Source organism: Erithacus rubecula, assembly GCF_903797595.1.
Source record: "Erithacus rubecula genome assembly, chromosome: 6".
Lineage (NCBI taxonomy): Eukaryota > Metazoa > Chordata > Aves > Passeriformes > Muscicapidae > Erithacus > Erithacus rubecula.
Window position 1 is genome coordinate 46,422,452 of NC_136688.1, and position 288,358 is coordinate 46,710,809.

General features: G+C 40.5%; 4 protein-coding genes and 2 long non-coding RNA genes across 7 annotated transcripts; 1 reads left to right on the forward strand and 5 right to left on the reverse strand.

Moving 5' to 3' along the window:
• Positions 1 to 28,323: 28,323 nt before the first annotated feature.
• On the reverse strand, positions 28,324 to 30,273 carry LOC306803873. The gene is made up of 3 exons (XR_013774733.1): positions 30,180 to 30,273; positions 28,549 to 28,675; positions 28,324 to 28,441 (listed from the first exon to the last, which is right to left on the reverse strand). It is a non-coding gene; the product is annotated as an uncharacterized lncRNA (long non-coding RNA).
• A 1,411-nt stretch (positions 30,274 to 31,684) lies between these two features.
• Positions 31,685 to 94,159, reverse strand: DICER1 (dicer 1, ribonuclease III). The gene is given in 31 exon segments (XM_079309074.1): positions 31,685 to 36,492; positions 36,791 to 36,866; positions 36,966 to 37,128; positions 39,618 to 39,886; positions 41,860 to 41,986; positions 41,988 to 42,743; positions 45,872 to 46,027; positions 47,410 to 48,168; positions 48,170 to 48,194; positions 48,481 to 48,656; positions 48,751 to 48,856; positions 49,170 to 49,352; positions 50,853 to 51,006; positions 51,088 to 51,301; positions 52,140 to 52,319; positions 54,936 to 55,075; positions 55,793 to 55,868; positions 56,302 to 56,434; positions 57,753 to 57,907; positions 58,006 to 58,248; positions 59,248 to 59,380; positions 62,971 to 63,443; positions 65,486 to 65,654; positions 66,859 to 67,019; positions 67,645 to 67,779; positions 68,681 to 68,811; positions 69,216 to 69,378; positions 70,272 to 70,464; positions 76,026 to 76,126; positions 77,032 to 77,097; positions 94,062 to 94,159. Coding segments are annotated over 28 exon segments (5,766 nt in total). The 5' UTR covers positions 70,416 to 70,464; positions 76,026 to 76,126; positions 77,032 to 77,097; positions 94,062 to 94,159; the 3' UTR covers positions 31,685 to 36,326.
• A 10,055-nt stretch (positions 94,160 to 104,214) lies between these two features.
• CLMN (calmin) lies at positions 104,215 to 172,055 on the reverse strand. 2 transcript variants are annotated; one of them, XM_079308729.1, is made up of 13 exons: positions 171,827 to 172,055; positions 123,319 to 123,380; positions 120,802 to 120,897; positions 119,236 to 119,319; positions 117,236 to 117,328; positions 115,798 to 115,985; positions 113,881 to 114,074; positions 112,841 to 112,923; positions 110,351 to 111,664; positions 109,059 to 109,237; positions 108,276 to 108,336; positions 107,201 to 107,262; positions 104,215 to 105,896 (listed from the first exon to the last, which is right to left on the reverse strand). In XM_079308729.1, exons 1-13 carry the CDS (start codon positions 171,906 to 171,908, stop codon positions 105,743 to 105,745), a joined length of 2,652 nt encoding a protein of 883 aa, XP_079164855.1. In that variant the 5' UTR covers positions 171,909 to 172,055; the 3' UTR covers positions 104,215 to 105,742. The 2 variants fall into 2 exon arrangements, with proteins under 2 accessions (XP_079164855.1, XP_079164856.1); XM_079308730.1 differs by having other exon boundaries at positions 108,276 to 108,339; positions 171,827 to 172,051.
• Positions 172,056 to 217,159: 45,104 nt separating this feature from the next.
• SYNE3 (spectrin repeat containing nuclear envelope family member 3) lies at positions 217,160 to 259,608 on the reverse strand (the record flags this gene model as incomplete). Its single annotated transcript, XM_079308866.1, has 18 exons — positions 259,444 to 259,608; positions 248,864 to 249,021; positions 245,665 to 245,837; positions 244,932 to 245,241; positions 240,868 to 241,029; positions 239,795 to 240,139; positions 238,501 to 238,637; positions 236,442 to 236,589; positions 235,563 to 235,745; positions 235,184 to 235,327; positions 234,123 to 234,257; positions 233,019 to 233,180; positions 232,136 to 232,299; positions 231,119 to 231,245; positions 230,817 to 230,972; positions 230,023 to 230,175; positions 228,750 to 228,788; positions 217,160 to 217,357 (listed from the first exon to the last, which is right to left on the reverse strand). Exons 1-18 carry the CDS (start codon positions 259,523 to 259,525, stop codon positions 217,160 to 217,162), a joined length of 2,976 nt encoding a protein of 991 aa, XP_079164992.1. The 5' UTR covers positions 259,526 to 259,608.
• A 16,597-nt stretch (positions 259,609 to 276,205) lies between these two features.
• On the reverse strand, positions 276,206 to 279,115 carry LOC306803714. The gene is made up of 2 exons (XR_013774671.1): positions 278,733 to 279,115; positions 276,206 to 277,077 (listed from the first exon to the last, which is right to left on the reverse strand). It is a non-coding gene; the product is annotated as an uncharacterized lncRNA (long non-coding RNA).
• A 682-nt stretch (positions 279,116 to 279,797) lies between these two features.
• On the forward strand, positions 279,798 to 287,478 carry GLRX5 (glutaredoxin 5). Its single transcript, XM_079309578.1, has 2 exons — positions 279,798 to 280,245; positions 286,097 to 287,478. Exons 1-2 carry the CDS (start codon positions 279,813 to 279,815, stop codon positions 286,273 to 286,275), a joined length of 612 nt encoding a protein of 203 aa, XP_079165704.1. The 5' UTR covers positions 279,798 to 279,812; the 3' UTR covers positions 286,276 to 287,478.
• Positions 287,479 to 288,358: the final 880 nt, after the last annotated feature.

The following is a 288,358-nucleotide window of genomic DNA, read 5'->3' on the forward strand; positions in this document are numbered from 1 at the left end:
TTCAGCAGCCACATGCATGGTTGTTTTTTCTGTCCAGTATTACTAGCATTATGGTTAGCCCTCCTATACCACAGGATGACATTTTCCACACTGGATAGGAATATCCTTCTTTTCTGAGCCCAGATATTATAGACAAATGATTTAAATTAAAGAAAGTAAAATATTTTATCACTGGAAAACATTAATTTGTTATTCTGGCTTCACATTATCATGATACCTGTGGGGTATGTTCAATGTGATTTTAAGAAATCCCACTAATAACAGCAGAAGTTACACTTTTATTTTTGTTCCAGATGGTTCCAAAAAACACACTTAGTTCTCAAATTAGATAACTGAAAAATTAAATTTTTTACTCAGTATGTTTATTTAAATGAATTACTGGAACTCTTGGTCACTGGATTTTCAGGTTCTGAAAAGAATCTCATGGTGATTCCTTCGGATTTTTAAACACTTCATGCAGTTTTGCTGTTGAATGAGGAAAGAAAGGTCAGAAAGAAGCCCAGAGAACCATTTCTTGGCTAATACAGGTTTCCTCAGGAGGACAAAGAATTTTTAAAAATCTAATTTTTCTTTCTTGAAAAAGAAAACAGGCCAAAAAAATATTTCTAGTAAGTTACTAAAAATAGCCAACAATAAATTTCTCAAACACATTACTTTTACTGCCTTTGTTTGGATTGCACAGGATAGGTGTTAATGAACCTTTCCACAGAGTTAGAGTTTGCTTTCTGGTGATATTTTCTATTGTCTGCTCACCATTCTTTTTTTCTTAAAATCATCACTGCTACCAAAGTTCATCTCTTGTCACAGAAGACAAACACAGCTCAAGTGAACTCAGGACTTGTTTTAAGAAAAGTATTTTTCTAGAAATTCTTTTCTGGGACTATCTCTTATTAAAGACATTACATACATAAAATTTAGTGAGAAGTAAATGATGACACATTGGTGTAAGGGTGAGTGTAAGCTCTGAGGGCAGAGTGACCAGAAACACTACCCAGTGATGGCAGCATAAACTGACATTAGTAAACACTTGCCATGACCAATGCCCAAATAAATCAGATTACTCTGCAGTATATATGTTTACATAAATAGTCATTTGGGTGAATTCAGCCTTACATTTCAGAGCTGTGTGACTGCCCACTGATGTCAGATAATTTAACTGCCTGCTCCTACCTCTTGGGCACAAATTTTGGAATATTTTTGGATAACTCCAAAAACACAGTTCCATAACCTTCATTTTCCAATGGCAATTCTACTTCCCCCCTTCCCTCTGTGACTGGAGCAGCTCTAGGGATACTCAGGAAACACAGAGCTGTTTCTGGTTGAAGAAGACTTGTCACTGACCATGAGAACTAAATATCCAGCCCTACATGTTTCAAGAAAGGCAGTTTGACACTCAGTTTGCATTCAGTTTCATCTACCTGTTCCTCAGTAGCTTCCTCCCTTTCAGGAACAACTCCATTTCTCCTACCCTATGGCAGAGTGGTCAACTTGTGGCCCCTTCCTTTAACAGTGCTGATGGAGACATCAGAATTCCTCTGGGTCCAAAATCAACAGCTGACAGGACCACGACTACAGACTTTGTGCCCATGGAAAGAGGGAAACCCCACCTATGGAAACCCAGGAGTTTGTGATCTCAGCTTTCACATGGCCAGAAACCCCCAATACAATCCAAACCATTGGGAAATATTAGCTCTTCCCCTATCTTCTACACATCCTTCCACATTTTCTTACACTCTCCAGGAAGAAGTTTGGTCTCCTCTACCTTCTCACATGCAAGAGTTGAAAGAGTAAAGTAGGGACTAGATCCCTGTCCTTCTTAACACCCCAAATAATGAGTGCTGCTGTGGGGTGGCTCAGGCATCTGGGTCAGCACCACCAGCTGCCTCTGCTGGCAGCCAGCTCAAGGACTGAATGAGGAATTATGGCCAATGACCTGTTCATCCTCTCAGTAAAGCAGATTTCTGAGGGAATAGGGTTTTACTCTTTGAGGAAGTTGAGGAAACTGCAGCCTGAGCAAAGTGCAAGGGTCTCCTGCAACATCCATTGGAGAGCAAAGCCTGAGCCAGAGGTGCAGTGTTGTACCACTCCTCCTCCCTCTTGGCACCCAGCTGTGAGGCAGGAATAAACAGCAAACCTTGGCTGTCACCGTGTCCCCAGGGCTTTGGAAGGTGCTAGACAGTGACTCCTGAGCATGAAGGATAACACCTCAGGGGCAGCACCACTGAGGGGCATCTGGCTGCCCTTCCACCAGCAGGCTTTGGCAGCTGGGTGTTAATGGCCATCTTCACCTCAGCTGACTGTCCAGTGGTGAGGTTAGAGCATTAACACTCAGGCTGACATGGAAAAAATTGGATGGAAACATTGCTTGGCCTTGCAGGCAGCTAGAGCTCCCTCTCTCCAGCAGCTCCACCTCCCTCAGCCTCTCACTCCCATGGCCCCAGGCACACTTGCAGCCTCTGATCTCTTTATTGGTTTCAGGGGAAGAGCATTACTTGTTCTTTGCACAGATCTCTCTGCCTTCCCTTACCTCTCTCTTTCTTCCCATCCTCAATTCCTGAATATGTTAGTAGTACTAAATAAGCAGCACATCAAATGGTTTTGAAGCTTCCTCTGGCAAAACCATAAAATCTGCACTGGTAAAATATATATATATTTCTGTCCCAGATTCACAATCTGTTTCCTTTAAATCCAATAAAATTTATATCATAGGGCTTAAGGGCAGAGAGCTTCATACAATTGAAACTGATTCAGTAAATGCAAAACATAAAAATAAAGTATTGGCATTTGGTATTCCTATGTTTCAATACTGCTTTGATATTTCACTATGAAACTTAAACTGGGCTGGGGTTTTATGCATTCTTTTCCCCCCTCTTTTGTTCCCCCACTTTTTTCCTTTGAATTTCATCTCTTTAATCACTGGACCATGGATCAGAAATTCTCACAACTTGTTTGTGGATGGCCAGAGTCTAAAGCAACAGCTTGTTTAGGAGTTATTTCACCATCTGTTCTTGCTTTTTCCATTAGATGGCTGGTTTTGCACAGATTCGTTTTATCGCTCTCTCTGTAGTGCATCATCTTGTTTCATTCACATGCTCACACAATTGCTCACTTATCTTCCTGTTTCTGCACAGTACCTATTTGTACAGGGAGTGCACATTCTTCAGCAGGCAATATTCCCCACTGACTTTCACCAGCACCACATGTAACTCATGGGAGCCAGGGCTGGGATTTCCTAAAATTGTATAATAGATCCAAAGTTCTGGTGGCTGCAAGGGGCTGCTATGATTATCTAGTCTGACTTTTGATATAACAAAGGCCATAAAACAACAAAGACCAAGAAGCAATTTCTGAACCAAATAAAAACCCTTTGGCTGAGCTAGAAAATGTTAACAGAGATCTCCAGTTTGGATAATCCATACAGCTTTGGAGAAGCTGTTCCAGCAGTCAGAGGTAGCTGGCCTCTTTTTGTGAAGAAAACCTCATTGCCTTCTAAAGTTTCCCTTTGCAGACACTGCTTTGTGTTCCCTTTGCACTGATAAAATCAAGACCTATCTGATATCCAAAATTTTCTCCCCATAATGGATTCTGGGTGTGCTGGTGGCCCCCAGAGGAGAGAGCAGGCACCCATGCTGTCCTTCTGAGCAGCAGTCAGCTGCTGGAGCTGTTCCTCTTCCATCTGCAACCATGCCCAGTTTCTGTCTGGCAAAATAAATAGGTTGCATTTCTTTCAATTTTTGCTATAAAGCAGGTTTTGGAGACCTTATCAACTCATAAATTTCTGAACATATATCAGTCATAGTCCTGCAACAGACCTGCAAGAAATGGTGTTGCAAAACACTCAGTGCTGGGCTGAGGAGGCTTTTCCAGCATCAAGGTGAATCACCTGATTCCTGCCTGTACCACAGCAAGGTGTGAGCTCTGCTCTCTGGAAGCAAGGACAGATGAGCACATGCATAGGTCACACACTTCAAACCCTTCATTTAAGTTGGAAGATGCAGATTAGACTCCACAAGACACATGAACTTGATCCCACCTCAGCAGAGAAAGTTGGAATAACTAACTTGTTCCCAGCCCTGTTTCCCATGAGTCTAAGATTCATTTAATTCACAAGGCTGTGTAATTAATGTTTATTTTCCTACCATCACCTGCATTCAGTGAGTTAAACATCTCCCTAAGGCTTCCCCAGGCAATTTCAAACAACCATTTTAAATACATATATAGATATACTAGAAAAATCTTTTCTCCAAAACCTGGGATTCTATACCAGTATGATAATTTCTTGACATCTTCTCCTTTCAACATTTAAGTGACACCATTTCCATAAGTAAAACTCCCATGAGCTGAGGGACTGACAGCTCACAGCCTGGAAAGTGAGAGGTTGGAGCCTTGCACTGCTGGGAGGCTGAATGGAGCTGGAGCATGGCAGGTTCAGCCAGTAGTGCCCCAGCCCTGGACTAAATAAGAGATTAGACATAAAAACCTGAATAGTTTTAGCTCTAGAAAAACTATTTTTGATAGAACTGCTTATTTATTACTTGGTAAAATTTTCCACCCAAGAAGTGGCATTTGTCAATGAGCTTTTTAAAGAACATCTAGTCTTTAGCTTCTCAAGAAGGTCTTTGTAAGGGGAAGATTTGTGCTGTTCAATGAGGCAAGCAAAAAAAATCAGAAAACTTTATAATTTTTTTTTTATTGATAATCCCTTTACATTCCTGGTTTATTTAACCATATGAATGAGTCTTGAAGTTACCAAGAACAGTATCTGGACTATTGTTTCCTTTCCTGTGGAGGTGAAAGGTGCATGTCACCTTTTTTTGTCATATTTTGTGGCTCATGGAATTTTTCAGGGTTTTATCTGATGCACAGTTATTTTCAGAAATTCATTTTTTCATGTATGCAGAGACATTTTGCAATGGGGTCTGAAAGAGACAGAATTCAACGGGAGTATCAGAAATTCTGAAGCATCCTTTTAATGGCCAAATAGCTGACATCTGATTATTGGGAAGGAGCCCTGCATAATTCAGCCTGTTCTGTGGGGCAGAGGCCATTTGAAGTCACATCATTCCTGTTTGCTAGTGCAAATTGCTTAACACATCCAACTCTTTCAAGACAGCAAGAAATCAGTTTGACAAGCATTCATTATTCTGAAATCACATATTAAAGAGAGTAACATTTGCAAAAGTACCACAATTATTAAAGGAGAAGAACTTATATGAGGTATAACCTTACTGTGCAGCGGGTAACAGAAGCATTAATAGGAAAAACCTAAGTGGAAACACTTGACAAAATAAATTAAAGCACAGCTCTCCCCTGAAAAGTGACTAAAAATGGCATCCTAGGGTCTCATGTTTATTATGTGTTACCAACTCCAGATCAGATTTGCTCAGTATACAAATAAGGGGTGAAATTCTAGCTGGGTTGAATTCAACTAGAGCTTTGCAGATTACTTCAATGGGGCCAGGATTCCATCTTAGGAAACTTTTTTTTTCCTTTTTGAGCAGTCTGTGGAGACTTTACTTGGAAGATCACAAGACTGGTTGAAATGTGAAACAGAAAAATCCTAAAAAATTTCAAAATTGCTTCCATTTTCTAGGGCTGAAAACAAGCCAGTGTTTCACTTCTGTGTTTTATAGCTGAAGATTTTGCATATGGTGTTTTTAATCAATCTTCTTATCAAGAATATCACTGACATGTTTATTAGCATACTTTTTTGCCAGAAACACAGAATTTGGAAAAATGAAAAATCTAAATGCTCATGCTGGCATTGATCTCGATACGCTTGTCAGTAAAAATGTCAACAAAAAAAGTCATGATGTGAAAAAGCCCACTTTTCTCTAATGATCTTTGTCTTGAGAAAAAGTCAGCTTTTCAAGGAGAGAAGGAGGGCTTTCCCCAAAGGCAGACTGGCATTCCCCAGTGGTTTGTGTGTGTGGACTGGTTTCATGGGTGATCTCAGCCTGCAGCCCAGGGCTGTGGCTGCTTGCCCTGAGTGCTTTAAGGCACTGTGGAGAAGGATAACCCAATAACCCACTGTGCTTCCCTCCTCTCTGGCACTGATGGGGCTGTGGATGGGGCTGAGGAAGGAAGCTTGTTTTGCCATTTCCCATGCTGTACTCTCTCTGTGGTTAAAAGGAGGGTCCAGACTCTAGAGCTGTCAATCTGGCACTTTTCACTAGCACTTAAAAACAATTTCAGAATCTATTAAAAAATGAGATCCCAAACCTGGTGTATGTGATCAGACATCAGCAAGAGCCATATCAAGGGTTTTGAGTGCAGTGAGGCTGGCTGGGAAGGGCTGGTGCTGTGCGGATATTGCATTTTATTCTTGATAGCACAGGACCTCGCTGTGCTTCTGTCATGTTTAAGCTGTCTGCTCCCATCAGGGAAAGGTCTTACAAGCACAAAACACATGGGCAGTCTTTCAGCCCTGTTTCAAATTTCTGCAACACAATAAATCCGTTTGTTTTTATTTCTTCTTTCTGTAAACATTTCTCCATCTAACATAGTAACTGCTGTTTATACAGCGCAGTAAAAACACAGGTCAGAGCACAATAAGATTATAGTCTTACTTCAATATGTCCAATCCACAATAAAATAAAACCTTACAAAATATCCAGAGGAACAGTTTGGGGTTCTCTTCATATTAATGTATGTCGTATGGGAGGGTTGTATTGGGGCATAATATTTTCCACAGCTGTCAGGACTTATTTAAAAGGCAATATCCTTTTTCTGGGATTTTATTTAGGTTCTGTTTATACCATGTGTAGGATTGTTAATCCCATGATGTATGACTCAGTGGTGTATGATTACTTGAAGGTAATATGTACAAAATGAGCTAAATATTTTGGGATAGATCCTGGGGATTAAACACACTGGGCTCACAACAGAGGGGCAGTATGATAAAGAGAGGACAGAAAGGTAACAGCAATCTGCTTTTTGTGTCATGTGCTTGGCTACAGGCAAACAGGATCAGCCCTTCTCCAGTGCACTCCCCACTCTCTGTGGCCCCTGTGCCCCCTTCAGGGAGGCTCAGATGCTTTGAAGGTCTGGAATCCTTTTCCACAAGTCTCAGTGCTATACTCCTCTGGGAAGGAAGGTGCATTTATCCCCCTGCCTTGGCTCTGTTCCATCCACTGGGGCATGCCTGAAGAGACAGAAATCCTGAAAGGCAGCTAACTCAGCTTTCACGGGTGAGTTAACCATGAAGGTTGATACAGCATTCTGGGGGCTATTTGACAAGAAATACAGAATATACAGCATGTCTTCAGGACTAAAGAACATGAAGGGTGGGTTCATTTCATGGGCAGCATTAATGTACTGAGATGTGTTTTTGATCAGCTGGGAGCTCTTTGACATGGAAAGCAGAGGCACACCTAAATCCACTGAGCTAAACCTGTCCCAAGTGTAACTCCACTGGCCTTACACCAGGAATGTGTTTGGCCCAGTGGCTCCACAGGTACTTATTTTTGCCATTTAGTCAGGATCTTCCTAAATGAGTGGAAATGAAAGGACACATTAAAAGGCCATAAAGGAGCTGTACTATTAGGTTGCTTATTTTCTCTTACTTTGTGTGTTTGGTAACCAGCTTGTTTGGTTAGAGAATTCTCAGGGACACCAACTTCAGTAATCCCAAACTCTGGGTACCCCTGGAAAAAGATGAAATATGAAGAAATATAGACTTGTTAAGGTGCCAACAAGCACCAGAGCAACAAGGTGCAACAAGGGCAGAACCTTGTAAGTATTTAAGTGCCTGGGAAAGAAGACAGACTCTCAAGGGGATTGTTTTACAGTGCCATATGCCTGACTCCCCCAGGTCATGCAGGGGTGGTTGAGAGGGGAAGGAAGAGCTCAGATATCTGAGTAAGATGCCAGGCCAAGACAATTTAGCAGCTGAGATCCATGCAAAGGTTTCTGCCATTTTAATCCATAATATAGTCAGCTTTTGAAGGGTATGAAGCAGTACAAGTCTCTTGAAGGCCAGGACCTGAAAAGGACTTAGTTACTGGGTGCATCAATGAGGTATCAATGTAAACCTTGAAATCTCTGAGACCTTGGCTCATCCCAGCCCTGCAGTTACCTTGAATGATGCTTTTGGGCTCTGGGCACCCCTCTAATCTTACACAGCTCACAGGTGAATAAAACTACCAGGAACAACATGCACTGCTGTGCAGTGTTCAGTGTTCTACCAAAAAAGCACCCTGAGAGAGGTGTCCCACCTCTCAGGCTGCTCAGGAGGCTCCAGCCCCAGCCACAGGCAGCCAAGGACAAAGGACAAGAGATGACCCCCACAGCACAACAGTCCTGCTTTGCTGGGGGTTTAGGAGGCACCTGGAGAGATGCCTTGTGTGGGGCTGGAGGGCTCAGTCCCTGCATTGCTGCTTGTCCTCACTGCAGGGTTATGCACAGATCAACACAGGGGCAGAGGGACAGAAAACAGCTGGGAAGGGCTCATGAAATACTGGGACATCACGGGACCAGGACATTCAGCTGTGTTACCTCAGCACGAGGGAGTTGGGAAGAATATTGTTTCAGAGCAAATAGATGGGTTTGGGGCGCTTTCATCACTTAAAGCCAGATTCAGAAGTATTTATGTATCCCTAGGCAGAGATCTGAAACCTGATTAGAGGGAAAAGCTGGAAGGTATTCAGTGCAGCACAGCTGTGGTAGGCTGTATTTGTACATTCCCAGGTGGAAACTCATGTCCAAACTTTGTTCTTATCATGGAATCATGTATTAGTTTGGGCTGGAAGGCACCTTTGAGATCATCTAGTTCCAACCTCCCAGCCATGGGCAGGGACAGTTTACATTAGACCAAGTTGCTCCAAGCCCCATCAAGTCTGGCCTTGGACACTTCCAGGGATGGGCCATCCACAGCTTCTCTGGGTAACCTGTGTCTGATCACCCTCACAGTGAAGGATTTCTTCCTAATATCTGATTTAAATCTACTCTCTTTCAGTTTTCTGCAACAAGAAACTTTTCAAGCTTAAGAAGGCCATGCAGGCAACCTTGGCACCAGAGCAGGAACAGAGAGGAGATTGTGAGAACTGTGGGGAGAACTGGGGAGTCTAGGACAGTGGGAAGGGGGCTGAAAGTCCTCCCTAGGCTGCAGCAGGTGATCCAGGCAGTCATTTCACCAGCAGTGCAAGCTCTTACTGGGATGAATTGGGTAACTGCAGTTCTCCTCCACACTGTCAGTGTGAGACTTACTCAGCAGGGAAATGACTCTTCAGGAGAGTGGCAGAGCTTTTCTCACACAGGATGTCAAACACATCAAGTTGGGGTGCTACTGAGGCATCTCCAGTTGAGATTCCAACCAGCAACATTGTGCTGGCCACTGGCAAACCAGGGGCATCTGCTGGCTGCTGACACAACCTCCTCTTTCCTCTTATTCCCAGATCATACACTGCATTAAAAATTTAAAAAAAAAAAAAAAAAAAAAAAAAAAGAGTGAAATGGGAAGCAAAATTCCTTTCCTCATGTCAAACAACTATTTGCTAGAAAATTACAGGGAGACAATGTGATCTCAGAGAATAGACAGTGGGATGGATCCCTTCTGTGCAGGAACAGCAATGAATCCTCAAAAAATTGGGACAGTGACTTAAAAATAATTTGTATGTTCCATTTGTTTAAAAATGCAGGACAACTGCTGCCTGCTGTCCTGCTCTTCAACCATGAATAATGAGTTTGCTTCCAGTTCCAAAGTTTTTTGTGTCACCATGAGATCTAGAAATTTACTTCTTTTCATTCAGAGCTTAAGGAATATTGATTATTTAGGCTTTCTCTTTTTTTCCCTACTAACACAATGGGATATTATACAATATACGGGATATCATGATACTGAGTGGTTTTTGATACTGTGTCTCCATCAGTATACAGCCACAGAAAAAAAATTGAGAAATCTTATGTACACTTTATAATCTGACAGACCTATCCCATTTATCATTTCTATGGGCCAAATCCTGAAGATATTTATTAGCTATGGATAAGATTCTTGTTATTTTTCCGTGCAGATAAAATACTTTGACTCAGAGCAGGATCTTCTGCTGGATGCTGTGCAAGCCTTCCTTTCAGTTTAGGGAAAAGAACATTTACACAGTGTTTTCCAGGCAGACATTGCCTTCCTCTGCCCATGCTCAGAGCAGACTGAATGCAATGGGGTTGTGTTAGCACATTTCAGATAATTAATAGAGCTGCAGTAACCATAACTTCTGGTCAAGACAAGCCATAGCAGAGGAGGTGTGTGTTTGTCCAGTGAGATGTTAAACCAGTTCAGAAAATGGACAGAGCAGGCTCAGATATAGGCAAGCTCTGCAAGTGATTTGCAGAAGCTGTTAAAGTTGGTAAAAGATGCAGGATTTTCTGTGCAATTTAATATTTTTTACACATAAAAGAGACTGGAGACTTTCTGAAGCCATAAATGTGCCTGGTGAAAACCATGGAAATTGATGGAAGTTTTGCCTAACCTTCCTGTAAGCACTGTTTGATGATGAAGGCAAGGCAAGAGTAGTACCTGGTGTAGCTAACTCTTGTGGTTAGCTCTTTGGAGCTCCATCACCACCCAAAACACGTGGTTTCTACAAAAACCCCAACTTTTCCTCATGCCCCACGTTCCCCTTCCCACTTTGCTCTGGAGCTGACTGACCTCTGAAGAGAGGTCACTTGTCTGGAGAGCTGATATTTGGAAGCTGACACTGTGACCACGTTTCACACCCAGTCAGAAGATGCAGTTTCCAATTTTCTGCATTGTGCAGCACAGAAAGAAAATTAAGCTTCTGTGTTGGCACTCTTGAGGCAGAGAGGTTCCATGGTGTGCCTGGCATCCAAGGGCAGGGGCTTTCCTCTAATTCTCATTACTTGTGACAAGCTCTGGTTGCATGTAAATAACTCCTGAACACAATAATGCTATTATCCAGTAGTGTCTTTTTCTTGCCTTTCAATATCATTGTCAAGTTTATTTACATGGCCCTTTGCTCTCCAGTTAACACCCTTCTAGACATACTATTTTCTTGCTCTATAATTATCTAGCCATTGTAAGGTTGAATTGGCAGACACTATATTGTAATTCTGGCACTTTTAGCCTAATTGGGGATAACTACATCAAGAGAAGATGGTCAGTGGCAAATGAGCACTTTTTTACCCTGAAAAATAGTAGTTAGCTGCTGCTTCAATCACTTTTTTGACAGCTCAACATTTTTATATTTTTGAATATACATTTCTACAAGGAGAAAGCTATTACCAATATACCATACAAGTATGCCCTGTCCATAAATCTGTATTTTTTTTTTATTATGGTACTGCTTCACAACTCAAAACAGTGTGGGTGACTTTCTGCATTAATTTCAGCAGGCATGCCCAGCAAGAGCTACAGCCTCTCCACCTGGTGAAGCAGGACCAAGAACTGCTAGACATCCTGTGGGCCACTGAAGGGGTCATGGAACAGCTTAATGGACAAACCAGAGAAATCACAGACTTATTCTGGGCTCAAGAGAAACATGTGATGGCAGCAATGTGAAAATCTGGGACTGCTGTCCCTGGGATTAGAGAGGTTTTCCTAGACTTTGCAAAGTATTTCATCTCAATAATGACATTTGGCCTTGGAAGTCACACAGGGCTTGTGAGATACTAAATATGCAATGCCTTGTGGTGACAGGGTCCCCTGCTGGACCTGCCCAGGCTCACGTGTGACATGCCAGGGCTGAGCATGGCATGCCCACACCACACTGGCCACTTGGCTTCCTGCTCTGTGCCTTTCACAGCAATTCCTTCAGCCAAAGAGCAGAGCTTTGGTGACAAGCAGCTTGTTCTGTTGTGTCTCTGTGGGGTTGATGTGAGCACAGAGCTCAGTGCTGGGATGTGCCAGTGCAGTCATTCTCCATGACCTATCCAGCATCCCACCCAACACAGACCCCCATGGGCTGCCAGAAGAGACCTCAGATCCTCCAGAAAACTTCTCATGACACCACAGGGGCCAAAAGGAGTGCAAGAGACCTCCTGCCCTTCCAAAGTCTTTCTTCTCACCTCAGGTCAGATTCAGAATCCCTTTGGTCTGTGGGAACCCAAGCCACTCTCAATGAAACACTCTTCCATTTCACTCTGGTGTTGGTATCTAGGGCAGCACAAGAATAAAATTACTCAAATTTTTCATAGGCCTTTAATCTAAGTGTTTCAGCCTACACATTTGTACCTCTCTTAAATATCTTGCTTATTCCACCTCCAAATTTCTGCATTATCCATCCATCCTATACAGGATATTTTGGCCTGTCATCTCCTTGTAAAGAGAGGGTGTCAGATACATAGCCAGCTCATGGGACACAGCTAGAGAAATAGTTCAGTCTTCCCAGTGGAGTGATTAAAAAAATCACCCCATCTAGCTGGTCAGCTCCAGCCACACCTAATCAGCCAGGCTGCAGGCAGGAGACCTGTGATACACATGGACTGGAGGGGAAGAGCAGGCAGCACATGGAGAATTCATGGAGAATTCATGGTTTTGGCACCTGTGCTCTCAAGGATCCAACATGGGACTCAGTCTGAGAAAAGTGGCTCTAAATACTGGAGAGCTGTTAAAAGGCCTGTGATGGACAGTCCTGGAAAGTTCCCCAGGGAAGGCAAATCTGTGAGCTCAGCTGTGGTTGTGTACATTGTGTTCCTGTTTGATAAAATTGCTTGGGGCAGCAGCCCTTCAAGCAAAGAGTCTCACCCACCCAAGCAAGAAGAAAGTTATCCACCAAATTTCTTTTGGGCCAGTATTTGTGTAGTTCAAAAAGCACTGTACCTCATTGTATCCTGCTACAAACCCTGAGCAAAAAGGATCTGATAACCCAAGGAATGGAGATTCTTCCTTTTCTCATTTTCTTGAAGTTTCTTTTCCCTCTACTTAGATTTGCGCTGCATGTTAAAAAAAAAGCCAAATTCTCCAAAACAATAATTGTCTGTTGTGACAATGCTCTAACTCAATAACAAGTCAGGAATTTAATTAAAATATCTTCTTTCAGTCCTTCTATGTACAAGTTAGTAATCCTTGAACTTTTTGTGAACTTAAGGTCTTTTTCAAAGAGCCAGGCACTTTGGCAGAGGAAAGAAAGGAGATGAGTAAACTTGAGAAGTGCATTGGCATAGCTGCTCCTGCTGGGCCTTCAGTTCTTGAAGGGGAGACAAAAAAAGGAACTTGACCAATATTGACAGACAACACTCATTTTTTGCTGTGTCCCATGGTGGAAGTGCAGGAATTGTTTCTTGTTTTTTTAACTTAATACTAGGATTTTAATGGACTTTCTTATTTTTCTTCTTCATCTCCATAGGGAAGAATATTTCTTTTCCTTTCCATTTTATTTCCATATGCCTCACCAAAAGAACCCTTCATAGAAAAAAGAGGAAACTGCAAGAGAGCAGTTCATCCTAATGTGTTTCTAGCATGGTTCAACATTTATAGATGAGACTTAGCTGTGCTTCTGTTATGTGCTTTAATTAAGTCAAAGTGCAAAATCCCACCATACCCAATAGAAACCTTTGGCTTGGAAGTGTGACTGGAGGCATCGAGGGAAACAAGGAATTCAATAGAACAAGGTAGCCAGTGCACTAATTAGTGTCCAACATCTGCATCAGAGGTCTGAAAAATGTGATTTTGAGCCTACCACTGAAAGGGCATGGCCTGTTCTTTGCTTTGTGCTCAGCCACGTGTAGCTGTCCCTCGCTGTGCTCTCAGCAGGACTCGAGGAGCTGAGGCCACTGGATGAGGGAGCTGATCTGACTCACCTAGGGGAACACAAAGCAAAAGGACAGGAAAAGCCACTACAACCAATCCAATGGGATGGTGAGGAGGCAACAGCTGGCTGTAAAACTACACCCAGATATATGGAAAATAACATTTAAGACATCTGATCTATGATTATTTAATGCTGTGCATCAGCAGAATATCCTGTTAGCATAGAATAAATTAGCTTCAGAATTCTCCTGCCTCAGCTGACCAGAAAATTTGTATATTTATGTTCTCAAACTCAATCAAAAATATGTTTCTTTGAAGAATGAAGTCTGCTTGGAATTAATAAAAAGTGTTCTTGTATTATGGGTTTTAATATTTATTTTAACTTTCTGAAGAACCAGAAGAAAAGGCTCATTTATCAATGGTGCATTTCAGCAGGAGAAATTTGCTTCCACAGGGGCGTCTGTCTGCTGCTGTTAGGAGGAGAAAGGCAAAAGGTTTCCAAAGCTTTGCCTATTTGCACCAGAGGTCTCAATTAGGTCAGGGTACCTTGCTTGCCAAAACAGGCTGAAATGAGATTTCCAAGCTGACATTACTAAAATGCTGTGACAGAAAGAAAAACTATCTGACTTGTGAATTGAAATGAGGCTTTTGATAACTGCAGAAGTAAAATACATCCTAGTCATCAGTGATACTCAGATGGGTCACAGTGTAAAACACATTTCAGAATCATTGATTAGACATTTGCCAGAGAAAGGCAAGGAAACCTCACAGGAGAAGACATTTTTCAATCAGTGGGGCTCACAGCACTGCCCATGGAAGCTGTTCCATTGCAAACAGCTCTGTTTCCTCTGCTGAAGGTATAGTGGAAACATCTCATTTTTATTTAGCCTATCAGACAACCATTTCTTTGCAAAGTGGAGTGTGGTATAAAACATGCAGAATGAGGTCTTAAAGAAATTGTACATTTTCTTGGACAGTTTTTAATTTTAGACCTCTGAGTCATATTACTGTCCAGTCAGAGCTTGCTGGCACTTGGGGAGTGCCAGCTTCCTTAGTGTTTGAAGTGACAACTACATGAACTGTGACATTTTAAAAGCATGATGTCTGCTAGGCATGTCTCAAAAGCTGAATGTGTTTGTTAAGTCCATTAATCTTCATGTCCACTTGTTGCATTACAGTTTTAAATTCAGATTCCAACTTCTGCTTTTTTTTGCCAAAAAAAATGTATATGCCAGTGTTTAATATTTCACTGCAAATTTATTAAAACTGGAAGAGCTCATGTAGAGCAAGGCTCTCAGACAGAGGGTGTGTCTGCACTGCAGCCTGGAGGTGTGACTGTGACTTGAGCAGGCACCAGGAGCAGCTTTGTTGTGGCTTGCTGAGGACTGATAACAGTGCAGTGGTGCAGCAGGAGGCTGAGAAACCCCTGCAGATCTGTGCACCTTCCCATCATTTCCAACCAGAGGCTGCTAGTTTCAAGCTGGGTTGGAGAGTTTCCATGAGCTGCAATCCCATTTGTGTTTCCACATGTGGACAGAAAAAAAAAAGCAAAAGGAGATTATATTAGAAAAAGATACTTTTCAAAGTATATGCAAAGATAATTTTTATAATAGCCAATGGCTATTGTGGTGGTCAAGTAAACAAGTCTGGAGTTTTGGAAAAAGGTCACAGACCTGCTTTTCCTTATGCCAGGAGTCTTCAAAGACAAGAATGAGCTCCTCTTGCAGGTTAAAAAATGGCTGGAATAAAAGGTATTAAAAAATCCATGTGAATGTGAACAGAGGAAAAGTCCCCTGAGGAATGTGAGAACAAAACCAAATGCAACCTCCTGGCCAAGAAGTTCCCAAGCCACAGATATGGAAAATATGTACAGAAAGTATCACAGTATAACACCTGGTTCTTTCTCCAAGCCTCCACAACCCACTATCAGAGAGACAGGGCAGTGGCCAAGATGCATTTCTGGTCTGACTCAAAATGGCCATAGTTTCATTCTTTAGAAGAACCATTTTTCATTTGTGCAGTGGGAAGAAAATGCCCACAAGGAGCTGTCTCAAGGAGCTGTTCCTGGAGTTTGCTCCTTAAGCAGGCTCAAAAACTGCTTGGGAAAAAGAACTGGGACTCACTGTGGTTTGTCCTCTGAAAGTATCAGCTCTGGGCTTCAGTATAATCTAAAGAGCAACTGTGAACATGGGGTCAGGAGAACACAGTGCTCATGGTCCCACTGTGTAAATGCACAGTGTCCCTACTCTGTGAATCCCTGATGCTGTTTTGGCTACCCTGTCTTTACCAGGAGGCATCAGGATTCAAAAGGGAAAGGCAAAAGAGTATTGGAGAAAAGTGCTTGGAGAGTAGTGAAAGGCAAGGATTGTTGGAACTTTCATTCATGGAAGCAGTCAGTGGAAAAAGTACTTTGAAATAAGTTTATTGAGGTGGCAAAGATGAGCAGATACACTAAAAGTGTGTAAAGTCACAAATGCTACAGAGAAAATAGATGGCAAAAACCAAGAGGAGGCACCTTCTTACCCAGAAGGTGAGATACCTTTTGGTGACACTGCTACAGCATGTAGAGATGGCCAAAATACAAAGTATTCAAGAAAGAACAAAATTTTAAAAGCGTGTATTAATCCCTGTGGTGGGGACATAACCTGAAGCTCCATTAGGAATCTACAAGGTATGAAGCCCCACAATTAGATGGTTTACCAGGAAGGAGAACTCCACTAATTCCACTGCTTATGTTCTTTCTTCAGACACCTACACAGGTCCCTCCTGGGCAGGGCAACCTTCCAGTCTGATCTGTTCTGACACTTCTATGTAGCTCATCCCCCAAACAGACTGGCTTTCTCCATATATATGTTTTCATTTCTAATGAACCAGTGTGATGAGGTGACAATGAACCATTCATATAATGGCAATCTACAAAAATGACAGATCTGGGATACAGTAAGATATTGTTTTTATATTGTCTGAACAGCAGTTATTTTCCAGAGCACAGAAAGAACCAGGGTGAGTGCTGTTCCAATAGCTCTAGAGTACATCTGCAATACTGTATATTTAATAGGAAATGTGCTTGACAGAGTGAACCAGAGCAGTGGTCTACTGTCTTCATCAGTAGTTATTCCCAGAGAATCCACAGGAATGTGAGAGACATCCCACAATAGACCCCTAGAAAATAATTTATTCATAAGAAAACCATCTCCTTAACTCAGTCTGTTTAATGATGCCCTCCCTGCTTTGAAGGCTGATACCTTTTCCACTTTGGACCTCTTATTATTCATATAAATTCCTAACTCTGCAGAGCGGTTGGCCTCAGTAATACTTCCTGGCAGAAAGTTCCACAGGTTAATTATGTGTTAATTACTTCCCATGTTCCCTTTAAAATACCTGCATCCAAGTCAAAGAAAGTGCTCACCTCCCTTTGGTTTCAGTGGGCTCAGGGGCTCTGGGCCTTGGCAGCTGGGGGTGGCACTGACAAGGTGGCAAGGAATCCAGCCATACGTGCAGTTTACATTAAATGGAGCATACTGCAGCTGCCCTCCTGTTTGATAGAGATCTGAGTGCTGCAGAGAGTTCAGGATCCCCACAGTGATCCATCACAGCTCTAGACACAAGCAGAGCTGCATTCTGGGATGTGCAGCTCCCCGTGGAGCACTTTTCCAGTCCAACAAAGAAGTCATTGTGTGTGTTTGTGTGTGCAGTGGATGGGGAGCAGGGAGTGAGCCACAGCACACAGACTGATACTTGCAGAAGCACTGAGTAAATTGTTTCTGTCTCATCCAAGGTAAATTGTTAAATGCTCTCGTGTCTGACATGAGGATGCTGAGCTGGTGCTTTGATTTGTGCCTTTGTGCAGGTCCAGTTTCAGACAACTCCTATTCTGACCCACTGAACCTGAGAGCAATGGCCCAGCTCTCCCTCACCTGTCCACTGTCAACCATTTCCAGTGAGTTCCTTGTGCTCTGAACAGACCCATCAGCTCACTGAGTAACCTGAGCACCAGGGCAGCAGCTGGTCCTGGTGACACAGCCATGGCTGGTGTGATGGGAGACACAGGCTGGGAGCTGGAGGTCTCAGAGCTCAGAGCCAGGGCCAGCGGAGACTGCTGTCAGCTTCCCCTGCCTTCTCTCTCCTGTTGATGCCAGTGCTCCTGAAATTATGCAGTAGGTCAGAGGAGGAAACTGACCCAGCTTAAAGCTAACATGACCTTAAATCAGAAGACCCAAGGACAGGCTGTGCTGAGAACAGTTCCCTGCCCAGCTCAGTGTGCAGGCTGCCAACGCTGCTGTGGTGGCAGGGGCAGGAACACAGTGCTGGGAGGGCAGGAAGGCAAGGCTGGATGTCAATCTACACAGTGATTAGATTACAGGGATTGAAAAATGATAATCTTTTTCACCTTTTAGTCCTTTCATTTGGGAAAGTCTAAACATGCTACTGGCACAGCCAGCAGCCCTGGGTTTGTGCAGCACGTTGTGCACAGATGCTGACACAGTGAGGCTGAGTGTTCCAAGCTGCTCTGATCCCATGTGCCCTCTCATGGGGCAGGCTGTGAATGGAACATGAGATCCAGCAGGAGCCTAGATAAGGGGAGCCTTGCAAAGAGAAGGAAAACAAGCAGCACGAGAGAGTTCAAGGACGTAGAATCAGAAGAGAGCGAGGTGAGCAAGAAGCAGATTTGCTTTCCAGGGTACTCAAGCTTTATCACAAGAGCTCGGAAACATCATATGTTCACTTTCTCTCTCCCTCTGGGGGCAGTAGCTGCTTGGACATGGTGGGAGGTGCATCTGATAGCCTGGAACCTTTCACCAGGTCTGAGAGACCAGACCAACACAGTGGCCCTGCTAGACAGGATGGGCATTTTTTTTCAGACCAGAACACCAAAGCTATTATAACTGTGCTTAATGTCTCCAGAGTTTCAGTCTTATCTTAATGGATAGGCAGGCTCTATTTTTAGAATCAGGCAAGAATCTAAGATCAGCTCAAAAAACAGTTTCCTCCAGCACCTAGGTTGCATTGCTCTGACTGAGGAAAGAGAATAAACCCAGACCAAAATTTCAAACTAGAAACACATGAACAGCGATATTTTAGGATATAATTTTCACAGGTCATGGAGTGCTTGATGGATGTGTCTGATGTGTGCTAGCATCAGAACTGCTGGCTCCTGATCCAGTAGCCTTTTCCTTCCATATTTTCAGATGTAGAGTATTTTTTCCATAGTCTTAGTGATATATAAGGATGGCAGCAAAGGGGCAAGGACCATTGGCTCTGCCCTACTGGAGCTTTCCTAGAATGGCACAATGACAAATGTTCCAATTTCAGCCTTAAAGACAAAATCTGAAAGCCTGGCCTTCATTCTTTCCCTCTGTAAATGTTGGGTTTTCCTAGCAAGCCAAAAATCATAGCACCTAAATACTTGGGAGAGAACAGTCATCAAGAACAGTATAAGCACTTCTGCTGCACCTTGGCATTAGCAGTGACTGCACTGTTTTCTTTAGAAGCTTCTGAGTGGCAGGAAAGTGGATATAAAAAAGAAGAAATAGTTAGAAATTGTACAATATTCAAGCAGACTGTAATAACGTTAAATACCATTTTAAAGCCCCTAAACTACTTTAAAAACAACAAAAAAGGGACTGATTTACAATCTGCTTCACAGCTGAAGGGTGGAGTCCAGTAGGAATATTTGCCTTTGGATATGCTAGTAAAATAACAAACCTGTATTAATCCAGTCTTGAACATAACTGCCAACATTTTGAGTGTATCCGTCTGTTAACAGTATAGCAAAACATTCAAAATAGACTTTGTTTTAGAAAGGAATAAAAAGATGAAGGCAACACTACGACAGAAGCCAGTTATTCATTATAATACTTTTTGCAGCAGTGCTTTACTTCAGAAGCTGGAGAGCTGGTGGTTTTCTTTGCATTGTAATCAGATATTTGACTTGCAAGCCATAAATGAACAAGTAATTTACACACCCACTTACAGTGTGTATCTGTATGTGTGTTTATTCAGTATATATATATAGATATATATGGACTGAAGATTGAATTAGTAAACTTCTTTACTTGGGGAAGAAGCTTGAAGTACAGACACAAATCCCAGTGCACAGAGAAAATCCTATTTTGATCATGGTTCATGGAAACTGGTAGAATTAGGTCACCAATCATGTACCCTCGTGTGACCAGCTTATCACAATGCCAACAGCTAATGGCCATGAACAAGAGAGCAGCTATATTCCAGTCATTGCACAGAACAGGCAGGTTTGAACTGAATGGAGGGGTGCAATCATGACTGGCAAGCAAAAGGGGGAAGAGTTACCCAGTACCAGCAGCTCTCACATTACTCTGCCCTCTAGGAAGAGATGAGCTGCTAGAGCAAAGTGTGAGAGACAGATCAGCTCAGCAACATCTCTGCAAAACCCAGCTGATCAGCTCCTGGTGCTAACATGCCTGCTCAAAATTGCTAACAGATTGCAATTATCCACACCACACAGAATACTGGGGGTGAGCTGAGATGTCTCTTATGGAAACCATTACAGAACAAACCACTGGGCCCTATCTTCTCTGCACAAATGAACAGAGCTTGACTGAGTCAGCAGAGGTTCCCCTTTTAACATGAGCAAAGAATGTGGCCCTCCTGCTTCAAGCCCTCAAAACTTGCCAAAACTGTCACCTTACAGGTCTGAGTGATCAAGATTTGCTCTTTGCCTCCCAAACAATTCTTTCACCGAGTCCCTCAACACAGGCAAATCAAAATAAATTGAAATATTCCAACCCACACTTGAACAAAAATTAAATAGTAAAAAAAACAGACTTACAGCAAGAGAACAGGTTGTGCTTGATTCTTGGTAGCAAACTCTTCCTCAGTGAGAAGTTTGACTTTTGTCTGTTTGACAGGGAGTTGTAGACAATGTGGTGGTGCCCCAGCACCACACCTGGAGATGACACAATGACAGGAGGAAAGACCTTCCTGTGATGTGCCAGGACCTTGAACAGCCACACTGCTTATTGCCCTCACCCTTGCCAGTAGTTTGCAACCAAATAACAGCATCCAAAGATGTCAGTAATAGCTTTTCACTGCAGAGATTACTCTAAAAATGAGTGAAGAAAGCATTCCCTTCACTACATAATTTCAAACACAAAAAGCAGAAGTCTAAGGGCATAAGTACAAGCAATTCTAAAATAAAACAATTTTTTAATAACTGCTCACTTACACACCTGTCCCAAAAAGTACTTGTTGGGCACTCCTCATTGTTCATGGCAGAACAGGAACCTTTTGGGTTGAAGACAAGTGCTATCACCATGCTTTTGTTTTGCTTCACTGTGCAGAAAGGCAGCCCTCCACCTCAGCAGCATTCTTCAGTTAGCTTCCTTCTGGTACAATTCAGGATGACATTGACACCTCAGCTATTTCAATCAGTCAGTTCCTAAATGACAGCTCTCATTTTAATGACAAAAGTTTATAATTATGTGATAATTACCCTTGACTTGGGCTTCTGGCTGCTATCCTTACATAAAACAAAAGAAAATGCTGGTGAGCTCCTGAGTACACTGAAGCCAATGGGTCTGATGGATTGATGGATTGAGGCCAACAGTTTGAGGTTCAAAATTTGGCCACAGCAAACCCAAGCATAGTCCCAAGCTGTGCCATAGGAGGTTTAGATATCAGAAAGAATTTCTGATTCACTGAAGGAGTTGTGTCTTAGGCTGCCCAGGAAGTGCTGGAATCACCATCCCTGGAGATGCTCAAGAAATGCACTTAGTGCTGTGGTCTGATTGACAAGGAGGTGATCAGTCCAAGATTGAACTTGATGATCTTGGAGTTCTTTTCCAACCTAAGTCATTTTGTGATTCTGTGACTTTCACCATCAGTATCAAAGGATCAGGATTTAAACCCATACTCTAGCTCAGCCTATAAACTTGGTTGGGCAAATTACTTAATGAACCATTTAGCAATTTATTGTTTTTAGGGGAGTTATTTATTTCCCCCTGACTTTGTTTTCTCCTCAGAGCTTTATAAACCATAACTAGCAAGTTTTGAAAGCACTTAGAGATGTTGAGAAACAGCACTCTACAGGTGCACGGTGTATTTATTGTTAACACTTCAGGCCAGCAGTCCTCGACCTAGGAGCTGCAAATCCATGGCATGCAGACTTGGGCTGCAGGTTCATTGGAAGTACAAACAGCTCACAAGTAGAAACTGTGACATGAACCTAGAAGTGATACTGGGAGTGAGGTCATGAACCTGGTGGTGAAACCAGAAGAAATGTCCATCAGTTTTGCTAGTTCCAGAAGAGCTTAAAATAGCAGGCTTTGTGCTGATAAATATGTTTCCACTCAAGGCTGCAATGCAAAGTCCCACAGACCTGCTTTTCTGTTGAGCTCTCCCTCAAGAACAACAACAGAACATTCTGCCCACGCCAGTAATCGACTCAATTAGATTTTACTTCGATATGTGTTAAGAGATTGGAACAAGATTTTAAACAAATGTTTAACCCCAAAAAGGGCCTTAACAGACTCAAACCTATATTTCCCATGTGTATACATCATCTGAATAATAATAATAAAAAGTCTCTGGGACATACTGTGAATATCAGTTTGGCTACCAGCTTTACTGCATGGAAAACTTCCCAGCAGGTGGTTGTAATCCTTCTAGAAAGGAACAGGGCTGGATCAGCAGTGCCTTGGGGTGTTAGGTGCCCATCTCTTATTGGATTTACACTGTGATAATCTAAGCACAAAACCACTGCTTCTTGGGTTGCTTCATTAAAAAGTTGACATTTTGGTTCATGAAGCAGTGTCTAATCTAAGCACTTGGCTTGTGTTTGGTTTATCAATGGTAAACAACTGTTGTCTTCAGATTTTACAAAGCTTACTGGTTTTTCCTTTGTCCTAAAAGTATATTTCATTTTTCAGGAACATTATGTCCTGGAAAACATTTTTCATAGGGCAATAATATAAAAAAAAAAAAAAGAAATCCCCCTCCAAAGGGTTTTCATTTGTCACATATAATTTATACCCACATAAGATTCATTCCTTAAAATAAGTACTGAAACCTCAGAGAAAGCCCTTGTTCAGGCCTGCAAAGGGGAAAAAGTGCCATGTAAATGGGAGTGGTGGTTGAGCAGAGCCTGAGCCCCACAGGTACCCTCAGAGAGCAGAGCAGCAGACCGGGGTTTTTACTGGCCTCTGTTGTGTCTGTTGAACTGTTGCTCCGTCTTTAGTGAAATCTCAAGCAACAGAAACCCTCTATTAAAACCACCTGCACAGCTTTGTCAGCCGAGCTCCGTGCTGTCAAGTGACTTAGCTTCTTAAGCCAATACAAGTCATTAAGCAGGAGGTGAATTAGAGCTTCAGACGCTGCCGATGGTCACTATCTCTGATCAATTGATCTCTTCCCGTGCCGGAGCGGCGCTGCCCGCGCCCCTCCCCGGGCGCTGGATCCAATTAGGGTGAGGAACACCAGCCCCGGCAGCGCTGAAAGGCCATCGGTAGGCCTGTCCATTAATAACTCTCCTGTGCGCTGTACATTGTAATTGTCAGACTGCAATTTACAGTAATCCTCCAATGCAAAAACTTAAATAGCTGCAGCTGATTTGAAATTCATACAACCAGTTGAAAGAGAGAAAAACAAGATGCACGGGTTAAAAGGCCAAATTGTGCAAGTGTGTGCGCTGAGTGACAGACATTTTAGTACTAGCCTGGGACCATATTTTAAAAGGTCACTGAAAACTTTTGGCTTGGGCCCTCTGACAAACAATGAACTTTCCATATATTTATTTGCCATCTCTTTGTTTTTACAGCAAGCAGAATAAATGAGTTAAATGACGTTGTGCGGGTCTGCACATTGTCAGCACAGGTTATAAGTCATTATTAAACTCCATCAAATCAGACCAAACCCGGTCTAGGCAATGAGACTAAAAGTTATTTGCATTCCTTCTGTCATAAAAAATCATATCCCCTTACCCAAGACTTTCGTTTCTTTATTAAATGCAGCCACAAGAGTATTTCAGGTCTGGCAATGTGAGCTCAGGAAAACCTACGCTGTATAACTCAGTGTAACAGCTTAGAACCGATTCCACTAAAATGTCCCAGTTGAGTGTATCTGGGCACTCAATCAAGACACACATATTACTTTTAAATAAGATTAGCCTTTATATTTTGCTGCTTAAGTTAAAACTTTTCATGTCATTCTCTCATTTTATGTAAACTCCAACGTAATTCTGTTTTAGAGAATACTTCAAACAAATTAAAATCCTCAACTTGAATGTGTCTAGCAAAACTCGCCTAATGGCATAGCAAGCTGTTTGGTGACACTAAAACACTTTTAAATAAGATGAATTTTCCCTGCGTTGCCCTGGCTTTGTAATTACTGCTGCTGAACAGCAGACGCCTTTGGTTACAATGGCAAAAGCAGCGGCTTGTGCTCTGAAACTTATTTGACAAATAACTTACAAGTGACCTGCAACATCTGTTTAAAAAATCGTCCTTTCGTATCTGCCTCGAGTCGAGTTCAGCATCAATTATGAAATGCAAACATATCATCTGGGGCCAAGGGCAGCTTTTACACATGCACAAGGCACGGTGTGGGGAGGGGGTGAGCTGCAGGCGCCTTCCTTACGCCAGTCAAGGGGAAAGAAAGTGTTTAAGACTCTCTCCGAGCATCACGCTTGCAGCATCAGGCCAGTGAGATCCAGTGGCACTCAGCCACTGATTGCAGTGGTGCTCGGCTCCTGGGCTCAGCAGGGCATGAGCCATGGTGGGATGGGACTTGGAGAGGTGGGCAGTGGTGACCAGGACTTCCAGGCACCTGGACACTAGCTGGAGCAGTAGCATCACAGGACCTCCAAAGCCAGCCATGAGCTTTGCTCATCTGGAAGGTGATGCAATGGCTACGGAGGTGTGCAAGCCACGTCACCCCCTCTGGAGCTGAAAACACCTACTCAGCAAGCAAAGACTCCACAGTCCAAAGAACACCAGAAAAAGGCTTTCATAAAACTAATGACAGCCTGGTTTACACTCACAAAATCCTATAGTGATGGAGATGATGCTCTTCAGTCTCTAAAGTTCTCCTCAACCCTACCTCTCGACAGATTAATACTGCTGCTTGGCATAACATCAACTCAGACTGAGATTTAGATCATGGTACAAAAGCAGATGGAAGAGTGAAATAGAGCACTTCCCTCTTCTTCAGAGATTGGAAAATTTTTTTCAAGTTCTTATAAGTCTTTTTATGTGGAAGTCAGTAAAAAATAAAAATAAGAAATTCTGTCTGTATGTAATCCTGAATTACTTTATTTTGGATCTGATTTAAAAGCTATACTACAAGGTTTGATTCACATAACATGTGCAGTACAGATATCCCTTCACATCAATAAATATAAATAGTTTAACTATTGAATATAAACTTTTAGAGAACTATTTCATTATTGCAATCAAAATAGTCTGCTTCTAACTTATGTGGAAGCACATATAAAATACAGATTGAACAATACTGAAAATATTGATTTCTGCAGCTTTAAAAGATACTTGCTTGTAAGAGATCAAAGGCAGATCTAAAAGTTTACTTGTACAGGTCCCATTTTCTCTGCTGCTTTTTTCATTTACCTTCTTACACATGAACTTAGTCAGCAACCAAGCTCAACCATCAAGTGATAACATTTCTGCAGCTAATTGTAGCATATTGGATTCTAGTAAGGAATATTATTAAACTGTCCTATAACTCAGGTTTTGTGTGAAAAACTGGAACTTGAAAAACACCTGCCCAAACAATTCATAAACACACAGCACAGCAAATACCTACGGTAATTCACTGGATTTACAGCCGTCATATTATATTAAACATACAGTATCAAAATTTATCACCTATTACACAGATTCCTGTTTTAATAATATCTTGTTCTTGTACAATTGCACCTTCTCTCCCAAAGGGTCCCAAAGCACTTTAAAATCATTCATACAGGAATTGCTTCATCCACTGTGGAAATACAGCTGCCTCAGGGGTGGAGCAGGGGTTAGGGGAGCAGAGGAGTTGTGCACATTTGTGCACAGCCATTATAAACACTGACAGTCAAGAGAGATGCCTGGGGACAGGGAGCAGAGAAAATGATACCCAGGTCTCGGGAGCATCGTATAAAAAGCACACTCACAGTTGCAGGTGAGGGAGCTGTGGCAGGACTCAGCACAATTCGGGGCATTCCCACCCTCATCATCACTGGTGAGCAATCCCAGCATCACTGCAGGGCCAGCCTGCAGCTCCAGCCCCCAGGCTGGATGTGGGTCCTGGATGGGAAGAGCCTCCCCATGGGGCAGTTCTGGCTGGTGAGGGAGCTGAGCTGAAGGCTCAAAGGCTCTGCTTGGTAACACCACACTGCAGTGCCCAGATTCCCCAGAGAACCCCAGCTGTCTTCCTAGGAAACCACAGGAAAATGGGAGAGCATTGATAGATGACTCTGTGGTGGGCAACTGGATGGAATTGTACAAAAATAATGCAATATTAGAACATATCAGGAAATGCATGGATTGTTGCTAGGTTGTTCACCCAGTTAGAATTTGGCTGCTGCCAAATTCACACCAGTGAAAAATGTTTGTGCTCCTCAGCTGGCTTCAGCTGCAGCTTCATCTCCTTCACTCCTGCTATAATTGCCAAAGCAGTCTCTTGTCCCTTCATGCCAGCCCCAAATCTCTCCAGCTCACTCTCATTCAGGACCTTCTCTGACCCTCTTTGATGAGGCAAGGAATCAGCTTCTGAACTGTTAGATTTAGCTTTACAAGGAAACCAAGTGAGAAGATTAAAACTGGCCTCTGAAAATCTCTACCAATGGATTTACTCCTGCCTACTAGACTGTTCTGCTTCTGCCTGTTGGCACCACTGCCAAGCTCTTCCCCACAATGTTCATCCCTTTCTGGGGGTGTTATTTATGTTCTGGTCTATTTCCTTTCCTCTGTGTATTTTAAGTGTCTCTGAATCTTGGCATTTCTTGCAGCCTATTTTCAGTCTACACCTTTCTCTATTTGTTGATACATTTCAGGTGTTTATGCAGGTTCCCCATCACTCCTTGCCTCAGTCACTGCAGTTTCTGGGATTTCCTGACACACATCAAAACACCATATCCTACAGAAAAAGCAGCTGCTGTATATCTAGCATAGACTATGTACTCATGTCTCCTACAGCCTATGTGCCATAAGGCTCTGCTGCCATTTATTTAGCTACTGCATTAACCCTTCACCTTAGTTAACCTGCTGAAAAACCAACATCACCTTACAAGAAACCTTCCACAGAGGTTGCTGTATGCTTATTTTATACTAAATTCAACAGCTTGCAATTAAATGTTGACTAAAATAAGGATTTCCCTCTCAGTGTGCATGCACAAGGATGTGTTTTTGATTCAGCCCTGCAAGGTGGATGGGGAAGATCTTGCTTTCCTCTGCCTTGCTGTACCTGCTGAGAAGAGTGGTATTCTTTGGGAATTCAGCCCTCTGTGGCAGGCAATATATTCCTTCTCCGTGCAGGAAAACCCTTCTAGCTGACAGATTCCACAGAAAGAGCAACTTTTTAAAGCCCAACAAAGGCACGTGGTCCAGCAAAAAATGGTTACTAAATCTTAGACATATCCCTTCCCATCTCCACCACAAGCAATTTCAACACCATTGTTGAGGCAGAGTCCCAGGAACTTTTGCCTTTGTTCCATGTGAGGTTTTTGCTGGCACAGCCCTGCACAGCAGCCAGTTGGCCAGACAGGGAGTACAGCTGCCTATGCCATGCTTGTTTGTATAATGAGATCTCTTTTGCCTAGAGCACATGTATTATGTAAAGCTGGGAAAAAGGTGACGAGTGTTGCTGGCAGGAACATAATGCCCTGCTATTCCAGCTAGAATCACCCTGAAAGCAATAATTTCTTAACTTGAAATTGGTGCTGCAAAATAGCATAAACTGATATAGCTGTGTGAGAATAGGGCAGATCTTAGAATAGGGAGAGAAGTTGTGGAGTCTAGTCCCTGAAGTGTTGAAGGCCAGCCTGGATGGGGCTTTGAGCAAACTGGTCTAGTGGAAGGTGTGCCTGACCATCATGGGGCAGGGTGGAACTGCATTCTAAGATCCCTTTCATTCAAAACTATTCTATGACTCTCTAATCTTAACTATCAAACTCGTGAGGCTCTGCTGAATTCCATCAAAGGTTCCATTCAGACACTTTAGACAGATAGGTCTTGTCAAAATCAGGTGGTGACTGGAGAATGAACACACAAAAGTAAAAACAACTGCTCTAAGTGGCTATAGTATAAGAACATGGAAGCAGGTGTTTGTGCCTAACAGATGTGTTTACTGCTTTTTTTTCTAATGATGGTAGTGAGAGAACACACACAAACTGCACTGCTCTTCTCTCCATGTTGCTATATTGATGAGAAACTAAGTAAAGTTAAAAGCTTCACCCTAAAAGTCATGCAAAAGTGCCACTCAAGTACTTCTATCATAATTGCTTTTTAAAGGAATATACAGTTGAGGACTGGACTGGTGATCCTGCAGACTCCTCATGGAACTCAGTGCCTCAGTTAGGTACTTAGCACCAGTTTATTACAAATCCTGGAAAAGCTGCAGCACAGTTCATCCCCCCTGCTTCAGGCCAAGTGGCTGTAAAGAGAGGATCATCCTCACCCTGGCAAGAGATGAGTAATCCTAAAATAACAGGTGATTCCCTGGCCATGCTGCACTCTGATGAAATCTTGTTTTCTCCTTGTTCCATCACTTTCCCTGGAAGAACACTTGCTGCTTCAGGCTGAGGTTCAGGTGAGATCCATGTCATCAGCTGAGTGCCATCCCGAGGTTAGGGAGGAAGGGACCTCCTTCTCATTCAACACCTCCTTTTGAAAGGGTGATCTCTGGGCAGGAAAACCAAATGGTGCCCTGCAGCTCCACTGACAGCAGAGAAATGGGTGGGAGTTAGTCCCAGTGCTGTCTGCAGAGGGCACACATGAAGGAGAATCACTACAGAATCATTGAGTTGTTTAGGGTAAAAAAGATCTAAGATCATTAAGTCCAACCATTAACCCAGCACCACTGTGTTCACCACAAAACCATGTCCCCAAGTGCCACCTCCACATGCCTTTTGAACACTTCCAGGGATGGTGATTCTACCAGTTCCCTGAGCAGCCTGCTCCAGTGCCTGGCCACTCTTGCAGTAAAGAAATATTTCCTAATATCCAACAACCTGCACAACTCCAGGCCATATCCTCCAGTCCTGTAACTTGCTACCTGGGAGAAGAGACTGGGTTATCCCAGAAGTAGGCAGCTAGTGAATGTGCCACATTTAATTTAAAAGCCTGAAAAAATAGAAGCAGAACAGCAGAGGCTGCCTTTGCACATCCCTGTGTTTCTCACCTTTTGCTTGACATCTGGAATTTACACTTGTCATGTCTGAAGGACTTTTGTGTTAAATTCAAATACACACAAGTTACAGACCCCATGTGGACAGACCCCATGTCTTCCCAGTGACTTCAGTGAGAGCCAGACAGGAACTCAGGACTACAGGAAATTTTCAAGCTAACAGAAGAAAATTACTTCAATTTAAAAGCTAGCATGAGATTTCCAATAAAATACACATAAAAAGTAATGTTAAAAATATAGCATAAGCCAGGTAAGTGGAGATAGTTAAGCAGCAAAGTAAATGATACCGTTTCCATAAAACTGGGAAGGTTCTCAGTTATTTTGCTCACCAAAATGAAATTATTGTTCACATTTTACAATGAGGAAAGACCTAATCACTGCTATGAGGAAAATAAAATGTGCTTACATGTCAGTACTGCCTGTGTCCACTGACATGGAGATTTCCTCTAAGGAACAGATCCTGCACCTGGACTCTGGCAGCAGTGTTAAGGGAAGCCCATACATACACCAAAACCACTCCTCTCTGTTTCTGCATTTGAAGTTATAATAGCTTTGTTACTGCCTCTTTTCAGGACAAGCATTGTCCAAAATTAACTCTCCTCAGTTTTCAAACTCCTTTTTTTTTGGTAAGATTTTACTTGAGAGTAAAGAGCTAACCAAATACATCTTAATTTAACTGATGCAATCATGAAACACGTTTTCTCTTGTATTAAGGAGATGAGAAACTAGTACCTGTAGACTCTTCCTCAGATAGACAGGTGTGCTCTCCCTTCAATTTGATATCACAAAGCATGTTTGTCCTTGTAATAAGGAAATGAGAAACCAGTACCTATAGATTCTCCCTCAAATAGATACGTGTTTCCTGTGAATTCCTATAGGGTAAGCACTGAGGACTGCCAGAAGGACAAATAGCAGAGCTTTAAACTGGCATTGAAGGGGAAAAGTGGCAAAACCAGGCTCAGCAGTGGTGAGTGATGGGATGATGTGCCTGAACTCGAGGAAACAAGCACTGATGGGATCTTTCAATCTGTTTCACCAGGCACTGGCTGAACTGCATGACACCTGAAATGTTTCTACACTAATGCACACACCATGAGGAGCAAACGAGGAACTCAAGGCTTTGGCATAGTCCCAGAGATTTGACATCACTGGCATAAGTGAAAACTGGTGGAATGAGTCCTGCCACAGGAATTGTCCTGGAGGGTTCCAGGCTCTTCAGGAGGAGCAGTCAGGGGGTACTATTACTGTAGGTAATAGAAGGGGTAGAATGTATGGAGATCACACCTGGCAATGGCACAGCTGAGAGCCTCTGGGTAAGAGTCAAGAAGCAAACAAATATTGTGGATGTCATTGTGGGAGTCTAATGGAACTCCAAGCCAGGATGATGGCAATAACAAATTATTCTTTGAGGAACAAAGTGTCACTTCCAAGTCAACTTCCCTTGTCCTTATGGGAACTTCAACTTGCCAGGAATCAGCTGGGAGCATCACACAGCTGGTACAACCCAGACCAGAGGATTCCTAAAAAACCTGGATTACTTTATTAAAATAGGTCCTAAGTGAGCCAACTTATAAAGATACCCTTCTTGATTTGCTGCTTGTTGGTAGAGAGGCTTTCATAAGCCAAGTGGAGATTGGTGACACAAAGTGATCAAGTTTAAAATCTCTGGTGACACAAGGAAAACCACCATCAAAGGCTCAACTCTTAACTTCAGGATGCTCACATTGCTTGTAAGTAAAGTCTCCTGGGACAATGTTTTTGCAGGGGTCCATCAGTGCTGGTCACTTTTTACATCATCTCCTCATCAGAAGTTTTCTGATTTGCCTCACTCTCTAGAACTGGGGAGGTGGGGGCTGTGTTGTCATCCTGACTAGCCTGCACACTGGAGGGCCTTGCCCTTAAAGGCCCCTTTTCCAAATCCCAGAAAAAGCTGACATCATGCCTACCAGCATCCCAGCAAACATTTCTGTATAACTTAAGACAAAATGTGTAGTAAAAGATGCACAGTGCAGATGCCAAATAAGTGACTGCTACATTGTGAAGTTTTCAGAAAGAAAGACTTCTGATCTTTGTCTGGCAGGTCTGACTGGTTCTCCATAAAAGATACATGACACTACTGTGCCAGTCAGAACACTCTACAAACACACTGCCAATATTCAGGATAAGCCAAATACTAACAGGAAACAAAAAGAAAACCAATGAAATTGATGTTATTAATGCTGGGACTATTAGCTCATACTAACATACTATTCTTAAAACGTGCCAGTCATGCAAAGCCATATTCCAGAACCCTTGTGCTCTGGGGCCTCCCAGCTACAACAGATATTTTGCAGGTATAATGGTCAACACAGAGATCAAATTGTACCACATACACCATCATTTTTAACCTGAGTGTCCCTTAAGAGTCTTCACATAGCTCTGAAGACAGTTCATTCATCAGAGGAAGGAGACAAGCAGACTTGCCTTTAAACAAGGTGAAGATATATTGTTTTCACAAATGTTTTCATAATTTTTAAAGAATTTAGACTGAACTGCAATTTTTTGGTAAACTCTAGAAGATTTATGGAGATATTACCAGGAATTAAAAAAAAAAAAAACATAACAACAATACAAGGTGAACAGACCATAACTTTATTGGAGATATACTCAGCTACAATTATTACAAAAAACTATTAAAGGTAATTGTGATCCATAAGGTGCAGATTGCAAACTTCTGCAGCATGATTACAGTATGAATGAATTACATTTTATGTCCCTTAAAGACAGCTGCAGCATGTGATGGTAAATATTTTATTGTCCATCAAATTATATTTGTTATTCTTTCTACTTGATTTTAACCATCTTTTCAGTCACACTATTTACAATAAAAATGCCTGCAATTTCCAATTATTGTTCACAAACATTTTTCTCCCCAACTTGCTGCTGCAGTAAATTCTGAGTGCATCTACAAAGCAATTAAAGTAGTCTGTGGTTGCCATTCAAATAAAAGAGGGAAAACCCCAAGGGCTTTATTGGATGAAAATAATTTTTAAGAATTGTAGTTAGCTTTGACAGAAGTTAATTTTAACTGCTAGTGGAGTATACTACAATGACCTCAAGATATTTGCTAACATAATTCATATTGAGTTACAGCTGATATTTAGATTACATCTGATGGTCATGAACTGTAGTGTTTAAAATCTAATATGAAAGTAAAGAAATTAACTTCTTGAATATAAGAGCAATTGAAAAAGGATCAATGTCAGTAATTAAGTACCAAAAATCGAAACGCTTCTTGCTTCATTCATATAAAAAATACAGAGCTTTCCATGAGAATGTGTTCATGGGGAACCCCATCCAAAACAAACCCAGAATACTGTCAGAGGCAAGTGCAGTATCACAGCAGACCACAATACTATTTGTCATTTTTGAATTGTGTGTGCTGCTGTGACTGGGATAGAAAGAATTCATTTTCTGTACAGATAAATGCATAGAATATGTAGCATATGTTATGTCATATGCAGTAACATAAACCCTCCACATTTTCCAGCTGATGGTTCTGTATCTGCTCACAAGGAGGAAAAATGAAACTCTGCAACATACATACAAGCACAAGATCTTCAGGTATGTAAAGGAATGCAGTTTCATTGACTAAAATGATACACCAATTTGCACCAGCTGAGGATACAGCACCCCATCCCTGGGCCATCACTATATTCCTCCCCAGCACCCAAACTGGTTCTTGTTCAAGTTCTGTACTCGGCAGTTGCAACATCCTACTGTGTAATGAGACTTTAAAATAGTAGGCTTTTTTTGTATGGACTTTAGCAGCATCATGCTGAACAAACACTTCAGAAGTCACTACTGGGCACTCAATATTCAGACTGGACAGATTTAGTTGAGGTTGACCAAATTACTAGGGGCTGGCTTCTCCTAAAAAATACATTATATATGTAAAATGTTTGTTTGTTCAGAGATAATTACTGGAGTGTCAGTCAGAGGTCATTCTAATTTTAATTACTTCACATAACAGTAAAATGATGTAGTAGAAAAATAATAGCTTTAAAATACAATCAAGAGTTGTTACACATCTTTGTTGTATTTTTTCCACGTACAGTAAAAATGCCACAGACGTTACAAATGACCTATTTAAGTTGTGCAAGTAAATGACACATTGCAGGCATTAAAAACTATCTTTTTCAAAGTCATTAAATCAGAACAGCAGCAAGGCCAAACCACATTTTTCCTCTCTGTTAAGCATTTTTTTCCTTGAAATGAGGTAAAGCATGGTACCAAGTGCAATGCTTATTTGTGCTACATGAACAGAACAGCGCAAAAAAAAGCCATAAAAATAAAAACGCAGCATAGTTAGGAGGACTGTTTAAAGTACAGTATAACAGGACTTAGATAAAAAACCCCAAGGTTCATGCCAATTAACCCCCACACTATTTATGATGAGCCTGTGTGGTTGCTTTTGAAGATGGGCTGCAACAGTCCGCTCACACTTGTGCTTATAGCATGTCAAGTGATTTCTGTCCCAACCTTCAAATGATCAGATTTAGGTCTTTAATAGCATACACTGTCCAGTATCAAAATCATATCGACTGTAGGGTAAAACACACAGATGTATAACATGGAAACTAATATGGATTTTCTGCCTCAAAGGATAAATGTATTTCAATGAGGTCACACGGGAAAAAATCGCGGCATTTAGAACACATTTAAAAATGCATCAGCAGCAGAAACTACTTTATAGTCAGCCACTCCACATTTCAGATGTCCAATTCATTCGCTTCATCTAGTAACAAAGTGATCATTAAACTGTTCTGAAACACAGACTAGGTTCAGCTGATTTTGCCTGCACCCAAACACTCCATAACCACTTCACTGCTAACAATTATCTGAAACCCCTGAGAATCTATAACCTTGTAACAATCAGTAAGAATTTTAGGCATTCAAAAAATAACTGAAATTTTAGCTTTTCATAATGTAATTAAAACTACTTAAGACTTTCTAGATGGTCTGATTTAATCTGCTGATTGATGTCTGGCCAAAACCAGAGAATTGTTGACATCAGTAATCATGAATTTTCACTACAAAACTTCAGTCCTACCACAAAGAGCAAGCCATAGCTTAAATCAGTGACTTTTTTTTTTTTTTTCAGTTTTTTAAACAACTAATGCCAAGAAATTTGCATTTGAGAATTTGGACTGCATGTTTTTATTGTTCCATATCACCACATGATCTCCACTCGCAGCTCTTATACCTTCTTTCATGAAGTATCAAACAAATACTAGACTTTTTTATAAGCTAGTATTTTAATTCTTGGTTTGACTTCTATAACAAGCAGCTTTCAAATACAAGAACAGTCATTTTCACAGGCTGAAAAGTGACTGAGATAGCAAATATATGAATTTTTGAAAACTGTATTTCAGAAAAGCTTAATGTCTGCCCCTTGTCACTAAGGCATTTATTTTATTTTATTTTGTTAAGAAAGCAAGAGCTGACAGTTTTTGTTTTGTTTTAGTGTGCATTTGGGAGGAAAGAAATAGGGTTTAAAAGCAGGAAATACAGTATTTGTAATTTAGTTCATAAGACACAGCATCAAGTTCAAACTACTGTGCTGGAAAACGTTAAAACACCTTGCTCTGCTTTCTCAAACTTCAAGCATAATTAACAGGGCAAAATTGCAGCAAACCTCTACTGATACTGGTGGGAATACAAGACCCACAGCTTTTTTTAAAAGGTAAATTAAGAGGTATTATAGTTACAGTGCAAAAAATTAAAATTTCAAGCATAATATATAAACATAGCACCAAAACAGAAAAAAAACCCAATGCATGCAAAAATAAAAAGGAAAAGAAGAGAAAAAAAGAACTGAGGTATTTAAGTGAAGAGTGCCTACAAAACTCTAATTAAAGAAGTATAGGCAAAGCCTAAAATATACAAGTATGATTTCCCCCCACGCTCCCAGTAGACCAAAACACCAATGAGCTAGTTTCTCTAAATTAAGGACCTAAATCACAGATGTATCAAAAGTACGGCAGTTATATCTCAAACATCAACTTTCATGTTATTTAACAGCACAGCTTTGGTAGATGAAATATGCATGCAACTCTGAAAAGTACAGTAAGAAATTTACGTGGAAATATCTCTAAGTGTAAAGGTGCTCTGTTTGTTAAATACGTAACCAATTGACTATAAAATCTGCAGCATATCTTAGGTGTGATATGTCTAAGGTTATTTTGTTAGTGACAGTTTGCACTGTGCAATTATTTGTTGCTGTTTCCAGTATTGGAACTATCTAGCTTGCAGGTTTGTGTAAAATTGGAATTTTAGCCAAAGACCATATTTCGTTTATGGTATTAAAAAAACTGTAGACTAACCACCTCCTCAGAATTGTTAAAAATAACCTAATTACATATATATGAATATAATTTCTATTATAATCCTGTAATAAGTCACAGCTATAGTAATGAGTTGTACTGTAAATATAGAGCTGTATCATTGTAAAATGCATAAGAAAATGAAGGGAATGTAAAACAGTTTGTTCCAAAAAAGATCAGAAATTAAAGATTATTAATGAGGGTTTATTTATTTTTAAGGCAAGAACCTTTTTTTATGCAAGACTGTGTGGCAAAAGGAAACCGAAGTTTCACTCTACCAGTATGCCAGCCATTTCAATTAAAATCTGTCCCTAACAAATAAGTGCAATAATGATTGGGAATGCCATCTTAATGTAAAAAGATGACGGAGAGAAAAAAAAAAAAAAAAGAAAATAAAAAGGAGAATACTGGCACACTTAATCTTTCTTATACCAAATCATCCAGTACAGTTTATTAACTGCTTTATGACTGGCACTAGTGCACAGATTGAAGAATTCCAAGATTACTATATATATAAATCTAGCAACTGCATTAGGCATAAGCTCCCTGGCCTTCTAATACTAAGCAAAGCTGTACTGACAAGAAAAGTAAACCAAAAAGACCTGACAACAATTATTCTGAACACTTGCTAAATGTCATCATTAAAGCACTCTCGTGATTAAACAAAGCAGAAGTGAGGAAAGAAGACAAGATTGTGTTTGCGCAAAAAACTATAACTACAATTAGTTCCAAAATTTTATACATGTTAAATGTTTTGTTATCTATTCTGTTATCAAACTTTAAATTCTGTCTTCCAATTTGTTCCTCTCAACATCAACTTTTTTTTAAAAATTTGCTTTATTTCTATGTTATTTTTTTCCCCATTTCATTTACTTTTAAGAGGAGTCTCAGCTGTTTGGGACCTGAGGTTGATTTGCTTTGAGGCTTCGTAGTGCTCTTCTCGCTGCTGCAGATTTGGCAATCCTGTAGCTTCTGCCAACACCTTTAAACTTTCCCTTTCCTACAACTTCCACTGTAACTCTGACCTTTCCATCGTAAGTTCTTTCCGCAGGACTGCAAAAATATACACAAGAATTACTTACTGCCAAGGCAAGGTAATGTGAAATAAGAGACCTACGTTCTTTTTTCTACAGAAGTTAAAGCAGTAAAATTAAACAGAAATCATTACATTTCTCAGAAAGCTATGCAAGCAAAAAATATAAAGAACAGTGGACACAATGATGATTAGGTTAGCTGCTTAGTGCAAAAGAAATTACAAGTACTTTGTGACATATAAAAACTCTCTGTAGTTCATAAAGCACAGTTTAGAAACACTTTCTGTCAGTGTGTATGGAAGAAAGCATAGTCTTACCTAAATTTGGCTGTCTCTGGCTCCATTTCCAGCAGCTCTCGCACTGGGGAACGGGGCACATTAGCAGAAAATTTTTCTATTTGGAAGAAAAAGTGAAGAACAAAAATTAGGTTTTTTTTTCTTTTCATAGCAGATGGCACTTAATTATTAGTAATTTTCTGAAAGCTGGCAATACCTATTAGTGGCCTCATCATTGGATAGTACACTTGCCAAACCATTTCCAAAGACATTCCACTATCCATATAAATGGCACCAGCAAGGGACTCAAATATATCCCCCATGGCCTTTGGTACTTCAATGTCTTCCTCTTTTTCTTCATCTTCTTCAGATCTTCTGAGCTGTTGGCAATTAAAAAAGACAAGGGTGGGGAGACAGAAGGGGAGGGGAAAAGAGAGAAATGATTGCTTCACTTACAGTAAAACAAAAGATCTTCAGAAAAGTAAACCCTCTTATGTCCTACATCCTGTGATACTTCCTTTAAGTTTTTAATTGACAACTTTCCACAGCAAAACTGTTGCTCTATTCCCCAGTGAAACCAAGTTGCTGGTTATATGATTCTTCAAACATGAAAAAAAAAAAAAAATCCCAAACACCATTGTGTACAGGGAACTTTTACACTGTGAATTCCTTCTGTGGTAATTCTGTAGGATCTCACCATGGGTCAGTTAATACTAGAAAGCTACCTATAACAAAGGAAGAGTTCACACATTATATATCTCCCAAAAAGAGACTTTTAAAATCTCTTAAGACTAGTCTCTAGATGAAAGTTGCATGTATCTCACCTTACTTACCCCTGAAGCATGAAACAAGCACTAGTAGGGTAAGACATTAATAACTGAAAAACACCACCACCAGGCTGAGCTAACAGACAAACTTAGGTGTTTAAGTGCAGCAGGAAGTGTATTCTTCTATGCTACCAATTTAAGACAATGATCTATTCTCATCAAAAATAAACACTCAGTGTACGTCTTAAAGGTCTTCAGCTAATCTAATCCTTTACTAAAATACTTTAAACATGTAATATGCATCTGCCTAACAACAAACAAAACTTCCTAACTTGAAAACAAAGAATTTGACCATTACTCTACTCAACCTGAAGAGAAATAAGTTTCTGTCAGTCTTCTCCCCCAGCAGCTACCCTCCCACTCCATTTGGTCTTCTTAAGAGTGACCATAATACTTCATAAATGTGTTCCACACAATATTTCTACCTGAAGTAAATCACACAAGTAGTCAGACCTGACACATATAGCATACAAATGGGAATTCTGACATTAAAAACCAAGTTCAACTGTTTTGAATAGGGTATTTCATACCAAGAGTAAACTGAAGCACTTTTGCATTATACTGAAATAACAGAAGAAGAGAGAAACTAAGAGCTGTAAGGCAAGGGACAGATGTTTCATGAGTGAGATTTGAAAAAATAGAAAAGCAGATGACGTGGAGACACACATGGAAACCAGTCTAGCTGGCATGAACTGCAGAAACAAAGGCTCTTACATTAAGTGATGAAATAAGAGTTTCAGTAATTCAGTGCCAGACCAAGATAGGGAGCAGGCGTAGGGAGAGTGAAACAAGGATTTTATTTGAAACAGCTATCACACAATTTGGTCGCAACTTTGGTGAAAGTTTCTTTTTGCATACTTGCAAAAACTGAACAAAGCAAAAAAGCAACACTGTAAGCTCTGAAAACAAATTCCTAGCCTTTTCACTCATATTTTGGAGAAAACAAGAGAGAAGAGTTTAATTCTCTAAGGTAATTTATATTATCTAAACTTCAATGACAAATTTCTTATTCAATGTTTAATAAATTTTTCCCTTAAAACACAGTTTTCAATCTGCAATAGAGTGCAAGGGCTCTGAACACATATGACTGAAATATTTTTATTCCTTACGTTTTAAACTGTCTATCAGAAAAAAAAATACTAAATACAAAAATAACATGCTTATTTAGTACTGGCATGTTGTCAGACAGAGTATTTTTTAAGAGATTGGTCAGTTTTTCAGAAGACAAATTATTAAGGACATCTTCTGGGTAACACTTTTTAAGAAGGATAATGAGAAGTCCATCTCTTCCAGATACTGATTAGAACTTGACTCACAAGGTCCTTCCTCTCACAGTCTTCCTAACCAGATTATATAGATAAATTACTTTTACCACATTCTCCAGAGAAGAGAGGTTCATTATCATCAGCTTTCCTGCACAACACAAAATATGACCTGTGTTTGCAGGTCTTCAGTGAAATTATTTTTCAAGTGGCTTACTTGAAAGATGGATATAAAGTTTCCCTGGCTAGAGGAATGCCTTTAGCAGCATGTCAGACTTACTTGAGTATAGGGCAATATCATCTCCTCCAGTAGAAACAATAAGAAAAAACTCAGAAATCTCTTGTCAGTGCAATACACATTTAATAACTCCAGCATTTTGCCATGGCAGCTTTGCCCATGGTGTTGTATGGATACCCTATCCTGAGTCAGCACTACGTGATTTAGTAACTTCACCACAATTTTATGTTGTAGTCATGCTTCTTATCAATTGTTGAAAGCAGCAACATAAGTGTGTCCCACATTGTTCCAACACAAGAGCAAAACTATGACTAAAATCAAGTACCACAGAAAAACCTAGAGGCAAAAGGCTTTCAAATTAATTAATTTTGGTAAATGCTAGATTTTATGCCTTCTGAAGGCTGCATTTTACTTTGCATACTTTTATTACTGGGAGCCTGCTTCTTTGGCTGCTGTGTGCACAAAACATTACAAAAATGCTAAGAAATCCAGTGACATGCTTCAAATCAGATACTGAACATATTTCTTCTACTTCCACTAACCTCAGAATCCATTCCTTGCATTTCATTCTTTTCCATTTGAAACTGCACAAAGTCATCAATAACATGAAACAGTTCAGGAGAGACAGCTTTGAAGTACTTGTGGTAGTCATACTTTACAGCTAATGATGCAAAAATGGTATTATTGACTAGAGCAGATCGTAGGTCAGTAAGAACTCCTGGAGAGTGTTGCCGTGGGTCTTCATAAAGGTGCTTGGTTATGAGGTAGTCCAAAATTGCATCTCCCAGGAATTCTAAGCGCTGGTAACAATCTTAAAGCATTGGAAATAAAAGAATGTACAACACCACAATTAAGTTTAACACACACATTCTTTCCAGGCTTTCTGGATAAGAAGTTTGGTACAGTGCCATGTAAATTCCACAAACTAACCAATGCTCAGAGAAGACAATCTGCTTTTTAAAAGAAGTATCCCTGTGTTTAAAAAGATTGCTAATGAAATAATAAAAAAAGAGAAATCAGCAAAGCCACGGGCTATATCTAATAATAAAGTTAATTTTGAACAGAATGTTAATCTGGCAGCTAGAAAAACAGCTATGTTTATAATCAATTAATGTTTTTACTCAAGACCTTCATGTCCTGAGAAATATCAAAAAGTAAACTTAAGAGATTATGCCAGCAGGCTGATCTGAAAACCATAACAGTTTAAAAAAAAAAATCAATATATTAAGAGCAGGGAAACACAAAATCTGAGGTTTTTTTGACTGATTTGTGTTAAGACACCTTCAACAAAGATCCCTATTTAGGATATGTCTTTTACACTGGAAATTAAAATTGCCAAGCTTTTGCTTTTTTGACAATTGACAGGGGCCATGGGAACAGAGAGCTAAGAACATCTTTTTTAGAACACAAACAAAAGCAAAAACCCTCCTGAATGCAAATACAGGTAGGCTGAGAAAGAAGAAGACAAACCACTAAATAAGTTCCATGAGAGTGAACTGACTAGCATTAAGTTGCTTTTACAGCAGCTGAATCTAAGACACTGCCAGATCTCAACTGCTAGCTAATCCTTAAAGAGAAAAAGTCACAGGTAACAGATATTCTCAATTGTGTCAGTTGGTAAAGAGAAAATGAAATAAAAAGTTTTCCTACAGTTTCAACAATGTAATTTTAACCAGACACTATGCCTCAAGGTTTCTGGTAGTGTGTATATATATTTATGTATGTGTAAAAATGAAGGAATAATTTACTTTCAATATGTTTTGTAAAATATTTGTAAAAAGTAAATACATATGTGGGTAATATCCCCTACAAGGAAAAACCAAAGGAGCACTTCTGTGTTTTGTCAAAAACCATTTCTCAATGTAGTAGCATTGCAAAATTACTGATTTCTTTAATGGAAGCAGAGCTTTATCACTCCTTGGAACAAGGGCCCAATTCACTATGGGGAAAAATTCAGACTGCTGACTGCAAAACATTCACCAATCACTAAAAATAGGGTTGGAATTTTACCATAGTTTGCTTTTGATTGCATATTATTGTAGGAAAATATGCATGTTTTAGAATGAACAAATATTACATTAATTAATATAAGCAAGAGCAATTAAAGATCACAGAAATATGACATTGTGTACAGAAACATTAAATGTTAATCTGAAACCAATATTTAGTCTGATTTAGTCAATTACTTCAAATTTTGGTTTTAAATATTTACTCAATAAAATGCCTAGACTTAAATTGAGACTTTGAATTCACAGCTTCAAAGGGAAGTCTCCACATTCTGCACTCCAATAGATTATCCAGCTAATAAAAGCTGTAGTCTACAGTCCATATTCAGAAGTACAGACAAAGTGTAATTCTTGGGATTCAATTACAGAACAAATCTGCTAAATATATTTGGAAAATATGACTGCTATTTCCTGAAGTACATGGCAATTTTCCAGAGTTCTACAAGAACTTATTTCCATTAAATGAGGATCTAATGTCAGTCATACACAGCTAGGGATAGAGCATTTATCACTGATGCTGTTTCTCAAAACTTGGTGAGGCCTCAGTAAATATACTTTATCTGCATCAAATCAAAATATGAATAATCACTGAGATAACAAATAGAGCAAGTATCCCCCTCTAAACAGTGAACAAAATAATATTTTTTAAGATAACGTATTCCAAGACTATTGTAACATGTAATGTCTAAAAAAAGTCTATATATGAGAACACAAGATACTACTTCTCTTGCTTTTGAAATATGGAGAAAAAACTATAGAGCTTTTTGACGCAACTTACCAGTAATGGTATTATAATGGTAAGAGGCATGAGTAAATGCCTGAAGAAGATAAGCCTTGTTCTTAAAACTGTAATTTATTTTCTTCTCAAAGTTTTCAAAACCAGAAATAAGGTGATTTAGGGTTTTTTTCAGCATCTGGGTGATCAAACATACACCTTGGTGGAATCTTCAAACAGCCATACTCCAGGTCTTTACACAGAGAAGGCTCTGAATTAGCTACAGAAGCAGGAACAGAATTTGGTGAAAGACTTTTCTCCTCACTGTTACAGTTCTCTCTGGTAGCACACAGAGTGCCTTCCCAATCAGTCTTTTTAATTACAGGGAGCACCTTCAGCCCCAATGAACACAGGAAAAGCTGAGCAGCTCTTTCACCACAGCTGGTCAGATAGCAGCCCAACAGGGCTTCCACACAGTCTGCAATGCTCTTGTCAGCAATACACTGCTCTGTATGCAAGTCATAGGAGATGGACTGCTTTCCTGCATCAACACCACAGTTCTCTTCTGACGGATTCCAGAAGCCCACTACAAAATCATCCTCTTCAACAGCCTTGCTAGGATCCAGATAGCACATAGCATCCCAAGAGCTATAGTCAAAATCATCAAAATCTGATGAACACTGAACATTACCCACGGATGACTTTTTGGGTGCTTTCCATTCATAGTTTGAATCAGTGGTTGAAAAGTGTGAGAGTGAAATTTTCTTCACAAAAGCGCCTGATCCCATTAACATATTATCAATGAATTTGATATGCTCCTGATCATACTCCAGAAAATCATCTTCAAAGTCTGTTTCTTCCTTGGGCAACCTCCACATTAGGTCTTCATTCTCTTCATCATCATTATAATCATCAAGTTTACCATTGGCCAACATGTTTTCCTTTGTCTATGAAAGAACACAAAAAAAATGGTGCTGAAGAAGGAAATGAGATACTTTTACTGCAGAAAGATCAGAAAAGCAGGACTTGAGAAGTATCTCCTAATAATAATTCAGATTTATTTAAGTCCCTAAGTACACTGTTGGGTCAGATGCACAATACTACTTCAACTTATACAAGGACTGGAATAATTGTCCTGAAATACAAACTCTTTTTTACTAACCTTTGTTACTAACCATGTGTTCTACACATAGCACATAGAAACCTGTGCTTGTACTTGAATGTGAGGTACACACAATGAACTTTATATCCATTAAATATTATACACTTGCACACCAAAGTAAACAACAGAAAATTCTAAATTAACAAATTTTGTATAAGGAAGTTCCAGGTACATTCTTCTCTCAAGCTAAGTAAGGCTATTACAATGCTGAATCAATGCAGTTTTGAAGATTTTTCTACATCTTTCTATATGGAAAATGCACTTAGTGGGGTTTTTTCAGGGTTTTTTTTACCGGCTATACTTCTAGCCCAAACTAATAAAAGGCAAAATTGTCATCAATTTTCTAATACTTAGGCACCCACAACAGCAAAATTAATTATGTCTTATGTCTTTTCCCTCTTCATATTGAACAAATTGGCATGGACTGACATAAATTACAAATTGAACACAACTATTCCCAAACTATATAATTCTTTACAATTTGCCATGGCCCCTATCCAGGAAAGCACTTAAACATATTAGCTAAATGCACTGGTAGTCTTCCTAACATCAAAAGGACTATTAACAGGCTCAACACAGCAACACTGATGTCAGCAGAATTCTGCCACTGAATTTGATAGGAGCAAGATCAGATTCAAGGCACTTTGCTGGACTGGGTCCTGTAAGTCAACAGCATTTAGAATCAAGTGAAACAGTCTTTATCTGCCCTGACCCTATGCATGTCATATTGCAGGGCTCAGTCACTAAATCTTGCAAATCTCTGACCCAGGTGCTACCATGGGGGGATGCTTCCCTTTGGGCAAAATGCACACCCATCCAGAGGTGGCAGCTGTAAGGGGCACCAGGCAGCACTTAAAACTCTAAGGGTCAAACAGATCTCAGTGCTCCTCATTGGGATGGACCAGGCTTAGGCAAGTTCAGTAATGAAAGCAGACTGAAAAAACGTGGCTACAAAAGTTCTTAGCTGAGGCATTCTGCTGAAAGAATTCCTGCTGCTGTAATTACTTTTCTCACACACACTTCTATAACTTAAACTGATCAGAGATATCAAAACTGGATTTAAGGTAGTTATTTTAGTTATTTATATTTGTTATTGATACTTGTAGTATAAACTTAAGATTAATTTAACCAGTCCCAACAAGGACAAGTGCTGCTTTTTTCCTGTTACACACCACCCATCACATTTGCTACTGAAATTTAGAAAGTCTCTGAGTAAGACATGTCCATATGGATGCTCCAAAACAGATTTTGGCACCTGTTTTTACAAAGATGGAACAAATTATGAAGTTTTACTGTGGTTTCATTCACAAGTTTCTTAAAATGTAATTGTAACTAGCAGGACAGCTACATGAACTATCCTAACATTGTCTGTACATTACTTTTTGTACTTTAGAAAAAAAAATCTAAGGGATAAGGATGAGCAGTGGCTAAAGGAAACAGAAAGCAATTCTGATCATTAATTCTTTTGTCATTTGCATTTAAAAAATAAATCAACAATGAAACCCAGAATGATTTTTCTCCTAAATAATACCTGACTAATTTTCAGGAAGCTATTGCCAATAAAAAGGTGATGCAAAATACATGTTAAGTGCTTTTTTTTAAAGCTCTTTTGGAAACCTGACATTTGATGAAATGAATGAAGAAAGATTCTTCCCCTTAATAAAGCTTGACATACAGAAAAGTTTGATTACTATGCTTTAGTAATAATTTGTCATATTGAGATCTCTATTTTCAGTTATAGACCATCAGCCCATGGATGGAGAATTAGATTGACATCCAAGAAAGCAAAATACCTACTTCGCACAACTCCCCCACCCTCACTATTTAGTGGCATCACTCTCTGCATTTTGGTCTGAAACTGTGTTTTATTTACAAATAAACAGTGACTACCACAGAGGAATAGGCCACTGAAATGTTGTGGAAAACTGAAACCTTTTAAAAACCAACCATTAGCTCCAGTCCCAAACGTACTATCTCATTTGCCAGAAAGGTACAGCAGGAAGTCTCTCTGAAATGAAATCTTGGCACAGTACAGAACCACAATAATCAGGTTGTTTTATTCTGCAATAAACATTTATTTGCACAGTACATCCACCTAACAGTACTCTCATGTGCCCTCTGGTGGTTCCACAGTCTGAGTGAGGTCTTCAGAACAGGGAAGAAGAAAGATGTCCCTCCACCTCCTTCCCCTGAACTCCAAACCACTCTGAAACACCATGCCACTGACTGCTACAATCACTGGTATTTCTGCACATGCCCTTCTGCTCTCAGAATGCCAGAAAATAGTGTGAACCTTTCCTCATTAAGATTTGTCACTGTGAAGTGTTTGATAAGACAGTGAGGGTGCCAGACAGAGAGCTTAAGCCAGCACTGCATTTAACATGAGAAGCAGCTTTCAGTCAAGGTGTAGCCAACAGCCATCAATACTGAACACTATCTCAAGCCAGTTCTACTCTTCAACCTGCATCAGCACTATGAAAAACACCAACACTTTTTCATATATTCTACAAAGGTGAACTCTTTATTTATTAAAAGAGCAGACATCATTCCCCCTGAATATATTAGAGCTAAAGTAGTGATGATAATACCATTTAAAATTTCCAACAAAAACTTCTGAAAAACTCCTGGGAGCTGGCTAAATATCATGAGAAAAGCTTTTCTTCTTTGCTTCTCCATTAATATCTACACTCAATATTGGATGATATGCAATAAATTTCCTTACTTCAGGTCCTGGTTAGAATCAGTTTTCCTCTCATTTTCTTACAGAGAAGTTTTAGAAAGAAAACAAATACATGCACTTACCTTTTCTTTGCTGAAAGCAGCAAAGTAACTGGGGGTGGTGGGATGAGGGCAGGGTAAAAGAACACAGACACACAAATAACTACTCATCGACATAGTTAAATAAATTCATACCATTTCATCTTTCTCCCACTTGTCACTGTTGCTCTTGTCCTGATTTACTATGTAACCAGGAGGAAGCCAATTGACTGGGGGATCAAAAATCGACACCACCATGCGACTTGGCAGTCCTTTCTTTTTTCCAAGGCGATACAAGTTACAGTTGCTGACCTTTAAGAAGAACACTCTGATAAACCTTTGGACATACATTTACATAAAAGGAGCAAAAAAATGTCACATGTCAAGTTGGATCTTGCACTATTATGCATTTTCTCCAACTCTCAAAGGGGAGTTTATACTACTTTTGTAGTACAATAGAACCAACTCAGAGCAAGATACACATCTTCCTCCTTTTTTTTTTTTTGGGACCAAGCACACTAGGTGTAACTGTTTCAGTCAAAGAAATTTAATATATTACATTCTCCTTACAAAACAAACTGATTGCTACTTTAAAAATAACAGTAAATAGAACCTGTACTAGTGTCATTTATTACCAGTATAAATAACCATCATTCAGACTACATTTGGAATGAAAAGTTTTTACTTGTATCTAGATTGACCTAAACCTTGGCAGTAGAAAGTGTTAAAACAGTTCCATATAAGACTTATTAAGTCATAACCCAGATGTTATTTTGATAGCCTTTAAAATGATTTTAAGTATTTTAAATGGAAGGAGAAAAAGCATTCTCAGATACAAATATATTTCCTTCTCCTTTTTAACTATCAACCACTGATCTTCTTTTTTCTTTTTAAAAGCACTTTGCATGTTTTAAAGTCTTGAAATTTGAACTTGAATATTCAATCACTTCTTTTATTTGAACAGTACAACTTAATTAGCCCTCCTTATTTTCCAAGATTAAATGATACAATAATTTCCTTTTCAGAGAGTGACACATTTTATTAGAGGTAGACAACTAATGCCTTGGCATTTAATTGAAATTACCACAACATGTGGAAGAGAAAATAAACAGAAGTTTTCAATGGTTGATTATTCTAGCAGCAGCAGAACCTGAAGACTCAGCTCCCTACTGTTTACATTAATTCCAAAATACTCTACAAGTTTTGTTTCAACAGTTCTATAAGACTTTGTTGTTGTTTCATTTTTAAGTAAGACACTAAAATTTCAAGGGAGATATCTTCTTGAGGACACAAAGGAAAGGTCAAATAAAGCTGCAATCTAAGGCTCTGTGCTGCTAATTCAATCCTTCATTCAAGCATTGCTGTTAGAGCTTCTACTCAACACAGTTCTAGTGGTTCAGTGCACCAAATGTTCTCATTAATCCAGAAATTTGTTTCATTCAATCCTGTCCTTTCTTAGGTTTGTAATAAGCTGGTTTAGATTTGAAATTGAACTGCAGAAAACAGTTCCAATCAATCAGTTATGGCAATATTAAGCCCACAGCCTTGTATGCCTATTCCTAATATGTACGATACTCAATGTATAATGAACAAAGCTGTGGAATTAAAACAGTCTGTTCCCATTCAACCTTCCAGCAAAAATTCCATACATATGGCTTATTACAGCATAGTATGACTGGATTGTTACTACTCACCTTTTTGCTTCTCATGTAGGACAGCCGTCCCTCGTGAGCATCAGGGTAAGTGCAAAACAAGTATGTAGTGATGGCATGCTTTAAAAATGAATCACCAAGCATCTCCAGCCGCTCCAGGTTAAATCCATCACTAGCATTTGAAAGAGTCAAAGCTTGAAGAATGAGACCAGGATTAGGACCGAGAGTTTTTGAGGAGTACCCACTGCAAGGGCTCTTTTCAGAATCTGCTCTGTCTTTTGAAAGATTAATAGCTTTTGAAGTACTGGTGGTCACTGCCATTATGGGGCATCCATCTGAGGTAGATCTGTTAGCATTTCCATCAAGGTATTTATTACTCGGTAGAGTACATTCATTGCTGGGCTTGGGCTGGTTCTCACTGTTGTATAAATTCTGAATGGGATATGAGGTAGTTGGTTGCACAGGTATTTCCTGCCTGCAGTAATTCAGCTGATTTCCTTGGCAAAAGTCTCTGTTAACTAAATCACAATTGCCATTGGCAAGATTTTTATTATAAGAAACACCATTAATTGCTGTAAGTTCTACCGAGACATCAATTTGGAGTTTACTGGGTGACTCATTGAGCAATGTTCTGTAACTCACAGACATTTGGTCATGGTTTTCTGCAGAAGAGGTTTTATTAGCACCTTGATGTGCAGCATTTTCAGGGACTACAATTGTGCTGTGCTTACAGTAATTTTCATTCTCTACTACAGAGGAGTTAGGAAGAGAGATGAAGGACTTGCTGTCAATAGATTTTTTTCCATCCAAAGTCCAAGTTAGGATATCTGTAAAGACAAAAAGGAAGTTTGTTAACAAAAAATATTAGCAGAAGACAAGAAGACTCTACATGCACATACATATTTAAAAAGAGCCACAGCCTTCTTCTGAAAAGAATAGCAACTGCAACATGTAACTTCATCTCTCACAATCAAGTATTTTTAAACTGTGATTCACTGAGAAGTGCCATGAGTTAAATAACAGTTATCAGTTTTATCATTCATGCAGTAATAGTTCTTTCCACCTTGTAAGTCAGACATCATACTGAAAAATACCCATTGAAAAAATACATGCCTGAAATCTGCAGGAAGTGATTTAACCCCCACACCAGCATCAGTGGCTGTCTGAGCTCTTAGTTCCTCTGCTGTCAAAAGGCAGTGCAGGCGGTAAAGTATGCTGGGGAGGCACACTGCTTTTCTCCACAGTGACGCTGGAATAGGATGTATAGCACACAGCTCAGGAACCAGTATCTGGGAAAGGAGGGGGAAGAAAAGAATTTTCCTTGTAAATGTAGCCCAGATCACCATTAAGAAAGTCCACTTGAATTAGATGCATCTATTTTACCTGTTTATTCTGCAAACTTTCCCACTTTGCTTTCCTCTTCTCAGCACTGCTTAATGGAAGTGCTTTTCCCTTCTGATTCAAATGGCGAGGAGTCAAAAGATTAAGTCTAAAAACCATGTGAAAATACTCTGGTGTAAGTACATAATTAATAAATAGAACTTACTAGCCTAAACTTTCTCAAGTTTCTTAGTATTCAACTTCAATACACTGTGAAATGACAGCACTATTACCTCTGGGAAATAAACAGACTCAATTCATAGTTCTTGTTATATAAATCAGGTATCTCTCAAGAAAAAAAAACCCAGTAGCTATTTTGGAAGACACAAACCCTCAGCTATATCCCATACTTTAAAGAAAAAAAGAAAAGGCACTTTACTGTCAAACCACAAACATCAGACACAAAATATGACTGTTGTTACCTTGAAGATGTGTGGTCCACATCCAGCAGTGGCTGGTTAAGATTGGTAAGGTCAAGATTATATTTTGTTTTATAATATTCAGCAAAAGTTTCATATTCAGGGGAAGGGAATTTACTGAGTGGAGTAAGATCAGTGTATACATCAGCTACGTAGAATCGATGAGGCTGATCAAAATTTCGGTATCTAAAAAAAGAAAATTTGGCATTACAGTAAAGCTTTTGTTAAATTCTTCATGTTAGGAGATTAATGGTTAAACAGTGCACTTTGAGATTTTTAGTTAATAAGGGTTTTTTTTGTTGTAGAAATCATTTATTTAGCTAACTCAAATACTAAATGAGAAACGTACTTTAAGACAAAGATAAATAAAGACAATCTATATTCTGTGAAACTTCCTCTACTAGCTAAACATTTAAATTAAATGGACAATTTAGATCTTCAATATGTAATACAAACTCAAGCTCCAGACAACAGTAATGTTACAAACAATAATTTCTTAATTCAAAGAACCTAACAATCAAGTTTGATAATTTAGCTTTTTAGCATCTAGTCTCCAATGTGGTATTCTACATCAGTAGAAACTGAGTTCCTCTGCATACAAAGACTGTACTACCTCATGTCTAAGCTGGTATTTTAACCAAGTCACCCCCCAAATAAACTAAAAATACAAAACTCCAAATACAAAGCAAGGTGAATTCACACGCCTTTCAAGGACAAAGTAAGTTATTGTATTACAGGCAGAATATTAAAATTAAAGCCAGACTGTGCCAACATCTCTTTCGTGGCTACCAAGGCTCATTGGAAACTATGGTGATAACATGCCTGAAAAATAACAGCAAATAATTTTTTAAAAGTGAAAGTGATATTCAATTAGATTTGCATATGAAGTTATTTCACACTTTGATTTGCTATATCTATAATTTTAAGTTTCTACTGAAATATCTAAATAGAAATTCTAAACAAATAGTATCTCTAAACAAAATTTATGCACTACTAATGAGACTTTTCAGCTTCTTTAAAAAAAAAAAATTGAGACAGATGAGGCAAAAAAAAAGTTTAAACTTCAATTTATCCTCTCTATATATACAGCAAGTACCATTATTTACAATATACTAAGTTATTTAAATATACTAAGTATAAGAAAAACCAGTTGGTCCATAGGGAATAATTAAGCCTCCACAAAGCCTACCAAATCTGGAGAACCTTTGCATATCCAGTACATAAAATGAATATCAGTCAATATAAAGATTCTATTAAATAGTCTTCATCACTTGCAATTTTCCCACCCACTAATACAATACCTTCCTTCAGCAGGCCTTTGGTGTGCATAAGCAGCAACCAGAGAACAGGACTCCCATGCAATCTTCCAGACTAAAAGTAGTTTCAGTAAGCCCCTTCTTGATGAAGTTGCAGTGTTTTATCAGAATACTAAGTAAGTTTTGTGGTGAGCTGTACTATTCCTTACAAAAATGTAATGAATCTTGGGATGCATAAACACTTAAATCCTACTAATATAGGATTAACTATTCATTTAAAAAAAAATTTAAATTATTTCAAATACTACCAGGTATCTTCAGACTAACAGCATATAGTCCTTAAAAAGCAATTCTGCTACAGATACTAAGATATCCTTATTACAAGTGTTTGTATAAATACAATGGGCACACACCTAAGCTATGTACTCACCGTGGAATGATAACTGCATCCTGGTAATCTTCTAGCTTGAAAATAAAAGGCATTTCTTTTGTATACTGTGTACTGGGAATGCCTGTACGTGCCTCAGATTTTTCAATGTCTTCCATAAACTTAAAGTCAATGTCCAAAGTGCTGGAGTCATCAACTTAAAAAGGAAAATGCACAACTCAGTTTTCTAGGATGAACTTTTCTGACAAGTTGTAAATTACAAAATCTTTGTTCTTACCAACATTTAGAGGTAGAACACAATAGGCTGAATCAGCTTCTGTAGGTTTGAACTCTAGTGCAGGTTTCTCAAGACGAAGAATATGTGAAAAAATGTACTGGTGGAGTCGTGTTATCAACTCAAGCATTTGCAGAGACAGAGTAAAACCAGATTTCTTAAGCTCAATGGATATTGTAACCTCTCCAGAGCGAGTATACACAGGGAAGTGAGGAATCTAAACAAGAACAAAATCAAAAGAAATCACGGAAGAAAATCCAAAGTGGGATTCCTTTATAGAGCACTGTCTGTTTAGTGAAGATTTTGAAGTAAAGCTTGACTGACCCTACAGCAAATCGGGTCAAATAGGATCAGAAGTGTGAACTGTGATGGCCCTTCAATTACAGATGAGACTCTGAATGTTAAGAATGACTGATGTGGTTTTTTTAACAGTTCTGCTTGTGTTTTACAGCTCTTGTCTTTATAAAAGCTAAGTAGAAAAGGAAGTATTTTCTGCTATAAAGAAAGAAATGTGAAAACCAGCATATTTGGGAAATGCCTTCTTATGTGGACACAGAAAATACACAATTTGAAAAAATCTTCCTCAGCTGAGTCTCACAAAAAATAAATGCCTATTAAAATCTTTCTGAAGCAAGAGGTGCCAATTTCAATTAACATGGCTGACTTTCTCTGCTGCTGCTGCAGACTAGGAATGCTGAGAGGATTTCTTACCACAGCTTTTGTATAGATAAGGTAGTGTAGTGCAGGCCAACTCTTTAGCTGGTATGTCTACTCCTATCATACCCCATACAAAAAAGGAGTGACACCTTGAATTTGCCAATGCAAAATCCTAAACTTCTAAACCAAAAGTTTGGCAAAAATAGATTGTTCCATCCCTAAAGACAGAAAAAGAAGTGGTGACTTGATTGGATGGATAGTGTTGTTTATTTTCTGGAGGTTACTTGATATAAGCATAATTTATGGTCATTTCCAACTCTTCCTTCTGTTGGCTGGGCAGTAAGTAGAAAATAACAAGTTGCAAGGCATGCAGAACAAAGAAAGGAAAGATTCCTTACTTGAGGTATAGGTTTGGCTGTCAATATGCCAAAACATCTTGTTGTATCCTCAGGAGGATATAGCTTTCGTCTCCTGAAGTTGAGCTCATCAGGGAGAGGAGTCGTTAACACCATTCCTATTACATACAAGTAACAGGGCTGATCAGGTTTGGGATAACTATCCCTCAAACATTCTGGAATCTGAAAAAAATAAAAAAAGAAAAACCATTAACATGATAAAAACCAGCAAAGTTCACCTAGCTATTATTCTTTGAGTAAGTCCTCTTAGGTTCATTTGGAGACACACTGCTAAATACAAGGAACAAAAAAAACTTATTCTGGGGTCAAGCAGTGTTTTTTTCTCAAGAAAAAATGTTTGGCTAGCAGCCTGGCATGGCAGCCATGAGATTTCCACTGTCCTCAGTAGGTGAGCAGGTGGACAGAGGGTGGCCTTTCATAAGACTTACTAATAACCTGTCCTATAGGTTCCCATCAAGTTCCTGTAAATTTTCTAGTAGATACTGTTTTGGGACACTTCCCTACAAATCTATTAGAACTGGACCTCCTGAAGACAAAGTTGTGGACTGATGATGAAGGTAAAATATGGGCATTTGGGAAAGAAACTCACCATCTGTGCCTATTAGGTGCTGCCCCAACTCTTCCTCCTTCCCTTAACCAATGTCAAGCCTTACCCCTTACCCTTGGGAGCAAGTACAGATCACAACTTTACGAAGTGGATGTGTCATCACGGCTCTCAAAACCCTCTATAAGCAAGTGCCCACCTGCCACAGGTGCTGCCAAATCTACAGAGTGCTGGAATCTTGGCTGTCTGCACTGCCCTACACCATCCTGTGAGGCTGCTTGTGCCCCCTACCCCCTGTGCTGGTCCTGCTGCCATGGCTCTGCTTCCTCACTGGCCAGCCTGACTGCTCTGGGAGGGACTTTACCAAGAGACCCATCACACCTGATGGCAGATCTCCCCCATTGCACTAGATTGCTTTGGATCACACCATTTAACCATGTTTGTGTTTTAATCTTGCTTTTGGGTATGCTTAGAACCTTGCTTTCTGCAATAGTCGATGAAGGCAAAACATGCCTCTCCTCACATTAAGCAGATTGAAACAAACTATGATGCCTTTGATGTCCTTTCCTTTGATGCAAATGTCTACATGGAACCAGTAACACTAGAGCACATTTTATGTCTAAGACCTTTGGAACTTAACAGTAGAAAAGGGAAAAAAAAAGGTAAAAAGGAAATTGTGTGTATTCAGAAAAAACAAAAAGCTTGACTGAACTTACAGTTTCATTAACACTGATTCTTTTTCCAGCACCATTGTTTAAAAGTTTCGATGCACTTGGGATAAACACATAAACAAAATTCAATAACCTGCCCCTCTGTCCAGGCACTACAATATCTGAGTTTTCTCATTACAATTCTACCTTGCAGATGTGAACACTAGCAATGGCCACAAGCACTTTTAATTCTGCTGCTCACATTTGTCATAGACATTAAGAAACCATGTTTTATGTTTGGTAGAAGTTCATTACTTTGCAGGTCTCAAAATGATCCTCCTGTTTATCCAAAACTAAATTGCAATACATGTAGTCCTGGATTTTAAAGTTATGCTGCAGTAAAACTATGGCCTTGGCTTAATGGAAAATTACTCATAAATTTAATAACTACATTAAACCCAAGAGGATCTTGCAGACCTTAAACATTTGCCAAAGCTTTTTTTCCAGATGTGAGAAGTTGGGACAAAGGCAAGGGGAAAGTATTCTTATAGATTCCCTATTAAAAAAGAAATAACTGAGAAAGAATGATGCATCACTTGACAAATCAACTCCTCTGAATGAGATACCGTAATCCTGCATTTTATGAATCACCTCTATCCCAACAATTTTACCCATGAGGTAAGAGAAAAGTACTTGTAACAAAAAAACCTGCAAAAATGCAGACTGTTGCATCTTTGTAAAATGCAAAGATTATCAGATTCTATGAGTTACCTGTCCTATTCAAAAAACCTTAGGACCTGTAACAACTGCAGAGGAAAAAGGAAGGTTCCGGTGTAGCTGCAAAATACTCTGAGACAAAGCTTATTTTCTCCATTTTCTCTTAAATTATTTTCAATTTCCCCACAAATACCACTTAAGAAGTCCAATTTTACAAGCTGGTGTGGTTGAAGCCTGTTGTAACAGATTGTGAATACATGACTTAACACAGAGCTGTATTTTCTTATGTGATCCTTTCAACAGATCAAGTATAATGTAAAATATAATATTTAGAACTACTTTAAAAGTGAAAAAAATTAAAAGCACATTTATTGGATATTATAAGAGTTAAACCAGGAATTATGAAATTCTGTGTTCAACCAGTAAACTTGCCAAACTAAACCAAGCATCCAGAAAAAAAAAAACAAAAAAAACCAACCCCAAATACATTTCTGCATTTAGCCCAGGGCACATCTTTAGTGTTCAACTATTTGTCCAGAAAGCCATTAATAAGGTAATGATCTTACAGATCATTAATGCAGGACTAGTTTCCTCAGTTATTTTCATACTAGACAAGTAAGTATTTGCCAACAAGCCCTACAGAAGGTGAATGTTCTTTGAGCTCACAGGCATGCTTCCAAAGCATGAGGTACCATAAACTCAGGTAGCACTGCAGGCTTCCACAGAATTAGAACAGCAAAGTATTTCCACTGTAAGTACAAAACTTCTAAAAATTTCTAATCAACTAAGATTAAGAGTTGGCAATTCTGTTTTACTAACACATAAAGCATGAGATCAGAGATTTGGACAGCAGTAAGTGATACTAACAGCTTTAGGATAGCACTGTCTTCGTTTTGTAGAGCCTGGCCTTCCTGGAACACTGGTTTCTTCTTCATCATGTAAATCAAGTTCCTCCTCATATTTAACCGTTTCTTTACCAACTGGCATCAAATGATCATCCAGTTCACCTGAATATTATGAAAGAGGACAAAGAAATAGCATTATGAACAATTAAATCTTGGCCCCTTCAGATCCTACACAGTAGTGAGATTGTTTGTGAAAACACCTCATATGTAAGGTTTTAAAAAACAAGGACTACTGCAAGGCTCCAAAAGTGCAACTTGGAGGAAAGAGTGATGAAGACTTAATTTGGGGCAAAAATGTTTATTTGTAGTACAAAACCTCTTATATTTCTTTTAAAAAACTGAATTCCATAATGAAAATATCCAAGAACTCTTTTTGCCCATAAAAAACAATCTTTGATTGAAACACTTATTTTAAAATATCACTCACATGGAGTTAAACAAAGGAAGATGGAAAATTTCTATTTCTCTATCATTCTTAAAAACCAAATTACTGCTGTTGAATGTGCACTTCCAACACTGGGTTGAGCCACCATCAGTACATTCAGTGCCAAAATCTTTGTCTATTGTACTATTGCTGCTTTTGCCATTTAATACAAAATTTGTTATATCACCAGATTTCCCGGGAAAATTTAACTTCCGCTTACAAGGAGTAAGCTCAATTAGTAAGTACACAACTGCATCACAAAACAAGGCAAGCAAAAGAAAGCAGCAATGGATGGCTACAGCAGAAGGGCATGTACATATATAACATCCATTCCATGTGCAATTTCTCAACTATGAAATATACCTTTGCAGAGAGGTTGTTTTTTCAGTTCTTACCAATTTTGTGCAGTTTTTCACAGCAAATAAGAGCGACAACTCTCTCAGCCAGTCTTGCACAACTCATTGGAGGGCCCTATAAACATTTAAATACTTTGTCAAAACTTTGGTTTACTGACAACTTACTTACATATATTTAGCTTAACACAAGCATTTGAGACAAGCAAAATTTCTGTAAAAATCACATTGATGGCAGTTTTGTGAAAATATTCAGGCTTTCCAATGTTTTTCCAAAATTACAAGAACTCAACTACACTATTGATCAAAACCAATGAAGGACAAGTGCATGAAACAACAATGTACAGGGAAGAATAGCAAAATATTTTTGCCTTTGGCATAAACAGTAACTGATGGAAAATGAATTATAACAAAAACAGATAGTAATCTAAAACCAGTCAGAGAATACCATACAATTACCAACAGTGAAACTAAATGTAGAAACAGCACAGACCAATTCTTAGCCCAACATATTCATGTATTCCCATGCTCTTCCTTCCCCAAATACCTACAACAATTGAAGCTCGAAGAGGTGAGTTGATTGGCAGGTAGAGAGTAGAGTAGAAGGTATGGTCAGGTAGTTCCCTGGTCTTACACTTGGGAGCCAGGTGTGTAAATGGATCACTTGGTAATCTAGCACAGTACCTAAAAGTTGACAAAACATTTCACACATCACCAAAACCTGCAAATTGAAACCTAAACACTTTTCAGTGGAACCTTACCTTACTGGTATGAATGCTAGAGAAGACAATTTCAGGCACTGTAAAGCATGGTAAAGGTGCACTACTGACTCATATTCAATCAACTTCTGAGCAGAAGACCTCAAAGTCCTTTATTATAAACCTGGTCTGCAAAAAGGTCACCCCAGCTTGTAAGGATGCACAAGGCTATTTCCTGCCAGATCTCAGGGCTCCCATTACGTCTCCTGAGTTTACTGTTGTCTTATTCCTCCCGTTTATCATGGAGTGCCCCCTCCTGCCTTTCCTCCCTTGTACTGACTTCCCTCCCTCCCAACTTGGTATTAAATGCAAATATACTGATGTTAAACTGTGCTGGACCTCCTAACAGTCCAGAGTAATGCCACACATAACCAGTTGCCAGACAGCCTTTGAACCATTTACATCTGCCATTCATCCTTCAAATCTCACTGGTTTGAGAAGCTTTTTTTTACCAGGCAGTCCATCAAAACAATCAAAAAAATCTCAAGAATTTAGCTACTAAGGTAGTACTTTGGCAACTGCAACACAAGCTTTATTTCATTAAATGACATTCACTGCTTTTCACAGTCAACCACTTAATGACACTGGAGATAAAAAACCCTCAGTAAAACTTGGTTTCTGCCAACCCCCTTTTCTTTATGGGCCTAAGAACTGTTGCCACAAGGATTTGGTCGATAGCCTTCCATATGACTACAGTTAAATTGACTGGTCCACAGCTCCTTGGATCTTACTTCTTTGCCTTTTTTGTCTTCCTGTCACTGAGAACCTCCTCTAATTACCACTGCCTTAGAGAGTTGATATTTGAGTAGCTCCCATCCTGTCTTGTGGATTTTAATTACTGTGGTTTTGTTTGTAAAGATGACAACAGATTGCTATTACAAATGTGAATATTAGAACTGGAAGATCAAACTACTGTTTTAACAGTTATTTTATTTATTTATTTTTAAAACAGCTTGACAAGAGCAAAAATGAAAATTTACTATACATTTTGAAGCTGAATGTTTTCAGGGAAGCTTTTGATTAAACAGGAATCAACATCAAAACATTTATTACCAGAGCTAAAACTTCTGGTTGGATAAAGAAAGCAAATAATCCCTTAAAACCTCTGTGACCACTTTCTTTAAGAGAGAAGATTCTGTCAAGATGCCCAAGAGGAAATGTGTAAATTACCCAGTTCATGCATTCATGTTTTGAGACCAGCTATTATTCAATGACATGAAGTAAGAAGTGAATATACCTCTTACCTATTTATGTGTCCAATAGCAGTGTTAATAGTAACCCTTGGACTGTTCTCATCTGGCCTCAACACATAGGGTGGAAAGATATCATCATCATCAACAATAGGTTCAGTTTCAGTTTCATTGGCATCAACAGATTTTGAGCATTTGTTTCGGAGGATCTTAACATTTGAAGAACAAAACATGATGAGAGATTTTTCCCTTAAAAATTACTATGACACATTTAAAAAAACCCAGGCCCATTCCTTTGACTTCATACCTTCTCAATTGCTTTGTATGTCTTAAGATCTTCTTCAAAACTTTTGATTTTGTCTGTATCTGCTAACATAATGTAATTGGAAATTGGTGCTCTAGCTCTTCCTTTTGACTGCACGTAGGAGCGGTACTCTGTGGGCAAATCAAAACGCACCACCAAGTTGCATTTTGGTATGTCAACACCCTCCTCTACAATACTAGTAGCAATAAGTAGGTTGGTCTCATGTGCTCGAAATTTTCTAAGAACCTGCAAAAATAATCAAGACAAATTTGATATATTAGTCAAAGATCTGTTTCCATCATGAGATTTAACAAACGGCAGGAAAATCAAGATGAGTGGCTCCCAAAACATGTCTAGACATGAAAATACAAAACTATTACAATAACTCTTTTTGGAAACATTAAAACAATTTAAACAAGTTCTGTTTATCAGAACCAGCAGGTTTACAGGAATAAAATCAGGTATGTGGAATCAAATGTGTCTAAGAAGCTACTATAACCTGTAGCAACAGAGAGGATCCCCCTGTTTACTTATGAGTTTTCAGTGGTATTTCATTTTATATTTATTTTATAATATGAGTTTTATGTGGTATTAAAGAAAAAACAAATGCTGCTTTCAGGACACCATCTTTTCCCAAATACTCCTAAAGCATCCTCAGGGGGTAGAGCACATTCTAGAGCTGGCATTTCTGATATTTATACTATATATGAAACATTACTAAAGAAAAGTGTAGTGTCTGGAGCACAACCCAGCCAGGATGAGCTTTAAATGATGTAAAATTAGGGAGAGCAGAGCAGGTGTTTAACATTTATAACATTTAGTGATTAATCAAATTTAGAAAAAATAAAAATAATTTTCAATTGAGAAATTGAAAATAATTTAGAAAAAATAAATATCAAAATCAGCTTAACTACTGAAAATGTCAGTAAGCCTGACATTCTTCACTTATTATTATATTACTGCTAACATAATGAAGAAAAATTAGATAATGATCTAACTAGATATCAACATAATTTTACATGAAGTTTTAATTTGTATTTGTGTAGTGTGACAGTATATATAGCAGTATCTCAAAATATGCTTTTATTGTATCTCCAATTAGTAAGCATATTTGTTAAAACAAAGCTACAAACTTTTAATGACTGTGCTCCAAACTCTGCCTGTTGATTTGTTTTGTTTTCAAAGACACACATTCACATCCAAAAGGGTACAGCCAGATTACTATTTTTTTTTCCTTTAAGTTACCTCTTCCTGTTTTCTAAATTCTACTTCCATCTGCTTGTTACGAGGCTGGTTCTTGCCAATGCCATGTCCAGTTATAAAATTGCTACTGATGTAAGCCAGTTCTGGATCTTGCTTGCCAGCTTCTTTTATCAACCTAAAAATATTACATGTGTTTTTAGAAGTTACACAACCTATAAAATGGAGGAAAATCTATTATTTGTGAGACCTATATTAAAAGGAAAAGTGAAAACATGACAATTAAGTCATGTTAACACATAAACTGATTGCAGTTTTCTCAAAAACCTCTGTAAGGTTACACAAGACAGACTGCATACAGAAACACAAGGAGTGCTCATGCATCACATTTCAGACCTATCATGGTAAAACTAGATATTTTTAAACCAATCTATTACTCTAAGGCACCCTGTTGTTAAAGCACTCTACTCAAAACACTTTGTTAATTTTTTTCTGTAAGCTCTAGCAGATTTTAGAATAAAGACCTGTAACTGCTTCCTCAACAAAAGTATGTTTCTTCAGTATAAAATGTTAACTTCTCTTAACATTAGAACATTCTGTTCAAGTATACTGGTGACAAAAGGTTGTCCTGTTTTTCTCAAGTGATGCTCATCCTACACAGTGAGATGTTCACTACTTGTGAAATTAACCCAAATAGAGGATATAATACAATTCTTTAAAAGGAATACTCAACAGGGATGTGAGCATTCATGCTCTCATGTTATTTCCACTCAGTTTATTCTTTATGCTACAGAAGCAGAATAGGCTGCCTTCTGCAGTGCTCTGGTTTCACAGATAAGATAGAAGATTGCTCATCTAAATAAAGAATGCACTAATTCAAAGAATGAGGCATTTGTGGATTTAAAACCACAATTACAGTGTGCAACCAAAGCAAGTATGCTGGAGCATCATTAGTTGATCAGTTTTCAGGATGAACAGAACTTGGAATTGCTTAACTGCAACAGAATTTTGAGCAGAAGAGCCAATAAAAACCAAGGGATTATATACAACAATTAATCCCCAGCATGTGTCACTATAGCCAGCCCAGTACTAGTCTGCTCAAAGCATATCCATCATGTCCATTACCAGGTGCTCCCCACAGCCAAACAACAGCCTGCCTCTCTACACCTCCAGCAGTAACTTGAACCTTTCCCCAAAAAAATCCCTAGCACTTCTGCCTCACATAGAAGTAGATGGATGCTGTTCCAGTCCCCAGCTACAAGCCTACCATCTGCCCAGCAAGCTGCTGCCAAACCAGAGGGAAAAGGGCTCTTTTTACCCTTGAAAAACTCCTCAAGTCTTGCCCCCTTTCCTAGTTCCTGTTTTAAACAAAATGTATGGGAACATAAAACACCTTGAAGGCTTTCCTCCTTTGCAATCAGTTAAAAGTGGAATGAAGAGGGAGATAGGCAAGAGGACAGAAAAGAGGCATACAGATTGCCATCCTTAGGGAAACAGACTAGAAGGATCCTCCTGTGCTAAAGTGCAAATGTGGTTTGTTAGCTCAAGGCCAAATGGAGTTACATTTCTGTATGCAGTCTAGGCTCTTGAGACACTGAGAAAGTATGGGTTAATAACTGAACAGAGGTTTTTTTTTTTATTTCTTTTTCAACATGGCATTTCTGTGAGGTCATACAAATTAAGTACCTACTAAACATCTCAAACATCCTTACTTCAGTTCAATTGTACAGAATTGGACAATTAAAAGCATCTGAATAAAGACTCCACTGCAAATCTTCACCAAGTTCCTGAGAAACATATAGGACTTCAACCTTGTGACTAAAAAAAAACTATTTGTGGTAGTTTGTGGTGTTTTTCAAATAGACACAAGAACTTCTGCTTTCAAATCCTTCTCTTAGGGGAGCTGAGAGGTGCTGCAATGCAAATGGAAGGAAACAGGCTTTAGAAAATGTCTTCTATTCTGAAAAGGAGCTTACAGGCACCAGAACTAAACTGTATACACCAAATTAAAGTGAGCCAGTTCATCAACTGCATGTAATAAAAATGTAATGTAATAAAAAGACAGAGTACAACTCATGGCATGAATTTTGCCCTTCTTCAGTAATTTGGGATTTCATAAAATGCTATTCTAAATACTATCATAGTAATTATGTTTTAAGGAAAATTATACCTCTGTTTTAACTCAGTTCCATTTAATGATCCATACTGGATTACTGGAAGTAGCTGTGATACACTAATTCAAACACTCATGACCTTCTCATTCAGTAGAGTCCTTCCCCTATATATAGGCTAAGTATAGCTATCATCAGCAGAGGTGGTTTGAATTAAATGCACTCTGCTGAAGAGTGCCTGCAGTGAGCTTCTCCACCAAAGGCTTCCAGTCTTAATTCCAACAGCTCATGTCTGATAGTCAATACAGCATCAGGTATTCTGAAACCAGATGCTGCATGAGGTAAAAAACCATTTTGGAAGTCTGTCTGCTAGTTTTCAAAAGAGGATAAAATGTTACATATAGTTTTATATTTTGCGACCAATAACCTCTACTCAAGGTGCCTAAAGCTTAAAGATGGCAGAATTTGATCACCTATTTCATCTAGAGTCTGTATTCTGTCAGGTTCAATAGCAGTTGGGATATTGTATAGTGTATAAATCACAGAATATAAGAATGCACAGTGGAAAACCAGTATGATTTAAATCACATTCACAGCTGAACACAGAAGAAAAAAGTTTTCAGAATTCTGTTCATTCCCTGTAGGGTAATGAAATACTCATTTCAGCTCAGCAAAAGACTCTGCTAATGTTATTTCTTCAGTACTTGTTAACAGAATATGTTCATTTTTCTGAACAGCTTGGTTTGCCTCATATTGCAGATTTATGTGAACATATTTAAAATGCAGAAAAGGCAAAGATAAAAGTTGATGAAAAAAGCATAGGCAAGTCTGTAGATCAAAGTTATTATAAGTTATGCACTTATTAACTCGAGCAAAAATGTACCAAGAAAGGAGTCAGATTTAGAGGTATGCAGAATGCAATGAACAGCTCACACAGGACATTTGCTATTCTACTAGGGAAAACTATCAAAAACCAAAACCAGGATAGGTGAATCAATCACATCATTCATAGTTTGTGAAAAATAGCTTTTAACAATTAAGTGTTATACATAACTAACATATACCAACATTCAAGAATATGAACTGATAAGGAACTACGATAATGCCAATTGGCAATTACTCCCACATTCACATTTTTCTTGGTGGAGAGTTCAAGAAAGCACTTATTGTTTGAGTAAATAGGTGCTTTATAAACATCAACTTAGATGAGATATTTGTGCAAGGTTAAATTTGATTTTCTCTAGACTTGGATCATGTAACATTGGGATTTAATAGGGTAATGGTGAGATTTCCAGAAGTATTGCACACAGTAGGCTACAGAAGTTTCCAACATTCATTGCAAATATAAATCTAAAGACCTATTACAACAAATCAGTATATGCTTATTTTACAGGTTTAATATAGTATTTCACATTTTGCCTTCTAAAGGAATCAGATTACAAACTTGGGTTCAAAACAAGTCCTTGAGTACAACCTTCAAAGACACATGCTCTTCCCATAAGCTTTAGAAATACTTCATATGATCTCCTAAACCAAATTTATGAATAGAAGTCTGAAAATGCAAGGCAATCCCCTACATATTCATGATATTAACATCCTGGCAGCTCAGTCTGCCTTTTTTCTTCAGAATATTTTTTTTTTAAATAAAAAGCTTTACCTATTTAGAACAACTGCTGTGTATCTTCTTTCCACAAAAATAATTCCACACAAAATATTAGTAAAGGGAGATGGGAAATTAGTCTCTGGCTTCTCTTTCTCCTCAATTTCTTCATCCTCATCATCATCTTCAGAATCACTCCAAGATACGTAATTATCCTGATTCCTATTGTTATACCATTCAACACTTTCAAACTGCTGCCGTTCATATGGTTTGTATTTGCGCAAGATTTCAAGCAGCTTTATTACTTTTGGGGTCACAAATTTCAGGTCAAGTGAGGCAGGCGAGAAGTGCTCTTCACAGAGTGCATGTATTTTCCTTAGGAAAGTGTCTGTAAACAATAAAAATTTCCTGTGCAGCTCCTCTTGTTCATGTTTGATATACTTCTGCAGCTCTCTCACCATCATCCCAGCTACCTTATCTGCACACCACGGTCCCAGAACAACCAACACAGCTCGACAGTCTGACAATATCTACAACAAATGAATTCAAGTATCAGTTCAAAGAGTACATTCATGAACTACTCATTTAAGACTAGGGGCTTTTTTTCTCTTACAGCACAGTCTTTGTAAGGATCATGACAATTTTTCTACTTTAACAAAAATGCAGAAGTCTGATTTTCTGATTTAAATGACCTTCGAAAATTTGGTGTTTCTAATGGAGCAAGTTCCCCCCTCCCCCTTAAATTACTACAAATCAACTTCAAACTACTCATTTCTGAATCTTCAAAAAACCCCAAGTTTATTAAAAATTTTGTCATTTTGTAGAACTGCAATTTGAATTTATACTAAAAAGAATACTTTTTGAAGCAGTTAGATAAACAAAGCAAAAATTCTTATCTTTATTATATAACACAGAACTAACAGAATAAACACTTTACTGGGCATTTTATTTACTACTGATAGCTGGCAGGGTTTCAGGAAGGGCAACCAGAAAGTTGCATGGTGGCCTTAATGTAGCTTTAGGAAGTCTATTTTTTAAAAAGAAAACCAGAACATAGTGGTTTGTATGTGTGGGTGGAACAGTAAAAATAGAGAACTATATCTATTCATAGAAAACAGAATAGGCATTATTGTATCATCATAACCTTATCTGATGAGAAGTTCCTTCCTCCGGAAGAGTGAAGTTGTCAGACAATAAACTAGGAATCCAGAAATGGAATTCAAAGGACTATTAATAGGACTTATCATTTGGGTGTCCTATATGGTACTATGAGAAGAACTACAACAGCCAGGATGCTGGTTTTCAGCAGCTACTTTAATTTCCCTTCTATGAGGAAGTAAAGAACAGGCTATCATCCTCTTGATGCTATCCTATCCTCTGTGAAGTTTATTAGTTTTAAGGGCAAAACTATTCTAATTGTGACTGCATACAGAGGCTTGCTACTCTACACTGCCAAGACATAAAGCACCTCAGTCTGAAACTTTTTTTTTCTTTAACATGGGTGCCTCCATCTTCTTGGAGAGCTACTGTTTAAAACAAGCACAGAAGAGTCAATGACTTCTGGACTCTGGAAGTCATGAAGGTCACCTCTAGCCAGCATTCCTTATGTACTTTAGTCTATTATGGTTTAAGCTTAGCAAAGTAGCCAGGACCTCCAATTCCCATGCTCTGTGACTGGCTGCCTTACGTAACATCTTTCCCTCTGGCACAAGTAGTATTTTATAGACAATGTCAGAGCCCTCAGTTTCTAAGAAGGTTTAAGGAAACCAGAGTATTTTGGGCTGAAGAAAGAAATACATTCTCCAGATTTCTCATGGACAGCTACAGGAATAGTCACAGTAGTGACTCACTACTGACTTCTTGTTCAAAGACTCACACATGTAACTTAGTAGGCAATTCCAAACCAGGAAGGCCAAGCAGGGTTATAAAAGGTAACTGGACCCCCCTGTGTGAGAGAGGATAAACGTCTGCATGGAGCTGATAAACACTCCACACCTTCTGTACCATCCTCTGACAAAAATCAGGACAACACAGGGGCAAGCACAGAGAAAGTCAGGGGCAAGCCTGAGACTCAGATCCTGTTCCAGCAAGGTGTGGCACTAGTCCAGTATTGCTCCAAGATAAACTACAGACACCATACATCTCCAGTTGGAATTTTTGCCTAAGTTCTTCCTTTATTAGCTTTTAATACAACGGGGTACAGTCCAAATTCTTCCTGAAGCATTATTTTCTCTTCTGTACTGAATTATTCAAAGGTCACAGGAGACTGAGAAAATGCCAAATTTTTGACTTCAGAGATAAGGACTTAACAACATCAGGGTGCAGAATTGTTTTAGTACTTTAAGTAAATCTGAATCTCAAACTAAATGAAATTCTAATCAATGCCTGACATTGAAGCCCCACTCATTTATGAAAACTGCATGTTAATGAACACAAAAATCAGATGTTATTTTGCTTCAGATAATCAAGGATGGCTAGCTAAGGAGGTTTCAGTTATGTAGCACACATGGCAAAGAAAAACAGTAGTAAGATTTCTATTCCCCAGGTTTCCCACATTTCTTTACATCCTTACCTGCTTAGAAATTAAGGTTGAATCTCTTTCTTTTGAATGTACAGATATGTTGCAGTCATTTAGAAAAGCAAGCGCTTCATCCAATTCCTTTAGCAATCTTCCATACAACCCACTTTTGTCAGTATATGGTCCACAGTCTACAACAATCTCACATGGCTGAGAAGTATATCTTAATGAGGGCAAAGATCAAGTTAAACACAGCTTCTGAAAGCCAGAGCTATTTCAGCTCCTAAGGTTATACAGCAAACACAACAGCAACACGATGTGTATTCAAGAACATTTCTTTTCCCACTATGAATCAATAATTATTAAAAGTTATACAGTTAAACCCTTCAGAAATACTGATGGAATTCATTCTAGATACTGTTCTAATACAGACCCAAAAAAAAGGCTAATATTTCTATTCTCGTTTCAAATATTGGAAAATTTAAGCAAATTCTATTTACTTCACCACCATCTTCACTTGTTTTTCCATAACACTCCCTTGCTATACAAAAGAAAATTCATCCACATAATGTCAATTTATGGCTATATATATATTTACACAAGTAAAATAATTATTATTCTTGAATGGCAGCAAGAAATTCTTAAAAGGAACGGGTTTAGACAAATCCGAAAAAATGCATTTAAAACATTTACATGTGGATGAAACACCTGTTCCATACTATGAAAAAAACACTTTTAACTTTGTCTGAAACTCATTAATACAGTACAAGTGGTAGGAAAAAACATGCTACACAGCAACCATTTAATCCTAATTTCCCCACTACAAGCCATTGCATTATCTCTAATTTAAACAACATTCACAGGATTCTAGATTCTGTAACTCACTTGCTTTGTTATTTAAGTATTTACTCCCTCCTCTCTTTTCCCCCTATCTTTCATTAGCCTTTAAAACTCAGGCTATTTGGGGGGAAAAAAAAAGAAAAGGTAACTTCTCTGGCATTAAGAGCATATTGTACTGTGGATGTTGCCACATTTTCCCAAATAGTGATATTATGGCATACACTGGGCATGAAATTGTTACACTCCACACACAAGAGTGCATTTTAAAAGGTTCAGAAATTTTTGTGCAGTGTCAGTTTTTTAGCTTGGTGGTGTGCTGAAGGTTTTTTTGGTTGTTTTGGGTTGAGTTTTTTTATTTGAGGATTCGTTTTGTTTTTTAACTACAGAAGCTCTCTCCCTACCAAGGCAAATCAGCCTTTATTCTCAAAAGCCATTTAACATTCCATCTCCACCCTAAATGGAATAGCAGCATCATATACACACAAACTTTTCTAAAATTTAGAAGATGAAATATTGCTACTGGTTTATTCCTCTATTTAAAATGAAAATGCAGGCATAAATTTACCAACAATCATTATAAAACACACCTGTCTAAGACCACCAAATCAGTTGCAGTTTCAGCATTGCTCTTCAAAATTTGCTCCAGTTTCTGGATCTTCTCCTCTAACTCAGCAGGATCACATTTCCCATTTAAAATGGAAGCTGTCAATCCCAAAATTCGAGGACATGATGGATAATCCTCACAGATCTGTGAAATAAAATCAAATTAAATTATTTATGAAAGGTACCCTGTTAATCTACCTGCAAACCTATCATGCTTAGGCTGGAAACTTTTATTTCAATAGCAGATGTTGCAAAAGAACAAACATTGAATTAATATTTTCTCTTCTACTGACTGGAAGTTAAACAGTCATCACATTTAAACGTAAATATTTACAACATGGAAAACCAGAAAGAATTAGCATTAAACAGAATATTCTTGTCACACTTACAATACATAATATAACACTTCCACACCATATAAAAAGGCACGAGCACTTGAAAAGAGATTTGCATATCCTATTTCCCTAACTCAATTATGTTACTAATGAGTTTTAAAAATTCCCCTAGTTCAATGAATTTAGTTTCTATATTAAAGACAGATTTTTCTTTAATCCCCGCTGTAAAATACAGTAAACATATTATTCTTTTATCACACAGTATCACTAAAGTCTTATACAGTCATTTCATAGTCCCAGGAACATGGTAACATTGGTTCCACTAATATTTTTTTTGGTAGCAAAAGTTGCCTTAAACGGTTCTCAATTCTCCAGCCCTCCCACTGACTTCTCCTCCTCAACCAAGTACATTAAACATTCACCCAATAAATGCACCTTCATAATTTCACGGTATGGATGATCCTGGATTGCAAGATGGCACTCATCAAACACCAGAAGATTAATATTTGACAGGGATAAATACTCATTTCTCAAAACAGTCAAAGCAACGTGACATGTCATAACCAGAACCTAGATTGAAAAGAAAAAAATGTCACAAGAAAAGCACAAGCTTTCTTAGGTCAAGGTGAAGGAGAAAAAGCCTTCTGCAGGCCTTGAAAGAGACAGCATTGGCAAACATCAACCCCTACTCATCTACCTACATCAGGTAAGGTCAAAAAAGAATATAAAACATTCTCTACTGGAGAAAGCCATATGTCTGAATGGTGTATTTAAATATATGTCTGTATCACTCCAGTCACATGGTGCCCAGATAAAAAATGAATATAACAGACAATCTCAACACCAATCAGACCACACAGAAAAGTATCATTAAATCCTAATAAATTTAATGTCCTTATACATGTCCTATCATCATGTCTCTGGCAAGGTAGTTCTTCATAAGGTATTAGCTATTTGCAGCTGTAACATAAGCTGGATGCTATCAGAATTTTTTTTTTGGAAAACCTTATTTCTTGTACACTAACACATAAAAATTGAGTTTGTTGATAAAATTATGTAATTTTTACACTCACTTTGAACTTCACTAAGTATAGTAACACTTTCTTCTGTCAGAGTTTGTCAGACCTATTCCATAGAGCATTACTGATCACCAGAAAGCAAACTCCAAAATCCTAACATTTAATAAAATTTTAAACAGCATTTGAAGTATGGTATGCACATTCAAAATTTCTTCTGCAATCACCATAATGAACAAGTCAGGGAGATTGAAAATAAAGGACTTACAGGATGGCTTTTTAAAAATAACATGAAAACACCTACATATATTTGCCTCACAATTAAATTAACATACAAATATTACCAATATGCTGAATTTCTTTTAAAAAAGACTGAATGTAAAAGTAAAAGGAATCACTTCTGGTCCAATCTAATTTCTGTATGCTTTGCTTACCCTTTTTACTTAATACATTACCTGATGCTTAGAGAATTCCTGACTCCACTTCTCTTTTGTCCATGATTCAGTTATCTCCAAACTTGAATACTCTCCCACTTTAAGGTCTGAATGTGTCCTGACAGCTGACACTTGTTGAGCAACTTGATTTGCTTAAGGAAAAAAATAAATCTCATTTACATAAAGGTCTTCTCATACCTCAATTTATGTGTGTCATATGACCTAGCACCACATTTCATAATGTGATCTTTAGCTTAGACTAATGTTAAACCATGTGTACATAGCAACTGCCTCTACACAAAACCACATCAAGGAAACAGAATTGGTAACTAAATTGCACTTCAGATTCAATGTCTAACTTTAAAATAGGGAGCAGAACATGTTATATATATAAATAGATTATATTAAACAGATGATGAAACCAAAGATGAAAGGCATCACATCCTGCTGTTGAAGACTTTACCAAAAGTTTCTCCCAACTTTGCTGCCACAGAATTTCTGTTACAGAGTATTTAATGGAAAAGCTAGCAGTGTGTTTAGGAACATTTCCTCTTACCCGAGTTGACCAAGAACACAGTTCTTTTTCCATTTTTGTTGAAATCTCCCCTGATCTGATAGGACAGCTCTTTAGTGAGTAGTACTGCAATAAAAGTCTTCCCTGAGCCAGTGTTTAAGCAGACTATTGTATTATGATCCAAAGCTGCTTCAAGCAGTTCAACCTAGGTTTAAAAAAATAATAATGTCCTTACTTACACCAATGCAGTGAAAAAGCTGACAAAAAATAACAAAAATGATAAATAAACTATAGACAAGTACAAGTCAACAGTATCGCTTGAGATCTTTCAAGAGCCATATAATTAACATGTCTCTTTCATAACAATGTATTCTCACAGTCCTTCAAAAATATTAACACACTATTTATAGCCCAGCTTTTAAATCTAAAATCCTTCAGTGCCACAATCTGCTCTCAGGTAGCTTTCTGAATGTATTGTTTTAACAAATGATTCTGTTGCTGTATACATAGTGTGAAGTAAGAAGCTACACATTTTCAAATCTAATTGCACGCATCAATTCAGCCAAATAAGCAAGTAGACTAGCTCAAGTTACTCAGTAATGCTAACAAAACACCTCTGGGCATATCTGCAGTGCAAAGAGAACTGGTATTCTAGAACCCAGTTTTCCCTACAGTGAAAAATCAGAGTACCCTGATGGGGTGGGTTTCTGACTTTAGAGGGCTGCTTTGACCAGTATATGAACCAAAAATCACAACTAGTACACCATGTGAAAGACAAAGTGAGAGGTGAAAGGGGACATGGATGTATGCATACAGTTGAGAGGCACAGTTGATTTGTCCCCAGCAGCATTCTGCAGAGAGTGGCAGAACACTCAGCTTAAAAGCTGTTCTGCTTGTTAGAACAAACTGAGAAGAGGGAAGGGGGGATATAACAAATGTCAAACAAAGCCAAACTGAAGAATTAGCTCCCAACAGGTGGAGCTGAGAGAGACACGTCTTGACAGTGTGCATCACAGCATATTCTGGGTTCTCCTTCTATTAATTAATGGATTTAATTGTACTTTTTAAATGTTACTCTATTAGTACTATCACTAGTACCTGATATTTTCTTGGCGTGTAAATGTTATCATGAATTGCTTCTTGTTGCCATGGTAGTCCAAAAAATGGACCCATTGGGGAGGAAGCAGGGGTCATGAGCTGCAGTCCTGCCATGCTGAGGGATTGCAAAGCAGGGCTTTTCATTCATTCATCCAGTGTTTCTTTCATTGCATTTTTGTTCCAGCACAGCCTACTATGAGAAGAAAATGAAACAGTATTAGATATACTTGCAATCTCAAACAATATGAGAAAATTTTTATCAAGAGAAGGACATTACTTGATTTTACTTATGGAAGTGTTTCTTCTCATACTATTTTCAGTGAAAAATGTTAATTCTAAATTTACAGGCACTCCTCTACTTGAAGATGTGTGCTTCTCAAAGTACCCAAGAAATTCAAAAGGAGTTGTACTTTACAGGACAATGCTCATTGTAACAGAATCTCATTTTAAATTTAAACTTTTAAAAGTACAGCTGTCTTAGCTTTACTTCAGGAAAGAAATCACTGAATTTTACAGCACAGGCACAAGTATCAGATTTTTCATTTTTGTTTCCAACCAAAAAGGCCTTTGACCAAATAAAGCTTTAAATACACGCAAACAGGAGTTTTACTCTAATTACAAGGAAAAGAACAGAAACTACACAAGGACATCAGTATTTTAAAATTATCAGATTCTGGGAAGATTACCTTTTTAAGAACTGGCATAAGCATTATAGGTAATTGCTGATGACTCTGGTAAGGACTAATAGAGAATGGAATCCTTACCAGGTTAACCACCAACTTCCACAAAGACACTAATTCATAAAGAAACAAAGCATTCAGAACTTCATGACAATTGAGCACCTGTGAACACTTTCCTACTGAGGCTATGAAGTCCTCATTACTGGGGGGGTTGTGTGTGTGTGCTAAAAACATTTGCTATTTGTCAGGAATGCTCAAGGTTAAAACAAATAAAACTAAACAAAAAAAACCTACTAAGTAAAACAAACAAACCCCATAACATAAAAGCCTTTAGTCTGGGAAAATTATTATGACCTTCACTACTAACCTTAGTGAAGCTTTTGTATGAACTGACAGCTTAGGTGCAGGACAACAGAGAAGATGGAAAAAAAGAAGGGAAAGGGATCATCCCCACCACCCTCTACTCCAATCTCACAGATACTCTCCTTTAATATATCTAGCTTCTCTTTTTGTATTCCAGTGAGTGGAAGCACTAGTTGGTAACACAGACAAAATCCTTAGAATCATAGAATGGTTGAGGTTGGAAGATCATCCAGTTCAAAGCCCCTGAGGTGCTTGAAGAACACAAAAGCTTTCACATGACTACAGTATTTCATTCTCACAAAAACAACAAATGTTTGCTGTGTTTAAAATGACACTCACTGTCATAATAATTGCTAGAATGGACCAGGGGAAAAAAATCTCCAACATTTTCATAATAAAAGTTGAAGCTGATTCCTTAATCATTTCTGTACATAAGTCCAGCTACTTCAGTTTCATAAATCACTTTAGATGAGCAGCGTCTCCTCTTTGTTTACTGTTCCATCTGTCTTGTGTTCCTTTTTCAAATGATAAATACAGCTTTGGGAACATATAAAATAGCTATATCACATCACTAGGAGGGAATTAAGGAGAGAAAAGCAACCTTATTTTTAAAGGCTGCTAAGAAAAACCAAGTACAGGATTTAGTATAACAAATAATTCACCTCTTTTGCTATGTACCTAGTAACAGTGATACCAGTTTAGCTATCCTGCAATAAGAAGCAAGAGGATTTATGCTTACAAATGGTTCCACCTTGATCTGGAAAGGCTGTGAAACAAAATGCACTAGAAACAACAACTTTGGTTTGTGCACCTTCACAGAAGACCTTAAATACAATCATGTCACTGAGACCAAAAAGCATTCTCAAAAAAACCTCTTTGAAGTGTGAAGGAAGAAGTATATGCACATTTGTATCTTGAAAAGTACACACAGCCAAAACAGCATTGTGGGCCATGCTATCATGCCTGGGTTGAGCCTGCATGAGACAACACGTTTGAAAGAATGTGGGGAAGGGAGTGGGGGGAATTTAAGCTAAGTCAGGTAAAAGGAAAAAGTTATCCTCACAAATGAATGGTTTTTTTCTGCTATACTAAGGTTTCTTAGTGCTGGCCCTCACTTCTATGATTTGTACTGGAGGTATATAAGATCTGACAAGATCAATGTCAACATTATTATGGGAGTAAGCCAGAATAATGTAGTAATTGTATCATTCTAGAGTGTCTATTTCAAGAGCAAGGAAAAATATCAAGTTCTTCAATAAAAGAAAAGCAGTACAGGATCATCTAGAAATAAAAAGGGAAAGAACACATCTACTTGAAGAACAGATTTTAAATTGAAAACACTTGAGATGTAAGCACATATGTTCAGAATCTGTAGACAGAAAACTGAATATGAGCTAACTGAAACTAGTTAACAATGAAGCAAAACAAAAAGCCAAACCAGTTCTACTCAGCCTCTATTATTTGGGCAATAAAGATCCTGCTAAGATGTTCCATCTTTGTGCACTGCATTATTTTGAAATCTGATAGAAACTATAAGAATTTGCTGAAGCTGAATTTGAAACAAGAAACACCTGAAACAAACCATACTTTCTGTGACTCTGGACTAGTTATGGAAGCCGGATAAGGCAGGAAAGTGCTCAAGCTTATTTGTTCTACTAAAATAATAGTGAAAATCCCAGTTTCACGGCCATAAATATTGAGAGTTTTAAGAGCAGAATTCACAACCTAGTGTCCTTAATGCACATTTATGTGAACAGATAGTGAACTGCAGAGCTAAAATTAACCCCTTATTCCATCATTTAAAGAACTGTTTTTCATAAAAATATACAATGTTATAAATGAGGTCAACATGCAATAGCAATTTTTTCCAGTCTGCAATAAATCTGGAACTATGGTGTACATTTTTCAGTCACATGACTATATCCAATTTGAAGCCATCCCCTGGCACACAGTAAATTCAGGGTTTACTGCACTAAGGAATACAACCCACAGTGACTGAAGGCCACATCTGGAATGAAACATCCTGGATCCAGTCCTGCTTGGAGGACAGTTTAAAACATTTAGAGAATGGCACTGAGGTATACAGAGAAGAGAATAAAGCCTTTCAAGTTTTTACCACCATTTGTAAGCATAGGTTGTACTGTACTCACAAGTTAATGCAAAACTATAATCTTCTCCTATTAACAATAAAAATTTCTTCCTGTCATTTGCAGTGTATTTAATTTGCTTTCTATACTGATTTGTAAATTTGTACCTAATATAATCCTTGTGATACAAACATTATCTCTGACCCTTTAGGATTTCATCTTTGTCTAGGAATGTCAAATTTATCCTCTTAAAAACACTTTCAGCACCAGCCAAAACAAGTTAGCCTCAAGAGGTACAAATAATTCACTTATTCTAAAGGAAATAAACCACAGTGTATAAAAAAATTATGAATAAAACCTTGCTGCATGAAGATTCTCTTACATGAACACTTGAAGAGTCTTAATGCAGATTCTTTATAGCAATTTCTGTGTTCAAGTGCTACATGAAACATTAACTTGCTGAATGATCTTAAGAAAATTCTTACTGGGGTAAAGGAGGACCAAATAAAAAGAAAAATTTAAACTATTACAAATACAAAATACAGAGTGGAAAATTAATGTAAATGCTAATATACAAAATGCAAAATGTTACAGAGAATGTTCCACACCAACTCACACTGTAAGCATTCAGAGGCAAGAATTGGTTTTGCCTCAATTTAGGTGAACTTGCAATATTTCTATATTGTCTGGTTTCAAAGATTTCTTTTAAGAGAAGTGTACTTTTAAAAAGATTTGACTTTTTCAGTGACAGCCCAGAAGAACATACTACTTCTTCCAGAAAAAGAAGTTTGTATTATTAACTTAGAATTATTTTGTTAATATTACTCCTGCAGCTGTAATTCTCTTAAGAAAACTTAAAAATCCCAAATATCCCCAGTTTTATCTGAAAAAAAAAAAAAAAGTCTGAAACTCAAACATCAAACAACTGTCAATATTTCTCAGTAAGATGAATCAGAAATCTCTTTTATATTGTGGTCTCTTTAACAGAGAACACATCTCATGAGACATTCTTTCTGTCTCGTCCTTCAAAGATCTTTATCCCCTGCATTGCCTAACAGCAATTTTTACATTTGGTCTTACAATATTCTTAAACGAAAAAAAAAAAAAAAAGAATGTATTTCAGATGTGTTCCTTCCAAGAAGGGAATGCCAAGATGCTTACAATGCTCACATATAAACATTCCTGTAAAGACTATCTTCCCTTGTTTCCCTAGCACAATCAGAAATATTCTTTGTGAACATTCATTCTGAACTATAAGAATTCTAATTTTTCTATTTTTCTGATACAGAACCTGTCTAACATTGGTCTTTAATAGCCTACCAAGGCACACCATCCCAACAACAGCTGCTTTCTGTTGTCCAGGGAAAGTTTCATTAGAGCTTATTAAAACGAAAGTTAAATTGGGGCTCTATCTTCTGGATGAGCTGCTTCTGAAGCACTTCTACAAAGAGTATAACAGTTAACAGGTGAAATTCCTGGCAGACCCCTCCTAAGTGTCTGTTTGTAGGAGAGAAATGGAGTACAACAGGACACTTAGCAGACTCAGGAAACCCCTTAAGTCCTTCATTTAGTGTTCAGTATGACCAAACCTGGACTTGGGGCAAAAGCCAAGTTTGTGCTTTTCCATTCTGTAATCAGTCCATCTCGACCAAGAGAGCCAGCAAGTCAGTATTCACACAGGAGTTGTGCTGCTTCACACTGAACAGTCAAATGCAAAAGGATTATGCCACTATTTATCAGCACAACACACACATGCTGCAGGGCATGTTCAAATAAAGCAGTAAAATGCAAAAACAAAAATCAGCATATCTCTAGTGATACCACTGCATGAGGCATTCAGAATGGGGATGTTTCTCATTTAAAGAATGCAGCCAGATTTCATTTTTTAAAATGGTATGTACAAGGCCTGTGCAACAATCCCAATTATGCAGCTGCCTCATCAGCAGGGTAGAACTGGTGCTATGCAGACTCCTTCCACTTCCCTAACACAGATGACATGAAGTATATGGATCTAAGATGCAAGGCAAGGTAAGCATCAGTAGAGCTAAATACATTTGTCTTCCCTATGTTAACAAAGTATATTTTTCTGATATGTAGTTTTAATCAGACAGAATCTTTCCCTATTTTTGCTGAGCTCCTATTTCAAACTGAAGTGTACTATTGAGACAAAGATCTTAATTTACCTGTAATTTCTTTTCCTTACCATTTACTTTGTATCTCCTATCTGGAGCAACATATGAATTCAATTCTAATTCTAACCCCTTGTGTCAACTCTCTCTTTTTTTTGAACTGATCATATTTCACCAACACAATCACATTTGAATACAAAATCCACAAGAAAAACACACACATAGACTTTTAAAAAACGGAATAGATTTCTAATCATATCCAGCTCCATAAGAAGTATCAGGGCAAGTGTTTCATAATAAACACCTAAACTTCTATGAATAAAATGAAGCAGCTACTTTCATTTTCTTTCCAAAGAAATCCAGTCAATTTCTATAAACTCACACAAGGAAGTTACTCTAGTCCATGGTTCTGAAGCATCTTTAAATATAAAAAAAGAGAACACAGTGCAGTGATATATCAAAACCTGTTTCTCCCATACTACAAAGCAGTCTTACCGTTTTAATTTCCGCAGTCTCTGTGTTTATGCTTCCTGAACTGCATTTTGACATCATGATATCAGCTTGTAGATTAATCACATAATTTGCAAGCCTTGACTCTTAAAACAAAAACAACAAGAACAAAAACCTATGAACTACAAAAATTCTTTTAAAAGGGAAATACAATAGCAAGATTAATTGTGGTAATTCATTTGCTTATAAACATTTATATGTGTTGAGCCTACACCACAGCTTGCTGACAGAAACAAACTATTTAGGTTCACTTTGAACATGAATTATTTTAGTTTACTATCAGAAACTAGAATTTAACAGATTTAAAAGATCTAAGAGATAATTTAATTTGAATATGCACATACTTCTCTAGTCCTATTTCCAGGTTACTATCAATAATTACTGGCTCATGTGAGAAATACAAGAGTAGAGTGTTTGATATAATTTTCCCATGGTTTGTACAACTGTACTGCTTTTTCCATTCACGTGTATTTTCACTTTGAGTTAGACATTAAAAAAATATCAGAATTCAAGCTTCTTTAAACTATTTCAATTTGGAAAGTCATTTCATGAAAAAGCAACAACCATTTCTCTCAAAGTACACCAGTCTTCTGAGTAAACGAAAAAATACTGTAAGATCATCACTTAAGATGGTGATTTAACCATAAAAGTAAATTTCAGACAGAAATTCAGTGAATTTCTCGATATATTAGCCAAATATATGTGTTACATATTTATATCAAACATATTATATATACACAGAACTACAAGTTAAAGCAAAAATACCATATTTAAGCAGATCTTAAAGCTATAAAATAAAAAATTTGCACAATACATACACCTAAGAGTATAAATTTTCCCAGACCTAAAAAGATTGTGAAGTCCAATTTTTTAAAATCAATACTGAAAACTTAAACACAAAATGAACCCTGATGAAAATTTCTCTCCAATCAATTCCATAAAGTTAACAAAGAGGACACTCCCAAGATTAGTTCAGTATGTTCATTTTTACCTCAAACGCTGATGCTGAGCTTTTCCAGAGTCTCCAAGCCTGTAAATTTGTTTCACCCTAGGTAACCTAAAAAGCAACAAAGAGAGAGAATTTTACCATGAACTGCCATTAAAATCGGTGCCATGTGGTAGTCTGCTTTCTTGCACTTTAACATTTAGCTCTGTAGCAAGAGCACATGGTCCTTCAAAATCTAATTATCATATGCCCCTTTTTGGCTAGGGATGCAGACAGTCAGTGTCTGAATGATTACCCTTAAGTGCTCAGGAGATATTTGCATGTTTTGTTTTTTCTGCTAAAGCAATTGCCAGCTAAGGCCAACTAGATTCACAGCTTTTCTCCCCTGTGCTCCATGTATGTTTCACCTAACACGGTAGGGAAATGCAGAAGAAAATTACTATTCAATGTATTTAAGAGAGAGATCTGAAAGAATGTATGTTTTTCCAGCAGACAAAGTAAACAGTTATTATTTTGTTTTACAAGAAAACAAAAGGAATACAGCGCAGAAAATCTGCTAGATATTGCATTCATGTAAAAAACAGACTGACAAAAAATTTATTCCCTGGGCTACATTTTAAATTTGTGTTTGCAGCATACATAAATACATCCTTTATTTTCAGCACAAAATACAGCAAATTGCTTCTAAGATGTAGTAAGCAGAACTTAGATTTGTTATATGTAGTTCCTGTTATGTCTAGGTTATTCATTTATTCACTCTAAACGTGAACCAGAATATATATTCCGTAGAACCAGAAAATAACACAACAACAGAAAACTGCCACATCCACAATAGAAATACAGAAATACACTTCACTCTCTATATATCTGCAAAAGAAGCTGAAGGAACAATGCAGCATTTGGATACTCCAGCGAAAAGCAAACATGAACAGAAAGAAAGGTTCAACCTTTGTCAGTAAAGCTAATGCTGCATGTGTGGCTTAACAGAGCAAATTGACTTCACTGCCAAATCGCAGATGGCAAACACAAAGCACAGAGACCCGTAGGTAAGATCTGGAGAACCAAAAAAGACTGTAATTGTAATTCTCCACCAGCACAACCAGTTCCTTCGGCACACCGAAGCCAGGAGAGCTCGGCTTTAAGCAATCGATTGGGCGGCAGGAATTGCAGCAGGCCCTTTGAATGGCAGCCCAAAAGCAGACAGGCCACATTCCCGAGGCGCAGCCAGGCTCCAGCACAATCCCGGGTGTACCGCGTTAGCATCTGAATGGCGCTGCTGCACCCACCCAGACAAAGCCTGGGGCGCCCCCGCACCTGCCCGGGCTGCCAGCCCAGCACCCTGCAGCCACGGCCAGAAAACGCTTCACACCTCGTCAGATAAATCAATTCATGCGTTTAATCTTGCTCTACAGCTTCTGAGGATCTTGTTAAAAAACAAACACAATAAATACTCTTAAAAAAAATTGGTTTCTATAAAGACATCGAGAGGAGCATCCAAGAAGTGACACAGCAGGCACTTCTGCAAATCTTCAGCGCTCTAGAAATCAGCAAGCAACCACAAGTTACTTCTGCAAAGCTCAGCCAAGATCTTCAAGTATCCTGGCTAATTGTTACTGAAACACTACTAATGCAAAAACCAAGTATCCAAATATATAAGAGAATACAGAATATATCAACAGGCTTAATTTTATGGGTTTGCAATTCAGTCCTTCAAAATAATCGTTCAGATTATACCTAACCTGCTATTGAAAAAGGACGGTCAGAAAAAGGATAATTTAAATTTACAGTGTAACACCTGCTGTCACACTATGAGCAACAGGCTGGATCTGAAAGACTATCAACATTCTTTCTCTTCAGCAATTTGAAATTAAACAACTACTCCCCAGAGCAACTAAATCATTATTCAAACTATTAAGAACTTGAAAATGAAGCCATTGTGTAGCAAGTTCTATGCAACTGAACTCTTACAATCACATTATTTATTTAGTGAATCTTCATGCAAATACAACTGAATTCCAGCATGAACAAAGTCCTGTATGATCTTTGAGGGGTAAGGTAAAAACTGCACTTATGGATTGGGAAGAAAGAGTGCAACCAGGCTGGCATCCTGCATCTATAATCACAGCTGGTCGCAGATGGGCAAGGGAAGAGGTGACTACAGAACAGGGCTTATCCTTTTCTTCCTGTTATTCTAGCAACTTCATATTTTAACTATTTTTCTTTGGTTTATTATGGTACAAACAATAAAGTTATGTCAGAAACCACAGTACAAACTCCTTAGTGCCTCAGATTAATTTAAAAGCAAAATACTCTTTCACATCCCAAGACCTAAGCCTCCATTGAAGCCAAGGAAAAAAATTACACAGAGAACACACATCTCTCTAAATAAAAAAAAAATCTGAACAATACAAATACTTTGAAATACATTTATTAGTTTTAATACCAATTAGAATTAAATGATGCCACAGATTTGAGGGTTTTCTGCTGCATAGAAAAATTGCAGCTCAATGTATAGATTCTAATTTATGGGTAACTATAATATCAGTATCACAAATGGGGATAACTGACCATATCTGTGTATTTATTTATCATTTGGTCATTTACTTGGGTACGAAATTATTTACTTGTGATGATTTAGTTAATTAAAAGGTTATGTTCAAGCTTTTCAGGCACTTAAATCTTTCTACAGGAAGGCAATTAAGCAGACATTAGAGCAGGGATTTCTCTCTTCCCCAGTTTGGGGGCAAGCTGTGAGGCAAGTACAGTTCCAAAGCATTAATTATTCTTGCTTTGGTTAAGTAAAAGCAGCAGCTGGCCCCTGAATACAACCCCATGTAGAGATTTCAATCCCATTATTTACATAAACCCTTTCTCTGCATGTGACTGAAAGTCAAGCTCCTCAAAACATAGGTATTCAACAGTTCACTGATATCACTGTGCCACAACATCCAAAATGACTAAATTCCCAACATTACAAAAAGCTTTCTCTGAGGTCAGTAATTGGATGATGCAAGGCCATCAGACATCTGGATTGTAAATCAAGTTCTAAAACTTGTACCAATTCTAAAGTGAGAGTTGAAATCTACTGCAGTCAGCCATACCAATTTATGTACCACCCAAGAACCAGTGTTCTAACCTTACTCTCAAAAAAAAAACCACCAACAAAACAAAAAATATGTATTCATCATGAAGGGTGAATCAAACCAACTCTTTCTAGTGCAACCTTAAAATGTGCATTATATATTCATTAGCACATTATTTACTCCACATTTTACACTTCGCTATTTTTAATTTCATCCTAAAAAAAAAAAAAAAAAAGCCTTCTCACCAATTACACTATCTTGCCTTCACATGGCCTTTCCCTGAAATGAATTTGTGGGCACATTACTGGAGTTTTCTTTTATGAGAAGCTGGGATAAAGTCAGTATTAAATTCAAAAAATATATTGTACAAAGAAACCTTTCTCCTCCCAAATTCAGAAGAAATCAAAAGCTCTTCAATTGCCACCAGGATGCACTAGCAGAGAGGAAAAAATCCACAACAACCAAAACACATACTTGATTATTTTATTGAAGGAAAATATATGAATAACTTCCAAGACATTTCCATAGGCCCACTGTGTTGGTCTTTTTTGGTTTAGTTTTTTCTTTGCCTGTTGTTGGGTTTGTATCCATTTTTCTTTTGGAATATGTAATAATATGTAAAGGTGAAGATGCTACCCAGGTTGAGTCAACTCCCCTGGAGGTGTTTAACAAAATGTGTAGATGTGGCACTTATGGACATGGTTTGTGTGGACTGGGCAGTCTTACACTGACAGCTGGACCTTAGGCATCTTTTCCCTAAAGCATATGGATTTCTACAATTGTATGAAAATGCTCTGTGGCAAACCAACAGTGTTGTGTGACTCATGTCACACAAGACATGAGTAGAATAAATGTGCATAATGTAAAATGATCTGACAATTCCAAAGTAGAGAAGATACAGTTATTTCCCTCTATAAGTACATGCATTTGGACTAGAATATGAGCATTCCACCACATTCTTTACAGTTAAACCAATGTAAGACTTCAGCAGCTCACACCAATTAACAACTTATCTTTAAATGCAATCTTTATTTTCCAGTAGTCCAATAAAGCAAACATTAGCACACTATCTGGGGTTCAAAAGTGCTGAGAAATCATAAATATTACATTTCACCAGTACAATGCTTCAAGCTTCATGTAGCATTTTTGTATCCAGGTTATCCTGTAGCACTGTTGATCTTCCAGAACAACTGACACAATGCTGAAACCAAACCAAAAATATTCAATAATTTACTTGGCAAAAAGGTAGTGACGGAAGAGCTGAAGTCCTTATCTAAGTTAAAATGGCAAATAACACCTACAAAATGAGACATGCTTGTTCTGTGTACTGTCAATCCTGTACTACCAGTACACTGGTAAACTGGAATGATTTGCACATATTTGAGGAATTCCTCTTAAGCTAGGTAATTCTAAAGGTTTTTATCTTCAATTAAATATTCTTTTTTAATAGATGCCTGAAATCAAATTATTAGCTTTAGGAGTAAATAATAAATCCCAACTGAATCCGAATAACAAAAATACTCAAGATCCACAAAATGTGATGTGGACAGCTTCTTTCCCCTTTTCTCTTTCCCTATTTCCTGGGAATAGGTGTCTAAATATTGATTGAGAAACCCTGTATTTTCTTCCTTTCTTTGAAAGCTTTTTATATTATGATCAACCATGAAAGCTGGAACAAAGTCAAACATATTTCATTGCTAACAAGGAGGTGGTTTAACCAGTTCATAAAGATCCCTCAGCTCCAATCCTGTTGCAGCTAAGCACCACTAAAACTTGCAGTGCAGAGATCCAAATCAGAATACAGACCCATTCCTGATTCATCCATCAAATCTTCCACAGTAGAACAAATGCAAGATGAATAAATTGAGATAAAATAGGTATCCTTAAGAGAATTCTCTGAGTATATATTGATAGGTATCTTTCCCTAATGCCAAATGTAGAACACAGTCCAGTGCAGCATTAGTCCAATTTTCCACATTGGATCTGTTCGCAGCATACACAGTGATAAATACTCTTAACTATGTGAGTTAAAAAAAAAATAAATAAACCCAGGTTGTTCCTTTTCCTTGAAAGCATCAAAAACTGAAATAAGCTGTTTTGCTACAACCATCATTAAAACAAAAAGGCAGGGAGGCATGAAGGGGTAGGTAACTTTTTACCTCTTATTTTTCAGAATGGAGTGAGAGCTATTCCTGAATATATGAAAAACCATTCCCAGATATGTAAATTGTTCCAGACATTAAAGCATATGGTTTATGGTGTTTACTGAATACTGGATATGGTGTTTACTGAATACTCATTTAATGATTAAAGAGGCAAGTTAGAAGGAAAGAGAAATCAAATTATTGTTAAACAATTCCATTTTTTATATTATTACCTAAAACTACTCAGGCCTGAGAAATAATGTTTTAAAGGAGTTAAGTCCCTGCAAATGGTGCAACTGAGGGTTTCTGACAATATGTAGGGTTCTGGAAGCAACATAACTAAGTTAATATAGTACTAAACCTGTCAATTAGCTCTTCTGCTAAGCACAACTCAGAATTAATATATTCCTATATTCATTTCAATTCCAGACCCTGTTTATATTACTGGCACAATATTACATTAAGAGAGAGACACATATGTACATGACCCTAGTCCACAGCCATCAGTTGAAGAGAGTTCCTTTCTTCTGTAGTATTAAAACAGATAGTCCAGTAATTCAGTTAGTTGTGAACTGCATTTTCAGAGCAGAATACAAACATACTAGTTTGAGTAGAGACACTTGTCTAAGAAGAACATAGCAGATTTTGCTTTATTCAGGATTAACAGCTCCACAAATCCTGGTTATCAAGAAACAGAAAATTCAAAGTGAAAGAAAGAATTCCATCCTGTTCTTACAACGTTAGTTGTAGTTTGCATCAATGTTGCCAAACCACCAATTATTATGTCTGGTATCATCTAATTTCCACAAGTACAGTAGCTTGATTGCAGCAACAAAGTATCCAACATCAAACAACTATGAGCAAAAACTCTGAGGGGTTTTTGTAATGCAGTAGTTCTCAATTTTCAGACAAAAATGCAGCCAAAATCTGTGAGGCTGACTGGCAGCTGCATTGGCAGAGCCTGGACTACCTCCCCCTTCTGCTGCTGCTGTGCTCAGCTCCTACTTTGGATATATTAAGACCTACCAAAAGAAAATAGTAACAGCCTGGCAGGTACATTCCTGGTGACTGACAAGGAACGACCTGGAAAGGACAGAAGAATGAGATAAGCAGTAGAACTCATCTCCACCATTCTAAATATGGGAAACAAAACTCAAATTCACATACAGTCTCTCACAGTTAACACTGTATCACTCCTCCAGCCTGGACAGCTCTGCACATATATCAATCCTTTCACTTAATGAGGAGTACTGGATTAAGAGCACTTTCTTGCCCTCATTTATTCTCACAGTACCCTGCAGATGACCAATGCCACCAGGTTAGACTATGTTTCACCAGAGGTCAATCAAACCCAGACTCTGTGAAGACATCCATGAAGCAGCAGAGAAGTGAAGGGCAGCTGTAATGAACACACAGTCAGAATGGCTGGATCAGAAGAAGCACTGGGAGCATGTAAGCAACAAAGAACTTGACCTAGTTATGATGGAATTAAAGGAAAGGAGAAAGTTTCTAAAAGCAAACAAAAAAAAGACATGAATGCAATCAAAGATTTGGAAAAGCTGAGATATTTTAGATTTTCAAAAAAGAAAAAAAAAAATCCAAAAACTCACAAACCTTACTAAAAGTCTTTAGATATCAAATAATTTATTTTCTCAACAAGGAATCATCAAGGCTTTCTAAGTAAATTAAAAATTAACATGCCACTATAGCAAGTGCAATTAAATCAGAGACATTAACATCCCTAATTTTGTTGTATACTGGCAAACATCTCAGATTTATACTGGAAAAGTTTACATCTAGGGTTATTACAAAACTACCCTATTAGTTGGGAACTTACATCATTTTCATATTTTCCTCAGAAACATCCACTCACTTCTAAGGAAATTATATCCATTGGTATCATTTTTACGCTGACCCACAACATAGGCATCTGACTAATGGGGAGAATAGAATCATAGCCATCAACACTGCAGTAATCACACCATTTAACAATTAATAAGGTAAATTGAATTATGTAGAACAACTTTCCCCTGCATACTATGTATTTGGAAAGGATTTTTAACTAAATTAATGCAAACATGTATTACATTTATAATAATAAAAGCTTAAATTATTCAGAATAAATATTTAAATACAACTGACTTTCAATTTCATTGACTAATCATTTGCTTTCATCAGCTAATAAGCAGCTTATTTGAGTAGGCATACACAGATGCATTAAGATGCCTAAAGAGGCAGATAATTGATGACTTCCAGAATGACTTAAGCAGATTACATGCCTAACTTTCAATGGAGATTTCCCTCTTCTTCCTCAGCACTGCTTTCTCAATGCTGAATAGGAGGTCTCCAATTTCTTCTTAGCTAATGATTTTAAGAAATTACCTTTTTTGTAATTTTCTAATTTGCAAATTCAAGCTACTTCAAACGCATATTAAAACTGATGAAAAAAAGCACTAAAACAAAAAAAACAAAAACAAACAAACAAACAAAAAAAAACCCACAAAAAAATCACAAAAAACCCCTCTAGGCCTCTAAGCAACAGAAAAGTAGTTTTGTAATGAAATTTAATTTAAAGGTATGTGATTTTTAAGTTAAAAATTTTTAACTTTGACCTTGTTGCACAGACAAGATTTTAGAGAAACTGAGACTAACCAACTAAAGCAAGGAAGTACACTGAAAAGGAAAAGTGCTTTAAATCCTTATGAACAAGCTGTCACTGAGAAGAATGACCTTATTACTCCTCTTTTAGCAGGATTAAGCACATAGCATATGCAGAGGTTGTACATCCCATTATTTTACCAGACTGGTATTTCACTTTAGCCTTCCCAAATATGCTTATAAAAATCTCTAACTGGTTGTACAGTCAAATTATTTCAAAAACAGAGAAGAAATGGATCTGTGATGTAAACAAAGTAAAGATTATTTTCATTTTATCACATTTCTTTCATTTTCACTCAGCAGCAAGACAAAATGCTGTACAATAAAGATTTCCTGATCACAGCTTACCATGCATTAAGTATGGCATGGTTATTCATCCAAAGCATCACTCTTACTCTCTCCTCAATCTGCCTCCACAACTGTTTCCAAGTAATCTATGATCACATCTGAGTCAGACCATAACTCAATGAAAGAAATCACACAGAATAAATTGTTTCTTAGTTAATTCACTTTACCATAAAATTTCAGAAATCCTTGCTCCAATTAAGCTTAACAACAAATACCATGATTTACAGGGAAAAATTTGGATTTTTTTTTTCCTAAGCAGAAATGCCACCTAAAGTGCATGTCAAACTAGAGCCCAGATACAGCCTGCACTTCTCAGGTAGGGGTGAAACATCTTATTCCAGCTGGGGGGGTGGGGGGAATATCAAACAAGAAAGTTTTCTTGATTTGCAAAGGTAACCCACCCCTCTCTACTCCAACTTGTTACTTCTGAACTTACCAGATAATTACATAGCAAATTCTGCTCTAGACAGTGTGGAGTCCTAAAGCTCTGATTTCAAGTGAGTGATTACAAATCCCTACCAGGTTTACAGTAAATAGACTAGAGAGTTGTTTGGCTTTGTTTGGGGACAAAGACGGTTGGCTTTAGGGCTTTGTTTCTTTTTTAAATTAGGACAACGATTTCCCTGTCCCTCACTAAAATGGAAACACTGAGCTTTGAAGAGCATTTGAAGCAAATCAAATTATACAAGAGATCTTGAACATATCATTACAAAAAACCTGGAAAACTGGATAGAGGAAAACATTAATTTCTAATAAAATTTAATAACTTGAAATTAAATCATTGATTTGTATCTAATTGTACAGTGACTTGGAACATATGATCAGTACGTTTAAGGCAAAAAGGAAAATAAGTCCTAGAATTTTAAGCAGTTTCTTTTATAGATTCTTAATTATGGAGTCACGACTACAAATTACCACTAGGTAAAACTGAGAGGTTTCAAACTAGGCATAGACGTGAATTTTCCAAGCTAATAGCTAGTCTAAGTATTCTTTCTTGATTACTGCACTGATTATAGTTACTTTTATTAAAAAGTTACTTATATATCAGAATAGTACTTGCTTAAGAAGTGTTTGTAAATGCAGCTGGTTTTTTTTATTCAATTTTCATAGCATAACTTTCCCCTCACTTTGGTTCCTGTCCTGGATTTACCACAGCCAATTTTTATACACAACTCCACAAAACTACTTCATAGCACACTTGTTTATAACAAGCTATTAACAGTAAGTGAGAAAGTATAAAGTCGAGAAAAATATGTTACAATTATTTCAATTAATTGGTGAGAAGTAGCAGTCTGAGGTTAGTTTTCATGAGACTGTAGATCCAAACAGATGGCAACCTAGTGCTCAATGAAGCACTGTCACTGCTCCTTCTCTTCACTAACAGCTTTGACACTTGTCTGACTGGGAGAAAAATAGTTCAGGACAATATAAACAAGTGATTTTTTTTTTCCCCTTGACCTAGGCAAGTTTTCTACTGGCTCAGCAGGCTGAATTAAGCAGCTGAGATGGAGCAGAGGAGTATTAGTGCTGGCATGAGGAGAAGGCTGTCATCTACTCTGACAGCCACTTGAATGCCTTCATTACAGAAAACAAGGAAATTGGATTCAGCAGGTTTTTGACCATATGACTTAAAATCAGACACCAGCTTCTCTTCTCTATTGCCAACTGCTGTTGAACTGTGTTACACTAAGATCAGTAAAAATTCCAAACCCAAAACTCCTTCCTGTGTAATCCAAAATTATTCAGATGGTGCCAGAGGAAACACCTAGAGGCAGCAGACTGCAGTAACGGGATGAACCAATAAAACTCAACAACTCAGCTGGCAATGTATGCATTAGTGGCATACTGCTCCAAATGACTGCCAGAAATCAGCAGCTGCTTCATCACTATGCCAGTCACTACACACCCTAAAATCATCCAATAATTCCTTGCAGACCCTCATCAGCTGAGATAACAACTGGTCAGTAGACAATTTTAATGAAGCATTAATTTTGTCACTACAAACTCAGCCTGTATTCGGTTTAGGCAATGCAGTTATTTGAAGACCATTTTCCAGACAACTCACTATTAATCAAGGCAGGTTTAACTTCTTAACTTCACCTTAGCAAAGCATTAACTATGCAAGGATTACAACAGGGAAATGGCTCATCTCTTGGAAGTTTATCATGTCTTTCAAAGACACACAGAGCTCACAAGTGTCTTTGGCATTCTTCCAATCCTTTTTTCAATTAAATAATTGAAGATAAAAATGTGTTACATTCCTACACACTTTCTCCTCCAGAGCTTCATCATCCATCATGCCTCAAACTCCTTGCTCTCAAATTGCTCAGTAGGTAGTACAGCCACATTTCTGTAGCAGAAGATTTCATTAACTCAGTCTTTGTGATTGACACACAGCAAACAATTCAACTGATCTATTTAGAATATAAACCTATGGACATACTGGGTATACATTTCTGGAAATACCTGGATATATGTTTATTTTTTGATTTATAATCCTTGAAAGTATACAGTTTCTTGTTGCCCTATCACTTACAACTTGCTATCTTTCTTTAGTGTCAGTGAACTCATGAGGCCAATGCTGATAGAGTTCAATATTCTTTAGAAACAATGAACTTTCCTCATACACTTTTTTTACAAGTTGCAAAAAATTGTAAGGCAGTCTATGAAACCTTGCTGACAGTAACTATAGAAATAATGAAAAAGATACAAAGATAATCCCTTGGCTCACAGTACAGTGTCTCTGTCACTTCCCCCTTACAGTCTCTACAATTCACGCTGACTCTGCTCATTAAACTGGCAGAAAACATCCATATTTCAATTTTCTGCCTATTTTGCCTCACAGAAACAGGAAAGTATAAGCAGCAAGAACAAATGACAAAAACACACATCTTCTTGAGGACTCAAAAAAACACAGCAGAAAGAGAGATTTAAATGTGTGCTTGTTAGAGGTTTTTTTGTTTTAAGAAGTAGTATACTCTTTTATGCCCATGATCTATCTCCAATAGTAATTTAGTTTCTACAGTGTTGGCAGTCATTGAGATAGCACTATGTTAGCAAAAACCATGAAAAATCACCTTCAGTAGCTGGGGGGAAGGGAGAAGTATTCCTTTTTTTTCCCCCATACTAATTTTAGCAGGTCATATCCCTTCTTAACAGCTTGTTACAGAAAGTTGACAATATGGGCATCTAGCTTTGGTTGAAAGATGGCAAAGGCTGTGGGTCACTATAAAAAAATTGACTGACCAGAGCTTTTGCTTGTATTGTAAACACTATAAATTTTTGTCTTCTTCCAAAAACAAAAACCTAGTAGCCATTGACCATGAAGGTACAGCAAAGCACATTTGCCTGTGCAGAAAAGCACAGCTTCAGTGAAGAATTAAAATACTTGCTTGAGATTGATCCTAGACACTAATATCCTGAATAAAGAAATACTATTAATTACATTATGAATTCATAAAACCCCAGTTTATAAGTCAGTTTAAATACATTTAAATGTTTTTAAGCATGCAGAATATAAACATCTGGAAAATGTCTTTTATTTATTGACTTGAAAGTTAAACTCAGAAGAGGGCATGAAAATAAAAATACCTAAATGAACTTGCCAAAATTTAGTAAGAGAAGTTAGGTCTTCCCTGGTTTGAATGCTGTCTGGAATTCAAATCACTTCTAGAAATTTTTACTACAAACTACACAGCAACCTCACCTTTAGACAGCTCAGCCTTTTTCAGTCACTTCTGCTTGAACAAGAATATATAGAGTAAAAATATTATAAAAGGCCAGTAACAGTTCAAAGACAGCTGTAAGAAGCTTGGTCTAGATCAGAAACAAAGCAGACTTTGCAAACAGAAGAGAAACATGAATTGCAAAGGTAGCCAGCCCAGACATGCTTGCACAGCCAAATCACCTCAATCAAGTCAAACAAATTTACTTTAAAAAGCAAAATGCATTTACATCATTTCCGAAGGAAAGGAGATTTATGCAATTAAAGTGGGCAGGCCTAGAACTCCAGTTTTCAAAAGTAAAAGATTAAAAAAACAAATCCTAAATTAGGAATTGAAGACAAATTTCTTTACTGCTACTTAGCTACTTTGTAGCATCCCAGCTGAGGAAAAGGCTGCTACGTGGCTTGACAAATTACCAAGAATTAGAATCCAAAAGAGGAGACAGGCACCAGAAATGAGGCTTTAATAACTAACAATGCAGCATTGGCTCAACAATGCATTTGGGGTCAGGGTTTTTTTATGCTTGTGTGTGCATCTGCACAAATGAATAAACACAAGGATACTGATATTTAATACAAACAAAAATCCCAAGACTAGCTAAAACAGTCCCAAACTGACTACCTCTGTTTCCAGCAACCAATCCTTCGAGTCAATAGCCACCCTGCTGCTTCTAAGATCTCACAAATTCATCAAATGAGCCCAAAGAAATTAATCCTTTACGAAGAATAACAGAATATTTAAGACATGGGCAGAAACTGATCATGCCAGCTTACATTACAGAAGTACTGAGTATAGCAAACCAAGATTTTCTACTATCATTAGCAAAGATCAAGGGAGAACACTTCTGATTTTTTGTCTCAGTAAGATGGAACTCAAACTAAACCGTGCCAACTAAAACACAGATCACAGACTGACAAGTGTACTGCACTTAAATGAAGGGTCACAACAAGCAGTACTGAAATCTCCTGGATCCAGGAGTATTTACAACAGGAGAAAGTGGAAAATACTGCTTTTTCTTCTCTTTCCCATCAGAGAACAGCCTTTCAACACCTGCAACTGTGCAACAACGCAAGTAAATTCCTTGACACAAGTTTCAGTTCTCTGCTTCTTGACTATATGATTTTGAACACAACAAATATAATGGAAAACTGACTTAACTAGTGCAGTCTGCAATACACAGCAGAAATAACAAGGGAATTCCAAATACACTGCTCAGCATGCAAACTTGAAAAATTATGATGTTATTAGGTAAGAATTATCAAACCCAAGAGTTTACCTAATATAATAACATGGCATACATTGAAGTGGGCACTGCTTTGTTCTCTAGATTAAGTCTGCTAGAATATCTACTTTAATAATAGTCCTAAAGATACCATATCCCCAGTCAACACAATTTAAACACCAAGACTCAAAATGTCAACAAAGACTGTAACTTCAGCTAAAAATTAAGTTTCTACTACAGATCAAGTTTCTTCTCTTCTGGTTTATCACAATACTCATGGTACTCACAAAAGGCTAACAGATAAAAAAAAAATGCAGGAAGGCGTAAAGCAAATTTCTGATCTACTCCAACTATTCTTAGCTTTCAGGATATAGCATTCTAAAAGCACACTGCACACATTTTATAGAAGTTGATGTTTTACACAACACTATAATTGTACTTTTATTTTCTTTAGAAGTAGCATTTCCTAAATATATATATATATATATAAATAAAACCAAAGTTTGCTATCAGTCTGAAGAAATTGCTTGAACACATCGAGGTGAGGGGACACAGATGGCGAGTGGCTGGTTACACAGTCAGGCACCAGGACACAGGAGCCACCTTGCTGTTCTGCCAACAACCTATCACTCTCAGCACACTCCCTAGTTTGTACCCAACTGTATGAGAGAGGAAGAGAGAGAGAATTATTATTATATTCAGAGAGAATTATGGAACAACAGTAAAACCCATCTCAGAATGTTCTGAAGTTCTACCTGCTGCCATGCCTTTTCACTGGCCCTAAAATCAGGAGCCAGACACAGGTAATAAAAACCCTTTACAAGGATCCTTATGGTGCATAACACACTGGATGAAAAGCACCAAACATACATAACACAAGGCAGATACCATTTTTTTAAGTTTAGCATATTAGCATAACTGACAAAAAACCTCAATTAGAGACATCAGTGATGAGGTGATTCCTCCCTGGTTCTACCCCTCCCTGAAAGTCTCCCCCTAGGATAATAACTTTGCTCATGAAAATGTGTTTCAGTCTGACCATTCTCATCCGCAGTTCCCAGAGAATCTAAACTTGGACCCCAGGGCTTGGAGCCACCAGGGAATTTCTTGTGTCTTTCTGTCTAATGGAGAAGGTAAAATGCTAGCTACAAATACAGTAATAGCCTACAGAGATACAAATATATATGTAAAGAATATAGAAAATATATAAAAGCAAACAAAAGCAAAAACCAATTCAGTAGATTAACCTATGCCCCAAAATAAAATACCTGTCTCTAGTCTTAGCACTTATTATAATGCTCACAGTCCCTAAAGCCCTAGAATCCTTTTCAAAATCTTCCTGAACTCTTGCTCTCACTTATATTCTAGAGCTTATCTAAAGAGAAATCAAACTATTTCACCTCTTTATCCATTTTTCCTAAAAAAGTCCTTGCTCTTTTAAGAATGCACGTGTTTCCATTTGGTTTTGCCAGCAATTTGCATTCAGTAGAGATCAATGCAAACTCAGCCAGTTCATACTGAAAGCCAGCACAAGACAAGCTGTGGTACTCTGAGCACCTGTGCTGAAGCAAATCCATACACTTTGCTGAAAAAGTTGCCAAGTACTTTGCACATTTTTGAGGTGGGAAAGGAGAAACATCTATGGATGGCATTAAAAAACCTCATGAAAATACACTTGCTTTTGAACTACAGGTTTGTAGGTTTTTTTCCGTTCGTATGCTAGAGATGATCAAAGTATTAAAAAAAAAAAACCAAAACAACAAAGAAAATTTAACTTCTAGAAAAACATCATTGCAATACAAGAGACTAAACAGCTTGGCTGGTTTCCCCATACCAGTAACCAGAGGAGGATATCTATGGAGCTGTATTATTGCAGGGCAGGCAGAATTACCTTCCACAGACCAGACACCTTGTGTTTGCCAACACTGAAAAGATACTTGTTTTTATAGCCTTGCATGAATTTCACTACAAATCAATTGTTTCAACTGTCTTGTAAACTTCTGGCATACCCAACAGACCGACACACCATGTCTTTCAGTTACACACAGTGTAAATGAGTATCACATTTTGTGTTCAGCCTGGAGGATACAGAAATCCTTCACCAACAGGACAAACAAGCAATCAATCAACATTCCCCTCTTCTACTTTCTTCATTACTCTTTGTGATGTTTGTTATCCCTTCACTGCTATATCCTTCACCTTGTAAAAAGTCCCAGTCAATTTTCAATCTATGCATCTCTTAGCCTAATACAACCCTTCTGAAGTAGAAGAGAGATAAAAAGAAAATACCTAAACTGCATTTAATAGTAAATATACCAACTGACAACAGGTTTATACATAATGATATATCGATGCCATTTCCTTCTCAATTAATTGTTACTTCTTGTATTAATCATTTTGTGACTGCCAAGTACTGGCCTGCCACTTTCACAGAACTGTATCATCAAGATGCTTTGAAGAACAGCAGTAGCTAATTCAGGGTCAACATTTCTGAATAAATATATACATATTTGTTAACCCTACCAATTAATAAAGTAACAATCCAACTATTAAATACTTTAAAAAAACCACCTTCCAGCTAAAAACTGTTAGTAGCATCTTCAAAGCTCACAGACCATAATTTGGAGATAGAAAATAAGACACTCTTAAGAGAATAGGTATGAAATGAATTTCAGTTAGCATCTGTATGAACTTGCTAAAACAAGCACTACCCCCACCTACGGAACATACACATGCAGTCAGCATTTCAACAGAGCATCCAGAGTGGCTTACTTGAAGTAAACACATAAAACACAGGAAAACAGGCAAACTGAGTGTCTGCAAAGTTAACTGCTTTGATTACCACGTTTAAGGAAAGAAAATCAAAGACAATCTTCCAGCCTACACACTTTCACCCCTCGAGCCCACCACATAACTTGAAGACCAAAATCTTATAATCAAAAATATTCGAAGATGATCTGAAGGGCCAAACACCCTCCGGACTATTAGCAGTTAGCTGAGATTTATTATTCACTTTGAGAGTCACTTTTATTAAATACTAATTTCTGGTTTAGCATAATGCACACAAAAATTTATTTTTTTTTTTCCTGGTCAGATATAACTCTCATTTTCCACTCATGCAGGCTATTTGCATATTACCTAACAAAACCCAAAAAGTCCTATACAAAAATATACGTCTGTTTAACCCTTCACTTTTCAACGGATATTCACACAGCACACGGTCTGCCTTAATCACGCTGCCTTCATTTACCCTGCAAAAGGATGGAAAGGAAGCAAAGACAGGCAGGACATCCTTATATCGCCTTTAACACCATCAGTGCCCAGTTTAAACTCCCTTACTCCCCGCCGCCGCTTTCCCGGGCGCGGAGCCCGCGGGCGGCCCCGGCGCGGTGCCCGGGGTGCCGCTCACAGACAAAGCCGAGCGGGCCCGCAGCACAGCGCGGCCCAGCCCAGCGGGCCCGCCGTGCCGGGGGAGCGGCCCGGGCCGAGCCGGGGCCCGGCCGCCGCGGCGGAGGCGGAGCGGCAGTGCCCGGGCCCCGGGAGGGAGGGACGGGCGGACCGCCGCCATCCCACCCCGCTGGCGGCGGCGCCGGGGCCGCGGGAGCTGCGGCCGGCGGGCGCGACACACCCGCGCTCGGCCGCCATGCAGCTCCCGGCGCGCCATCTCCTACCTGCTCGGACCGGACCCAGCCCGGCGCTTCCCCCTACTACAGGCCGCGTCTCATTGTGCTCCCGCCGCCGCCATTTCCCCGCCGCCGCCGCCGCCTCAGTCCCCGCAGCTGTCAGGTCCCTCCATTCACCTGGGCCCGGGACGGCCTCCCCCTCCCTCCCTTGCCCCTGCGCTACGGCCGGCGCTACGCAAACGGAGCGCCGCCCCCGCTCCTCCCGCCCGTACCAACGGGGGCCGCCCAGCGCCCGCGGCGCAACCCCGTTCCGAGAATTCCGCCCTGCGCAGTCCGCACGCTCCGCGTCCCGCACGCTATGAGAGGCAGCAGGCGATTGGCGGCCGCAGCCGGGTAAAAGGTGAAAGGTTCGCGAGGCGGCCAATAGGAGGGCGGGATACAGCGACGGCCGGGGAGCCTGCGGGCGCTCACGTGCGTGCGCGCTCCCGCCCCTCCCCCAGCGGAGCGCTCGCCGTGCCCCGCGGGCGGGCGGGTCTCGCGCGCTGGGGCGGGGGGCGCGCGGCGGCGCTGAGGCGAGGGCAGCGCCCGCCATCTTGGGAGGGGGCCGAGGCCCGGCTTTCGGTGCCTGTGCTGCCGAGGCAGGCTGGCCATGGAGACACAGATCTGAGGGAAGGGGGTTGTTCTGTCGCACGGCAAACACTAAGGGAAAAGGTGATCTCTTTTGGCAGTGTGGATAAAGAGCAGCGCTGAGCTGTCTCATGACCGTGTAACAAAATCCCGCCTTTTCACACATAGGTGGCCATTACCATCAAAAATCACCTTCCTGCCACAGGCAGGTGAGGAGCCTTCAGTCCTTGCTGGTACAGGCCCCAGAAGGTGGAAGAGGAAAGGAGAGCTGGAGGTGGTTGGGTTATGTGGGCTCCCAGGGTGGCATCTCCTGTCACTGCATGAGGGAGATTGTGGCCTGGCTGGACCACTGCTCTCATCCTGCATCTCGGCAACACTCTGCTGATCTAGTAGATGTTACTACTAAATACTTTTTAAAGTGCCCTGAAATATCTGGGATTAAACAGTTGACATTTTTGGCCACCACCAAAAACAGCCAGAGGTTACATTTGAGTTACATTCGTGATAAGCCAGGGAACCAAGTGAGTCTTGTATGATGGCTTGCATAGGGCCTGCATGGTCATCGGCCTTGGTGCCTAATAAAGAGGATGACCATAAGTGCAATGCCACTTCTGGCCACCACTGCCCTTGTAAGCTGTGTGGAAGGCAGTGTGTTTTCAGTGGAAGATCTGTTGTTGGACATCCAGCTTCCTCCTTCCTCCTGCTCTCTACCAAGGACTTGCTATTGTAACACAACCCTGCCTACAAAATCACTATTAAAAAGTAAAGCTGACCGGAGCCATCCTAAGGTTCATTTAAAACAACCAGAGTAAAATTTAGATTCTAAATGATGTAGAGGCCTGGGATATTATCAAATTAAGTATTTTCTTGGCACAAACCTCTGCTGCTTTTTAGAGCACATCTTCTGCAATGCCTCCCATTATGTTGTTAAATGTTACAGTACTAGGTATTTTTATAAGATTTAAAGGGCATCCTTCTGTTTCCTTTATGGATAGAAGAATAATTATATCCCATGACAAAAGCTGAAGAAGAAGAGCAGCTGTTCAGTCTTATCCAGTGGGAACTGTCAGAGCATATGGGTCTATTTTTCCAATTTTAGCTGAAGTACTGAAGGAAATTGGCATTCTTGATTCATTCTAACATAAAATAGAGCAGAAAGAAACCCTTCTTAGTGCAGGCCATGGTTAAATAATGAATTTTATCCATTTCAAGTAGGTTCAAAGAGAAAGCAACCAGAATACTTAGAAAACAAAACAGACAAATGCCAGGAGAATTCTGGAAGTTATTTTCTTATAAAATTGGGTGTCTTTTTCCACAGCTATTTACTCCTCCAGCCTGCCTGCTGACAGGAATTTTTTATATAAAAGCACAGGATACAATCTGTGCAGTTCCTTACAATCCTTTCCCCACTTCCTTCTCTCCATTCTATGAAACAGATATTTGATGTCATGTATTTGTGTAATCAGACCTAACCTTCAGAGTTTAAGCCCAAATTAAAAATTTACTTTTATTTTGATTTCACAAATTCCTTACAAAGATTTTTAAAATGAGATTAACTCATCAATGTGAGATACAACTGAAAAAATTACACATATTTCAAACTGGTTGGAATTTAGAGTTTGGTAAAAAAACACACAGCCAGCCATAAAAACAAAGCAAACAGGCTGTGGGATGAAAAGGACATACTGACTAACTATTAAAATCTGGAAATGAATGGTAACAATGTACCAGTAACAGCCTTTCCTGTATCTTTGGTACTACAAATACTGATATTTACTTTGTGGGGTAAGAGTTGTTAGACAACATGAAAATAGAGATATTTATCTCAGTAGCAGATAGAGAATGGAGGCTTTTGTCTTTTTTCTATTGACTAAGATTAAAAAAATACTCTGTTTGGGTTAGAAAAGAGAGAAACTGGCATTAAAAATCACTTTGTCACAACGAATTGTCTTTGCTCTTGCTGCAGAACTCTCTAATCACACTGGTGGAAAGCAGGTGTTCTGGCTCCTTGTCACAGGTTCTGAAATGGACTCAGAAGAGATTCCTGGCTGTGAGACAATGGTGACCTGTGCTGTTCCTGCTCCTGGTACCAGCCACGATGTCACTGGCTCAGCAGCACTTTGAGACAAGCTGGCACTTACCGAGGAAATACCTGCCCAGGTGTTGCATGCTAGTTTCTGGCCAGGAAAGGATGGGTCTATTCTGCACTCCACTTGGGAAATTTTTCCTTGAGTCTTTCCTCTTAGGAAGCTCCTAATCTGGATACCAAGTTTTCCAGCTGTGAAATCACTGCAGGAAAGATTAGTTGCAAACATTTTAAACCACGGTGCTAATAATAACACCTGCAATGTATTATGGGAAAAAGAGAAGGAAGCTGGAAGAAAGAAAGAACCCTATTTGAACAAATTCCATTTCTAAAACTGAAGCTTAGACTTTAACAAGGTGTTAGGTTGCATGAATCTTTGTCTCACCCTAAAATGCATTTTAAAAAATTTAAAAACTAGCATACTTTCCCACTTCAGTCACCCAGAGGATAATTCCGAGGATATTTTCCATAGTGCAAGAGAAATTTCAGTGATTTTTTTTTTATTTTTTATTTTTTTTACCTCTTTAAATTGCTGACATGAGGATATGAGCTGATGTACTTTAGAAACCGACCCCCCTCTCTTCTAGCAACATTTCCCAGGAAAAGTTCCCTGCTTTTTCCTTGGATTTCTCCAGACTGATGACCTCCTCCATCATCTTCTACTTACAGTCTCTAGAGAGTCTCTATCATAGTGACACATCACTAAAGAAACTAAACAAATTTAAATCACTGGTAAGGAAGAAGGATGGAGAAAAATTAAAGTTCTGTTAGGAAAGAAATCCCTTTTTGACCCCCTATAGCTACCAGTGGATGAAAAGAAAATGGGGAACAAAATTTATGTCAACCACAAGATTTATATTCAACTCTGAGCCTGTAATTGTGTTTCTGGTCTGGAATGTCTCACAGAGAGAGAATATTTTTAAACCAAAATTGGCTTCCAACTCCTTTAGAAATAATTTTTGGCTTATTTTGATGCCATCAAACCTACAAAAGGTTTGGATGCTGTGAATAATTTTCCTATAAATTTAGAAATACATCTAAAGCAGAAAAAGGAGGGAGTCACAAAAGACATTGGTGTGGCTAAAAATATCTGAACATAGGCAGAATGAAGGAAAAGTTCTGCTCAGGTTTACTGATGGTATCAGCCCTTGAAGAGCTGAGCACTGCACTGTTTCCTTTCACGTTTGGGCCAGTAGGGAATCCAATGAGGAAGGGGGAAAGGCTCTTCCTTTCTACCTTTGCTAAAAATGGGTGCAAGTCTTCCCTTTTTCCAGTCACCTGGAACTTTACCTGATGGGTTTTTTTTTACTGAAAGAGGGGAACAATTTCAAAATTAACTGCAATGGCACAGTGCAAAAGATCTGTCATACAACAGTTAATAGAAGTTCCTAATGGCCTTGAGATATACCCTTGTTAATGCTCATTTATGCCTGAAAACCAAGAAATACCACTTTACAATGTATAAATCTATATTTATGTAGATTCCTGATAACATATAGAAAATACATATCAGCAGAGTGAGAAATTGTTCTCCAGGGTACAGAGCAACCATAAAAAAGAAATATAAAAATAATCAATTTGAAGTATTTACAGCAGATGGAGCTGTGCATTTTGCTTTGATCATATGTTATATGATATTCCAAGATAAGGTTTAGTTTGCCAAGGACTGTGGTAAGCCAGTGGTACTGTGTCACCAAGGAATGGAGGTAGTCACAGAAGGCATCTCATAAATTGCTGCAATTAGCTCTCCTGGAAATAATCCTTATAACATCAGTAGAAAAGTAGAAATAGCAGCTCAAGAAAAGATTACCACTGTATATTGGTGTCTTAATGGAGATCACAGCTCGAGTCAAAGACTTTGCTATATCTACTCACCAGTTTGAAGGCTCTCCTGCTCCTGCTGGCTTTTCTTTACCAACCAGGTAAAATGAGCCCTGAAGAGAGAATGAAGGTTTTTGACACTACCAACAAGAGTGTGTGTGATGGCCACAGGTTGTCCCAGGGAGCTCTGGGCTCCTGCACAGCCCAAGTGCATACTCAGTGTGTACACAGGTCTAGGGCTCCTCATCTGAAATGAACCCTGTGCTCGTCTTTGTTGCTGCCAAGATCCTGGCAGTTTCCAACACTGCATGTACTTCATCTTCAAGCTACAAAAACTGTGATTACACAGCAAGGATAAGGGAGATTATTTTTGAGTTTCTGTCAGACTTTTATGCCAAAGTAGTTAAAAGAAAATCAGTCCCATGGTTCCTGACTTACTATGTTGGAATTCGAACTGAAATTTGGATCTCATACCACTATAAAAATTTATTCTGCTTCCACACACTGAAATTACCCACCTTGCTTGAACTTCACATCCTCCCCTCCCCAGTGCATTTGCAAATTCCTAACCACAGAACCCAATTAAAGAAACAAAAAACAGACAAAAAAAAACAACCAACAAACCAAAAAACAAACACAACAGCCCCCCCCCCGCCAACAAACAAAACACGAAGCAAGGATATTTAGAGATTTTAAAGTTTTGGTAATGAAAAGTGGTAGATGCTCTATCCCTGGACAGATTTGGTCAGACTGTAAAGGTATCTGAGCAACGTGATTTGGTGGAGGTGCTCATGGCAGAGCAGTTAGACTGCATAATATTTAAAGATCTCTTCCAGCCCAAACCATTCTATGATTCTGGAAATCTGCAATGCTAACAGCACTGGACCCAAATATCCCAAATTCTCAACAGCACCATGAATAATCTCTTGCTATGTATGCTTATGTATGTAGGAGGGTGGTCAATAGGCAGGTATAGCTACTCAGGAGTGGTTAGAAACACTTAGAAAGCATGTGGGATGATTTGATTTTGTAGAACGATTAGAGTGATATTTACAAGTTCTAAAGCATGATACCTATGAAGCTTTTAGAGAAGAATCATTCCTAGATCTTTCCCATATGCTATTTCCTTTCTCTGTGTTTATCAAATTTAGAAGTATTTCTCAGGACACACATCATGAAGCTGATTCTGAATTGTATTGCAGCTCTTTTGTACTCTTTTTTTTCTTCATATACTGCAAAGGGAATTAAAATGTAAGGGGAAATACATAGTAAATAAGAATTGGTACTGCAGCTAGTAATTTACTAATTCCTAAGTTTTAACATGTATATAGAAATAGTCCAGATAAACAAATTGTAAGAACAGTAAATAATTAAGCACAACTGTTTTTGTAAGCTTTCCCATGGCTTCCCTTTATAATGCCAATTTCTATGCATTAATAAATTAGTAATTCTTCCCCTTTATAAAAATTTAAAACCCATTTGTTTGTTGACCAGAAAAAACTTTAGATTCTTCCTCCAAAATGAAAAGTCACTTTTTGCATAAGTGGGAAAAATGCACTTTCTGAGTTTGCAGTCTTACTGAGGTCTTCTCTCCTAAAAAGTGCATTTGGTTTCTGGGCAGGAAAATTTGTAAATAGATAAAAATAATATATATAATAGATACAATATACTATAATAACAATTAATAAATTAAACAATTAGAATCCACAAGGACAAACCCACAGGTAACAGATTAGATATAGGAAGCCTGTCCATTTATTTCAAAATTGAAGATTCTGTAAAATAAATTGGAGCTATTCACTAGTAAATACTATTTTTATTACAGCGTAACAGTTTCTGAAAACATTTTGTTTACCAGCTGTACAGAAGAATTGAGTTCTTTCTCACAAAAATTAGCTTTGATCAACTAGTGCAAACATCCAGTACAAGCCCCTGACTGAGTGTTCAGAAGAAACATATTTGAAAGTAAATGAAAATGCATTTCCTTCAGTATTATCTGGATATCACTCAAATCTTCCCAGCATTTTTCTTGTTTTAAAAAATCATTATTCCTCACCACTTGCCAAAGAGAAGTATGTATATTAAATATTACATTCCTTACTTAGAAATTATTTATTTAGGATGAAGTTCCTCATTAACTGTTTAGTCATCTAGCACTTTACATTTTAAACTAGAGAACTTTAGCAAGAAAGGTAAACAAGTTCATTGAGCTTTTTACACAGCAGTATACAATAGCACAAGCTGGTACGCCTACTAAAATGTTTTGTTCAAGACAAAAGTACTAGTTAAATTTTTTATTACAGTAAAAATACTTCTGTGACTTGTGTAACTTACTTGGCATTAAAATGTGACTGCATTGTTTCTCTTATGAACTCAGTAGCATATACATTGAAAGTTACTTGATTCACATCAGACCAGTCATTTTGAAATTAGAGTGATTTTCTGTTACAGTCTTAATAATGGCCATTGACCAGGGACCCACCCCCTGTACAAACTGGTCCTTGAACACAGAAAATCTGTTCTGTGAATCAAAGAGATTCCAGAAAGGCCCAGTGAAAATAATGAAACTATTTGGGGAATAAGATATTACCTGGCCTTTACATAGCAGCAATGACCAGGAACTAGCCTTTCTTGGAATGGTTAGTTTTAGTTATTCCTTACTAAGGTAAAATAATTTTTAGTTGGTCCTTCTAACCTTATCATGAAAAAAAAAATGTATTAATCACTCAGGGGCCAATTTTATGTTCCAGAGACATAAACGTAGACATTTTTCCCACTCTGGGGAGAAAATAACATGGGTCTCATTTTCCAGTATCAGCAGTAGCAGCTGCTTGGAAAGAAATTGTCAAAAGTGCCACTGAGGTGAAAGGAGGTTTTCCATGTCTTACATTTAGTGGAGGAAAGACATACTTTGATGTTCCACAATTTCAGTTAAGATAACCCTGAAATGATTATGACACTTGAAAAAATAAGGATTAATTTTTCACCCTTTGTGAGCTCTGGAGTTGTATGAAAAAATGGACAGAGCAAGCCAGTTACTCCACAGAGAACACGACTTTTCCATATCATTTAATATGCATGTATCCCATCCTCCTGCATGAGTGGCTTCATGATCTTGGGCTGTTATGGATGAGGACAAGCCGTACTGTGTGTCCTGTTTATATACAAACCTGGAACATGAACAATGGTAAGTTGGGCAGCTCTAAATTAGTGGTGTGCCAGGAGAAGTTATTTGCCTGACAAAAACCTGCACAATGCAGAAATACAAAGGATTTAGTGGTTTTTGCCTCCATTCAGATCTGTTACCTCTAAGCTCAATGGAAACAGCAGGCAGCCTATTGCCAGTCTGAGCTTGCAGCTGTAGCAGTTTGGGAACTTCCATAGCCACAGCCCACCCTGAAACCTCACTGTTTTCCAGTTATTTGTTCCCTGCTGCTGTTCTCTTAATTGAAGATAGAAATAGATGTTAACTTCCTCTCTTTGGAGGGTTGATTCTGCAGGATTTAGGCAAACAAATGCTGTATGTAAAATGGAGGTAACTGAAGTGAGTGGTGTGTGGTTGGTGTAATTGGATTTGCATGGGCATTGCACAGGCTTCAGTGACTTCCTGGCCTATGCAGTTGGTGTTGATTTAAGTGCCCTCAGGGCCAGATCTTGTAGTGTGTGCTTAGCACACAGATGTGTTGCACTGACTTCCACAGAAGTAGAGGAACTGAACACATCACTGGATGCATTCATGTTAGTGTTTGGCAAGAAGGGACTCCCAAGTATTTAAAGCTAGCATGAGTGATAATGCACTATTATAATTATTAGTGTGTTAGATGGCTGAATGTGATAAATCTCCTAAAGCTTGGATTCTTTGAGGATTAGTGCAGAGAACCCTAAAAACCCCCAGTGGATATGGCATGTACCCTTGTAAACTCAGTGGAGCACTACTTGAATAAAGAAGTTACAGTCATACTGAACAGGAGCAAACTGAGAGGGTCCAGAAAATATACGGGATTTAAGTGGGTTTAGACACCAAATATCAACATGTAGAAATTTCAGCCTTAGGAAGTTTTAATGGAAGAAAGTAGCTCGATCACTCAGTATATTTTGCAACTTTAGCTGAAAGTTTAACATCACAAAATGACATTGCTATGCAGCTTTAAGAATCACACAAATGTATTCAATCATTTCCCCTGATTTTCAGATCTGCTGCTCATTAAAAGCTCTTTGCAGTTTCCAGTTTTCAAATGGATGACACAACCAACGCATAGCTTAATGTTCATTCTCATGAATCATAATTAATAAATAATCGTATCACATACATAGAATTTTACAAGTACTCTTAAAATGGTTTTACAGTTCTATTAAATATATAGATAAAATAATCACTGCTATATAAAAAATCATTTTAAAACAGCTGAACTCTCAAGCTTTGCATAAAATTCTGTAGACACATTCATTACAATCTAGAAACTCAATAAAAATACATTTTAGAGCTCAATCTCTCAAAAATATTCATGGCACTGAAAATTGATTGTCATTTTTTACTGTAGTCTGTGCTTGCCTTTGCCTGATAATTTCTTACAATTTGGCAAAAGCTGTATTCTGGTCATTTTGTAGATTATGTGACTGTTTAACTCGGTTCCTCAACTCTAAGTCATCTGCCCCATAAATGTTTAGTGGGATTCTGTCTTTAATAGTGTATCATTCCTTGCACTTTCTATAAAACCACAATGAAACACTTTGCAGTTAAGTTACATGACTACAATGACATAGAACCATCCTATTACAGTTGCCACTCAGTCTTTAATGCTGCTTCTGTGAACGCCAAACATCCTTTATCCAGTGATCCTCAAGGCACTTCCTGGCACTTACACTTCACAATGCTCTGCTACCCACATTTGCTCAAAACCAGCAGGTTTTAGAAAGTATCCCAGTGTATCTGAATTCAGCTGCTAAATCAATATACCAAATGTGGGCAGTTCAAGCTTAGCATTTTCAACCCAGGCAAAAGCTCAGCAAAAACTTCTGTATTGAGACAGTGCACATATCTGTTGGATAATGGGTAGGCAATGGATTGCCCACCAGGGTTTAAACCCTCCACTATTGCCAGCCAGTCCTCTAGGCAGCAAGTTAAAATAGGCTTTGCCATAATAAATGTTTTACAATCAGGCTTTTAGGCAGCAGCTCAGAATAAGCCACAAAGCCCAAAATCAAGCAGTGTTTTCAGAACAGGGCACTTGCATTAAGGAATTGGATCTTGTACTGTGGAAGAAGAGATGCAGGCTCTCAAGTCAGTTTAACTGGGGGAAGCTGCTACTTGTGCAGATGTCAGTCTTTACAGTTCCAGGTAAAGGCAAAACTCTTGAAGAGTTCAGTCATTTTTTTAAGCACAATTGACAACACCAGTATAATCACTCTTAGTGTTTCACCCTGGATCTTCTCACCCATGGAATGTCTGGGTAAGGCACACTGCTTCTGTTACAGCACACCCAACAAAAACCCAAAAATTGAAAGCAATGTAATACCAAGTATCATGGAATAGCTTAGTATTTTTTTTTTAATCTATTTTGGATGGAAGAAGCAATCTCTCTCAATGGGATAGGCTGGGAAAGCATACATCAATTGAAACATCAAAAGAAAGTATCACTCTTTCACAGCAAGCACAAACAGGTTCATGGATCACAAAATCAGTTGACCCAAAATCTTGACAGTTCTTGTGAACAAGATGAAAGAAGTGTTTTTGTTTTTTTTTTTACTTAAGCTGATTTAAACCAAATTGAGTTGGGACATTTGGATTTCTTTCTCACCAAGAAAAAAGGATCTTATTTCTGGGTTCATGGGGTGAATCCAGCGCTAGTCAATAGTGTCAGAACAGAATAGAAAAGATTTCAGCTTTGTTAAAAGGTGTTCAGAATTTTATCTTTAATGTTTAAGATCTCCTGTCATTCCTTACTTCTCTTGAATTCTATCTGCAGCTCTGTTGCTATATATTTTGATATATCTTTATCCCAGATGCTATTAGTTCAGCTGAAAACTTAGCCCAGGTAGGGATACACCTTATGCTACAACAGAATATGTAAAAGTTATAGCCATGTCATTAATTTTCACTCAGAGTAAAATTATAAAACCCTTCATTTTAGGAAGCACATTGCAGTCAACCTTCTGAATTTTCAGGTGGAAGCAGCAATGTGATGCAGTCTCATAAAGCATATGGTGAAACTAAAAATTTGCCAATGAGAACTAGTGACTTCACTAAAAATCACATGGAGAAAAGTTGCTGCTATGAAATTGAAGACTTCTCTTTTGTCCTATAATGCATGGATTACACCTTCTCTGGCAAAAATTCTATATCAAATATCCTAAAGTAATCATTGATGTGGACAAAAATTACAAGAGGCAGAAATGCTCATGGATAAGCCACAGGAATCTCTTCAGTTGTGCTAGTTGTCAGCATTTCTCTGTACTTAGTTTTACATCTGTCGTTTCTTTCTCATTTAAATTGGACACTTAAAAGATATTTCTAATTCTTTTACCATGCCTTAGTGCCTTAACAGTAGCCTCAGCAAAGCTGGTTACCTATTAGTTTTCGTATCTGCAAAAGACAGAAATCTTTATGCGATCTGTAAGTAAAAGCAGCAAAGAAATCAAAGCAGAAGCAGACTCAGAAGCACTGAGGTACTTTTAAAAAACTTTCGTTTCTGGCCTGAGATTTCCCATGTAAAATCTCCTAAGAAGCAGTAGCATGTATGTTCTTCACACTTCACTTCCATACCAAATTTATTCCTGCAAATCAAACATACCAAAAGGTGCAGGATAAAAATTACTTTAAATCCTAAAAAAAAAAAATCTAACTTCCCTACCCCAATATACCCTCAACCTCATTTTGTTGCTCCACTGGATTTGCTGTTGGAACTGTAAAAAATTCCTGGTGTGTGTTTCACTACCTGTAGCTCTGCTCTGCTTCCAACTCTTTCAAATGGAAAATGGGAAGAAGCATTTCTAGCCTTGCCCTTGCAGGTGGTCAGATCCAGAGGTAAATCAACACCATCCCTCTTCCACAGCTATCAGGCCCTACATAAGAAAATGAAGCCAGAAGAATAATTTTTGAAGACTAGAGCTCTGAATTGTTCATACCTCTACTGATAATTATCTGGTTTTATTTAGCATCTTATAAAGCAAGGCACAAATGTACAAAATCGCATCTACTAAATCAGATAATTTTTATATATATTTACACAATTACCATAATATAAAACGTGCTTTGACACTGTCATAGCACAACAGTAGCAGAATTGAGGCCAACCTGATAATAAACACAAATACCAGGTCCTGGATTTCTGTTTGTGCTTCACCTGAAGGAACATATTCATTTGTGGATACACAAAGCAATACAGCCACTATCCCTTTATTTTCCACACCTCACACAGATCAAACTTTGTTGCTAAGAAGCTGTGGAAGGAGTAAAAGGCAGTAGACCAGCACCCAGAAGAAAATGACAAAGTAGAATAGTTCTGGCTGCTCAAAAATCGTTATCTCATGAGTTGGTGCTGGAGCCTCTCTTGTTTCCAAGTCCTTTTTGTTCCTGAAAACAGGAAAGAATTCAGTAAGAGGCAAGGAGAATAAGAAGAAACCTTCAGTGTTATTAACTACTGTGCAGATCAGAGGATGGACTAAAAGACCCCAGTTTAATGAACCTTTTCAGTCTAGTCAGCTGGAGTGCCCCAGCTAGACTAGGAGGGGCATACTGGGTGTTAGCAGTGTGTTCATTCCAGAGTCAACATATGTAAGAATCAATCTTCTAAAAACTCCAGATAAATTCTCAGGTAGTTTAAGTAAGTAACATTACAGCACAGCCCTCTGATGTAAGGAGATTTCTACCTGTCAAAAAGATGCCCTTTTATTTTCAGAACAGTAAACAGCACTGGGCAACACATCTCACACTTCCTCAGTTTTGTTTATACATTGGATCTCACTTGATATACATTCCCCAAATCATCTACTTTCGTGTTAGGCACTAGAATATTAAACAGAAAAAGCCCAAGACCTCCAACCAAGAAATCAACTAGCAGTTGGGGGTTTGCAGGACAATTCCAAAATTTCAACTTTACAAATTTCCATCTGTGGTTCATAAGGGCAAAGCCTGATGGATTCTCTCAGCTTGGGGCCTCCTACTGGATATATACCTGAGCATTACACAAAATTCAGTTAATATCAGCAAATTATACAACTGATACAACTGTAACAGCTATTTGTGTACTTTATTTTTTTTAATAGAGAGACAGGCCAATGGATCCTGATAATATTTTGTGAATTTTCTGCATCTAAATAAACAACCATTTTACCTAGTTCTGAGAGGTACAATTCAGTATCAATTAAGAGGCAAAATCTGAAACAATCCTTGTTTCTTATAGATATTTAGACCCTAATACTAAAGGGATGCATACTCTGTGTTCATAACCTAGGTCTAAAAATTATCAAAACTCATAGAAGCTCCAACAGAGGCCAGTCCTCCACTGAAGAAATTGATTTTCCCTGACACCGACCTCACTAAAAATGGTTTTGACAGTCTTCCAAACCTGGAAAGAGTCATCACTGCCAGAGTAACATTTGAAGTTCTCCCACTCTTCTCTCAGTCTGACATATGCATCATGTGGGGAAAATGCTCAGAATCTTGCTTAGACAGCTGAATCTTGCAGGTCAAGAAAAGGCATTTTAGTCAAGTAACAGATTGAGCAAGAGGGAAATTTTGTATCTTATACCTATGGGAAACAGGGACTCTGAGCCATTACAGAAGACAGTTGCTACCATTACAATTAATTTCAAGCTCCCTTTGTATCACTGCTAGTAGTACCTAGGAGTTATGGCTTGCTTGCAAAAGTCACTCACCCAATGATTAAAGGATTTTCACCCATATCTGTCATCTTCTGCTCATTTACACCATAGGTTTCCTTGAACAAACCAGGAATAGATTAGATAACAAAAATAAAATACAGCGTCTCACAAAGGTGGTAATTGTGTATTTTATTGTATCTAATTGTATTACTTGTATCTAATGTTTGCTCAAATAAAATGAAAGTGTGCTTATAAACATATTTCCTCTTGGACACCCAGCACTGCAGAAAAGGAAAAAAGTTGTGATATAAGGTTTTTTGCTTTCAACTGCTTTCATCCGCTGAATAGAACTCCCTTCATTCCTATGTATTTCTAGTAGCTCTGACAGCATTGCAAAACTAAAGCATCTGTGTGAAACCTCCCTTTCATTGAACACTATTGGCAGCATTTTTTCAAAAATTTTATTCTTGTCTTGAAAAAAAGCCATATTCCTTTCCTTGCTCAGCACGTCCAGGTTGCTGATGCTGTCCCTTTGTTCTGACTTTAAAAATAAAAATCCAGACTTCAGCTGTATCATGTGCTCCCAAGAAGCCAGTTGGAATCATATCTGTCATTAGTTTCATGTTACAACTGAAATTCTTTTAGGGTTAGCTGCTTCTACTGATAATATAATACACTGCTGCTGTGAGGAAAAGGGACAGGGCCAAATTTTTCAGAAACAATGCTCTTCAGAAGACATCCTGCATTTTTGCAGGATTGAGACTGACATCACACAGAGAATGCAAAAACTAAAAGAAACTGGGGCAGCAAACAAAAGCAGCTTCAAACAAGCAAAATATTGCAGCTATACAGGTATGATGAAGTAAGATTTAAAGTTACAACAGATTTAACTGTAGAATACTACAGTACTCCTTGTGAATTTGTTCAAGGTTCAGTAAAATTTAGTATGTATTTTTGAGAGTTCAGTAGAACTTTGCAACTATGCCTGGTTTCAGCACTAAATTATTATTTAATTAAAATTAGTAGAAGTCACAAGACTTTCATACTATCACAGGACTTTTTACAGTGTGTGAACTTCTGGAGTTTAGGAGAACCAGAGAAACAGCAATAAATAGAAGTCTATGCTTACCTCCTCAGATGAATTATGAGAAAACCTTTTTCGGAGATGGATGTTGGTATCACTGTCACTGCTTCTGTATGTAAAAGCAAAGTTTTTAAATTCATAAAGTTAAGTTAAAAAGAGACACTGCAAATGGATGTGACAGATTTAAGCTACACAAATCAAATGCAAATAATGCATTGTTGTGTGTATTAGAAAATAGACTGGAATTTATCAGCAAAATGATAAAAATTACTTTGGGAAAATGTGACCCACAATAATAAATTCATATGCTCAAAAAGGAATCTTTTCTGAAAAACTGTATCTGAGAGCATTTTTGCATCTTTGACATGACTGACATTTGAGTGAGAGTGTACCCAAGTTTTATGGCCACTGATACTAAAAAAATATTACACTGACAGAGAACAGAAAGCTTGAAGGGGACACAGTTGTTTTTTTAAGCAAACTCTCAAATTCATTAGAGTTCTCCAGGGATAAGCATCAACAAATTACAGTTCAATGTACATGGACTATTCCATCTGCATTATAAAATACTCTCCCTGTTAGAAAAGCAATTATAACACTTCCATGATCAAAATGCACTGGGATTCCACTTGGGTTTTGTGTGGCAAAGTTTGTGGCACTGTCAAATCAAGTCCCACTAAATCACTCGACATGTTTAAGAGAAACACAGGAAGAAGCCAATGAATCCCAATACTTCTTCCTAAAACAAGACTACAACAAACATCCAATGGACAGGGCAATTTCAAAAGACCAGTTAGCTGTATTTAAGTCAAAATTAATGTGAAATACCTGGTAAATTCCTGGAATTCAGCATTTTCTTCCAGGTCATCTTGTGATAGAGTAGTAGTGGCAACTTCTGAGATCTGCAAATTTTCTTCAATCATATTTTTCTCTTCCTCCTCCCCATTACTATTTTCTTCTGGTGTCTTTATGGTTGTTGGTAAATCCTCTACATGTTCTAGTATGGCCTGTTGAAATTACAAAATGTTTTGCTTTAGACAACAAGACTGATTCCCCACCCTTCCAAATATCCTAGTGGTGCAGCCTACTCAGACATTCAATTTCAGATAGTATGAGACTGAATGAAAGTCTCACTGAAGAGAATAAAAAAGCAATGAATTTCTTGAAAATATTTTGGGATACATGGAATCATCAGTTCAACATACATACATACAGTTGGAAAGTCAGATCTTTGTATTAAGAAGTCATGATATGACATGGCTCGTTGAATCAATCCACTAGACTTTTTTAAATCTACCTCCAGTTAGTCCTTCAAGTTTACAGCAAACTGACTTCTCTGCTGTAGTTAGAGTCAGGACCAAAATATGTTCAAGCAACATGTAGAGCAGCATTAAATGGACACTCATTCCTGAAAAACGCTGTCAAAATTACTGTGCTGGAAAACATGCAAGGCACTTCAGAACTCGTGTCTGCAAGAAGAGATGCAGGAGCAAACTCTCTAAACCAAATACCCCCAAAGCACCCACTTCTTTCTCCTCCTCCTCCAGTGCAGACAAGCCTTCATTTTACCCATGTAATGTATCCTACTCAAATTGTTTTTCTAAGGTATTGTAGGCAAACAATTTTTGGATTGAGGAAACAAAATATTATTGCCTGTATCCTTTAGAAGCAATATTAATTTCTATTCATCTCATTACAGATTATTAAAAATACCCTTTCTGGTAATCTGTTATACCTAAGGATTATACAGTATCTTCTAACTATTTTAAAACACAATAAAAATTCGCATTTTTGCTGTACTTTTAGGTAATCTTTTATGCTTAGGATTTTAAGGATTACAGAAGCCTCAAATTATTTTAAAACATAATGTAAAATCACATTTTTGCAGTGCCATTAGTATAACGACTTTATTTCTATTGTAATGTTAGATCTTCTCAGGGAGCTGCAATTCCATTCATTCCAGTAGGGGGCTGTGGCAAACAGTGTAATGGAACAGAAAACCAAGTACATTTTAAGTATTTCTCCCAAACATTGTAAAATGAAAGCAAATGAAAAGCACAGGGTTCTGATGCTAAGCCCATGTATACACACAAAGAAATGCTGGTAATAGAATAAAATACCTCAGGATGTTGTGGAATAGTGGAATCTTCATGGTTGGTGGCCTTATTGCCATCTTCTTCTACTTCTAACTCTTCTACTATTAATGGCACTTCCTTTTCATCAGAAGAATTCACATGACTGCTTGTTTTTGTAGTTTCCTCCTCACTGTTCTCAGTATCTGTTTCTGATGGAGAGGTACCTAGCTTATTCTCCAAGTCTGGCTCTGGAGCATCTTCCTTTTGGTCCTGTTCTGGTAAGTTCTGGTCATGTAAAACATCTGTTACTGTTTCAGAAGAAGCTTTTTCATTTCCTGTGTCATAAGCTTCAATACAAGGCTCGAGGTAAGCGTTCAGAACTGCTGATATGGGAACATTATAATGTGGATAATAAAAGAGATCGTGGGGTATCACGGATACTTTGGAAGAACTGGGCATCACTTCAGCTGCAGCCTCAACTTCATCACAGCTGTCCAGGTCCTCTGGAGTTTTAGGTACATCTGAGAGAGAGTCATCAGATGTTTCATGCTGTGTAGATAGTTCTTGGCTTTCGAGATTAGAACCATCTGGTGAACAAGGGTTTGTTTCTATTGTCTCAAGGACAGGTGATTCCTTTGTATGTTCATCTTGTGGAAGTGTCTGTATTTCCTCATTTAGAAGGTGGAGAATGTACTTTTGAGTATCTTCTTGTTTTGATGTATCTTCTGGTAAAAGAATTGAAGACTGAGGTTTGCTCTCTTCGACTTTATTGATAGAATCATCTGTAAGAATACCTGAAGTCCAGGATAATGGACTCAAAGAAGAAGTATTGGCTGAAAGGCTCTTGGTTTCATTGTCATATTCAGTAGGGGTTTCCTTAGTTAATTCTTCAGAGTATTCTTCAAAAGAGTCAACAGAATTTTTCTGATCTGTCAGAATAGCTGGAGAAAGGTCATCGTTCTGTTTCAGTGGATCATCAGAGATGCTGCCTCCACCTGGCATGAATTTATCATTCAGAACCTCCCAAGAGGAATTGGATTCCAAACTGACAGGTTCTGTAATTTTCAGTGAGGTAGGCCTTTGAGGCTCCTCTTCAGACATTCCCTGTAAATCATCTAACACTTGACTCAGTTTCCCATTACAATTTTCAGAAGTGGTTTCTGATGGGATTCTCTCAGGGATGTCATGAATATGGACCTTTGGAGGAGCTGGATGACTCTTCTCATGATTAACAGTATACATGCTTTCTTCACTTTCACTTAAAATCAAGATTTTGCCTTCCTTTTCTGACGGTGTGTCTTTGATGTGGACATAAGTGGACTCAATTGGAAGTTCCTTGTCAGGATCTGTAAAGTCTTCCTGTAAGTGATGATATAGCATTAGAAGACAAATCCTAGCTCAGATACCATTTTACATTTCCCAACCACGATGGAAAGAATAAATACCTAGTCTTTCAGTCCATTACCTTATGAATGGCCAATTAATGACTCACCTATTTTGAAAGTAGGAAAACTAATTAGGCAAGTCAAGTGCCTTGAACAAAGCTCAGTGTCAAGGCAGTGGTACAGGAAGATCAGAATTCAGACAAGCCTACTCCTCAATTCTTAAGTATTTATCTCTCTCTGCTGCATCTGTGGAGACAACTGACTTGGCTTTTTGACACAATCTCAAACCCTGGGAATAACAAATCTAACAACTCCAATAAAAAGTGAAATATATTGATATACCAGATTATTTCTCCTTCCAAAACACTCTGTTAAAAGAAATAGAATAATAAAAGAAAGGTAGTTTTTAACTTTGTCCATTAAAATGCCAAGTCTTAATGTCAACCAATCTTATTGCTCATCTAATCTAATAATAATAATTAGAGTATTTTAATAATTTTAATTCCAATTACCTTAATAATGCCCACCAATTTTGTCAGCTACAAAATATATCCCAACTATAATCCTTAGTTAAGAAATGAGAGAAAATGCCTGTTTCTCCAAAAGGCCTTTGCCAGTTCTTGACACCGTCATCTCTTGCTTAATCCTCAATTCTTTATTTTTGCATTCAAGTCCTGGTCATTAAACTGCAGTTTACCTCATGCTTATAATGAGTGATTTTTACCACTGTATTGACAAGATTCAGCTTTTGGTATCTTGTGTCTCATACCTGCTAAATTCAGATTGATCATGGCCCTCAAACTTGAAGTAAAAATTAAATTTGAAGTCAAATTAATCATTATAGATAAAGGAATAAATTTCAGCCTTATTTAAACCAATACAGCAAAGCAGTAGAATCCTATGAAACCAGTTTTAATGTCTGAAAGTTACAATTTAAATTTAAATTTAAAAAAGCACCATTCTTCCTAGGCATTTTAGTAGTCATCAATGAAAGCTCACTTCACCAGATTTAACAAAAATGTGGAAAATTAAATCCAGGTCTGTTGTTTATTTTAAGTAGCTTATAAAGAAACCTAGAAAATAAATCTGACTTTATTATGCACACCAAGGCAAATTAAAGAAATGACATGACACAGCAGTAAACACATACCCCTTCCAGCTCTGGGAAATGCTCCAGAAATTGAGCCACATATGTCACAATTGACTGTTCATCGGGTGACTCCACCATGATATCTGTGGAGACAGACACGAGGGGCTTGAGCACACACAGCTCTGAAATGCTCTTGCTGAGGAACAGATTGTCAGACATTTATCCTGCCATTATGGTCACAGAAATAACAGCTACAAACACTTCTCTCTTTTTTTCTGACAGATAAGAGAGATGCTCTTCACTGCTGATGGCACTTGACAGCGTTCTCAACATCCTATTCACGTTCATTTTTTCCTATTCCAAGCACATACTGAACCCAGATCAGAATTCCCTTTTCATTCACTTTTATACTGCCATTTATGCTGTTGTCACTAGACAGTTGATGGTTGTTGAGCCACAATACAGAGGTTTATTTTTAACAGGATGGCCCAGTCTTCTAACAGGTGACAAAAATGCAATTGTGCTTTCAATCATGTCACCAAGGCCTACCACCAGTCTGGTAGAGCTCAGTAAAGAGAAGGACAAGAAAACCACTTACACATATTTTATATACACACTTAGGTTTATGTGTGTACATCTTGTGTGTATATATGCACTGCAAAGGGAAAACTGGGAGATGCAGATGCATTTGAATGGGTATCTCTCCATTTGCCTGGTATGGCAGCCTTGCACAGCTCATCCTGGAGTGACATTTATTCTCTGCAGCACAGGACTTACAGAGCTGTGCTAATGCATTGAGACACCCCCAGCACAACAATTAATGCCCTCTAAGAATGCAGATATCACAAAGCATCTTAAGCATGAACCAGAACTAGTGTACATAGCTAAAGTTATGGTAACATCTTTGACCTCAAGGATCTTACAAATGTGACTGGAAGCATACAATTACAAGCCACTGACCATTTTTATTTTTCTTATCAAAAAGCTCAGCACACTGATCCCATCAGCAGCCTAATCACTGGGAGGTTTTTGGTATGTATCACAGTGCAATATTCATGAATTCACTGTAGTCTGTTACCCAACAAAGTTGATGTGTTTACCTTCTGGTTCGAGGAGCCGAGGGACACCCAGTTTATTCTGTGCTATGCTGAAAGCATCCTCCAGGTTTTCTCGTGCTGATTTCTCCAGTGCATGCTTCATGTCTACCAAAGTACAATCTATGGCTTTTATGACAGCTAAGAAAGCAAGGCCACTCCTCCAACTACTCGTAAAGTCCTGGACTGCAACGCCATACCTAAACAGAATTACATACATTTTACATGGGTGGTTTCTTACACAATCCAAAGTGAAGGCATCATCATTTTCAGACTTCTGAAAGTTAAAATGTAAGGTTGCTGAGTAGCATTTGTCATATTTGAGATATTTTTGGATTTCAAAATATAGAAATACATTTAGAAAACACATAGGTTCACAAACTGAATTGGTGTGGCTAACAGCTAACACCAACCTGCTTGTAGGAAGTAGTTAGTAAAAACAAAGCCCTTAAGAATTCAGCAACCACATTTAACATTCACAAAACCAAATGTCTTTGTGATTCCTGTTTCTGTTACTCTCCAGCATTTTAATGTCATAGCTTGGGAAAACTTCCAAGATTTAAATATTTAAACACATAAGCATAAATGATTCACATTCCTGTGTACTTGGCCTTCTATAGGAGAAAATGGTGTCAGCATATGCACAAACCACAAGAGTTTTAGATGCCCAAAGTTTTGGAGGAAAAACAGCCATCAAACTTGCAAGACAGCCCCAGAATAGAAAATTCTGCACAGATTATGGGATAACAGGATTATAATGATGCTATTATGTTTTAAATACTGCAGTTGCAAGAACGATTTTCTCTTATATGATCTTTTCAATTTGCACTCTTTGACTGGGCTGAAAAGTCTTGGTGGCCTTTACTTCTCAGGTCATCACCTATTAATGATGACATCAGCATTATTGTGGACTAAAACTGTCCTTCCTCTATGGTCTGCATTGGCAGCAGTGAACTACAGATCTCAAAGGTTATTTGCTCTACAAGCACCCTCAGCTTCACTGGAGATAACCAAGGGATGATGCAGTCCACAGGACTGAGTATGTAAGGTGTAAATTTTTGTCTTCAACACCAGACACAGAAAATTTGGGTTCAAAGGCAAGATATAAATCCAGAGACAAAAATGCCAAATATTCAGCTAATATTCAACCAACCTGTATAAGTAACTTTTGACACATGCCCTCTTTAAAACTCTCTGCCAGTCACTACTTCAAATAACAATTCATGTAAAATACACTCCAAGCATTTGCATGTGCATGAGACATCTTACACTACAGTTTTTTAATCTGACAGTGACTCTGCCAGGATAAAAATGCTTTGGTGAAAGAACCACTTTTTTATTAAAGAAGAGAGAGATGTCTTGTGCAGTGGAAATGAACTCAAATGTTGTAAGTTCAAGAGAAGTTACTTATGTTTCACCCACTTCCTCTCTTCAGTTGAAGAAGGAGGGACTCTAATAGGGGCTCTGCCCTTCAAGGCACTCTGCAGCACACAGAGAGGCTTCCTCTGGGCTACTGTTTTATTTAAAAGTCTGCTGATAAAGTGTTTCATACATTTATTTTTTCAGTTCACTCCCTGGTTGTACCCAACCTTTAATCAGCAAAAGATGTCAAATAGACTTCATGAAAGCCAGAGTCTGGAGAGTAGAGAATGATCCTGTTTTAAACAGCACCAAGCAGGTTAGTGCAAGTTAACATTTAACATTCAAACCATGGAGCCAGCAGCAGACTGCAAGGTCAGATGGCTGCTGTAAACACATGGCCATAGTGGAACACCCCTCTGCAGAGACCCTGTGCTCCCCAACTGCAAAAGCAGAAGCCACAGCGCATGGTAACACACCCATGGGGCAGGACAGAGAAAAGAGACTCAGCTTCAAAGGGGCAGGTGGCAAGACACTGTTTTGTTCAAGGGTTTGTTAGCTTACTTTCTGGTTTTCCTCTGAACCCAGATTAGAAGGGCCCTGATGGCTTTCCGCTGATCCTTCACTGTAATGGACATGTTTCTCTCCACGCTGGGAGTGCTGGGGGATGTGTCTGATTCTGGACCACTGGGCCCAGAGGACAGGCTGGAGGAGGAGGAGTTCCTGTTGAGGTTGCCTGTAAGCTCCTTAATCTGTAATAAAAGGTGAAATACACAGTGTTCTGCTTTATCACTGGCTGCATCGTGTCCTTGTTTTCATGCAAACTTTAAAGAGATCAGTGCCATAACTGAATTTTAAGTGATAATTATAAACCTGCTCATTTTAACTCTCAGCTTGTATTTTACAAGCATGACAGCCAGCAGCAGCCCAGGCAACAGAAAGGGCAAGCTACCAGTTCAGGCCAAACTGCTCAAATTAAACAAAAAGCAGAGAAACATGTCCTTGAAAGAAAAGTTAGTTTAACTGAAACTGTTCTTTTCACAGGAATTGCTTGAATGAAATAGTTTTCATGAAGAAATGGTGACCTGCAGCAGCACTCCTGTCCTTGATCTGCACTAACATTTGAGGCTCTGCTGCTTTTGGGCCCCCGTGCCCTCTGCTGCCAGGTGACAGGCTCTGGTCACACCATCTTTGCCTGTGAGCCTGCCTGGCCAAACTGGTTCTGTGCAGCACTGTTCAGCCTGAGGAGCTCAGCTAGGGAGAGAAGACCCAGTGCAACTTTGAGATCATTTTGTAACCTTATAACCATTTTTAAAATCAGACCAAGAGAATGAAAGGGCTTCACAGTCTTACAAGAGTTGCAGAACCCTCCCTCCATCTGTCTCTGTCCATTAAAATTTGAGATTGCCTAGAAGATAATTTTCAAACTATGTGTAGGTTAGGGAGCAGTTTTAATCTAAGCCTGGAGATAAATCAATTTGCAGGCTCAAATAATGTGTTATCAGTTCCAGGTCCTTTGAGATCTTTCACATGACCATGTATATCAGTTGCAAATTTTTGCCATGTTGAGTAAGTCTCCAGGGAACAGTGATTCTAAATGGAATTTCCCACCACATTGGACCAAATCCAGTAAAGGTTATTGAAAATAAACTGTAACCTGGAACCATACCCAGGACATTGGTTCAGATCCAGGGAATCTGGAACAGAACCCTGAAAAGGCACAGGAAAGAAGGGGAAGTAGTAATCTGAAGCTCTAATTCAGGTCCAAGTTAAATGAGGGCTTAAATTGTCTCCAATTTACATTAAAATAGGCCCAATGAAGTAAAATGAAAGCAGCTGCAAGTATAAAATTAGTGTACATTAGGAGGGGAAAAGCTCAGGTTTAGCATGATTAATTATGTTCTTTAGGATTAAAAATCAATTTAAAAATCAGTGTTCAGCTGGAATAGATGGATACCATGAAGACTGATTACTTATGGTTAAAGTATTCAAATTCTATTACCTGAAAAAACAAGATTATATTCCATATTAGTCCAAGTACCAGAGAGGAATTTCCATCTGCTATTTCTGCTGCATCGATGCTAACAAGCTTTACCTGTAGAAAAGATCATAAATTCAGAGCCAAACTCAAAGGAGCAAAGTATACACAAAAAATGCACTGAGACTACTGGATATGTCCATACCACTGCTGCCACTGACAGGCCAGCAAAAATGCAATACTGCAATCTTGTATTAATGAAAATTTGCCCTGATCACAATCACCCCTTTTTCTGGAACTCCTATCTGAAACCCCCAGCATAGCCTGCAGAACAGAAGTGTACTCACTTCTGCATTTTTGGGACTACAAATGCATTTCCTCCATACAAAAATGGAAGAAGATGGAACCCCCTCCAGTGGACCCCATTTATAAATAGTAGAGAGTCATTTCTCATACAAAAACCTAAATTCCTAGTAAGACTTCTTTTTTTTCTGTGCATCTCCTTTCTCCTTTCTTACCCCACCTTACACAGCTTGTCACAGAGCTCTGATTAAATCAGTTAGCAAGGGATAGGGTTGCCTAATCCAAGCAAACTCTACACTTTCCCACACTGAGGTTTTTTCCAGCTGATAACACCAGGATGTTATTCTCTTAGACAACTGAGACTCAGTTTTGGCAAAGGTCACAGAGGAGGGAGGAAACAAGGAAGCTGTCAGTACTGCAGATGGCCCAGGCTGAGTTAAAGCCCAGCAGCTCATTTATTTATCAGGGAGGGACACGGGGAATCACTCAGCAGGCTCTACCCTGCTGCCCCAGTTCCACAGGAGCAGACTCTGCTGGGTTCCACCCACTATGGTTTAATATCTACCCTGGAGCTCTTGGCAGCCAAGGCACTTTGCCAACACTTTCATCACCACCCTTCACTAACCAGTTTGGTTAAGCTGAAAAAGGAACGCAAAATAACTTTTTATCTAGTGGTTTGCACAACATTTTGAGTCTTAGCAAGAAGACACCTCTAGTTGTCATATTTCAAAGATCAGATTTCTTGTTAGCTCCAAGGTATTTGGCATGGGAAAACCTTTAAGACTTGTGCATTGGAATAGCAGCTTCTCCAAAATGGGGAGCAGGTCACATTTATCATTCCAGTGCCCAGTGTGAGCTCTGTCCTCTTACTGCTGCTTATGTTTGTTACCCAGTCCAGCAGAGATACTCAGCTAGAAGATGTTGACTGCTTACTCTTAAGGTGATCCCTCCTCACTCATAAAGTTTAACCTCACTGGAGTAATTTATAGGAAATAGCCCAATATCTGTTTTCTTCTTCTGGAAGATCTAGGTATACCATGGATATGAATTGTTACATGGCTGGGGCTTCTCTTGACCCCCTTACTCTCTCTCAACAATGGAATAAACCCATCACAGGACAAATAAAAAAAGGAATTAATCATTTCCAGCTACAGGGTCTGATCACACTTGGTCACTTAAAAATGTAGGAAGCAATGCTGTGGTAGTACAACACTATGAGGGAAGTTATATCCCTGTAAGGCTTTGATTCCTGGAATTGTGCATTTATATCATGTTCCCAGATTTCACTTTCACTTGCTTTTGACTCATGATCACCTGCTGCAGCTATCAGTTTACCAGATGAATGATTTACGTGATTTCTAATAGTGAAAGTATTTCTGAGAAAAGAAAGTCATCCACCATCAGTGTAACTGAAATAATGCCACTAAAATCCAGATCATAAAAATTACTTGCATTTCTTTTTATTTTCTTTTAATATTGGGTTCCTGATCCTTTAATCCCATTGAACTTTACCATATAAAGTGAGCAAATAATCCTTGTTTTATACTCTGTAGGTGCTCTTGTTGTGCATTTTCATGTGGTTTTTCAGCCTTGCTGCTAGGTCACAGCCTCTTGAGCAGTACACTTCTCTTGCATATATACAGCACATCAGATTAGCAACAATTCCAATTTGCAGCATACATCAAGAGAAAATATTAAGACCAGTCTTTAAAAATACTCACGTTACTGTCCTCCAAGAACTTAAGTGCTTTGGCTATGTTGTTCAAACGAAAAATGCGATGGGTTGAGGATTTGTATTCGTGCATCTAGAAAAAAGGAGTGCCACACTGTTTTAAAAACTGGTGGAAACACACACCACATCATTCAAAGCTTAAAACATTACAAGCACTGAGGCAAAAGCTAGGGAAATTTTTCTATGAAAAATTATTACCATCTTTTGTGAGCAGTAAAATGCTTCAACTGCATGATTGTAGCAAAGCAGGGTTAGCAACCAGCTTTGCTGCTCTCCAGATGTTATCATTTCTCTTGGACCTGCCACATTGATTATTTATGTAATCACTCCCCAACCATGTTCAGTCACAGGGTCAGATTTGCCTGAAAATTCATATTAACAGATTTTCTTTTGTTTTGAATTAAATTAAATTGTCCTAATTAGGAAGCATGAGCAATTTTAATAGCAGGCACAGGCAGGTGGGAGGCAAAAACCTTCACTTTGGCAGAAATGAAAGATTTTGCATGCCTGTCTCCCTGCAATTCCACTTTGGCACACTGTTTTTATCCCATGTGTGCAGCAACAGCTAACAAGAAATTCAGCCAGCTGACCTTACCCCCTTCTCTCACCTCCTCCCTGACCTCCCAAAGCATAGCCTAGGGTTTACCATGATGTATCTCTCTCTTCAATTAATTTCAAGCCTGGCCCTCAATGCAATCTGTGTGAGTGCAGATAGACACACTGCTCCCTCTGCTGCAGCTCTGCCAACATTCAAGAATATTCAAAAATACTGTTGAGCGTGAATGTGTGAGCACACATTAGGGTCCATTCCTGCTGCAGGGTGTGCAGGTGGGCAGTCACTACAGAGCATCCCCAGGTGTATCTGCATGATGAGACAGCTCTCCTCCCACCCAAGTGTGATAGCCACACACAGGAGAGTTCTGATGACAAGACTGATGGAGAAAGAAAACATTAAAGTCAACTGGGCATTTGTATTTGCATTGGGTGTTCCATTTCTGGTATGTGGAACTTTACACAGCTCTTACAAAGAAAGGAGGAGAGAAGAAGTTTCTGATTAGTAAAGCTTTGCCCTGCTGATTTAGAGTGGATTAGTAAGACTAATAAAACCCGACCCAGGATACCAGAATGAAACTCAGACCTACAGCAGACATCAGAAGATCTACTGAATGTCATAATGATCTTAGAATAGAAATAGAACTTAGGGATTAAAAAAATGATATAGCAAATATGTGTTTTCTTGGTAATGTGACTTGGGTAATCTCCAAATGGAATGTGTGAGCATTAAAGTACTAAAGCCTTAAAAACCCTGAGGGGTAGGAACATTAACACTGATCACACCCCATTTACACCTCATTGTTATATTTCCTTGAAATCTACATTATAGCTCAGGACACCCACCTGTAACATAAGGAAATTACAACAAAGTTGCTGAAATTCTTACTACATAATGCAAGACATGAGCCCAAATTCACCCTTATTGCTTGGATATCCAGGTACTCTTGCTTGTAACATACCAAGCTCCCAGGTATGGAGGTTCCTCCCTCTCTGTACATACCAGCTTTTGTCCTGACAGGACTTCCAGGAGTGCCATCAAGATTTTGCCATCTTGTATATCAATAAACAGGTCTTTCACTTTCAAAGGAGGCTTGCACTGTGAAGAAAAGGAACCAGGTAGTTTTTAAAGCACTGTTTTTTGATCACTGTGACTTCAGAGAGGTGGAAGGAGAATTTTACAAGACAGAGATACAAGAAGTAAATCATAGTCTGCTCTAAGAAAGAGCTGATTTCTCTTCACATCGATGGCAATTCTGTCCTATGAATGTTGGGGCCAAGACTGAAATCAGAAAAGGACTAATTCCAGATTTCCCTTAACAGAATCTAATCCTAAATACTCTGCCTAAGAAATAACCACTCAGGGCTTGGGTGCTGATCCCTCAGACTAAGACATGTCCAGCAGAAGCTGGACCACTTTGTGCAGAGATAAGCCCATGATCCAGCCAGCCACAATGTCCCTCCTCATGTGAAAGGCTTCTGGGGGTGCCATTCTGTCTCCCAGCATTTTCTAAGTATTTTAGAAAGCAACATCCTGTATTGTGTCTCTCTTTTCTCAGCAAACTCCTCCAAAGGGAACACAGCCAAGCCAGCTCAGCCCTTAGGGGTAGTCCCAGCTGCAGCAATTACACTCTGCTCAGGTGTCACTCATTCACATGTCCCTGAAGAGCCCAATCTTTTCATCTTTTGTTGGGCAATGCACTTCTGTTCGATTCAGCACTGCTCCTGGCAAAGTGGGACCACACATTTTCATTACTGGTCTTTAATCAAGCCAAGACACTAAACAATGCTCCATGAAAGAAAGCAAAGTACTTTAATTTCAAAATTAAATAACTTGTCTGAAGGACTAAAACCCAAACACTTTCCATTCTTTTGGTACTTAAAGCAAGAACAAACAGAACTCAGAAATTCAGACTGCTCCAAAGTATCCCATGACCAGCAGAGCCAGATCCTCTCAAGAGATGACCTAAATGGGACCACACTAGAAGTTTCCTGAAGAAGTACAAAAAGACTTCATTGCTGCCTCTGAAAAAAAAAACAAGTCACTCTGCACTTTGAGGATAAAGGCAGAAGACACCTTTCTCAGTGAGTGTCCTCAGGGAATCACCTGTAATTAGAGACAGCTTTGGTGAAGCTCATTGTTTACATGCACTTCCAGGGAAAAAACATTAATAAAGCAGAAATTTTTCTCCCTTTCTCCAGAAAAACATTTTTGTTTGTTGAATCTGAGAGAAAAAAAAAAAATTGTATGCACTCCAGAGAAAGCTGACCTGCCCACAAAGGTTCTGAGACTTCATATGCCTGGCACAGCAGAATTAACAGCACCCTACAGCCTTTTTAGTTATATAATTCCCTCTAAATCAAAGACCTTCTTTGCAGTCTCATATTTGACAAGCCTTTCTGACAAGTTCCAAAACTGCAGTTAGTTTAAAGTCCTAGAGCCTGATTCACAAAGGCATCAGTAACACTGTCTTCATTCTGAGAGGCCTTTGGGAGCAATTGCTAGTGAAAACATTTCCAACTAGCCTTATTCTGATTTTCCAGTGAGATTTAAGAGGATCCCTTTATGCCTTCAAAAACACTCACTGCAGAGTAGTGGACTTAAACAAGTATATATGCATGCCTTTCTTGTAAACCCCTTCACTTTACAGTGTCTGAAATGCAATCACTTCTCAAGAACTACTAAATTGAGAGTCAGCCCAAACCTAGCCCAGTCTTTTTTTAAATTTAGCCACACATACTAAAGCATTGTGAAGCTCAGTCACCAGTCCAAGTTAGGGCTCCATCCAGAGCAGGAACCTGGTCTCATTCCTTGATCCTACACCAAATATTGCTGCTGTCTCAGTAATACTGGGATTTTTTTTCTTTTCAAACTCAACAGCAAAAAAACCCTACATTGTCTGCATGATAGACTACTCAGCAGAGGTAGTATTTATCTACTATAAATAAGAACAGTCATTTAGGTTTACAAGCTATATAAAGGTGTCATTAAGAAACAATTACAACTTCAAGATATGATGTCCAAACATTAGCTCTCTGATGCAAGTGGGTATGTGAAGATCCCAACATGACTGACAAGGAATTATTTACTGTTTTCCATCTTTAGATCTGGGATGAAGACAGATTCTGAAGAACAGCTGTCTTTAGCCATGATTCTTCAGATGTTCAAACTTCCAGTTCAGGAAAGAACAGACATCACCATCTCAGAGCCTCAACCATATTTGATTTTATGTGGGTGCATTCCGTGGGGAAATTCTACCCACATGGCAACAGGCTATGGTATTAAAGATTTAAATGCACCTGAGATAATAAATGCCAGTCAAGCATTCATTGTGCCTAGAAATGAAATTTAATTAATCCAGAAACAGACTCTGACCTTCCACTTATTCTCCAGCAAACATCCCTCTATGCACATATGTCAGCTTTGTTTCCAAAGTTTGACTACTTTAGAGGAGTTAACTGCAATCTACCTATGGCTATGTTCTTGTATGCCAGTATCAGGGCTGTTGGTCAGTCTTACCTTTCCCAAGTGCAGGTTTATCCATCTGGTAAAGGTCCTCTTCTGTACATTTTCGCGTTCAACTAGAAATATCAAAAACAAAAAACAGCACTTAACTTTCCAGAAAAGTGGAAAACTGGTAGTAAACTTCTGAAACTGATGCACAGAACACTTAGAATTCATGAGAACTAGGTGAATAAAACAAACATACTCTAAATCAGGAAGGTCCAGTTTCAGTGTTTTATTCGATTTCTTTGCCCAGGCATGAGCTATACATTTGTAGATGCATTTTAAAGGCAGGAGGAAGGAATTTCTTCGTTTTGTAGTCTTCAGTGTTCAGCTTCTGAGAGGTGAACATTATGCTGTGCAGAGCTCTCCAGTGTTGTCACCCTCTGAGCAGGCAGCCTGACCTTTCTATGTCAATTTATAGGATTATTGTTCTGACACCCTCATGCAGATTGGGCTGGCCAGGATTCCATGTACTTGCACACACAAGGAAACAGGACCAACACAACAATTTTGTCTTCATTCTTATAAATGGAAAAACTTCATGAAATCCCATCTTCCCAGTCTCCTAACTAGTGCATTTAGAATCAAAATTCCAAGTCCCCAGACAGAAGAATAATTTTATTTATATTGCAATAAGACTGGGAGTGCTTGTTCCTCACCAGAAGTGCTGTGCACTGGGTGCTGTACAAACAGCTCTTGGGCCAGCTGAAGAGTTTTTAATCACATCTGCCATTTCCTGAATCCATTTCCATAGTGAACTATGGCAAGAGTGTAAGGGGAATCATATTACTGCCCAGCTTTCATTTACCTTCTAGTAAAAAAAAGTAAACCATATATTTAATATAAATGAAGTAGACTGTCAAAGCAATATTTCACTTTAAAGACAATTATTCTCAAGTGGTTCTCAAGTTTCACTTGAATTAAGGAAATCTGGCAATTTATGAACAAAACCCATTAAAACTAGTTATATGCTAGTATTTCAATTTACTCATACAGCATATCAAATATATTTTAAAACCATTTTGTGTTTATTCAGCCCTACAAAAACAGCTAACCTATCTACTGGGAAATCACATTCTCAAAAAGTCTGGGTTGCTTTTACTGGTCAGACTGATTATAGGCCAAGCAGTAGCTTCTGTAAATCAAATTTTAATATTGTTCTTTTTGATCATTTTAACCAAAGGGTCAGCAGCTTCTAATCATATGTGTAACTGTTTTCCTTATTTTGATGCATTGGAATAGAGCTTTTCAGCACAAAGTTCATCTGTCACTGATGTCCAATCAGGCCTTTTAAGTCGTCTTTTTGCATAAAACCTGATTTTCTCCAAGACTGGTTAAAAAAAGTCATTACCCTTTAAGTGCTTTAGAAAACATAGAAAATGCCAAACTAATTATTGCTGTTGGCTTTTCTTTTAAAATGTCTTAGAAGAATGTGCAAAGATTTGAAACAGCTCTCTAGAAATGAAACTGTAAATTATATTAGGACTCCAGAGTATCTGTAAAACACCCACAGCATTTACCACCTACAAATCCCACAGTACAATAAACTGAGAGATGTGTCACACATTTCTTGGGCTTTGCTTTCTTCAGCACCTCAGCCTCAGAACTGGGTTTCCATGCACTCACTCCCACAGCCACAGCACAGCAGGAGAAGTGATGTGTGTCACCCAGGGTGTAACTTAACAATCGAGCTGTTAAAATTAACCTTTGACAGTGGGTGGAGATTAAGCCAGAATTGTTCCCAGATATACTTCTTTCTGTTCAAATACAGGTGTGGGTGCAAAGGGGAAGGCAGAGGAACTAACAGCAGGCAACAGGGACACCTATTAAACTTGTCTGAAATGCTGAGGAATGCTTGGATGGGCACCAGTGCCAGACTTCAGAAAATAAAAAGGAGACCTTATCAAACAGGCTGGATACACAGATTTCCAATGTCAACCACAATAAAAAGGGAAACACAGAAAGGGTCACAGAAGCAAATACAGTGTTTTCTGGTATCATCAGAGGCTTGGTTTCTTGTCATCAGTCGCTTTGGCAACCTTCACTTTCAGTGTAAATAAGGATGCAAAAGAGAGCTGTGTTTATTTACAGATCATCCCTAAAACTGAGCACACACACAGGCTCCTAATTTTGCTGCAGAAATTCTGCCATGATGCAAATCAGGAGTTGCACATATGCCTCAAAGGATGGGTGAGCCAAGCTGGTATTACTGCTTTGGGAAGCTTACATACCAAACATTAAAAAAAGCACATTCAGGAAAGTACTTGCATACACAGACAGGTTTCTGAGATGAATTTGTCTCCATGGCAAACAGCTTCTTTCCAGGAAGAGTGTTGACCCCAGAATGGGCACTATTTGATTCAGTAAAATTCTAAAGCAACAGTAATAACTGGAAGGGGAAGAGGAAAGGAGAGGAAATGTGTTTATAAAATCCCTAAGGCACACAAACCCCTAATGCAGTCCATATGCTTGATGGCAGAATTAATGGGAAAGGTTCAGCACAGGTATTTACTGATGTGTGCCTTTAACTGCTAAGCTGCTCTGGCATTGTGGACCTCCCAGTTTCAGTACAGCCTCTCTTGTCCACAGTCTTTTCATTTTAAGATGATTGCAGAGACTCTATAAACTTTATGCAGTTTCTATAAATTAAATTGAATCTTTTTTCTCCTTCACACCTAATATTATATAAAAGTGAAGAAAATCATTCAAGTCCAAAGTTCCTATACTTACATATATGGTTTACTAAAACTGCACTGTGTTTACTGGGCAGCTAGAGAGCAATAACACTATTATAAAATAATAATTACACCCACCATATGGCTGGCCTGCACACAAATCCTATACTGGAAAAGAAGGATGCCTGCTGTGAGGGTTGAATTGAAAGATGGAATGCCAGAAGGTAGTAAAAATTCAGGAATTGCCTTTTTGATTCAGCTCAGCTCAGACCTTGATATAAGAGAAAAATTATAGAGACAAATTCTGACCACTCACAGAAGCTGGATCTTCCACACTCTTCCAGTAAGCCCAACTACAACATGCTTTCACAGGAGGGTGTAAGAGGCACAGTGCTTCTATCAAAGTGCATGGGTAGGGCACTGACAGGCATTAACTGCAAAAATTTAGAGGGAAAGAAGCCACTGAAGAAGGAAAAGGTGTACTGTTAGGATTGGGTATACCCTATTGTATAACCCACTCAGTTCCCTGCCCCACAACTGTCCTAGAGGACAGAGGACAGAATTTGGCTCAGCCCCTGTAACTGCACCCTAGTCAGTATGCAATATTCACAAAGATATACTGCTTTCTAAAATCTTATAGCAAAGGTATCTAACTTGTCAAAGAGTAAAACTAAGCTAGTTCAAAAACCATTTGGGCAAAATTCAAGGTTAAGCTGCTATGCACAGGGTATTCAGCTGCTTTCCTGTGTGGCACTATTTCCTTCCCCATCAGTCTAGAAATTCCTCAGGCATTTGCTAATGCCATTTCTCCCCCTCCCAAATCTCCTCAAAGGTCACTGCTGTTTGCATCACCTGCAGGAAGCCAATCCCTAAGAGCTTCCATGTTCAACAGCAAATTGGAGATAGCAAATATTGATTTGCTTCTAAATACTATTTATTCTGTTGTTGTAGAACCAGTTATGAATAATCCTCTGAGGCACACCACCATGGGGCTGGGCACTTCAAGGAACTATGAAACATGGAAACTGATTTGAGTAGAACACTTGTCAGTGTGTAATTACATAGCTTTGGGAAACTGCTTGATTTGCATGTATGGATATTACTCCCAAAGCAAAGCAGAAGGTCACTTAAATTTGCTTCCAAACCTATTAGCATTTCATCCAGGATATCATCATCAAATGATGTTAAAACCATCACAACAGGCCAAGCTGGCTTGTAGATCCAATTACACCTTAGCTTCTGGACATCTTGCCAAGTTCCTGTTTTATAATAAGCACAAAATCTAGCTTCCTTCTTTCTACCACCAGCTCAATCTCTGTAGATACACTTGCCATTAACAAGAAGCAAGTCTTCAAGATGGAAATACTGGTGTTGGCCATCTAACTGTGACAGAGGATGCTTTAACCACCCATGGCTTCAGAGGCAAGACTTTTCCAGGATATTACCCATATTCACTTCATAAGTACCCAGTGGCCACCACAGAACCAGTTCATAATGTGCATGGCTCTGGATGTATCCCAGCATTTGCCACAGTCTTTGATCTGGAGAAAATGGCACTTCTTATTACACAACAAAAATATATGTGAAAATGTATGATAATTAAATACTACAGCCTAACTCCAAAGTGGAATATGGTTCAGACACCTTGAGTCTTGGGAAATACAAATTCCTATCCTTCTGCCTTCCTCACCCCCAAGCCCCCATTCATAGAATTAGGCAATCAATCAGTGTCTAATGAACATTGAACAATCCACTTTCAAACTCCAGGCCACTAAATAAAATGAGAACTGGATTTTAAACTGGGCTTCATGGTGTTCCTGCACTGTGACTCAGCCCAGGTATTTCTGATTACTAGGCATCATACTAGCAAATCTGAATACTCCTTTCTCTGCAAACAGTGTTCACAAAGGAAGCCAGACTGACATCTTAGAACATGGATTTTACCTAAAATTGTTCATTTGAGATGATGATAGATGCAAGTAATCACCTAAGGGCAAATAAATACCATGGCATTAGTTAGAGTACATGGTCAGGCACTAGCTACAGGATGCTGATGATAGATTCCAGACACAGGTAGCCCTAGGGAAGTATGGATCCTTGTCCAGGAGAGACCTCCTGCTGTTCAAATACAATACGTGGGACAAAGTTCAGGTGCACAGCCCGAGGACAGAGCACGTGTAAGCAACACATCCACCATGGGAAGGATGATTAAAGGTGTACTGGAACAAAAAGGGGGGTGAGAAGGGAGACTGGGTGTGGGGGCAGCAACTGACAGCAAAAGAACTGGAGAGTTTAAGAAAAAATGTGTAAAGTAGGGTGGGGGAAAGTGCAATTAAATGTTGTGCTTTTATTTCATCTCAACACAGAGTTACATTAAACACATTGAACTATGAATGGTCAGAGACATAATTTCTATTATATGTTTTCACAAGAAAATGAAAAAATAGCTTACAGCATTCCTCTTGAGTATATGGTGCAGTTCAGCAACACTGCTCTGTGAGCACTCAGTACTTGCACATAAAAATCTCCATATTTGTAGGAGTGAGAATTTTAAAGGCATAATGAAATATAAGGAATAACTTTAGCCAAACTGCCCACAAAATTAATTTTATAAGCTTACGAATTCCTGTGAATTCTATATTTTCCTTGTGCTTAAGAAACCCCCAAACAGCTTAGAAGATTAATATAAATTTTCTGTTTGATCTATGCAGGGGTTGAAGGCTTTGTTTTGTACCATATGCCAATTTGATGTAATCTGGAGCACATGAAATATTAAATCTTAAAAACCTTGGTTTTCTAAAGGAAACATTAACTACACTATATAACATGAGTCTGCTCTCAAGTTACCTCTTATGAACAGGGCCTCTAAGCCCTCCAGATGAAGTTGTTAAGTTAATTGTTTGTTGAAACTGACCCATTTATTAGGGTCCTTATTAAATTTCTATGGCAGGTGTTGAAAGCTTGAGGCTTTTTCATTCCATCAAAGTTGCAGAGTCCAAGATATTGGTTCAAAATTCTTTAAAACTTAGTTTGGTGCTGCAGAACACAAACATTGTAAGATCCTGAGCATTACATTTTCATTAGCTGCAGCTAAACAGGTTTCTTTTGGACTTCAGTGTCTGGTTCTAGCAAAATATTTACTACTGCAATTGGCATATTAAGATTACATACACCAGACAAATATTATGAATATGAGAATATGAGATTTCTAAAAAACTCTTAGTGCTTCAATCCTCATAATGTCTGAGACAGATGTTTCTCTTACCAAAGAATTAGATGAATTTACTTATAAATTCTGTTGGGCTTTGGAAGAGAAATCCTACATAAAATATTATTATTAGAGCTGATCAAAAAAGCTTCCAACAACAGGGATTTATATTTTCCCTTGAAAACTAATTTAGTAGATTTAGTAGTGGCAGATGGTAAAGATTCCCCTCCATGTACCCTTCAATCACAGAGCAAACATCTTTGTTCAAATGACTCTTTATATACATAGGAAATGTTATTGAACAGATTAACAAAATTTCTCATTTACATACCAGGAATGCTATGAAATAAAATCTGACAAGGTTAAAAAAGAGAAATACAATTCTGTTCTGAACATTGAATGAAACAGACATCAGAGTTTACTGTGAAGATTGCTGGACCCAAATAAAGTATTAATTAGGTTAAATTCAGTGGGTTGAAACTGATCTAAAAAGTGACTTAAGTGTTGATCCAGCAAGGGGTTTTCAGGCTGTGCAGAATGCCTCTTGTGGTTTATTACACACTGCTCAAGGACCATAACACCTCCTGTGGAGAAGCAGGATTTGCTGTTACCAACAATTGCCATTAGGAGAAATGCAACAACAACCAATAACCTCGTGGTTCAGGAGATGATCCTCGCCCAGAGTTCATGATGCCCAGTGCTGTTTGCTGCACTAGTTCTGGCTGCTCCAAAAGGGAGTCCCTCCTGGCACTGCTGATGTTTCCTGAGGCACCTGAGGCCCCTGCTCTGCAGTGGGCAAAATATCCCACTCCTGTCATTGCTGGAATATTGACCTCTGCTTTAAAGCACAATGCTTAACTTCAGTTTCAACCTCTTGCACCTCTTCTACCTACTTGAGTACATTCGGTCAGATTCTCTGCACTTGCTCAAAAGTGAAATCTGGAGAGTCCTTCTGAAACTAACAAAATCACAGCTGCCATGGTCAGCCAGGTACCAGTCAGCCCTGTCTTCTTCTCAGTTAGAGAAAGGGCTCTTGCATAAAGTTCACACTAACATGGTTTTGCTAGCACAGACCTTTCCCTCCCACATGGCAAAGTAGATCCCACAGCCATTTCAGTATCTGCATCATATATCCATGTATCACTTCTAAGTGATCTCTGGAAAGATCTCCACTCTCATCCTGTGGTATCTAAAATGAAAAATACATCATTCTCCAGAAACCATCTCACATCCAGCAAGTAAGGCCTAGTCACAGAGTGCAGTCCATTCCATCTCCACTTTGCATTTATCTTTACTCATTATGGCAAACCTAGAAAGCTTAAACTGTGAAGCATTCCTAATTCTTCACATTTTTTCATTTCTACAAAGGCAAAAAATCCTTTTGTCTGGTTAACTTTGTTAAGACATCAAAATCTGAAATGCAGTAAGATATTCTGCTCTACATCAGATCTGACAACAGTGCTAATGCCTGAATAATTTGAGATGAGCAAAGAAGCCAAACAAAACCCACATTATGTGCCAGGGTTATTTCTTGACATTCAGAATCAGATGAGAACTACAACATGCCCAGAGTACCACTCTTTCCTACGTATTTCTGTTAATGTTAATATTAAAGTTAGTGTTTAACTGTATTTTTATGCATTTGAAAGCATTGTAATTACATCTGTGAGCAGAATGAAGAAAATGCAGGTGCAGGGGACTTGCAACATGTCTGCTTTCCATAGGAGAGTCCCAGGCAGTTTCCTGAGCTTCTTTAGACAAACCAGTCTTTAACACAAAATTTGAACTTTCCCTTTTATTAACCAGGATCTTTAAAGCACCACAGGATGGTACAGAAAGGCTGAGAAGACAACTGCCAGGTGTGTAATCTTCTTTGGAATTTGCCTTTACCTGAGAGAAACTTAAAATATGGTAGCTTCATTTTCTAAAATCAGGTAAGGAAAGGCAACCACAAATGTGTCACAAAGCTACCTTGCAAAAGCCCTGAAATCAGGAATTGCTTGTTGGGGTGCTGGTGGCTTTTCTGGATTTCTCTTTTCTGCTTCCTCCACTATCCCCAAACAACTTGAGATTACCCAGCCAACACATTATCCAAACCAAGGAATGCTTACAAAGCTTTCTGGACACCTCGGCACTAGAAGAGGTTCAGAAGTAAAATGTAATTACATGTATGCAGAACTGAAAGAGCAGTAATAAAAGCCAGAAAAAGTAACCCAGTGCAGGGACGACCAAAACCTAGAGGTGTGCTCAAGAGATGGAGCAGCCTCAGATGGATATGCAGAATCCAGAGCCACGCTGCCTTCTGCCTCTCTCCCACTAATTCTGCCTTTTAGTGTCTTTTATCAAAGCCAGTAAGCAGCACAGAAGAAATAGAGTGAGGAGCATGGTAATCAGGTGAATATTAGAAACATGCAGAAATACATGCAACTCTAAGAGCAAAAGATTGAAGAGATTTATGGAGATTAATATTAACTAGAGGAAAATCCTCTGGCTTTGGAGGCATAAGCAGATGCTTTGTTCATTGTGGGCGAGACACATGATCTGAAGTAGAGGGTACAAGACTTTTGGAGGGACAGAGAGGAACACAAAACCAAAAACAACATAAGAGGTAGGAGTTACACTATGTAAGGTGCTGTATTGCAGCACAAGGCAACCTCCATTCAAAAAATGGATGAAGGCAGATTGTAGGCTGCCAAAGTTAGATTAAAATGGATAAAAAGCTGAACCACAGTAGAAACCCTTTTTATGATTCATTTTATAGAATGCAAGAGCCTAACAGCAACCAGTACATACTTCTGAGGAGTTGCCATTTGACTTAAATAACCTGTTGGTAGATATTCTAGGAGGCTTCAAGAGAGTTACTCCTGCTTTTCTAGAAAGGGGGGCTGCCACAGAAGAAGTTACAGGCAGGCTAGGGATGGCAAAATTCTGAATGTTCAGTGAAGTCATCCATGTAGTCTCCCCCACAAGACTCCAAGCCTGGACCCTCTAGCACTAACACAGCTTTTGTTAGCTAGCACAGCAGAAGGCCTGGACCCCTCTGCACCCTGGTGAGCACTGCTTTAGGCAGCACAGGGAACTGTGAGCTGCAGGTCCTGGGTACTATTCTGGGTGAAGCTGTCCAGCTACTAGAAGTGAGCAGAGAACTTATTTTTCTGAATTTAGTAGTAGTCTCTCCTTTGCTCCAGCAGGCTTTAAGAACCAGGCTATAATGTATGAACATAGTTCAGAAATAGTATTGGCACAGCTTACCAGTTAGTCAAAACTAGAAGGTATCAGACAAAATCTTGGACTGGGTTTGGCTTAAGGTCTGCAGTAACACTCAAAATTCCAGTTTTTCCTGAGTCTGAGCATGTGGAAATGCAGCCCTCAAGTGACTGACTGATGCTCCTGATGGAGCTCCACACTTTTAGCTGTATGCCTGAAGGCAGGTTTGAACAAATCTGCCAGGATGAAAAGCCAAGGAAGAGCAATGTGTGTATGAGCTCTCCTTTCCTGAGGATCCAACAGTTAAATAGTACCATTTTATGGCATTAAATCAATGTCATCAAAAATCACAGCACATGGAGCTGTGGACACTTCATGCATCTTCAACACTGACACTGGTATGCTTCCTCACTTTGTTATTAAGTAGTTCACTTGTAGCTTCCAGGACGGCCACCACCTCTCTACCTTGCTATTTTTTAAAACTATTTTCCAAATTTCAAATGAGAAGATGGCAGGAACCACGAAAATTCACACTCTATGCCCTTCATAGCCAACATGGAACGTCAGAAGAAAATGCAAATATAAAAGAATTTAGATGTAACAGCCAAGCAAATATCTGTGTTGTTTATGGACATTTCCAAAGACAAAATTTACCAGAGAGATATTCCTCATGTACAGTATTGCTCATAGCAAGAAAATCTTCTTTCAAGCAAAACTCCTGATACCACATAACTGTACTCTGTGTTTGCACTGTACCTTCAACCTCATCAGCTCTGTCATCCTCCTCATAACAATTTTTCATCCCTGGGGACAAGAAATGGGAGAAGACAAAGCAGTGTCTTCTGTTACAGAGAAGCAAATAGGAGCAGTATGAACTTGAGGGACCAATTATCATGCAAGCAACAAGCCCTTCCTTTAATACAATCTGCAATGCTCATATGGCATCATCACATCTTTCCAAAAGCCAAGCTAAAAAAAAACCACAAAAAAACAGGTCATGGAAAGAACACGTATTTTGTTGCTTTGAACTGTGTCCAGCATGGGTAATGATCCCTCCTGAGATGTGTTTAAGAGATAACACTTCAAAATGGGACACAAGCCATTTATTTGCTATATTAGCTTGCAGTCAGAAGTTAATCTGATATTTTAGAGAAAGGCAGACCTTCCAATATATATCATAGTCCCTAGCAAGAGGAATAAAGGCATTTTGGCATGAGAGGGAGGGCCAGCACAAGGGAGGGTGTCAAGCCCCATTTTGGCAGCAGAGCTGGGCTGCTGTGTTCAGCAGCCCTTGGCCCAAGAGCACTTACAAATACAAACACAATCACACGAGCTCACTCTTGCTCCCCATTGCACTGCCTCGCACCTCTCACCCCAAGCCCTAACAACAGGATGCTGCTTAGTGCATGTTCCTCCTGGTTTTTTATCCATTTGCCATATCAAATCAGGAATGTTGTGCAATGGGAATAACTCAGAGAACGAGGGCTGACAGCATTCCTGCTGCTGTAGGAGTCAGAAGAGCTCTCATCAGTCAGCTTCTGTTCTGCCTCTTTTTCCTCTCTCTGACAGGCACACCTGCCAATTTCAGCCCAGAGGAATGCTGGTATGTGCTGGATATAGTTAACAGGTGACACCTCCACCTTCTTTAGGCCTCCAGTTGCCTTTAGAGCTGGAATATGCATAGAAAAACAGGAAAAAAATCAGTACCTTAGCCTTGATTTTTCTTCAACCATAGGAAATGAGATGGATGGATGGATGGATGGATGGATGGATGGATGGATGGATGGATGGATGGATGGATGGATGGATGGACAGCAGAAGAGGACACTGTTGCTGTCAGGACTACACACTCCAGTTCCTTATGGCAATCCATAAGGAGATGGACAATCCAGTAAAATAGGAAAAGACACCAAAAGCATAAGGAAGGCTGCACTGCACACAGACCCTGATGGCTGAACACCTTGTCACCAACACTGAGATCAGGTGAGCTAGTACATGGCCATGGCCACTGCAGGTGAGTGGGATGACAAAATCTCCTCACTCAGGCCCTGCCTATGCTCAGACCTAGAGATTTCAAAGCTGCTTTTAAACTGTTTGTATGTGACTTGTACAAGATTCTTTTATAAGAAGCCCAGGTATCTCACAGAGCTGTGTTAGAGCCAGGACAGAGCCATTCTGCCTCTGCAGGGTGCTTTCAGCTGAGAAGCTTTTGCAGATGTTCATGGTCCTGTGCAGCAGTGCCTTGGCTCATGCCATCCAGCAAATGCTTTGTTTTGGGAGCCTGGTTCTAAGTTGAGAAGCTGAACTCTTGTGTGGAGTTTCTACTCTTTACAGCTGTATGAAATGACTTAAAACAAACAAAACCTTTCAGAAATATGAGACATGACTCATGGGTTTAGAAAGCCAGAGTTCACACATCCCCATTGTATGTCATTTGAAGACCATGGAAAGGCATTATTAACTATTCTAAGGACTCTGGCAGGCTTGAAGTGTGCATGGCAATAAGCACCATCCAAGCATTTGCAGCACCCACAGTACAAGCAAAGTCAGACCAGAGAATTGAGTAACCATGACTAAAACAATCAGGTCCCCTCAGGATTAGAAACACAATGAAATCTTCATCGAAAAAAAAAAAAAAATCAGGAATGCAACAATCTGATTACAGCCTCTTGCATGGCAACAGGGAAACACCAAGTCTTTAAGCAAAAGATGCTAATTTGAAACTGAGGTATCATTAAAAAAAATAAAATTACTCTCAATGCAAAACAGCATTTAGACTCTGCTACAAAACATTGCTAGGAAGGTCATGGATACCAGAGTATGACCTCCATCAAAAATCCTATGTAAAGTATGTCAAGGAGAAGGCTCAAAATCTTAAATGCCTGTGGGAATTCCTTTCAGGCCTCGGGTAAATTTTCATGCTCTGTGCTTCTCATCTGTAACAGTGCAATCATTTGAAGCCAACTTAAAATTGAACCCACAAACACTGATTGCAATGTCAGCCCCTAATGTTTAGAAAGTAAGGAATTCCTAAGATGACTTTCATGATTCATCTATCCAACAATACCAAAACTGCTGATCAACCATTTGCACAGCCAAGGAAGGAATGACAACGGGACTTGATACAATAGTGTGCCTCTCTTAGGCCAGCTTTGTTTGCACTGTATATTGAACCCAGTGCAGTAAAGACAAAAATACCTTTTACCTATTAAACCAGGAAGTTACTGATACTGGAAGTAACAGAAGAGAAAATGTTACACCTCAGCTTCATCAGCAAGACATTCTCCCTTGCTTACCAACATTCATAAGAAAGTCACCAGAAAAGTCAGGATGGGAATTTTGTTTTAGTGTAACTTCACAGAGACTTTTCATGGTTATCCTTTAGTTTATTTTTGCCACTAATAATTATGACTGCAATTTAGCTGTAAGAATGGCTTTGAAAATATACCTTCTCTATTTCAATTTATTTCTACAGCTGCAGAATTACATTGTTTAACTTTTCTTTCTTAAGTGGATTTCCTTTGGCTTTGGCTCCCATTTAATAAAGTGACGAGTTTAGGGAAAACAGCCTTTGCAGTTTCAGTGGATTAGTAGGGTAAAGCCTAACTTGATTGAAAAACAACTTCTCTTCATATTGCTTTATGCCAGTCAGCTCACACTTGCTTACAGCTGCATCTGGCTGACAGATCAGTCATTTCACTTTTTGTTTGTTTTCAAATGGTCAGCAACAGCAACGCCAATAACATGAACACTCTTCATTTTCTGTGGTGTGTGCAGAGTAGGTGGGAATCCTCTAAGTGGAGACACATTGTCAGAAGAGGGCTTTGCTGCTCTGCTGGAAATCAGCAGTTGATAAAAATGAAGAAAGCATGTATGGACCAAAGACAGTAACATAATTACTAACAATTCCATGCCAGATGAAACACGTGGGTGGCAATTAAGTACAAAAAGCTTGTCAGAAATCCCTAAGCACATAATTTAATCAGGATTTGATGCTATGACACCACAAGATGCTGCACACCTCTTTAAGGTCTGCAGAGCCTGCATTCCTCACTCATCTCACATCCTGCAGCGTTCTGGCTACAGCTGTGTCCCACAGAGGCTCTTCCTTGACAGCACCCACAGCTCAAGACTCAGGATTTAGCTTTTATTTGTCTGCTAAAACAAACAGATTTCATCTGCAGATCATTTATTATAAATAAAATAATAAATAATAGTTACCCTGTTTTTTCAACATTGAACAAATTTAATTTTATAGCTGTTTTTTGTAGGATGGCCACATTAAACTTCACATGTGCAGCAAACAAAGACTCTGACATTAATAGATGAGAAGAAAGAACCATGGGTCATTCAAATTCCATCTTGTCTGCCTCTCCTACCTCGGCCAGAAAATTAAAAATAGAGATAACTGGTAACTTTTACAAATGCCAGTATTGGCTCATATCTCTCTGCTGGAAAAGCAACAATCAAAATCGATTTACTTCTGTGACCACTAAACACAGGATTTTAAAGTGTAATTATATAAATCCTTCCACTTAGACACTTTCAGACCAGTCTCTCCATTAAAAAAAAATTAAAACATATAATCAAGTATAGAAGTACAATTATATAGCAAAGGGCATATTTTCGTCACAGATAACATGCAGAGAAATAAAAACTTTGAGTTTATGAACAGATTAAAATTTACAAAAATAATGACAAAAAGTACTTAGACAAGTTCATAGTATGTACAATTTCAGCAGTGATCTTGTATAAAGAACATTAAATTTGCTCACTAAGTGAGATACAGCAGTCTTCTAGAGAACTTCTCTGGTAAAGAAGCTGCCAAGGGTTTAGAGGACAAAATCATCTGGTTTCAGAAGGAATTGCCAGTCCAAGGAAAAAACTTTCTGCTAGTATAAACTGACCCTTTTCCTCTGGATTTTTAGACACTCATAAAATTGATCTATGCAATTGCAGGGTCAAACACAAGAAATTATCACTATCACTGATTTTACAAACAAGTTACATTTTATTGATTTGTCTGATGTCATACAGGAAACCAAGTTACATCTCAAGCTTTGCTCTTTTAAATCACAGTTTGCATGGTATGCCAGGATATGCTTAGAAAGCACTGATTTGAGTTGCTATGCAAGAGATGGATCTTTGAAATGCAGCTTGTGTGGGGCCTTTTCTTAATGAAATCCACTGAGATACTGAACTCCAGAGTTAAAATAGGTTCTACCATATAGGTTTGAAGCGAATGAATTTGGAGCAGAATGTACTTGCTATAAAAAGTAAGGGGAAAAAAAGTCTTCAAACTTAACATTTGTCCCAAGAGTCACATAAAATTTCATCTTTCAGGGTTGTCTTCCAGGGAAACTAATGTTTCCCTGGAAACATGTTTCTAAATACAGTTGCTCCACTCACATCTTGTACTAACAGTTTGTTCTTCAAGTACAGAGATGGGCTAATCATTGCTGAGTAAGTATCCCTGAAACTTGCCCACTCTAGTAAAATCCCACAATTTCTCAGGATCCACCTATTTTTAATAACATAACATTATGTAACAAACCTAACCTGTGGTTAAAGTTACTTGCAAAAGTCAATACATGCAAGTCCTCATCTCATACTTTACATTTTTAACCTCTGGCATAAAAATAGAGATGCACACTACTGACTCCTCAAGTCTGAGACAGCTGGTGCTCAGCCAGGTACCAGAGGCATTCCAGGAAAGGGGCTATATCCTGACTTCATATCATGCCTGGCACACTGGAGCACTAACCACTTCCAGAAGCAAGATCCAGAGCTGTACCAGTTAAGCTATGAGGAAATACACATTTCTGAGGAGCTCCTGGGAACCACTGGAGGAAATCTGTGAAGTCACCATGGTGTGTGGTTTCCCTCCTTAACTCAGGCAGTAATGTAAGCATTAGTGCCAGTTTCCTCATGGATAAAGCATAAATGCTGGTGAATATTTCACTTCTAGAGTGCAAGAAGAAGGAGCTGCATATTTCCAGCACTCCTTCTGGTTACCCTGCACTGAACTTCTTGCCAATATCCACCTACAACTGAGAGGCAGCCCTGGTCCTGGCATGTTTCCTAACAAGATCTCCAAGTTGCAGTGGGTTTGGCAGAGTGTAATTGCTGTCTTGTGTCTCTGCCTAGGAAGAGCTGGCTCTGAAAAAAAGTCGATGTTTGATACCAGCCTTTGCCCTGTCATCTTTCTGCCTTACCAGAACAGAGGTGCTGGAACACATCATGCTAATCTCTTGTGACTACTCACCTGGCAGATGGATACTTTTGGTGACAAACAATTGCTTTACCTTTTCATACAAGAGTGGTAGCAAGTGTAAGATTATTTGATCTGAAGAAAGAAAGTCTTAGGATTTGACAGAATAATTTTTTTCTCTTTGTGTGAGGTGTCTCACGAGTGGCACTCAGAGATTAATTTGCTGTCTTTGCCAGCAAAAGAACTAAGGAACATCAAATGAAAACACCAGGGCACAGGTATAAAAACAAAACAAAGGGATTTGCCTCCTCAAATCATTGCACTGTTGAAGTTCTCACAGCCATACACTGAGGAAAACAGTAGGAAGACACAGCAGTATCTTCCCCCATTGCAGCCAAGTAGATGATCATTACCATACCTGATATCAATTTACAGTTTTCTTTGCATGACCGAGTGTGGTATGGTCCTACCCTTAGATGGACTGAAATATTAAAAAAAAAAAAAAAAAAAAAAAAAAATCAGGGAGAAGGAAGCACCTGGATAAAACAACCCTTTTGGCTTCCTGCTCCAAGAGCCTTTCACTCACTTTTACTGTTAAAAACTAACACCTCCTGTTAAAGTCAACGGCTCCAACAAATTATTTTATTAATTTAAAATGTACTAACTTATTTATATAACAGCTGGCCTTGTTAAACCAGCTGTCTGTTAATAAAACAGCTGTGAAAAATTTCTGCAGTGCATGTATTGGTGTAGCTATCACAGAGCCCAAGAGTGGGAGACAAGTATTGTCACCCCAAGCTGGACACTCAGAAAAAAACCCTACAGTAAGCATAAGCACCAAAATAAATAAATAGGTCTCCTGTCACACCCTGAAGTTGCCACCATCCAGTGCTTGCCAAGGAAAGCACATTCCAGATACAGGGCCCTTCCTGGCTGCCACAATTACTCCCAGAAACAGGTCTAATCCATCAGGCTCCAGATCTCTATGGGAAATCAAAAGCCAGAAATAAAGTCAGGAAAGTAACACAAAATTATTCTCAGACGCCGCAGAGAATATTTTTAAACCAGAAAGTTTGTTCAATGTGGACTAGAAGCAAAGAGCAGTTACTTTCTCTTACCCTCATAGTGAGCACTATTTCACTGATGCCAACATCCTCTGGAGATTTACTTCTCCATCCCCTTGCAGATCTGTTTATCTTAGCCTGACCCCTAATTCTTTCCTGAAGATCAGAAAATGACACTTCTGCCTGCTTTGCCTAGGGCTGTCCCTGCTTTCCCTTGGGCTGACTAGGTTTATGAACACCCCTCTTCTGTCCCTCCCTTCATCACCAGACCTTTTCTGTAGTGAAACAGGTGTGTGGAGCAGCTAGGGATAGAGAAAATGCTACTATTAAAGGTTTTCTTAACAATTCAACTGTTTGACAGACAAGGTCACCATTGTATTTACTTGCTTTAAGAAGGAAATTGAGTATTTGTACAGAAACCTGCTGCTTCCAGGCATGTCAGCACCTACTGTCCAGTGTCCATGCCTTTGGCCTGTAAAAGCATCCTGACACTTTTGGAATAAACTCTGGGCAGAGAAGTTATCAGTCAAAGAAAGAATTTTAAGCAAAGAATTTGATTCTGTGGGTGTGGTGATACATGAGAATGTTCTTTCAATTCAAAGCATCTCATTGCTGCCTCTGTTCTTTTCTGAGAGGGACAACAAAGGTGTTTCTTAACTGGCATTTTTTTCAGGAATTGGACCTAGAGCAGAAGAGAATACTGCAGTTGTCAAAAAGGACTCTGTGTTCTTACTGAGGAAGCAGCTCAGTCCCCAAGCACTGTGACTACTCGTGACCTATGCACAAGGTGCATATCCAAGCTCTTTTCCCACACAGCCACCTGTGCTGCACTCTCAAGGACACATTCCCTTCTGACTGTCTGCCACCCCTGCAGCTCCTGGGCAGGACCTTCTCACACTGTGGTCCTTAAGCCTCAAATGATCTGCACTGGTCATCAGCAGTTTCTTATGGCTTGGAGATGTTGTATTCATTTCAGACATAGAGGTAAGAAGGTAGAATTGGTTTGCATTAAGGAATTCTGTCAGCAATCCAATTTTGGAGAAGACCTTTCTTTAAAAAGCTTATAGCTTCCCAAGTTGCAACATCGATCAATGAGAAGTTGATGGCCAATTATGGCACACCTGAATTTCTGCTTTCAGTTTGGAAGCACCAACTCATGCTTTACCTTTAAATGCCCTTCTGGTTCTTTCGTGAAATTGTACAAAAATGTCCTTGAAACCAAGTTACCCTGTCTGCAGTTGTCTGTACTGAAGAGGTTCACAGGTGTTCTAGCTGGCTCTGCACACCACATTCATCCCAGTGAAACCCTCTGCCCTGAATGGAGCTGGTGGTATGACCAGTATTAGACATACCAGCCCTTGGAAATGGATCATTTTTGTCCTCCACTCTGCTGCTTTAGGGAGAGTTCCTCCTCGTTAGGAAGTCACAGGCCCAGTGAGTCCTAATTCAAGCCCACACATCCTCTGGGTGCCCGTTTGCAGCTGCATGTCCTTGTGCTCCACACGGCTCCTGCCAGTGCCCCACATCCCTGTCCCAGATTTGTGCCCTCCTGCCAATTCTCAACACTGCAGAGGAGCTCTCAGCAACCCAGTTCTGTGGAACTGATCCCGTGTGCTGAATGACCTGAGGGGCTGAGCCATGGCAGGAGCCCCAACCCTGCACCCCAGGGCACTGCTGCCAGCCTGGGGATCTGCCTCCCTTCCTCCTCCTTTGCCCCAGCCTGAAGGAGAAGTTTTACTCCACACTTTGCGTGCTACTGCCCAACATATGCAGGCTGGATAAGACGCTACTTTTTCTGTCTTTGTTAATCTCTTCGAGCTCCTTTAATTGCAGCCTGGTAGCTTTTTCAGACTAGTGGCTGGCATTACTTTATCCTTTCCCCGAAGAGTTCATCTGCCTTTGCAATTTACAGGCATTTCTCTAGGGGTAAATTTCAATTTTTCCTGGGATGTGGAGTCACATGTTCTACAGATTATCCCACCATCCATCCTTCTGCTTCTTGAGTCAAGTCAGAAAAAATCCCAATATGCATACTTCTCTCTCCCCAAAAAGTACATTCTATCCCATTAAAAATTGATGCAGCATGCACTTTGAACAGCAGAAATAAATCCTGCAGATTCATCAGCTTGTTATTTGCTTCCCCATGCTACCACTAGACAATAATATTAAGTGAGGATTTTTAATTTTTTTTTCCTATTGTCCTCTCTGCATTCAGGCTCTATACTTTTCCCACATGCATGCAAGCTTTATTTCCCAAGGAGCCCCTTTTCCCAGGTAGCTTCTGCTGTATGTACAGCTCTTCTAGTTTTGCTTTCCTGTTCTATTCTTTACTTGCTAAATTGATTATTTCATTCTATTACACATACCAAGTACCAGAAAATAAAATGTTTCAGCAAAGATCAGAAAAAGGTGGTTTCAGAAACACCTCAGCTAATTCCAAGATGAGCTTGTCTTATGTCTCCCTAGGTGCACACAGGCTCTTGTGGGGCTTTCCAAATTCCTGCCCTTGGTAACCCGAGTTTCTTCCCAAATTTGAATGCAAATTGCTTCATGTAGCTTTTGAGCACTCGTGTTTCCTCATAAATGCACTACATCTCTGTCTCCTCTCCAGGTTTGATAATTTGACCTTCAGTAGGAACATTCTGAGGGGCAAGGAAAAATGTAAGTGCAAATCAGAGGCACTTTAAATTTTTTTCTTCATGCATATGAAAGGCAGATAGAAAAGCAAGCACAGCAGACCAATATTGTAAATAATTCAGGGACATGAAAGGTTTCTCTACAGAAGCATCATTATATTTTAAACTGCTTTCAGTTTAAATGTTTTCAACAATTAGGAAACAGCTGTGCAGGCCACTTTCCTTTAAAAGCATCACTCTCATCAATAAGCACAGTGTTCCTCAGCTGACTAAATGCTATTTGTTAGGATTTCCAAAAGGACCACTGAGTCCTGTCACATAATTTGGGTACGACTCCTTAATAAGATTAATCAGCATCTCAGAGCTTGTGGGAAGTGTGCAAGGGTGATACATCAAAAAGAACCATGCAACTAGAGTGTGATGGAAAATAACACTTTTCCATGCCACAAGGATTCTGGGTGAAAGGATGGAAGAAAGAAAAGGAAGGATTTATGCACATTATTGAGTAAGTATCAGTCTGTAGATTTTATTTTTGGAGTAATGTCAGCACCTCAGATATTTTTGTAGTTCCAAAGATGACTATCAAATTCAATTCACTGAAGCATAAAGCTTCTGTAAGTTTTCGTTAAAGTTACACTGAGCTGTCAATTGTTTTTTGAAAATGCAAAGTGTACTAAGTTTTACTGAATAATAATCCATTCAATCTATTGATTGTTTGAACTAGTTCATTCTCTCCACATATCAGAAGGAACTTTTTAATAAAAACCCCCCAAATCTAACACTGTTACATGCAAAATACCCTTAAACTGTGACTAGAGAGAAACCTCAGACCCCTCTCCTGGCACAGAAGCAGGAAAAGGATAAATCTCCATAGGGAGACTGGAGGTACTCACAGGAAAGGACAGATTTCCTGGTGCACCTCTGGAGCTGAAAACTTTATTTGAAGATTTCAGGTCACCTACATGTTAGGAGCCCAAGCAACGTACCTGTTGCCTAGCAAACCATTGAAATTTCTCACTGGGTATTTCTTTAGTAAGCTGCCAGTGTCTTCTGGATGTGTTTATTTAATTTTTTTAAATAGGATTACTTTCATCATCTTCTATTTCTTTGTCAGTTTAGCTTTTATGCTGCATTCTGAAAAAGTTAAAGTACTTGCTTAAAGCTTTCAGGAAAATGCACTCCTACCCTTTCAAAAAATGACATTTTTAAACATTTATTGATGTTCCAAGACTCATGACAAGAAACACAATTAGAGACACTGTGATTTTCCCCATATGCATTCAATTTCTCTATTCCCCACAGTAGCTTGAATCCCAAGTGTAGGCTATGTAATGTTCCCAGAAAATCATTCAAAAATATACTCTTAATGTTGGGTTGAGGCTAATTTCCCTAGCCAAGAATTTGCCTCCTAAAACCTTTGTAAAGCAAAGTCAATTTTAGTTCATTTTCATTATCTTCAGAGATAAACATAATAACTTAATAACATAAGCAACAAAGGACAACACTGTAGTTCAACGGTACAGTAAATCCATCCTAAAGCTTATTGGGACCTTTTTTTTTTTAAACCCACACCATATAAAATGAATATAATCTTAACCTAGCAGCTTTATTATGTAAAAATTGGAAGTTAACTTCATACGTGGAAGTTTTGGATTATATCAGTTACTGTTTGGTGTTCTGCAGCCAGCAGGTCAGTGCAGAGCTGGCAAACTCTTCATTCCATTCTGGCAAATGCAGGAGAAAAGTAAATGTGAGCCCACGTGTGCTCTTGATTAACTCCACATTGTTTTCTTGTACAGTAACAACATATAATCAATATTAACAGCAATGGGCAGTGTTAAAATGACTCCTGGTTTTAATGAGCTGGGGCAGGAGGATACACTTCCCTCATGAGTTAGGTTGCCACCCATCAGCCTGTGCATCACATCCTGGTACCCACCAAAAGGAGGGAAACACTTAATGACAAATCTGCTCTTGGCTCATCTTATATTTTAGCAGAGCCAGTTGCAATCCAACCCAGGAGAGCCTCAGACTTCCTTTTACAGCCTCTGACCTGAATGCACAGCAAGAGGAGCAAATTCTGCCCATCTCATTTTGCCCTCAATTCCTTCCCCATGAGGGTCTGGAAGCAAAAAAGCCCTTATTCCTATAAATAGGGTGGTTGTGCAATGCCTGGATCAGAACTTATTTGCATGGGAAGGGATATTCTCACTATCTTCAAAAGCAAAAAAGGTTTTGTTTGCTTCTTTCAATGTGACTGTCATGTTTGAATATGTTTATAACTCACTCGTGTATTTTGTTATAGTGTATTCTTGGAAACAGAGGTTGTAACTGAAATATTGCTACTTCTTTAACTTAGAAGTGTTTGGGTAGTTGGATTCAAGTCTCCATCCTAGGAAACAATCAAAAGCAGAAATGGAGAAATGCCTGGCTAGAGCAGGCTTCATCAGCCACATAACATGTATCTCAGTCTGCAATACCCCATCAGGCAGGAAAGACCCAGAATGACAATTTGCTTTCTTCTCCATCCTTGAGTGCTACATGACTAAACGTGACGTGTGGGGCCATATCTGTTTTTCCCATCCTTTATCACAGATTCATGGTTTACATATCCAATGAGAGCATGCAGACAACTCTTGTGCAAAGATTTGCCTAATGTTCTGCATCAGCTCAAATGGCTGGGAGTGGGGGATAAGGGAGAGCTCTCTGAATCCTTCTGTAATTCTGTGGGAAACCAGATGCAGGATTTGATGCCAGCTAAAGTTAACCTGATGGACAAAAGGGTTTATTTTAACTTGGTCACTCGATCCAATTCACTGCACAGTCACACAAACACTTGTGCCTGTATGAGCCAAGGGGGAAAAGGGTGTGTTATAGCTCTGCCTGTCTTGGCAGCAGACCTGGCTTATTTCTATTTAAACTGTATGTTAAAGTATGCCTTAAGAGCCCTTGAGCCATTTTATTTAGTCTCTTGAGTCACACATACATCACACAGATTTTTGCTGCTGTCCAGACTGGAGACACTTCATAAACAAAGCATGAGTCCTCATATGGAGGGAAAATTATGGCATGTCTAAAAAAATATTCAGTGATCCAATGGCTACATACAATGGCTGTATTTTCAGATGGAGTTGCAGTTTGGTAGTTAAAGCAAAGGATTGCTGAGGTATGCCACCAGCATGAGAGAAACAACCAAATGAATCTGTTTTCATGTCCCAGTCTCCCTACCTTTCATAAGCACTTTGTAAGGTCTCAGGATGAGAACTAACATTTTGATTGTGTGTCTATGTAAAAACCAGCTGACAGAACCTTTAGATTCCCAAAATTCTTAAAAGCATTCAAAAATGTAACACAGAGCTGTGATAAAAACCAGGTATGTGTAATGTCTGTCAATAGGTTGACTGTCCTTTCTCTCTTGTGTATTTGCAGGGTCTGCACTACAAGAAAAGTCCTTATCTTAAGAATTTCTTCATTTTCTCTCTCCATAATACTTACCTGTACCTATCCAGTGACAAGCCACAGAAAAAAAAGTACATATACTGTTGTTTTGTAATATTTTAATTACACATTTTGTTAGCTGCCCATCCCAATGATGTAAATGGAGGACTTTGTTTTGCACAAGTGGTTGGAGACATAACAATCAATAATATCTTCCTTCTTGCCTGCTTTGCATTTATCATTCCTACCTCTCTGTTTTGCTGGTGCTGATTTCCCCATTCAGTCTTTGATCTTGGTTGTAATCTTGGCACATGATTATCTCTTCCTCTTCCCTTCCCTGTTCATTCTTTCCATCTCACAGCTGATAAAGTGGTGCAGCTCTATAGAGGTAGTTCCTTTCCTTATCAGAGAACAATTAGGAAAACCAGAGCAATCACAGCCCATTTCTGATGCTGCTCTGTGATAGCTGTGGTTAGGGGAGCATTACACATACCTAGTCACTCCAGCTATAACATTTCAGGCCAGCACAAGATGAACACAACACCCCTCAGGCATCTCTGCATTATGCTGCCCAAAGACAGCAGCTGATGCACATCTCAGGAGGCCTGAAAGCAGCATTCAGTCCTCACTCATGCATTAAATATCAGAATCACAAGGGGCTGCTACCTTTTAAATCCAGCTCACCATAAAAGGATCCTCGCTGTTGGTTATTTCATAGCTGAAGAAATGAATAATTAAAGGCAGCACGTATTCTTAACCAGGACTAAATCTTTAGTTAGGAGCAGAACAACATCTAGCAGATCCATATTTTCATATATAAGAAAGAGTTTAGACAAGTCAAATGGACATATGCAGAGGCTGGCAGCAGAGGTCTGACACGTAGAGCTCACAGCCACTGATCCTGAGACACTCTGGATCTCATCTGGGGAATGTGCTCATCACACACATCCCTGCCTTCTGCAGGACTCACACAACTGTCCTGTTTTCACTGTGCTGGTGGCACTTCACAGGCAGATGAAGGTTCCCTCCTTTTCAATTTAATTTAATAAAATAATCCAGGATGAAATGTACCACCTGGTTAAACAAGAGCTGGGCTCAGGGTGTGGGATTTGACTGGAATTAGCTTGAAGATGCCATATCAGTGGAAATGAAACAAACTCATCTTGTTCCAGTGACTTAATGCTGCACAAACAGAAGCTAGTTAAATATAGACCATGGCTGAAAAACCATTTTCCATAGGTGAAGCCTACTAAAATCCCTGCTCTCAGCAAAGCTTGCTGCTAGCTGATGTCCCTCTCAAGTCTCCAAGGGGGCTTTGTGCTGCCAGCTATGCTGGGACACAGTGGATGGACTGGGCACACCTGGCATGAACCACACCTACCCAGGAAGGACGGGAGGTGCACCAAGTGCTTCTCCAGTCCAGAAATCTGTGTCACAGCCCCACGATGGAGGCTGGCTCTGCTGTCTGCTGACAAAGTCCCTTTCTGAATACTCAGTTTGCTAGAGAGAACTAAACCACCTGAAGGCTGATCATGGCAGAGTCCTGTCTGCCTCCTGTCAGGAGTCCTCACTACTGTTGGATGAGGTGTTTCAACATAAGTCACAACCAATTCTCCAAGGAGTGACCACATTGCAGCTGGTATATGCTGGCTGTGGAAGGACAGCCCAAAGGGCAGTGGCACATGGCTCACATGCAGGTCTTGGCTTCTGGAAAGAAACTCCTGAGCACTTGCAGTACTGCATGTCTTACAAAAAGGGCAGGCAGATCTGTAACACTAAGAATAGGTGGCATAAAAATCACTTATATATCCTCCTTCAGTTCTTTTTAAAAGCCAGGCTATTTTAGACAAAGAAAAGCCATTGTTTTAATGGTTGGTCAATACCTAATAACATTTTTCCTGCCTTCACATATTCATCTTTTTTCAAGTCTCCTACGGAAGTACAAACAGGTACATTTCAAGTAACACTTTAGGATAAAAACACAGACAAATGGAGGTGCTCAGACAAATGCAAGTGTTCAGGAATGTACCATCTCTCAGGCAAGTGCCCTTCCACAGCCAATAAATGTCAACTGCAGTATGACAGCTCCTTGGAGAAGATTGGCCGTGACTAACAGTGAAACACAGAAGGCAATGACATTCCCAATGTAATGAAGTGATGGCTTCACTTATTCACAGTCAAGGTGCATTGTTGCATTGTTTTCAACTTTAGGATCTCCTGGAATCTTGTGGCATTCACAGTAATACCCATGTCTTTATCAGCTGGACCACAAGTCACACAGCTGATTCCCAGCCTCTACCACTGCAAGGAGTTGGTCCCAGCAAGGTGCAGACTGTTTTGCTTTCTGAATTCCATGAGCTTCATGTTGGCCTAGTCACCAAGTTTATCCCTGTGGATCTAGGCTCTCTCATTTTCCATTGCTACCCCTAATTTAGTGTCGTTCACACATTTGAGGAAGGCACACTCTGTGCTGATCAAAATGTCAAGCAACAATGTGGATTCCAGCAGAGTACAGTGCCCACTACTTGTTGCAGGCTGGATGTCAGCTCTTTGATCTCCTGGAGTCCAGCTCAAGGTGGTCCCAGCAGAATTCAACCCATCTAACAATCTGTTCCACCAGATTGTGACTGCAGTACCAGAAAGGCCATTTCCCACTGGCAGAATTTGGCAGCTTTGAATCTTTCCTATATTGGCAAGGGTGAAAATATGCAGATGGAAAGAGAAGCCATGATATCTCTGAATTAAATTTTTAAAGTCCAAAACCATCTGAGACCTGGGACTGCAAAGGTCAGCATTGAACTGTACCACAAATTTATCAGCACAAGCTGCCTTTGTGGCCTTTAGTTTCTGAAAAAGGTTAACGATGTTCACAATTGAGATCCAGCACAAATTCAAGCCCATGTCATTCACAACTTGCAAGAACTGATTAATTCCCAATGTCAGTGACTGTGATTTAAGCATTCTTCCAAAACTAAAGAACATCACTTTAGGGAGGCCTCCTTACCAGTTAACAAGATCACACTTTCCAGAAGATCACAGAACTTGTGAGAAGAGATCTTGTAGCTCTCAGCAAAGCCATTAAAAAGAATGACTATCATACAATCCAGAACCGAAGTATAAAATTAAAGCAAAAACACACTGATAGACTCCAGTGAGAACTGGGTGTTCAGATGAAGAGATTACCATTTTGGGTGTACATGCACAAATTAGCAATTAGGGGTAATTGCTTTCAGCTGCATTTTGCTGTTTAAAAAGTATTAATAACTTGTAATTAACATTAATTCAAACACAGATGAAAGCCCATGTTGGTGCTGAGTAGACACGCCTGACAGAAAACAGCTACCTCATATGCAGTGCTGGTGGTTGTCAACCAGAATATTTCTTGTGTTCCCAAACCAAAATTACAACAACAGCTTTAATCTCTCTCTTGTCAGGCACTTCCTGCCCACTAATCACTCATTTTAACCATGGTCAGATCTTCAACAAAAGTACCACAGAGGAAGAACTCATTGTGCCCAGGCTGCAAGGTATCACTCAGCCAGACACTGCTCCTTGGTGTCCATCCAGAGCCCAGGCAGTGGCACCAGAGCTGCACACTGAACTCCAGGGGCAGGCTGTGAGCCACACTGCCCTGCCATACATGCTCTTCTACTGCCACCTGAAGAGATAAACGTAGCCAAGATTTAAGACTAAAATGAGTCTGCTGGAAGATTTCCTCATAATTTGCCCTGACAGCATTTCCTGCCTGTAAATAAAGCCTGTCCAGCCCCAGGCAGCCCTGGTTGTGTTCCTCTGCACATCACCATGCAAGGCAAGCCCGTGCACAGGCAGCACCATGGGCAGGCAGCCTCGGCCACCCACGCCCAGGTGAACATTTTCCTTGTGCTTCCAGGGCAAACCAGTGAAGGGCCAGGGTGATGCTGGGGAAGAAGTCACTTGGCCATCACAGAGGTGTGACCCTGTGGCTCCCCTGAGGTCCATGAGGAGGAATATGGCACAAGCACCCTGCCTGGTCAGCATTTCAGCCAAAGGCAAGTCTGCCTCTTCCATAAGTTATAACTCAAGAATATAACTTTGAAGTCATACTTTTTAAAATTTACTATTTCTGTACTTCACTCAGTAAAAGTACATGTCTGTCACAGGCTTAAATGCATCAGGCTTATAGACTTGTCCCAAAGAATTGTGTTCTCAGCATCTGGTTACTCAGGCTATTAAACATCTGTGCAGAGTGGTTTAGCATGCACTTTTCTGGACAAAATGCTGGATCACACCTAAATGTCCATTTGACATTTATCATCTATCATTTGAACTTATCTGGATCAAATAGAAGTTGACTTGGTGTCCTCAACAGTAGCCAATATCACATATTTGTCAATAAACAGTTCAAAGGCCAACAGGAACAGTTTCTCAGCTTAGCTACACATTATAAAACTCTGGGCAAGACAAAAAACCCCAAATCTCAAGACAGTGACGTACCTGTCCTACATGACATGTCCATTTGCATTAACTATATTCCCTCCTGTCGACTACTGTTGAATTTCTAGGAATAAAACTAATTTTTCCCCTCCACACTCTAACCAGTAATTCTGTTTGGTCAAATGGGCAGCCTTCAACCAAAAGACAAGTCCAACTCTTATGTGAATGGCCTGAACAGGGATCAAATCTGTGACCTTGGCATTATTAGCACCACGCTCCAACGAAATGAGCTAATTCCAGGGTCAGGTACTGACCTTTTTTATTGGGGCTGAAGCTGTGACTAGAGTTTATTGCCCAATTCCCATCACCATTCCAGCATATCTCTGGGTTCACCACACATCACATTCAGTGCTGGAGCTGAGCAGATTGAGGTCCCTGCAGCATAACTGCTTGTGCAAATGTCATGTGATTTAAAAAAAAAAAAACCACAACAAAACTAAAAATCATTATTATTATGAAGCTCCAGCCCAGCACCCATTCTCCCAACAGTGGAGAAGCTCAGAGATCTCATTTCATCTCAATTTCCTGTAACTCCTATTTCAATAGGTCTGGGGTTCAGGAACCTTTTATCAATAAAAGGCTAGTTCCTTATAGTCACTCTGAGGGGATCAAAAAGACTCAGAATAGAATTCAGTCACTTCTATCACCAAAAATTAACAGGAAACAGGTTTCACTGTAAACAAAATTGGCAATACACTATTAAGACATTTTTAAGGTTCTTGGACCACAGGATCAACCCCCACTTCTGACTGTGATTTTCAGTTTAGCTCTGAGAAAAAGATTTAAACTTTCCACACTCCCTCTATTCTACTGATCTTGCAAGTAACACATCCTTACCTGTTACAGAACATTAACAAAGTGCCGTTTTGGTGTTTCCTTGCCCTCCCCCACAGCATTTGGAGAAATGCTGCAAAGCTGTGACCCTCCTCAGACTCCACTGCCTGTTGCCCAGGAGCTGGAGAAGGCAAAGAGGAAGGTGTCCTCTGAGCAGGGGTGCAAGAAAACAGGAATTTCCCTTTAGGGATCAGCTGCAGAGAGAATTACCTGGTTGCTTAGAAACATGAGATTAACTCCAGCTCAGTTTCCCTTTCCTTCACACATGCACTAAAGCAGAGGCTGTAAATCAGCTTGGTGGGAGAGTCAGGATGGCTGGAGTGCAGGGTCACTGTGCAGGGTCACACAGGGGGCAGGGCAGCTCTGCTCCCCTTCCCAGGCTGTGTGAGCTCCCTTTGGTTTGCAGGGAAAAGTGTCTCACTGCTGGGTTTCAGCCACCAGGATGAGAGTCAATCAGGGAGATCAACAGCCACATTGCCTGTGCCAGGATTTCAGCTTTGATGGCAATCAGTGAGGGAATGCAGTTAGGGCAAAGCATCTGACAAGAAGAAGCAGATGAAATTTAAAGCAAATGATATTTTAAGCATAAACAAAAGTTACGTTAATTCCTGCACCTCTTAGTAATATTTTCTATGTGACTGCCAAAGCATCAGTGATTGGCAGCAATAACCACACTTGCTGCCTGTTTGTATCCTTCATACCTCAAGGAATTGGACAGAAAGGGTGATTACCAACAGAGAGACCCAACTGCTGCTTTGCTTACCCACCATCACGTAACACAGAAGAAGGAAAACAATCTAGATAAAACAGACGTCGACTTAATCTCATACAGTTTATGGTCAAACCAGTTTAACATGAAAAAGCACCACTGCTAACACAAACAGAGAGCACAGCCCACAGTGTGTGCTCAAGAGCTTTAATAAAGTCTCTGCAAGAACAATATTCTTCAAGCCTAACACAACAGGTCAAAGCACAGATGAACTGGTATCTGCCTATAAAGTATTAGAATTTGGAAAAAGATACTGGCAAGTATGCCTAGACTCTTTCCCAGTCATTCACATTCACAAACACAGACACAGAGTGGAAGGGATATGCTGTGCAGTACATACCCAATAACCTTGTGGACAGGAGCCAGCAGCGTGGTTATCATTATGCTGGATAGTTACTACAAGCTGAGAGTTAATTATTAGCACAACTTAAAATCAAAGAGAGTTTGATCCAGACTGCATAGCTACACACACACACACACACACACACATACACACAAAGCTTCTACCCTGAAGCACTTCCCATCTCTTTACAGACAAGCTCAGCACAGTTTAGACATGTCCAAGGTGGCACACCATGCCAAGGCAGCAGTGACAGGGAGACTGTAGCCAGGCAGCTCTTGAAGAGCCAGCACCTACAGGAATGGGTGTTGGGGGGTTTTTCACTGATATTTTTTTTGCAGTACCACTTCAATGGTTCTTTAAACACAGTTAGCATGACCACAACAAAGTTATGTTTTTGAGTATTGTTTGTAAGTTCTACACACAAAAATTCTCTCCTTGACCTTGGAAATATTTTTTTCAGGGAGAAAGGACTAGAATTACCTTCTGCTCCACATTTGCATCCTTTACAATGAAAAGCAATGACCTCTCTGCAAGGGCAGGTTTGCAAATATCAGCACTCGGATTTTTAGAGATTATTCAGTGATATTTAATACTGAATTCAAGCTGATGGGGTGGGGAAGGCCAAGGGAATGAAACAACAATCAAAACCAGCAATCATCTGACAAGTTTCTTTTGCACATTAACAGAAACTCAGATTTAGTAGAGTTGTTCTTTTTCCACAGCAAAATGCTCTTTGGGCCTATATGAGCAATCATACCTCAAGGGTTTTTTTCACCTAAGTGTCCTGTTAATTCAGCATTAACCTGATGGACTCAATTATAACAAATAGGCTCTACCTGTGCATAAGCACTTGATATTCAATCTGCATTCAGTAAGAAAACCAGGATGTGGGTAAGCAGATCAGGTTGAGCTCAGAATAGACAGTGATGGGGGAATCACCTCTTGCAGTCTTCACCTGGGAGGGTGCAGATGTACAAACCTGGAGGTTTCTAAGGCAGACACAACAAGCAAGTATTGCATGCAACTAATAGACAGAACACAGTCTTCTACCAACACAACAGAAGAATAAGAAAAGGAGTTTATCCTACCAAAATGAAATAAAAATGACGAGCCAAGCTGGCTAAACAAGGCAGTGTTTGTATAGGGCAGGGGGGGCTCAGCTGACAACACTGCTCTTTTATGTGCTCTCATACTGTGTTCAGTGCATAAACATGGGCTGACGTGACCAAGGGCTCCCCACGAGCCAACAGAGCAACTTTCCCCTGGCAGAGAAGGATTAGTGTTTGCTGACCCTGTCAAAAGGAAATTGGGGTGACCTCTGTCTCCCCCCTGCTACTCCTGCCACCTCGGTAGCTGCAGGGCTTACACTGTATTCTGCAGTGTTTTCATTGCTGGCCCCAAACCCTTCTGTGTCTGCAGAGTTACAGCAGAGGCTGAAATTGAGCCTAATTCTGTCTCACAGCAAATGAGAGTGCTTTCCCATCCTGGCATTTAGCATCTCACATTCTCATGTGCTGCAGACAACCATCAAACCCAGGGCTGCAAGGGAAGTCTACACGACCAGCTGAGAAGGAACAACTTCCAGGGCTTAGGAGAAATGCCACCCAGTGAGCCAAAACTGCAGAGAGGCCTTATGAGAAGGGCAGCTGAGTTCAGGGATCACATCCAGCCCCTGCAAAGTGCCACAACTCTGTGTTTGCTGTTAAGAGTCACAGCCTGAGAAAGGCACAGCTTTAATGAGGGCTAAGTCAACAGGAGGGACCTTCCAGGTGTGTAACACCAGCAGCTACAGTGACTGCAGACAGCAGTAGATGGCATGGATCAAGGAAACATTTGCTGAAGTAGCTTGGAAGTGAGCAGTTCAAACAATCTCCCTACTGTTCACACCAGCATCCTCCCAGACATGGAGGAAACATTTTGTTAGTACGTCAAATCTTGCTTTAGTAAATTGAAATATATTTCCACTTTGCTCTGCTTGCCATTGCAAGAACAGAAAAGGTGAATTAAATCCTAACACTGTTTTTGGGAATGAATGATCCCAGGACAATGTTAACAGCCTGGCATGGGCTGAGGAAATACTCAGGCATCCCCCAGCCTTCTGGTGCCTCCTTCCTTAAGTACTCCTCAAGGATTTTCCATGCATAAATAAGCTAAGGTAGAATGAACTTTAAGTAGGCCTCGCCCTACAGAGTCAAATAAACTAGGGAAAATATAATAGGGACTTGTAATAGGGACTAGGGACTTGTAATATTTGCATTTCAAGCAGTGAAACTTCTTGTTTTGATACATTATACATGCTGGGATTACCAGCTAGCTGCAGACTGGTGTTTTGTGCTGTTTTTTACCATGAAGCACAGGTGGTTGACTTGTTCAGGGACAGGGCATCACTGGAAAACTCAGGTTATGGCAGTACAGCTAAACAGTCTTCTCTTGCTTACAGATGTAGTTGAATTTATCCATTTACTACCTCTCAAGGCCAAATTTCACATTTTGGATTTGCAGTCAGGTTGGACCTTGGCTATGCTATTGGTTCCTGCTGTAATCTCACTTATTTGTAGCCAAACTCTTGAAAGTACAATGATGTACTTTCAAGAGATTGTCCTGTAAAAATGAAATAACTTTTTTTTTTTTTTTCTTAATGGTCACAAATTAGATTTAAAAAGCAATATAAGCAAGCCAATAAATAAACTGGGTTTATGAAAATTAACATTGCATTTGTTTGTTTCATAGTCTGCTGTCTGGAAACATGACCACTTGCACTAGGGTAATGTCATTGATTTCTGTTGCTCAGATAAGCATGCCACCAAAAGTCTGTGGTAAGGCTTTAATTAGGCCAACAAACAGGATCAGGAAAAACAACAAAGTAACTTATCAGCCAGCCTAAAAAAAGGCATTATCTCTCCTTACAAGCCTTGCTTTGCTTATATCACGACACTAAATCCACTGCTCAAATATTTCCCATCCTAGCAATTAAATTTTACATTTACTAAAAGTCCAAGAGCAGCCTCAGCTTATAATTGATTTTGTTAACTAAACAAGATTTTCAGTACAGAAGGGCAAAGAAAACATGAGAACACAGGTATTGAAAACACAGCTTGTGTAATTTGGCCAGCACTGGCTTGGAATCTGAGAGTTCCCCCACCCCCACATGCTGCAATCCCAGAACCCGTGGAGAATCCCCAGCAGCAAAATGATGGGCCTTGGGACCAAATTACCTCCCAGCTGACACTGCCCAGAATTACCATCGCTGGAGTGGGTGGGTCTGCATCCCAAATAAGTGATTTGAGAGACAAGCTGGCTCCCTTGCAGACATGCAGGATTCCTTGGGGACTCCGAAGAGGCAGCAGCAAGCTCCTGAAGTGGCTGAAAGTCATCTTTCATTCCACACTCACTGCCACAGCACTGAATTAGGAGAGCATTTTCTGTGAGGCTGGAGGAATAATTGCATCCCATGGATCAGCAGATGAACAGGTAATGTATAGCCATGGGGCCATGTAGGCAATTTCCCTGGAGCATCCTCAAAGTCTGGAGAGGCCTAATAAACTGCTTACAGGAACCACTATAGGTATATAGCTATTAAGGATATAACCCTGCTTTGTCAGCTGCAGAGTAAACATACCCACGCTCGTGTGGTCACTCTCCAGCATCTTTGTTATTAACAGCAGATCAGGCATCCCCAGTCAGCTTCTTGTTGAGACAGAAAAGCAGGAAAATACTCTTGAAATTAATTCCTAGTCTATTTTGGTTTAGAGTAGCCACGTAACTTCTCCCTGCCTCAAGGCAATGTCAAAAGCAAAAACCGGAATTACAGCCAAATGAGCCTGAGCCCCACTGCTCCAGCAGGACAGGGCTCTGAGCTCAGCCTTTCCAGCTAAACTGCTCCTCTGCCTGCCCCTCCCAGCTCAGCCTCCAGCAGCAGCAGCTGGGAAGGAGCCCAGCTCCACAGGTATGGATCCTGGTACAAAGCACATCCAGCCCCAGCTGGCTGGAGTCAGGGTCCCCTGCCTCCACCTCCTCTGCATCCATTTCTATTGTCTGCACTTGGGTCGACTTCAAGCATGCAATGGGTGATCTGCAAACACCTTGTCTCTTGTAGAACACCAGCAGAGGGAAAAAAGTATCCTTAATTCAGTTTACATTTAACTAAGAACAGCTGAGGCAGAGCCACCTTCATTCTTCATGGGAACCATTACGCCAGCATGCAGGCTGGCTTTCAGGAAAGTTAATTCTCATTAACTTTTGAGGGTGCTCCTGTTTGACACAGCCTATGTTATTCCTTAGCTGCACCAGACCAGAGTGGCAGTGGCCACGTTTATGGCTTCACAGTACCGTAAATAAACATTAAACCGTGTTTTAATGGTGGCAGGCGGGCAGCAGCTGTTGTTGCTGAATGCCCAGCAGATTGGTATTGCTCTCAGAAGGGAAGGCACTGAATAGCCTGAAGATATCATTGGCTACAACAAGCACTTTCTTTCATAAACACCACCTGAAAAAAAAAATCAACCAGCCAACCAACTAAAGACATTGTATGTTGGAAATAGATGATGAAAAGGCCTTCCTGTGCCCCTGCTCTGGGCACAAGGCTGTCAGATTTTATGGGAGGGGAAAATAAGACATTATATGATCGGAAAGAGCATGTTAGAGAAATGAAAGGCAGGATACAGAATAAAATGCATAATTCATGGTTGTAAAAGCCTTGAGGCAAGACCTTTCGGACTTGCTAATTGCTTTGCTGAGAAATAGGCCAGAAGCCATAAGAATGACTCCTACATGCAGGCAAATGAACACATAAAGCATTGCAACATCAACCCAGGGGCTTCCACATCACCACTCTGCACAGGTGTGCTGCTGGCTCACCTGGCAACATGCCAACCAAGGACAAGTGCATGGGATATCAGGCTGATCTGAGGACCTAGATTTAATTCTGGAATGTAGTTCTGTGCATTCAGATTTTTGAACTGCAGGCAGATGCATTTATATAAACTGGCTGCAGACACACTGCAGTCCTTGGAGGACCCTCACTGTGTGCTCAGAACCTTAGCATGCAACTCTGTGCACGTGGGACAGGCAGAGATGAGCAGTTCCTCCACTGCAGTAGCCAGATTTAGCCTCACTGAGCTCAATGGCAAAAAATCCAGTGGGTGCAAGATCAGATCCCATTTGAAGGCAAAGAAATTCATATGACAAGTAGGAAGGATGAAGGCAACATATTATAGTTACTGAAGTTTGCACAAGTGTATGGTTTGGTGGATTTAAGTAATGAAAAAGTATCAAAATCTTTTTGCTTCCTACAGTATAACTACCTCCTCCTCCATGTCCCCAGTGAGCAGCTTTGGATTTTTTCATGCAGCAAGCAAAATCACAGGATTTTGTCTACCTACATGTTCAAGTCTCTCCTACTGACATTCTCTCATTTCAGATAACCCTATTCCAGCCAATTCTCTGATAATATCCTGCTGACTACCACCAGCCACTGCTCTTCTTTGTTAAACCTAACCAGAGTTTTGCCTTAATGACCTAAGAAAGGCTTTGATATTGCTGTTTAGAATTTGTTACTGAATCCAGTAAGAGTAATTCACTGTGTCTGAAGAAAGACGGACTTGTCCCCAAAGACAGGGATCAGGCCCCTTCCTTCTCCACCAGACCATCCAGCTTCCAACCCCTTCAGTTCCCTTCCAGCCCCAGCATCCTCTTGTTCTCCTGTTTTAACTGTCTTCCCCCACAGTGCCCTTAGAGAAGTCTAACACCTCAACTGATAATCTGAATCCATCAACAAAAAAAAACAAAAAACAAACAAACAAAAAAAAAAAATCTCTTTTAGAGCCCTCTCCTTCCCCATTGGTATTATTTACTGGTGTATCAGAATTACCATAAAAACTCATTAATAAAGCACAAATCTGTATCTTCCATAAAGCAGCTTATCTCCATGAGATTGCAGAAGTAAAACTTCTGAAAGTACAAGAAAATGGAATCTGTCCCTTAATTGTACTTTGCTATTGATTAAATTTTTATTGCTAATATACTTATTTCATTACTTAAAGATGTTCCATCTATTTCTCAGTGTCAAGAGTATGAAAAAGAAGAACTTGACAGAGATGAAGAAAGAATAAGATGATCAAAGATCCCTGGGCTTGACAGGTTTCATGGAGAAACCATCAGTACCAGCTTGTGAGTATGAATGAAGCTATCAGCTAATATGATAGTGGCATGAAGTGTCAGAGCATATAAAACACTTTTTTTGTAATACTTCAAATTACATAATGGCAAAAAGACAGACTGCTTTGCAATACCTTCTAAATAAGAATCTTAACTACTATTCCATAAATATAAAAGGAGTCACAATGAAGGTAGGAGAATTTAAACAGCAGTTCAGACATCAATGGGGAAGTACAGCAATGCTGAGGATCCCCAGACTTAGATCAAACTAAAACACCATTCCTAGATCTACAGCCAAATGACCTTTAAGCTACTTTACAACTGATGTGCAGCATGATTCAAACCAAACTGCAACACACTCAATGAGCAACTCTCTCCTACACCTTTTTAAACCTGCCTGTGACATTTTATCTCAATGCTGCTGTCTCTTAGGTTTTGACATCTACAAGGGGCATACAAGGAATTCAGTTTCCCCAAGGCAGGAGGTTCCAGCCCAAATAAGCCAATGAATGACAAAGCATAAAGAAGTGAAATTGGGAACAACAGAAAAATGTTGCTTATCTGTGAGTTCCACCTTTAATAAATGTTGGTAGCTCCCACATTGGATGTGAGGTAAATATGCATTAGCAGTAAGTAGTGTTTGGTGTAGATTTATTTTGTTCTGTGACCTATCCATTATGTCCTAGAGAAGGCAATAAAAACAGAATGGGTCCATTGCAATCACAACACAAAGAACTGTCTTTTACTTCATGCAAAGAATACTAGCACAGATGGTGAATCCACATTTTGCAGGAAAATCCATGTGCTTCCACGTTAATGAGACATGGGTTAGAAGAACACAGTATTATACACTGTCGTCATTATGTCAGAAGTGATTTGTTGTCCAAGCTTAGGTATCCAGATGGTACCAAAAATACCCCAAACTTTCTATAAGCACAGAGCTTTCACTATAATTAAAAAATGGTTTCAGAAAATGTATCGCTTTCTCTGAGTATTTCTAATTCACTTTAACTACTGAACATGCCATGTATTTTGCTTACAGTACTTTAACAAGAAGGACATATATGCACTGGGAAACCTGAAAAGGCAGAGAGCTGGGGAGTGATACCACAGGAGAAGGGAGATGGGCAGAACCACCAAAGTTCAGAAAAGAAGGAGCCAGGAAGCCAAGAGCTACATGGTGCTCCCTTGCTGGATGCACCAGTAAGGTCTAAGAAAAGAACCAGTCTCTGGTCATGCAGGATGGCACAAAAGTGAAAATACAGAACTAAGTGTTCCACATTCAAAATTAGCTCCAACGTAGAGAATGGCCCCTTCTCATTCAGATCAGGTTTAACCCCCTCTGTCCACAATGGTTTATCTACACTAGAACCAAAGCAGCTGGATTTTGTAACTAAGTTCCACTATTAGCACGCTGTATTTTCTGATATGAGCCTCAAAAATCTTCATAAAAGCTTGCAGTGAAATAATTGCTTTATTTTCACTTCACTCTAGCTGACTCCCATAGGTTAGACTGTATTTTTTCTCTTCAAAGTAAATTGTACAGCTTCTCTTAAAAAGCTCACCTTTGAAAAAACAGCCTAAAAAATACCAGGCTAAATTTGACAGTTTTTCCTTATGTTTCAAAGCCAGGGAAGGGTTTTTCTGGAAGAAACTGACACCTTTTTTACTTAAGAAGACTGAAAATCTGCTAAGAAAAAAAAAAAAAAAAGGATGAAAAAAAAAGAAATAAATAAACTACCAGGAGAATATGTGGGTGGCAGGATTCAGTCTTTAATCTGACAGGTGTATGTCAGCACTTCTTCACAAACATACCTATAAGGGATCTGATTGTTTTCCTCTTGCTATTGTACTGTTTCCCAATGAAAGCCCTTGTTTTTTAGGTTAGCTTCCTGCCAGTCTCTTTGTCTGATGTCCAAAAAGTTAGCAGGTTAACAAAACAAAAAAAGCTGACGCCTTTCATCATTGATGTATTTACCCTTCTAAGTGTCTCAAGCAAATTCATCTTGAAATTCAAAATCATGTTGTCAACCATGCAGTAGACAATGTGGTCCAAAGACAGATTTACAGACTGGTAACTAAGGAGCAGACAGAGGAGGTGGCTGCTCAGCTGATGGATATAAATAGCAAAATCCGAGTCAACAGGATATTATTGTTCTTTGGGGTTCCCAAAGAAGCCTTAAGTGATGGATCAGCTCCTACGCACATGCTGATCGCGAGCCACTGCCCGTGTGCAGTGGGAAGAACCTGCCAGGGGAGACTCGGGGCTATTTCAGGACTTACCAGGCTCAGCACTTCCCATGCTCTGGTGGGAAGAAAGACTGAGAAGGTGGGGGGGAAATGCCCAGAAAAGCACCTGTCATTTATTCATTCCTCTTAGTATTAATAACTCATCTCTCTGAACGAGACTAAACAGCAATGCTTTCCTCTGCACATGCAATGAAAGCAAGCCTAGATGAAGATGACCAAACACTGAAGAGCTTGAGAAACTGGGAATGAAGAAAAAGGAGGAAAGGAATCTTCAGGAGCAGGTCAGAATGGCTTATATATTAAGCTGTAACTCTACAAGACACCAGCTTCAACTTGCCTCAAATCAAGGCTGCTTACGGTCCCAGATATCGCAGAGCTTCCATTATAAACCACATTTAAAGGTTAAGCAATTAATTGCCTCATTCCTCCATGACCTTTGCAATAAGAAAACACAGAATCTGATTGCTGTCTTATTTCTAATCTGGTTTTTATTAACTCTCTGATTTCTTTCTCTTGCAGAACATATTCCTATGATTACCTAGGGCAGACACACATCCGTTGACATTCCTACATTCACACAAGATAAATACGCCTCATCCATGCTCTTGGCAACTCTTCCTTGGTCTTTCTCTCTACCCCACCGAGCTCTTTCAGACCTGTGAACAAGGCAGACAGAGTTTCAGGAAAATGGATATAGTACTGCTCTCTGTTAAAACAACATTTGGATGATTCTTAAAACTAAACTGAAGATCATGAATTGACAGAAAGTTCATGCTGGGATAAAATTTAATTCAATTCATTTATGCATGCAAGCAGAAAGCTTTTATTAGCATACATTTCTCAAAGAAAAAAAATACAGTTCCTGGAGATGTTCATCATTAATTACCGTCTTCCATCTAGCAGGAAGTTTTCTTCCTTCCCCAGCTTCACTTTATCTTCTTTCTAGAAACACATACTCAAAACAAAACAAACAAACTTCTAACAAACTCAGGGAACTGAAAGCATAGTACAAAGAGCCAGAGGGAGCACAGCTAATTTGGATCTTAATTGAGGTAACTCCAAAGCCCTTGAAGGAAAAAAAGAGTTTCCACCTGGAAATGATAACTAGTAGCTCATAAAGATGATCAACATGAGACATCAAAAAAGACATCTTCACAAATGGGGAGAAAGTAGAACAAAGCAGGTTTATTTAATTCTATAAACATTTTCTTCTTCTTGCATTTAAAAAACCCGAAGTCAAGCCAAACTGAAATCTGATTGCAGTTAACATTCACACCAATTGGTGTGCACTGCACAGAACACCAACAAGCACATGCAAACCCAGAGGGGAACCACCTGCCACCAAACATGAGAACACCACGTGCTGGGGTGAAAGATGGATCTGTAGCTTCATGGTAATTATCAGCTGGTAAAGGTTTACTATGGACAAGACAGTATGTATGTGTTAGAGTTCACAGGAATTGTTGGGGGACATTTTTAGCTTTTGCTGTAACATAGTGAAGGAGAAAAGATGTGAAGAAAGGAATTTGGTCAGGTAGTTCCAATGGTACCTTGAAAAGAGAATACCAAGATTCAAGACCTGCTCCACCAAAATTTTCCATGTTCATACAGGGAAAAGCATGTCATTAGATTGCCTAGATAACTTTGAAATAAATCCTTTGGCTTTCATGTGTCTTTTATTCTCCAGCCTAACTTAAGGGTGTCATCTTGTGAAATACATTAAAACCACGAGACTCTCAAACACCAAAAAAATAGAAATAAATCCCTGCTAGAACGTAGTAGGAGCACCTTTCAGTTTTAGTCAAGACAAACACAAAGCAGTAAGAAAGAAAGCCTATGGGCATCAATATTATCTGAGTACCAGAAGTCAAGTTTAGACCCTGTGTAAAACCAGAATTCTTAAATGCTACTTCCACATCCAAAACAGCCCCTTCATTCTTCTGTAAGGATGCTGCATGCAAGAACACACATGTGTAGCAGGACCAGAAAGCCAAGAAGAAGTGGATAACCCCCACCAATCTTTCTGTCACGTGGCCATCACATTAGCACATTACGCTGTATTTTCCATGCAGCTCCTACGTTTAGGCTCCAAAACTGATCATTAGTATGATAAATTAAATGAGTGGAAACTTTGGCTCAAAGAGCCCAAACTGTTGCAGCTCTTAAGTCACTCACTCTTCCTAAGCTTTGGTTCATTAGTGAAATGAGAATATAAGAGGTCAAGTGAACATTTAGTTCATAATTAAGTGCCTAAATGACAAAGCTGTTTACTGGCTGGAGTCACGCAGCAAGGGGGTCTCATCAGTGCTTGCTGTGGGCACCCAGACTGCTTCTGCAACTGCCTTTCATAACCAGTCTCAGCAAAAAGGCAAAGGACTCACGATGCATGAAAAAAACTGAGATCCTGCATGAGAAAAAATTGCTTTAGAGCCATCTGTGAGATGGACAAGGAAATCATGCTTTGACCTTTCCCAAAACTAAAGGGTGTTAGAACTAAGTCAAGGGTCTCTTTAAAAGTACTAAGATCTGACTAGTTAAAACAGAATCTCAGTATAACTTGCTGTATTAATTAGTTTCCAAACAGTTTTGAGACAGATGGGTATCAGCTTCCCAGAGCTCCTCAGCTCCGCTGGGATCTCTCAGCACCTGAGAACGGCCCCTTTCAGCCATGCCTGGGTGTGGACAGGAGGCCCTGTCCCTCTCCTGCAGAAATGGGCTCCCATCCCCAGGGTCAACCCATCAACCACTTCCTGACTCCACAGGAGTCATACTGGTGCAACCTTCAGATTCTTAAATTAAAATAAACTCATGATGACTGATACTGTCAGCTGCAGCTTGGACAAAGGATTTTACAGCATCCCTTAGCTGTGCTAGCAACCAGAACATGGTGTTTCCTCTCTTCATACACAAAGCTGTTGAATGAAGATCTCCTATCTTCTTTAATCCTTCTGATGAGGATAAGGAAACACATAATGTTTTTCAAAGGTCAACGCTGAATATGTCAAAAAAACTGTCTACCTTCACAATGCAGTTTAACCAGTAAAAATTCATACTCTATCTTCTTTCCAATGTCAATAACCAAACAACTCCTGCAAGAAGACTGAGCACAAGTTCTTTTAACCAACATTAGGTACCTTAACAACTTTTTTTTTTTTTGTAATGAGAAGAAACAGCAAACTCAGGAAGAGTCCAAAACTTCAAACCACCCCTTGTCCTGTATCCAGAGAGATCTTAAAAAAACCCAAACAAACAAAACCAAACCAACAACAAAACAAACAAACCCAAACAAACAACCCAGAAAACAGAAAAAAAATTAGAGCAGCAGGAACTAAATGCTGTTCAGTGGCATTAATCATCAGGCCAGGAAGTCCCCTACACAGCCTGAAACCTGAGAACAAGGAGAGACCAAATGTTATCCAGATACTCAACAGTTTCTCTTGGAATCACTCAGGTTTTGTACCAGAAACAGGCCTATGGAGTACATTATCAAAAAGGGAGAGTCAATAGGATCATCATCTCATTTGGGCAGGATTTTTATGTTTCACCAAGTTGACATGCAAATGCTGGCCACAGTCCTCCCTGCACTATCTAGGTTTCTGAGCACCACATTCTTCCCCACGGGCCTGCTTCTGTTTGCCTTGTTCCTCTCCCTGGGCAAACAGCCCAGGGAGATTTATGTTTCATTCCTTGTATTTAAGACAGTAAGTCTGAAGTGGACATTTCATACTATGTTATTTATAAATGCTGTATCTTTATTAAATTACAACTGCAGTTCATGTTTATCGTGAACATCAATAAGAGCCAGAAAACTTTAATCATGTGTCCAGATGCAGTCATATGAAAGATCAGATTTTAAGTTATCTTCATTGGCATTGCTTGCATTTGTCACAGAGCCAGGTCTCTCTTGCCCTTCCCATTTCTCACTGAGCCAAGAGAAGCATAATCAGCCCTCAGTTGTGAACTAACCTGACTGCATACACCAAGTGCCTTTTGACATACACTAGGGGGTTCTTCAAAAGGACTCAAAATGGCAAAGTACTTCTATCTGGCCATTAGTGCACAACAGAAAGACAGCCTGTGCATGTAACTGCTCCCTCTGCTTTGGCTGCAGTTCAGAGCTTCAGCTGGAGTCCTGTGAAATGGACACTTCAGGCTGTGATGTGACTCTCACGTATGAATAACACATAACTCCCAATAGTCAGGGGGTTTAGTGCACTCTTATGTGCATCTCTTGAAGAAAATTTAGGAAAAACAGGCCAGAAGAGTAAAAATGTATCTGAGCCATTCCATAGGTATGGGTAAAGCATCTCTGACCTCAGCAGGGCTCAAGGGGAACTCAGGCATATGGAGCATCTGAACAGACATGTTTCCTGGTAATGGGCACTACATACACTACAGAATGGTACTCTGCCATTGGACACTACAGAATAGACTCATCCACAGTCTTAACTGTGAGAAAATGAAGATCCAAAAGGATGAATGCACTAAATATGAGAAGGACTGGAATACAGACATTTGTTTTTAAAATTAACCCTATGACAACCTATTTAATGAACGTATATTTTGTAAACAACTGGAATTATACTACCAATTACACTACAAAAAGAGGAAAAACTGAATAATGAGGCAATATGAAGCATATCAACACTAGATTTGCTAGAAAGTCTAGAAAGGTCTCACTTCTGACTGCTAACAGTAAGAGATGCCAATATTTAAAGTATAAAAAAAATAACTCATTCTTTACAAATATACTAGGTCTGAATTACATTGACCAACATTAGGAGTAACTTCCAAGATACTATGGCATAAAATATGTTTTAATTAATATCTTAAATTAATTAGTGGAAAATTAATAGAATCCCTCAAAGTATTACATTATTATAACAAATATGTCTTGAATCACAAATCAAATTAAGTAATGGGCACAGGATTAGACTTATCTTTTAAGTGTTTTTGATAACATCTATTCAGATTCAGTGGGATTTCTGGTTTTATAAAGAAATCCTCTGCTTAAAGCTTACAGGTACATTGGCATTAACTCTGTAGATATCCAGGCTGTTGCTATTACAACCAACCCTAGAAGATGTTGATTTAAACTTTTGTTCATGGCTATACAGCCTCAAACTACAGCTAAAGTACACCTCAGCTCTTTGCACAGAAATATGCAGCAATTATGATGAAGTAAAATTCATCCTGCAACCCTCCACCTACAGTCCCTGTTGGGGAGATATAAAAATAGAATAACAGGTAGAGAGACACGTAGAAAAATACTCTTATTTCTTATAAGGTGCTGTGATGCCCTTCACCACCCCAGCACTGACACACATCTCACTGCTTATCTGCTAATTTCTACTCCTAAATACATTTTTGAGATCATTTTGAATTCTACATGACAAGACGGATATTTGGCTCCTTCTCTTTAGACATATGCCCTTAAGAATCATTCTGAAACAACAGTAAAGTTCAACAACTGAAGACATAAACAAATAATGTCCAAACAGACACTGACAAGCCAAAATGCCCAAGGCTGCTTCTTCTAGCCCAACAGAAGTCTGTCTTTAAAGGTGGAAAAGGAAATCAAGTAATCTCTTTATAATATTTTCAAACTAAATGCTACACATACTTAGAGGCCAAGTGACATAACCTTGAAATTGTCCTTAGGAAAAAGAAAATTGTTTGACTTTCTGGCCAAGTCAAGTGGGCAAAACAAAAAACAAGCAGAACTGTGCAAAGTCCATTGTATTTTTAAATCATCACTAGTTTTAATGCAGTATTTTGAAGACTGTCATCTTTAAACTATGACTTCAGGCAAGTGGTATGATCTGAGGTCTCACCAGCTCTCCTAAAGCTGAGGCTGAAGTACAGCTCACCCAGAAAAACAGAGAAGGTGACATTGGTGACATCAACCCCATGCCTCCAGTCAGGTCCATGCAGTTGCCAGAGTTTCTCTTAAGGAAAAGTGTCAGTACACAAGTGAGTTCAAGTGACTGTGGAGCTACTGGGCATGATTTGAATTTGGTGTCATTTCATCCATTCAATTGGACAGAGCGCAGGCTTTTAATTTGTTAGAGAAATTAGGCATTACCCTTGTTAAAACTGCATGCTGAAACAAGCAATCTGCACTTGGTGTCACCTCTTACTGTTCCTTTACTTCAGCCAGGGTCTCCCACATCTGGAGCAGGTAAGTCTTTCTTCCATTGCTGACAAATATTGCCAGGTAAGAGACTGTCCCTATGATGACCATGCCCACTAGGACACTTGGGTTTCCAGCATGAACTTGGGCTTCTTATACCTGGATCTGAGTATTTTGGGGTTCACATTTATAATTCTCAGGCTGTTTAACATCACTTTTATACAGAATACTTTGTAGCTGTACAGTGCTTTGCCTAAGGTTCTCCACACAATTTAATCTTTCCAAATGTCACCTGAATCTACACAGAACTCCACTAAATGAACATGCCTACAGGCAGAATGAAATCCTGCTGAGTATAGTGACAAGTTATAGAAGAGTTAAAGTAATGAACAGTTACAGCACCTTACTTTTGTCAGAATTAATGGATATATTAAAAAGGTTTTCTTCTACTTGTGAAATTTCCATGTATTTGAGAAGCATGTCAAACTATAGCAAACAAGCTGGATGCTGCTGTATCTTGTAATTAAAGGAAAATTATTACCCTCTGTAGTTAAGTGCAAAAGTCATTAAAAATAGGCCACATACATAAATAAAAAGTAGAGAGAAACATTTTCAAGACTGATTATAGCACCTGCCTTTGGTCATCCATCAGTGATGCTTAAGTCCCCACAAAGTAATGATGTATAGCTACTGCCACTGCCAGAGTTAACTTCAGTGAGTTAAGCATCTGTATTACTTCTTGAGACAGAGGCTTCAGAATCTTTTACCTCATAAGATGCTGAGATTCATTTAGTGACAACTATATTTACTGCTGTCCAAACCTTATAAAGTCTAGATCTCAAGGATCCAAACAGAAGTTAAGCAAAATCAAAGAGTGCTAGGACTTTATGACTAAGTAATCCACCCAGAAATATAAACTATGGCAAGGATGGGGAACCAACAGGGTTGATATGATTAAGATTATTTCTTCCAGTCTGTCACCCTTCTTTTTCTCCATTATTTCTGTCAATGCTACAATAAACTCCTGTGTAACCCTCCAAATACTTTTGAAGGCCATGCACCCCTCAGCAGAGCAAGAATAAAACTCAAGAAAGTATTTAAATCTACAGAAAACAAGGAATAAACATGTACAGGTTTCTGTGACATCTGAATCAAATTCTGAGTGAGTAGTGAAATAACAAGCAGCAGGACCTTGACCTGTCCTCTGATAGCAGAATGGTAGAGTTCTACCATCCCAGCCCATCTACTCTATCAGAAATATACAAAATGAACACTCAAACCATAATTATTTTTAAGTTGTGGTAGCAGCATTTGTTTGCCAGAGATGAACAATACATCTGACTGCACAATTATTCCCCTCTACATATTTCATTCCAAGGAATATAAGGGATATGTACTATTCAACACACATTTAGACTATTGCAAAGCACACAACCAACATATCATCTAAAAGAGGATGAAGATGTTGCTTCTTTCCAGCAAGTGCAATCCACCACATAAGGAAGTATATTTTTGATGATCCTAAATCAAGCTTCCAGTAGGAAAGATTTTTAAATATTCTTATATTGTAACAAAATGTTCCCAATGGTGTTGTAATGAAAGAGAGAAAGAAGCAAAAAAAAATCTCCTGGCAGGAAATTAATTATTGAGAATTCCCTTCCTTGATGATGCACTTCTACATTCTGTGCAGGCTTTCCATTTTTCTCTCTCAGTATGTGGAGAAATTCACTATGGAGAATATATAAACAGAACAAAGAGCAAGAGGGTATCAGTTTATTAAATGCATTTAGAAACCAAACAGACCAGGAGGGAGGAACTTGGTTTGTGCATCACCACACCTAGTGTTTATTCCTTCTTTATATTCCTCTCTCCTCTTCTCCATTAGATTGTCACTTCTGCTTCTGCTCTCTGAAATCATCTCTGTTGAGAATGGAAGAATTGTGCCTGGCTTTTAGCATCACTTAGCTGACACAGTTTTGAAATGTCACTTCCTCCCTTTAAAAAATAAAACAGAAAATCTCTTGATGGAAAAGGAAAATAGAAGCCCATCATTAAATGCCTAAGTATCGAGATGCAATTCCATTTTAAAAATAATTCTTTTTTTCCACCCCAAGTCCAGCCCATTTAGTAAATTTCACCCCTTGTTGTCAGTTTCAGTCTCCCTATGAAAAAGCTGAAAAACCCACAGAAGCCATATCTCACCATTAGTTACATGACAGAACATATAGTTCCTGCTACTTCTGCAGCCAGCACATGAAACTACAACAACTCAATTTTGTGGGATCATACCACTGCAAAAGCATCTTCCCATTAACTGGCATCTTGGATTCTTCCTGGATGTGGAACAACCAAACTAGGAGGGAAGATGCAACAGACTGAAACAACATATGCTGTCTTCAAATAGAATTCTATGTCAGCAATGCTCTATAACTTAGCTAAGACACAATTAAGAAATTTTCAAGAAAAATAAACAATTTTCACTTTTAAAAACGGAGGCAGAAGGGGTATGGGAAACTACTACAGCAGATGTCTGTATGATTCCTGAAGAATCCTTAATACCAGCTGGGCTGCTTGGGACCCTTTCTCACAGCCATCAGCACTTGGGCTCTTCCAAGCTGGCAGGATGGCTTGGACACAGTCTGGCTGTACTGCCTGGCCTCTATCTGCCTTGCACACCTCACATTTCTCTGGCTCTGTGCATCAGCCCAGAAGTCTCCACCTCTTCATGCAGACATGTTTGCATGTGTTGTTCATATCTGCAAATATTTAGCTGTGGCCTCCCATCCTCTTCTTACTCCTTCTTGGGTCTATATTAACATGATGGGTTCCCCAGAGACCAGGAGGCATCTCCACACATGGGAAAATGCTCCACTGAACAGGAACATTCTGGAATATGGCATACTCTGAACTCTTCATACTCTGAACACAGCTGGTGTTGCAAGAGGGCACTGCAGGAGCTGGAGACAGGGACCTTCCCTGCACTGGGTCCTTCATGTGGCTCTGGGCAGCAGGGCCCTGTGGGGCTCTGACAGTCTGGATGGAAATGCTGTGTTGTCCTCATCCTGTTTTTCATTCTAAACTCTTGACTTTCTAGCACATCAAAGCTGTTATTGATTCTCCAGCTGACAGACAATGATACCAGCAATGATTCAGATTGCACTGTTTTGAGAGGAGAGAATGAATTTTGCATTATAAAGCAGAAGCAAGTTTAATTACTACATATGAGCATAGAACATATGCTGCCATTTTACAAGAAACTGTTCTGAAGAGAAGCACCATGCTCTGCCACCAAGCTCCCAAGCAACAAAAATCACACTCTTACAAGTATCAGACTCACCATCTGTAAAATGTTTTTCATCTCTAGAAGATAATGTGAGAATTATGTGTTACAAATCATATCTTTTGTGACAGCTATTATCACTTGCTTTGGAACAGCACCTCAGAACAAATGTTTTTTCTGCCCTATAAGAGCTCAGGTGAGGCATGAAACTTCTTAAAAACCTATTTAGTAGTGCAAGCAAGGTGATAATATGTGTTTCAAAATTTCTCTTGGATGATAAGAAGAGAACAAGAGTTTTTTTTTATGAACATAATGTCATTCAAAGGAATTTGCTCTGTAGGATGGAATTCTCCTACACAACTACAGGAATTTTAGATAAGGCTGTGTGCATCTGTGCACGTGCATTTTAAGTTCCAGAAAGGGAAATTAACCATTCTCTCACAAATGACTGAGAGGCAAAGCCAAAAACATATTCCTCTTTCTAAGAACAGATTATTTTGTATTCCTTCTCAAAAAATGTCCATGAATTAAGGATTAAACTTGGTTTAATGACTATAGTTTTGAGCAACAGAGATCAGAGGCAGGCCAGCCAACAGTCAACACAGAATCAAAAGGGACTGAGACAGAAGCCAGAAACATACAACTATAATGTAATGAGAGTCAGTCAAAACCCAAGGGCAATACAACCTGGAATCAACAGCCCTAACTGTACCCAAAATCTGAATTTCAGAGGTCAAAATGATGTGGAGTGGCCCCATCAGCAGCTAACCACATTAATTCACCAGAGCTGAAAGAACGGCTATTTTGAGTCTCTTTTCTGATAAATTATATATCTTCCATAATCAATCCAAACCGAAACTAATTTCCAGCAATTGCACTGCTCTGCCAGTAGACAGTGCCTTAATATAATTATGCAGACAGGAAGAGATAATGACCTCTGATTCGAGTCTATTATTTTTATGGAACATGAAGATATATCGCAGTATTATGTGAGCTATTAAGATCAGTATGCTACATTAAACAAGTTGTTCTCCCATAAACCACTGCTGGCTTTTCCTCTTCCATCGGATCTTGTTATCCTTTCCAATGACGAGGAGTTACCTGGTGAGGGGCAAACATAACTTTGGAGGAGCTACTAGTACCCCGTTGATACCGATCTACATTCAGAGCCAGGTATTTGCATCCCTTCCGCCTGCACAGCCTGTGGCAGAACAAGAGAGCATCTCGCAGATGATTTATCCAAAATCCCTGTCCATGATTATTCAACAGTAGCCTATTAGAGGTACATTAAAACGAGTGCTCCGGTAGTCACCGGCTCCTCCTCGAATCGGGCGGTGCGGACCGGAGCCGTGCCCTGACCCCAGGTGCGGGCTGGGGAGCGGCGGGCGGGCTCTGCCCCGGCCCCCCGGGACCCCAGGGCAGGGCGAGCCCCGCCACCTCCCGGCCACCCACACCTCCCGGAGCCCGGCCGGAGCCGCAATCCCCGCCCCGACGGTCCTCGGGGGAGGCCGTGGGTGGCAGCACCGCCCGGGGGGACCCGACAGTGCCACCCTCGCAGCATCCCCAGCGCCGCGGAGCCCCCGCCCCGGCCCTGCCCCGGGGCTCTCCGCGGCCGGACGGGCAGGCGCCGCGCTCGGGGGAAACTTTGGCCCCACCGACCCCCTCCTCCTCCTCCAGCCCCGCAGCCGCCCCCGCTCCGCGGAGCTGCGGGAGCCCGCGCAGGCGGCCGGGCCGGGCGGGGAAGGAGCGGCAGGGAGCAGCAGGGACAGGGGAGCGGGCGGGCAGGGGAGCGGGCGGCGCGGGGGCGGAGGGAGGGCTTTCTGCGGGGGTGTTGGTTTACCTTGGAGGTTCTGCACTCGGATGTCGCTGATGTGCCCGATGAGCTCCTCGCGCTGGAACCAGTCCCACTCCTGCCCGGCCATAGGGACGCGGGGCCGGGACCGGGGGGCGGCGGGAGCCGGCGGCACCGCCACCGCCGCCTTCACCGGCACCGACGGCGGCCGCGGAGCGGAGCGGGCGGGGGCGGCCCCTCTCCGCGCCGGCTGCGCCCCGCCCCGCGCCCCTCCCTCGCTCCGCTCCTCTCACCGCCTCCTTCCCTCCCGCCCTCCTCCCTCTGGCCGGGCGGCGGGGCGCTGGCCGGGGCGGAGCGGGCAGGGGTCTGGCCGTGCCCGCTGCCCTGTCCTGTCCTCGGCTGGGCTATCCGGGCCCGCTCCCGCCGCCCCGTCCTGCCCTCGGCCGGGCTATCCGGGCCCGCTCCCGCCGCCCCGTCCTGCCCTCGGCCGGGCTATCCGGGCCCGCTCTCGCTCCCGCCGCCCCGTCCTGCCCTCGGCCGCCCCCTCGGGAGCAGCGAGTGCCCGCGCCCTCCTGCCGTACCTGGGCACACCTGTCCCTAGAACAAATGTCATGCACCCGCGGCGGCAAGGGGAGAACAAAAGTATGAGCGGCAGAGCTCATGGGGATGAAATCAGTGCCACTATGCATTAAAAACACTGACAATTGCATACTGATTTAGCTTGCTCTTGGTAGTCTGTTCAGGCTCGCAAATTTCTTTTGCGGTCAATTCTCACATTGACTGTGTTCACGTACACCGTTTTTCATCCAGCTTGGACAGTAATTGTTACCAAGGCTCTTGGGTGTCGCTGAGATTGTTCTCTACAAACCTGATGAACAGCGTGAGCATTTCATTTGCATGTGAGGCGTTTCATTGCAATATACCACTATTTGTACCTTCATGCCGGTAAACAGCAAATTTTGACATGATCCAGTCAGACCAGTATAGCATCAAGTGTTAGACTAGCAAAACATGTAAGCAAAATCTACAAAGTTAAATATAAACAAACTGAGATCTAGAAATTGTGGCTCTTTCAAGTCTGAAGTGTTTATGTGATCCCAAGCAAACACTCCACACAACCAGTTGTTTCACCCAGCTCAGGAATGCAGCGCTCTTCCCACAGCCTGCTCCGGTGATTTTGCCTTTACAACTCAAAATCAGATGGAGATGGCAAGAAGGCAAAGTCATCCCTTAAGCATCTAATAAGGATTCGTCACCACTATAACATGCAGCAGTCAGCTATCCCAAAATGCAGTCTCCAAGAGTCTGAGGCAGTCTTCAGCTGTTTACAAATCAAGACTGGAAAGTTTTGCACAGGTGTAAGGACGCATGAATGCCATGACAAAGAGTTTGTAAATCTGAACGTAAGGAGCAGGAAAAAACAGCCTGTGGAAAAGAAAAAAAATGTCTGAACTCAGATAGATTTGCAGAAATCACAATGTCTGGCTTTGCCTTCATTTTACACTGGGGGGACCTGGTTTTTTTTCATTATCCAAATGGACTGAATGTATCAGAACCACATTTAGAGGTGGAGGTGGCAACTGAGCGAGCGTGGCTGTGTGAAGAACAGGTCAATGAAGTCACAGCATCAGTTGAAATGCTGTCTGCAAGAGGTGGCTGGAGATCCCTAATCCACGCTGCAGCTAAGAGCAGGACTAGTCTCAGTACTGGAGGGGAACAGCTGAGGCTTTGTCCCATTGTGTGTGAACATCCTCCAGGAGCTGGGGTGTCATGAGCTCCCTAAATAGCCTTTTCCATTCTGCACTGGCCTGCTTGTGAGACCTCTGAGTGGCCATTTGCTATGGGCAGCCCACCAGCTGGACAAAGGGATGCAGTATGACAGGCAGGCAAATGAATGAGGAGAAGCAAACCAACCTGCAACCTTCAGCTGCAGAATCACAGGCTCACAGATTTGGAGTTGTTTAGGATAGAAAACACCTTCAATATTATCAAGCTCAGCCATCAAACTGTCAGGGCCACCACTAAGACATGTCCCTAAGTGGCACATCTACAGATCTATTAAATACCTCCAGGGATGGAGATTCCACCACTTCCCTGGGCAGCCTTTTCCAATGCTTGACAACTCTTTCAGTAAAAAATTTTCCTGATATCTAATCTAAATGGCTCCTGGCACAACTTGGGACTGTCTCCTCTTGCCCTGTCTCCTGTTACTTGTGAGAAGAGAACAACCCCCACCTGACTACAGTCTCCTTTCAGGTGGTTGAAGAGAGCAGTAAGATCCTTCCTGATCCTTTTCCCTAGGCTAACTCTCTCAGCTCTCTCAGCAGCTCCTCACAAGACTTGTGCTTCAGACCTATCACCACCTTCTTTGCCCTTGTCTGAATGTGCTCCAGCTCCACAATCACCTCAATGTCTTCCTTGCAATGAGGGCCCCCAAACTGGAAGGGATTCAAGGTGCAGCTGCAGCAGTACCAAGCACAGGAGGGCAGTCACTGCCCTGGTCCTGCTGGCCACACTCCTGCTGCCAGCCCCGGCTGACCTGTGATGTTACAGCTGTGATTCACTGTTCTTGCAGATTTCCCTAGTGCTAATTACTGCCTTCACCCTCCTTATCCTCATGCAAGAGCTGCCCAGCTCCTCTCTCATGGTGGTTGAGGGCACAGCCCTCGTCACTGACACCTCCAGGCCTGCACTGCAGGTAGCTGCACTTGACCTGCACAGTCTGGGTCTCAGAGTCAGCCTGGGTTTAGGGTGTAAATGATTAACACTGTGGGTACAGGGAAGTTACAACTTCCGCTTGGAGGAGAAAGGCATTAAACCATTCTTACCTGGGAAAACACCTGCTCTCTGCTGCCCTGTGCTCTGAAGGCACAACAGCAGAGGCTGCTGTGGTCCAGCAGCAGCACAGGCTGGGGCTGCCTTTTCTTCCTGTGCCAGTGGAGGCAAAACCATCAGCACAGCAGCCTGCCCTTCTCTTGCCAGCGAGCCAGGCAGGACTTCAGCCTAGGGTTCAGCCTGTCTGCCACGTCTGAACCAATTTCTAGCCCAGCACATCGATATAAACTGCATCAACCTCGTCTTACATCAACACCATTGGCCAGGAGGTGCTGTGAACAGAAACCCTGATCCAGCTTCACTGAGCAGGTGTGCAGCTGTGTGTGGAGAGGTAGCAGCAATGTCTCCTGCATTTCTCCATATGACACTTTCAGATGGCTTTCCAGCACCTTCCCCAAATCAGCTTTGTGGTTAGCAGAAGCCCTCATATGTAGAAACTCCCTTGAGATAATTGTAAAAAACGTTGTAATGCAGAACCAAGTGCTCCAAAATGGAAAGGTAAGCCTCTAAAGTTGTAAGGACATTAAAAAATGGTAAGATCAACAGGGAATCCTGTATAAATATTTTTCTCTAAGTTTTTAAGTTCTTCCCTGCAACCTAGGGTCTGCGAATCAGCTCAGCAAGGAAGTATGAAATCTGAGATTCTCATATAAAGCTAGAATGCCAAATGTTATGTTAGTTGTTGTGAACTCTGTAAAGGCTTGTGAAAATTGTGTGTGAAAATACTATATGCCTTCTAAGAATAACTGATTGTATGCAGTGAGGAATAAAGAACTTCTCTTAAACAAAAAGTGATTTCAGATTTTATTAACAAAGTCCACTTGCCTTTTGATGTTAAAGGACTATTCTATAACTGAAAAAGCAGGTTAGATTTAATTAAGTCCCTTGGCTCAGACTAGTTACTTAGGGCAATGCTGTAAACACTTGGCAGAGACTCTGAACTGTAATAGCTGGTTTATTAAAAAAAGAATTTGGTCACATATAAGAAGGCAGGGAATCTGATAGGAAGTTCATGGGGAACCTACTACTCTTCTGCATAGCCTTTATCTTTTTTTCTTTTTAGTATATGCAGAATAAAGATGTTAGAGTGCTTTTCATTTCCCATCCTTTGCCTGTCTTACCAGTGAGTGATTTAATATGTTGAATTCTCAGTTTGAGAAGAAAATTTACACTTGAAGGTTATGTAATAGTAGGGACAAAACCATCAAATTCTACAGCTCAGCTTTGTGCCTTTTCAGATGGAGGGTACCTTGTGATTCTTGCTAAAATGGCAGGGGAAGGTATCTGACACAAAGGAAGCTACTTCTGAAATTAAGGAAGATATTTATGCCATTTCTGCTAATTTGCTTTGCCTTTATAAACAGAGTTCTCCATATGAACAGTCATTCTAGGAATGGATTTTTTCCTGCTTTTGTTTAAAGCAGTTCCAGACCAATGGTGACCATAAAAAAGTGTTGTCTATCTTGCAACAGGTGAAAATATCTTGCATTTCAATCCAAACCTCAGAGTAGTGTAACTTCCTATCCAACCATTCTTCAGCCATCCATGGTGTTCTGACCAAAGAGCTACAAAAACAACTTTCCACTGATCCTTTCTAGACCTCCATCTACCTACATTCCCAAAACATCCCTGTTGAATGCCTCAGGCCAGCAAGGTGTTTCTGTACCCAATTGTTTCAGGAAATGTTGTGGGCATTTGGGGTCCTGCCCCTGCACTACTGGTATGGTCAGTGAGTCTTTGCATGTGCTTCTGGCTTGTTAAAGGGGCTGTAGAATATGTGAGGATCTCACTCAATTTTTAATTCTTTTTCTGAAGTCTTACAAGAAGAGGACTGAAAGTGGATGCTGTCTTACCCTATAGCTGAATGAGAAAAAAGGAGGAAAGTTAAAGTCTGTAACATAGGAAAGTAATCTACATTCTTATTTAACTCTTATGTTTTACAGATACATTACAACCTGACTTGAGTGGTCACTGTTTTAAGGCAATAATCATGCCACTGTATGTCTCTTCAACATTTTATTTTCCTTGCTTACCCCATATCCAAAATACTGAGGAAGGCCAGCCTGGAGAAAAGACTCATTAGCTCTCCCAGATGAATAGGTAAGTGAAGATTTATTTTCTGTCTGACAGCAGCCACCCCATAGTCTGGCTCCTCTGCCCACACACATGTAAACAATGGGAGGGGTACCATCCATGTAAAACAGACTTTCAAAGCAAAACACAAAAAAAAGTCAGGAGAGAAAAAGACAGTCTAATTCAACCAAGCCAAGAGGAGACACTGAGAAAAACGTAATAAGAGGATTGAAAAACTGAAAGAAGTAAGGTCATGTGCAAAAAACCCAACATATTAAATATAAGTGCTTTATTACTTCTTTAAAGGAAAAGGAGTGTACACTAAAATGTATGGTCTATTTGTCCAACCAAAGTGTGATAACTAACAGTGAATTAATTTATAAAATGTATATAATCAATAAAATTAATACCAGCTTGGAAATAGGAGTGTTGTGCCCCACTGGACCCATCTTCCTCTTAGTCCCTTCCAGATGGTAAGGGAAGAAGAGGAGTGATGACTCTTGGCCCTGCCTCAGTGTACCACTGAGCATATTTGCAAACTCTGGATGTTGAGCAGCCTCCCTCTGCTGTGTCTCCTCCTTCCCTGACTCCCAGAAGTCCACCACATAAACCACACTGATGAACCACAGTGATTCACAACAACTGTTGCCACATACTGGCAATAAATAGACTATGGAAATTGCTGGAAGGTCTTTATGTGCTATATGTAAGTTTCATCACACAGTACATTAGTAATGCCAGGAGTTACAGTAGCTTCTAACTTGGAAGGTAAATTTGTTTTATTTGCTTGCTACCAAGGTAAAGTTTGATTGGATCAACTTAGTAACAAAATGCACCTGGGTACTTTAAAGTCTGGGTCTTTTGGGGTGATGGGGTGGGATCACAGGGACAGCTTTCATGTGCTAGAGTTGTATAGGTGAGTTCATTCTGATTCTTTATCAGGACAGCTGGTGTGGTGGGAGCAGGGTTGTGTGGGTCACTCTCAGTCCTCCCTCTGTTGGTTTTTCATTTTCTTTGGTAAGTGTGGTTTATTTTAAGGTGTGAATTATTAAGAACATATGTGCTTTATTTAACAGAAGCAGTGGGAAAGGCTGTTCTCTGGCCTTCAGGCTGGTTTTCTTATAGTCAGTTTGGTTTTCTGCCGTTCTTTCATGCAGATGAAAGTTGGAAGAAAAGGAGAGTAGTTATGTAAAACTCATTTGAATATTATGTACTTGTGGAGCTGATTTCTTTCTGTTGCCATGAGCCTTTCCTTTAAAATCTCCCATACTAGGGCAAAACCCTTCCTTGATTCAGAGAGAACTTGACACAGAAAAAGTTCCATCCAGTTTTTGGTAACTTGTTTGTTATTTTTTCCCCTTATTCTTCTTCTATTTTCCTTCTCTTTCTGATGGATGCAGGATGGAGTTGTCTCATCCATGTGACAGTATTGTGTAATTCTGCCCCTTTGAGCCTGACTTGCTCTCACTCGTCTGTGACCAGCTGAATTCAGGACCTTCAGATTCCCTTCTGTGTGCTCCAGCACACTATGAAGATTTGTTTCCCCAGTAGATGCTGAACAAAGGTTGCAATGTTTACCAGTAAAGGGATCACTTTTCCAGCTCTAGATGTTGTGTAGCACCCTAAAGGCCAGGAAAAAGACCAAAGAAGCAAAGCTTTCACCTTGAGAGCATCTGAGCTTCTCCGAGGAGTTTCTATCTCTTTAGAATCCACTCCCTTAACACGAATTTCATAGTTTCATTCTGTCTGGTCTCCATGCAAAGATAGAGATGCCAGCCTGGTGCCAGCCTTAAACAGTAACCCAGGAAATAGAGGGGCCAATTCTGTGTCAGGGCTTCCTGCATGGAAGGAGAGAGGGACAAGAAGCAGTGTCTTGGTGTGTGGATGTCTCTGCACAGGATGATGGTGGCTGCAGGGTCCTGCAGAGTGGTGTAAGCTATGCAGGAAGAAGCAATCCAGCTGAACACTGCTCAGGGCTTGCCATCCCTGCAGTGTTCAGCTTCAAGGCACCCTGGCTGTCCTGGTTACCTTCTTCTGCCTGAATTATCCTGATTAGAGAAACTCGTGGTGCATTCATTGCATACCCCAGAGATACAAGTCAAGGCCTCTGCAATAGTACTTGCTGGCAAAGACTATTTCTGGACATAACTACAAATATTTAATATGAGCTAAATTATAAATCAGCCTTCTCCAACACCAACCAGAAATGAAAGCTTCAAATGAAAATGGAGATTGCCTGGTCTGTTTTTTACCCATGAATATTAGGATTGGAAGCAGGGCAGCAGGTAATTATTAGTGTTCAAGCACTGCAGTAGCATTTGCTGTATAAACAATGCTAATATTGCTGACTTTTATACACATCTTTCCATCTGCAGATTTCAAATCTCTTATATATTACAATTTTCTGTAATTTCCTGGCTTAACCTGTCTGAAAAAAAATCTACAAGCCCTGAAATAATATTTGATATTGCAAAAAGCAACCAGTATATTTTTGCAATAAAATGTTTGTGGAGGAATGAATTATGTGGGATCTATTGTGCGTACTTCACCATAGTAACAAAATGAATTGGTTTCTTAGAAGCCAGGAAGCAAGAAGGCTTCTTTTGAACTGCCTGACCTCTTTCACAGCACTGGAGATGTCAAATATTCTTCAAATACAACATTCAGCTAAACTGCCTGTCAATGCACACCCTTCTGAAGCAATTCAAGCTTTTCCTATTTTCTGTTTGAAGAAGGGGTTTCGGTTTTACATCCAATGTCAAGCCAGGCTGATTGTGAAAGAAATGTGAGAAGACCTTCCTTCCCTGACCTTCCCAAACAATATTAGCTTGGAAAGTAACAAAAATATATAAATGCTTCAAGTTGAGGGGCTGTACCCTGTAGCTGATAAATAAACTGATAATTTTTTGAGGTAAGAAATGGATGACTCTGGTGCATAACCTGCCAGACAGAGGATTTTGCAGTATGAGATGCTCTCAGTAATGATTCCAAGCTCTTTCAGAGCAGGCATTTTCAAACCTTACTTATATTTCACTGAATATTTAATGCCACAGTTCTGCCAGAAGCCTCTGAAAATAAGGAGAATTAAAACCCATCAGTCATTCCTTAGCAGAAGGAAGTTGATGATTTAGAAAGTCTTTCTTCATCATGTTTCAAAGTGTGACCTTGAGGAGTGCTAGGAATGTCCTTTTGGTGCCTGCAGAGCAGTTTAGAAGTCATGGTTGCTGGTATTTCACCTGAGCACAGTTAACTGCAAGCATGTTAGGGTTTGTCATCCTCTAACCAATATGCCCTTAAAGACTAATCACCTTGAAAGTCAAGTTAGAGATCACAGCACACAGTGCAGCCTTTATTTAAGCAGGTTTTGATGTCCTTGCTTTGCTGTGGTCAGCAGGGCTCTCAGTGTTGGTTTGGAGGGCAGACCCCAGCCAGCAAGTGTTTCTAGTGAGGGGTGGCTGCCTGCTTCCATCTGATCAATTCTTGGCCTCTTTTCCAAATATGTTTTCCAAATCAAGTTCTGGAATTCAAACCCATCCTTTAAACAGAAAAATCTGGAATCTGGAGAGAAAACAACAGCAATATTTCGTGGGTATGGAGTGGCAAAAAGAACTTTCTCTGCTCAGTTTGTGGGTGTTGGTGTGTACATGACCACAGAAATGCAGGCTGAAATGACATCTTGCCTGTGGTTCAGTATGGGGATTTCATTAATGTTGCCTTTCCCCATGTCCAACCTCCCTCTGCATCACCCAGTCCCTCCTGTATCACAGAGCTGGGTTGAGGGAATAAAAAAGGGATGGATTCGTATGTATTTATGCATTGCTTTCCCTGTTATAATAACTTCTTTGCAAAAAATGAACAACAGTTAAAGAGGAAGGCAAAAGTATGAGCCATCCTCGCTTAAGTCATCTTTGATGGAAATGTTTGTACTTTACTTCTGGAAGAGGCTTAGGAGTATATCTATTTATGTTGCAGCTCCCTTGACTTGAACTGGCAGATGATCATAGATACCACAGTACAAAATTCAGCTGGTCTAATTTGAGAAGAAAATTTGGAGATTGAAAATACCTTTTAATTCTCCCCTTCAAAGAGCCCAGAAAAGGCATTTGGTGCAATCTTCTACCTCTTAAAACCAACACAGTTGCAAGTATGGGTTTGAATGGAAGTCCCAACTGCAATATTTATCTCCAGTACTGCAGAGCTGTCGAGATAAAAATATGACAAAATCTGATAAAAATTTCCCATTTTTTCTAAGTTCTAGTAAGACTGTCAAAAGATGCAAAACTTTAAAATCAAAAATTTTCTTTCTCATGTTTTTATACAAGTCAATGGCTTATCCCATTTGATCCAAAATAACTTTCATGGGAGCATTTTGATATTCCAGGATAAGGTAAAAGTGTGACCACATGTAGGCATGCTAGAGAGCTCTGCCTTTTGTATTCCATGATTTTTACCAGCAAATCTTGTTGCATTTTATTGCACAACTGATTTTAAAATGTGTATGTCCAGGAGCTCCTTCTTATGATCATTAGCAAGGAATATCCCTGAAGTGTTTGATGAAGAGGCAAGCTGTTCAGGGCTCTTCACACACACAGTTAATTTCCCTCTCAAGAAGAAAACATCAGACCTCAAGGGGTTTTTTAATGCACTGGGGACAAGAAAGACAAAAACCAATGGCCAGAAGCTAAAGCCAAGATGAATCCAAATGAGGAGATTTTAATAGTGAGTCAGTCATCCAGAGAAATGATGATTTGCCAACCCTTAATGTCTTCAGAGAAAGAGCGTGCCTATCTAGAAGATGTGCCATACTAACAGTACAGTTTATTCCAAAGTGGGTTAATTGTGTGAAGTATAATGACGTGTAAACTAAAAGCTGTATCAGAGGATCTGCCTAATGGTCCTTTGCCTTTACTTTTGTGAGATTTATCTTAAAGGAGTATTGCTTTTCTTTTTGTTTTTCCAGCTCTTGCATAGACTAGGTCAAAGTATTTTAATTCCACTCCTTACCGATTTCTGCCTTGGAAAATGAAGCCATTAAGCAAAGCAAAAGTCATAACAGCAACTGTGAAGTGATAACAGTTTGCAGTTAGTGCTTAGCCAGTGGGAACTAATTCACTCATTCACAAAGCCACAAAGCTGCCGTCAGACGGCATTTTTTTTGTCGCTATCAAACAGATTGTGTTTAGATCCACTGACAAAGGTGAATGGTTTGATAGCCATAATTTAATCCTCTTCTATCAATTCAGCAGGGCAGTCACTAAATCACACAGTCCACTTTTGCAAGTTTATCCTGAATTCATAGTCAATGCCACAACATTTGAAAATACACGTTGCTAGATGGTTGTTATAGCACAGTTCTTATCCGTGTGTATACCTAACCTGAGTGGCCTCTCTGCCAAAGGTGTGTGTAAAATTATTGTGTGTCTATCTGTAAATACACATGTATGGAGTTAATAAATATGGGAGTAAGCTGGAGTGTTGTTGGTGGAACATGAGCATGTGAATGTCTGGTTTATTCAGCACTATTTCTGCAGTAATACACATCTCTGCACAAGAGGCTACTGCCTCCTGCTCCTCTTATGTAACTTCATAAAGACTCATAACACTGACATGGTATCTGCAAAGAGAGGCTCAGCGAGTCAGTGGGTGCCCTGTTACCAGGTGATATTTGTCAAGAGCTCATCTTTCCCATTCAGATATGTTTTGAGAGTTAAAACACAAATAGTGACACACCTACAGAATGTTGTCAGCATCATTCATTCAATTCAGAGCACCTGAATCCGAAAAGTCTGGATATTAGTTTGGTTTTGGCTGTGGCTTAGGGCATACAGGATCATATGTAAATCACTTAATTTCTCTGAATTCATATTATCTTTTTTATAGGACTGGATGCTCTTGGTTTACTATGCCCTATTTCTCCCAGTTCTTGTGAACTGCTACACTTGTGTCTTCTTGTGGAGGTAGTTTCAGGAAAGCTATGTGGTTTCATTATTGCCTGCATAAACAGAAAGCAGTGCCTGTATTTTGGCTGATAAAAGTGAAGCAACAGTGAACAGAGTTTTTATTTGTGCATGTTTTAAGGTAGGGTATCAGATACACCCATGTTCAGTTCTCTTTTATGTCTTCTTTTCAAGTGTATCAGTTGGTCTGCATGTGCTTAAGCCCTCTTTGATCACCAGGAATGGTTCCAAAGTCCCTAACCTAAGGCTGTCAGTGCAGGGAAATGGTGTAATCTCCCCAGATTATGGAAAGGGTTACAAACCTAGTACCAGAAATTCTCAGATTTCTTCTCAGTGATGTTGCAAAAGATAACTGCTTGAGTCTCTTTCCCTGCCAGGAAGAAAATTTGGGGGAGAGATGAAGTATGGTTTTGCTGCAGCAGTACTGGAAGAAACCTAAGAAAACATGATCCAGTTGTATCCTAGGGGTGAAAGGGCCAATCAAACAAACAAACAAACAAAGTAGTGCTTATTGCTTTGAGACATCTCATAATTTCTGAGCTGATTTCAATTACTTTTGAACAGCTGCAGGCACAGGGATGCTCTGCCTTTCCTGAACAGCTGATATATCAGTTTTAAATCAGTTCCCAGCTGATAGGGAAAGGATTGCAATCTGCTTAATAGCGCCATTGCTGCAGAAACGTAGAAGTCATTTCTGAAGGAAAAATATTGGGAACACTGCTGTTTCCTGAGACCAAAGGAGATAGGCCTGAAGCCATTGGCTGTATCTGGGAACACCTTGTCGTGTGTGCAGATTTAACCCCACAGGAGCAGCCTTGAGTGCACAGCCACAGCCAATGTCAGCTCTCAGCACATCATGCATTTCATGAGCTGTGAAAGCCACGGCTTTACTCCCTCCCTGGTCCTCCACTGCTGCCAGCGAGTGCCTCTTTCTCGGAAGCTGGAGCAGCAGCACACAATGCACAATTTAACACCTCTCTCCCTGCTTCTTCCCACAGACCAGCCATTGAGCATGGTCAGGAGCCATCAGCACCCAGCTCAAACAATGTAAATTCTATGAGAGCTCATTGTTTTTGTAAAGATCGCATGCAATCTGTTGCCAAGCAGCCTACACAAATATTTAAAGCCTGCCTCTTTCTTCACACAGTTTAAAAAAAAAACAAACCAAAACAAAACAAAAATAACAAGAGCTTTTACTTTGTAAAGGCTGAGGCGGAATTAACCTCTTCCTGCACAAGTACCAGACACTGACATAATGGAATTATTGACATGTGCATGCAATTCCATGGGGATGATGCTGGAGAGGACTTGACTTGGAGGCTGGCTATGTATTTATATATATATTGTTATTTAATTTGCCAGTACGAGATAAATCTTTCCGATCCCCTCTTTTCTTGAGAGGTAACACTTATCTGGCTAACCCTATTTTAACTACCCAATTTCTAATGATCGCCTCCTCATCCCAAATATCCCCAGGTCCAGACACTCCTAGGAAGAATAGCCACATTTGATCATGTTTTTCTCTCTCCCTCCATTCCCGCCATCGTTCCTATCTCACACATGCTCAGCTGCTTACTGAAATCGTCAGACAGGAACAATGTCCATTCTGTAAAAATGTTATAGGAGTGCCAGCTTTAGATTTCTGTGTAGAAACTTGGACGTAGACACATGTTTAAAAATACTTGTTATTATTTTCATTCCTATCACACTTCAGTCTCACCAATATGGATTATCAGGCTAGGTTTTTCAGTCTCTGGGAACAGTGTCCAGGCACAGAGCTGTCTAGTCAGGCAAAAATTATCATCAGTATCACACTGGATAGACTTCATGAAAAAACAGACCAAGTACAAATATAAGCAATGGCTCGAATCCCAGCAGCACTTTTCCATAGGAGCAGGCCTTCATACAGTACATACCTTTGTGTGTGCAACTGCAATACTCAGAACAAGTCATTTCCCAGCCAAATGAAGCCTTTATCAGTGACTCCAGGGTCTGATTGCCAAGGAGACATCTATGATCTCTGAGGAGTCAGGATTATGAAGGTAATTAACATGCCCCTAAGATCTGCCTCAGAAGTTTGCCATTCATTCATGCCATATGTACTTATCCCATAAGAAAAAGACTGTTTTCAAGGCATTTTATGTCTATGCTTTCTTGCATTTGATTTCTGAAGTTCACTTATTATTCTGCTTTCTGAAACCAAAGTTGCATGTTCAGGGCAGGATTACATAAATGTGATCTGAGCTCCCTGAAGTTGTAAAATTTCATGATACATCTCACATAACTTCTAAATCAATTCCTCCAAACTGATTTCAGAACTGCCTGAAATACCATTTAGTATGGCCTGACCTATTTTTGCTAGATAAACTTTAAACTGGGTGGCAAGTATCCCAATTTTAGAAATGACCTTGTTATTTATAACCAGGTCATGATCCTATAATACCTATTAATTAGAATAACTTTCCTCAAAATGTCATTTATCCACATGTTCATAAGGACATAAAATCCTGCAACTTGCCTGAGATAGAACTGAAAGACCTTATTTTGGCTTCTTATTGTGACTTTCTATAAAAATGCAAATACCTACAGCTAATGTGCCACGATGGGATTATCAGGATGGTAACATTAATTATATGCATAACAATTTTCTGCATTGAGACATGGATGTGTAAGAGCACAAACAATTTTCAAGATTTATCTTATTTTAAAATGTATTTACTGACTGTGATTTACTATATTCCTGCTTTGATAATCACAGAGCAGTAGACAAGCTTTTCTTTTGTTGCCAGTTTGCTTCATCTCTGGTTCTCATGCATTGTCAATGAGATCTGCAGTACAAACAAATGAAAAGGATCATTTAAACTTAGGAGAAGCAACTGAATGTAACCACGTAAGAGCTATTTAGAATAATTTGGGTTGGAAGTGACATTTAAAAGTCATCTAGTCCAAACTCTCTGCAATGACCAAAGACAAACTAGATCAGGTTGCTCAGAGTCTAGTCCAATTTAGCCTTGAATGTTTCCAGGAATAGGGCATCTTCCCACCTCTCTGGGCAGCATGTGCCAGTGTTTCATCACACACATTGTAAAAAATTTCTTCCTTATAACTAGCCTAAATGTACCTTCTTTTAATTTGAAACCATTTCTCCCTGTCCTATTGCAACAGGCCCTACTAAAAATTTTGTCTCACCATAAAGGTCCTTTCTGGCTTTGAAGCCCACATCCCCTTAAGAAATGGCTTGCACTGCAGTCGGGGGATGGAAGCAGATTGCCTGTGTGTCTGGCGGCCGGCGTGCCGTCATGGGCAGCACGAACAGCAGCAAAGCGGCACACCCGAGTCCCGATGGCGGCTACAGAAAATCTCCTTGGCCGCCCTCCGTGGTCCGGGGGCTCCGCGGAGCCGCCTGCGGAGCGCTCCGGGAGGGGAGCGCCGGGCACCGGGCAGCGCCGAGCATCGGGCAGAGCCGGGCACCAGGCAGCGCCGAGCATCGGGCAGAGCCGGGCACCGGGCAGCGCTGGGCACCGGGCAGCGCTGGGAACCGGGCAGAGCCGGGCACCGGGCAGAGCCGGGCACCGGGCAGCGCTGGGCACCGGGCAGAGCCGAGCACCGGGCAGCGCCGGGCACCGGGCAGCGCTGGGCACCGGGCAGAGCCGGGCATCGGGCAGAGCCGAGCCCCGGGCAACGCTGGGCACCGGGCAGAGCCGAGCCCCGGGCAGAGCCGGGCACCGGGCAGAGCCGGGCACCGGGCAGCGCCGGGCACCGGGCAGAGCCGAGAACCGGGCAGCGCTGGGCACCGGGCAGAGCCGAGCACCGGGCAGAGCCGGGCACCAGGCAGCGCTGGGCACCGGGCAGCGCCGGGCACCGGGCAGAGCCGAGCATCGGGCAGAGCCGAGCACCGGGCAGCGCTGGGCACCGGGCAGCGCCGGGCACCGGGCAGAGCCGAGCACCGGGCAGAGCCGGGCACCGGGCAGCGCCGGGCACCGGGCAGAGCCGAGCACCGGGCAGAGCCGAGCACCGGGCAGCGCTGGGCAGCGGGCAGCGCTGGGCAGCGGGCAGAGCCGGGCACCGGGCAGAGCCGAGCACCGGGCAGCGCTGGGCACCGGGCAGAGCCGGGCACCGGGCAGCGCTGGGCACCGGGCAGAGCCGAGCCCCGGGCAGAGCCGGGCACCGGGCAGAGCCGAGCCCCGGGCAGAGCCGGGCACCGGGCAGCGCCGGGCACCGGGCAGCACTGGGCACCGGGCAGCGCCGAGCACCGGGCAGCACTGGGCACCGGGCAGCGCCGAGCACCGAGCAGCGCTGGGCACCGGGCATTGCCGATCCCCGGCACTGCCGAGCCCCGGGCACTGCCGAGCTCCGGGCACTGCCGAGCCCCGGGCACCGCTGCCCTCTCCTGGCGCCCGCCCGCATCTCGGGATGGGAGCGAGCCTGGCCGCCGCACCGCAGGTGCAGAACCGAGTGAGATTTCCTGGACATAACCCAATTTACAGGCAACTACAAGGGGGTGTGAAAGACTAAAGATGGTTTCAGTGCTTCCCTGCCTTAGGGGAGCAGTCCCAGCCCTGCTCCCCTCCCCAGCGGGACATGCCGGGGTGCCTGCAGCCTGCTGTCCTGCACTGAGGAAAGCAGTAAATGGGAGAGCTTTTCATTAGTTAGAGCCCCTCATTTGGGGATTGTGTAAAGCTTATTCCCATTCCTGTAGTTAACCTTAAACCTCTAACACGTGTGCTGCCAGTCTCAGTGGAAAACAAATCAAATGTTGAGTGTTGCAACGCTCCACAGAGACATCGGGGAGAATTTGTCAGCCCTGGACCCTAGAGATACACAGAGCCTTTTTATTATTTCAACTTTGAGCAGTCATTTGTGACTGAGTCAAGAGAGAATAAAGCTGCCACATTTTCCAGGCAATTTGCATAGGTGCTTTGCTGTATGAGATGTAGGGAACTCAGAGCAGGGTGCTGCACATCAGTCCCTGCTGCTCATCCTCTGAAGAGCAGGACTTCAATTTTTATCACATCTCTCCCTTTTCTCATCTTCTCCATTCCTGGGGAACTCCTGAGGGGACAAGAATGCTGCACACCTGCAAAACACTCATTGACTCTTTCTCCAACAAAAGGCCTTGTTCAAGGTTCCTGCCCTGGCTGGGGCAACTTTCCCTTGCAATACAGGGAATAAAACAAAGAGAGAGAGGAAAGTCCTTCAAGCCTTTCGCTGGCTGGGGAGGAACCACAGGAGAAAGAGCAGCCTGAGCATTCAAGAAAGATCAGAGGAGAAAGGGAGAAAAATTCCAAATGTGGTACATGGCTCTTGTGAGCACCTCACAGCCCTAACGTGCTGAGTGGTAAAAGAAATGTTCTCCATTCCCTCTGTTTTTATTTTCCTTCTCAGGGAACTTTGCATAGCTGGAGGAGGAAAAGAGAAATAACAGTCTTAGATATTTTTTCAGTACTTTAATTTCTGCTTCAAAGAATCCAATTTATTAGCAGCAGTACCTGAGATTATACTCACCAAACAAATTCTCAAAGGAAGCCTCACCATCTAGGTGTATTTTTCATTATACAATAAACTCTGAACTACACCAAAGGTGTTTTCTCGTAATGTTAAACTCAGTGCCTGACAATTATTGTCCAGCTCCATTTGGTGCCAGAAGTGCATTCAGTGGAGAAGTAATAAATCCTTTCATGCTGTTTAATAAAACGAGAAAATGTGTTGCTCACACTTGGATGCTAGACTTTATTACACAAACACAGCTAAAAAAATAAATGGAGTATTTCCTGTTTAGAAGTGCCTACAAGTCACATGATGTTGATTTTCTCCAGGTGTTGCAACTCTAAATGAAATTTTCACTTAAGTTATTCTTAAAGAAGTGAGTTATTTCAAAATGCAATAATCAACATGTTGTTAAAGGTGCAAAAACCATTGTAAAAACCCCCAGAACATTCAATGTGCTGTAATGAAATTAGATGTGGAATGTTGCAGTTGCCAAATTATTCAAGATATTTGTGAGACACTTTGCCATTCACTTGAGTGCTTTTCTGAGTTTCTACTGAGAGAAAAAAAAAAAAAAAAAAAAAAGAAAAAAGCAAGGAAAAATCCTATGAGGTCTGAGAAACCCTTTCAGTTCTTCCTGGTTTTGTCTCTTTGTAGGGAGCTGGGGTTATTCTCTATTCTGGTGGCCTTGGTTAGAGAGCTACTGCCACTGTAAAGTAAATGCCTGATATAAATAAATATCTTCATCAAGGTGAAAGTGCTAAGTGAAAATCACTCCTGAAACAGGATTGTCTGTTCCTTCATTCCCACTAATTTAAATGAAAGAAAAAGCCACATATTGTATTTTAATAGATGAATCCTTTGGTTTTGGATGTGTTCCATACTGCTAGTACTTGCACAACCCATGTGAACCTCATCCAGTGATGCTTTGAAGAGCATGATGAATATCTGTCATGCATGCCTTATTCCTCCTCTCCCTTGCCTTCCATTTACAGGCTTGTGTGGGTGAGTCTCTCCCCTTTGGGGACTTGGTGGGGGGCAATTAGAGGTGCTCAATAATCTATTTCTGTGGGAGATGTGGAGCAAGCAGCACTGAGCAGAATATCTTGCTGAAGTTCCACCCACAGCTTCTGAACAGCCACTAGAATGGAGACCCCTGCCCAGAATAATTGAATGCAAAGTGCTAAGTTCCCTGCACACCTGAGAAAAATGGATCTCACCCCAAAACTTCAGAGACATCTAAAAGAATTCTGAGCCCCAACCATCTGTTATTCCTACCCATGATAATTTTTTAATATTTTTAAAAATATTTTTAAAGTTCATCATATGAACTTAGCAGTGCCTCTTTTGTATTTAATAGCTGAAGTTGTATCTCCCTTCTGTTAATCTCTTGCTCAAATCTTTCCCAGTTTAAAATGGCTGAGCATACTTACACCACTGGGGTTAATTACTCCTGTTGGTGTTTCTTACAGATAGAAGCAGATCTCAATCATTGGGTGGCTCACACCTTTTCTATAGACTAACATTAACCTGAATATCCATAACAGGCACTGACACTGCACCTCTCTAAATGTCAAAGAACAACATCTCTTAGATATCATCCAAAAAGCTCTTGTGCCTGAAAGAATGACTCCAACTCAAATAATGTGATTTCATGCACAATAAAACAGGTCAGAAGTGACTGCAAACCCTTCCCAAATGACAGGAATTTTGTAACAGGCCCTCAGAGCACAGAGAGTTTCCTTACCAGCTTGACCAGCTGATGGCTCTGCAGCCACCAGAAGAGGTGGGATCTCCCTGTCCTCCCACCCCTCTGTTTTGTGGGACAGCACCTGCAGTCATATGAGTCAAGGAACACACCCACCTGAAAATTACTGGGCTTTTTGGAGGTTTGTTTTTTGTCTAGATCAGTTTACTGATGCAGCTGGCCAAGCAATGTGGTTGGTTGCTGTGCATGGAAGGGAGAAGAGGTGGGACATGCCTTTTTAATAACAGCACAGTCATTAGAAGGCTGGAAGGGCTTGTGAAACCATCTCATAGGGTTTTGCAAGCCTAGTGGTGTGCATCTCCCTGAGGCCCCTTTCTCCCAGAGGCCCCAGTTCAACATTGCAGTTAAATGACTGAATTTCAGGCTCATGAGTAGTTCCCAAGGCATTTCATATTTAATTTCAATTTAATTGTATTCTTAACTTAGATTTAATGATAAGCATAGATTTACTGGTATGTGCAGAGCTAGGTATGTGTTCATGTCCTTCTCAGGAGGAATATCACAATTGCGTGCATGGCAAGTAATTGATTTTTCCTAATGGGTGATTCCAGTTATGAATTTATTTGGCTCATTAGTTGAGAGCTGATTTATTCACTCTTTTTCTTTACTGACAGAAGCAAGTTTCCTTCCACCTGGGTGTAACTGCAGCACTCAGAACTTTCCACTTAACTCCCTCTGCAGATTTAGCCAAACTCTCTCTTATCAGAGTTGGTCTTACAAGAGGGTTTTTGTTGCTTAAAAATTTCCAAACTCAGCAGGATCAAATGTAGGCTTTTAAATCTGCATTTGACCTTCTCCATACACTTTGGGGGCTGTGAGCTTCCCACGTCATCTCCAATGAGAGATAAAAAAGAAAACCTCTGAGTCTGTGGGAACCAGAAGGACCACTTTGCAGCAGTCCTTTTTCCTGTTGGACACAATGCAGAGAGCATCTCTGTAACCTTGTGAGGTCAGATGAGCACAAGTGACATGGGGAACAGTGATAGTAATAGAAAAAGAAAGGTGAAAATAATTGGGGTTTAAAAGGGATTTCAAAGACACTCCAGGAATACTAAATATTGGTATTACACAATTAAGTGAAACCTTCTGCTGGTCTAAAATATATATTAAAAAAATGGGTCTGTCTGAGTTGAAGTGTGATGCCATGCTGCTTACATTATATATGAATAGTAATTGGAAACAGGACATCTGCAGAAATTAACCATTAGCTGTTGAGCACTAAAATCTCTAATTGAGTTTGTAAGCCCTTAATGGCACAGTTAACCTTAAACATAGCTCAGTGCACGCACTACCTGGTTAACACTGGTTAATAACTCTAACAGCTGATAATATTTCACACCCCTGAGAGCACCAGATTAGCAAGAGACTTGGTGGAATGAGCTCAGCTCTCTGCTCTTTTGGACCACAGACATAACAGCTTAACCTTTCTGCTGTAACTGGTCTTTTTGGGCTTTCTCCCTTCCAGTGTGGTGAGAGCACCCCTGCACGTGTGGCTGGGTGAACTGCAGACACTGCTGTGTCCTTGGAGCACTTTGGGGCATAGCAGCAGATGGAAGCTGTGTGGATATCATGGATAAATCCACCTCAGGTAGCTGGAAGAAGTGTCTACTACTTGAAGTGTCCTTGAAAGGGAGCAACACTCTAAATTACACAAGAAGGGCAAATTCTACCCCAAAGTATCAGTGGGAACTGGAGAAATCAAAACTGTGAGGAAGAGCTCACTACTTGCTTGGCTGGGGATTAATTCATAAATCCTAATCCCACATCCCTCACTATTAAATCCTGTGCCCAGGAACCCCTAGGACTGTGCAGCCCAGGCAGATCAGCTCAGGAAGGACAATTTCAAAAGTGTGGGTGGTTTAAAGTCATTGGTACAAGGGGCAGAGCTGACAAGAAGGTGAAAGAAGTGTTGTTGTAATTCTTTGTCAGCAATGAAAAGTAAACTCGACAAGTGGATCCAAAGGACTATCAGCTTTTAATGTCCTAATTCAGAGACTTGTTAAAATAAATACTTTGTTACTGCCAACTTCCAGCACATATCTAAGCAAATTAATTATGCAGCTGTTCCAGAAGAAGCATATGTATGTAGATAGATATAGATATAGATATATAGATATATAGATATATATAGATATATAGATATATAGATATAGATTTTAAGAATCAAAACCCCTAAATATGGACTGAAAAAATTTTTGAAAAGACACACAAATCTCTGCTGCAGCCCTGTGTTATTACGCATGACACAGCTCCTCTGAGGCTGGAGAAAACCAGGTGAAGTCTGCACCCTGCAGGTCCTGAGAGCATCCCTGCAGAGCCCAGGCAGAAATGTCCAATGCTGCCCTGGCCCACTGATGGCAGAAGGAGGGGCAGAAAAGCACAGAAAAGCAAATATGCAGATCTATCCCTCTGCAGCACAGTGCAGGATTGTCAGCAGCTGAGTGGGCAGCCCTGCCCTGCCCTGCCCTGCCCTGCCCTGTCCTGTTCCATGTTCCATGTTGTCCTGTCCTGTCCTCTGTCCTGTCCTGTCCCATCCCATGCTGTCCTGTCCTGTCCCTTATGCTCCCAAGGTCCCAGCTCCTCCTTCACCTTTCCACAGCAACTGCTCTTTTATGACCTGCAGCCTGTGACTGAAGCCAGGAAATTAAAATCAATTTATTTTCTCAATTTACTCACTTGCCTTAAAAAATCCTGCTTATTCTTATGAACCCCTCTTTTATATAATTTTCATTAACAGTACTTACCATGACAATGACTTTGACGATAATTGCCCTTTTTTTCTGGCTTCTTTTGTGGTACATGAAAATTCACAATAAGCAGGTACAGATCAAACCTTTGAGCTAGCAGATGTCTCCAAAAACAATTTTTCCTGTGCACTTATGATAGAAATTCTCCAGCATTTTTTGTACTTACCAAAAACTTTTGCTGACCAAGATAAACAAAACAAAACCCCCAGCTCCGTGCAATGTGGGGTTTAGATTTAAAGTAAATCTTTCTCCCATGCAGAGATTTAGCCCCTCTGAGGCTGCTGTTTTGTCACCTTTTACAGCCTTGTCTCCTAGGCACCCTCAGAGTTTACTGCAGCTGACTTGGCTTCCTGTGCACTTTCGCCTGCACACTGCCCTTAGGTACCTGCAGGAGTTGATCACTTTGCAGCCATTACCCTTTTCCGATTTTCCCATGTGTTTTTAAGGCAACTTGTGGTGATTTTCTAGACTGGCTGGGGTATCTGGGGCTTCTTTGTGCCTTTGTTAGATGTTTTGTTTTTCTTTCTTTTTCCCCAATGGCAGTTATTTTATTACATCCCAGCCTCTGTCTCCAGGCCTCATGCTCTGGGATTCTTGTTTGGTTTTCTCATGGAGCAGCCCTTTTCCCTTACCATTTCCCTGATGCCTTGTATTGCATTTTTATTACAGCAGAGGCTGTGTCTACAGGTCCTTCAGGCTATTTGTTCTGAGACTTTTATTGGATTCTCAATAAATATGTTTGCCATTGGGGGTCCTTAGCTGGTTTCCTTACCTATTTTTATTGAAGCTGTGCTTCCAGACAAAATGTTAACCAGCTATTTCAACAGCAATCTGGTTTCTCTTCTGAGCCCTTGCAGAGTTTCTTACATGTTTGCATTGGCTGAGCTACATGTCCTGCCTTTTTTTTTTTTTTTTTTTTTTTTTTTTTTTTTTTTTTTTTGATGTTTCCCTCATGTTTAAGACCTTTTGTTGATGCAGTCTGGGTGCTTTTCTGCAGCTGTCTCCATTTTACCTGGCAGCACAACTACACCTTTGTGGCAGGCAGCAGGTGGAATGAAAATGGTTCTCTGCAAAGCTGAGAAATCCTAGGATTTGGGTAAACAAAGACAAGCAGATCACATTCCTGCAAAAAGCTGCTGTTTGCTAAATTGACCTGATGGCTTTGGCTTGGGTAATCTGTGCTTCACTGAGGCACATCAGGGTGCATCATCTTCATCAGGAGAGATGGACTTGGGGCCTTACAGGATGGTGGGCTTCTTATGCTAGGGAAGGACTGACAAGCCCTTGCAGGCTTGTCCTAAAGCTGGAGGCTCTCAGTGGGTCCTGCCATGAGGATTTTGATCCAAATTTTCTCAGAAATTCTGATCTGAGTCTTGATTTAGTCCCATTTCCATGGTTATTTGTGAATATGTGTAAGTTGAGGGGCAGTGGCATTCCCTGGAGAGAGTCTGTGGAAAGGATGATCTGTCAGCCTAGATACAGGGGCAGGACTGGCAGCTTTTCTTCCCCAAAACAAGAGTTGCACCCCTGTCCTATTCCTTTTGGGAATGGGGTTGTGGTACAAGTGCCTGGTGTTCACATCAGAGAAACTGATTCCAGGGCTGGTGGGTTACCCTGCACTCACCCCATCAGCATGCTGAGCCCAGACAGAAAAACACTGATGGGTTATACTGGAGAGGGGGAAAAAAATCCTCTCTCTAGCTAAGCCTTCATCTTTTAAAGTAGTTTTAGTGTATTTCATTGGTTTTCTATTTTGAACTTGGTAAAAATGTGTATTTGTGTTTGTGCCTCTCTAACTGCTCTTCTCATAGTCACTTTTGAACTCATGGACCAGTTTCAACCAGATTTGACTGAGGAGAAATCACAAAAATAGGATGCTCCTGCAAATTCTGTCTTAAATAAACAGCTGGGAAGAGGAGAGAGTATCAGAGAATCCACACAGGAAAGAGCCATTCTAAATACTTTAACTGCAGGAAAAGTTTAGATCACAGTTAATGCTTTATTAGACATAAAAATCCACCAATCATTCAAGTTGTCTTTGCTGGATGAAGACCATATCCTGTGTGTAGTAAAAGGTAATTCTGATTGAGCTTTTTCTGGTGCTATAGACATTTGTAAAGTCTTCTTTCACAAACACATGCTGCAGATTTGCCCTTATGCAGTTTTTAAAAAAGAATCAAGTACAAGATGTAAATTCATTTAAAACCAGGATCTGTTCCTTATGATACAGATAGACATAGATATTTGCTTACAGGTAGTTACAAAGCTGCTCTGTGGCATTAATTTTATTGGTAATCTAGAAAATATCAACAGATATTTTTCATTTAATGTGACACACACATTAATAGCCCTGTTTTTGTGAGAGTTTTTGAGAGAGAGTATTTGTATTTTGGGGCCAGAGGATTTGTCTCACAACAAGAAGACAGTGATGGCAAAGAAATTAAGACAGTCCATATCAAACAAGTCTTACCTTGGAAGACTGTTTCTCCTTCAGCATGAAGCTGTTTTCTAGGCATAAGGAAAGATGGAACTATCTAATGCTACACTTTATTTTGCCTTACAAAATGAAAACTGGGACACAGAGAGATTGACACCCTTGACTTGTTTGGAGTCTACAGGTGATCTGACTGAACCTTTCCCAGATCAGCAGTGAGACTGGGAAGAGCCTGGGAGTCACATCCACACAGACAAAGCTGTTGGGACATTACTAGTAGGAAAGAAGATCATTAAAAACTCCATTTATTTGCCTAATTTGGACACAAGAAGTAGAATTTGAACTGAATGAATACAGAAGCTGTAAATTCTTAGTTTTTATCCACTGTATTCAGATCAACAGGGAGAGCTTTGTGATGAGCTGTTGGAGACTTGCTTGGCCCAATAAATCAGTGGCTCTTCAGCATTTTCCAGAAACCCAGCTCCTGCAGAAGCCATGGGGATTGCCTTTCAATTCCTTAAAAACAGTCAGAAACCAGGTTTGTTTTGCCCTTGGCTGTGGGAGACCCAGGCTGCAGTGCAGCACAGGGGGCTGGAGGATTTGGCATCCTGGTCCACGTCAGGAATTTCCCTGGAGTACAAACTGCCCATCTCCCTGGGGCAGCAAAGGGATGCAAGGCTCAGGAACAGCCCTCCCACATGCCAAAACCTGGATTTCTTGTGCAGGACCCATCACACCAGCTTGTCATTCTGAGGCCCTTGAGCTGCCAGGCAACCCCCTGAAGGCAGCCCATGGCTTCTCCTTGTCCCTCTCTGAGTGGGGACAGTGACACAATACTTGAAGAAGATCTTCTCTCAAGTATTCATGATTATTTCCAGGAACAGAAGGAGCTAGGCTTGGGTCACTCCATGTTCTGCAAAAGAACTTTCTGTCCCATCTGCTATGAGAAGTTAAGAGCAGCCTTAATCATTACAAAGCTAAATTATTTGCTGCTGAAGTGGACTGTTTGTCCACATCCAGCTTCATTTGGCCAGCATGGTGAGTAAGAGCCTTGTCCTGTACTAAAACAAAACATGTTCAGATTTTGCTCTCTTTCCATGTGTCAAAGGATGGGGGGAGCTGAGGCTGGAGCTGGTAGGAGCCATGAACTTCAGCCTGGTGATGACACTTAGGCCAACAAAAGTCTGAAACATCTAATGTGAGGACATGCAAAAGCTCAGCTTTCTTTGTGTCAGAATCTGTGGAAACCACAACAGGACAGCAATAACATGACTTTCTCTGGGAGCATAGTGCATTAATGATCCTGCTGTGAATGTGGGACACTCAGTATTTCAGCACGCTGAAGAGGTGATTTTAACTCACAGTTCCCAGCAAGAAACATCTCTTTAAAAAATCAGAGCATTTTTCTGCATTTCTTGGACTCTTTTATTGCAAACTCTGTTTCTTTTTTTTTAAAAATTTTCTTTTGTTGCAAACCTGCAATTGTCTGATGGAAAATGCACCACACATGGATGCTTGGTGTTCTATTAATGGGACTGAAATGCCTGAATGTTTTACAGCAACAATAAAAACCTGAGTACCATTATGACTGAATAAAATTTGGGACACAATAACAGTAGCAATTTTAATTTTTTTCTTAAATGAAAGCAAGTAGCTGTATTATTAAGGGCACAACTCCAATTTATGAGTTATTTTGAGCAAACAAAAGGCTCACTCTCTTAGCCAAAATAGTGGATACTTGCTCACTCTTAACAAAACCATAATCTTCTATTATTGTATCACTAAATGTATCACAAAGCAAAGCCTTCAAATCCAGGTTTTGACATCAGAGGCCAACATACTTACCTGAATTTGGAATTCTGAGATGCATTTATAGCATCTTTTTTGCAGTGACCATTCCCAGTGCATGCTCATGTGCATGGATAACCTGTTGGGATGGTCCATGGCTGGCTGTAGGTGATGCCAACCAGTATCTTGTAGCTGGGCTGGGGGGAGGACTGGTCACAGCTGACCCCAAAGGCACTGGGGTGCAGCCTCCCCACTCCAGATTGCTTCTAGCAATCTGGAATCTTTGGGGGTTATTGTTTATCAGGAATTACTGTTGTCTGATTCCAGCCTAAAGTTATTCCCTATCAAATACCCAGATCTACAGTACAGCTGGCCAGGAGGACCTGAGCTATGATGAACTTTTAAATTAGTTTCTACCTTTTTGAAGTGCTTGTCCCAAAAGTTTATTTTCTTTTCACTGTTGATTCCTTTAAAAAGACACTTCAGATGGTGTGAATTAAAATGCTCTGGAGAGACTCAGGCTCAAAAACTACTGTCTCATGCCTTCATGGCCTCCATGAAATCACCAGCAAAGCTCAAATGTATTTTAGTGAGAGAAGGAGCAAGCCTAATGCTTCCCTCACTGGGGAACAGAAAAGCAATTCTGAAAGAACTCTAAGTTTTGCTTACTGAAGTAAATTTGACATGAACTACTGAATAAGCAGAGTCCTATGACTAAAGGCATCCTGAAATGTGATAAGGGAGACAGAAGAGAACTTACTGCTTTTCAAAAGAGCACACTGGAACTACACAAGCAGAAAATGTATTACTTGATAATGGACATGCTTTTTGGCAGAAATATCTCATGAGTCTACAAGGTCATTTATGTTCTGCAATAGTTGCTTTATAACGAAGAGAGGGAAGAAAAGAGTAATTAGATCCCCATGCTTCAGGAAGGCAACAGATTCCTCTTTACTGGCAGATTTCAGATTCTTTTATCCTCTTGTGAGTGCCTAATATCCTCACATTTCTTTTATATTAAGATTCTTCTCATCCCTTCCACCTTTTTTCTTGCTGGGCAATGCACACAGAACTTTTATCTGCTTTTGTCTGAGCTAAGCAACTTGATTTCATTTTTTTGTACTACTGACAGCTGTGCGTGACACTCCATGGTTTTGGAGTGCATGGAAAATGAGGACTCCATCCCACAGATTATCTGTGACACTCTCAAGAATTAAAGTAAACACTGTTTTGCTTTGCTATTTCAAACAAAGGAAGAAATAGCAGCTGGTTTTGGCTGGTTGAAACAGAAGAGGTTTTTTCACGATGTAATGGAATTTAAACACAAATGTTTCAGGCTGTGGTACAAAAGGGGCAGAGGAAATGGAGTCTGCCACCTTCCCTTGGGAAGCATGAACACACATGTGCCCCAAAAGAGTTTCCCATAGCAACAGTGCAAATTAGAGATATAAACTAGGAGCTCAGTTGCATCCAAGGTCAGCACATGGGGCCTTCAAGGAGGGTCCTACAGTCCTCCAAACAAAAACCCTGAAAAAATCAGATCATCCCTTATTCTGCAGATCACAGTCCGTTCCCAGCTGCTGTCACTTGGCAGCCCTTTCCTCTGGGATTACACCTCTCTGAAGGGATCTGGGCTCCCAGGAGGCTGGCCCAGCACATTGACCTCAGGGATTCTCTGCTTGTGAAGCTGCCTGGCTTTTCTCCCTGCTGCCTGCCCACCAGGCTCCCCACGGGTGAGGTGTGACACAAATGGTTTAAAACCAGAAGTGACACCTTTTCTGCCAGCTGCTGTCACTCCTACTGCACTCATCTGAGCAGGGAGTGAGCAGCATGGCATGCATGTCTGGATGGGATTTTTGTTAGATTTTAGAGTTGTTTTAGGTGCCAGTAGGTAAGTTCTGGCTTTCTTCTTTCTCAAGTATCAATAAATTTGCACAAATTCAAGAGCTGCCTTTGCTCTAACACAACTAGGGTCCATTTTTATGGAACCCAAGTTTTTCCTCAAATAGGCAAAGAAATCCAGACAGCAATAACATGACACCTGTATTCATGGCAGCTACCTTGATCCAACACAGCTCTCCAGGATGTTGACTTCCATTTCCCAAGGCTAGGAAGAAAGTGGTACCAAAGAAAACACTTACATTCATCCTCCTGCTCATCACAAATCCTTTCCTCTCGACCCTGTTTCTGTCATAATAAATGAAATCCTTTTTGCTGTCCTGGAGGAATCACCAGCAATGCACACATTAGCCATTCCCCTCCTGCATGACCCATCTGCCAGCTCACAGGGTCATGCACTCTGCCATGTGAGGTGAGTATGGGACAGTACCAAACACACCACTAAATGTTGTTGCACTGTGTCTGGTTCTTTCTAATTGCTGCATTTAGCTCTTCCCACAGCAAAACCAAGGTGATTGACTAGTGCTTAAAATGCTGTAAAAATATCTCAGACAAGGCATTGCTTTTATCAAGGACAAATACAAACCATTTGTCACTGTCTGAAAGGGCATTGCACACAAGAGCAGGAATAGCTCTTCTCAAATTCTGACCCCAGCTGTGGCCAAGATTTCTCATTTTGGGATGAAACCTTGTGTTTTGGGACTGCTCTGAAGCAAAAGGAGGTACACAAATCTCCCAGCTGCCCTTCCAGCACAGCAGGCAGGCACTAGCAGTGGTTAACTACATTCATACAGAAATTCACCCTTATCTCCATCAAACCTTTCCCTCTAGCTTTCCTGAGGCTTTGCCAGGTGCCCTCTGGAAGGACTGTGCTGCTGGCAGGCAGCTGTGCTGTAGCAGTCCAGTGTGTCACAAGAGACTGAGCCTTTACTGCAACCCAGCCTCTCATGGTCTCCTGCAAGTCATGGAAAACATCAGGCTTCCCCCAGTTCCTCTCCTCTTATTTAAAGCCAGATTCTCAAAGTTTGGAACTGCCATTGCACTGTGAAATGAAGGAAAGCCAAGGGGAGTTGTGGCTTCCTGGTGACAACAGGATGTGCCCCTGGCTCGCCCTGGGATCAGAAGACACCCATGACCCAGCTGGAGGCAGAACAGGAACCCCAGGTCTGTCCAGTGCCTGCACAAAAGGTGTGATGTGTCTTCAGGCTGCCACCTCTGTGTCACCCTCCCACTGGACCAGCCCTGTGCTCAGAGCCATGTGCAGCCCTACCCTTCCTGCCCCACTCCCACTCCCTGCCAGGTCCCTCCTCTTCCTCCTGGAACAGCATTTTCATCTGCAGCTCACCCCACTTTCCTCTTCTCTTTTTCAGAAAACTGCCACTTCATTTGTCATATATGGCTTTTTGTTTTTTGTATATCAGTTATATTATTCTTAGCTTTTAACCATACTGCTGCATCTTTCCTTTATTTCCATTTTCTCATTTAGCCTTGGAAATTTGGGTTCTAAATGATTTTTGATTTTCCTTGAATTTGATTTTAGTTTTCTGGGACCAAATTGCCACCCAGTGTTATTTAACCAATAATGCCAACGCAATAATCACATTTCTCACCATCATCTCATTTTTTGAAGAGTAGCAAGAAGGGCTAAGACAGAGAGAGCCTACCCTGGTTTTGCTTACTAGCCTCTTGCATGGGGTCTGCATTCACCATGAGAAGCCTGGCACTACAAATTTTGTTGATCATGAGTATCATTATGTATATACAGGCATGCAAAAAAAGCTTGTTGCATAGACATAACAGCACTAATAAAAGCACATTTCTGCCAATATCTTAGTTCTTCACTTGAAAAATGAATTTTTGAAAAGATACAGCTCTGCTGTTGTGTACCAAGTCCTGTCACTGAATGTTTTGCCAGTATTGTATAAAAAAATCACAACTCAGCATTACGGGCACTCTGCAAGGTATTTTATCCACCACAGATGAGAAGGTGTGAGCAAAAAAAGAGCTAGAATTGCCATTTACTTCATCCCCAGTGAGCTGTGATGGTCAAGCTGAAAGCAGCAATGGAGCTGTATTAGCAGTACTTGGCTCACCCAGTCCCCAGCAAGCACACTTGGCGTGCCTTGCACAGCTGAGGGGCTGTGACTGCTTCTGCACAGGTGGAAGCTGCATTGTTGGTGCTCAGCTCCTCCCCAGCCCTTGCTCTGCTCAGGCCCCACAGTGACCATATGTGTCAGGCAAGGTGAGTGCATCTGCCACCCTTTGAAGGAGAGGGCAAAGAAAGTGGTTGTGAGTGTCTTCTTTACTTCTGCACTGCCTCAAAAGAGAGATGTTTGAGGGCCTGAAGCATTAGGAGGAAAAAGTTGCTGCTGGTTCCTACAGGTGCAGGTGAAGGGCTCAGTGCAGCACTTTCCATTGATTTCAGACTTTTGGCAAGGTAAGCTTCTCCTCCAGAGCCTTGCTGCTTCTCTTGCCTTCTTTTCTCTTCTCTCTGCTCCAACAGAGCCCCCTAATTACTGCACAGAGGAGAACATTTTCCTCCCACTGCCAGAATTTTTGATCAGATGTCTACAGAATATAATTTTTAGAAGTTTGCAGCATTTTCCTCTTCTGCACAGTATCACTTTATGAGCACACAACCTGGTGCAGAAGGAAAACCTTTCAGTGGGTACCAGCAATAAACATGAACCCTGCCAGCTGCCATGGACCAAATCCATCCCTGCTGCAGCTTCAGTGACATCCTTGGAATTACTCAGGGAGGAAATCTTGCTTACAGCCACATAACCAAATAGCTGTTCATGAGGATATGTTGCTAATTACAATTACTGAATGTTAACAGCACTACAGAAATATTGAGAGTGCCCTATATACAAAAATATTTTTGTAGCAGCTAAAGTCGTAAATGAATGTACTAATTTCAATTTAAAAGCAGAAGCCAAGGGTCTGTGAGTTTGCCCAGAGACCTCTTGTGGTCTAACACAAATGAAGTAGGGGCTGCTGGCACTGGGAAAATAACAGATGAAGAAGAAAGGTAATTGCTAGTCCTGACCTGTCAGAGCTGCTCCTTTGTGCACCAAGTTCAACTTCCCCTTACACTTCCACGTTATCTACAGCAAATTTTCTTCCAAACTAAACAAAATCAGAGGCTTTTAGGAACTTAGAAAATGTCTGCTTAATTTCAGTGTCGATAAGCCCCTGCTCCAACTCATTCTTAATGTATCAAAATTAAATGTTTTGAACATATTTATCTAGTTGCTATGGCTTTGCCTGGTGTGTCAGACACTTTATCCATCAAATATGACAACTGAATAATATTTTTACTTTTAGATATGGATCACAGATCTTTCTCATCATACTATTCCCTTCCCCCCTTTCCCAGGTTTTGAACTCACTGGAAAATCTGTTCCATAATACAGTGGTTAAATGAATTACAGTCACAGATGGCCTCTGGAGATTTCATACATGCTGCAATTCATTTATCCAGGAATGGAGAAAAAAAAGAGACCCTTGTCTTATGAGGGTATTATCAGAGACAGCAGATCAGACACTGTAATGCTGCCTTGCACTCTGCATTTGACCCACTTCCTAAGCTTTTATGACTCGGCATTTACTATTCTTGGATTTGAAATTTTTTAAGATGAACGTCAAAATCCTCAATGAAAATGATAAAATGCCAGGAGCTGTGGCTGATACAATTTATTTGTAAATTCCTGAGTGAAAGTATTGTATGCTGTTGTGGAGAGATGCTCAAGGACAGCAGTCTTCAGCCCTGGCAATAGTATTTCAGCAAAAGAACTTAATGCACAGATGACTGTTGAGAATTAGTCAAACCTTGCAGTGAGCCTTGAGATCCTCATAAGAAAAATACTAGAAGAATAAGAAATATAATATAGAAAGCAGTATATAATGTTGCAGCTTGGGTGTCTTATTCAGCATCAGTCATAAAGCCTATTTGCAGGCAAGCATCAGGGTCAGGTCCCAAGACTCACTTCTGCCTCTGAAATCAGGCCAGCGATTATGGGAGAAAGGGATGGGGTGGTTGATGCATCAGCCATCAGGGAAAAATCAATCCTGCAATAAATGCAAAGAATTTGCCTCTAGAGTGGATCAGAAAACAAATTTCTGTTTGTGCAATGATATAAAAGTACTACTATATGGTCAAATGTAGCATGGTGATTTAACCATCTGCACTGACACTGCCACTCCACTGCAGGGCCAGGCTGCAGCAGGCTGAAAGAAGGGACCATTTGTCCCTTCTTGAAATTTACTCTGCTCTCCTGAGACCCCACCTGGAGTCCTGTGTCCAGCTCTGGGGCCCCAGCATGCAGAACTTCTGCAGTGGGTCCAGGGGAGGAACACAAAGATGATCTGAGGGCTGGAGCACCTCTCCCATGGGGACAGGCTGGCAGAGCTGGGGTTGTTCAACCTGGGGAAGAAAATGCTCCAGAGAGACCTTTTGGCACTTTCCAGTACCTAAAGGGGGCTTAGGGAAAAGGGACTTTTTATATGGAGAGATAAGAATAGAATAAAAGGTAATGTTTATAAACTGAATGAGGGTAGATTAGATATTATGAAGAAATTCTTTACTCTGGAGCATGTTTCCCAGAGAAGTTGTGGATGCCCCATCCCTGAAAGTATTCCAGGCCAGGCCAGAGGGGGTTTTGAGCCTGCTGGTCTAGTGAAGCTGTGCCTGCTCATGGCAGGAGCAGGGGCTGGATTGAGACCATCTTGAAAAGCTCCTTCCAACCCAAACCATGCTATGATACTATGAGTATTCAGCTCTTTCTGAGGGACATTTCACACTTTGATCTCACCCTGCAATTAGGCCCCACAGCTGACACAGCCCACTGGGTGCTTTAATGAACTATCTGTCCAAATGCCAGATAAAGCAGCCACTCTGGCACTCGAGTGGAACAGCATTGGCCAAGAGGCCTCACTCAGTGCTCTGGGTTGGAAAGAAACTGCTCAAAACCTTCTTCCAGCATGGCCACAGGCCTGAGGGGAGACTGCACATCCCAGGGAACTCCTGACCCCCTCCCCACCCCAGCCCTGGGGATGAAGGTGCCTGTGTGGAGCTGGGTCACCTACACCCATCCCACTAGGGCAGAGCAGCACCTGCTGCTGGGGATGCAGAGTGCCCACAGGAATGCTTCCACCCATCCCCTTCTGTGGGAGTTTAGGGAACCAGGGGGTTAAAATGTCAGCTGAATCCTCCCAGGGCTGCCATCCCCCTCCTTGTAAAGAAGCAGCAGTTTAACAGACTCCTTGCCCTGGGGTTTAATGGATGGCTGTGGCTGCAGTGCCTGGGGACCCTCTGACAGGGCACTGTGAAAGGGCAAAGGGGGACTAATAGCTGCTGTGTTTTCCAGCAGCCCCAGCCAGAGATAGCTCTGGATGCAGCTGACAAGCAGTCAACGTCTGCTCCCCGTCTCTGTTTGCACTTCATCGAGTTATCTCCTTGCAAGCAAAGAAATCCCAGCTGATTGAACAGCACATTCATCATCTGGATTTCCCCCCATATCTTTTCCTGTATCAATGGTGCCATAAAAAGCCCACCAGAAAAGTCGACGGAAATCTGCTCTATCTTCCACTAAAAGCTTTTGCAGAGATCTGAAGTAAGGAAAAAAATCAAAACAAACCCCCAACTTTTTTTCCTCCCTGAAACGTCAATCAACGAACATTAAACAAAAAGATTAGTTCTGCTCTTATTTGTTTGTGAAACAAAAAGCATGAAATATTTAGCAGCATTGTAATGAAAAGCAGATGGGAATAATGCTGGCTTTCAAGGCTGCTGGTAACCACCTCCTTTTCATGCCGTGGCAGCAGCAGGACGAGGCAGGCAGCCCATTAGGACAATTTATGAACTGGACTTCCACAGAGGGAGTTCTAGCAAGAGGTCCACAGCCCGTACAGAGCAACCCTGATAACATCTGTTAGGGTTATTCATTGAAGAGGATTATATTACAATCCCTCTTAATACTACGAGTGCTACAGTAAAACCGGATGAGCCTTCAGTTTCATTTGCTCCAGCAATATGTGTTTATCAGAGCATTTTTCTGAAGTTGGAAACCTGGGCTGCATTCATGGTATGTCACAGAATGAAGTTTAGAAAGCTTGAAATATTAGCCTTGAAAAAAACCTCAGTCCCTGCTTTTAATCTCTCATGACTGTAGTGCTCAGCTTCTATGTGCAGCATCAACACACCATCAGCCTTTTTCCATAGAAAGCCACTCCCCATTAACTCTCCAGGGCTGAGATTGATTTTATTTAAACAGTTCTCACTCGCTAACCTTGCTCCATCCTTTATTTAAGACTTTGCTAATGATGTATTTTTTTCCCCTTAATTTACCTAAGCATATAATGAAGGCTCACATCCGAAATGACCTCATTATACCAGCAAGGACTTTGTGGATACGATTTAGTGCACAGACATAAGGCAGAGAACTCTCTAAATGGAGAGTTTTTAAACATTCTGTAAAATCCCTGTTGACTGCAAGCCAGATTCTTACTGCTGTAAATTGACTTAGTTCCAACAGCTTCAATGAAGCTACACTGATTTACTCCACTTGAGGGTCTTACCCTATTATTCTTATTTATTGAACTTGCCACCTTTTGCTGCTACAACCTAAACTTCTATCCTCTAGCAGCAGGGTTGCTATCTAAAACAGGTGTTTCTGCAGTAATATATGACTTAAGAGATTTATAACTACCTGGAGTATTTAATTGTCTTCTAGAAGTGTTTATAATAATTCTTGTTGACTGTCCCAACTCCCACCAATAGCTGTAGTGTTATTTGCAGGCTGAACCTGATCAACAAAACATTCATCCCCCATACAAGCATGAGCTGTTTTATCTGTTCAAAACAGTGTCTGGGACAAAATGAAGCCCCAAGTTTTTTTACGGGTTGCAGAAGAACAGGCGTGCTATACACCAAGCAGGCCACTTTCTGGCTCCACAAAAAACAAACTGCAAGGGAAAAAATGCATTGCAAAGGAAAAACAAAAAGCTGTAAAACCAGAATATTTTTTGTGCACCAATTGTAGCCCTAATGGGAATGTGACTGTCCCACCACAACAGCCTGGTTTAACCCATTCTCTCCTGGGAGGAATTTTGGGCTGCTGCTCCAACCTTGACACAGCTATGATCAGCAGAAGTGTCTGCATTTGTACTTCTGGGGGCTTAGCAGGAGACAGCTCATAGGAAGGCACAAGATCACACAGTTCAAATGCCTGAGGGAAGTCAAAGACCTGCATAAAGCCCCGTGTGTTCATAAAAGCAACAGGGAACCTAGGTCACATGGTCATCAAAAATTGTGGTGGTTTTCTACTTGGCCAGAAATAATTGCCTGTGGAGCCCTTTGCTATCAGGGATACTGGCAGAGTTTGTCTCAAAGACTAAGGAAAGAAACCAGCAATGACCTGGGTGCTAATGAGAGCTGTGCATCCACACACACACTGCAGTGATGGCTCTTCAGAGACCAGCAGTGGTTACACAGATAAACTGCTGGCTCACCAATACCATTAGCATCATATTGAATCATAATACAGTTTAGCAAATTCACATTTTCCTCAGGTCCAGCAGAATTCTATTTAAATAACTTACAGAAAAGCTGATATTTTCTGTTGAAGGACTAGAATGAAGTAGCTACATTTAGCACAGCTATGTTCCAGTGATACCTGAGCAAACAGGCAGGCAGCAGCAAGTTTTATCCTCCTTCACTTGTTTTGTTATTAGAACAGCCCAAATACTCTGACAGTATGAAACAAGCACAGCAAAAATGTGTAACCACCACCCAAATAATTTAAAAGTCCTTAAAAACCAATGCACATGTTTATTTACTGCACTATAACTGCAACATCAAATACAACTATATTTTCATTTCAAAAAAAAAGACACATGCAATAAAATACTCTGGTTTTATAATCCAATTCAGCACAGTTCATTGGTAACAGTGGAGCATCACAGAACAGGCAAGGGCTTGGGGTGATGAATTTCCAGTCTCTTGATCCTACTTGCAAACAGCAAAGTCACATCATATTTTATTTGTCATCAAGGGATAAACTTTTGGAATAATGTGGCTGGATACAGAAGGTTCCAGCTGCCCCTGAACTCCCCTATGAGTCTTGTAGAATCAGATTTTTTTTTTACTTGGGAAATATTATGCTTTGACAAGGATGAGGAATAGACAGTATTTTCCAAGCAGAGAGCAGAAATCCTTCCATGTTATACCACAGCTGAGGTATAAAACAAGGGCCTCTGCTTCACAGGTGCAAAGAAGCCAAGGCTGTGAGTTACTTTAACTATTGCTCTGAAGAATGAAATCAGGTCATTTTCTGCAATATTTCACTGCAGCTTCCTAGTATGTTCATCTCCACATGGGGCTTCAATCAATTTAATCTGGCATTTCAGCTATGGACTAAATCCACAATACACAGGAGGAATTCATAGCCCCGAAAAGAACACAGAAAGTTGTCCTGAAATACTCCAATCATAGCCTCTTAACTACTTAAAAGGCCCTGTTCTTCATTAGAAAAGGTCTTTATTGCATCATAGCTATTCAAACACCACAGGATCTTATTTTTAATATTCCCCATGGGACTAATTTCGAAATGAGGTTCTAAACAGTGTTAAAAGAACTACAGACTGAGGGCCCAAAATGGTACCATTTTCAGCATAAACTCTCCTGACTTTCACCTGGGAGTTTTTAGGCAGTGTGACATAACACTGTCCAGCCTTTCCAAACAATGACCTGATTTCTTTTGGTACATCTTGCATGGCATAACACTAAGGATGACTCAGCTCTAACAATTTACATAAAACATAAAGTTAGTCTTTTGATGCAGCTGCATTTTTATAGAATTTCACAGAGTCAGTATACAGAAGCTTACAGCTTTTTGAACTAATTCTAGCAAATAGGAAGATTTATCTAAGAACACAAAGAATTCCAAAAGTACATGGAAATCTGTAGAGCAAAATATATATCTCTATATAATTTCCCAACACAAGCAATAGGCAGTTTAGAAAAATATGATTGTTACAGTCTTTCTGAACCAGAAAAGAAAGGATTTAAAAAATAAGTTCAGCTTTTCACAAAGCCATAATTTTAATAAGAAAATAGAGTGGTCCACATTTCCCTGAATAAGCCTGAAAGGTTAAAGAAAGGTCCAAGCAAAGCAAGGAGTCTGACTTGTACTTGATATCAGCTGTGATAACATGCACATGTACAGAGACAGCTGCTTGGCTCCAGTATTGTTTACCTTAGAAATGAGCCTAATTTATCACAATTGTATTCAAAAATCATAAATAACATGACAAAAGTGGAACTGGTCCCTGCAAGGCAAATAATTATATTCATACAAGCAACAAGTGACATCAATCCAGTCATTTTCTTGTGACAGTTAAAAGGTATTTTGTACCCAACTGTTACATTGTACAGCACATGTATAAACACAGATTATTATTGCAGACTTTGCTATCAGCTACTATACATAAACAAGAAGAGATGTTCATGCTGTAATTGCCTCTAAGGTTTTTGTTCTACTTGAATATTAACATTTACAAAAGCTGAGGTGGAGACCTGAATTCAGGCCAGGATTTCAACATGCAAAATGACAGAGTTCACAGGAAGGTTTTGTATCCTCCCCATTGCTGACATTTGGAAGTGGATAGGAGCTCTGAAGAATTTTAAAACCATTCATAATATGAGTTTCTCTTGTGGACAGCCTTTGGTTTTCCCTGTGCCCACAGGCAGGTGATCCAACACAGGACATGCTGGTGAAGTTTAGATTCACATCAATAAACCTCCTATTAAGGAAACTCATATTTTAGTTTCAGGTCACTTCTAAAAGAAGGTGGCAAAATGTACCTCAGTATTTGCTGATTTTTAGATTAAAAACAGAGAACAGTTTGATTGCAGAAACTTTGCTCCAGGCTGTTCTTAATAACTATTTAATTTATCAGTCAGAACTTCTTATTAATTCTGTTCAATGTGAGAGCAAATCCCTTCATTTTGTTGCAATTTTTGTGAAATATATGGGATATTTACTCACCCTATATGGGAGTCTTAGCACATTGCTTAAAACTTTCTTCTAGCTTGAAACTAAACAAAAGCACAAAAACTGACGGAAGCAAGATTGATGGAGTGTTGGAGAAGAGATCCAAAACTGTTTAAAATCCAGGCTTATGAATTAAATTGGGCCTGAGACAGCCCACTGCTCTGAGGAGTGAGTGCCTCTGTAGGGTTATACTGGGTTATATATGGGTTATATATGGGTTATACTGGGTTATATATGGGTTATATATGGGTATATATGGGTTATATTGCCAGTAAACAATAATGCTGGGTCTCCTACCACTTGTCAGTGTCAATGGAGAGTTATGTCTCAAGAAAGGCAATGACAAAGAAATGCAACACCTGCATTATTGCTTGTGTAATTGCTTCACAGTGGTCCAGTAGAGTCAAGTAAGCAAAAGAGAAGGTGATATGCTGCTGAAAGGGAAGCTCTGAGGCTGGGCAGATGGAGTGTGTGCCCTCCAGGAATCACCCAATAAACTCAGTTAACACAAATAAAAATGGAAAAGAAGTTGAAAGAGTCACATTGATCAAAAGGAAAAAAATACCATCTTCTGAGGCAAAAATTACCATCAAGGTCTTGAAGCAAGACAAAGGTTTCTTTTGCTTTCCAGTCAAGCCCATGTACAAAATGGAGGCTGGAGTTTGAGGACAGACCCACATGTAGCACGTGCACCCCAAACACCTTCAGGAATAGCCAGTGTTCAAGAATTCCTCCCAGGTTAAATTCTTACAGGGTTAGATCTGGGAATGTGATGGAAAAATCAACTTTAAGGTGCTTTTCACCCTAAAGACAAAAAGCCAAACTCAAAGCTTATTAAATCTCATCAAAAATCATTAAAACATGCACCTCTAAACTCTTCCAGCTTCCCTTTAAGAAATGGTGCACCTAAAAGCTGCACCTAAAAGTTACATTGAAGTGGAATGTCACCTTTTTTTAAGTGGAATAATAATTATGCTCCCCATTATATACATATATAGATATATATACATACACATATATATACACACATATATCTATATTTCATGGCAATGGAAAGTACTGTACAGAGGCATTCATTCTCTCTGCAGTGAAACAAAGTCTGTGGTGTGCAGCGCTTATTAGACTTGACAAAGGAAATAATCTGGTTTTGAAGGTGGGAATCACTTCAGGAGAAATAACAGCTCCTACCCCTGAGTTCCAGCGGGAGGCCTCCCAGCAAAGTGCTGCTGAGGGCAGTGGCACAGCTCTCCAAACTCACCTCTCCCTTTTAACACACAGCTTTTCATGGAGCAAAAAGGAGCTAAAATAAATGGCTTGCTATAGGGCTTGATAAATGAGTTGTGAAATCAGTTTGTTAAAAGCGATCATTTTAGTTTTCTTTCTTTCTTTTTTTTTTTTGGGTTTTTTTTTTTTTTGTTTTTTTTTTTTTTGTTTGTTTGTTTTTTTTTTGTTTCCTGCAGGTCAGAAGAGAAAGGTTCTGGCTTATTTAGGGTGTATTACAATGACAGTGGAACACTCCTGGCAGCTCAAGGGCACAGAGCCTGGCTGAGCAGCACTGGGAGCTCTTACCCCAGCAGTGGCCAAGAGAGAGCAACTGAGCTGCAGCTGGACCAGCCCTCTCTGTGACTGAGGGGCAACTTTCTGCACACAGTAATTGGAATGCACATCAAAACCTGCTTAGAGAGGAGAGAAAAAGGCTCTGGGCAGGCTATGAACAATGCTAATAGAGAGGCTTCCATTATTAACAGCTGTTTGTTAAGTGACACCCTCACTCCTGCCTGCAGATGTGACTATTAAGGGCAGTCCTTGAGCCAAAATTGAAGGCAGATGAGGGCAGGACATGGCCAGGAGATTTGGAAGAGATGGTGGCCAGGAATAGAGCCCCCCCAGATAGTGGTGAAGGCTGGTTTGACACAGGGGACAGCAGAAACACACAGAGCATCTGCAGGAGGAACTGCAGTGGGGGAAGAAATGACTGGATTTTAAACTTATTGAAACTGGACCTGATTTTTTGCTCTAGTATTGAGGAACAACAGCCACTGGAAACACTTAACATGACAGGAATGACCTAGGCTGTGGAAGAACTGCAACAGGAAAGGAAAAATAAAAATCTGGGACAATTTACTTTGGAAAGGGAGCAAAGGCAAATCTCCTCAGCTCTCATAAAAGAAAGACAAAACATGGCCTGGAAAGGGTAGTGCTGATCTTTCTGATTCCTTGGATTTAATACAAAGTGGCCAAAAGAAGGAAAATCAAATCGTCCCCACTACCCAAATAAAAGGTTTCTGATCCAAAACCTGTTCAGGGGAATACCTTTTTCACACAACTTGGAATAATGTGGAACTTGCTGATATAAATGGCTCTGAAGCCAGAAAGTCACTAGCATTCAGTAAGGCACTGAATAGGCTTGTTCCCAAAAATCCAGAAGGCAACACCTGACATTTACTTGAAAAGGAACAGAAAAACTCCCACTTCAGTTCTACAGTGTATTTCTGCCTCCTGAGGATTGAATAGAGACCATCATGACTAGCTTTCCATCCATAATAGCATTTCCTGTGTCTTTTCCTGGAGCATCAGCACCCACCACCTACCATTAACCTGTCACAGAGGGGTGTTAATTTAGCAGTTTCTTCTGTAATTGAATGAAAAAAAACCCAAAAACCCCAACATTTCCAGGGCTCAAATCTCAGCTCAAGTGAATCCCCCTGAGGGGAGCTTCCTTCCACAGTCAGGGACATTAAACTGAACTGTTCTGATGGCTGCTGTCTAAATTTTGTCTGGCAGAGCAGGATGGCAAGCCCTTGCTCCTGTGTCATTAGTCCTGCCCTGCTCTCATTATGCCAGACCTACATGCTCCTCTCTTGCATCAGGATATCAGGCTGCCTTTGGGAGAATTAGTGTCTCCTGCTGCTTCCACTGGGATGCTGCACCTTTAGCTGAGCAGTTTCACCTTACCCACACTTCACTAGGAGGAGAGTTGTTATCTCATAGGTGCAATGAGGTAAAACCTGGCTTTTGCTGAAGCAGTTAGGGAACAGAGGTGCCATTTAGGCTACAGTTTGAGCTGGTACATTCCTGATATATATTCCTTGTTTTCCACATTTACTAATAACTCTCTGGTAGACGCATATTCATATTTTAAATTGAATAGAAAAGAGATAATAAAAAAAACAACTGTGTGACAGATTATCCCATCCTGCTTTGTTGTTCTGCTTTTTCTTTTTCTTTTTTAATTCCAGGATCTTTGTTTTGTTTTGTTTTACCATTTAACAAGTGTAACATGATTCTGTAGTTCTTAAACAGACATGTACAAGTCAAAATGCCTTGTGCCTAAAACATCCTGCAGTTACCTAACACCTGCAACTAACCTGTTTCTATTCTAGTATAACCAACAGATATCTTGTCTTAAATATGGTAAAACTAATAAGATTGACAAACATGTTTTCAGCTGCAGCGTAACAAATGTATGTTGTAGTAAAGTCTCCAAAAGCAGCTCTTGCAGCCAGCTGGGTACATAATCTATGACTTGAAAGACATCCATGATGCCTGACAAAGAAATGTTTGTTGGGGGTTTTATACCAGCATTTCTTGAAAGGCAAAACTGTTATTCCAGTTTCCTATGGTGGATAATTTAGTTTCAGTCTGTAATCTTTGGTTATTCCAAAAGGCTTTGTTTGGTCTGGGAATCTGTCACACAGCAGTTTTGGTTGGTTTTTTTCCCTGAGGAAAAGAGGACAATGTACTCTCTTGTCAACACAAGTTAAAAGAATTATTGTACATGAGCTCACTCTTCAAATCTCTTTAGTGCTAATGAGATGTGTATGCACACACATCAAAGTAAAACATTCCCTATTTAATATTGAAAAGGAGATCAGATGTAGCAAAACTCCTGAGGTCTAGAGCAACTAAAGAGAAAATACTATTTCTTCTGATGTGCAGAGATCACCATCTGTCTATCTAGGAATGGCCATTTTTTGGAGACATTTTTTTCTCCACTGTCTACAAATACTCTGACAAAAGGGATTAAGGACAAGCATAAAGCCATTCTAAAAGTTGTCCATATTATTCAGTGATCACTAGGTGGTTTTATTAGTTAGCCTAGTAGCTTTATTTACAGCCTCAAATGTTTGAGCTTTCTCGGTCAGTACAAATAAAGTAGCACTTGGCAGAATTCATGACTGCTCTGGAGATTGAGGGCTAGCAGAGGAATACAACATTTTTAATTATGTGCTTAGAACTGAAGATGTTTTTCATACAGAGATTTCTGGAGAGGGCATATATAAATAATATTTAATACCATTTAAATTGCTGGCTGGAATCAGAGAAAGGGCTGTTAATAGACATGGGGCACAATAGCAATTTTCTACCTCAATGTACTGCTGCCATGGAAAATTCTCTGGAAAGCATCAGGCTTCAAAATCAATTACAGTTTACAAATGAGGCTTGCTTTCATGCCAGAGGTTGGGTTTGAAGTGTGCCTTTGGGTAATGTCTTACTGTAATGCATGGCAGTGGAGTGCAGGATTTTGCCTTCAGCCCTGCAGGGTCATTAATGTGGTCCAGCCTGGGTCCAACAGTGCAGGCAAGAGCTTGGACAGAGCTCTGCAAACAGGCTGGGTGTCTGCAGGGAGTGTAGGCCAGGAGCACAAACCACTCACAGCCCCAGACACATTCAATATCTTTAGAGAGGCTTTAGCACCCTCTGACTGTGGCTGCATCTGGACTGGGGCAAATCAGTGGAAGTCCTCAGCTGCAGACACATCCAGGGCTCTGTGCATCCCATGTTTTGGCAAGGCAAGGCTTAAGGCAGTGGCCCCAGTCTGAACCTGAGCTGTAACACATCTCAGTTACATCTGGATGTCAGATATGAATGAGCTGGGGATTTTATAGGCACTAAAGTGAGCATATAACCACCAAATCATCTGTGAGCAAAGATGAGGAACTGTGCTCAAGATTTTAAGGACTGGTTTGGAAACAGTATGATTTAGTTTGTGTTTTGAGGAATTGGAGCTTTGTACAGTTTCCTGGAAGCTGGACTGGGCAGTTTGTTTTCATTATTCCAATTACTGACTTGATTAATATTTACACACACTTCCAGGAATAAGTATTGCAAGCTTTTCATAAAAGAAAAAAACACAAGAGAATAAAAAATAAATTAAGTTGTAAATTTCACATTTACGTCTCAAACTTACTCTTGTGATTTTTTTTTTCTTTTTTTCTTTGCCAGAAAAATCCCACACCTGCCTTGGACAGGTGAGGTAAATGACATTATAGAAGCCTTAAATTGTTTTCAGTGATAGGAACAATAAAGTTCTGTGCTTTGGGTAGTTTTCATTGCAAAGAAGTAGAAATATTCATAACTTCTGTGAGATATTCAGATTATTTAAGTTAATAAGAATGGATTGACTGAAATTTAAAGCAAAACCTTCCAAGATTACAGACAGGGGACTTAAAGAATAAACTGATTGCAAACCCAGCAGCAAATGTGTGTTCCTAATTTAGTTGTTTGGGTTTTTTTTTCCAAACCTGCCACAACAGTGAAACATCAAGGTGATGGTGCAGTTATTCTTTTAATATCCTCTGTGCAGAATATTTTTCTCCCTGTTACACACTCTCACGGTGTCAAATGCATTTGTGAACCCATACAAATCACCCAGATCAGAAAGGTTCAGCAGAAAGAAATCTGATGTGAGATTTTGTGCTTTTGTGGAAAAAACTTTTCTATCTCCCTACTGATTTCTATTTGCAGCTTTATTATTCCTCATTATTTTCACTTTCTCACTGGCATTTTACTTTCATCACCTGGAACAGCTCAGCAAAACCCAGAGAACTCAATGTAGCTATGTCACAGAAAAGTGTGTGCACACCTGTACACAACCACAAAGAGCAGGTTTTGTTACTGCCCTCTTCCCCCACACTTCTTTTCTAAAGGAAGATTTAATTTGACATGGAGATGGTCTGATGATTAACTCCTTGCTGGGCAGCCACAGAAGTTTCTTCCCCCAGGGCTGGCAGCAATTTTTAGAGGAATGTGCATGGCACTTGCAGAGATGATCAGGAGGGGAGGAGGTATGTCCTTGCCACCAGAAAGAATGGATGCAAAGGAATTAACATGCTTCATTCTCTGACAAATTATATCTCCTCTCCATCTGGCTTCTTCATGAAAGAAATCACAGGCCTTCCTTCACTTCCTAAAGTGAATGTCTTATGGCTCAGCATACATGGACTCTCCTCACCTTTCAGCTTCCAGTCCCTTCTGCCTGCTCTCAGAGCTCTTCTGCTACCTCCTGGCAGCCAGGTTTTTAACCCACATCAGCTCAGCTCCTGCTCCAGGCTCCCCTTGCACTTTGATACCTTCATCATCCCTGCTGTCTCTCCTGGAATTTCCACTCTTCTTTACACTTTCAGAAGACTTTTGGCATATTAATCCAACACTAGCAAACCCAGTATAGCCAGAAACATTATTAGGAACACAGTGAAGAGTCCTGGTGGTGGAAGTCTCCTCAGACACTGATAGAAGCCCTGTGACTCACCCCATTTCAACCTTGAAAACTGAAGAAAAGCTGTTTAATATGCAATAGTACCAATACTGTAGCAGGGAGGGGGAGCCAAAAAGATTCTGAGATTTTTTTTTCCTCTGTAGAGCCTGTACTCTTGTCCTCTGTGTTAATTGTGATCCCTTTTCTAAGGCTTTACAAATTGATGGACACTTCTCCTCTCCATGTTTAGCTGCTCTTATTCCACATTGCCTGCTTTCCTAATGCTGTGCCTAAATTGAGCTCTCTGCTCAATGCCTCCTGATTCTACACAAGTTTGCCTCTTTAATAGAACTTTAAAGATTTTGTTAAATAAGTGCCTTCCTCCTGCAGTCTGTCAGCTATGATATTATTTTAGACCTTAAGCAGAAAAAATCACCAAGAACCCCATACTGATATGCAGAAGAGAAATTCTTCCTGCAACATGGCCAGGAGAGAGAAAGTAACTGTTTCCTCTGTTAATGTTTTTTTTCATTATTACTACTGTGGATAAAACCATGAGACAATAAGGGATAGCTCTCAAAAACAGCATGCATTTTTAGAAAATACCTTTTCTCTCAGAAATCAATTAGGTAAAACACCTCGAAGAAGAGCTTCATCACTCTGAAGTGAGAATTGCTTTTACATTTAAAGGCAATGTTAAAATATACATTCAAAAATTTGATAAATCAGGCATAGGATTAGGTAAATAAATGACAATAATTTTAGAGTTTAGATTACATAGAAATCTATGCTTGACTGTCTTTGATACAATCAGTTTACACAATTTCAATAAACCATTAGTATAAACCAAAAGAATACTAGGTGGGAATCTTGTTTCCAGGGTGGTATTAAAATACTTCCAACTTTTGCTTTACTGACACTAAGCCAGGCTTCATCCCACTGTTTAGGCTTCATAATCCGTTACCAAATGCCTCTTTAAAAAGTAAAAAATCCCACAAACCAAACCACAAAACCCCACAAACACAAAAACAAAAAACCCATTATTTTTTATATAGACAAGATTGGTGATACAAGGTTTTTTTCAGTGCTCACAAATTATGTCCTGATTTTAAAATTCTTCTGCTAGAGAGATGCTAAAAAAATATATATATTCTTTTTTTTTTTTTTTTTCTTCCCCTAGCTTTATTCCCACTGTATTCCACCTCTCCTGATTCAGGTGGGCTGGAAAATACAGTAATTGGAAAAGAAATCTGGTAAAAAATAATAATAAGAGGAGGTCCACCCCCACTCCTACTGAAGACAGTAGAAACATTTCTATTAGCTTCTGCAGTCCCTGTATCCAGATACTGAAAAACCAGCTCAAGATTTCAAAGAGAATAGTCCAAATCTTCCTTGGGCTGAATGTCAACCACTCTATCCAAACATGATTCTGCTCTTCAGTTTACACTCTGGTGCATGAGGACATATTCTTATACTTGCTCTGACTTATGTTGTAAACAAGAATCTGATGGGAAAAATCCCACACCACCATCCTTCAGTATTGCTTGCTGAAAGATGGCAGAAACATTGCAGAATTATCCTTAAACAGTGGATGGTGGTTGTTAGTTGGATTACAGATACGCATTTATACATATATATGTACATACATACACATACACAATCTCTATATACATATTATAAATACAACAATAAAAAAACCTGCAAAAATATTAATTTTGCTGAAATACCTGATTAAAGTGGGTTAATCTTACATTGCAGTTATGTGATCTATCCAGTTACACGATGGCTACAATCTACAACAGCTGCAATGAAAACCGCAGAGCCTGCGCCTGCGCCGGTCACCTCGTGCCACGCCGGGGGTTATGTGGGAGGTGGACCCTCGTATCTCAGCATCAGCTTGAAGGAGCGGGCAAAGTTGTTGGCCAGGGTGCAGCTGTGGCTGTCCTGGGCCAGGGGCAGGAGGAAGGCCAGCAGCAGCAGCAGCAGCAGCAGCAGCTGCAGGGGCAGCGCTGCCCGGCACACGCGCTGCAGGTACGAGCACACGCCTCCGGAGCGCCTCTGCAAGACAAACAAACAGCAGCTCAGGAAACAACCAGGGCAGGGCTGGTTCAAATACACACAGCTGACAGGGACAGTTTCAGAACAGCCCCTCTTGTTCTTGGCCTAGGAGCAGTCTGGGTGCTGGGCACACTGAAGCTGACTGAAGTTAAATCATGTCTTCTAGGAGAATTTCATGACTTTCAAGAATTCCCTGCTGGAAACTGTTGCTTTCTAGAAGGAAAACACTGCTAGCCTTCTAGAATAAAATGATTGCTTCCAAGCTCATTTTGCAGCTACAAAGTGGTGGTTGCACATACTCGTGCCCAAGTTGCCAACTGGTCCCCTCATGGCCACCACATAGCACAGAAGGTCTGTGTTTGCTACTCTCCAGTCAGTAAAAATGAGAGTGCTGGTGCCTGGAAGAGAGGAACAACTTCTGCTCTCTGTCAGCACAAAGGAACTTCATTTGCAGCTCATCCAGCTCCTAGTCATCTGCCCTGCAGCACCATGCATTGGCTTTGGGGTCTACAAGACCAGAAGTCAGAATAAAGGTCCCACAGTGCAGCCTGGCTCAGTGTACCCTATACCTTACCAGGCCCAGCTTGAAACTTTATGTGATACAAAAGAATGAGAGAAACACATCACTGATAGTGAAGGAGATGTTAAAGCCACATCTATTTCTGTGCAGCACTGGGGGGCACACACAAAGGAGTCCCATTACACCTTTCCTTATGCTGGTGCAAACCTAGAGCAGGTCAGTTACCCTCATAAAATTCATCTGGTTTAGCATGACCAGGAGAAAATAAATCTCTGGCTACAGAACTCAGAAAAGATTAATAAAGAAGGGAGATTTCCACTGGCAAGATTCCTGGGTAACTCCTGCCAATGAGCTGAACTGTGCAAATTGAAAAAAAAAAAAGAAAAGAAAAAATCAACTCTCTTGAAAAGAAATCTGATAAAAAGGGCTCAATAACCCTCTTATTTCATCAGACAAGGATTTATACAATGAGCATAAATGCAGTGTTTAATCAGCTACATTAGGTACCACCCTACATCATAAATGTCAGCACAGAACATCCACTGAAGTGGGACCCATGTTTTCCACAAAAGGAAATTAATTTATTGTGTTGAAGTCACAGGCAATTTCAGTCCTGCAGCAAAATTAGAACTTCTGCCCACTATGGAGTGTTTTATAGGCAATGTCTTTGTCCTACTATAGCACTGTTGCCTTTTTCCCACACTGGAAATGAAACTTGAGATAATTTTGGTAAGAAGGTAATATAATGAACATAAATAGTCCATGGGAAACATCAGCAGAGAAGATACAGAGGAGATTGATGGTAGAAGAAAGTAATTATGCCTTTTGCTGTTTTTAATGATCTCTTCCACTGCTTTCTAAATTACTCAGTCCCTTGTAGCTCCATAAAAATGCTTACAGAATTAATTACAAAGGTAAATATACAGCTGCAGTTACACATCACCAGACAGTTGTGTTGCAAAATCCTTCTGTTGTAGTTGGTTTGCTTCCATTATATTGAATGGCTGATGAGATTTAATTATTGTGTCAGGCAGATGTAGAGGCAGCAGAGCAACAGCTGCTTGCTCTATCATTTCTGGCCCACAGTATCTGGGTTGTAATTTGTTCACTGAGGCCAAGGAAAACTCAGATCCCTGGACACTGGAACTGTCAGTGGATAGAGTGTACATGCCAGGGTGTGAGTGGGACTGACTTTGAGCACCACTGGGTAAGTTCTCTGGTGATTATTTACCCATGAAATCAAAGCTTCACCAACCTGGCTGCCTTGCAGATGTCATCTGCTCCTACTGTGACCTGTTCTCAAAGTACAAGGCATAAGTAGCTGTACTAATGAGACTTTCCCTTCTCTACTCCAGACTTGAAATCCTTCTCCCCTCCTGGATATCATCTGCCTATGGGCCAAAAAAAACCTGGAGGGTCTTCTGTATTGACAGTCACTGCTAAATTGATTATGCACAGGAGCAGCAGCCACAACTCTTGCTGGGAGCTGTCTGGGTTTGTCTCTGTAATGCCATGAAACAGCCACTTGGTGAGTTCAGTGTAACCAGTGCACTGTCATCCACAGCTCTGTTTCCACTTACAAAGATTTCTCATTCTCAATCCTTCCATAATTGCATCCATAATATGCAGTAATATGACAAATACATTTATCAGAGTGCCAATCTATAAGGACAAAGACCCTTGGTTCCAGAATATATGAGCAAGTTTGTTTGTAGATATTAACAGGTGTAGTTCTGTCAGTGGAAGATTCAATTTGAGTTAATTCTGTATTGGGACAATTCAAACCATGCTCTTTGTCCTACCACTAAGGCACAGTAACTCTTAATGCTGATATTGTAGGGTAGGATCCTGAGAGTGACTGTTCAATAGTTCATTACAATTGGAATCCTCAAAAATGCTCTCACAAACTCAAACTGGGACTTAGAAGTCCATCTCTCACTGACAGTTGTGATGACCACCAGTTTTCCTAGCAGCACCTAAAACTTTTGTTTTACTGCTGTTAATCCTTTAGAATTGGTTTAGAAAGCTACTTCAATCTGAAACTATTCTTTCATTGCCAGCCCAGCTGTAACACATCTCTTTCTGCCCATGAACTGGTGGGAAATGTGAGTTTTTGCAGTTGTGCTTTGTCTCTGTTCCTGCCACAGCCCAGGGAGCAGATATCTTATCTGTCATTGGTTTCCTATGATGACCACACTGCCAGTTAGCCACTAATGTTTTTCCTGCCCTGATTCTTCTGCCAATGCAGCATTTGATGCAGAGCACTTTCACTGACTCTGCCTTGATTTCTATAGCAAGGACTATTAATGTAACTCAAATAACATTTCAATCTCATCCCATTTCTCAAAGTGCATTGCTTTCAGATATACTGCAAGAAGCTGTAAAATAGTATTGCTTTTCACAGCTCATCCTCCACAAAGAATTAATGCAAAATGTATTTATTAACAAGCTCTCATTTGCTCTCCTTGGAGGTTTCTGCAGAGGAAGATACTCAGGCTAACCATAGCAGATCCTAGGATTAGAAAAATCTGTGGAGGGACAATTACCTTGGGGCAGAACTTCAGAGAAGAAGAAATATTTTGTCTTTATCTCCTGCTCCTCTCCCACCTGCGTGCTGGGTTTATAGGTATTTGTGTTCAATGAACTTTTGTCTTCCATGCCCAGCTTCTCTGTTTCGTTTGATCACACAGCAAGGTCAGAATCTTGTATTTTAGATTCCATTTGTTGTCATGGGAATGACTCAGCTATAGCAAACATGGTATTATGATGCCTCTGCAGGACTGAAAATGAGGCCCACAGGAGCTGTGAGGGTTTGGTGTTTTCAGCAAATTTGCAATGATAAACCCTTAATAAATGAGGGCCTCAACCTGCACACACTGAAATCCACAGGCGATTTATCATTAATTTCAGTGTCTGCAGTGGGATTATGCACAGGAACATCTAAATAAAGTCAGGATCAGGAACTACTTGTCTGTGGAGGTCAGCAGGTATCTTACAAATGGATTCATTAGTTATATACCCAAGTTGTTGTGACATGAAACTTACATCAGTTCCATTGCTTTGTGCTTGTTGGAACAATCAGCGCTTTTTTTTTTTTTTTTTTTTTTTTTTTTTTTTTTTTTTTTGTGGTAGTACTGTGAGAAGTGTTAAAGGATAAAGAAATTTGAAGGAGACACTGTAGATTTTAATAGGCAAGATGATACCTTTGGAAAAAGCATGGAAAATTTGGGGCATTGACTCCCTTTCTGAGTATGAAAAAACAGCATTTCAATTTTACTAAGTCAGGATATTTTTTTAGGTCTGTGATGTGAGAATGAGATGCTTTCAGGATGTGGTGACCTGAGACCATGGCACCAACAGGAAATTCAGGAGGCCAGGATTCAAACCTCTGCTCTACTGGACTCAAAGTGATCATCCTGGAGTCAGGACACACTGCCAACCCTTTAGCACATCATTCAGGGTTAGAAAAAGACAGCCTAGCACAGCTCCACCTTTGCAAGAGACAGTGTGAATATATCATTTCCATATGATAGAAGGTTGATGATGAGAAAGATGAGAAAGTTGGAACCACAGTCCTTGCTACACAGTGGAATTTCCCTTTCCCAATCACTCCAGCTACTGGCATCAGTACAGCTACCACCCAGCACCCACAGTGCCTGCAGTGCACGTGTCAGATATAGCCTCCACTAAACATTCTGAAATCAAATCTTCCTCTGAGAAAGACTGGCAAAGCTCCAGTGAAGTCAACAGAATTTTAATTTCCACCATCTTAGAATAACAGCTGGAATACCTGGGTATTGAGCCAAAGTGTCAGAGACATTTTTGAAACGCACATGGAAAAGGAATAGGTTGGCATTTAAAAACAAAATATACGTTTAAAGTTCACCATCAAGAATAAATGTCCTCCCCCTTCTCCCTCAAAATGCCAGGACAAGCAAGGACTGTCAAGGGCTGTGTTTTGTGTAATGCTAAATGCATGCTTGTTCCAAATGAACTGCACTGGCTGTGAACATTCACATTTGTACTTGATTCATGTTGGGGCGTTTGAATGACAAGCATTGGTTTAGATCTAGGGAGTCCTCAGAACTTAAATCTGTTTGCAGTTAATAACTCCTTACCAAAAGCACCGTGAAAAATCACTTGGATGGGAAACAGCAGCAAAGCACTTTAGAACTTGCTACATAATATTCCTGTGTAAATTGCTGAAGTGTTTTTGTAAAAATCAGTGCCCCTCCTTGGTTTGCTATTGACCACATTCCAGGATATAAGAAAACACACAGTTAATCTAGCTATTTGAGAGAGCAGAGTAATATAGCATCTTATAGCAGCCTCATTAGTGGGGTTTTGCTGCTGCTTGTATGTCACCAGCGTGCCTGACAAAAATCATACCTGCACCACTGAGTCAGTGATCCAGCAGAGAAAAAATATTTAGTCTGGATTTATTCCTCTTACCTCAGAGTATTTCCTGAGAAATGCACTGCTGCCTGAAAAGTCCTGCTCTACCTAGGGATAAAGAGACCCATGCCTTAGTGTCCTACAGACACCAGCAGCCATTCCACTTCATGCCAGGGCTGTACCAGCCCAAGTATCCTCTATTCTACAGCAGTTGGCACAGATGCATAGGTGGCAAGGCAAGCATAATTTCTCCTTAATATTCTCAGCCTCCAGCTACTTTCAGTTCAGGCAGTTTCCTGAGCCTGACAGGGCTTGTTCATCTGTTTAACATTCAGGGAGTTTTTCTTCCAGATATTTATGCAATTTTGCCTTAAACCTACACAAACTATACAGAGTCCTCAATATTCTTTAGTAAGGAGCTCCAGCTGGCATGAAGAACACATCCTTTGTGTTAGCTTTGAATGTGGCTCCTAGTCCATTCTACAAGAAGAGATGGAGAATCAACCATCATCTACACTCTCAGCACAATGATGTGAAACCCTAAGTTAAGTGCCCAGGCAGGGTGAATCCAGGCCTACCTCCACAGTGGGAAGGTTGCAGCATCTTGGGCTTAAACTACAGCAATGGGGACAGAGGAAGAACTTCTTAACAGGAAGAACAGATAGGCCTTGGAAAGGATCACCTACATAGATAAGGATTCTACCACTTCATTATTCCTTTGAGAACAAATAGAGCTGCCAAGAAGGCTGAAACAACAGCTTGCCACACATTCCTTTCACATTCCTTTCATCCTGCATAGCAGCATGCCAGGATAGGAGTATTAAGCACCACCACTTGTCTTGGTGGAGCAGCTGCCTTATCAGTGGCATTTTGCCTCTGAGAGACCCTGTGCTTCTGCCACTCGAGATCCTACCAGGTACTTACTCAGCTGTCACTCACAGAGGCAGGTTATTGACAACAAGATCAGTTCCAGGGGGATCACAGGCTGATCTCTCAAACCAAATTGGTTTTTTAGCTCAGTGTGAGATAGTTTGGAGCTGGGCTTCTCATCAGTTCTCAATGCAGAGCCATGAGTGTCCCTCTCCCAAGATAAACAACACATTGCAAAGCACAGCTGGCCTTTTCAAGAGGGAAATTTGGGGAGTTGGATTGTACTGTCACCACAGAACTGAGATCTTGGGCAAAGCATAATTCTATAAACCACAGCAGGAACTAAGAACAACCTCTGTTGATTAGAGGTTATGTGGCCTCTGCAAAAGGACAGCAAGACACTGAGTTCAGAACTGTATTTTCCTAAAAGCAAACACTGCCCAGGGTAGGCAACCAGCAGTGAGGAATGAGTAAGGGGGGCTTGGGACCCCACTGATCCCTGTGCTTATTCTCCTTTGCAGAAAGAGCTACCAGAATGAACCAGAATGCTGAAGAGAGGTAAACTGTAGATACATGGGCAATTTTAGCTCTGACATTTTCCATCTTCAGATTCCTTGACTTTGCAACCTCAATGTTCCTTTCAATTCTGAAGTGCATAAGCATATGCATGTAAACAGGTAAGTATACAGGAAAATTAGACTGTTTTCTTCCATAGGGAAGAGTCTGGAGTACCTCAACATGGTTGGAGGATAATCTAGAATCTTTGATGGAGGCTTCATTTAAATGAAACAAAAAACAAGGAAGAGCCAGCAGTTCATATCTGAGGTTTCAGCAACCACATATGGAGGATATTTCAGAATTTCTGCTGCAAAGTCACTTAGAACTAAGCACTGTGCCATATGCTACTGTGACACAAACAAATTTATAAAGGTGAGCTTCTGTGTGCATACACAGTATGACATGCTTCCAGGAGAAGCATATCACAGGACAAGAGCTACAGCCTGCTCTGTTAAACTAGCAATGATTTCTATAATTCTCCAGACCCGAGGAAGCAGAAAAAGACTTCAGTCTTCTCTATTCAGGAAGGCAGGCAAGTAAAACAACTTTTTCCAATTTCCAACTTCCACTCATCCTTTCAAGTTGAAATAAACAAATTAAAATAAGCATAGAAAGAATAAAAAATGAAAGAAAAACAAAATGTTCTGGAATTTGTAGAAGAAATTATTGACATCAAAAGCTGGTTTATCGTGTCAACAATGTATGTTTCCAGCTGCTTTGCCAGTGACTTCTCTCAAGTCAAGATCAAACTTCTTAAACTTCAGCAGTCACTATACATAATTTGAATATATTTGCGTTTTATTTAAATACTTTTAAAAAGTGATGGCTTACTTTTAATAATAGGTAGGAAAATTAGAGGTAATGATTAGAAGAGTCTTTCTTACAGTGCCTTTTACAGTAGTGTTAAAAACATTTTTTCAGTTATACACTGGAAACTGGTTGCATTCTGCTATTGCTCAGCAGCTATCTCTCACTCTACCTTTCAGTTAGGACATAAAATTTTATCTGCTGAGAAAATCATTCTAAGCTATGTCCTTGGTGAAAATCTGCAGATACTTCACAACATGGCAGGCAGCTAAAGGACATCTCTTCACATAAAGCAGGGAGCACCAACCACATGCCTAACTAATACCACAGGAACATGAAAAGAAAGTAAAAACCAGGCATCTTGGGAAACAGGATGTCAGCTCCTTGCAGCAGCAGAGCTGCAGGCAGAGGGAACTGGCAAGGCTCAGGTGTGGCAGGACCAGATAACAACAAACAAAGAGCCCCAGATATCCCACAGTTGAGGACACTGGAATGTAAATTGGAAAACGACATGAAACCTACAGAAATAAGAGCACACAGGCAGGGAGTCTCACAGGTGCAGCATTTGAAGAGAAGCTTGTGAGCCTGTTGGAAAAGAAAGGGGATGCTGCTGGCTGGCTCAGCACACTTAACTGTAGGTCTGAGTTAGGAATGGACAGTCAGGATTTTTCTGGAGGTGGGGTTTTTATGGAGTTTTTTTGACTAAGTTTCTTTACTGAGCAAACATCACTGTAGGGAGAAAAGTCAGTCTGCTAATTTTTAATGCTAAGATGCCCTTCATCCTGTGTTTGGGTCATGGTATAATCCCTAAAACAGGTAAGCACAGACTTATAGGCAGAGTGATGAAAAAAACATAACAGAGATATTATCTTTATCTATAAAAGAGATATTGAAAACTGAGGAAAAGATACCTTTTAATAAGTATTTTTCATTTTACTAAGACTGTAATTGTACAGAAGATTTCAAGTAGTTAACACCTATCAGGGCTTGAGGAAAACAAATGGGCCACACACTTTCACTAGAAAGGCACCACTACCAGAGGCAGTAACACAGGATGCTGTGCTTTTCTGCCATCAGGAACCCCCATCATATCTGCACTTGGGCAGAGCAGACCACATTACTGTTTTCTTCCTGGCAAGCTGTGGCAGCTCTTGCTTTGCAGTTTCCTGAATGACTGCATTAATTTGATTGACTCCAGATCAATGGTGTCTCTAAATAAGATTAAATTACACGTTCCTTCTGTCTGTATGTTACAGGAGATTACTCTTAGCAGAATCTCAAAGGAAGCAATTAGCTGACCACTGATGTAATGAATTCTAATTATTTTGTTTGTAGAAACAATAAAGCCAGATCATTTGTTTAGCAAGGAATGGTAATTACTCTGAGCACCTGAGAAAATAAATCAAACAGTGCTACCTAGACCTGTAAGTAATGAGCCTTCGACTTCCTATTTATGCTAAGAATGCTCATGGCATATTTTCAGGTATCTGGGAGCCAACCTTTGAAAGTAACATTTATCATAGTTATTATTGAGCACTTGCTTGATTATGTTCCTGAGTGTGCTAGGTACCCTGCAGAAATATCCATCTACATTGGCTGTCACTGGCACCTGCTAAAAATTCGCTGCAGCCAGTGCAATTTCCTGCAACTGTTTTTTGTTAATCAGCAAGAAGTCTCACATCACAATCATTAGGCTGTTCTGCTCCTAAGGGCACCAGTGGCAGGGGCATGTCCTCAGCAATGGATGAATGATCAGAAAAAAAAGCACATTACTATACATGGAGCAGGCTCTATTCTGCCCAACATTTGGCCATTTAGGCTAGAAATGGAATAAAATCAGAAGGCAATCAAATGAGAATGGCTGCAGCTGGGTCTTCCCTTTCTCCATGTTGATCAGCTGCTGCTGCAAAATATTCACAGCTCAAACAGGAGAGACAAGCAGAGTCACTGGGGACCTTGTGCTGCATAAAGCAGAGATCAGTCCAAAAATACCTCAACTTCTGCCACTTTGCTGATTTTGTGTAACTCAAGAGCATGAGGGAGCTGACAAATTAGAGATAACCTGATCCTATTTTATGCAAACTCACTGGATGTTGCAAACACAGTAATGCAGCCATCTGCACTTCCTGCAGATACCAACTCCTGAGATCAGCCATTCTCTTCAAGGTATTTGGCTTCCTTTACCATAGCTTTGAAAAGATATTCATGCATACAAAAATATATTGCTTAATCTTTCTTTAGTTTCTACCCACATTTTAGGTCTTAAATCAGAATTTACAGTAAACTGCATAGCTTAGAACTCTGCTGTTGGTTTTCTTCTTTTCTTGAGCCAAACAGTGATACACCCAAAAGGGATTAACATTATTTTCTGGTTCTCTTAAGAGAGAGCTCAAAAAATCTTATGGCAACACTGTTTCCCATCCTGATAAACATGAATGAAAAAAACAACAAAAAAAAGACACTCCTGCTTCCAGCTCTTGGATTCTTGTTGTAGTGATACTGCTTATATAGAGAATGAAAGCCCAGAGGTCAGCAAAATCTCACTGAAGTGAGCAGGGTATAAGTTACAGCAACATCTGTACTGGCTGAAGGGAAACTGCAAATCACTTGTTAGTGCAATGGGAGCCATTTCCCTCATGCTTATGAGGAATTTCAGTTCTTCAGTCCTTTCCACCCTGAGCTGCTTCTCTTTGTGTTCAGTAGCTATTAAAAACACACAGAGTGGATGTTTTTTTGTGCTCTTGCTGTAGGCCTGATTGACAAATCTTTGCTGCCTGCCATTATGTTAAGCCAGTATCTTTGAAAATTAACTGAAGGCTTTAGTTTAATTTCAGAGTTTAAAGGTGAATAAATACCAGGTACCCCAAGGCAGTTGAGTCAGATGAATTAAAATTGGCATCTAACTGTACTGGACACATGCTTATGCCTAAAGCTTCTGTTTTGTTTTTCCTTACAAACAACTTGACCCAACCAAACAACATGAAATCAGAGAATTCCTTGACCAGTCTTCTGGAATATCTCTGTGAGCCTCTTCTAGGGAAAAGAAGCACTACTAAATGTTTGGCTGCCTCTACACCAAGTATTATGTTTTTCCAGCCTGAAAAATTCTGGTGACCTTACTGGATGAAACAATTAATGCTGAGCCAGACAGGCAAGAACAGAAAGCCTTTGGGGGACTTCAGGGAGGCTGAGGTTCAACCAAAACTATGGAGAAAAGAGTGAAAATTGCCTTAAAATTGGTCAGTACTTTGCTGGGTAAAAATATTGGAGCTGCTTCTCCACATTTGAGTACTAGAGGAATATCTCATCAGAATGAGGAAAAGTCTTGATTTCTGGCTATGCTTGAAATGCACAGTACTGTACCCTTTACATATCTTCTACAGAGGTGTTGCAACAGGAGAAATCAAGGGTTTGATATACCTTAAAATGACTATGTGATTATGATCCTGCAACACATTATTCATTCTATCTCCTTTGTGTTGGGCAAATAAAGCCTTATTCTACTCCTTCTAAAAACAAATGGAAAGTGAGATGACAGTACAAAGTAGAACAGCGTCTATAAACAAACAGATTGTGACAGAATGATTTGCTGACTTTATGAAAATGGGATCAGAAGAAGTGCTGCTTGGTTTAATAAGAAATTGGCAGTATTTTGTTTTCTTTTAGCTTCTCCTTATCATCTCCTGTACTGCTTCTGTTTCTTATGTCATCACTTCAAAATGAAAATCCATTACAGGAGGAATTCTGCTGCTTAGAATAAGGGTTTAGTCTAATAGCATTAGATAAATCTCTTGACTTTCCCTGGCTTTCTGTATTAGAAAGAAGGTGGGCTGATTGATCCAAAGCTTTTTTTTTTTTTTCCACAAGCGTCTAAAGAATTAGAAGTCCCATTTTCAAAATTATTTGAGGCACTTAACCACTAAATCCTTTAGAGAGAGATATTCCGACTCTACCTTAGTCTCTTTTGAAAAATGAATTAAATTCATATAGCATGTAGATACATAAAAAACTGAGTTTCCCTCCTCTCCCAGGAGATATTTAGCTTCTAGAGATACAGTAAGCCTAGTTCAAGAGTAAAAGCTCTGACATTTTTCCATTTTAAAATCTGTAGAAAATCAACAAATTCTGTAAGAATGGTGCTTAATAAACAAATTGATTTCAGGAATCTTTAGGAAAGGTTAAAATAATTTTCTACACAATGTCTGGTGAAACATTTTTTCAGCTTAATAATAAGAAACTTGCCTTTCTGAATCTGTCTGGTTCCTCCAAAGATCCAGAACTCTGTTTAAAAGAAAAAAAAAAGAAAAGAAAAAGAAAGAAGCATGAAGTTAAGATCCCAGAAGAGCCTGTAAATGAGTATTCACCACACAGGGGGTGTTTCTTTCAAATTCATGGTCACCTGGACAGAATGAACAGGAGATTTTTTAAAATGGCTTTTTAACAACATTAGGCAGAAAGATGACTTTTCAGGTTCTTGAGTACTTGAATCAGATGAGCAGTTCTCCCAGCAATAGCTTTGACTTTACTGACACCTATTGACTATGCTAATGCTTACAGAAGGTTTTGGTTAACAAAGCATGAGTCATTACAACCAATGAAAACACAGAAATATGCTCTTTATCAATAAAAGCCATGCTTAGCTTCCACACATTTTAAAGGATTCATGTTCTAAATAAGCTTTGGATTTCAAGACAAGGTTTGCCAAGGCAGCAAATTTTAGAATGCCTTAAACTTTAGGTGTTCAAGATAAGATATCTTTGAAAGCACTCATATACAGCAAGTACCAAATGCAAACCTATAAATTCTAATCCTTTAATTATGGTATCTTGAAGATGCTCAGAAAATGTGAGTAGTTTAGCTAGAAAAATATTAATTAATAATTACATATGTTTATGCTAAGAACATGGAAATATCTTTAGCATGCCCTGGAATATCTTACATATGATCATGAATTCTGCCATCCTTAACATGTCTTCTTATATAAGAACTCAGCAGCTTCTTTAATAATTTGGCTTTTGCATTAAAGTGCCTCCTCTTAATTTCATTCAAAATCATTAGCTAGCTTATAAGGACTGTTTCAAAAGAACTAGAGGTCCTTCTAGGCACACTTTGAATCAGTTCAGTCAGTGACTATTCTGTCTCACAGCAGGAGACACAAAAAATGAACACCGAATACATTCTTACTGCAGGAACTATCAAAAAATAACTCTACAGAGAATGTTGTATGGAGAAAGGGCAAAAAATAGAAATCCATGTGCCCAGCACCAAGCCTATATCCAAAGTATTCACACACACAAACACCTCTCAGTCCCCAGCTGCATGCCTCTTTGCCATTTATTATTCTGGTTTGAAATTTTCATCCCAAGAAATATTTTGAGCTTAGATTACAAAGGAGAAAAAGCACAAAACTTAATTAAGCAGACACACATATATCCTGTTGAAGTGAGACTAGCAATGTGAAGCAAGCTGAAAGAGAAATGGCAGAGCTCAGCAGCTGTGGCTGTCTGTCACCTACCTCAGGTGAACTCAGGGACTCCCTCAGCTTAGATTTGTAGAGCATCCATCGGTAACGCAGCTCCTCCAGGTCCTCCGAACTTCCAATGACAGGATGGAGATGAAGGAGGTCCTCAAAGAGATGCTGACCATGAGGCACACGAGACTGCAGCTCCTAAAGGCATAGACAAGTGTCAGCAGCAATTCAGGATTCAGGAAAGCCTCACTTTTTAAACCAGGATTTGAAAAAACAGTGGTTATGCAATATAGTACATTTATTTTTGTTACTGCTTTTTTGGCCTGAAAGGATATGAAACACCTGCAGGACTCCTGTAGCCTCAGATATTTCTGTGTTTAGTTCCTAACAATCCAACAAAACGAACAAATTGCCATGGCATTTGGCTATACTCAACAGGAAGAGTGAGAACCAAATACTGATTTGACACTGATTTTAACCAGCTTCTTCTAATGAACATCTTTGCCATACCACACTGGAAATGTCCAGCCCAACAGCTAAATGCCAGTCATTGCCTTCCCTTCCACTCTGGTTCTGGCAGACCTTTCTTAGTAGAAAGGATGAAATTAGTCCTAAATTCCTGAGTTTCATCTACTCTAGAGTCTCATAAAGCAGAGACCACGGTGTTTGAATTTTTTTGTCTATTTGTTCTTGAGGATTTTTTGGGTTTTTTTGGTGTGGGTTTTTGGTTGCTACATGGAGTGTTTTTAGGTTTTGTTGTTGTTCTTTGGGATTTTTTAATTCTGAAAGAATTTGTACTTATTGCAATATTTTTCTCCATTCACACCCTGAAAACAAACCTCAAGTTTGCTGTGGCGTGCCTTTATTTCCTCTGCAGAAGATGGTGTCCCAGCAAGAATTTTGGTCAGTTTGGTGTTTTCTCCTCTTAGCCACTCTTCAAATTCATGTAGGAGCTTCAAGTGGCTGCTTGTACTTTGCCCTTTTCCCATCTTCTCCTAGGATACAGAACAACAGGAACAAAAAAGCTCTTACTGGTATGTCAGATGTTTCCTCTGAAGGCCTGATTGTGAAATCTTAACCTCCGCAATATCAGATGAAGGCAATGAAACTGTTCTGAAGCAGACACACTGCCCCATCTCACCTGCTTATGGCTGGGATCAACATCAAAAAGATGGAAAGCAGGTCTAGACATCCATCTGCTGTCCACAAATGCTCTTTTCTTCTTCTTGTCATCCACTGGTCTATTTAACTGCCACTTTTTGAGGAGGCTTGAAAACACAAAACCAAAGATATCAGTGCAGTGGACATCCACATGTTGACTGGGGCTATGGGAGACAGGTCTGGGGAAACAGCACTATTGTTGTTATTATTATATCATTATTAATACTAATAAGACTGTTGCTATTGAAATTATTCCCAACTGGACTGTCTCACAGGACTGTCTCTGCACCAGGACTGTAGCTCTGACATTACCAAGTGTTTTGTTTTCTTCTCTTTGGGGGACTAAAAATATTACCCTGGCAATATACCTTTCTTTCTGGTTACAGGAGGCAGTACAAGCCTTCCTCGATTTTGTAATTTAATTTTTGTGCCTATTCTGACAGTATGTATTAATACAATCATCTCTGCAGTACATCATTAAATATTAATACAGACTAGCAAATATAAGCAGCATTTCAACATTGCACAGCAGAGGCAAAATAAATGAAGTCCTCATTTCCCAGCTAAAGAGAAGATTTTTAGCTCTGCTTATACTTCTGCAGGTTTGCAAAAGGCACAAATCCCATTGCAGATACACCCTCCTTGGAGGCATCTCCAAGGAGAACAGAAACATAAGACAGAACAGCACAAAGTCACCCAGTCTATGCCAAATTTCCTCTGACACAGACTGGCAGTACAAGAGTGAGCCAGGTCATACAATACTGCTACTCTGACATGAGGTAAAGGAAGACTCACAGACATTGAGGTTCACATAGTCTTAAAAAGGTATTCTTAAAAGTAACAATTTTCAGTTTACAAACAAATAAAATCCCATCTTGCTTCTAGAATTATGGTATGGCTGTTCACTTTCACAGCACAGAGCATAAAGCCTCAAGTGTGCCTGATCTTATTGCAGTAAAGAGAATCTTGCTGAAGGAAGACCCACATGAACACTTACCCAGTTGCCATCTCCTTCAGTGATTTCCATGACTCCTTCACCTGATCCAGCTCTGCCTGGACATGGGCAGTTTCCTCTGGAGAAGAATTCTCCATGACCAACTGGCCATGAGCTTCCACAAGGTGCAGCTGGATCTCCTTATCTGGAAACTCAGCTAGCAGTCTCTGAAATGCAAACCCCTGATAATTACTCCTAGGTATCCTGGGTAAAGCAGAGGCTATGTCAGACTCAAGGCCATGTTCTAGGACTATGCTGGTTTTGTTGGCACTAGCTAGAACATACCTAGTGGGAAAAAGATATGTTGTGGATGCTTCCAAAGTGCCAACAGGTCAAAGAGCTGATAGGAAAACTTTGAGGGTGCAAGCTGTCAACAGACCTCCTTCTGTAGCCTTCCCATGAAAGATTTTGGTCTCCCATATGAAGGCAACAGCTGCCAGTTGAAGTATCCCACCAGAGTGAATTTAGGATGCAAAGCACTGCTACCCAGGGAAAAGCTGGCAGCTTTGGAACAGCTCAGTTCAACAAGTAGAGGGCCAGCTAGAATAGCAGGAATGTTCAATGCATTGGTGACTGCACACAGGCAAAGGCAGGTATTGTTCAGAGAGATCACCCTGACAGGAGCAGACCACCAATCCTTGGATAATACTTTATCCATCTCTACACTTACTCATTTTCACTGCTCTTGGCTGTTATATGGCCTCATATACCACAACACAGGGCAAAGGAGAGAGGCAAGAGCAATCAACAGTTACTGAAGGAGAAACACACACCATTACTCTTCCAAACCAGGAAATCCTCACTAGAAACCCCCACTCTTAATGTCTGAATGCTGCAAAGTGAATAATTAACAACTAATAATTAATAACTAAGATGCTTTTCTTACCTCCAGGTCTTCCAGCCTGCTCTCCATGTTTTGCTCTCCATCAGCATCCTGGCAGGAGTCAATCTTCTCCCTGGTTACTGAGATCCACTGCTGGAGGTCAGACAGTTTGTCATTATATGCCCAATGCTTCTGAACATGGTCTTCACTCTGCTGTATCATCATCTACAAATGATAAAAATATATCAGCAACCAAAGACAGACAAAAACCTCTTTCTTTACTGGCTCTAACACTATGATGGGCACAGAACCTCATGGACAAAAAGGGATAAACAGCTATTAATGAAAGACAAAAACCCTATCCTTTTAGCATCAGTGGTGTGGAAAACACCTCCAAGCTCCTGCAGGCCTGAATTCAACCACACGAGGGGGTTTAAGAACTAGGATAGCTCCCTTCCTTCTCAGCTGAAAGGGAATACAGAATATACATGTCTGGGGTTTTTCTACCCCATTCAATATCAAATACATCTTACACTCCCTGAATCAGAAATGACTGTACAGACTTGTTTGGCAGAAGTTCAGTTCAGTGATAAATGTAATGATTGAGATTGAAACTAGAATTCCACAGTGTACATTCAGGTAACACTTTAACATGTGTAATTTTATAGTGAACTACACAGCTAAGGTAACTTTATGAGCTCTTCTTCTGAGATTGCTCTGGAGGTCACATTATAGGTATGTTTGCAAGCTACAAAATGCCTCAGGATGAAGCAATCACAGCACTTTTCTCTCACTAACTTTTAGGTCACAGAGCCATAAAACCCGCTTTGGTACAAACCCCCTCTCCTGTAATCTGTGAAGTGCAAGTATCACCATGATAATATGAATTCTTTTGGTCAGAAATCTCAGGCCCTCTCCAGAAATAGTTTATATAGAAAAAAAAAAAAAAGTGATGGCATCCTATCCCCAGGGGAAATCACATTAGAGATAATCAGAGAATCCTGGAAGAGTTATCAAAGTCCTAGGAATTTAGTGCCTTCTTCCCCCTGAAATGAAAATTTCTGTCACTCAAAGCATGTAATGTCTTATGCCCAAAGATTTTTTAAAATATTTTTAAATAGAAGCTACTGACAACTCCCCAGGCAACTAAAAGCTTCTTTATGTTACCTCCAGTGATCTCTTCAGGGCCTGAGAGTCAGATGAAAGTTGGTTCATTTCATGCCTGTGTGTGGTATTTGACTGAACAAGCTTATCTACCTCCTCCATGTGAATTGAAAGCTCTGCCAAATCATCTTGGATCATCTGCAGAGGAAAAGACAGATTCCATATGTGCAGTGTGCTAGGTATGGCATGAACTTTCACAAAACATACACCAAAGGTAGCTTTGCTTGACAGTGTGAGGACAAAAAAACCCAGCAACAACCACAATCATTAAGAAAATAAATTATTTTGATGCCTAGGAGTAAATGTTTCTGAAAAAAACAGTTGGATGTCCTTTACATGTTACCAGGAGATAACAAAGAAGATAAGCTGCTGAGAAGGGCCAAAGGAGCCATAGTATAAGCAGCAAAGAACTGTGGTGATAACAGCCCTGTGGTCACCAAGGATGAGTGCCACAGTACAGCTGAACCATGGCACAGCCACATCCCCTCTCTCTTTTCCTCCTGCCCTTCTCTCCCCTCTCCCAGGTCTGCCTTGAACAGGCTCTGCTGTATGTTGGACCCTTTGCTGAACCAGTTCAAAATACTAGCCAAAAAAATTTCATCTTTTTCTGTTAATTTTTTTTTCTTATCTTGGACAGCTGAATCAGCCCGTGGAGTAAATCCAGCATGTGTCACAGCTGAGTGACAAGGTAAAGAGCAGAAAGAGGAGGATACAAAAGGAGCAGTGGAAACTCTTTTGAAGAGGTTAACCTGAACTAATCTATCTTGTGCAGTTTCACTGTCAGTGGGAAGTGCCAGGATACATTTTCTTTAGCAATTAAACTAGCCCCCAAAAGTGTACCACCAACAGCTTCCAGCTGCTTCTTCCTTCCCTCAAGCTCAGTTTGCCAGGGCTTCATCTGCATTGCTTTAATTTCATTCACTCATGCTATAAACTGGACCAAATGAAATTATCTAACACACAATTGAGGAGAAAGGTATTGAATTCCCAGTGCTAATAAAATATGAACAAACAGGAACCACAGTTAGCTGAGGATAACATGGCCTAACAACACTGCCATGTACCTGGAGTCTCTGGAGTTGTGTCTTTTTACCCAAGAGGTCAGGCCGTGGCTCCTTCTCCAGATCTAATTTGGCTTTGATGGCAGATAATTTCTTCTGCAATGGTGCAAAACCAGCATCAAAGTTCTTATGTTGCAACATCAAATTCTAGATGGAGAAATAAGAAAACAGGTCCAGCATTCAACATCTTTTGTCAATATCTGCTTCATAACCAGAACAAACACTGAGCTACACTATGCAGCAGACCACAAATTTATTTGAGTATTAGATCAACCTAGGAAAAGGGATTTGCACTAAATTTATATGTATAAAACTTGCTTAGTAAAGACTTGATCCTTGTCTTTATCACAGGCAAAGACAGAACATGGGTTTTGTAGTTCACCTGGAGTTTGCTCTTGCTTTGCAGCAGACTTTTGTGTATAATTTCTCTCTCCTTTGAAGCTTCAGCAACTTCTTGAAGGAAAGCTTCTGCTTTTTCTTCACCAAGGACATTGTTTAGCAAATCTTTCTTTAGCTGTAATGTCACCAACTTCTCTTTGAACTGGGAGCTTTCAGCTAAAGCAGCCTGAAAGAGAAAAGTTCTTCCAGTGAGATCATACAAAAAAAAAAATAAATTACATAATCGTATTATTCTCACACAAGTCACACAACCAAAGCAGTATGATGAAGTCAGGTCAAAACAGCATGCTGGGCCAACAAGGGGTAAAGAAGATACCTGGACAGTGCCCAGTTAAAGGAAAAAATCTTCCTGATAATGTTAAAGGCACCAGGGCTGCATCCATTTTGTGAACAGAAAGAGAGGTAAGCTGATCTATGGAAAGAGTTGTCTGTGCAGAGGAGACAGAAAGGAGGGTTTGAATGCTCATCCTGAGGATAAATTCCATCCCTGTTCACAGACACATTTATTCTGGAGATCACAGGGATGGGCAGAAGCACAAATTGTGCATTTTAATGCCATGTCTGTATCACCATATAATTCTTTAACAGAGTCCACAAACTTCCCATACAGGGAGATCAGGGCTAATGCTAAACAATAATTGTTAAAGATTTTCAGCACTTTATGCAGCCTATTCAGATGACAACTCCAGTTAACCAAATAGGGGGCAGAAAATAAGATAATGTGCTACAGCTGGAGCTAAGTAAAGACCTCCATCCCTACTGTGGGTTTTCCCACACTGACAGGACCTTCCAGCTGCTGCTGCCTGGCAGCTGTATGCAGGCTTGGTCAAACCCACATTTCTGAACTTAGCAACACTGCTACCTCGATGTGAGCCAGTTCTGGCTCTGGAGTCTCCAGGAGCATCTGGACCGATGGCTTCCACTGCTCAAAACTTTGCAGGGGATTTTGGATGCGTCTCCTCAGTTGGGTTTCTGTATCAGTGCTCATTTTAGAAGTCTTGCCTCTAACACTGTAAGGATAAAGTGACAACCAAGAGAAGGATTATGAAGAAATCCAAGCCCAAACATCCTATTCTTCAAGGCATGAATTAACACAATACTGGGGTGTAAACCACATACAACACAAAAGCCTCAGTCTCTTCTACTGCCTGGTGTTGCATACCAACAGCTGCTCTGTCAGTCAGAGACATCTGACAAAACTTTATTTAGATGCTGTTATTTAGGACACATTTGTCTGTTGTGCAACTGTGTTTCAGGAGCTACTGTGTTTTTCTAGTAGCCAGCAGTCTCCCCTTGTATGTGATCTTTCTTGGCTGCAGTCACCAGTGTGATTTAACAAATCATATCATCAGAGCAGTCTCACTGACTGACGGGAGGAACAAGTCATGAGTGTCTAGAATGTAACTGCAGTTGCCTGTAAAAAACAAGATTTTATTTCTTTTAAAAAATTACATTAACAAGTCTTTGATAACCTTATTTTAACAAAAGAAGTGAAAAATACATTTTTGTTTCACATACAATTCTTTTAAATTTTTCAGAACCACTCGAATTTATGTTAGTATAGAGAGGTGATTCTGATAAACACTTGGTATTCATGTATATGTACCCACATACATACACAACTCTTTTATCGAAAAAAAAAAATTAAATCAGCAAATCTTCAATGGATATCCAGGCTTCTCTTAAAAAGACTTATCCCAAACATGGCCGAGTGAGAAGGCCCAGCAGTGACACACCCCATGCAGCTGCCTCTGTTTTTCTCAGCTTGCCTGATCTCCCAAGCAGAATCCTGCCTGGTATGGCAAAATGCAGCCCACACTTTATGTTTATAGGGGAACAGTACCTTGCACACTCACAAGACAGGCAGGTGAGAGCAATGCCAGCCAGGATCAATACTGCCTTTCTGTACAAACAGAAACAACAGCCTTACCTGTGTCACTGGGCTGTGACGGGGCTAAACAAAGGACAGTTTACAGAGGCCAAAAGCTCTGCAAATAGAAAGTTCTGACTTGACACGTCCTCTGCCATTTGCTCTGCTGCCCCTGCCAGGCTCAGTGGGAAGCTGCCAGACTTCCCAAAGAAGCTGTGGAGAGAAGCTGGCAAAGGAGCAGCTGCCATTTTCTACTCAGAGCAAGTCCTCTGCCTTCTTTGCTCCTCTTTCAGCATTGCTTACTTGCTAGTTTTAAAACTGAAATCCTTTCCCACAGTGACCTATAACCCTTTCAGCAGGACAGCATACTGTGCACAGAGGGAAATAAGCTGGGATACAGGAAAAGAACTGACCTTCTTTTCTCCCTTAAAAAAATGATCCTTTCTTCTAGTTTGCAAAATTTTGCTGCGGCTTCTTTACTTCCTGATTCCAGGCAGCCTGGAAACGGAAACACTGAAGTCTGGGAGAGGCTAAACTTTCAGAGTTTCCAACCCAAGGCAAGTTGAAAACAGGAACATGCACATAAGCTGCCAGGAGAAGGGGAATAAACTCTGCCAAATAATTGCTAAGGCTGGTGAGTCACCGCAACAAACTCAACAAGGGAGGGCCATAATTCTTCTGAACCGTTTACTACCACAGCTCCTGTCCTGATTTTCTAGTTGCTGGCATGAAAGGCAAGCAAAATACATAAATTATTATTTTAAAATGCTAATTAGATCAAATTAGCTGCCAACAATCTAATTTTCTTCAAACCATACACAACATGAATTATGTAAGATTACTGCTTGAGAATGACCAGGAGCCTCCAGCTCCTAGCAAATGGCTAAAATTACAGCCTGACTGAAACACAGTGGCAGATGTAATTAGAAAAAGCTTTTTTTTTTCTACCCATCACCTACAATTGGATAGCATATTACTTTTTTCTTAGGCCCCTGACAATCCCTCAGAGAAGATCCCCCCACCTGCCCACCATAATCAGACCTCCCAGTACCTTTGATACTGGTGTATTGCAGAGACAACACTCTCAGCATGTGGCTGCACATCTTGGGAAAACCGTAGCAGTTCCTTAAGCTGAGCCTTCAGCCTCTCAATCTTTGACTCTTCTGCAGCCAGAGCTGCTCTTGTTGCCTTAATTATAAAAATAATTAACAGATCACACCTTATGTAGTGTCTGGCATATGAAATGAAGAAGAACTTAGGCTGTGTCTCAGAGTAAGCATAAACCCCCTTTCAGTGGCTTCTTTCTTGGTTATAAGGAATATGATCTTTGTTAAGGCAGAAAACATTTTCAGCAACAGTTTTTCTCCAGCAGGCACTCCCTCCTCCCCTCACACTGCCCAGCCTCTGCATCTGATCTGCAGGGTTCACTGTTTGAACAGAGTGAATCACAAACAGGCCTGGTTTCACTTCACTGATTGCAGTATTTAACATGAGCTGCATTTTTGGAACAGCCTTAACAGCATCTGTTTGCCCGAACAGATCTGAACAGAGACTCACATATAGAAAATGTTAATTCTAGGGTGACTCAGGGAAACAAAAACAACTAAAACCCATGCAAATGCAGCTGGATTGAACCACTCTAAATTTTTTGGATCCTTTTTGCATAAACTTTTCCCAGTTAGTCTTGCATAGCTCTAGACATACAAACAGCAATGAAAGGCCATTTTTGAAAGCAGCAAAACCAGCCCTTGAGAGGAAACACATAGTAAAGATTCTTATCTACTTAATGTATGGCAAAATTTTTGCACTCATTTTTGCAGCTGATTGGTTTTGGTGTAAATACTGGATTGTTACAATCTTGGGACTTCTTAGTACTGATGACGTGTCTGCAAGTAAAGGAAGAGAGGTACCTATCTTACAGAGATGAAGGATACTATATAGCAATGGTCTTACCAAATACTCAGAAATATATTTACTTGGGTCTGTGAATGCACTTGTGTCTATGTATTTATATATACAGTGAGGCATTAATATCCTGCTTCTTTTTAAGTGGAGCAAATTATGTTGTTTGCTCTGTATTGTGCTCTTTTTGCATATAATCCCTTTGAACTCTAGGCACAAACTCCAGCCCATCCTCCAGCCCTGCTCCTTCTGTGCAGTGCAAGATGAAGGCTGGGGCAGTTGATTCCATTGCTGGCACTCACATTTTCCTCAGTGTGTCTCACACACAATCATACTCCTCTCCTCATCATCTCTAACCAATGAGACAGGCATCTGCTGGATGTTACTATGCATGTTCAGTCTCTGGCTGCACTTGATCCTCCACAAAAAGGGTAACAACTTACATTGCATTTTTTCCACAGAGTAACAAACTCATCTTCAGTCTTTTCCCCTTCCCCAGGGTCCAGATCATTTTCTAGTCTCAGTAAATCTTTTCTCAGCTTCTGGATGTCTGCTTCTAGTTGTCTGGCTTGGGACTCATAGGCAGTTTCAGACTGTTGGATCTTGAGCAATCTCTCCTCCTCCTGACTACTCAGGAGTTTCAACTTCTCCAAGGCTTTTCTTAGCTCTTCAAGTTCATCCTTCAGTCTTGCAGATCCAAGTGGAGAGGTATTCTGAATCACCTCTGCACACTGATTTTCAAGGTGCTTCCATTTTTTTCCACCACTCCTAATGTCTTTGGAAATTTCCTGCAAAAAGAAGTTAAATCAAGATTATCTGCAGGAATGGGAAGCCAGGGAAAAAGCTGAAATCAGTAGGAAAAAAAGACCACCTCTCCTAGCTGTATGTATTTTGGTTTTCACTTCTTATTCACTTCTTATTTCAAAATATGTCCTTTTTTAAGTGACCAGAAGCCAGGATTGTCATCTGACTGCCTTCTGAGTAATACTAATTGCCATTGATTCTGAAAATATTGGTTTTCATTAATGCTTGCCACCTGAGATCCCTGACAAAGAGAACAGGAGCTGAGGGCACTAGATACATACCAATAGTTGGATCTCAGAAATTTTAAGCTAAACATTAAAAACATTGGCACAAAAGAAAGGATATTTTTCTCAAAACTGGTATTTTCATCACCAGCTCTAAACTCTCAAAAACTGTGAACCTTCTGGGTCTATTTGGATCATGTTTAATAAAATCTGATTTATTAAACAAGATTCTCAAAGAATCACACAACCCTTGGAGATGAGGCTTTAAGAAAAACAAACCAGGCCAGTTTGTGATTCATACTGGAACCACCACACATACAAACAGTTTCAGGACCTCATACAACTCATCTGCTCAAGCCTATGCTAAAATCACCATTATTTTATACATGTAATTCTTTTCTCAAGGACACCCTGGTATGGTTTGAACAACACATGTGGGCATGAAAAACACACGACCCTAACTCCTTTTTAGAGCTATATTCAAGGACCTTCAGTGCCTTTAGCTTGTCCTCTGCTGAAGACTTGGTTGCTTCTCCAATGCAGCAGTTTAATCTCTCTGTGACACCATCCAGCCACGACTGAAACTGGTTGACATTGGCGCTGTACTGCTCATGTTCCTTGGTTATGGTTTCAAGCAGTTTCACTCTGTTCTGTAACAAGAGACATCAGAAATTGTGAGGACTGTTCTTATCTGGCTCTTTTTCCTTCATACTGTAACCCAGAATTTATAAACAAGACTCCCTTTTCACTAGACCTGATAACACTTGGCCTCCACGGGAATTCAAAGTTTACTTTGAGAAACAGAACAGAAAAGTACACAAAGGATTGCTGCTGACTGGATTTTTGCAGCCTCTCAATGTCTAAGTCCCCAAGAATACAAACTGCAAGGTCCTGCCAGGTGAATTTCTGGCTTTCCAAACCTTTCTACTCCTTCATTAGAAAAAGTTTGTTTCTGATTTTCACTTTGAAAGACAAGCAGTTACATTCCTCTTGCAGGTTAAAAATAAAGACAAGCACATCTTCCTTGTCTCTCAAAATGAAAATAAAAAACACTGCAATTAAGGCATGAAAATTGTTTTAAATTGGTCATTATCTAAACAGACTGCATGGAAAATGACCATTACCTTCAATTGTGTAGTCCAGGCACTTTTGTACTTAAGAGGTCACAATCTATTCTGTGGTGGTATCACAGACTCTGGAAGCAAATTCAAGCCAATGGAAAGCAAGCTTCATTTTTCAAGCTACTGCCTGTGCACCCTATAACCAACAATCCCTGAATTATCAAGGCCCTGCACATCATGAGTTGCTGCTGATCCAGGCACTCCTCACAAATCAGAGTCCCATTTACTCAGACTAGCCTTGTTTGCCAGCTCGTTTAGGACTTTTTGATTTTTACACAAACCACCTGCCCTGTTGTTTCACTAGTATAATATTCAACCAAAGTATTATCTTCTGCAAAATGAGACTGATTTTTTCAGGACTTTCTCCAGATGGCATGGAGAGCAATTGAGGGATACTGTGGTTACAGACTGTGCTAGTTGTCAGACAAAAGGCTTACAAAGAGCTGGCTGAGCCCTCCCCCCACCAAAGGTTAAGCAGGAAAACTTTCCAATGATGAAAAATAAGGTATCCCTTGCTCCTGGGTAGCTATACTGTTTGGGGAGCAGCACATCCACATTCACTAGGCTAAGGTGAGGAGACATGAAGCAAGGACATGGTCCTGCAAAGAGTAAGAGCACAGACAGGAGGAGAATGGGTTTGCCATGGGCTGCAGAGAAAGGGATATGTCTGGGCAGAATATGCCCAGCCTGGGTACTCAAGGAAGCTGGACAGAGGCTTAGGAAACCCTCTCCCCAAGCTCCCTTCACAGGCAGTGAAGGCAAATGAGCCTCCTCTGGAAGGCAATCTAGAGCACACAAAGGAAGTTCCTACTTTAAATCCCTCTGTAGTGTCTCCAGGAGAGTACAGAAAGTTCCTGCAGCCCTTCCTGGTGTTTTAGTCTTACCCTTGGGGTACCTCAGCAAACTATTCTAAGTATCTAGGTTTCAGTTAACAGAGACAACATGGACTGAAATTAATTTGATGTGTCTAGAAGTATTCAATATATTTCGTAAATATCAATATCCTGTATATCCTAACATTTCTTATCATCTTAAATCATCATTTATGCTAAAACACACAACCATTAACCTCTGCATATTTTTAATTTCCTGGGCAAGGGAAAGGAAATGGCTGCCACATCTAAAAATATTCCTGTCAACATAATTAAAAGATAGGCTTTTAAAATTTGGGAATGTTAAAGACACATGTTAGCACTAAGAAAAAAAACAAACAAAAAAACCCCTCCTGCCATTTGCTCATACCAGAGAGGCAATATCACAGTCAAACCATTTAACAAACACTGTCTAAGAGCCTGCCTTCTGATAGAGCTGGACAACTGCACAGGGTCTAAAAATGCTCTTCAAACACCAGTGTAATCTACAAACACCAGCCTCCTCTGCTCAGGCATTCAGCTGGCAAGTCACATTTAGTCTGGCCTGTCATCATGTGAGGAGCCAGAGCAATCCCCTTACAACTCCTGTGGCTCTTTCATTCATTCCTCTGCCCGTTGGAGGAGGTGGCAGGGTGTTATACTCTAACAAGTGTTATACTTTCCAATGCAATTCCCAAGCTGCCTGTAACCTTGGCATTAGATAATAAACTCCTCGTTTACTTCAGTTGCAAAATCCTAGGTTTTCCAGCTCCCTTCTTTGTTCCATACTCCTGAAAGAACGATTTCTTAGCTGGGTTCTCTCACTCCATCCTTCTATGAAATGTGGTATTTATATCCAATGCCAAAGAAAAGCTTTTTCTAGTGTCTCAGTTGGCTGGAAATATAAAGACATATTTTGTCTAACTAGTATGAGCCACTTCCTGATCTCATTTACACCAGCACATATCCAAGTCGGTTAGAGAAATCACACTATGTAAAATCAGTCTCAGAGAGGTCACACTCTCACTTTGAGTATTCAAATTACTTGTTTGAAAGAACAGCTTTATTAAAATAACTAATGAGTGTCTCCAGCTTCAGAACCAAAGATAATTTTGGTGAGGAGGGGGTGAATGACAATTTTAAACAGCACTCTAGATAGACAGCACCTGAATTCCCAGGAACCTTCTTATTTGTATATCCAGATGCCTTGTAACCAAGTGATCTACCTTTAAATATAAATAATCACTGTTGAGGCCTGAATCTTCTGGTGGCCTCTCTGTGGCAGCTGCAGCTACAGAATTTCCAAATATACTTTAGACTTTGGAGACATTAGCATTGGTTGTATACTTATGGCTAGAAAAGTATCTGAACTACATGCTCACAAAAGATGCCAGCTTAGGGGGTTTTTTGTCTCTTTTGGGGCTTGGGGTATTTCACTTCAAAAGAAAAAATGTATTTATGGAGCAAGCAGAGCAATGGAACAAGCATCCCACTGTTGTTGTGATCCAGTGTGATCTGAAGTTAACTTTGTATAATGGCACCCAGGGAGGGAAAGCATCCATCATTGCCAGGCTCCAGTTCTGGATGGGTGTGTAGGTGTGGGAATTAATTGAAGGCAGCATTATAACAGAGGCAGAGAGCAGAACCAATGTAATGCGATTGTTTCTATTTGCATCAGGCAATTTCAGCCTACAAAATTCCTAGAAAGTCACTATGAGCAAAAACTAGGTTTAACTTTCTATATGTTTGACATAGATGTGTCTATATATGTATTTAAAATATCCCTTTGAGTATTTCTATTGATTTGGTTAGTAAGAAATTGAATTCCTCTGCTCATCCACAGATGTCTGCCCCTTGGCCATACCACATGGTCTAATCCTGTCTTTATGTGAGTTTTAGAAGTGAAAAGTACAAGCATTTTCTGAAATCTTTACTCAGAAATAGGGTGAAAGGAAATCACTGCTACTGAAAGATGAAACAGAATGCCTTACACCAGCCTATCCAACAATTGTTCAAGGTGGAAGATTAGTATTGGTCAAGAATTAGTATCTGTGTGCATGAAAATCTTTCAGATAGTGGAACTGGCTACTGAGCAGTGTTGGGCCAGAGCTGACTCCCATCTCTGTGTTTCCCAGTTCTGCAGGCAGGGCAGCTCTGTGTCCCAACTAACACTACTTCCTCCAGCAAGGCTGTGTCCCTGTAATATTCCCTGGCTCCTGGAAGGGGTACTCTGCATCTGGTTATACATGAACCACCAATGTGCTGAAAGATGAGGAACAATTCAAACTTTATACAGAGATAAAGCAATGTTCACTAGGTTACAAGCAGCCTGCAGTTACTTTACAGCAACACACTACAAAGCACCATGCAAGAGTATCCCAATTAACATCACCCCAGGACAATAGCTCATTTTGGGACTTGACAATTATTTCAAACAGTCGGCTGACAGAAAGAAGAGGGATCCTCAGCCCTGCTTCCTTTTGCAGTCCTACCAGGTAAGCCTCATCACTCAAGGAGCAAGTAGCAAACAACACCATAGATTGAAGGAATTTGAACACCTCCCATTATTTATAAAAGTACCTGAGCTTCTTGTCTGATTCCTTCATATTCCACCCTCATTTTTTTCTGAGCATCCTCATCAACACTGGGGTCACCTATCCTGCTGAACAACGAAGCAGCTTCCTCCAGCAGCCTTTCCAGCAGGACTGACTGATTTAGGACATCATTCTGCAAAACCTGAGCATGGCTCAGCTGCCACTGCTTCTCCTTTAAGCCAAGCTGCAACTCAATGTCAGGCTCCAAGGTCACCCTCATATTGTGAATCCATGTGTAAAACTCATCCTGAGCTTTCAGGTACTCGCTCCAGTGCAGCCAGACCCACTCAATGCGGCTGTTGGGGAGAGCAAGAGAGAGGAGTTAGATGAAATGATGATGGGAGCAGGGGAGACCAACAATCCCAAAAGACCTTCAAAGCACTGCACAAGGTTCTCAGCAATTTTAACTTGTGGTGACTTCACAGGGTTTGGATCATTTCCCAGGTCCTCTCTGCTTTGGGGAATATATTTATTCTGTGTAAGGTCCCCATGCCTGTAGAAACTCATCATTCCAGATGGGTGGTGGGCCAGGTTGTGAAGGCAGAGCACTGAGGTCCCACTGATCCTCTCTACCCCCACAGTCCCAAAATGCTCACAGGACTGGGATTAGCAGGGAATTGCTATCTACAATCCAGGCAGCAGAGAGAAGCAGGAAGCACTTTATGAAAGCACTGGAGGAAACAGCTGCCTCAACACACCCAAGGGTATGTTTGTCTTACCTGTGACAGTGAGTAATGTATATGGCTGTCTCTTCCCACAAGGCTTTAATGTCTTTCAGCTTAGAGAGCACCTCATGCTTCTTCTCCTCACCAATGCTGCGCAGAGCAGCATCTGCCTTCACAAGAATCAAGTCCATTTTCAAGCTGCCTTCTGGTTCCAGGGCACGTATTTTCTGCGAGAAAAATAAGATACTGAAAGCATGGAAAGAAAACAGGCAAAATTGACTAAATGTAAACCCAGGAATCATGAACTCCTAGAATCATTTAGGTTGGAAAAGACCTTCATGATCATTGAGTCCAGTTATTAACATGACACTACCATGGGATGGAAATATTTCTACACAACACAGACAATTAACCCTTCCCACTTAACTCCCTGCTGCAGTTTCTCCTGGAAGGAAAATATGAATGCTTTTTCAGACATGATTATTCTTAAACACGCTAAAGGACTGAATTTAATTGAAAGTCACACAGCAGTTGAAAAATATTTAAGTTAGCTACAAAAAACAGACCATCCTCTATGAAATGCCTGTGTCTGTGTTTCCATTGCTCTTATAAGGTTACAGCAATGTGCTGCCACAGGCCAGCTGTTCTCCCCCACCTGCCAAAGCACAAAGAGGCAACCTCCACAGGCTACACTGCAACCTCTCAATTTTAAACTATACTGTAAAAAATCATGAAGTATATTAAAAAGGTTTCCTAGAGCAAATAGATGTTGGCTTAGAAAAGAAGCCAAGAGAAATCAACTAGTGGAATTTTCTGCCTGCTACCAAATCTTGCTTTCACCCTGAATTGCTAAGTTATGAATTGGTGAAAATGTGTATCTTACACAAATAGGAATGCCAGGAACTGAAAGGGGAGTCATCTAATTTTAAGTATCCAGAGGTAGGAAAATCAGCACAAATTCTGTACAATTAAACAGATTAATTATCCCCCAATTTGGATGACAGCTTTCAAAATTACTTTATCCAAACTTCTGATATTATCAAATTAGCTTTTCTTGCTGCTCTTCCATAAACTCCTGGCAAACTGCAGACTTTCCAGTTCAAAGAAAAAGGCTTCTACAATGAAAACACCAAGATTTTCAAAGTCAGTGATTACTTTTGGTAAAATCAGGCCTATGGGATTTGATTTAAAAAAAAAACAAAAACAAACAATAAAAACATGTCAGTTATTGCAAAGGTGAGACAAGTGAAAGGCCTTTGGATCTCCAGTCCCACATTCTGGGAAAAGCAAAGCCTGTTCTTCTGGCATGTAGGCAGCACACCTGCATGTGATGTACAAACAGTTGTTTGGAGAAATTATTTCCTAAGAAAGACATGATTAACAGAATCCAGGGAAGCAGGGCAAAGGGCAGGGCAAAGCAAGAAAATACAAGCCACAGATATCATCCAACAGGTACAGTGTAAGAGTAAAGCTGTATTCTAAGCCTGATATTTATCCCAGTAATTAAAAGCAAACAACAGCTGGAGAGAAAGCAGTTCCTGTACAGTCATTTTTCTTTTTCAAATCCGTTTTTTTAACATGATTTGTCTAATTGGCTGAAATTTTCATTAACAAATTAACAGAAAATAAACCACAGGAAGGAAGTATGAAAAAAAACCCTGGCAAGCCAGGTGCAAAAAGGAACTGAAAACTGATCACTGGGTTTGAGAACAGCCAATAGGTGAAGCACTGAGCACATCAGGAGGACATGAGAGCTGGAGACAGAAGCCAGGCCCAAAAAGGAGGCAGGATGAAGGAACAGGAGGTAGTTAAGGTACACACAGGAAGAAAGAACTTGTTAATCTTTAGAATGATGAATCTCTAAAGTCTGAGTTGCAGAAATCTCTTAACATGACTTTTTGCATGCTACAGACCTCCTCTAAAACCCACAGAAGTAAACAGGCTTCAGCAGTTCAGGCCATATCACATCACCACAAATCTCTACATCTTATAACTTCTTATCTCTGCCATGAATGCTCCCCCTTTGCCAAACTATCACTCTTCTAGTCGAGTTGCTTGTTTCTTGAGACTGTACACATCATTGTTTTCCAGACAAAAGAAAAGGGTGAAAATAATTTAAGGTCACAAAAATAAAACTATAGACCAAGATAAAATGCTTCAGATATTTATGACTGACATGCAAGTCTAGCCACCATCCATCACTCCATGAATAGTGTCTGTATTATGCCTCAGCCAAGATCCATCCCCCAATAAACCTCAGTTAAGGAAAAAGGCTGAAGACATCACTGTGAACTACCTCATCATCCATGTAAGCCTGCAAAATCTTTTGTTCAGAAGAGGCAGGCCAAATATAAGCAGACAAACAAAAGGAGATACTTTAGGGGAAATAACAACAGGAAAGATCTTGCCATTTAAATTAAACAGATTACTTGGAATTAAAGGTAATAAACTTGGAATAAAGGTAATAAAAGTATAAAAATATTTTCAATGTTAGTCATAGACATATCACCACTCCCTCTAATCATGAATGGTATAAATGGGACAAACAGGAGTGTTTCCTTCTCTGAGATTACAAGACCTAGATAACATCTAATGAAACTGAAGTTAATGAATGTGAAATCATTGTAAGAGAGCAGGCACAATCTGCAATAGGATCTCTGTGAGAAGAGCTATACAACAGATGAAGCAAAACCAAGGAAAAAACAAAAAACTTTTACCTTTTCATTAAATAGATTGTAAAGGGGATCTGTGAACCCTGTTATCATCAGAGTTATGGGAAAGGACAAAGGAATTACTCTAAAACAGCCCATTACCAGGACAATGCAATCTTTTTCTATCAGTGCCAAAGTCCTGGAGGGGATGGAACACTAATGTGATCTGATTCTCTTGTACTATATGCTGGTTGTCTGCAAATTACTATGGTAATTGCAAGCAGCAACCAAATTGTTCCAGGCTTGAGGAGAGTGTAAACATTTTAACCTGCCAAACCTGCTGCTAGTGCTGCAAATCAAACTGAAAAGCTTGGAAGCCTGTGATAGCAAACTGCCATCCTCTTTTTCTGCATCTGTAAACAATTTGCAGATAGAAAATTTAAAAAGAATACTGATGTGAACCCACCCACACGGACCCAATGTTCCAACAAGTAGGGGCAGCTGACAATTTGCTAATGGAAAACCCCTGAGCTCCCAGCAATAGCTGCTGTAACAGTGGCAGCAGTGGGAGCCACCTCTGGATCCCATCCCTCCTCCCTTACCTCAGTCTCTCTCAGTCTGGCTTCTAGGGCAGATCGAGGTCCCTTGGTGTTGTCATTGATCCTCAGTCTCTCTTGGATGGCCTTCATCCAAGCTTCTGCATTCTCCACGCTGCTGTCAAATTCATCCTGTAGCTGCTGAGTCATCGCATTTGAAGAAACTGAAAGGATAGGAAACAAGGAGGTAAGCAGGTTTTGGGTAAGACCTGAACAGGAATGAAAGGCAATCCAAAAAAAGCAAGGGAGAAAAGCTAATGATGTTGTGGCTTTCCTTTTGAAAAATATTACCAAAAACTGCAGCAGTATTGCTGTTCAGTTGAGCACAGAGAATATATTCGCTCTGCAGCTTTCCCAAATGAAAATACACCAGGAAACAAAAGAAGGTGGAGAACTGTGGGAGGCTCCATTACAGTAAACAGACTTAATTCAAAGCTTTTAAATGAGATTAATTTGCTGTTTGTGGTGTATTCCAGATTAGCTATACCAAACACAAACACCTTCTGTTTCTTCCCAGAGTCATGTCAGTGGAAAACTCTCCCAGTGCCCTTCTGGGCTCATCTACTGAGCACCTGACACCAGACTAAAGTACTTTGGCACATGCTTAACTTGGAGGTGTTTAAAGTGCTGTTGTGGAGGTGTTAAAGGTGCTGAAAACAGGATCAGATGCTGAGACCATGCAGAGGTTACCTGAGTGCACATGCAGTGAGTCTGGGATACACAGACAACAGGAATTGGCCAGCAACTTCCAAGACAAACCACAAACAAGCCTTCACAGGCAATTATCAACACTGGTGGATGTCTTCTTTTGCCATCTCTTTTACTCCATACCAGCCTCCAAGCTTTTAATTTTCCTCTCCATCTCTCCTGTTGCCCATTCCCCATCAGCAGGAATGTATCAGGCTTGGTTGCTCTGTTGATGTCTCTGTTTAGAACACAAGCTCTCCACTGCCCAGCCAGCCTCCTTTGTGCCTGTAAAATAGAGCAGAGCCATCCTAGGCTCACCCCTAGGACTGCTGGACTAAACTTGACTAATAAGGATGAGCCATAACAGAGCACCCTGTAGGTCAGCTCCACTGAAGTGAACAGAACAAGAGCCACTGACATTCAGTGGGTTTGGATCACATCCTACAACTACTGCCAGACAAGCAGCCAGTGTTTTGTGGAAAATAAAATATTCTTCCTCTTTGTTATTCATCATTAAAAGATTTTTTTTCAGCACAAAGTTTGAGACTTAATTACTGAACCCAATTTTGTTGTGCAGAATTCAGTTCCACAGAGCCCCTCAGTTTCCATGAAACGATTCATGTGGAAGAAAGTGCTCAGTGTGAGAGGCAGAGCACAGCTCCTGGTGAAGCTGAACCAATGGTGTTTTGCAACCACCATAGTTCTCAGCTCTCATAGCTCCCAGTCTTTACAAAGGAGAGCCATCCTTCTGCTCACAAGCTTCCCACCATCCTGCCAATGCTACTTTCCATGAGGTAAAAGGATTTATGCAGTACTAGAGGTCCCTCCCTGCAGCTCCCACAGAGTTTTCTTCCACATTAGACCAGAGAACAAAATGTCAGCATTCACAGCAGTCTGGACTGTTGCTTCCCAGCTGTCATCAGGCTTTTTACTCAACAGGTCCTAGAACAGAATGAAAGAACTGCAGAGCAGTGATTGTACCACCCATGGAGACAGCTGGAACAGAGGATGGGGTCAGACCAGAAGAGCTGCATTTGCATGAAAGAGGGAATTTCTCCCTAAGTGAGACCTTTTAGACAGAATCTAAGGCTGTAGCTTTCAGAACTTGAGAGCAGCTTCAAAAAGAGTGACCTCACCTTGAAAAGTTTTAAAAAATAAAACAGGATGCACTGGATTTAGCAAGGGTGGTGTGGCATGGGGCAGCTACTCCCTCTTTAAAATACAAAAAATATGACAGGATACATCACAAGAGTCCTAAAGATGAAGCCAGCTAATGGAATAATGTTACTCTCAGTGGATTGCTAGATAGCTGTGACCTTCTCCAACTATGACTGGTTCAGAACTGACATTTCTGAACTACAATAATCCAGCTCTTGGAAAAGAGCACATATCTCATTGCAGCTGAAAAACCAACTCATTTTCACATTAACATTCCTCATTACATCTGGCAGTTGTAGAAAGAATGTCCCCTAAAACTCCTCTTGTTACATACATACATACATTTCTAGGCAAATAGTTTCTGAATGCTCAAGTATGAGCTGTGGTAATTCCAAATTATGCTATTGTGAAACAAAAACTCACAGTGCATTTGCTGGATAGACCCTGACAAAAAGTGGCATTCATTTCCTAGGAGAGGTTTCTATTCCTGGCAACATCCATATCATATTTAAAACTGGCTTCAGTACTCCAGTCATGGAGTAGCCAATACAGAACAGAATGTTATCCTAGTCCTACTTTTTACAAAAAGCTGAGGGCAATCTAACATGGTTAAGAAGCAGTGGAAAACTTAGTGTCATCCAAGAGGAAGAGAATCCCACTCACACTCTGCCCTCATGCTGCTGCTCTCTGAGCACAAGAAATTTCTGTCAAAACCTCCCAGCAACACAGCCCGCCCCCACCCCACACACAGTCAATCCAGTCAACACAGGAAACCGTAAAAAAAAGTTATTTCAATATCAAGATCAGCTTGCAAAAAGGAAGAGAAACACTTTGCTACTCCAGCTACAGACATAAAACATCATTGGCTGATTTTGACCAAGCAATTCCTGTATCTTGTACCACAAAGTTGATTAAATTTAGCATGGACTCAATGGGTGTATTTATTAGTAGTTGCAACATGCAATATCTGATATGGATTTGGGCTGCCTTTTGAGACCTCCTGTCCTCCCTCTGTGCAGGGCAGCCAGATTCTGGCTACAACACCAGATTTTGCTTTGGAACTCTTCCCAAGAACTAACACCATCATGATTTATACCTGCAAGGTAAAAGTATGATTTCTGACTTTCTGTCTGCTTGGGAGGAAGAACAGCTGCTGTCTATTTGAGATATGTCAAGATCTGTAACTCCTTTGCAAATTCTTCTACAGGTGGGACTAATGATTAGTGGATAAAAGTTAAGCAAGCAATAGTATTCACCCCATTTCTGTTGCATCACTGGAATGAAAAGATTGAGCAATACTTGTGGACGTGAAATTGAGCAATACTTCTGGACCCTGATCAGTATAAAAAGGACAAAGGAGACAGAGTGGCTCCTGGAACAGACCTAGGCTGTAGAGCTGTGCAAAGCTATCACCAACCTGTTGTACATGGTGTAACAAGCCTATCCCAGGCTCAGTGTCTGGGACCCAGTGTGCCATGTAAAGTCTTCCCTTAATCACCAGTGAGATCCTCTGAGCAATTTGTACAGTTTTTTCACAGTTATTTTCAAATGCATCCAGCTGTTCCAAAATGCTTTCCATTTAATGCCTATTGAATCAGTGTATTAATTCATACTGTGGCAAATGCATTTACACTGTAGAAATCAGTTTGCATCTCTATACATGTTACTAAATGAGGGCAATAACCATGCCTAAGAAACTCTGGCATTGATAACGAGATGCTGAGCAAAACCAAATTTTATTTGTCCAGATGTAGTAACAGTTTCTTGGTAGAGGTAACAAAGAAGTGTATTTCAGAGTGTTAAACAGAATTGACCCAGGACAGCTCCTGCAGTATATCAACAGGTTACAAAAAGCACATTTAGGAACAGGAAAATGTAAGACAGGTTACCTGCAGAAACCTGTAGCTGAACTTCTTCCACACTACTACTCATCCCACGCTCTCTGAATCACCCTCCCAGACCCCCAGAACACAGCTGGGCAGTGTCTGGGTAGGCACACACATCTCAGTGCCACAGAGGGACAGAGCCTCAGCCCCTGGCCAGCTCTGCCAGACCCACTGCACACCCCCAGCACACCCAGGGCTTGCACTGGCTCAGCTGGGGCTCTGTTACATGCACAGATATCTGCACCTTTGGGAGAGGGAAAGATGAACAGACACAGCACATGCTTGCCTCAAGTCAGCATCACTCCTCTCTCACTCCCTCATCCAAGCACAAAACCATTTAGCAAGGAGGGAAGTCAGAATACTGCAGCTACCACCTTTTCCCAAAATCCTGGAGGAGAAGGGGCAGCTGGAATGATGCTGGGGGGCACACAGGCTGTACCCCCAGCTGCCCACAGGCTGAACACCCAACTTGATTTAATGAGTTCCAAAGCAACAGCAAGCTGGGTTTTTCTTTTAAAATCTGCTCCAGGTGTGCTGGGATTGGGCTGAAGAGATGCAGAGGCAGCTTTGTTCCAGCTATGGTCTTGGAGCCATCTTGCTGAAAGAGCAGATAAGTGAATTAGCTGACTGCTCTGCATTATAGCTCTGCCATGGACATGTCTGGGTTTCCACTGCAGACCCTGACACAGACACAGGCACAGGTCACCCCTCATGTGACCCACGTGGCTCCCACTGGGCCAAATTTCTCTGAGCAGTTCTTCCCTAAGTACAGCCACTGCAGGAGCCATGCTAGTGATCTAATAACTCTTCAGAGACATGGCAAGATTTACTTATTTAATATTTCTAATACACCACTGAGAGCTTTTAAGATCATTTTGCAATTGCAGTGTCTTTTTCTTAGGATTACCCTATTTTCAATGTTTCCTAATGTACTATTTTGTCTCTGCCAGTCATACTGGGGCTCCGTTTTTTATTTATTTATTTTAAATCTAAATCTCTTAAAACATTTCTGACAACCACTCCCATTTTACACATTTTTTTTAAATCCTATATTTATAGAACACAGGCTTTTAAATGGTTTCAATATGTCTTGGATTCTTATATTCACATACTATTTGACTAGTTTCCAGAACCCAGTTCTTACAAAAATAAAAGTACAAAAATGCTCCAGGAAAATTCAAACCACTCACCATTAGGGAGACTATTTTCCAATTACTGAAATACTTCAAACTTTTCATAATCCTTTTCATTTGGTTGTGGGATTGAATATGAAAAGAAAAAAAAAAAAGATTTTAAAAAAGCCCACTGAACTGTATCAAGTTTTAGACAAACGATGAGTGTGGAAGCAGTTTTGGTTCTGAGAATTGTATCTGGGATAATTTAGTAACTTTTTTAGCTTCCCTAGATACTATAAAGAGAGCTCTGAGGAGGCACAGAGCTGGGGAGCTCTGCCTGTCTGCTTCAGATTGGAGCAGAGGTCAGGAGCTGGCACAGACCACAGAGCACTGACCCTTGCCTTTCCAAATGAACATTCTTGGTCTGCTCCAGCAGGAGCTACTGTGAATTTTGAATCCAGCCAGCCTTACCAGCCTGAACAGCAGAGCCCAGTTAAACTGCCTGAGTATGTGCAGAAGCTCTCAACGCTTCAAAGAAAAGCTGTAGTTATTTCCAGATAATCTTTTAGAGGCTCAAAACATAAACTCATCACCTTGGCCATCTTCCAACATGGCCCTCTCCTGTGTTACTGGCAGTGAATGTTTATGACAGTCAGCAATTGTTTGTCCTAATTAACAAGCCAGACTATGAATAGGGTTTTTTGGAATAAACACATCCATATCCTTGTTACAAGCATCTCCTTCAACCAAGGAATGCAACATTCTGAGTACATACAGCACTTCCCCATATCATAGCCTCTTCCTCTCCCTTCCAAAACAATCCACAGGAAACCTATGCAAGGCATTCTGCCACATGATCACACCTGACAATATTCCCTTTGCTACCAAAAACTGAAAAGCTGAAACATGTTCTGTGCAGGCTAACTCCCAAAAAAAAGCCTCATTTTTTTCAACCATTTGTTTGAAAACTAATTTCAGATTTTGGTAAGAGCCAGTAAAAGTGGGATATCCTTTTTGTTTCTAAGACTGCTGGAGAAAATATATAATTCCCAGGTCTAAAAAGCTATTTTATTTAAAAGAGGGATTGAAATTTTAAAATAGTTTTATACCCAAATGGCATCATAGCATACAAGTAAGGCAGAATTGGGTCCTGGGGCCATCTTCCCTTCTAGGGAATGATAACCAGTCGATCTGATTACAGCACTTCAAGTCATTTGGAAATAAAAAGAGTAAGAGAGGACTCTTAATTACAAATCTCTCCCCATTCCATACACTCCACACACAGACTTCTGCATTTCCAGGTCACTCTAGGAGACAGGTTGGTCTATCATGATTCCATTAGATAAGTAAAACACAGGGTGAGCTCTGGTCTACAACTTCTTTTACCATCAAGGAGACAGAGTATCTGTATTAGACAACTGTCTGGTTTAGATTTTGCTTTTGTATCCCCATATTACTGAGGTGGGGCATTTAGAGCAGTTATTCAGTCAGCCCTCCTGGGAAGTAAGACTATCCTTTTACAGATAACAACTTGGGTTCAAAAGCACTTTGTTTTTCCCTCTAAGCAATAAGGAAATACTTGAAAGGACAAGAACAAAGTCGAAGATTCTGTTAATAAATGCTGCAGAGGGTGATTTTCAGCCTTTTCTAATCTGTACCACTTCAAGTGTCTCTGCTGAGATGCAGGTATCTTTTCAGGGACTTCAAACTTAACGACAAGAGTCTTCATTTTCCTAGTTACCATTCACAGACACTTTAGTCTGGGAAATCACAGGTTAAACACCTCTGCTTTACACTTCAGTAAAGATTCTTCAAGTCCAAGGAATCTGATGGGGAAATTACCTGAAAGATATCTGTGGGTTTACCAACAATCTACATCTTGAGCAGCTGGGGACAAGTTCCCAATTAGGTTTGGTTTCAACCTTTGTCAGCTCCCTAAGTTTTACCATCAGTCAGCCAACAAAAAAGCCCTGCCAGCCAACAGTGTTAGTTTCACAGTCTCTGGAGATTAAAATTTATGTATTCAATTATCTCCCACTTGTCCTCCAGAGACTATATGATCCCTCAGTACTGGGTGCCAGTCACAGCAATGATAGACTAATAAACCTCTATGTGTCTGCCCATTGGCTAGAGAGCAGTGAACAATTCACAGAGAATATCTGATACATCATTCCTCTTTGACAGGTCATATTATTGTGTACAGACAACCTCATTTTCTCAAAGGTGTGGTTATTCCTATTTGCCAAATGTACTTTGCTAGTTAGTTTTACACTGCAGACTATTCCCAAGTAACTCTTGCTGGCAATCCTCAATACCTCAGCTGTGCTGTTTAGCTTTGGTTTGGCATCACAACCCTAATGAGAAACTGCCCATCTTCCCTGGCTAGCTGGGAACAGCTCTCCTAGTTTGTGTGCAGTTTGTCACAGGGTAGCTCCCAAGGGCCAGTGTCATAATCAGGACTCAGAGTGCTAAGGCACATATGGTGAGTGTGCTGTCACAGCACCCTCAGTGAGCAGAAGGGCCCTACAGGTAAAAGATAATACAGATAATACCTCTGTCCCAAAGAGATTACAGAGGACAAGTCAGAAGGGTTTTGGCAATGAAAGCGAGGCACAGTGTGTACTTAGGGACACGGAGTGATGGAGGGAAGAAAGGGCTGTCAGAGCCTTCAGCTGCATTGCCAGTGCTCTGTGCAAGCTTCCAGCACCCATGCCCTCCACCCACCCCTTGGAACCCGAGATACTCAGAAAGAGACCCTCAAGCCCAGCTGGAGCATGTGGCCTCAGCAGGAGCTGGATCTCCCACCAGGATAGAGGATTCAGGATTCACTGCACTGAACCACAGGCTGCTGGTGGGATACCCTGCAGTAGGAGCCCTGTGATTCCATAGGGGGTCAGTGTGAGAGAGGCAAAGAACCACACCAGAGGTGGGATAATTCACCTTCCTCAGGAATCCTGTGTTCTGAAGCAGCCTACAGTTGTAATATGGATGCTCAGGGCTACAGGATGTCAATCTGTCTGCAAGTCTGTACTCTTTCCTATTCCGCATCACTGCTTCCACATTTGGATCTGGGGTTTTTTACACAAGTAATTTTTCCCCTTACAACATCAGTGTTAAAATCTTTTTTGACTATTTCACCTTTGAGTGTGTAACTTGGAGCACTAAGCACATGGCTTTTAAACTAATAAGTCTTTAGAGTCAAGTATATACTGGAAATATTTCTTAGAAACAAAGTCACTTGCAAGTACTTTGCAAGTACACTGTAAGGGCACTGTTTTTTTCTCCCATTTAGAACAGCTGAAGGACTAATGCTCCAAAACAAGATTTCTCAGATATATCTTTTAAAACATTATCAGTTCAGTTATGCTAATGATATATTTATACAGTGAAAATGAGACTTATGGAATTGGGAAAAAAAAGTAGCAAGTAGGACAATACTAATTTTAGATACTAAAGCTGTTGATTAAGAGTTATTTTCTTAGGATCAAAGCATATGGTTATGGAAAAAATTAGCAGATTTTAATTTGCATGGAACAGAAAGACCTGTTTATATAAAGAAAGAGAAAAATGACCCCTGAAAGAGACGAACACTTGAAATGCTGTCAAGAACATAGAGCAAGCTATACCTAAACAGTAAATAGCTATACCTAAACAGTCAGCACTCCGTACATAATTAAAAGTCATATTTGCATTAATCTGATAATGCCAGGCTTTATATTGCAAAACAGCACTGGTTTGTGTTCAGAGAAACCCACAGGCAAACAAGGCCTGACTGTGTCCCAAACAAAATACATTATTGGAACCATCAGCAACCTCATCCCCAAGCTCAGAAACAAAAGTAGACCACTGCAAAATGCTGGTTATAAATTAATTTTGAGTGGTTGGGAACATTCTTGGAATTGAATTAAACAGGCTGCTTTCTCGTGACTCATTTTTGCCTGAACATGGCAGTTTCCACGTCTTTGTCACCCTCCCACAGAGTGAGCTGGCCAGGCACTGTGGGTTAAAGAGCACAGCCACATCTGGTTTCAGCTGCACAGACCCTCCAGCGGCTGGAACAGCCCAGCACTGCCAGGATTCCGTGCTCTGATCGCTCAGGGCTTCTCAAGCAGGAGGAGGAACACCTTTCTAGCAGTCTTTTATGCCTCATCAGGGACTGAAGTCCTGTAGTCCACAACCCCAGAGGGGATCTGAACCTCCTTCTACTGAGACTCATCAAACCTCAAGCAAAGAGTAAAATGGGAGCAGGACCCAGCAGTGAGCCACGTTTGTCAGCAGTCATCCCCCAGCGAGGAGGACCAGAGAGTTATTTAAAGCTGTGATTACAGATAATTACTGTGCTGAGCAGCCCAAGTAAAGCCAATGCTTTTTCTTCTCACTTGTATCATCCACTAGCAACTGCCTTTTAGAAATGGAGTACTACAAGAAACCAAAGCTCTTTTTTTTCCTGCAAATGTCTGAAGGGATCAGGCAGCTCCGTTCCATTCAGACCCCAAGGGGCCTCAGGGTGTGCTGCTTCTCAGCAAGCTTGAAAATTCCACCCTAAATATTATGGGACATATCCCTGGGGCTGCCAGAGAGCTAACTGAGAGATACATTTAGAGCAGCAAGGGCTAATATCAGCCTAGGATTTGTACACACACCCTGGCAGACACAGCACTACCTACTCTCAAATACTTGAAAGAAAAAAAAAGTTATAAAGCTATAGATTTGCTTAATCCAAGTAATATATAATTCTTCTACAGAGAGTAATAGACAGCATGGCACAAACTCAACTTTGGTCTAAAAGAAATAAAAATATCTCCCCACTAGTTTCCAAAGCTATCTTCTAAAGATACCACAAACACCTGCTGTATTTTAAAGGCGTTTCATATCACTCAAATTTTTCTCCACTATTTCCCTTTACAATTTACAGATCAGGGCACAGCAGTACCTTGCAAAAGGTTGATTCATAAAGTTATCATCTTCCTGAAGGAAAATATGTCCAGCTCTGACAAGGACAATTGCTGAATCACTAAAGCAGAGCCTCAGATGACCTTCTTTGGGTTCAGTGAGCACAACACAAGCAACAGAGCTCGTGCAAACTGTGCTCCCTAGTTAAAAAATAAATCTGAATTTCTTTAGTCCCCATTTTTACCTATTGCATACCCCTAGGTCATGTTTCAACAGTTATATATGCCACCTTAAACCCATACTTCAGGGAAGCAGCCTGAAGTTCAGCAAACATTTTGGGGCTGCAAAAGCTGATATCATGTCTTGAGCACCAGCCACACTCCCAGCTCCCAACAGACTCTCCATTAACTTCACCGACTGTCCCTTATCTCCAACCCTCCTGGTGCACACCACAGCAGGGATATTCTGGCCTCCTTTCTCCTGCCTTACATCAAGGAGTTCCCCATCCTGGCCTGCTGCTCAGAAAACAATTTATCAGGCTTTATTTCATTGCACTGGAGGGGGGCGTGGGCTTGCTCTGCAGAAAAGCGCGGGAATGGCTGATCTTGGCACCCTGCACCAGCTGGAACCCTTGTCTCTCCTGCAGCAGGCCACTGACTTCTGTTTCCCCTCTCACTAGAATTCAAATCCTTGACATTTCAAGACACTTGATATCTTTAACACTTCTATGTCTCTGTCTAACGCAAAGCAGAAAATGAGTGAAAAGCTATTAGGAGCCAAAAGACATTTCCTGTCACAACCCTCTCACTACATTATGAAATAAAAGTAACCTTGTAAAAAATCTTACCAAAATCCTGGGAAATCTGGTAAAAAGGGTAGGTAAAAGTCTGTGGTGATTCCATCAAGGTTCCCTGGTGGGTTCCCAGCATGGCAACCACAATCCAGCCTGGCCTCCACTGGGTTAGAACAGCAATTTGGCACAGCTGGCAGCACGAGTGAGTCTGGCACGAAGAGAAACCAGTGGCTTCCTCCTTAGTAATGCAGGAGGAAGCACAGGACTTCCTCTCTGCCTCCTCCCGTGCTGTAGGAGTGAAAGAGGCGATGGCAATCCAAAGCTATATCAGTGCAGAAAAAAAAATAAAAAAAAAAAGAAAGGAAACCCACAGCAGGGCATGCTGCCACTGTTTAAAACGTAGGTGAGATTTAAATAGCAATAATCCCCAGAAACTATCTAGTTCAGGTCATCAACTAACAAGCTGGTTAATACCTGTAAGGATTAATGCTTGAAAATATTACGCCTGACAGATATTTGCTGAATGGAACTAGTCAAGAATACATAAGGGGAAGACCAGCAAGAAGTAAAAGTGCAGACAGGTACATCAGAGCTGAGATTTTAGAAATCATCAACTCATGCTCTAACATCATAATCTTTTTCCTCATTTTCCACTTCTCACTTTACTCTCAAGGTCTCTAGCAGGAAATTCCCTTCGCAGACTGACACATTAATCTAGATTCTGCTCTCAGTTACAATCATGCAAAACAAAAAGGAGGTTAGATGATACTTTCAGGAAATACCTCTGCTGCAGAATTTGGCTGAATGGAATATACTTTGTAGGCATTAGCTGTCCCTCACAACGGAGCATGTGATGAATTCTCCTTTCCAAAACTACTGGAAAATATACAGCAGCATTCTCCCTTGATTAATCAAGATCCTGCTTACACCTGCTTTTAGATATTCAATAAAACCCACTGGTTTGGTCTATCTATCCCACTACCATTTGCATCATACTAATGGTGTAGATTTAACTCACTCCAGGACCAAAACAGGTACCACACACTCCAGTTGGTGTAAAACCAAAGCAAGTCCATAAGGCCAACAATCTCTCAATCTTTATTATTTGCTGTATGTCATACCTTAAACTATTTCTAAACTAATTTCTAGAATTACAACTCATGGATGAGAAGTGGAGTAATCAGTGAAAGCAAAACATGGGGGAAAACGTTGGTCTACCTCCAAATTAGAAGACACAGATAAAAACAGAGATAAAACTGTGAGCTTCTCCACCCATTTTGGAATCAGACAGCACAAAAAAAAAGTATGGGGAAGGAAGAGGAGAGGAACAAAGATGGATGAAAACCTAGGTGGGAGAACAATAGTGAAAATGTTTATCAAGCTAACCCTGTGAAGTTGCTAATACAGCCAATTGCTGAAGACCAGTAGCCTCAGAGAGGCTGACCCCCACGTGCAGTGGTGACCTCAGCACAGCCAACCAAACAGAATTTTGGTGATAAAAACCTCAAGGGACAGAAGAGAAGGAGCACCTTAAGAATTAGCAATCTATCTTGTTAGCCTTTTGCTAACATGAATAATCCTTCAAACTATATGAATAATGTCAAAACACACCAGGATAAGAATATCTCAAAACACATAAGAATGCAGATTAAACTATACAATGCCTAGGGAATGGAAACTGGAGATTGGGCCACTTATCTGAAAGTCAAATCACAGTTGTTTTAGAATTGTGTTGTTTGAATGAGGGGTTTTAAATGCCTGTAAGTGAACCCCTTTCACTTTTTCCTTGTTCTCTTTCTCTCTTGTGGTATATCCATAGTAACTGTAAATTTGCCATAGTCCTGATAAAAAATAAAAAAAAAAAAAATTTTTTGAAAAGCACTGGAACTAGCAGTACTGAGGAAGCTGAGCATATGTGACTAACATCAGCTATGCCCAGCAGCTTCTAGAGCAAGGTAAGAGTCAGTCTCTTTGGATGACCAACCTAGAAGGCAAAGAAGCTCCCCTGGTGAGCTCAGACAGCCACAAACTAGAGGCAGCAATGAGAGGATCAAACAAACAGTGAAAAATGTAGCATTCCCCACAAAACTTTTTGTAAGTTATATCACAACATATTTAAAATATATAAATCCACATTACCACTTGAGCATAATTCCCTGCAGAGCAAACTTGATTTTATACTTTTCCATATTTTTAAAGGAAAACAGGTTCAGCAAAATATTCCAAATGTTAACACAACATCTGACCTGCCATTCTCTTCTTTCCCATACAAAGAAGTCCCTTTTCAGTTTCAGTGAGGGATGAAACTGTTTTTCCCACTCTTCTGGCCAGCTATCATTTCTGCTATGGTAGTGGAAAGCATTTGAATGGCCCCTTTGGGCTGACATGTCTAAGTTCAAACATAGATTCAGTTACATCTGTAACACCTGCTGTAGCTGTAATTCCTGTAACACATCTGTTGGATAATTTTACAGTACCTGACAGCCCGTGGGCACTGCAAAGGAAACATTTCTGCAAACCAATCCACTGTAAGTGATATTCTGGCCTCATTGCCACCTAGCAGTCTGCATCTTCAGGCAGGCAGTGATGTATTTGTCCTCTAACTGCTCAGGAGACAGATGTCATCACCCCAGCAGGGTTGCAAGGGTTATAAATTATAAAGTTTTGTCTGAGCTCTGACAGAAAGCTGTGAAACCTCTCGGATAGGAAACAGAGCAGCAGTATAAAAATTTTTCTTCAACCATAGCAACTGTGTTATATATTCTTACTACTCTGCAGATCATATTTCTAACTATATTTTAGTTGGGAACAACATTGGTATAAAGGGACTGTCAGTGCAAGTGCTTCTCACCAAAGGATCTGGTTTGGAATTGCTGTGAAAGGACTTCTCAGAAAAGAGACATCACATCAAGCAATTGGGTTGTGCTGAGTAGTGGGCTTGGAGGTACTGGCAGGGATAGCACAGACAGGTGTCAAGCTGTTGATCTCTCTGGTTTTACACAGTTTCACTCTGTAAATAATGTCATGAAGAACCTATTCATTATGCACAGCCTAATGATTCAGGTGTCCCACCTGGCAAGCTGAGCATGTTAAAGGTCTGGCTTAGGTCATCATTATGTTCTATTCCACTCAGCAAGGAAAAACAACAACAAAAAAAGGACTTTGATTTACCAGTTAGCATTAAAGGAAGCAAACAAACTCAACCTACACACCAAATCAAACTCTGAAAAATGTCAGATCTGATCTGAGCAAGACTAAAAGTACCAAGAAGGGGGTTACCTGCTGATACAGTTGCTTAACTGAGAAAAACACCTATTGCAAATCCCCAAACTAAGGTGTAACCTGCTAATAGCAACGACAGCACTTCACAAATACCAGTGATAGCTGACATAGGAAGGGCATTATAGAAAACAATCACCTGCAGAGCACTGAAGCACATCCAGGTAGATTCCTCAGCACTGACTAGCTACAACGATGCAACAATAAAGGACTTTGAAAAAAAAAAAAAAAAGGGGGGCTGTGACATTTTAAGTATTGGGATTAAACGTGTCAACATAATTACTTATAAAAATGGTTTTTATAAACATCTTCAGCTCTGTCATCAGACAGCAAATACTACTGCACTCTGCAGACCAGAATGACAGCACCAGCTCACTTTCATGATACGGTATTCCCAGAATCACTGAGCTTGGAAGGCACCACTGGAGCTCATCTAATCCAACCTCCCTGCTAGGTATGGGTCCCCTAGTAAAGAATGTTACTCAGGATTGTGTCCAGATGGTTTCTGAGCCTCTCCAGAGGAAACTCCACAGCCTCTCCAGGCAACCTATATTATCACAATATGCAACAGCTAGACACGCAAAGACCCGAGGGGAGAAATAAAGTAACACTGAAGGAAAAATTACCTTTAAGGTTGCTGGTAGCTCCATCCTAAACAGGAATTTCTCTTGTAGAAGAAACAAACAAAACCACAAACCAACCAAAAGAACACCCCCTCAAAACAAACAAAGAAAAAACAACAAAAAACCCCCAAACAAACGAAAAAATCTCAAACAAACAAAAAAATCCAACCCAGAGACACTTGAATTGTTTTCCTTTTTGTTAGGTTGCAGACACTTTCTGTAGATTGATATTTCACACCAGCAGCACAACTAATGGAGTCAGCAGGTTAATAACCTGAGAAGACAAGAGAAAATCCCAGGCTCTGGTAAAGCCAAGGGCAATGCTGTCACAGAGCCAAGATTTCTACCCTGACTCCTGTGGACTTAAAAGACAAGGTAACAAGCAAATTTTTCTTTGGGTGCTCTCTTAATCTGAAGATCTAAATTAATGCGCGTCTGTGGTGTTTACTAATCCCGTGTTATTAGCCAGTGTTAAAATCTTACACTTCACACAAAGCCTGTGCTAAACCTGCTGCACCTATAGACCAATTCTGCTGACTTGCATAAGAAACAGCACCTACATTTGCCAGCTGCTGCCATCTGCCATTCACACAACCACCACCAAAGACTCAAGCGCTCATGCAAAGACTCTTGCATTAAGAAAAGTCAGTCACCTAAGCTAGAGGAAATGCACAGCCTGGGGAAGGACTGACAGCTTCAGAACTGACAGAAATTATTTATGTTATTTAGTCACAGGAACTTTAAGCCAGGAGTGTATTTTCTCACATGACCCCATCTTTGCATGCGACTGGCTTGAAAATGCAGTGTGTACATCAGTGCTTGTACACTTTCCAGCTTCCTCAAACTCCTTCAGGCTGCACTGACAATGGGCTACAGAGCCTGGATAAAGACCAGCTGTTACATCTCTCAAACTGCTCCTCAGTCAAAAACAACATGTGTTTATATAGTACAATTGCTGCATTAAAATGGAAGGAAAGTAACACAAGCATGTAACGCTTTAAGTCACATATCACTTCTATGTGAGATGGAGAGAAAACACAGCCAAAAGCAAGCTCTACACGTTTTTCACTGTTTAATTTATTATTGTTGTGTCAGTCCAGATGAGTGAGTAGGCGAGTCAGTGTGTGAGATAATCTTTTAGGCTGAAAACTCCAATCTCGGTTTTTAAATAAAACCAAGTACCCAGATCCACTGTGGGTGGTTTACTCTGTCACACCTGTGGCACCCTCCCACCTGGCACCTACAACACAGCTGCCACACACATCGAGTGCATCCTACAGGATGTCACTGTCCCATTTCACAGATGAAGACACTGGTGCTCTCAGCAGCATCTATCTTTCAAACACAGCCTTTGACAGACCCAACAACACACAAAACATTCAACATCACTGCTCCCATTTTAAACCTCTGACTGTACATCCTCCTTCAAGATCACAGAGCAAACTTGTGCCAGGCAAAGCTGCATTAAGGGAGGCTCAGACTGGACATTAGGAAGCACTTCCTGCCTAACAGGGTGGTCACACACTGCAGGAGGCCTCCTTGAGGGGTCAATGCCCCAAGCCTGTCAGTGTTTGGGCCCTTAATAATGTGCTTTAACTTTTGCTCAGCCTCAAAGTGGTCAGGCAGTTGCACCAGGTGATTGTTGTAGGCTCCCTCTATTCTTATTATAATCATAATGAACTGCAAGGGGAGCAGCATGAAGCCTTGTGTAGAGTGTGTCTGGGATTCCTGGTGACAGGCACTATACCTACTACGTGTAACAGTAAGTTCCCAGCACAAGCAATGCCACATGGGGCTCTCTCTCAGCTTGTGCTCCCAGGTATTACTGTCACATTCCTCAAAAGGCTTTCTGCATAGCACAACTGTAACAGCAGCTATTTCACCTTTCAATGCCACTACATAAACACGAATCAAGAACAAAACAAACAGACCACAGCTTGGTACCCAAATTCCAATCAAATTTCAATCTCCTGGTTCTCCCAGTTTCCTGCTATCTCTTAATTTCTTCCAGTATGCACCTGTTCAGTGATATCTCAAGGCTGAGACTGCCCTGTAATCCTCAGTCTGTTATATTAAAAGCAGAAATTCCCTTGAAATTCCTTGATATGAAGGACTTTATATCAAGTCCATGTCTTTTATTTAAGTTATAACATAACAAAGAAGCTTGTAACAGCAGAGACATTAAAAGTCAGTGCTATCTAAGGAAAATAAATGTTTCCACACTCCCTTGAAATCAGTGCACTTTCCTTGAAATACAATTAAACTGTGTGAACCAACAGAGACATCAAAGATTGCTTATTAACCTGATGTGGGGTGTCAGTGAGAACCACCACCCCTGTCAGACCTACCTTTCTTTCTTCAATATTGAGGTGGGGCCACTTCAGATACCTGAAGTTAAACACCCCAGGGCTCTACTGTCTGAGTAGTTTTTCTGCAATTCAGGCAGTACCATCCTGTGATGCCATTTATCAGCAATACAGGAGCATATGATAAGCAGGAGTTCAGGCTACTTTAAGTTTTGAAGCAGTGAATCCATTGCAATATCTAACAGACAGCATGTCCTTGCCTTCCAGAAGGAATGACTTGGAGCTCCAGCTCTGCAGGAGAGCATGTAAGGAGCAATCCTTATGTAAGGATCTCCACTTTCAGTTTAAGAGGCTTCATTTCCTTAATACTTTAACTGCTATGCCCTCAACAAACACTGGAAAACAAACAAGAAGAGTAAAATTTCAAACAGAAGAACAAGACTGTGTTTAAGTTGATGCTGACAACACTGCAGCTAGTCATGGAAGTACAATAAGAAAAGTCTGCATATGCCAATATCAGGCTCAGGCCTGATAAAAATAAAATTGTATTTCAGATCAAAATGTAAGCAAAATTTAAGGCTGTGACATTGGGGCCCTATAACTAATCAATATCAGGCTGTTTTGAACTTTAAACACTGCATTTGATGGCAATTGATGACACAATGACACTTTTCAGTATTTCTTGTGCCATTTCAGATTACTTTAACCACTATTAATTAAAGGCACTGAATTCCTATCATTCAGTTATTTGCAGAGCAGACTTGCATGATTAAAAGGGACCCTGACCACCTGTTTTGCATGTTTCAATTTCACAGAATTGCAGCCTGAAGAAGCTGAGACATTACTGACCACCAGTAAGCACTACCCTTAAAGATATTTTCCTTCAAGACTTAAGACTATTCCACTTACAGCACTCCAAAGACAGTGAGAAGGTTTTCAAGCAGACTCAGAGAAATATTGGGGGACCTGGTGTTTATTCCTGTTGATCTCAGGTGCCTGATACTTTTGTCTTCATATAGAAAATATGGCAAGTACAAAACTCCCTTGCCAGTTACACCCTCTATTAACACTCCGGGGCTCAATAACTTTTCCTGCTACAATGTGTTTTTTTTCTTTCACATGCCTGAGTTACAAGGATTCACACTTGGCCCACAATCCTGGACATACACAACCCAGTTATAAGGGGACCCTTTCTAAGGACACCATTACACCTGTCTATATGGTAGAACAAGTTTGAGAGGATCCATCAAAGCTGAGCCACAAAATCCCATCTGCAACTGGCAAGGATTAACAGTCAAGAAAACCCAAATCAAAACAGAAATCCAGTATCTTGTCATTGCTACAAATGATCTGGGATTTGTCCTGCCAGAACACATTCTTTTGAGTCAGGATGAATTGTCACTGCTTTTGCTCAGTTTCATGGGAACGATGCTTATATAATGGCAGTCTTGAAACTGTTGGCCAATTTTGTCAAAATAAAATAAATCTAAAGACATTAGTGGAGATCACAGCCCTTCTGTACTTGTGCAAATGTGTGCCTGGCAGAACAAAGACAAGAGTTGTGCCCTGGAGATGCAGAGATGTGAAAACAAAGCACTCTGTGACCACGCCAGCTCAGGAAATCAGATCTACAGAGCTGTGTTCCTTGGTTGATTAAAAGTATACACTGAACAGCAGCAAGACTTTCTGTTCCCATGCTCAAAATGCAATGTATCATATCAGTGTTACTTGTATTCCTTGAAGTTTTAAGGGAGATGCCACTTCAGGGGCATTTACTCAGAAAATTCTTCTCCCTTTCTCTTTACAGCTTTATTTGCACCAAACACATTATTGCCAAATGGAGGCTGTCAAATATGAATGTATCACTCAGCCACAGACTTGGGAAAACTAGCAAGTGTCTGATTTTAGACTTGCTTTTCCCTGTTGGCCTGTTTCTACAAAATTTGCAGAAACTTAATTACCTTCGAGCTGTTCTCCTTATGTCATACTTGGCTGAATCTGGAAAATGGCAAAAAAAATATTACATAAGGGACACACACCAAGACTCATGTGTATACATATATTAAGTGATGGCAAAAAACCCCTTGTTTCCAACAGATGCCAGTTATCTTTGTGAAGCTGCAATGCAGTTGTGGACCATCCCCTCGGGCAGTGGAATTGCTCTCCAAACTGATGTGCATGCAGCTACAGCCAAATTCTGAGGCCAAGCTTCCACAAGTGTATACAACAGCTTTGAGAATGATTTGTAAGCCACAGGTAAAGAGGAGGAGCACAAAAAAAAAAAAAGGCTTATTCCCAAAGAAAAGCTAGACACTCTTTTCAATGAGGTTAGTGCAGAGAGGCCACACATTGGACACATGTGCCAGGAACAGACTTAGAGGTATGGTACCAGTCCTGACCAAAATGAGAGGGACAGGAGGAGCACTGAAAAATGACTGAAGGGAAGAACTGGAACCACCAAGAAGAAATACAAGGGAGGCAAGCACCACAATACCACACCCTGAATGGCAACTAATTCTGTCTTCCTTGGGAATCTGAGGGGACTCCGGATCTGATGATTCACAAACAACATGGAAACAGCACTGGGTGTAGGGGAAAGCTGTTTTTATAGAGGGACCATCGGCATTGTCAGATTCCATTTCCTGACTACTAGTTTGCAGGGAACAATGTTACTGTGACTCACCAAAAGATGTTTGTTTCTTGTGGAACAAAAAGTCACCACGGGATTGATTGCAATAAGTTACATCTCCTTGAGATCTAACTGGCTCACACATTTGGCAGCCAAAGAGACTGTGCCAAGCTGATGTGCATTTCAACAACTGCAGATTGAGACACTTTCAGGAAAAGAAGGAAAACACTTGAAGGCAACCAATCAGCTTTTAAAGTTTTGTGGCATTTTTTAAATTCTTTCCCCAGAAAACAAGCACTGCGTATAAAGATTTTCAGATGACATGCACCATGCCAAGGGCTGAAAATTAAGATCCAAAACTAGCAGCAAGGAAGTGGCAAGAGTAGCATAATGATTTTATTTTTCATTAATGATTCAGGACAGCCCAGTTTAGATTTGAGGCAAAGAAGAAGACAGGCATCTTTGCTCTGATGAACTTGCAAAATAAAGCAGTGTCTTGCAACCATAATTTTCACCATTAGTCATCATATACATGCATTATTCCTGCAGATTTCAGTCTGTTAACCTATTTAAGTAGATCTATTTCTGTGAATAAAATTTTCCTGGACAAAGATCTGAACTCACACAAGGCGAAGTCATTAAGGATGTGCGGATAAAAGAGATGGCAAAAAACTGTATAAGAAACCAAAGCCTTAGTATACCTTGGGTTGTGGGGGACTTTACATACGAAGTTACACAGAATGTTAGTTGCTCATATAACAGAAAAACTGGGAAACTTTCTAACGATTTAGGAAGAAAATGTGAGGCGAGGTCAAACCCCCTTACAGGGAATCAGAGCCAAGCTAGGATGTATCCAATAGGTTTGAAGGGGAGAGAAGCGGAAAGAGAGAAGAGGAACAAGGACCTTGCAAGCCGCAGTAGAGTCCCGGCAGTGGGGACCTACAGATTAAGAAATGTGACAGTAACGCTGAGCAACCGGCTTTGGCAAGAGCCTGACATCTTTCTCAGGAAGAAAAGTTGCAGAATGCAGCTAAGTGCTGAAGCTGGCACTCGTTCGCAGATGCGATTTTCTGAAAGAAGCTAAATAAAAGGCTTTACCCGTTTAACACACATTACTTAGGGAGATACGCTGCAGTTCCCGCAGATGCGGTATTAGGCGTTTCGGGAGCGCTCCGGGGCACGCAGGGAGCTGTCCTGGCAAGGACAAGCCGTGCCGCGCCGCCGCTACCGCCGGTACCCGGGCCCGAGCGGGGACCGCGCTGCCCCGGCCGCCTTCTGCCTGCCCAGCGCGCCGAGCAACAGGAGGAGGAGCCGGGCGGGCTGACAGCGAGCGGGACGGGACGGGACGGGACGGGACAGACAGCATGGGACAGACAGGACGGGACGGGACAGAGAGCACGGGACAGACAGGACGGGACGGGACGGGACGGTGCAGTGGCAGGCGCCGCCGCTCGCCGCTTCTCCCCCCGCAGCCCCCACACCGGCAGCAGGCCCCGAGCAGCGCAGCAGGGCCCGTCCCACTCACCGCCGCGGCGCCGCCGCCGCCGCCTCCCCCGCGGGCAGCCCCAGGGCCGCGCTGCCGCTCCCCGCCGCCTGCCCCGGGCTCTGGCTCAGCCTCGGCGGGGCCGCCCGGCCCCGGCCCCGGCGCTGAGGGCTGCGCGGGGCGGCGCGGAGGGCCCGCCCTGGGCGGTGCGGCCCGGCCCGGCGGGCGGTGTTATGTAACCCGGCCCGCCCTGCCAGCGCCCCGAGCCCCCGCTGGCTGTCATTGCCCGGTGAGCGCCCGCGCTCTGCTGTTCTCAGCAGGGTAAAATACTGCAGGGGGGGAGAAGCTGAGTTTCTCACGGTACCGTGTTCTGGGCGCTCGGAGCGCCGGGAGTCACCGAACACCGGGCGACGAGCCCCGGGCGATCCCTGCACATGCCGCTAGCTCCGGCCATCCGTGCCAGCCGTGGGGAAGGCTCTTACGGCTCTTTGGAATGGCCAGCGAGCCGGCAGGCTGCCTGCACCCCGGCAGTCACACGTGCATGGAACATCCCCAGCTCATCGCTGGCAGCGCCGACAGGAATTCATTTGGATGCGTGAAGTGATATTTTGGGGAAAAAAAATCAACGAAAACTTAGGAAACAAAACCTGTTTCCACTATAGTACTGATTCAGTCTGCTGTGTGTGCTCAATTATGGAAAAAAATCAGAAGCAAAAGGAACAGCAGCGGAGGTGCTTTGCCAGCCACAGCGTCGGTTCTGTAGCCCAGCAGAGAAGCCAGAGTCATTCACATCTTGTGCTCCAACTGCTGCATCAGAAAGTTGTAATCATAGGAGAGCCTGTGTGCTGAGCCACTGGGAGGGAAGGAGGCAAGAATGAACAGCTTCTTCATATTTGAACCACAATATAATGTAAACAAACCGAATGAGCATGTGAAAAGTTTGTATTTCATAAAGCACTAAGCCATCCTCTGTGGCAGGGGTTTATATTGCTGCCCTCTGCTGCTGGGAAGCTGGGCGGTTCATCTGCCTAACGAGCAGAAAAACGGGCTATTTATGATTAAAATCTCTGATTACACATAACAGTTCTGTGGCCAAGAGCCTCGAGATACACAATTCAAAGGTGCAGAAGGGATGAGCTCCCCAGTTCTGCGAGAGGCAGGGGATGACAGCTCTCTAAGGCCGGGTGGGTTGTCTGACTCACCAACTCTCTGGGCCCTCGTGGGCTCACTTCTGCCCACAGCCAGCAAGGTGATCTGCCATCCACGTGCCAACACTCTTACTGGAATAGCCCTGTATTTATATTGCTCCCAAAGCATCAGGAATCCCTATCCCTCACCAGCAGTGGAAAAGGTCACAGGAAATGTTGTCAGAACTTCATGGTAAGGAGTGCACTTTTACAGCAGTGCTGACCTTGAAGCTCTGAGTGCCCACAGTGCATACTGTAGTGGTACAATCTGGGGTGATTATGACCTTTTAAATTGTCACTGAGAGGGCAACTGCATGCTGTAAACCATTTATGTTTCTGGGCAAGCCGTTCATCTAACTTGGAAAATAATTTATTCATTAGTTTGGCTTTGACAGGTTTACTTGGAGCAAGTTCATAAAGACAGTGTGTAAAATTGAATCTATTCCTATGCAACTGCCCTTGCCCATGGTAATTCAGAGCTGACTATCTCTCAATGACCTTTGGAATAGTGTGAGGAAATGGATACAATCCAAAAGGGTTGCACTCCAAATGTGTCTAGAATAGGTGGATGACAGAGAATATAAAGTCTTACTTGTGAATTTGCCTTAAGAAAGCAGGCTCAGTTATCATGGTGAGTAGATGAACTACTGTTACCGACAGTGATTAATTCCTGAGGAAACCACCCCCTAGGAAGTTGCTTTGCATACCTAGACCTTTTAAACCTCTTGTATTCAGAAAGCTTGCTGGTGGGGAACAATACATCACTGTATCTAAAAATTGCTTGAATTAAGCTCCTCTTCTGCATTTCCCCATGTGGAGGCTTTCATGGCTCTGATTCTACATCCTCAAACAGCTTGTACATGCTGAGTTAGAAAAATCCCTACACACAGGCAAACAGCAGGCATTAGGTAAATGAGCATTCGGTGCATTACCCAAATAATAAAAGGCTGCCCACAAACCACACCTAAATGACAAAGGAGAGGTTAGAATGACTGCAAGCAGTGTGGAAGGGTGGAGGGGCTTCTGAAAAGGAAACAGCAGCCCTAGCTCTCTTTCTTTGGAAGAAAGGAATATATTTTTAGAAGCAGTTAGCCCAGTCTATAAACCAAACCACAAGTATTTAGTCAGTGAATATATAGCATTTTCAGGAATTTCCTGTGATGAGCAGAATGCCCAAGAGACTGGGTGGAAAGCACCAAATACTACAAACATAAGAGTGGTGTTGGCACAGTTTACTACACAGCAGGGCCTGCATGACGCCTGTAGAGTATCAGAGAACCACTTAAAATGCTGCAGGGTAGCTGCTCTCTCATACTAGTGTAACACACCCATTTATTCATGCTCATAACTGATGACAAACTAGTATTACAAGATATTGGGATGTTTTTCTTTATGTTTGCTTGGGTACAGCAATACAGAATTGTTATTCAAATAATGAGTCACATGGCTGTTAGGATGGGAGGGACAGCAGTTGCTGGCAGAGTAACATTTCTGTGCAGCATACCAGTGACATGTCTTTAGCACGATAGGTTTCAATTGTGGAGCTTCTCATTTTTTCTGTGTTGTTTTATGCTACTAGACATTGCATATTGCTTGACAGAAAGCTTTTGTGGGTGGCTGGGGGAGTTGCTACACAAGCACCGTCTCCTCAGTGAGGAATCAAGAACTACAAACTCTCAATGCTGATGCCAAAGTAACATATCCTCAGGAGCACTAGGCCAAGGACCACACTAGCAAACCAGGCTAACTTCCTGTCTTTTATTGACCCAGAGACCACACGGACTTAAACACAGCATTTCACATTCTCCCTGCTGCACACGTTGGACTCTACCTTTTGTCTAATTTGGCTCCACACCTTAGCACAGACTGACTACCTCCACAGAGAAGTGAGACTTTGTGCTACTTGATCAGTTCTGACACCCTGTCACTTTATGAATATGGCCAATTTTGTTGTTCCATTAAATCTGGCAGAAAAATAACACCCCTTTCATCCCAGCTGGCCTCAGCTATTAAGAATAAGCTATCAGAATAAGCTATCAGCTTATTCTGAGTGAGAGCAAATTGAACACTAAGGAACAGAAATGTAGGCAAATTGGACACTGCAATTCCAATTATGTTCAATAAGAACTACCACATTTTCAAATTCACAAATGGTGTTTGTTCACACCCAATGAACTCTCAAAGCTGGCCTAGAAGTCCAGTCCTGTTCAATGACTCTCACAGCCAGGTGCAACATACTGTAGTTTACTGAGCAACACACAGGCAGGATCATATCAGAAGAAAAGGCACCAGGGAGAACTTATACTTAGGATATTTAGTACCTAAAAGGGGCCTCTTCTATGTGCTTTGAAAGTGTGAAGGAAGCAGCAGTAAAATGGAAGGCTGTAGTGCTAACTTTTGTAACCAGCAATAACAGCAATTTTCCCGTTGGCACTCAGCAAATGAGCCAGAGGAAGCCAAGACTCTATAAAAATCAAGATTTGAAGCCAAATCTCCTGTGTCCAATTCCACTGGATTAGGTTTTCTTCCTTACTACTCTCCACATTTTTTTTTCCAATTCTAGAAGTTGCCAGCAACTAATTTAATAAAATATTCTCTGAAGTCCTCTGAATAGAGAGCAAAGACAACTGTTGGTATGTTACATTCCATAATTAAAATTATTCCTTTCTTCCCTTCCCACCAAAAATAGTTTTATTATACCAATTTCCCTGATACTCAGTAGTCTGGATCTACACTTTCACCTTTATTTATTTCCCTTTTCCTAGATGTGACAGGTTTGTAGGACTATTTGTTTAGATCTAGTCTTTTAAGGGACAGGAAACACATGCTGCACCAAACAACTGTTGTATGCCAGTGTTTAAGAAACTGTCAATCTAGGAAACCTTTAGTTTTACTTTCCTCCTTCCATGGCACACAGACCTTACATCATTCACCACAGCAGCCAAGCATGAAACTTAAACAGATCTACTTACTCTGTGTCAAATGAAAGCAGTGACAGAAAGCAGCTGTGAGGGTGTACTTTTGTCTCCTCCTGTCTCCCAGGACTAGCAAGGATGGAAAAGTAGTATGTGAACAAAGAGCAAAAGGGCTGGTAAGAAAGGGAGTCCAAGGATGATTCAGAGTGATCTGAGCATCACTGTGACAAGGAAAGTGATTGTTCTGAAACTCAGTTTTTTTCCAAGGCTGAAAATGCTTTTGTTTGTTTAAAATGAAGTCAAGCTGATTATAAAGCAGGCATTTATACAAGCCAAATAACTGCTACAATTAAATGACACACAACTTTCAGGGCCAAGGTCTTCAGCCTGCAAGTTGCTATCTATGTCAAGGAGGCTGGGGACCAATCATGGATATTAGCAAGGGAAGAAGGCCACTATGAACTTAAGAGGAAACACTTAAAATTGCTGCAGCATGGAAGCTTCACTCACTGAATTGCAAGAAATTAACTTAAAGGGAAGCACTAGAAAGCATGCAGTTATTTTAAAGGAAATTTAGGAAAGATGCATATGCTTGCATTTTGTGGAGAAGCTGCCTGTCCTGTGAAAGAACTGCTTGCCCTCTAAAGAGCAGATTTAATAACCATCCCCAAAACAAACCTGTTTGTGTGATGCACTTATGAGCAATAAAACCACTGCATGTGCACAGTGAGAGTAATGAAAATCACTGTGTCTGTATGCAGCATTTGGAAATACTCCTTGAAAAGTCAGATTTTCAAAATATACACATTTTCATACGTCAAAAACAGGGAGTAAAAACATTTTAGAACATAAAGAAAAAACAAACCCCAAACCTCCCCCATCTGTATATTGATATTTCTGGTTTTACAAGTTTTTATTTTTAATTAACTGCATCAGTCTAAAAATTCAAGTTTCTGGGCTCCCCTTTAAGAATTTGCCTTTTTACTTCCCACAAGAGATACTTTGATTCCTTTATTCATCTTTGAGTCCACACATTACAAATGCAAGTATGCCAAACACACCCACTCTTCCTCTCCCATTTTAAGTTTCTGCTACATGTTTGGGTCTGATTTTCTCTACACCACATAAAAAGTCTCTAGACCAAGTGATGAAATATAGTCCTACTGTACTGATGGACATTTTAACATACACATGGCAGCTGTATCTGTGGTCAGCAGGCGGGAATTTAAAGCACAGCAAATTCACAGCACACCTGCTGATTTCACAAACACACATTCCTAGAAAAAATGAAAGACTAAAGGGTATGCAGAGAAAGAATCTTTATTGAAATATTGTAGTACCAAGTTAAAAAAATCTTAAGATATACAAAAAACCTTATCATTAAGAAACTTCATACCAATTTCTTCTACTTTACAAATACAGTGATGTGTGCAAAACTCTTGAATTTTTACTTGGGGAAATAGCTCACACAGATGAAATTAATGTGTCATGATATGCTTGATACTGTCTGTCTTCTGCCACAGAGAAAATCAAATGGCCAGTGCCATTTATTAAAGCTGAGGTGAGCTTTTGTAAGGAGATGCATTTCTTAAAAAAATATATAGAAGAGGTATTCAGAAGTGCTGAACAAGAAGGGATGTTACCACGGAGGCTCCAAGCAATCAGCCCTGCCTTTGTACCCGTGTGTAACTCCAGGCTCACCCAGACCCAAGCTGCCAGGGCCCCCTCGTGGTCACGACACAGACGATACTCACCGGTGCTCTTGGGCCTCACTGCACCTGCACGTTTGTAAAATAAACAGAGCCAGTGAAAGCAGCCCTGTCACTGCTGCTGTGACAGAGCGTGCCAGCAGACCTCAGCTGGGGACAACAATCTTACACTCACTGCTCTGGGGTTTTCCCAGCCTTGCTAAAGGCCGAGACACTTCCAGCACTTTTGCTGTGCAAATCAGAAACAAGAATTTAACAGATTTTCACATGCCAGAAGCTTGCAAGCAGCTTGCTTATCCCAAAGAATAAATCTGCTCCTCTATTAGAGGTCATACTATTTGCCCTTGCTTCAGGACAGTGTCACACCTTACAAAGCTCAGTGAAAAGAGACACAGTGATATCAGCATCATTAACAAGTAAATGGTCTAAAGAGTGCCTTATTTAAAGGCCACACTCAAGCCTCAACATGATCTTCCATTCTATTGGTTAAATGTGGGGCTCAGACATTTCTTTGGATGATTACCATGACCCCTCTCTATCAAAGCTATCTTTATATGGTTTAAATAGAAAAATGGTCATGTTTAACCCCATCAGTGAAATTGATACAGGTCATTTTGTAAATATTCTTCCTGTCTCTCATTTATGAAATGGACTGCTGTATTATAAGGCTAATGCAAACACCCTCTTAGGAATATGCCATAAATCCTTTAATTACCTATCCAGTTCAGACACAAACTTGCTTATACATCTCCAGGTTAGATCCAAAATAGGAAGTTAGGTATAGCTCAGATTCCAAAAATGTCAATTTCCCTGTAAAACCCACACAGCATTTCTATGGTTTGGCTGTTTGTTGCACAATTTAAAACTAGCAGATTTCCAAAATAACATAGATGTGTTTCCAGTATTCACAATTTAGGCAGTCCAGAATTTTTAGTACATTTTATGCATTCATAATGCTCTCAAAACTGAGGGTATGTTGTGCTGCCAGATGTCACTGTGATGCTACACTGAGATTTACCTGGCATGCAAAAGAGCTGAAGCTCAAGCTATCCCACTTAAAATTTTAATAAACAAAACAAAAAAACCTCTCCTAAATAGAGCTCAATTGTTAGGGCACAACAAGGGACTTAATTTTCAGTCACTATCACAACTCAGAATGACACAGAGATATCAGACTTGAACATGAAGACATGTCCTGTTCTGATAAGCTGAAATGAGACCTTTCTTTCTCACTAGCTAACTTAGCCCTCACATTTTTAAAAACTAATAAAAAACTTTTTGCTGACAGTATCGTTCTTGGATGCCCACCTCCTTGTACACCATGTGAGAACAAACCACAAATTTATACATGAAAATTCTGTTCTGCAGCAGAATGTTTGAAGTTAAATCAGTTTAGGACTGACTGAACATTTAAGCCCTGCAGTTAGAACACTTGTGCTTTTACAAGTGTTTTCAAAATGAGGTGATAAGTCTTCTAACAGGAACATCAGCAAAATGTCAGGAGTCTTATGGGAATCCCATTAATATTTCTTCTGAACAGATGATTTAAATCATGATCTGGAAAACACAAGAAGTTTCACTTAGACAAATAGAAAACGGGACCTGGTGACATAATTATCTGTTTCTAGAGTGTACATGGACAAATTGTTCTAAGTATTATCAGTAGGTAAAATTGTTTATCCTCTAATTGAGTGCTACATGTTGCATTTGACCATACTAAATATTTTATTAAAAAAACATTCTTTTAAGCTTAATATCTCATAAGCCAATCTCATAAAACCACAGTAATTACAAATTCAGTACCTCTATTTAACCTAGTACACAAGACTTCTGAGAAGCTTTCCAGCATTTTATAGCAGTTTTTTCAGTGTTCAGCAGATGTTACTCTATTTGCCAAACAATATCAGACTGCAAAATTGCTCTTACTGTTGATAGATCAATAATGACACGGGCATAGTCATTATCTCCGTGGCAACAGAGTGGCACCTGTTGGAGGAACATTGTGCACGCTGCTGAGCTCTGACAGCCATGCCTCGGCTTCCTCACGCTGCTGCTCTCTCTGCAAGCCTGGTATGCCCAGGGTACCAACAACCAAGGGCACCTCTTAGACTGCAGAGGGCTAAACTACAGCTCTGGCTACATACACACTCGCAAGGGTTTATTACACGTGAGCCTGATGTCTTTATGTTCATTATTTTTAATGAACCACCCATTTGTAGAAAGACAAAATTCAGGAAGGCAAATACGACAGTGTTCTGCTCATAGCCCGATATTTTGTTGAAAGTAAACAGTTGTCTTTAAGAATAAAAAGCTATCTTTCTTGTCAATCAATTTTTATTTAATTCCACTTTGACTCCTCAGGATCTAAAAGTGCCAGGAGTCTTTACACTTGATTAAAATATAAAGAGACCACTTGGGATATTGCATTTAACACTTGTTATGTCTTTGTATATTGAAACAGTACAGCAAATAGGAAAACATACTTTTGCACTGCATAAGTTACTGCAGTTCCATCCAGCACAAAGAGAGCATTTTTTTTTTCATACAGCACAACCTTCACCATGTTAATCACAACATATTAACCACAGAAAGCACACAGTCCTCTGTGTCTTCATAACCATGGCTGAGTCTACCTGGTGATGTTTTGTTGAAAGCAAAACATACCAACTCACAAAAAACATGGTGCACACCAGCAACATATGAACTTTGCCTTCAGATTAAACATAGAAATAAGTACATCTACTCATAAATACATCTATTTTTAAACACTGCAGCAACACTGTACTTATTCATAACCTATTCACATGGGATGACAAAGGGCAAATTTGCAACAATTCCCTATGGAGTCTGTTCTTAATAAATTTAAATAAAAGGCAATAGAAGTGATCCTGCGGATGGCTTAAAAATTACAACAAAGGCATCACTCAAACATCAGCTGGATTCCACAAAAAAAAAAAAAGAATTAAGCAAACACTTTTCTGAATGCTGAAAGCAACCTGGTCCTGTTTACAAAGCTGTCACAAGAACAGAACTGGATAGTAAAAGTTCTTTTCTTCACAAATGCAAATAAGACAAATGCTCATTAATATACCAAGAGTCCAGATGCTACAGTTGCAATATAAATTAGCTCTCGAAATACACTGTGACTTGTTATTTGTGAGAGACTGTATTTTAGTACAGAGGAAAACTCTCCAACATTTTCTTCTACTTACAGGATAGGCCCTGCTGCTTTAGGAGACCGCCACGCTCTGTGCCAAGTTCTTGGAAAGAATACGGCATCTGCCAGGAGACCGAGCAAAGCTGGCTGCACAGGCGGCCGTCTGCAGGACACGTTCCAATCCAGCACTTCTCTGGCTAACACCAGGCAGTCCTGCCTTTGCTCCAGCAGCGACTGGACCATCCTTTTCAGCAGGCAGCCAGCCCAAACTAGCTCCCGTTTTCCCATCCCGCTGTCACCCCTGCCAGCTGCTCGGGGGACAGGTCAAGCTGTGCGAAACTACTCGAGTCTCCCCTCTCAGCACCAAACTCGAGCATGCAAAGCACCGCTACTTTCTCAGGGACAAACCGCCTGCTTTATCCCACCAAAAATCAACCAAACCCGCAATCAAATCGGTCCCCAGACACAGCCAAAGCCAGGAAGGCGACAGACGCATGCAGCACTTAGCCAGCTGCCCACACACAGCCCCCGCCGGCTGCACGGCCCCGCTGCCCGAGCGCCTTCACCCGCACACCCGGCCAACCCCAGCGCAGCCCGGCTCCACCCCTCGATCCCTAGACAGCCCCAGCCCGAGGGAGCTCCACCGCCGCCTGTACCACCAAAGCGCCGGCGGGATAAAACCCGGACCCCGCTCGAAGGCCGGCGGCGCCGGCACGGCCCGGGGGGTCTTCGAGCGCCCCCAGGCCCGAAGGGAGCAGCGCCCGCCCCGCAAGGGCTCCCCGCCGTGCCGCTCGGCGCTCCCCGCGGAGCCGGCGGTGGGGGCGCGGGAGGGAAGCGCATCCCGTCCATCCCGGGGATGGCGCAGGGCCCGGGATGGAGGAACCGCACACCCCGCGTGCGGCCAACACCCGGAAACGGAAAGCGCCTCACGCCCATCGCCCGCTGGTCTCCGGGCATCCCGAAAAAGCCCCGCCCCGGGGCAGCCTGACCAATCGCGCCTGCGGGGGAGTGAGATTGACAGGTCCCTCTCCCAATGCAGCCGCAGCGGCTCTATTCTATCCACTAGGAGAGCGAAGCCACCTCAGGGTTGCTGGGCGGGACAGATCTCGCTGTATCTCAGCGCTATTGGCTGTGGATGTTGATTGGCGGGTTTCTGCGCCTATGCGGAGGAAGCTCGCCGGCGGCCCGCCGCGCCGTGCGCCAATGGGCGGGGGTGCGGGCGCGGTGCGGCGGTGCCGGCGGCGGGACGATGAGCGCGGCGGTGCGGACGGGGTGGCGGATCGGAGCCGCCGCCGCCGCCGCTCTGCGGGGCCGGGCCGGGCGCCCGCTCAGCCAGGCGGCCGGGGAGGGCGGCGGGGCTGAGGGCGGCGGCGGCGGCGGCGGCGGCTCGGGGTCGCGAGAGGCGGTGGAGCGGCTGGTGCGGGAGCACCCGGTGGTGGTGTTCATGAAGGGCAGCCCGGCGCAGCCGCTCTGCGGCTTCAGCAACGCCGTGGTGCAGATCCTGCGGCTGCACGGCGTGGAGGATTACCGCGCCCACGACGTGCTGCAGGACCCCGACCTCCGCCAAGGTCAGCGCCGGGCCGGGCCGGGCCGGGCCGGGGTCACCTCTGGGTGCCGCCTCCCGGGGCCTGTGCGGCCCGAGCCGGCTCCTGGTGGGGCAGAGCCGCGGCCGCCTCCCTGTGGGAAGGGCCCTCGGGAGCCGCTGGCAGGTCGGGCTTGTCTTAACGCCCCTGCCCCTTGTCCCACCTGTAACTTGCCTGTTCTTGCTTTGTGGGGTGGGCTGGGTTGGGCTCTGCCCTGTTTTAACGAGGTCAGCATCATAGGGAGAAGGGCGGGGAAGCTGGGGAAGGGTCTGGAGCCCATGTCCTGTGAGAGGCGGCTGAGGGAGTTTGGCGGAGTTTGGCACTGGAGGAATGCCGTGCTGCATGGCACGGGTGAGCTTATTATTCTCTACAATTACGTGACAGGAGGTTGTAGCCTGGTGGGGATCGGCCTCTTCTCCCCAATAGGACGAGAGGACAGTCGCAAGTTATGCCAGGGGGGCTTTGGGTTGGAGTCTAAGAGGAATTCCTTCACAGAAAGGGTGATAAGGCATTGGCATGGGCTGCCCAGGGAGGTGTTGGAGTCACCGTCCCTGAGGTGTTTAAGGAAAGACTGGTGAGGCATGTAGTGCCATGGTCCATTTGACAAGATGGTGTTCCGTCATGGGTTGGAATCGATGGTCTCACAGGTCTTTTCTAACCTAATTCATGTTGTGATTCTGTTTGGATGTTAGAACTAGAAATGTGTTGCAGAGATGTGCCATTGAAGTCGCTGCCCAAACGCCCTGGTTTGGTTTTTGTGACCCTGCCCGTGTTCAGGAGGTCTCAGCTATCAGCAGAGCGCAGTTGTGTGTGCAGGGTGATGATTTGAGGTCAGGCTCTTTGTGCCACGCTGCCTCCCTGGTTCAGAGATAGAGAGCTGCAGTAAAGATCCCTGAAATATTTTGTTATCAGATTTGTCTTCCCTGTGAACAGTATGGTGAAATTTCATATGTGACTTTCTTGTAGTACTTCATTCCCAGCTGGTACTGCCTGCTGGGATTCTCTTGATAAAGTACAAGTTTATGCTACTTACTTGCACAAGATATACTTCGTACTAGTTTCACCATTACTGCACAAGTGGTAGTAGTTATTCTATAAAAGTTTTTTTGCCAGTTGCGGAAAGCTAGTAGTCTGTTCTGGTAATGCTTTTCATCTTTTCCTCTTCAGTGCCCATAGCTGACTGAGGTTCTATGTGGTTATTTGAGAAATTTTTAAAGCAAAAGGTATATATACAGGTACATAGTAATTAGTCTTGTAGGTCTGTGGCATTAACAGCTCTTGCCCAGAATGCACTAAAATGTGCTGTAAAGCCATGTGCTGGCATGTATCAGGTGACTTTGTTCTCCTTTGGTTTTGGTGTCATCTGACTAACTCAATTCTTCATTAGCTCTTAGCTAAAGCTGATTTTTCAAGTCACTACTGTAATAGTTGGTATGGTGTAAAAGCTTAGATACTGGAATTTCTGTGTAATTACATCTTTTGTTAATGAAAGTTGGTTTTGTTCAAGTAAATCTTCCTCTGCCTTTGCAAGTGAACAAATCACGGTAATTTTCTAAACTTTTCTTGCATGTCTGAATTTATTAATTGTACAGTTTACTAGGACAAACTCTTATCTCTTCCCACAACTCATAAATTAAAAGGAGGAAACAAAACCCTGAAATCTAACCATTAGCATTTTACTTTTGGTTGAATGGGCTTTTGTGAGCCTCTGAATGAGCAGTGCATTTATAAAATTATAGTCTCTGAGCACTTGACCATGTGAATAGATAATATTTTCTTTCTATGTAACTTAAGTTTTTCCTGCACATGAACTCGGGCTAGTGCTATGTAGTGAGAGAGGTTATTGCCCTCCTGTCTACCAGAGCTTTAAATTGGTGTCTTGATCCAGCCCTCCAGTGTCTAAGCTACATAGAATGCAGTTACAGAGTACCCTTGCACAATATCCTGCTGGTTCTCAGGTGCTTAAAGAAGTTGTTCTGTTCCTTTGCATGCACCAGCTTTGGCACCTGCCCAACTGTGCAGAGGGCGAGCTCAATTTATTAACTGGATCATTGGACCTGCAAGCTGAAGTAGCAGTTTGTACTGAGCTGAGTGCCAGAGCCAGCATGGAGGAAGGAGCTTTGAAGAGTTGGGGAGCAATACAGCTATTCTCAAGGGCAGCAGACTTCTTGTACTGCTTCAACTGTATTACCTAAAAAGCCAGGATGTGCCTGCTTCTGTGGGTAGCAATCTCTGACAGAGGAAAGGACAAGGCTGCTGAAAGTTGTACTTCTCTAAGTTGCCAGCTGTATTTCAGCAGTGAGTGTCTGGAGGCCAGGATCTGGCCTCAAGTGCCAGAGACAGGCAGCATGTGAGCCTTGGCTAGGCTGTCTCTGTGAATGTATCTGCACTGCATGCATGGGGGCTCGTGAGGGGGTGTGGAATCTTTAGCTGTGAAAGTATCAAGTTCATCCACAAATGACTGTTCTGCAAGGAGATTGCTGTATAAGAGCTGGCCACAGCATTGTGTTCACCTGAACCTAACTTCAGTGTTTGAATATATGTGTGCTGATACATTTGTAGTCGGGGCAGGCTGTTGGAGAAAGAGTGATTCAGGCATGTCTGAATTCTTGGTTTCTTGCCTGTATCTATTGAAACACCTTATTTTTAGCTAGTTACATTTCAATTTGGTGAAACATATCCTGTCCTAAAATATGGCAAGCTGTAAAGCTGGAACAACTCCCCTGCTTGCCTCTACCTAAAACTCAGATCTGTGAAATTTATTAAACCAAAGATGTTGGTATTTCACATTATCTATCTGAACTTGAGCTGAAGATACTTCCCTGACACAAATCCTTCCTTATCAAAGATGGTTTAAGAGACTTTGGCACTCTCTTGAGCCCCTGGCAATTTATGTTTCTCTAAGCTGGCTCTCAGCATTGGACAGCGTTAGACTGATCCCAGTCACTGAGGCAGAGAAGTTTGGGATTACATACTGGATAATAGGTGGTTTAAACTGTTGGGGTAGTTCACCCTCAGATTATTTTTGTTGTTGCATCTACATTATCTGAGCATGGCATGCTGCCAATCAGGTGTTCTTGATCCTTCCTCCCACCCTTAGGTAGCCTTCCCTCAGTAAAGCTTGTATTGGTGCCAGTGGTATTCAGGCTTTGCAATGGGCTGCACAGGGAAGGGTGAATCTCTGTTCCTGTAAGTGTTTGGGGATCTGACACTGGGATATGGTTTACTGGTAAATGGTGGTGCTGAGTTAACAGTTGGATTATATGATCTTAGAGGTCTTTTCCAACCTTAATGATTCTGTGATGTCCACGAAAACGTGTTGCTTTTCTGGAGCAAGTATGGTAGGCATGAGTGTTGCTTCATTCAGTTCTTTGATGTGGCCCATCCTTCATTAGTGCTAATGCTACCAGGAGAGGCTGAGAATTGGTAACTGGAGCTGGAGAGAGGGCTGGGAGTGTTCTGGGTACCCGTTTCAGTAGCTCTTTGCACCGATCCTGGTTTCACAGTTACCTTAAATGTGCTCCCACAGCTATCAGGCTGAGCCCCTGACCTGTGGAGTGTTTTTTCCAAAGTAAACAGTGGTTCAGATCAGAAGCTGCAGCTTCTGAAGTACAGCAAGGAGCCAGTCTGCAGAGAGGGGGGATAGAGATCCCTTGGGATCATCACAAACGTGCATCCTGAATGCAGCAAGCATAGCCCAGGCTACCTTGCTTTACCACCACTGCTGCAGTGTCAGTAACTGCTTTAACACCACTGCTTGGGTGCCCAGTGGAGGGAATGGTCAGTGTGTGCCCTGGGAGAGCCCCAGCACAGAGGCATTTAAAGCAGCTTGTCCAGCACGGGAAATGTAGCACACAAAGCAGCTGAGCTTGATGGTATTCTTATTTTTATCTGAAGCTGGATAGGTCCTTGAAAGTACTATCAGTGCTTGTGTGTGTGTGCAGTTGGGTCCTTGAAGAAAGTATTTCCATGAAAGAATTATTGGAGTAGATATTACCTTGGAATGCTTGTTAGCAGTAGGTTTATTATGCAGAGCCCTTGGTTTTCAATTAATGTTTAGCATTGCAGTATCTTAAGAAAAATGAGCCTTTCATGTCTGCAGTGGCTCTGTGACCAGAGTCATCCTAAAGCACGTCTTAATCATGGAACACAGTTTTTCATTGAAACTTTGATGGGTTAAAAAATATTTAGGATGGTTTAAGCAGTTTTGAGTACTCAAAGGCCAAAGGGCACTTAAGAAAATATTGCTAAGTGCAAGTTGACATCAAAGCTTAGAAGTTCTGCAAACTAAGGAAGAATTTATAAGTGATGATGATGAAGGTTAGATGGTTATGGGTTCTCTGTGGCCTTGATTTATATGCTAAACTTTCTATTTTGGGCTTAAGAAACATTGGTTGTCCATGCACAAAATCTGAAGTCAGAATAAAATCAGCTGACATATGTAGTGGTGAGGAACGCTTAGTCACAACAATATTTTTTTTTTTTTTTAAGTTAGTATTATTTTAGTGGATTTTTAATGCATGTTGTATTTTGCTAGGGGGAATTATTAGCTATATTGCATCTTTTATACATTAAAGTAACAAGCCCATTGTATATTTTTGCACCTACACATTTATTAAAAAATAAAGTGGTTTAAGTTCCAAAAAAGCAAGCATAATTTCCTTACATAGTTTTTTTTTTTACCTCAAGTATTTTGGGTTTTGCCTTTTTTGTCTCTAGAGACTAAAATGTTTTCTAAGTGGAAAACAAGTTCTCGTGCTATCAGCTACTCAGGTCTAATATTTGTTGTTGAGGGATTGGCTTCCAAGGTGGGTGGACTCTGATGTTCTGAAAAGGTACCTCTGTAGAGTTCAGTTTGCCATATGGGCTTTCATGCCTTTGGCAGAAAAATTCCAGGCATTGCATGTTGAAAATAAATAAAAATGTTGAATTCAAAACTTGTCATCTAATCAAATTTTTGTGGTTGTGTTATAAAAATATGCAGCAGTAGGTTTTAGCTATTTCCTTTGCCACAGAAATAAGGGCTTTGTGTGAAGGGTCATTTAAAAAGGGGTCATTTAAGGGTCATTTAAAAGGAAAATTAGATATGAAGATTCTTCTGTATAATTTTTTGTGTGATGTCTAAGTGCAAGCTGGTTTCAGTGTGTATCAGCTGCTCAATTTATGTTTTGGGTGGTCTTACATTTGCCTTCTGTGAAGTATAGTTTTAAACTTTAATTCTGTAGTTCATAATTGTGACTTGAGCTGTATTTTGTTAAATGAGCACTTTTAAAGAGACTTCAGCCTTTGTGCCCCTCCCATGTGCTGTAAGGTCTGGCATTGAAAGATAAAGCAATTTGAAATTCATAGGGCCTCTACAGGGGCAAATGTATCTTGCAATTGAAATTGCAGGAATAAGTGTAACTGTGAGTTCAGTAAGAACATAAAATATTTTAAAGTCCCTCTGGGAAATATAACAGAAAGTGAACAGTTCTCAATTTTTCAATACTTCTCATTTCTGTAATTGATTGAAAGAGTCATGTTTTCTTGTTGAGAGTAAAAAGAGATGCAATGTTTTTCCTATTCCTGCTTGAAGTCAGTGTAGGAGCTGACTCCATATCTTTTAACCCACATCTTTGAGTTGGGCTGAGAAACAAACCTACTCTAACATAGTGGTTTTGTTTTTTATTTTTTTTTTGTGGTAGTGCTCCTGTTATATAGGTATCTTTTTTTGCCTTTATGGGAAAGAAATTCAAATATCAGTGGTAGATTCAGGTGGAAGCAATGCATTCCTTTAAAAATACAATTCTATTAGGAGAGGAGGAAAACCTCTAATAATTTTTGTTTTCTTATTCAGGAATAAAAGACTACTCCAACTGGCCTACCATCCCACAAGTGTACCTCAATGGTGAATTTGTTGGTGGCTGTGATATACTCCTCCAGATGCATCAGAATGGAGATCTTGTAGAAGAGCTGAAGAAATTAGGAATCCGTTCAGCGCTTCTGGATGCAGAAAAAGACCAAGAGAAAAAGTAAAATGAGCAAAAAAGCAGCTGTGATGGGAATACAGCAAATCTCCAATAAGAACTTGTTACCCATAAAGCCTTACATACTTTAGGTCGAGGAAGGCATCTGTCTGAACTGACACTAAGTGAATGTCTCTTAGCTCATGGTAAATGTAGTGATCTTGGTATTTTGATTTATGGGTATTGTGAAAATTTGAGTATAACCACTGCACTGTAAAGCAAACATTTGTGAACATTTGTGTTTTTAAAAAGTTCACTTCTAAAAGCGCTCTTCTTCATTGAGGTGGGAGTAAACCAAAAGAACTAATAATATTTTTATGGATTTTGTGTGTGTGATTCTCTGCTCTTTAATACCTGAACCTATACAAACAGCATTTGCATTCCCTTGCTTCTCTTGAAAAAGCATTAAGTAATAGTGCATCTGTTTTTTTGTTTAATTCCTGGTGATAAGAGTTCCTGAGAGCCTGTAAAACCTGTGTAATCACATACAATATAGGAGAAAAACAGCTTTCCAACAATATAGGAGAAGATAAGATTATATGAGAGTGCATGAAATATACTTTTATTCCAAAGGGTAAAAATAAACAGAACTTGTACAAACACGTATATAGTGGTCATTATTATTTGGTAACTTTCTGATGGCTTTTAAAACTGCTAAGAATTGTGCCTAAATATTTTATAAAAACCTTTTCTACCTCTTGCAAAACAGCTTTCCCCTTGCTTATGTACTTTGTGTATGGCAGTTCTATGTCAGTGCTAAAATGTGGGAATTGTTTAAGACTTCAGTATTCTAGCTTGAAATAGTACAGGAGAATACTTCAGTTATTACTGTAATCTTGTATTATTTGCTTGTTATCTTTTTATATTTGTTGTGTTTCCAAGTGTCTTCTCCTGACTAATGAGCTCAGGAGAACATAGTCTTCAAACACGAGATTTACAGATTAAATGTTCATGTGGATGAGATGAGTGCAGCAGAGAGGTTACTGAATAGATAAATATTTCTTTGTGAGAAGTCTCTGAAATGTTCAGTACCTACCTAACCACATTTCTCTAAATGAAAACAAATTATACTAACCAGTGTAGCTTCAGCTCTACAGCAATAGTGCTATGGTTAAAAGCTAACCAAGCTATTTTTAAATGCAGTTTAATTAATACAGACCAGTCTGCTTGTGAATTAGGCAAATGGTTGGAAATAAACTGTGTTTTATGTTGATTGTCTGCAGTAGTTGCTCTTTATTTAAAATGTCTAATTAAACTGACACTACTTTTGATTTGAAGTCTAAGATGTTTTCCACTGCACAGGATATAAAATATGTTCTGGAGAAAGAAGAAATTATAAATGGTCAGTGAAAGATGAGAACGGGACTGGAACCTGTAGACAGAAGAGTTTTGATGCAAGTTCTGGTTCTAAATCTCTCCCACCCACTTGAGCAAGCAGTGGAGAAACTCTACTATAACATTCTGCACAGGAGTTGCCCACCTGATAACAGCTTACTGTATAGTTGTAATGCAGTCAGGGTCAGCAGGATTAAATGCAGCATGTGTGTTGTGTGTGTTCACTGGTCACCACACAGGTCTGAGGAGGTTACTCTGTGGCCACTGTGTAGGAGGAAGTTCCACCTGGGGCAGTCACTTGTGGCTGTAAGGAATGGAGGTGTGAGTGCAAGATTTCTTCTGTTCATGTGCCACATCACATCATGCAAAGCTTAGGGTATTGATAAAGGTTTGTTCTGAGCATTTGAATTCAGATTAAATGAACTTTCTTATTGCTAATCCCAAGTAGATTTTGCCATTCTGAATGTAAAACAAGTTTTACATTCTCTAAACAACATGTTTAGAAAAAGTAAATTTCAAAAGTCTTTGGTTATTTGTGTCGACCTATTGAAATGAATGTACCCAGTAAACAAAAAGGTAGTGAAGAAAATTTAATTATTTTCTGCTTCAATAGTTAACTCTTAGTCTGACTACTAAATAAATCTATTTAAAAAAGAATCCGCCAAATTTTTTGTTGCATAGCTCTCTAGTTTTCTGCACAAGCTAAATATTTTTCAGTAGTATCTGCCAGCAATTTAACATAAAGGGAACTTAATAAT

Bases quoted from the DNA above. Each gene is read 5' to 3' on its own strand.
- CLMN (XM_079308730.1), bottom strand. From the start codon at position 171,908: ATGGCCGGGCAGGAGTGGGACTGGTTCCAGCGCGAGGAGCTCATCGGG. The intron at 120,898-123,318 runs GTAAGACTGACC...TTTTCTTCACAG, and splicing joins TAAACCTGCACTTGGGAAAG to TGCAAGCCTCCTTTGAAAGT. The intron at 112,924-113,880 runs GTAAACACATCA...CTGTCTCCACAG, and splicing joins TCGGCTCCTCGAACCAGAAG to ATATCATGGTGGAGTCACCC.
- GLRX5 (XM_079309578.1), top strand. From the start codon at position 279,813: ATGTTGATTGGCGGGTTTCTGCGCCTATGCGGAGGAAGCTCGCCGGCG. The intron at 280,246-286,096 runs GTCAGCGCCGGG...TTTCTTATTCAG, and splicing joins GGACCCCGACCTCCGCCAAG to GAATAAAAGACTACTCCAAC.